Source organism: Haliotis rubra, unplaced genomic scaffold (genome assembly GCF_003918875.1).
Source record: "Haliotis rubra isolate DU_JTF1 unplaced genomic scaffold, ASM391887v1 Scf344, whole genome shotgun sequence".
Classification (NCBI taxonomy): domain Eukaryota; kingdom Metazoa; phylum Mollusca; class Gastropoda; order Lepetellida; family Haliotidae; genus Haliotis; species Haliotis rubra.
Window position 1 is genome coordinate 129,554 of NW_025767018.1, and position 234,199 is coordinate 363,752.

A 234,199-nucleotide genomic window follows, 5' to 3' on the forward strand; every position below is an offset into this window, starting at 1 on the left:
CAATGAACGATGTACTGTCCCTTAGACTGAACAGAGTTATGTCCCTTAGACTGAACAGAGTTATGTCCCTTTCAGCTGGTTTCAACCATAACCCATTGGATTCAACGTAGATTAACCATCGTATTATAAGTCCGCTATTTTGTAGAGTTGTGTCCAGGACCAATGATACCCGGTTCGAATATCTCATTAACTCTGATTATGATTGTTAGTTAAATAACTGTGCTCATGTGTTTCATCAAGTGATACGTTGTTTACTCTGATAAACCTGATCTCTATACATCATCAAGTGACACGTTGTTTACTCTGATAGACCTGATCTCTATACATCATCAAGTGACACGTTGTTTACTCTGATAAACCTGATCTCTATACATCATCAAGTGATACGTTGTTTACTCTGATAAACCTGATCTCTATACATCATCAAGTGATACGTTGTTTACTCTGATAAACCTGATCTCTATACATCATCAAGTGATACGTTGTTTACTCTGATAAACCTGATCTCTATACATCATCAAGTGATACGTTGTTTACTCTGATAAACCTGATCTCTATACATCATCACGTGATACGTTGTTTACCCTGATAGACCTGATCTCTATACATCATCAACGTTGTTTACTCTGATAAACCTGTGATACGTTGTTTACTCTGATAAACCTGATCTCTATACATCATCAAGTGATACGTTGTTTACTATCTGATAGACCTGATCTCTATACATCATCAAGTGATACGTTGTTTACTCTGATAGACCTGATCTCTATACATCATCAAGTGATACGTTGTTTACCCTGATAAACCTGATCTCCATACATCATCAAGTGACACGTTGTTTACTCTGATAAACCTGATCTCTATACATCATCAAGTGATACGTTGTTTACCCTGATAAACCTGATCTCTATACATCATTAAGTGATACGTTGTTTACTCTGATAGACCTGATCTCTATACATCATCAAGTGATACGTTGTTTACTCTGATAAACCTGATCTCTATACATCATCAAGTGATACGTTGTTTACTCTGATAAACCTGATCTCTATACATCATCAAGTGATACGTTGTTTACTCTGATAAACCTGATCTCTATACATCATCAAGTGATACGTTGTTTACTCTGATAGACCTGATCTCTATACATCATCAAGTGATACGTTGTTTACTCTGATAGACCTGATCTCTATACATCATCAAGTGATACGTTGTTTACTCTGATAAACCTGATCTCCATACATCATCAAGTGACACGTTGTTTACTCTGATAAACCTGATCTCTATACATCATCAAGTGATACGTTGTTTACTCTGATAAACCTGATCTCTATACATCATTAAGTGATACGTTGTTTACTCTGATAGACCTGATCTCTATACATCATCAAGTGATACGTTGTTTACTCTGATAAACCTGATCTCTATACATCATCAAGTGATACGTTGTTTACTCTGATAAACCTGATCTCTATACATTATCAAGTGATACGTTGTTTACTCTGATAAACCTGATCTCTATACATCATCAAGTGATACGTTGTTTACTCTGATAAACCTGATCTCTATACATCATTAAGTGATACGTTGTTTACTCTGATAAACCTGATCTCTATACATCTGCTTTTACATGCATACATTTACTTACAGGAGTGAGTATATTTGAGCATGTAAGTAAATTTTACTTATGGTAAGTAAATAGACAATGTCAACATCACAAAACGAATTTACTCACGCAAGTCTTTGTACTACTGGGCCTAGATTTTCTAAGCTCTCTTAGCACTAAGATAGTCGTAAGTTAATGTTAATGTAAAGCAATCATAGCGCTACGACTGTCGTAACTCCCATACTTGAACATGGACTTACGACTGTCGTAACTCCCATATTTTAACATAGACTTAGGCTTACGACTGTCGTAACTCCCATACTTTAACATAGACTTACGACTGTCGTAACTCCCATATTTTAACATAGACTTACGACTGTCGTAGACCTATTATTGCTTTGAGGAACGGGGCCCTGGAGTAAATTTACACCTGGTCCAGAGGTAAGGTAAATTATATTTACTCCTAGAGTATTTTACTCCAGGAGCAAATTGACCTTGTAAATGACACTTTGATTTGCTCCTGTAAGTTATCCGGTCTAGAGGGTAGAAGATAGGCAGCATCACCCAGGAGAACTACAGGCATACTGATAATCTAGTTCTGAAAGACTAATTTCTTTGATAAAATGTGGAAAAGATCATTGGTTTCATCTTTCTAGAATATCTCAGAGTTTCCAAAAACACGAGCGTCATGTACACGACCAGGCCATCCAACATTAATGTCTGTGATGATATATTTATAATCACATGTTGCCTGGAATATGACCGAGTACCATCCTTTTCTGCCATGGATGGTGCCATGATGGGAATATTGCTTCGAATTCTATCTATGGCCCCTCCACAGTTGGGGTTTTCAAATCCAATGAAGATATTTATCAGATCCGCCCCTTTTGGGAAAGTCACATATATTTGTACTACAGCTTGTTCAGCTTGACCTGATCAAGTGAATACTAATGCATCGCGTGACCGTGTCACAAATGGTTGGGTCTATTATTGTGAAGGGGTGCACCTTTGTTAGTTGATTGTCAACATGTCAGAACAGCCGAGACAAGGTCGCCGTTTAACATTCTCTGCTCCCCTATTGAATGAAGTTAACTCGACCTGCCGTTTGCGCCAATTGACCTCACGGGTCATGCATATGTAGAGTAGCTCAGGTCAAGCTGAACACGCTGTAACTACATTGTATGTAGGATATAGCATTGAACCCAGAACAGTTAAAGACCTACAGACCCGTCTCATAGTTGGCATTCCATTCTGGACTCAGTAGCCACACACCTCAAGGCCCACCTGACAGCGAACGGCTCTCACTATTGAGAAGGGTGCACACTTCATGTTCACCCGAGTTTCAATGGTCATTTAACTAACTTACAGCACAATAGCAGTATTCCAGCAACATCACGGCGGGTGACACCAGAAATGGGCTTCATACATTGTACCCATGTGGGAATCGAACCGTGGTCTTGAGCGTGACGAGCGAACACTTTAACCACTGGGCTTCCCCACCGCCCCAATCAGAAAATGAAATGTTTTTCAATTTGAATTACATCTCATTATCTCATTATTTCTTTTCATAAGTGTTCAACTGGACTTCTAATATATAAACAGAAATATCCAATCTGAAAGGAGATTTTACGTTCACTTCAAGTCATCTTTGTCGGCGCGTTGTGAGGTAAACATGGAGCAGTCAGGCTGAACCCGAAGTGAATGAGTTTAGTTTTAAGCCGCACTCAGCAATATTTCAGCTACGTATATGGCGGCCGTCTGTAAATAATCGAGTCTGGACCAGACAATCCAGTGATCAACAGCATGAGCATCGATCTAGGCAAGTGGGAACCGATGACATGTGTCAACCAAGTCAGCGAGCCTGACCACCCGATCCCCTCAGCCGCCTCTTACGACAAGCATGGGTTACTGAAGATCAATTCTAACTCGGATCTTCACGGGACACGAGGGTATAGGACACCAGCACGAGGCATATGTTTTCCAAGACATTGATGTATGGCACGTGTTTTCAGTGAATGAGCTTATTCCAGCACTATTCCAGCAATATCACGGCGGGGGACACCAGAAAATGAGCTTCACACATTGTACCCATGTTGGGAATCGAACCGTGGTCTTCGGCGTGACGAGCGAACGCTTTAACCACTAGGCTACCCCACCGCCCCACACGTTTTCAGAGACACTGATGTATGATAACACATGACACCTGTTGTCAGAGTGAGTGAGTGAGTTTAGTATTACGCCACACTCAGTAATATCCCAGCTATATGGCGGCGGTCTGTAAATAATCGAATCAACCCAGACAATCCAGTGATCAACAGCATGAGCATCGATCTGCGCAACTGGGATACGATGACATGTGTCATCCAAGTCGGCGAGCCTGGCCACCGGATCCCGTCAGTCGCCTCTTACGACAAGCATGGGTTACTGAAGATCAATTCTAACTCGGATCTTCACGGGACACGAGGGTATAGGACACCAGCACGAGGCATATGTTTTCCATGTTTGGCATATGTCAACCAAGCCAGCATGAGGCATATATTTTTCATATGTTTGGCACATGTCAACCAAGCCATCGAGTCTGACCACCCGATCCCGTTAGCCGCCTCCTACGACAAGCATGGGTCACTGAAGGTTCATTCTAACCCGGACCTTCACGGGTGTTGTCAGAGACAAAGACGTATGACACTATCATGTCTCAATTTTATAATACTCAGAGGCAAAAGTTATTATGACATGGAATTCTTTCATTGGTAATCCTGTGAATGAATTTTTGGATTTGAAGCAGAGAAAGACTTTGCTAAAATGGCAGAAGAAACGCAACCAACGAGTATTCTTTCGAATTGGACGAAATTTGCAAGAAGCTTGATACATTCAAGAAAACATTGTCAGGAAATAAACTTCAGAATCCAATCAACCAGATGTTTGTCATTCCCACTCAATGTGGTCTTATGAAGTGAGAAGAAGAATTCAGAAAAACACCTCATTTCATCGTTCTGGAACCAGTTCGATAGGCCATGCCTCGGGGAAATGACAGGTGATGAGGTACCACAAACCTCCGATGCAGGACCTAGAAACGGAGGTTTATCTGCAAGTACATTTCAACGACGTGTACGCGTTTACGGAATCCGTGCAAGACGCCGACCCGACAGATATTTCTGACGCCAAAGCATCGATGTCAACATCTCCAGTGGAACAGACAACACTTGCGATAGGGAGGACGTGAGCGGAGAGTGAGTAAGTGAGTTTAGTTTTACGCCGCTTTTGGCAATATTCCAGCTACATCACCGCAGGGGAATTCAGAAATGGGTTTAACACAATGTGGGGAATGGAACCCGGGTCTTTGGCGTGATAACGAACTCTTTAACCACTAGGGACCCGTGAAGGTCCGGGTTAGAATGAACCTTCAGTAAGCCATGCTTGACGTAAGAGGCGACTAACGGGATCGGGTGGTCAGGCTCACTGGCTTGGTTGACACATGTTATCGGTTCCCAATTACGCAGACCGATGCTCATGCTGTTGATCCCTGGATTGTCTGGTCCAGACTCGATTATTTACAGACCGCCGCCATATAGCTGGAATATTGCCGAGTGCGGCGTAAAACTAAACTCACTCACTCATTTAACCACTAGGCCCTACGTGAGTGGAGAAGAGTTCTCTTCGTCACGTTTTCTTCTTCACCCAGCTGAAGTCAGAGCAGTCTTGTGAACGTTATATAAGATATGGATTGATCAACTGACCTCAGAGAGGCCAAGAAGCCAGGGCCTGGATTTTCGAAGCTCTCTTAGCGCTAAGATAGTCGTAAGTTAATGTTAATGTATGGCACTTACGACTATCTTAGCGCTAAGAGAGCTTCGAAAATCTAGGCCCAGGCCTGCATCAAGATGGACACACGCGCTACTGACCATGTGAGCTGGCTTCTTGTAAAAATGAGTCCACGTGCTCATCAATTGATCGAAGCGGGCCTACAATACACCGTTCCCCATCTGTTCAGCCACATAGGTAATTTGCTTTCATGTCGAAGTGGTTTGTTGTTTAAAGCAATATTCCAGCTATATAATGGTGGTCTGTAAATAATTGAGTCTGGACCAGACAATCCAGTGATCAACAACATGAGCATTGGTCTATGCAGTTGGGATACGACAGGGGTTCGAATCACTGTTTAGACAATAATATGTAATACATAAAATATGTAAGTGTACCGGGAGAATTTTCTAAAAAATCAATTCCTTCACCGATTTCTTTCAAATTTGAAATATAAGTTACTCATAACATATCAAAACAATATACGGTTGCAAAAATGTAGATTTTTATGTTTAAAAAATTATTGTCCAAACAGTGATTCGAACCTTTGTGGACCACCCGATCCCGTTAGTCGCCTCCTACGACAAGCATGTGTTGCTGAAGACACATTCTAACCCGGGTCTTCACGGGTAGCTGTCGAAGTGGCGAAGCTAGTCAAAATTTGCTCACAGCAGCATATCGCTACTAGAATTAATAATTCACCCACAGAGAACATAACTTGCTTTGTACTGAACACTTGCTGAACAAATGCTTGTAACAAACCACAGTAAAAGCAAACTAGATTTTGTGGTCTTTTCTGAGTCCGTCATAACCGCACAGTGATTTGCTGTGTTTCCTAAAGACATGATTTTTATTTGCGATAGAGAAGCTAAAAGTGAGTGAGTGAGTATTGGTTCATGCAATCCAGTGATCAACAGCATGAGCATCGATCTGCGCATTCAGGAACCGATTCTTTCAAAGAAAGTTAAGAGTATGTGAGTGAGTTTACTTTTACACCGTTTTTAGTAATATTACAGCAATATTCCCAGCAATATCACAGCAGGGGACAGCAAAAAATGGGATTAACACATTGTACCCATGAGCGGAATCGAACCCGGGTCTTCAACCATTAGGCTACCCACCGCCCCAGTAGTTAACAGATAAATATACCATATGTGTTGATTGGCTCTGCAAACCATTGAGACTTCTACTATCATTTGTCATGAAAAGAACTGGGTTCGAATCCCCACGTGGTACACTGTCTGAAGCTTGTCTCTGGTGTCCCCTCAGTAATGAGGTGAGGTGAGGTGAAATTGGGTTTAACGTCGTACTTGAGAATGTTTCGCTCATATGACGACGTGCATGCGTGTGTATGTGTATGTGCGGCTGCTTGTACTAGCCCAGACTGAAGCTGGTTTTATAGTGCTAGCCCACTGAGATACCATGCCGCAGTGAAGCATGAATACCCCACTCAGACACATTATACTGACTCCGAGCCGACCAGTCCTTGTTCTACCCATTAATGCCGAGCGCCAGGCAGAGACCAACAAGTACCATATTTTAACGTCTTTTGGTATGACGCGGTCAGGGATCGAACCCACGACCTTCCGCTCTCCGGGCGGACGCTCTAACCACTACACCATGGAGGCGGTCAGTGAATCGCTGGAATGCTATAGAAGCAGTGTGCGAAATAGTTTCCAAATTTTGCAAGCCAGACGCGCTAGTTATGCCTGAAAGTTACTAGCCCACAAAATAATTCACTATCCCGAAATTTGCATGTAGACACGAGTTTCATCATTAAGCTGCTAACATGATGAACATTTTTATCAGGCCATAATCGTGCATGATTTAAAAGTGTAACTATAACTTAACAAGTCGGAGAGATAGATATACATGTATTTACAAAATGACCCCCTGGAAAATTCATTAGCCAGTCGGGCCAGTGACTGTGGAGATTTACTGGCCCGTCTGGAATTTTACTAGCCACGGGCTAGTGGGCCAGTGGCTATTTCGAACACTGTATAGAAGCGGTGTAAAACCTCACTCAGTCACTCACTCTATACATTTTTTGTTGTCTTTTGCGCGAGAAGGTGATCGTTTAATTGATTATTATATCCATATCATTACTTCAAGTACACACAAACATACACATCACTCCACTTTCTAGTAAAAACATTGTGTTGTCGTAGGGTCTATACCCTATAGTTGTTCAAGGTACACATTCGGAGGCACAACCATATTGCATGTCACGTTTAATCTAGCAAGTATTTAGCACTGACAACAGCCTGTGGTTCTAGTGGAACGTTCTCCATGTACACCAGCCGGCCTATTAGAATTGTTGACTGCCATTTAACAATAGCTCTTGTTGGCCTATGCAACAAAAGCAATCGAAAGCTAATCACTATTATTAATAACATCTAGGCTATAGATGTATCGACCACGCTGTTACGTTTCCGAAAGAGTCACATCTGAGGTGTAAGCGAGGCTTACATACGTAGTTAGCCCGGGGGTGAGGGGATAATACCCGGGGGTACGAGGATACTGAGATGGGAAAAGGGACGAAAGGGTCACGAGATTGGACTAATTATAAGACACGATTGTACGGTGAGTTGTTAATGTTTGGAAATATCTTGAATTCATATAATTTCTTACAGATTGACACGTTCATCGTATCCCAGTTGCGTAGATCGATGCTCATGCTGTTTATCACTGGATTGTCTGGTCCAGAGTCGATTCTTTACAGACCGCCGCCATATAGCCGGAATATTTCTGAGTGCGGCGTTAAACAACAAACCAACAACCAATCTTACAGATAGTCTACATTATTTCTTTTTGTGAGGTGCTCACAAAAGTTTTTATTTTATTTTTTATAAATGAAAGGTTGACATCAGTTCTTAAAAAATGACTCTCATTCTTTCTGCAAGAAGGGCTTACATTTGTTCTTAAAGAAGGGCTCAAATTTCTATAAAACCAGTGTCTCTTTCATAAGTGTATATTTCTAACAATATAGTCTGTTATTTGTGAGCGATGTCAGTGTTTTTCAGTAAAGCCAAGTTATGGTTTTCCACTTTGAATGAATCGACCCCGTTTCTCTAGAATATGTTCTTACGATACTAATATGGACCTAATGGTTTTTTCTAGCACATTAGCTGTTGCGTGTATATTTTTATTCATTCAAAGTTTGGGCACAGGTTGCACACTTTGTACAGCTTGTATATTACACCTTGTGTCAAAGTCAAGTCAAGTCAAGTCAAAGGTGTTTTATTGTATCAAAGGCCATCAGCCCATATACAAGTTTACGTAAATACACTGGTTGAGAATATACCGATTAGTAAGATACAGTGGAAAAAATAAAAATATAACATTCATTTAACAATTGGTGGTAAGAGTAAGGTAAATCTGATCCCATTCAACAAGTTATTTCTTAGGTCCATTCCATATTTTACAAATAGAGATAATTTAAATATTACATCGGCATCATTCGATGACAATGTCGCGATATTGTTTAAACATCGATCGTGTTGGCATAAGGATAATTATATTTCTATGTTAACATAGGCGTAGGTCAAACGCAACCAGAGGCTTGGGGTAGGTAAGGCGTCCGCGAAAAGACCTGGGCCCACTTGCACAAAGCGAATTTAGCTCTACGACGATCTTTACAACCATAGTCAAACAGATTTAGATTGCTTTGTGCAAGTGGGTCCTGGACGTAGGTTAAGAACTGCGTAAACATGGATGTAGGTTATAACACTGCTTGAACTATACGTAAATTGGACAGTGTGTAAACCTAGGCGTTAGTTTATACCGTGAGGTAGGCTAAACGCTAGTTTATACCGTGAGGTAGGCTATAAACGCTGCTTGAACTGGACGTAAGTTGTACACTGCGTAAACCTGGGCGTTAGTTTATACCGTGAGGTAGGCTATAAACGCTGCTTGAACTAGACGTAAGTTGTACACTGCGTAAACCTGGACGTTAGTTTATACCGTGAGGGTAGGCTATAAACGCTCCTTGAACTAGACGTAAGTTGTACACTGCGCAAACCTAGGCGTTAGTTTATACCGTGAGGTAGGCTATAAACGCTCCTTGAACTAGACGTAAAGTTGTACACTGCGTAAACCTAGGCGTTAGTTTATACCGTGAGGAGTAGGCTATAAACGCTCCTTGAACTAGACGTAAAGTTGTACACTGCGTAAACCGAGGCGTTAGTTTATGCCGTGGCTATAAACGGGAGGCTATAAACGCGTCCTTTATGAACTAGACGTAAAGTTTGTACAGACTGCGTAAACCTGGACGTTAGTTTATACCGTGAGGTAGGCTATAAACGCTCCCTTGAACTAGACGTAAGTTGTACACTGCGTAAACCGAGGCGTTAGTTTATACCGTGAGGTAGGCTATAAACGCTCCTTGAACTAGACGTAAGTTGTACACTGCGTAAACCCTAGGCGTTAGTTTATACCGTGAGGTAGGCTATAAACGCTCCTTGAACTAGACGTAAGTTGTACACTGCGTAAACCTAGGCGTTAGTTTATACCGTGAGGTAGGCTATAAACGCTCCTTGAACTAGACGTAAGTTGTACACTGCGTAAACCTAGGCGTTAGTTTATACCGTGAGGTAGGCTATAAACGCTGCTTGAACTAGACGTAAGTTGTACACTGCGTAAACCCTAGGCGTTAGTTTATACCGTGAGGGTAGGCTATAAACGCTGCTTGAACTAGACGTAAGTTGTACACTGCGTAAAACCTAGGCGTTAGTTTAGGTATTGAAACCGTGAGGGTAGGCTAAACGCTGCTTGAACTAGACGTAAGTTGTACACTGCGTAAACCTAGGCGTTAGTTAGTTTATACCGTAGGTTATAACACTGCTTGAACTATACGTAAATTGGACAGTGTGTAAACCTAGGCGTTAGTTTATACCGTGAGGTAGGCTAAACGCTGCTTGAACTAAACGTAAGTTGGACAGTGCATAAACCTAGACGTATAGTTTACACCGTGACTTTGGATACTGCTTGAACCAAGCGGTAATTAAACACTGCTTGAACCTAAACGAGAGGTAACAATGCGTAAAAGACTACAACAAATATCTACAAAAATTTGGGGAATGTCAACACCGCTTTAACAGACAATGCGTTAAACATCGTGTCACAAAAACCTATGCGTAGTTATAAAAACGCGTTTACAAAAGAAACGTATGTCAAACTTCGTTCCTTCAAACTGTGCGTAGTTTAAATACATCTTAAAGCTGGAAATAACTGATTCGACGTAGGTTCAACTCCATATTCCACCGTATCACATTTTGTCTTTTATAAGCGGCCCACATGTTTCTGGTCAATTATTAATTTCGCACAAGAAACGCCTCATACTATTTCACAACCCGCTCAGCAAAATTGAAAAAAATCAGGTATGTTTATTTCATCATGAACTTTATATTGGATGATTGATGACGTATTTTAAAGCACTGTAGGTATACAAGTACAGTTTACGCAGTGCACAATGCCTCCGGACATTACTTAATGAATAAATTTCATGCATGCGAAGCCCTATTGTTTTATCTGCGATCATCTATGACTTTTCAAATATTCATTAGAGTGATAGACTTTTGTAACTTTTGATGGAAATAGTGTTATACACTTTAGAGTACATTTGCACCCAGTGCATATGTGAGATATAACCACACCCGTGAAGATCCGGGTAGAATTGATCTTCAGTAACCCATGCTTGCCTACGAGGCGACTAACGGGATCAGTAGGTCAGGTGTGCTGACTTGGTAGACACATGTCATCGCATCCCAACTGCTTAGATTGAAGCTCATGTTAATGATCACTGGATTGTCTGGTCCAGACTTGATTATTTACAGACCATATAGCTGGAATAGTGCTGAGTGCGGCGTTTAACAACCAACCAACTGACTGAATAATGCCAGGGCTGCACCTCAGCCAACAAAACAATTTTCTTTCTGAATGTGTCAACATGTCTCTAATAATTGAACATTTTGGAAGAGTTGTCTTATTGCATATTTAATTTGGTTACCAGTTTAACGGAGACTTAATATCTTAATACTGGTTTTGCTTCCGTGTTGATTCGTCCCATCAGTTTTCATATGTAGGATTGTGTAGTTTCGTCAGACGGCGAGGTGACACGTCCCCTTCTATTTCGTGATCTTATTAAGCAGAATACGGTAATTCATTATCAGTTGGATCACATATTGAACCTCTCAGTTCGGGCTGTTTACGGCTGTAGTATGGTGGCTGATTAGGGCCATCGCTTTCTCGCATCCGAATTTTAAGGCGAGAAAGCGATGGCCCTAATCAGCCACCATACTCTACATAACAATAATCCTGCAGGAAATATAAAGAATTCTATGAAATTCGTTAAGGGAAATTGTCGCTTTGTCGTAGTTTTGTTAATTTTGAAACCCCTTGCTTGTCTTTCTTTGTAAGGGCGACAATGCGACAACGCAGAATACATGTACAGATATGGCACCTTTCGTTATGATCTGAAGTAATAACTGAAAAGTAAGTTAAATTTCACATTCAGCGGTATCACATTTCGTAATTTATAAGCAACCCATACATTCTACTGGCCAATTTAGGATAATACAAACCCGAGAGATTATTGTAATTTACAATTATACATCTATACACGTTGTATTCGTTGTGGGGGCGGTGGGGTAGCCTAAATGGTTAAAGCGTTGGCTCGTCACGCCGAAGACCCGGGTTCGAATCCCCACATGGGTACAATGTGTGAAGCCCATTTCTGGTGTCCCCCGCCGTGATGTTGCTGGAATATTGCTAAAAGCGGCGTAAAACCAAACTCAGTCAGTCAGTCAGTATTCGTTGTAAAACCTGCAAAATGTTGGATTGACATAAATAAAAACGAGTTTTAATTGCAAAAAAATCGAGTATAAGGTCCACAGATTCAGCTCATGAAGTTAAAGCGATACATAATGTTCAGGAGAGATGCTGTAAGATTTTTTTCTATTTTATTCTGTTGACCTTATTAGTTAGCACGTGTACATTTATGGCTGACATTATTAATGACCCCACACACCACAGATGATAGTTATTCGCCTTATGTTACGTTTCCAGACATAAACTAGGGTAATAACTTGTATCAATGGTTGGTCTCCGCTGAAGCAAGGACACACTCAATGAACGGGTACGGCGAGTCTGTCGCCGCACACGTGTTGTCGCAGCAGATGGAGTGTGTGGGTGGGCGTGTTGGTGGTGAGGGAGAGTGAGTTTTGTCCAGTATATAGCAATACCCCAGTAATATCCTCAGAGGGTTATTCATTCATTCATTCATTCATTCATTCACCATCTATCTATCTATCTATCTATCTATCTATCTATCTATCTATCTATCTGTCTGTCTGTCTGTCTGTCTGTCTGTCTGTCTATCTTAGGTATATTTGTGATGAGAGTCGGTAATAATAAGACGCTTTCCTAATTTCCTTTCACGGAAGTAACATACACTCTCCAGTTTGAAGACAAGCTTTGTTTCTTTGCTGTTCAACGCCGCAATATTCCGTCTCTATAAGGGCGGTTGGATGATGATGAAACCTGGACCCGACAATAGAGTGAGTGAGTGAGTAAGTGAGTGAGTAAGAGTGAGAGTGGCATTCCAGCAACATTACATCAGAGGACCCCTTTATGTGTTTTTTGTGATTTAAACTTTAACGACGGACTGACATTTTTTCAGCGATATCACGACTAGTGACAGAATGAGCCCATATGTTACATGTGGTAAATGGTAGACTATAAATTCAGAGTTTGAGTCCATACAATATCCAACACACCGCTTTCAGGAATATTCCAGTTCCACCGCAGTGTGTCAACTTGGTGTATGAAGTGAGTGAGTGAATGAGTTTAGTTTTACGCCGCGTTTAGCAATATTCCAGCAATATCAAGGATGTGATAGTGGGTATTTGAGATGGAATGTGATAGTGGGTATTTGAGATGGAATGTGATAGTGGGTAATGTGATAGTTGAGATGGAATGTGATAGTGGGTAGATGAAATGTGATAGAAATGGAATGTGATAGTGGGTAGTTGAGATGGAATGTGATAGTGTGAGATGGAATGTGATAGTGGGTAGTTGAGATGGAATGTGTGGGTAGTTGAGAATAGTGTGATAGTGGAATGTGATAGTAGTTGAGATGGAATGTGATAGTGGTGGTTGATAGTGGGTAGTTGAGATGGAATAGTTATGTGAGATGGAATGTGGAATGTGATAGTGGGTAGTAGTTGAGATGGAATGTGATAGTGGGTAGTTGAGATGGATGGAATGTGATAGTGGGTAGTTTAGATGAGAAATGAAGTAAAGAACATGGTAGTTGAGATGGAATGATAGTGGGTAGTTGAATGGTATTTGAGATGAGAAGAAGTAAAGAACATGGTTAAGGTGAGATGAAATTTGTACATCAAAAGACCAGTTAAAATTTAGTGACAAATATAAAATTTAGTTTTGTTATGGCGACATGAAATGACATGAGATTTTTAATGCTAATCAAAGAATATATTCGGCTATATGTACAGTTTTGAATAATTACATCCAATTTGGTGTAGAAAGATTATGTGTTTATAATTTAACAGGTGTGCATATTCTCTCACACCTGTGTTAAGCAACAAATTTAAACCGCATGAGATTGGTAACACTATGACAAATCTAACACTTTGTGTCCACAGACACGTTTTGAAACAAATCATTACAATATACACTGGTATATAGGCACGAGTGTAGAAATGTGTGTGTGAAATGATGAATACTTTCTCTCACTATCTAAATATGCCGTATAATATGACATAAATGTTAAATACCCCCGGTGTTTTAACACCTAACATTCCAACTTAATTTAGATTACAGTTATACAGTTATCCTAACAATTTACCTAAAACGGAAAATAATTTAAAATGTTGTTTTGAAAATTACATCGAGTATCATATGTCCAATCTACCTACGTCTGCTTAATAATACGTATTTGAACTTCTTATAGGTAGCGTATTACAATTATGCGCTATACCATGCATCTCTAATTAATGTACATTTACATAAATAATTCATGGAATGGGTGTTTCCTTTGTGTTAAACAGGTTGTGTTAAGCCTTGCATCAACTAACACTAGGCCACCGAGAAATGATTATTAACATAATTATTTTTATGTATACATTGGCCAAATTATATTTTCACAATGACGCCATTGGGCACCTATATATAGGAAATAACGAAGTAAAATTTTCCATATCTGGATTGCTAGCGCACTCTACACTAGGCTCATAAAATGAGTAAGTGCTTTGTAAATATTTCAGTCAATACCTCTGTTACCTTACTGTTTCCAGTAATTTACATAATTTTACTAATTGTTAATATTTACTGAAGCATATTGAATATGTAATAAGTTTAATGGCACGAAAACTGAGACACTGATTGCGTGCGTGTCTCAAGGACTCGGGCGACGAATCTCGCCCTATTTAAGTGATTTGGGGCGGTGGGGTAGCCTAGTGGTCAAGCGTTCGCTCGTCACGCCGTAGACCCGGGTTCGAATCCCTGCATGCAATGGTTGAACCCCATGTCTGGTGTCCACCGCCGTGATATTGCTGGAATATTGCTAAACGCGGCGTAAAACCAAATACACTCACTGATGCATTGCCCTTGAGCTTTCGGGTCCATACTTATATTTGTGGGAGTCACGAGAAATGGTCTACGATTTGTTAACCAATTTATCTATTGTACTGAAATTGTTGGAAAGGGGCCCTATAGTGGCGCTAACTGATTCATTTGTCCCCACTCGCCCCTAACCGTAAACTGACATTCGGCTTGTCTCGGAATGACACGAGAGGGTCCCTTAGGCATGTCAGAATGCCGTTTCGCCTCGACCATGTTACTTGGCTTGTCAGCACCATTCCTGGAGCTTATGAGTTTAACGAAAGTGGTAACCGTAAAAGACAAGCATCAGTTAGAGATTTCTTCCCACATTAGGCTGCCGTGTCGCGATTTTACTGAAACACTGTACAATGTAGTGTTAGACCCGACTCATTCGCTAACTGAATTTACTGAAATTATCACATACTCTGTGAAGCCAAACTTACTCCTTACCAAGTTTCGTAGGCACTTTGATGGGGTATGGGTTTTATCGGGAAATATAGACATGTTTGTATATTCTCTGAGTTAATTTAAAGTTGTGTTATCTAAATCTAAATCACAGTGCTGACAATATACATGAAATATCAGCAGCTTATTATCATGACCATCAGCACAGCCATGTACAGGTCAGCTGCCTGCGTGTAATTAACCCTAATGAACCTTAGAGCATGGCCGGTTGGCCACGGAAGTTTAACATTGTGGATGAGGTGCATGCTGGATACTGCAGGTTGACCATACGTGTATCGTAATACGATACAGGGCAGCCTGACAGTCAGTATATATAGACAATGAATTCTTAATGTAACGGGACTTGACCCTCGGACAGCGGCTAGGCAGGTGGGCTGACGATTGCCTCTGTGATGCTGCCTGGCCGTTGCTGCACTATCATGTAATTACAAACTTAGCTGCCGAATAAAGTGTTGTGGACCACTGATGGACTTCTGTATTTGAAGAAACAGATATCCCCAAAACGCTTTACCCAGCCCGGGATACAAGCTTGAAAATTACTGTCAAGCGTTCGGGTAACCTTTAATTGAGAAGGGCCTTCGAGGCGTTGTTTCACTGTCAGTGTTGTGTAACGTTGTTTGAAAACGACTAGAACTTCCTCCAGCCTACCCTTACACTAAAGGGGAGGTGGGGTAGCCTAGTGGTTAAAGCGTTCGCGATGAAGACCTAGGTTTGATTCCCCATAGGGGTACAATTTGTGGAGTCCATTTCTGGTATCCCCGCTGTGATATTGCTAGAATATTGCTGAAAGCGGCGTAAAACCATGTTCACTCACTCACCCAATCAAAGGCGCGGTGGAAAGTCTAGTGGTTAAAAGCATTGCTGGGACATACCTGTACTGGTGCTAAGAAAGCCGTAAAACAACATTCATTCTTTGCGTCAGAAATTTAATATTGGCAGTGATTCATCAAGGTCATTCATCTCGGATCATCGGAAACTGTGCGGCCGATTTCGTTTTCACGGGAACGTGATGGTAGACAGTAGCCACAGATACTATGGAGGGCTAGAAACAGTCAGTGTAGTGACTGATAAGGGGAAACTCAAAGGGGGGAGCAAATTTACGATTCTGTCCTCAGAGTCATTTTTTTGTATTTAAATCAAACACTGCCGTGACCCGTTCATTGCAGGAATAGAAAAGCTAGCCTCATTTGACTTTCAGAAACCGTTATCGCATTTCAAACCGACACGATTGCGACTGTTAGCAAATATGAGAAATATGATAAAAGTGACTCCATTGGTGTATTCATATACAACGATGGATTTTATCAGCAGCCACACTCATACAATGTTCCTACGTGACAAGCCTTGCATCAACTAATACTACGCCACTGAGAGTGATTATTAGCATTATAGTTTTATGTATACATTGGCCAAATTATATTTTTACTTATAGTCTATAGTAAAATGTTCCATATCTCGATTGATACCACCTACACTCGTACAATGTTCTTTCTCTCTCTGCCTACTTTCCTCTCTCTCTCTCTCATACACACTCTCTCTCTCTCTCTCTCTCTCTCTCTCTCTCTCTCTCACACACACACACACACACACACTCTGCTGTCTCTCCCTAGCTCCCTCCCTCGCAATCCCTTCCTCTCTCTCTCTCTCCGTCTCTCTCTAGTTCTCTCTCTCCTACTTCTCTCACTCCCTCCTCGCTCTCCCTACCTCCCCCTCTCTCTATCCCTACCTTCCTCTCTCTCCCTCCTCTCTATCTCTTTCATTCTCTCTCTCACACACGCTCTCACTACTCCTCTCTCCCTCCGTGTCTCTCTAAATCTTTCTTTCTCTCCCTACTTTCCTCTCTCACACACTCTCACTACCTTCCTATCTCCCTGCGTGTCTCTCTAAATCCCTCTCTCTCTCTCACACACACACACTCTCCCTACATTCCTCTTCCCCTCCGTATCTCTCTCTATAATTCTCTCTCGCTCTCCCTACCTCCCCGTCTCTCTAACCTTCTATCCCTACCTTCCTCTCTCCCACCTTCTATCTCTTTCTCGCTGCCTACTTTCCTCTCTCTCTCTCTCATACACACACTCTCTCTCTGCCTACTTTCTTCTCTCTCTCTCACACACACACACACTCTCTCTTTCTCTGCCTACTTTCTTCTCTTTCTCTCTCCCACACACACACATACACACACTCTCTGCCTACTTTCTTCTCTCTCTCTCTCACACACACACACACACTCACACTCTTCTCTCTCTCTCTCACACACACACACACTCTCTCTCTCTCTCTCTCTCTCTCTCTCTCTCTCCAGCCGCACCGCGTTGCTTCCATGGCAACAGATATAAAGCAGGTAATGGCTCCTAGCAGGTAATATATTGATGGTTGTTCCAATAGAACGACACCTGCACGACGTATAATACAAGAAGATGCATTAGCAACCTATTGGCATCATGCTTGTGGCGTTGTGAAACTACAAAGAAACCAGTGTTCCATCTAGAGACAGACATTATTGCGGTGTTTAAATGAAGGCTCAATCTTCGCGAGGACATAAGAATAGAAAAGATTTCTAATAAACGTGGTTTACGATAGATTAATTACCTTTATCGCCTATACCAAACACAAACATTTCAAATAATAACATATTGTTGAAATTAATACTGGCATGATATTAATGCTTCAAAATACGAATGTCCCTTGTTCGCATTAATAAAGGGAAACTCTTTATCTAGTCGTGTATCGATATATCTTTAACACGGCTCATCCCGGCTCATTCGTAAGATAATTAAGCATCCTAAGGCATGTGACTTTAAGATTTTGTTACAAATGAGACTCTGTCGCTGGGTACCCGGTAGGACGGGATGACGATCCGTACCAATCTATCACCAAATGCATAATTTTTACTATCATTATCATTATTGATGTCGTTTTTCTACGTCGTCTTTCCTATCACCATCTATTTCATGCCATCACCACAGATGTCGATTTTGTACTACACCAACGCTGACAATGTCTGAAGCACAAGGATCATGCGACCACCATGTACGATGATTTGCTCTCGAAGCTGAAAAAAATAGGATCTAGTTTATGATTAAACTAAAGATGAGATAATGCGATTTTCACTAAATAAAAATTGTAGTCATTCAATTGCCCCTCCCTGTTTTCCTATGTAGATGGTAGGGCCCCGCAAATTGATATCTCCGCACCTGGCTTCTTACATTAACCGTGGTTTAGAAACCAAGATTCTTTACAAAATAATCGTCCATTTTCGACGCCAGAAACCCATGATGGTTGGTTCGAATCCCTTCTGGGTTTGGCAACGCCATACCCGAACTCGTTGGTTTCACCACAGTCGGGGCGGTGGGGTAGCCTAGTGGTTAAAGCGTTCGCTTGTCACGCCGAAAACCCGGGTTAGATTCCCCACATGGGTACAATGTGTGAAGCCCATTTTTGATGTTTTAATGGCCTCCGCTGTGATATTGCTGGAATATTGCTAAAAGCGGCGTAAACCTTAAACTCATCATTCACCACAGTCGTAAACGTCGCTGGATTTGCTGGAATATTGCTAAAAGCGGCGTACCTTAAACTCATCATTCACCACAGTCGTAAACGTCGGGTTTCGCTCCCACATTAAGCAGGCATGCCGTGATATATTCAGATTAATGTTCAAAGCGGCAAAACAAAACTCACTTGCTCGCTCATACTCGTGTTACGTCACATAAATCATAATGATCATACCACAACTGATATATTTTTCGAACAGGTGTTAAAACAAACCCATACACTCCCGTATTTAGGGCGGTGGGGTAGCCTAGTGGTTAAAGCATTCGCTCGTCACGCCGAAGACCCGGGTTCGAGTCCCACATGGGTACAATGTGTGAAGCCAATTTCTGGTCCCTCCCCGCCTAATATTGCTGTAATATTGCTAAAAGCGGCGTAAATCCATACTCACTCACTCACTCCGTATTACGCGAAAACCTATGAACAGATAAACAATTCGTCATTGTTCAAACCAGACTTACTTGTATCCCATTGCTAAGCATTTCTTTCCCTGCGAGAAAACATGTATTAAACATGTAATGTATATTTGTAACTGAATGTAACATTAGCCCAGTAGCCCTACATTGCAAGCGGGAATGACGATGTCATTTATTGTGTGACGGTATAACATTTCATCAAACTCGTTTAGGAATATATGTGAGTGTGTGCAGCACACATATAGGTTGGCTGGACGCCTAGTACGCAGAGGCCCAGATAAGCTGCGTATCCGGGTAAAATACGCATAGAACATTTCCAATTACGCTTTGGAAAAAAATTGTTGCGTACCAATCGCGCATTTAAAATGTTAGATACGCAAAAAGTTTAAAACAAATGCGTACGGAATATATTTATAAAAATCGCTTGCGTAATGAAAAAAGATATCGATTGCTATCAAGTTGTACTGTTAGTATAGGACTAGTGTTGTACTGTCAGTATAGGATGAGTAATTTTTTATGAAATCATTTCCATTATATTTAAGTTGGTTTTGATTAGGTATGACATAAGGCAGAACATACCTGCTTCGTAAACTTACTCAATGACATAATACTTAGGTGAGTAAATGACTGAAATACGCACGTATTTGAAAGCAGTGGGTAACGGAAAATGAAATACCCACTCAACATTCATAATACCCACTCCAAAAAAATACAGTTGGTACAGTACCCACATGAGCTAAATCTTATCTGGAGCTCTGTTGTACGAATACCATTACGTGCTAATGTTGTTTATCAAGCCTTACAGCACACCGGTTACAAGGTAATCCTGTGTGTCTGTTGACGTCACGCCCTTTCACGCCGATGACGTCACTGTCGAGTTACTTATGTGTAATGTAGGCATATGCTGGTCCGTGGCGGTGAGTGTTTACATGGTCTCTCGCTACAGTGTGTGCTGATAACGCTGGCAATGGTCAGCAAGATGGACCCTCGTAGTCCAGTCCATGCACTCCCTTGAAACATTTATACCTTCCAGGCGCTCCCTTGAATCAAATCCGCATAAAGACATTCCCTTGAAACCAATATGCCAACCGGGCGCTCTCTTAAAACTAATCTACCAACCAGGCACTCTCTTGAAACCAATCTACAAACCACGCACTCCCTTGAAACAAATCTACATACAAGGCACTCCCTTGAAACAAATCTACCAGCCAGGCACTACCTTGAAACAAATCTACAAACCACGCACTCCCTTGAAACAAATCTACATACAAGGCACTCCCTTGAAACCAATCTACATACCAGGCACTCCCTTGAAACAAATATTGCAACCAGCCACGCCTATAAACAAATCTACCAAACCAGGCTCTCCCTTGAAACAAATCTACGTACAAGGCACTCCCTTGAAATAAATCTACCAGCCAGGCACTCCCTTGAAACCAATGTACCAGCCAGGCACTCCCTTGAAACCAATCTACCTACCAGGCACGCCCTTGAAACCAGTCACTCTGCAAGGCACTCCCTTAAAACAAATCTACCAACCAGGCACTCCCTTGAAACCAATCTACCTACCAGGCGCTCCCTTGAAACCAATCTACCATCCAGGCACCCCCTCGAAACAAATCTCCCTACAAGGCACTCCCTTGACACAAATCTCCCTACAAGACGCGCCCCTGAAACAAATTTCCCGAACAAGCTCTCCTTGAAGCAAATCTACATACAAGGCGCTCCCTTGAAACAAATCTCCCTACAAGGCACTACCTTGAAACAAATCTCCCTACAAGGCGCTCCCTTGAAACAAATCTCCCTACAAGGCACTACCTTGAAACAAATCTCCCTACAAGGCACTACCTTGAAACAAATCTCCCTACAAGGCACTCCCTTGAAACAAATCTCCCTACAAGGCGCTCCCTTGAAACAAATCTCTGAACAAGGCACTCCCTTGAAACCAGACTACACACCTGGTGTTTTTAAACCAACTTGTAAAACACTCCAAAATATCCAAGTGTGATATTCCCTTAATGATACCCCGAAGGTCATACGTGCTTGTGCACTTAAGGTAACAAACACCAGGTTAGACAATCAATAGGCCATGCATGTAAGTAGACTGTACAACTCCGCACCTCTCTTTGCGCTGTATTGAGCTAGCGCCGTGTATCATACGGTGGTAATCATACATCAAGTCAATATGTACAGTCAACGTCTATTCATGGCGTCTTTGGTAATTATGCTTTTAATGAAACATATTGTGACATTCATGAGGCCCCGGCGCAGTCGCTGTATACGGCGTGTGTCAGGTGTTCGTATTGAGCGGCCATTGGCCAATTCGCACTGCTGTGGGAGAGGAGTAGCGAGGGCGGGTTTCTGGTGAAAGTTGGGTGTGTTACAGTCAGTGGGCGAAATAACCACTGGCCCGCTAGCCCGTGGCTAGCAAAAATCCAATCGGGCCAGTAAGTCTCCACAGTGACTGGCTAGTGAATTTCCATGGGGTCATTTTGTAAATATGTCACTCTCTCTTACTTGTTAAGTTATAATACACATTTAAATCATGCAAGATTATGGCCTGATACAAATGTTCATTATATTAATGATGAAACCCGTGTCATGCCGACAATATCTCATTCTCATCTATTTTTTAATCTGTTGCTTAGTTTCTACATTCAAATTTAGGGATATTTAATGAGTTATTTTGTGGGCTAGTAACTTTCAGGCATAGCTATCCCGACTGTCTAGCAGAATTGGGAAACTATTTCGAACACTGGTTACAGTCTGTTACCCTCTCGCGACAAAGTTAGTGAGTGAGTTAGGTTTAACCCCGGATAGTATTCAAGTTATACCAAGACATGTGATTGAAATTTGAAGTGATATCAGGTCCCAGACCGTTTCCTCTTTAATAAAACCAACGATGACAGGTTTTTGACATACTCAAGGGACGCAACTCTACACAGGCGACTGGACCCATCAAGGCCACCGATTAATTGAAAAGAGTTGGACTTACATGATGTAGGATAGGGGGCTTATCTTTCCGTGAAAGATAATTATAATTTCTTATAGTTTCTGTAAAATCACGTCATTATTTTGTGTAATTTTATTTTTATAATTGTTACTACAATATTTTGTTTTTTAATCATCGGACGCTGGGCGAAATTGTCGTGTCGTTAGGCTTTCTGACTTGGTTGACACATGTCATCGTTTCATGGTCCAGGCCCGATTATTTACAGACCGCAGTCAAATAGCTAAATTAATAAAGTGTACGACTTTGTGGCTAACAGCTTCTTGTTTATTGAATAGAGCGACGTTTTGGTTTATATTCTTACTCCGTAATCAAGCTAAAAGTGACTACAAGCAAATGATGAGAAGAAAATATTCATAGTATGTTGTGACAAACATGAGTGAGTGAGTGAGTTTAGTTTTACGCCGCACTCAGCAATATCCCAGCTATATGGCGGCGGTCTGTAAATAATCGAGTTTGGACCAGGCAATCCAGTGATCAACAGCATGAGCATCGATCTGCGCAATTGGGAACCGATGACATGTGTCAATCAAGTCGTGTTCATCTGATGTTTGTCATACTATGTATATTATATACTTCTCAATACTTGGTTGAGCTGAGTTGAGGTCGAATGAGATTTAACAAGGCGTTCGACATGTTGCTACCCAATGAGCACCCGTGCCACGAATGCCTTACTCAGACACAGTTCACAGACTCAGAGACGAGTCTTGTGTTTTCCCCTAAATATCGAGCCTAAGACAAGGTAACAATAATTACCGCCTTTTAACGTATTTTGGTTGACTCGACCGAGCATCGAACCACCCACCATCCGCTCTCTGTCACACGCTCTATCCACTACACCACGGAGGCGGTGTCTATATCATGAATCAACCGATAAAGATATATTTTCTGGATGCTATAATGAAAATTAATATTTCAACAGTGATAGCTGTGGGAATGTCTGAAATTAGAATATGAATGTCATATATAACATACGTGGCCGTAATGATCCATTAATTTCTAAACACCTTAATATTGTTCTTCCTATTATCTGTTTTCTAGTTCTGTTTTGAATATTGTTGTTGTGTTCCAATATCCAACTAAATGAGATTGCATCAGAAAACATGCTTTCTGGGATGAATTCGAATGGCGGCACAGATAATTGCTCCGGAAACTAATATAAAAGCTAATAAGCAGAATTCGGAATACTGGCCGGCTGGTATCGTCAATAAATGTAGTTGACACCAGCAGAAACCATTGAAAGCACCTCTTTCCTCTGCCGACGAGGTGCTAACACCAGCTGTTGCAGTCGTTCCATGCTGCAATTTGTGCACGAGCTGTCCGTGCGCAGTGGAAGTGTCGTCTGCTCGACAGCGATTTGTCGTCTGCTTGGACGAACATATCCAGCTACAGTTAAACGGTGTTGTAACTTCTGCTTTACATTGTGTGGGATGATAAGCTATTGGATCTATTACTTGGGATTGAGGCGTTTTGATCGGAAATGGTGGATTGTTTCAGAAAAACTGCTGAGGGTAAGTATTGAGAGCTGGATTAGAAACAAGCTAGATCGACGAAATTGTCACTGATAGAAGCCAAGCCGCCTGCTTCTCGTTTAAAGGATATCGATATTGAGAAGGTACAAAAGTTTATGTCGACTACATCAATCGATCGTGAAACTTTCAGAAGTGAATGAGTATCCTTGTCGATCAAGCAAATTATTAGTGTTACATTTATAGATTAAATAAAAAAATCAATTTTGTTATATGAATCTCATCCATAACGAAATATTAGATAGATCTAGCCATATGGTTGAACTTGTCTTCAGTTACAGAATATGAGAGTTATGTGTAACATAGTATTATATTTTAGACACAAAATCAAATCAACTCAGTATTTGAAATATAGCTCCCGCACAACGAATTTTAGTAAGCCAAATATTGGGCGGTAAGGGTAGCCTAATGGTTAAAGCGTCCGCTCGTCACGCCGAAGGCCCGGGCTCGATTCCCCACATGGGTACAATTTGTGAAGCCCATTTCTGGTGTCCCCCCGCCGTGATATTGCTTGAATATTGCTAAAAATGGCGTAAAACCATACTCAGTCAGTCAGTCAGTTAGCCATATGGTTAATCTCGTCCCAAACGACTCTGGGAATATTTGTAACATAATTTCAATTTTAGACATGAAATCAGATAAAATCAATATTTCTAATATACCTCATACATAATGAAATATTAGTTAGCCAGTTGATTTTTACCCTAGTTACAGATTGTTGATTAGGGACTGGAACTGCCGTTATCAATTATTCAACAGATCGTGTTACTAAAATATGATATTCCTTGAATACTTAACCCCTTTCAACTGTCTGCTAAACAACCAAATGTCATACGGAGTCAGGGTAGCCTAGTGGTTAAAGCGTTCGCTCGTCACGCCGAAGACCCAGGTTCAATTCCCCACGTGGGTACAATGTGTGAAGCCCATTTCTGGTGTCCCCCGCCGTGAAATTTGCTAAAAGCATCGCAAAACCATACTCACTCATACGTAGTCAGGGAGCATTCACTCGATAGAAACAAGATGCAAAGAAGCTATAATTGTTTTACTACTGTCAACAAACTACTCGTTTCGGTGGTAGTTTTAATAAACTAACCTTTGAAAAAAATATATCCCCGACTCCTCTAAATATCAAATGGATATTTCTTTATAATTTTGTCTATGATTGCATATTAATGCAACTGTTGATAACCATACGCTCTTATGTTATTACATCCCTATTAATAGGGCATCAATAAATATTGAGAATACATACATTTGTACACAAAATGCCGTTATACGTGTGGTCAGAACACCCTGCCATTGTTAATAGTTTCAGGATAGATCCTGATATGTATATACTTGGTACAAGGATCAGGTCAGGTAAAACTGATATAATGTCGCCATGAAAATTAATGCGCTATGACAATGACGTGGGTTTGAGTGTGTGGCTGTATGCAAAAGCCAGGACTATATCCGGTTATATACATCTAGCCTATGGAGTGAGTGAGCATGGTTTTACGCCGCTTTTAGCAATATTACAGCAATATCACGGCGGGGGACACCAGAAATGGGCTTCACACATTGTACCCATGTGGGGAATCGAACCGGGTCTTCGGCATGACGAGCGAACGCTTTAGATACTAGTCTGCCCTCCGGCCCTATCTCAGTAGCCTATGGATTAATGTGACGTAACACGAGTATAAGCTGTTTTGTTTGACCCGGATGCCCGATTAAGCGAACGACACAGTGTACTGACTGTGAGACGACCAGTCCAGGTATTATCCCACAATGCTGGCACCAGGCAGGGTAATAACAATTACCATCTTTTTAAGTCTTTTGATATGACGCAGCAGATCTATCCAGGAAGGCTTTCTCGAGGTTGATGAATCGTTCAAGATGATGTGGTAGTCTTGTTTTACGCTGCTTTGCTATGGGTTTACAGTCTGCGTAGTTGTAGGTGGGGTTGTGGGTGAGTGAGTGAGTGAGTACACCGCTTTTAGCAATATTCCAGCAATATCACAATGAATTGGCTTCACACATTGCACCCATGCGAGGAGACCCGTGAAGATCCGGGGTAGAATAGGTCTTCAGCAACCCATGCTTGCCACAAAAGGCGACTATGCTTGTCGTAAGAGGCGACTAACGAGATCGGGTGGTCAGGTTCGCTGACTTGGTTGACACATGTCATCGATTCCCAATTGCGCAGATCGATGCTCATGCTGTTGATCACTGGATGTCTGGTCCAGACTCGATTATTTATAGACCGCCGCCATATAGCTGGGATATTGCTGAGTGCGGCGTAAAACTAAACTCACTCACCCATGCGAGGAATCGAACCCGGGCATGACGAGCAAACGCTTTAACCACTAGGCTTCCTCACCGCCTTTAGACTGGGGTTGTGGTGCACTATGCCACTACCTTTCTATCTTTAATCGGGGGATATGTTCCTCGTCAGCCCTTTTGTTTTTACAACTAATGTCCGTCAGTGACGACTTCATCCTCGATAATCTCCAGGGTATACGTTACGATCACTCTCCACTATACCCTGGATGCATCCAGTGCTTGATAATCATATTACCTCCCTTTGCTGGCTCCGCATTCTCACAGTAGACAATCAGCTAAGCCGCCGTTACATCCGAGCTTGCCAGTGTCAACAAAGATAGCGGTCGCAGTCGTGAAGGTTTGTTAGTGCCACTCAGATTTTTGAGGAAATCATACAGACAAATTGACAGATCTGAAAAAATATATGAAAGAACTCCTTCTACCTCTTCCAGAGTACATCTGCATCAACTGTGTTGCTAAGTTTAAACGGTTAGATAATTTAAGAAGCGAAAGTGAGTTTTGATTGGTTCGCTCAACTTCCCAGCGTAGACACCTGATTGGATAAAAAGCCAGCCAAGGAAGGTAATAAATCAACGGGCCAAGCCGTGGATGCATCCAGGGTATAGTGGAGAGTGATCGTAACGTATACCCTGGAGATTATCGAGGATGTGACGACTTGTTCCTATCCCAAACCCGTTAAACTTCACGAAATTCATTTGCGATAATATGTTCTGTCTTATACGAAGTATGAGGCACAGTTTAGGGCACCCTAAATGTTCTTTACACCTTTCACACATGTTGGAGTTCGAACCTGGCCCATAGCATCTGCGAACCTTTAACCATCCGGCTAGGCCACTGCCTATTAAGAATATGTAACGTTTGTCTTGGCAGAGTCCGTATCATCGTCGATAATTCGTTTGTTTCGATCCAGAGGCGGTGGGATAGCCCAGTGGTTAAAACTTTCGCTCGTCATGTCGAAGACCCTGGTTCGATATTGCTTTCAAGCGGCGTAAAACTAAACTCACTCACTCACTCAAACTTGTTTCGATTTACGGTTCGCACGAAGTACAGTCGGTCGGTCCACAGGGCAGTCTTGTCACCACACTGTTTCGTGTTCTTGTAGGGGGCGGTGGGGTAGCCTAGTGGTTAAGGCGTTCGCTCGGCACGCCGAAGACCCGGGTTCGATTCCCCACATAGGAACAATGTGTGAAGCCCATTTCTGGTGTCCCCCGCCGTGATGTTGCTGTCTTGCTGGAATATTGCAAAAAGCGGCGTACAACTAAACTCGCTGACTCACTCACTCGGGTTGTTGTTTGCAGTCTGCGTTGATCGTCACTCCTAATATCAATCACTGGATTGTCTTGCCGAGAAACATTCACAATCAATAAGAACTTCCTTTCTTAATTGTAACATGTTTATATAACACTTAAAACCATATATAGGCCACCATATTAGGGAAAATAAATATGTTTCCAGCAATTACTATAAATACGATATCGTTTCATAATTGTGATATATATTTTTTTAAAAACATGAATATATTTACTCGTAATACAAAGTGCATATCATATTCAAACAATTAAAAAAAATAGAAAACGTTGTTTCAAATCTGAAATAATCGGTATAAAACACATAACCAAATGTATTCGTAATACGAAATAAGTATAAATTCTACCAATTACAATAAATTAAATGTTTTAAATCTCACATAGTTTATTTCAATGCATATACAAAGTATATTCTCATAAATATTAAAGTATGTATTATGTTAACAACTGAGTGAGAAAAAAGACGCAACTTTCTACTGGATTATTTGGATTGTTATCCTAATGAAATTCACTGATTCGAGACATCGGCACAATGTATGAAGCCTATTTCTAATGTCCTCCGTCCTCCGCTGTAATAATGCTAAGCTCGCTCACACACTCACACACCCACCCACCCACTCACTCACTCACTCCCCACTCACTCAACTCACTCACCCACCCACTCACTCCCCACACACCAGCTCACTCATCCAACCACCCACCCACCCACCCACCCCCCACACACCCCTCACTCACTCACCACCCACCCATCCACTCACTCCACTCACTCACTCCTTCCACTCACTCACCTCACCCACCCACCCACCCACCCACTCACCCACTCACTCCACCACCCACCCACCCACCCTCACACTCACTCACCCACCACCCATCCATCCACTCCTCCCCACTAACTCACCCACTCCACCCACCCACCCACCCACTCCCCCACCCACCACTCACACCCACACCTCACTCACCCACCCACTCACTCACCCATCCACCCACTCCTCCACCCACTCACCCACTCCACCCACTCACTCACACCCACCCACTCACTCCCCACCCACTCCTCCCCTCACCACCCACCCATCCACTCACCCCCACCCACCCACTCACTCCCTCCACCCCACTCACTCCCCCCAGTCCTCACCTCACTCAGTCACTCACTCCCCACCCAACCACTCACTCCACTCAAGCTTGACATCCCCGGAGCACTGGCAGGTCAGATGGGATCGCGATACCTGATCGATGGCTGTACTTGAAAGCCACATGTGCCACCCAGAACTATTGTCTCGTAATCAGGACGGCGTAAACTCCATTGTAAGCGTTCACAGTGCTGGTTGTAAACAGTAAGGACAGCGCGACAGCAGAATGGCATGGTAGATGTCGTATTGTAATTAAACAATGCTGATCGATATGCCTACGATGTGTTGGGACTGCGGACAGAGAGGGACTACAAATAGGGTAATTTTGTCAAACTGGAAGTATTCCAACTACTAGTATATGGCGGCGGTCTGTAAATAATCGAGTCTGGACCAGACAATCCAGTGATCAACAGCATGCGTATAGATCTAAGTAATTTGGATACGATGACGTGTGTTAACCAAGTCAGCGAGTCCTGACCACCCGATCCCGTTAGTCGCCTCTCACGACAAGCATGGGTTACTGAAGACCAGTTCTAACGCGGACCTTCACGTGGTTAAAGCGTTCGCTCGTCACGCCGAAGACCCGGGTTCGTAAAATCTATCCATGTTTTAATTTTGATGCATATGTCAATGTAGATTTGACGCCTCTGATTTATACTTGACACCTAACACAATACACAAACGAGGTGCCAAAAAACCTATTACCCCATTGTTTCATTATATACCTTGACTAGTAGCACTACGCCTTCTACACATATTTGCCGAGTGTGCACTAATGAAGAGTCGTTTAAGGATAATATTAGACCATTGATTAGAAAAGCCAGACAACCCAGTGATCGATGACTACTCTGATCACCTCGTTAAGTAGATTAATATTGATAACAACGAAGCCTCATTTCTCCAGACATCCATCATTTGCACTGACAGGTTTCCGGACTAACACCATTAGGTAACAGGATTTTTGTAGGAACGCATTCTGTTATATTTGCCAATTCGTCGCCAAAGAACGTTTTGTGCAAAGTCTTACATGTGTTAAATCATTTTGTACCATCACGCTTGACCATTGACCTGACTGTGGCATCGGCTCTCGCGATTTGGGCCATGAGGTAGCCTAGTGGTTAAAGCGTTCGCTCGTCACGCCAAAGACCCGGGTTCGATTCCCCACAGGGGTACAATGTGTGAAGCCCATTTCTGGTGTCCCCTGCCGTGATATTGCTGGAATATTGCTAAAAGCGGCGTATGACTGAACTCACTCACTCATGTATCCACAATTACAGCATAGGTGCATCTTTGTTTGAGGTAGGGATGTTTCAGTGGTGTTCAAAAACCGACAAGGCAGTACTCATACTGTGATGTCGTATGTGTTGTTTCCACAGAGTGAGCGAGTTTTGTTTTACGCCGCTTGGAAAACCCTATGGGTAATTTTACGGTATGTCAAGTTGGTGTGAGTGAGTGAATATGGTTTTACGCCGCTTTTGGCAATATTACAGCGACATCACGGCGGGGGACACCAGGAATGGGCTTCACTCAATGCGCCCATGTAGGGAATCGAACCCGGGTCTTCGGCGTGACGAGCGAACGCTTTAACCACTAGGCTATCCGAAGTGATGCAGGCCTTATACGTTTACCATTTTTGTGTATAGTGCCAAAACTAGAAACATAGCCAGGGCGAACCTGGGTTCGAATCCACGACCATAGGTTTCTGGCATATATAAGGGAGGTAACTCTATGCAACAAAATGTGACTCCACTGACAACTGTCACCGTCCCTTGATATGGAAAAACGGCTAAGTGCAGTGAACTCTACCTTCAGTGAATTTAATAATAACGATTACCAGAACTTTAAAACGGAGAAAGAACATCTTCCTAGACATGAAAGCGATATAGTCACCAATGGGACCCGCATTACAAGTTTATCTTATCTGCACGTAGAAGTTCTTTTTTATATCCTGTACAAAGGTCATTTTGGGGTCCTTGGCGTTAACATTGACGTCTAACTATTGGATGCTCTTTGACTTCTGAAGGCATGTAACTCCACCGGGAGATTTTTGTTTTTGTTTTGTCTTTCATTTGTCTACTGTCGAAACAAATTCTTTGTAGGCGTGTTAGTTTTTCAAGACTTGTACTTGCTATATCTCCATGCATGAACGTAGGCTTGTCTTATCACCAACGTAGGCATGTTTTATCAGCTAGGTAGGCTTGTTTTATCATGTTTTATCACCTACGTAGGCATGTTTTATCAGCTACGTAGGCTTGTTTTATCATGTTTTATCACCCACGTAGACTTGTCTTATCGCCTACGTAGGCTTGTTTTATCCCCTACGCAGGCTTGTTTTATCACCTACGAGGGATATGCTTATCTCCTACGTAGATTTGTTTTATCTCCTACTAATCACTTAAGACAGCCTTACGCATCCTTCGTAGATTTGTCTTATTTTATAAGTAGAGTTTTTAATCTCCTACGTAGGGCTGTTATGTCTCCTACGAAGATTCGTTTTAAGTGTAGACTCTGCAGTTACGTGCCCTACGTAGGCTTATTTTTATGATACATGAGCTTCTTACATCTCCTGCATGTACGTAGTATTGTCATGTTCATCAAATAGACCTGTTTTATCTCCTACGTGGGGATTTTTTCCTCACACGATAGGGATATTTCCCCCATGCTTAAGCTTTTGTCCCTTACGTACATTTGTCATATCTCCTAGCCTATTGTATGCTGTTATCATCTACGAAGCCATATTTTATATCCTACATAGGCTTGTTACATCGGCTGCCTGTACGAAGGTTTGTCATATGCTACCTATCTCGTACGTAGGCTTCCTTTATCTCATTGGGATATGTATCTCATACGTAGGGATATTTACCCCATGCATAAGCTTTTTCTATCCCTTAATACGTAGACCAACTGAATCTTGTTATTCATAGGGTTGTTTTATCTCCTATATTCACGGAGGCCTGATATATCTCGACATTTACGTAAACCGTCGCACAGGTTTATTTTATCTCCTTTCAGATAAATAAAATGTTTGACTTGAAAAGTTTATACAAATCCCTGAAAACCGTTGCTTGTCCAGCCAGTTGGCCTGAGTGCAGTCCCCCTTTTAATCCTGTGATGTCTAAAAAATGGACCACGTCTTGTTGAGGTTTATAAACATTTGTTTGCCCCCTGTTGTCCCCGTGCTTTCTGCCAGATGAGCTCACAGTATGGGCGCACGGAATCCTCGCGTGCCACGTGCACTTAAAGACGTATGATACAACAATAACAGAAGTAATTACCGTTATCTATGGATTATCTCACTGAATAGACGTTTTAATGTCATATAAAATGCATAAAAAATCAGTTTCTCCCAAACATGGTCATCATGACCCTTTGGACTGTTTGCCGTTTTCATAACTTAAATAATGTAAAGTGGACAAATTATTTCAAATTAGTACAAAAGCTCAACAGTCTTCGTAATAGATATGATGGGACCTAAACGGAAAAACAACGGTGAGAATTACATTACAGGTTCTCTGGAAATCGTGTAGGCTATCAAATCTTCCCAATGACTAGGGGTGGATATTGCAGAGAATTTTCATATTGCGATATATTGCGATGCGAAAGCATATATTGCGATATGTATTGCAATATATTGCAAGAAGTCTTTTCAACAAAAAAACTACTTATACTCGAGTTAATGCTTGATTTATAAAGCAAAAACAAAACAAAATCATCATGTTTGATTAAGCTTTAATAAAAACTTTTAATCCTGACAAAATAAAAATATTAATAATATTTGGCACAAATGAAACAAGGCAATATCCGAAGATTTCCGAGTGTTACGAAGTTTTCCGAATGCATGTCAAAATACCGGTTTTCGATCAGCGTATCGCAATACGTATCGTTTTCATGTCTGAACCGGTAAATACCGGTAAACCGGTTATATTGCGCAGCCCTACCAATGACCTTTATCTATAAATCAGTATAGGATATTGATGAGCAAAGTCAAACAGGCAAACTCATGTTCGAGTCCAGTTGGAAGCGGGGAGTTAGCCTAGTTATTAAAGCGTTCGCTGGTCTCGCAGGAGACCCGGTTCGATTCCCATATGGCTACTGTGTGTGAAACCAATTTCTGGTGTCCCCGCCGTGATAAATCGTAAAAGTGGCATAAAACCGAACTCATGCGCTCACGCCACCTGGTGACAGTGACCTGGTTGATTATGTATGGGTGTGTCCCGACGGATTAAAATAGTTATCACTTAAATTATTACTTACAGGCTATCGTTATACGCAGAACTTCGGATTACACGAATACAAATTGTTTTTGAGTGAGTTTGTCTACTAAATAATTATATATCATATTACAGCTAAGTACGTTTCTAACGAACACGCTTTTAACGAACTATTGGATGTAACGAATTGTTTTGGTGCCGGTCTCGTGTTGTACATATTAGCCGATATAGGAATAACGCACTACAATTAATGGTCCCTTTCACTTCGTTATAACCGTTGTATACTGCATTGTCGAGTTTGGCATTCACCACACCACTTCCTACATGAAGGTAAATATGTACCAAGATTCTCAGTTTGGTAAAATAGCGTGTGAACTTGCAAACCTGTCAGTGATTCGATGTTTAAAGATATCCTTTCAACTACCATCTGTCTGAAACAGGAGCGTTTCACTTGAATTACAACAGCTTTTGTAAATAATTACAAGAAAATTACAACAGCATTTCTAAATATTTTCAAGAAAATTACAACAGTATTTCTAAATAATTGCATGAAAATTACGACAGCATTTTAAAATAATTACGAGAAAAATACAACAGCATTTAAAATAATTACAAGAAAATTACAACAATATTTCTACATGTTTGCAAGAAAATTATAACAGCATTTCTAAATAATTACGAGAAAAATACAACAGCATTTCTAAATATTTTCAAGAAAATTACAACAGTATATCTAAATAATTACGCAAAATTAGCAAAAAATTTACGACAGCATTTTAAAATAATTACCAGAAATAATGACAACAACATTTTAAAAAATGATTTCTAAATAAAAATTACAACAGCATTTCCAAATATTTGCAAGAAAATTACAACAGCATTTCTAAATAATTAGGAGAAAATACATACTGCATTTCTGTATAGGTTTCAAGGCCCATTCAGTAAATATACTCATGCTTGTATAATGGTTTCCAGGCCTTCATTTTATCTTCCGGAGCCAGAACGTTTCGTAAATAATTGTGTCTTAAATACTGACCTATACCTGACCAGCAAACCCATTCAGTAATGGTATATATTTTTAAATGATAAGCACATTGCAAAAAATTAAATTTTAAAAAGAATATTTAATTACTTTCAGAAAATGCGGTTTTGCAACAGCTGTCCATAAAGGGTTACTGTTATTAAAAGATAAAAAAAGGAGCTTTTAAAATGTGTAATTGCCTGGGGCTATCCTTCCATCCAGTTGTATTTCGATTTACACGTGTCATTCGACAAATCGATGTGCTTTGATACTGACGTGTGTATGAACGACATGCATATTATCGACACATTCATATATATTTGACTTCGATATAATGATATGATTCCACATGCATTCTTATAGATGAACTAGGGGCTGGGGGTAGCCTAGTGGTTAAAGCGTTAGCTCGTCACGCAGGATACCCGGGTTCGTTTTCCATATGGCTACAATGTGTGAAACCCATTTCTCGTGTCCCCCGCCATATTGCTGGAATATTGCTAAATGCGGCGTCAAGCCATACTAACTCACTCACTCACTCATTATAGGTGTAAATTTTGATATACAAATGTAATTATATTTAAGCAGCGACTTCAATTTACACATCGATACACACATACTTCGACACAAACATATCCCGACAATATTGAGACTTAAAAATTTACCAAACGTTTTTGTGGGGCAGTTTCGCAGACGTCACAGCTGTCGCGCCAATATCGTCATCACGGATGAGGAACTTTATAATACAATATATAATATATACTGATTAGGATTTGTATGTATTGCATATGTAAAACGTCAGGTATGTTTTCATATCATTCCCTCTTGGCTGTTGAGAGGACGCCGGTTCGTCATTAATATGTATGATATCCTGAATGAATAAGGTAGGTTTATACACTATATATCAGATACAACCCCATGAATATTAACTGTTATTTTGTGTAATGGAGCGCTTTGCATCGATATAGCATTTCAAATATGGCGTTAAAGTGAACTCGCGTGCAAATAAACCGATGATATTGTAAAACGGTTTTGGCGGTAACAGCTTTGGAACAAGCAACGTTAGTTTTTTTGTAAGGTCATGGTCAAAGCGTCAGTCCGGAGGGCTGAAGGTCGGGATTCGATCCTTGGGTGCGGCGTAAAACTAAACTCACTCACTTGGCTGTGCCATGCAAAAAGAGGCCATAATATGCATGGTAGTTCGCGTTACCCTGAATGGTGCCAAGCATTAAGGGGAAAAACAAGACGGGCGGCTTGGGTCCGTATACTGTGTTTGAATATGGTAACGATGTTAGCATGGGCTAAAATTCTAAAACTGGCATTAATCGTAAATGCAACGTTAAGATCACATTTCAATCACTTCACCTTACGCTCAAAGTCAAACGGTGAGTGAGTGAGTGGTGGTTAACGCCGCAGTCAATAGTTTCGTATTTTCACAAACTTTTTTCACGTGATTAATTTCAGTATTATTATCTTTTGATTTGGGACTAGACAGGAGACCAGTCTAAAATCAAGTGGCACCAATTACGTCATAATCAAAGGGTGGTAACTCTGGCCTGTTTAGCTCAGAAAACAAAGGCCTCACAATGGCATAACATTTCAGCACTTATAATGAGGGTTATACTTTCATTGTAATAAAAATGAGTGCATATTTTCAAACACTGACATTAACTAATTAAAAATTTCTATTTTGCTTCACATAAGAATAAATGTGACTTTTTCGTGTACACTTCCCCTTTAACGCAGCAGTCAACAGCATTCCTGGGGTAGCATGAACTGACTGACTGAGTTTGGTTTTACGCCGCTTATTATTCCAGCCATGAGGCGGCACGATATTACGAATTGTACCCATGTGGGTCTTCGAACCCTCGGTCTTTTTGACGAGCCAACGCTTCCTAACGCACTAGTCTACCCCACCGCTGCCGGGGTAGCATGGAGGTCTGTAAGTGAGAGTTTGGGTCAGACATGCCATGTAATCACTGAGAAGAGAGGGACGGTTCACTCCATCGTGGTACAAACATACCTTCATTCATCAGACAAATCCCGGGGCGGCGGGGTAGCCTAGTGGTTAAAGCGGCCGCTCGTCATACCGAAGGCCCGAGTTCGATTCCCACATGGTCACAATGTGTGAAGCCCACTTCTAGTGTCCCCCGCCGTGATATTGCTGGAATATTGCTACAAGTGGCGTAAAACTAAACTCACTCACTCACACTCAGACAAGTCCTAGAACACACTGAGCACTGGGATTCCCATCTCGGTCTACTGCGGCGTACTTTAACATTCAACAACTCAAGTTTACGACTACAAAAACAAGCTTGTTCAGCTTGACCTGATCAAGTGAATACTAATGCACTGCGTGACCGTGTCACAAATGGTTGAGTCTATTATTGTGAAGGGGTGCACCTTTGTCAGTTGATTGTCAACATGTCCGAACAGGCGAGACAAGGTCGCCGTTTAACATTCTCTGCTCCCCTATTGAATGAAGTTAACTCGACCTGCCGTTTGCGCGAATTGACCTCGAGGGTCATGCATATGTAGAGTAGCTCAGGTCAAGCTGAACACGCTGTACAAGCTGTACACATAACGTACTTCGACTCCCTCTCGCTCAGATTGACTGTGTATTTCCTGTCATGGAATATAGAGTTGGAAGAGAAGTCGCCCAGCAACTCCATCAACCCAATTAAACAGAACAAAATAATGATTGAATGAAGTGTTGGAATACAAAGCAATATTGCCGTTGTAATTTACCTGTTGTCCTACCTGATTGCATTCACCTTGTGAACGCGATAGGAGGTCATGTGCCATTGAGGGCATGGTCTGTGACGAGGCAGATTGTGTGACATCGTGTGACTTCTTGTCAATGTGGGCTAGAGCGTTGCTTACATCATTTCAGGCACTTGTTTTGTTTCGTCCAGACTCGATTGTTTAAAGCCGGTAGTGATACAGACAGAATACTGCTGACTCTGCATTAAACGATATCCACTCACTCACTACACTGCAGGACATCAGACATTAACGGTTTGTATATATAGTACCCATCAAAGGTTTAGACTCACTTGTGTAAATGTAGCCACTTACTTCAGTCAACTGTTCTAAACTAGATTTTGTAAAATATTCCATACTGTTTAAAGGTACTGTTTACACATGCACTGATGCATTGTAAAAAACATTCGTAACGTTGAAAAGATTATTTTCATGAGTTCAGTAAATGATGAAAATCAGTGAAAATAGGCGAATTCTTAACAAACTTTTACTCCAAAACGCAGCGGTTCACATACACGATATCTGCGCATGCTTTCCAGCAATTTGATGCATGATCCTCGTGCAATTTATCTGCATATGGTTTGTTGTTGGTACCCCCAAGTTAGTAAAGAAATTCATCTTCGAACCATATATATATATATATATATATATATATGTATATATCCATAACATATAGTGAGTACTTTAAGTGAGTCTTTACTTTTGATGGGTAGTATATTTTTGTATTGGTCGGTTATCGCACCACTTTGGAATACTAAAAGTATGAGTAAAAGAGCGAATTTGGGCCAGATAATCCAGTGATTGACATCATGAGCATCTATCCACTCACTTGGGATACGATGACATGCATCAACCGGAACAACAAGCCTGTCCACCCACCCTATTTGGGCAACTGTTACGAAATCTAATCCGGATCTTCACGGGTAAAGAAAAGCAGTGGCGTGGTAAGAGTTATATTCTTACGTGAACTTTTACGGTTTCTCACCAAGTGGATGTAGATGTTGCACACCTTCCTTGCCGTTCCCATCCTTCTGTCCGTCAGCAGGCCCTATTAAATGATACAGAGGCTGCGCAATGCACGTAATCTGGGGCCCGATCCGCAAAGCACGTAATCTGGGGCCCGATCCGCAAAGCACGTAATCTGGGGCCCGATCCGCAAAGCACGTAATCTGGGGCCCGATCCGCAATGCACGTAATCTGGGGCCCGATCCGCAAAGCACGTAATCTGGGGCCCGATCCGCAAAGCACGTAATCTGGGGCCCGATCCGCAAAGCACGTAATCTGGGGCCCGATCCGCAAAGCACGTAATCTGGGGCCCGATCCGCAATGCACGTAATCTGGGGCCCGATCCGCAAAGCACGTAATCTGGGGGATCCCGGGGCCCGATCCGCAAAGCACGTAATCTGGGGCCCGATCCGCAAAGTACGTAATCTGTGGGCCCGATCCGCAAAGCACGTAATCTGGGGCCCGATCCGCAAAGCACGTAATCTGGGGCCCGATCCACAAAGCCTTCGTAGCACTGCGTCATTCGTTATCCTATGATAAACCATATAGTTACGACAGTTCGTAACGCTACGAACGCATTGTGAAACTGGACCACTAGATGTCAGATTTTCATCTGTGGAAGCCACGTTGGCTGAGTGGGTTAGATCGCTGACTTAGTATGCTGGCGATTAAGCGCCTTACTCTGAGAGTGGGGGTTTGAGTCGCGGATCTGACTCAACCGAAAAAGTACTAGAATCTATACTTTATTGCGAAAGTGTAACCCCATATGTAACATATGTTACATTTGATCACGTTGTAAAAGGCACTGCATTTATATATTGATCGACATTGTGTTTCAATACATGTACAGTATTTACAATGCAATTGCTACCGCTGGTTAATACACGTGGCACGCTGTGCTGCTTGTATCGAGTTTAGCTGAACCGGCATCACATACAATGAGACGTCTCTGCAGAGAGAGGTACCTTATCTGAGTAACACATAGGACTTAATGAGATCGGGGATGACCCGAACTTGAATTGGCGTGGATCAGTGTCAGTCGATGCTTGTCACATGCAATCATATGCTTGACTAAAAGATTTGATGGAATATGGTGTCATTTGAATATCCAACCACCTCGAATATAGCAGACACTGATCCAACTGTGGACGTCTTTCAACTTTCCATTTTGCAACAGCACATGACATTTCTTAACTTGACAGGTTATTAATGATTATATTTTGGTCTCTCGATGTGATAAAAATCAGTTGAAAATCAATGGAAGATCTGGGTTAAAAATCGTCTTCAGCAAACCCATGCTTGTCGTAACGGGACTGAATCCGGGCCAGGCTGATTGGTCATTACGAGATCGTATCCTAGTTACGTAGGTCGATACTCGTGATACTCACCATCTACTGTAACTATATCTCAATACAATTTGCGTAACAAGTCTAAGTTGGCTATTCCAAAGTTTCGAACCACAGTTCTTCTAAAGTCATTTATCTATGATTGTGCTTGTTTATGGAATAATCTCACAATAAAATGTACCAATTCATTACCATCATTTATATTCAAATTATCTGAAAAAAATTGATAAAATTCCAAAACTTAGTGTGTTAACACCATTCTGGGCATTGGTTAAAATCTAATAATTGATGATTGGTCCATTACAAACCGATCAATCATCGAAAATAATTGGTTAGCGTACATTTATCAAATGTTCCTGTTATTTTTGTTAATGCACACAAAAAATAAAGAAAAAACATGTAGTAATTTGTTTGTTTTGCAAATTGCATAAAGTCCATTTGCAAATTTTGCATATTTAAATGATGATTAGTATGTTAGGAACACATATTTCCTGGATTCTTTAAGATAAATTCAATCATGACTTGGAACGAGCTTGTACATGTAGTGCTTATGAAATGTAAATTTAATGACACAGACAAAACCAGCCTTGTGAAAAATATTGTTAATGCAAACAAGTGTTCCAAGATTGGTCGTGTTCGATTATGAGAAAACATGTTCGATTGCTTGGTCGTTTAGTCACTGCGACCAATCTTCGATTATTTCAATTAATCGGACCACCACTAGCTGTGTTACATGCGATAAAGCAATGCAGGGCACGAGGAAGGAGCGAGATAACCCAAGCCAGGATAACGTACAGTTGTTTACAACCCAAACACATGTCTTGGTGTAATTTGCAATTATTAATTGTGATATTTACATAGTTTCAAAATATATATCACAAATAATTAATGCCATAATGCGTATGTCATTAATCTGAGAAAGTAAACAATGATAATATACAATTATGGGTGCCTCAATTAAGTCTAAGAACGAATAAACCCTCACTTTGTGATGGCCAAAGGATAAACTGTACTGAGATCACATGACTAAAACGTAAGCCTCAACAAATTTTCTATTGGTGAGATCTCCCCTCTTGTTGATAAGCGTTTATTAAGCGTACAAACTGTATGTCACATTGGATTGTTTCTTAGCACTATCAAAACCCGATAGTTTATCTCTTTGATTCGTTTTATTGCATCGTATTTTGTGTCATATTTCGACCTTATTGCCGAGATCGATGTAGTGTCTACCCAGGGGTTATCAGGATAGCGCTATCGAATGACCACATTTGATTTCAGCGCCATAACATCAATACTTACTTGATTGTTGGTCGTTTAACACATAGCAGTATTCCAGCTATAAGACGGAGGTCTGTAAATAATCGAATCTGGATTGGACGAACCAGTGACTGACATCATGAGCATCGATCCATTCTCAGTTGTGTTACGCAGACATTAATAATAATAATAATAAGGGTACTTATATTGCGCAATACTCCATACCACAAAGGGGCATGCTCACAGCGCGCATTATTCAATCAAGACAGCCAGCTTGCTTATCCGATCCCGTTAGTTGCCTCTTGCGATAGGACTGGCTATCGATATAGACCACAGCGATCGATAATCGTTAACTTAATATCGACAGATTATCGTTAAATATCGGAGACGTATGTTGTGACCTTAAATGTAGAATGGTCTTAAGTGTAGAATAGTCATGAATATTCATCAGTGGGCGGAAATTATATGACCACGTCACACGTGTTTCCTACGCACTGCTTCTCACTTAAACACGGAAGTGCCTCTACTTCTGCTGAGTCGTGTAATACTACAAAATTAATTACTTTTGGGTTATTTAAGTTATAAAAAAATGAAAGCGATTTTCAACTGCCAATCAGTAAACTTAAACCTTCAACCTCATATGCATGTTTTGTTGAGACATTGTGTCAGGCAATGGCAGTCGATGAGGCGTGTTATTTGGACGTGCAGTTCACTTCACTTGTTCTGCGGAAGATAATAGGCCGTGTATGTGACGTAGCACATAAGCTCCTCCCACTGATGAATATTCATGATTATTCTACACTTACGCCCATTCTACATTAAGGTCACAACCGACGTAATTGAGCAAAAAATGCTACAAATATTTGAAATAAATAAATATATTTCACATCACTGGGTAGTGGTGACATGTTTTTGAATGGATTATTAACAAAACAGCGTCCGGAACATAATTTAGAAGTAGACCACGATTCAAGTAGATTTTATGAGAAATGTTTTTGATCACAAAAAAATCATGACGATAGTATCGATAACACAATTTCATATCAATAATCATTTTAAAAAAACTATCGACGCAGTCTAAGTTAACTTAGGCTCAGTATTATTCGTTACACTGCTATACTGAGTCTCAGCAGTGTAACGAATAATACTGAGCCTAAGTTTTCTTAGACTGCCTATCGACGATATTTTCGATTATACAGATCATTTTAGCCAGCCCTATCTTACGACATGTTCTCCCTGTGCGCGGGGTAGAATAGGTCTTCAGCAACCCATTCTTGTCCTCAAAGGCGGCTATGCTTGTCGTAAAAGGCGACTAACGGGATCGGGTGGTCAGGCTCGCTGACTTGGTTGACACATGTCATCGGTTCCCAATTGCGCAGATTGATGCTCATGCTGTTGATCACTGGATTGTCCGGTCCAGACTCGATTATTTACAGACCGCCGCCATATAGCTGTAATATTGCTGAGTGCGGCGTAAAACTAAACTCACTCACTCACTCTCCCCTGTGCGTGGCCTAGCTAGAATACCTGCGTGGGTGTCCCAAATCACTAAAAGAGATCAAGTGATACGGCTAATTGACTTGGTCGATGCGTGTCGTCGTATCCCGACTGTCATGGACGCTGCTCATTTCATCAACCACCTTTCATCTTGCCCAAACTCTATTATATACAAACCGCAGAACAGGTTACACCATTAATTTGGGGCGGTGGGGCAGCCGAGTGGTTAAAGCGTTCGGTCGGCACACCGAAGACCCGGGTTCGATTCCCCACATGGGCACAATATCTGAAGCCCATTTCTGGTGTCCCCGGCTGTGATATTGCTGGAATATTGCTAAAAGCGGCGTAAAACTACACTCACTCACTCACTCACTACAGTATGAATTCTACCACGTTAGACAACAAACGAAGTGAACTGAACTCAAGCTTCGGATCAATTTTCCCGCTGTTCGACAATAATTACATGAATCAGTGGTTTCTTCAGTCTGCTTCGACAAACCCGTGATCAAACTCCTGCTGTTTCCATCATATAGCGTCAGGTGCAGTAGAGTCGCACTGAAACCTATATCATTCAAGCCTCACAATTAGTAACTCTATATGAATGCGCTGCCGGTTGATAAGGCAAACAACTGTTGCAAAAGCCATTTGTATATTCATGCGCCCGTTCCATTCGGGGCCTTTCGGCTTCTTCCGTTACTCCTTCCGACAGCACATTCGTAACTACTCGCCACTTTCCGTGATCTTCCGGAATGTCACGAGTGGTTACGAATGCCGACCGCAGTCAAATCCCACATTGAGCTATCGGACCTTTGCGTTAATCAAAACATGTATTTATAAAGAATAGGTTAGGGTCTGTATTGGTTTTCAAGACAAAATGAAAAAAATGTTTTATGTGGCTGACCACCGATTATACCCGAATGACTATTGATCCGAAATATTGACTATTTTCAAATTTTTGATTGCCATACTTCCCCGTCATAATGCGGCTTCACTAAAATGACAATTACAGCTAAATAGTGATGAGTTTTACCAACTAGCGTGACTTAACAAATCACCAAAGTGTGCACACCGCTGGGCTAAGTTTATAATGAACGCTTAACGTAAATGAAATTTTGCTTACAGGTAAATTCGAAAACAAGCAACATAAATTCATGACCCCGATAGGCAACAAGTTCATTGTTATGTTCATTTTGAACTGGTTATCGTGCAAGCTGTTTTGCTGAAGCCATGACTGTTTGCCGAATTCAGACAGAACGTTCAACATTTTTGTTTTCAAAACCCATTTGCTTCCAAACTGAAACATGAGTCTCATTAACCAGTTCAAACAATGACCTACTTTTAAGCCGATCCGAATTTTCTCGTGTGAAAGTGAAAAGATACACTACAAACAGCTATGGTTACACTGAATTCAAATTCCTTGTTCCATAAGAAAATGGTATTTACATATGAATTGTAATTTAAACTGTAATTAAATCGTATTTCTATGTTTTATGGCTAGGTTTAGGCAGCATGACAGTAACTTAGACGTCACAGACTGCCCCTGTTTGATGAGGTCGTAAAATGATTCACAATTCATCTGGCTCACTGGTTACACCTGTTATGTGTTGTTTGCACTTATTCAGTGTATTTTTGTAACGTACAATGTGATTGATATAATATCAAGTCCGTACCAGATCGCCAAACGTTTCTAGCGGCCGAGCCTCGTTTTGAGATTTCCACGATTTCCAGATTTCCGTTTGTCAGAGCAAGCTGTATACGACAGCGCACGCTGCACGCCGTGTTTGCAAGGATTAGAAGGAGCGTAGTGTTGCAATATAAAAGTGCCTAGATGTATCAAATAATACTGATTAATATGTATGTATCCATTTGAATGAATTGGTCTCAAAATTCTGGACTAGTTATTGTACTAAGTTGCGCAATAGGACGGAACCCAGTCAGCAGGACTTAATTTTATTGATATAATTATCACTACCTCTCCTAAATACAAATCCCAAATCTTACTACCTAGAGACAAATGACCATGAAGATAAAACCTCTTTAACTGACTTGTTGAACAGCGCTAATTCTGCCTTTCAAAGTGCTGGAATGATTTAAATTTATACATGGTCGAATGATAAATATATTATTCCTCGTCATTTATTCCAACAAATCACGGTTGGTGAATTTAAATGAAAAAGAATAATCAATTAGATCGTTCGTAATCATCAAATGAGATCATTTGGCAATACCATCACGAAATAACTGAAACCGGTGATACTGACAGATGAAAGAAAGTATACACCTGTGTTTGATGATGGCCCAAAAACAAACAAACGAGTATTGACTATATTCGATGGTGGTATTTGTTAAGTACATGATGATTGTGGTTTTTACCTCTAGTTTGCAGTGTATGGGCAGGTGTTTTCAGCCTGGTATTGATTTTAATATTTGTATTGTTTTTGTCAAACTCTATTTTCAAGTATATACGTCTCTTTGTCCAGCAGTTGACTTGCACTCGAAAAATGTCACCTGAAATAATGACGACTTTGTTATAATAGAACCTAATAGAACAAAAATCAGATTATGTTGCCTGTGTAAACAATCTACCTATGTAATAGCTTCAGAACGACTGACATGTGATGAATGGAAAGTACCGTTAATATCTTTTTAGGAAGCAATAAATGATGTGGCGGAAATTAGCTGTCAGCGTTTATGGTTTTCAAAAGCAGTTTTGTGAAATATATACGTTCTAGTTATCTGATCTCATTTATCTAACATTTTGATCTTTCAGTGTGTGGAGACACTTAGTTGGCGGATGTGGACACTTTTAAAAGGAGGGCGTGGTCATGTTGTGACTGACTGACTGACTGACTGAGTGAGTTTGGTTTTACGCCGCTTTTAGCAATATTCCGGCAACATCACGGCGGGGAACACCAGAAATGGGCTTCACTCATTGTACCCATGTGGGGAATCGAACCTGGGTCTTCGGCGTGACGAGCGGACGCTTTAACCACTAGGCTACCCACCGCCCCTAGGGGAATATATTACAAACACCGTATTATCCATAATGGTTTAACTGGACTTGACGCGACTAGTCAAACATTTTCAACATACATTTATTGACTGATAACTGTTCTTTAATTGAGATATTGTCATTATCTGAAATTTAAGAATATTTGATAATATTAATATTTATTTATTTTCGTTCTGTTTTGTTTTTATGTTTTACAAACGTTTTTTCAAGACTTCATCGATTACATCTATGCCAAAATATGACCCTGGGCACGAATGTTTGTTAAGATCTTTGTTGTCTCTACATCACATTGTTACATGAAGAGACTTTCAGGCATAATATAAGTACTAAAGATCAAACCTTCCATGATGAATAACATTATGTTAAAATATAGTTTTTAGTGGTCTTCTTTACATACATGAACATGAATTCAACAGGTGTACTAAGAATACCAAATGCATTATGAATATTATAATCAGATTATGGTTTAATTCCAATAAATATTTCCACACAGTATGAATAATAAATTGAACAAGGTTTCTTAGGGCTTGGATAATTCATGTATCTGTCACTAAAATGACCGCCTAAGTGAGTGTGTGAGTGAGTATAGTTTTATACCGCACTCAGCAATATTCCAGCAATATGGAGGCGGTCTGTAAATAATCGAGTCTGGACCAGACAATCCAGTGATCAACATCATGGGCATCGATCTACGCAAGTCAGCGAGCCTGACCACCAGATCCCGTTTGTTGCCTCTTACGAGGAGCATGGGTTATTGAAGAACAATTCTAACCCGGATCTTCAGGGGTGAAATGACCGCCTGAAGTACATATAATGTTCGATTGATATTTTGCCCCAGACAATTGGTATATATGTTAGTCGAAAAACATGCATGTGACGTGCTACGGTAATACGTTAGCACCTCACGCTGGATGCCCGGGTTCGACTTCCGATGTGGGTGTCCCCTGCCGTGACATATGGCCCCCGAAGAAACCCGAACTATGATATATAGAAAGGTGGGGACCTCTGATCCGCCATACACTTTTTGAATATTAACCTCTTGTCTATACAGTACTGTAGTAACTGAAGCAGGGGCAGGACCCAGGTTTTTGTAGAAGGGTTTTAGGGGGAAATGCTCCTCTGGAAATATTTTCCGGGGGAGAGGGGATCTGCCCCTGACTGAAGCCAAATACGTAGAAATATTTTGCGAGGATGTGTTTAGGTCGTTGAACACAAAGGGAAGGAACTCTTTCATTCCACATCAAGAGTAACTTGCCCTTTATGACCTTGCATTAGTTTATGTCGTCATGTATGACAGAGCAAAACACAGTTCGGAATGACCTGTTCCTACCAAAATGAAAGGTACAATATATTGTTATTCAATTTCAACTCATTTGTCTGAAAGTATTAGCTGTGTCAACATATCCGATATATCTTTATTCAGTCAGTCCCCATGACAATCGGAAGTTCTTGAAAAGAAGTGTTAAATCAGACTCAGTCTGTATGAAGTTCTAACATTAGCCTAGCACACTCCCGTGCGATAATATAATATACATAGGCCTTTAACGAAATAGGGATCACTGCACCCGTTTAACGCGATAATACTGTAACGGTTTCTTGAATTATAAGTAATTTTACGACGTGTTTTCTAGATTCTATGTATGCCGTGTTCCTAAACATCTCAGGTAAGTTGGGTTATTGACTACAAATGCATATCTCACGTCTTTTCTACATCATATTATAATGTTCCTTTTTATCAGTTACTTTGGCAATTTAAAGTATTTGTGTGTCAAGTAACCTTACGCAACCTAGCCTATTTTTTCTTTTTTTCAATGTTTTTTATTAATTTCAGCTCAGATCAATAGGCAGTACATTGTGTAACATCAATGTCGCAAGTAAATTTGTCACAAAATACAATTGAAGCATGGGTAAATATAACTGACATTTAGGACTGCAATACAGCTGTTTCCATCTGGCATGAAATGAAGGCAAAGTCTTATCCTTAGGTGCAATAATTTTTCGACTTTAAAAATAACCTTGACAATATTGAAAACTGACAAATAATATGACCAAAAAAGTTACAATAGATAACTAATTCTGTTTGATACTGGAGATATGGATACATTTTTTGGCTAATAAGATGTGTGATGTTAATAGATTAATTAAGCTATTACGAAAAAGAATGTCAGAGTGAGAGATAAAAATATCATCAGGGACATCATTCATAAAATTTCAACTTTTCTCCAAAACTTGTGCACAAGTTTACATTTTATGAACACATGCTGGAGATTTTCCAGTTCAGATAGACAAAAAGAGCAAATATTTGTATCAATCATTTTCATTTGCAACAACTCTTTTCTTGTGTAAATTGCTCTAACAATCTGAGAGTTTTAATCCTTGTGCAATCTCTGTATTTTGTAAAGACAATATTCAATGAAATGTCTGCATTAATTTCATTCTGCTACTTTTGACAAACCTTCAGAGGAGTGTCATTAGCGATTATTTTGTCATAGTAATTTCTACATCCTTTCTTTAGTGAAAGTAGATCTTGAAGAGCTGAGTTTAGTGAGAGGTTTTGAGTCAAGAATGTGAGTTTGGTTGGAAAAACAGGTTGTTTTCCATGTTTTGGGATATTAAGGATAACTCTATTCTACTCTAAAACTGTTCCTTTAATGTGATAAAGATTCTTTAATTCATTAAAAGAAAAACAACATTATCACTCACTCCAAATATCTCTTATTGTGTGGATACCTTTATTAAACCAACTTTCAATAAAAAACCTACTTTTTCTAAACCAGTGATTCAGCCAATATTTCTTCTGCTTGACAAGTATTTACTGCATGTTGTATATAGTATTTACTGCTAAAGCATCACTCCAAAATGGGTTATCAACTGTTCGATGATTATCAATATGTGCGCCAAGAAGAAATATGAGTCTATTTGTAATGCAGGATCTTATAATTTTGTACAGAGTATTTAGGAGAGAAATTTGGTGCCAGTTTTTCATACATCTTCTGCCTTTGATTTGTTTTGGAATACAAGTTATTACACCTTTAATTTATTGATGGTACATGATAACTGATCTTTATCAAAGATTTCATGGACATATCTGTATAGCCAAAACTTTGGGTCATTCCAAAACCATTTAAATTCAACATGAAAGCCATCAAAACCTGGGCTCTAATTATTGTTTATAGCTTCAGAGAGCTCCTTCATTTCTATTGTTTCCACCAGATTATTTGCAAAAGATCTATTAAGTGAAAGAATATTAATGGTGTCTAAATTTCTTGTTTCACAGTCAATATTATCAGCAGCATAGAGATTATGATAAAATTCCTCTTGCTCATTTAGAATTGCCTCTACATCAGTCAAAAGTTCCTCCCTTTCATTAATTAGAGAATTAAAGAGCTTACTAGTATAATTTCTGTTTTCTAAATGACAAATGTATTTCGATGTTTTTTTCCCCTCTTCATACCATTGAACTTTGGTTATTATTTGTCTAGGTTTTTCTTCCTCTATTATTTTCTCCAGTTCTAACATATCTTAAGATAATTTTGTATTAGTATTTTCCAAAGCCTATTCTTTAGTTTCTTATAATATTTCCTTCACGTACCAGTTTGTTATAATCTGTATCATAAAGAAGAGGCCGAGAGAACTAGGCCTATTTCTCAGTGTTCATGAATAGTGTCTGACCCTCTGACAAATCCGGCTGATTCGCCAAAGGTCTGATAGAAGTCTACAACCCGCGGGCCCCAGTGTCTGACTGTATATTTCACAATGACTTTGACTAAAGTTGTTATACATGTATGTGACATGTGAAACTTGTTTGCTTTTTATAAATCTTATGTGTGTTAAGAATTTCAATGCCAATTATAAGAAATGTTCAATCTGAAATGTGTGTTTAATTTTGTTCTATGGGTCCTGTGAATTTTCAGAGGGTCAGACAGACATCTGAAACTTACAGGACCCAATGTCCTGTTACTTTGAAACACCATTCGTGAACACTGATTTCTTGCTGTGCTCTGAAAAAGTTTTCACTTACACATCCAGTGGCAATGGAATGTAAAGCAGTGTTTCTTTATGCAAAGGAGCCCTTTCCAATGACACTTGAGCCTAACAGATAGCCCCACCAACCGATAAAGCTATAGATGTAAGCTCAATATCGCAGAATATCAAAATGATAATCACTCAGCCCACCATAATGGTCAGTCAAATAATGAAGTTCATCCAATAGCACAACAGCTGCTATTTTCTAGTCACACTAAGTACCAGGTCCAGACTACCAGTTGTCAGACTTCCATGGTGGAGGCTGAGTGGGTTGAATCGCTGACTTTGTGTGTAATGATTAGGTGTCTCACTGAGAGCGTTGGTTTGAATTCAGAATACCCATAAAGTACTTCAATCTGTACTTCACTGAGAAAGCGTTATACCAAATTTAACATATCCTAAATATCACCTATATTTTGGAGCCTCCAGTTCTGTGCGAGTTGGGTTTGAGAGCTTGTCTTAAACAGTTGATATACTGTACTTGAAGGGCCATATATCTTTCATATAGGGGCTAGTAAGAATCTGTTTTGAACACAATAAGCACAGGTTAAAATTTTCATTATGTTCACTAAGGCTGTAACAATTCACTCCCATGAAAATTAGCCCTTCATGAATTCAATTGGTTATTCGTGGTCACCAGAACCGAATATTAACGAATATTTACGATATTTTAAGGAAGCATGCTTTACTTGAACCCTTGTGTACTTTTGGAAAGTGAGATATGCAAGAATTGAATATGTACTAGCCTTGAGTAGCACAAGTTATGTTAGTTTGCCAAGACTGCGCATGGTACTGTCCATTATAACTATTACATACCAAATTTGAGTGTCATGAGATCACTGGTTATTGCTGTGACAAATCAAAACTGTCAACATAGGCGTTCCATATTGTACATCAATCACTTAAGTACAGTATTGTATTCGTGAATAATGATTCGTATTCGTTACCCACTATTCATGATACATATTCGTTGCAGCCCTAATGTTCACCTATCCCTTCCATCTTGATATGAATTCTTTATATAAACAAACTGTTTGTCAATGTATTTGAGACTATGCCTTATAGAATAATGCAATTGAAGCATTATGGCCTAGGACTCATAATCGATGGATTGCAATTGTTGAGTCTCTGATGGCAATTAATTGATGGTAAAACGAAAAACTGTCCATAGTGTTGTAACTTACTTGGTTGATAAATGCCCTGCAAAATATATTATTTTTGGGTGTAGACTTGCTGCTTCATTGAGTTTATGTGTTAACTGTTTACTTGATCTGGGTTTCTTGTCAGTTATTGAAAGAAACTGAAACTACTTCAACTTGTTTTTATTTCATATAAACTATACATTCATTTGGGTAATGACTTCAAATGACACAATTCAAGGAGAATAAACTATTGCAATAGTATTTCAATAGTTGGTCGCAAAAAGACTATTGGCAATAGTATGTTGCAATAGACTATCGCAATAGTTGTCCCCCTCAATAGTCACCCCTAGCACAGATAGTAGAAATAATACCAAACATTAATCAAATGTTAACAGACTCAATTGTCAGCTTAGGAATATTCAGCATATCAGTAAATCAAAGGGGTAACTGCTTGCTGTACATCTGACAGATGTGTAGATAAAATCTCTAAATATAGGTTATGTGTGATATCAGTGACCTCTGACTAATGTGCTATGCATCCTAGACTTGGCAGTATCACAGATAGGTCACCATTACTCAGGCTAGTTGATTAATTAAACCCAGTTGGAGGCAAACACCACCCAGATGTACCATCTGCCAGCAGCAGACACTCACCATTATGCTTCACCCACTCCATCATTGCTGCTAACATCTCACCTGATGTTCTGGTTAGAATTGGTCTTCAGTATCCCATGCTTGTTGTTAGGAGATCGGGTGGTCAGGCTTGCTGACTCCCTCACCACGTCATCATATCCCATATGCGTAGATCAATCCTCATGCTGTTGATCACTAGATTGTCTGGTCCAGACACGATTATTTACAGACCACTGCCATATAGCTGGAATTTTGCTGAGTGTGGCGTAAAGCTCACTCACTCACTAAAATGAATGCAGTCAGGCATATTAATAAGGAATGTACAATTGTCACTGGGAGGGACTTGTATTTTTATACACTTTGTCCATGCTTGTTTTCAGTATCTATTCAAGTGGGGAATATACTGGCACAAATTGGCAGCCCCAAATTGTCCCTTTTATGTGGTTGCAACCAAACATTCCATGTTTGCAGGCTCCAAGTTTCCGATGTGTACCTACAAAGCTATTATGATAACCCTGCTTTGTGGGTTCTTCAAGACTATTGCCTTACTGCAAGTTAGCGCAGCTCATACTAACTTTGTTTTCTTGGAATCTGGGAGTTTGGTTTGTTCCAAAAAGGATTTTTAAAAAGGCCACTACACATAGTTTATATTTGCTTTTAAGGAACGCCTAGGTATATATAATATAAAAATATATAGTTGGAAACAGTAATATTTCATTATACAGCTTGTATTAGGAATCTTAAACACACCTCCCTCGAAATGCTTTTCCTATGAAAGATAATGAGGTATAGTCTGTCAGCCCAACTTCTGGGACACCTCTTTTGTCAAATATCATCCAAATAACACCAACTGACCACATGCCATTAACGTATATCTTAATGATCCCATTTGAGTAATAAGAAAAATAGTTTTAACTTTGTTGGTCCTTGGGGGAAAAGTTACTTAAGTAACTATCATTAACATTTGTGTTTGTTTTGGAGTCAAGAGACGGGGTGTAATCGCAGTAGACGTAACAGCTTACAAGTTAGGGCAGCGCGCAATTCACGTGCATGACCTCAGGTCACAGTAGCGTGGGCTTCAAGTTTACGTGTCTATATCAAGGGAACGTCTCAAAAGCATTAAAGAATAAGAACACTTACGTGAGTCACCGTCAGACAATCCCGCTTAAAAATCAGACCTACCAGTGTCAGTGTCGTCATCAGAGTCCAGATTGACCAAGATGGGTTGGACACGTTTCCTTTGTAGACCATCTTTAACCCAGTATTCTTCTTCCACCTCGATCACATGATTGACACGTTGCTGCCATAATTCTGGCGATATTGTTGCTATTTCTTCGTTGACAATTTGTTTCACGTCTTTGAGTTTGAAAGAAACATTTTTTCGTGCAACTGAATCTTTTAAATTGCCCCAGATCAGTTCAATTGGATTAAGGTCACGGTGATAGGGCAGCAAACGTAGAATTTCATGACCATGCTTTGTCAACATGGTGTCAATCAAGTAAACAGGGGGTGGTTTGTGAGCTAGTATGATATCATACAGTTTAGTTTATTAGCTTTAGCTTGAAAGTCGATACCATGCCTGGACAATCAAGAGGTCATCTCATGTTTTCTGGAAGCGGAGGTAGGAGTCTTCTCCAGGGGATCTCTAACACTGTGGTATGGTGCGTTGTCCATCACCACCAAACACTTGTCAGGTAGAGCAGGAAGTAGCTGCTCTGTGACGTATTCTGTGAACACTATGGAGTTTATCTCTGTGTGATAGTCACGACCATCAGTAGATTTGGATCTGAACACCAAGTCACATCCTGGTAGGAAACCCTGATGAGACTTTGCGTGTACAATGATAAGTCTCTCACCCTTGCCTGGAGGAATCTTCCTGTTTTCTTTGGTGCCACTGACATGAAGGGGTGTGGTTAGCATTAATCCACGTTTCATCCACATAGACTACTTCAAAGCCGTTTTCTCTATTTTCGGATATTGTTCTCAGATAATTGGCCCTAAGTCTCACGAGATCACCTCTTTCACAGAGTGAAACTTTTGTGCTGGATATTCGTATATAACGAAATCCGAATTTCACTAATAATTTATATTGTAAATTTGGAAATGCAGATGTCGTAATCATCTTCAAGAATTTTCTTCAGTTTTCTTGACGAGAGATGTTGGTTTCTCTGATAAAAACGGCGAATTATCATCAATTATGTACTTTATTAGTCTCAAATTGAAAGTGTTCAACTTTACTGAAGTCTTTATTTTTGAGACGGTCCCTAAATGACTACTATCAATTACCTGAGATAACACGGTAAAGTGTTGAACGCTTTATTTATAATGCTGACACTGTTTTTCCGTAGACTTGGTGATAGATTGTAAAGGATATCCTCTTTCGGCTTCATTCTTGAAAAAACTATATACATTCTTGATCAATGTTTGCATATCTTTGCTTAACTGAGGAAATGATCCTGAGGGTAACAACTCTGTCCTTCAAAGTCACTTGTAATGAAGACCCCGTGTCATGCACGTGAATTGCGCGCTGACCTAACTGTTCCGTTTACTGCGACTACACCCCGTCTCTTGACACCAAAACAAACACAAATTTTAATGACAGTTACTAAAGTAACTTTTCCCCAAGGACCAACAAAGTTAAAACTATTTTTCTTATTACGTCAAAGGGGATCGTTAAGATATACGTTAATGGCATGTGGTCAGTTGGTGTTATTTGGATAATATTTGACAAAATGGGTGTCCCAGAAGTTGGGCTGACAGACAGTCACAGCATTTTGGTTATGCAAGGGTGTTTCAGCACAATTTGGGAGGACAGGTATAAGTAAGGCATATACATACGATAACAGACATGCTAACAGACTGATTATCATAATTATGGAGAAGGGTGGATCCTGTCACAGCTAAGGGAAGTAACTCTTGAACGCCACGAGAGCAGATGTGCCAATAAATGTAAATACAGAAGATGTTTGGTAACAGAAGCATTTCATTTAACAATATGATGAAATGTGTTCCTATCCAATATCCAAATGAAACAGATGTTGGAAACTGATATTGTTTCATTTGCATATATTCATGAAAGCAATATCCTTGCAGACAAAGACATAATGAAATAAATACCTGTATTGTTCAATGGTTTTCTGCTAATTGTTTTCACAAATGACATATAGTAGGTAATTCGGCCAGAAATACCAGCTAATATTTATAATAAACACTTAAAATAGATATTCATTACCACTGAAATAGCATCCTATAGAATGCATGGACATGATTTAGCAAGGATATGGACTAAATGTTCAATTAAACTTATGGCCATTAAAAGGCATTGTTGAAATATGTTGAGCAATGTAAAATGATTAATTTTGAAATAGAGCATTTGCAACAACTATTGAAATACATCAGGTTGGTGTCTTCATCGGAATTTATGGTTTATGAATAATAATGCCTGTCTGCTGTTTTATAGTCATTGTCAGTGTCGAAATAGGTTCTTAATCTATATACAAGATCTCATTTTGACACAGATTACATAGAGTCATGTATATTTATTGGGCTTATGTCAAATTGGTTCAAGCGCAAAGACGAAGAACAGTGGCGCACTTTTCGGCAATTTGTGGCCGTTTGCGACAACGAAATATCTTACCATTTTTGCAAGGGCATTTCAGCCTGCGCTCATGGTCCCTATACAAATGACAGTATTAAACAGGAAGAATATGCACCAGAATTACAGCCCTTCCTTCCGTGAACGGAACGTGCAGATCCAGGTTAGAATTGGTCTTAACAGGTAACTAATGGGATTACGTGTTGAAGCTGCTGATTAGGTCGGTGCATGTTATCGTACCCAATTGTGCAGATTGATGCTCAAGATGTCAATCACTGGATTTTCTGGTCCAGACTCAGTTATTTTTAGACCTGCATCATATAGCCGGAATATCGCTGAGGGCGATAACTGATCAGCAAACAAACAAACAAACAAACAAACAAACAATCCAATGGACAGACCATCGTTTCTGCATGCAAGTTAAAACTGTCTGATTGTAAAGTCATACAGCCATACAATATGCTTACCGCCGTATACAAAAGTAGCTGGAATATTGCTGAGTGCCTGTTAAACAACAAAGTACAATAGGCTTGGTTACCACATGTTATATGACATATAAGTATTCTCTGAAGGTATACTGGTATGTCTGCATGATCGCTCAAATCATGGACCGTGAAGATCCGGGTTAGAATATTGATCTTCAGTAACCCATGCTTGTCATAAGAGGCGACTGACGGGATCGGGTGGTCAGGCTCGCTGACTTGGTTGACATATGTCATCGGTTCCCAGTTGCGCAGATCGATGCTCATGCTGTTGATCACTGGATTGTCTAGTCCAGACTCGATTATTTACAGACCGCCGCCATGTACGTAGCTGGAATATTGCTGAGTGCGGCGTAAAACCTAACTCACTCACTCACTCTCAAATCATGACTGACTGACAGTTTGTTACATGAGGCTTAAAATAATCGAGTGTGAACCGGAAAATCGAGTGATTGACATGAGTATCGATATAGTTGGCCATAAGTGAGTCATCATTGGTGAAATTCCCATAGACTTGCATGTTAATTAACTCTTGCAAGAATAATATTCTTTAATTTAGTTTCGGTCGAATTGCTTTCAATACTTGTCAATACCAGCTGGGGAATCATCAATTTTCCTTTCATTATTAAGAAAACTGCAACTATTTAAACAACATATATTAGACATATCGGTGCCGTTGTACAAAGCGATCTCAGCGCTAAGGTGACCGTAACTCCCATACCTTAACATAGACTTAAGGTAGTCTTAGCGCTAAGGTGACCGTAACTCCCACACCTTAACATAGACTTAAGGTAGTCTTAGTGCTAAGGTGACCGTAACTCCCATACCTTAACATAGACTTAAGGTAGCTTTAGCGCTAAGGTGACCGTAACTCCCATACCTTAACATAGACTTAAGGTAGTCTTAGCGCTAAGGTGACCGTAACTCCCAAACCTTAACATAGACTTAAGGTAGTCTTAGTGCTAAGGTGACCGTAACTACCTTAACATAGACTTTAAGGTAGTGCTAAAGGTGACCGTAACATAGACTTAAGGTAGGTGACTTAGCGCTAAGGTGACCGTAACTCCCATACCTTAACATAGACTTAAGGTAGCCTTAGTGCTAAGGTGACCGTAACTCCCATACCTTAACATAGACTTAAGGTAGCCTTAGTGCTAAGGTGACCGTAACTCCCATACCTCTTAACATAGACTTAAACATAGACTTAAGGTTGTCTTAGCGCTAAGGTGACCGTAACTCCATACCTTATACTTAGGGTAGCTTAACATAACTCCCATACCTTAACATAGACTTAAGGTAGTCTTAGTGCTAAGGTAGTAACTCCCCAAACCTAGCGCTAAGGTAGTCTTAGTGACCGTAACTCCCATACCTTAACATAGACTTAAGGTAGTGCTAAGGTGACCGTAACTCCCATAACATAGAACATACCGACTCCCATAAGGTATAGACTTAAGCTAAGCTAAGGTGACCGTAACTCCCATACCTTAACATAGACTTAAGGTTGTCTTAGTGCTAAGGTGACCGTAACTCCCAAACCTTAACATAGACTTAAGGTAGTCTTAGTGCTAAGGTGACCGTAACTTGCACACCTTAACATAGACTTAAGGTAGCCTTAGTGCTAAGGTGACCGTAACTCCCATACCTTAACATAGACTTAAGGTAGCCTTAGCGCTAAGGTGACCGTAACTCCCATACCTTAACATAGACTTAAGGTACCTTAGTGCTAAGGTGACCGTAACTCCCATACCTTAACATAGACTTAAGGTAGTCTTAGTGCTAAGGTGACCGTAACTCCCATACCTTAACATAGACTTAAGGTAGTCTTAGTGCTAAGGTGACCGTAACTTGCACACATTAACATAGACTTAAGGTAGCCTTAGTGCTAAGGTGACCGTAACTCCCATACCTTAACATAGACTTAAGGTAGTCTTAGTGCTAAGGTGACCGTAACTCCCATACCTTAACATAGACTTAAGGTAGTCTTAGTGCTAAGGTGACCGTAACTCCCATACCTTAACATAGACTTAAGGTAGTCTTAGTGCTAAGGTGACCGTAACTCCCATACCTTAACATAGACTTAAGGTAGTCTTAGCACTAAGGTGACCGTAACTCCCATACCTTAACATAGACTTAAGGTAGTCTTAGCGCTAAGGTGACCGTAACTCCCATACCTTAACATAGACTTAAGGTAGTCTTAGCGCTAGATTGATTTGTACAACGGTACCCAGCTGGACATACCAATCAGATTGAACATGGCTGTCTATGGGACAGATTAAAATTACGTTGTACTTATGGTGCTCAGGTATCATCGATGACTATTCAACGGAAAGATGAAAGAAAATTATGCACACGTAGCTGAAGATGATTTCCAAGATGTTTGCAAAATATCAAAATAAAATTATTCTTGCAATAGTTAATTAACTTGTAAGTCTGTGGAAATTTCACGAATAATGACTCACTCATGGCCAACTTTACACAGTTTTGAATGCTGACATCTCAACCAGTCAGCGATCAAGACAACGCGATCCGTTAGCCTCCTCCAGCGGCATACGTGGGTATTGTTCCCAGTATCTGATTGCGACCCTACTAACTTGACATGCAACGGTATCGTGAGGCATTGTAGTTAATATCGGCGCTGACTACCTTTTCTCACGAAATGTGCACCAACTGATAACTGGAACTGGTAAAAAATTCAAATTTTTAAAATGATAATTCATTTTATTGTTAGAACATCATTTACTGTTCGCAAATTCAAACTATCAAAATTCAGATGTCAAGGAGAGAACGAAGATTACATCCTTAAACAAATCTCTTCAACTTTAAACTTGTGAAGAAATCGGCTGAAATTTAGTGGCTGTGAGATTGATATTGTTTTGTCCCAACATAAAACTGTAAATAAGGCATACAATCTAATAAATACATATAATTTTAAAAATGATTATATGGTCATTTTCATGAGGTAACGTGGATTACAATTTATGGAGATATCATATTAAACCAAAATTCTGAATTTTTTTTAACCATATAAGTATATGTTCTGGGTATGGACGAAAGGGACAATACCTTATGTCGAAAATGTAATCTGTCTTGTTCACACTGGATGAATATTTACTTTGAAATATTCACTCAAAATGTTATACTATCATTGGAGACATGCACATTTTGGTGATTTTGACTAACCTTTTTACCCTGCGTCACACGCATGAATAACAGATCATTAACAATTTCTATGTCTCGAGTACTTACCAAGCCTGTTGCCCAATATAAACATGAAATGAACAGGTGAAATCAGTAAAAAAAAGTGTTGTTTTTATGCGGGCACACATAATATTACAAATTGTGCACATTTCGTGAGAATAGGTGTGACGTGATTTTTCTCACTGATTTCGACCACAAAACAAACGCAATTGTAAACATGGGGTCATTTTCCCCATCAGTGTATCGACTTCTACTTTGCCCTGTGTTAGCCAGTATTTTGTTCGCCAATTATGACTGATTGGATTCTATTTTTCGGATCCAGAAAACTGAGTGAAGTATGAGTCGTATATTAATTTAAGTGAAAATGTGGATCTAAACTCTTTTGTTTTGTAATTGGAAACAGTCCTCATTTCCCTAAGATATGTTTTTTAATGGTTGGAATGCCGGAAAAAAATCAGATATGATACCAATCTTACCAATACAAAACAAAACATTCAGTGAATACGACGCGAGCTCAACGACTACTCCGCGATCCGATATGGTGAGCAGAAAATCTGTCGAGATGAGTAGCCTCCCTTTAGCAATCGGAAGTGGAATGACGTCAGATGCTAAGGTTGTTGTTGCTTCTAAACGTGTTTGTGCATCGCACAGGATTTGATGATATTGAGGTAATTGAGTGGTACGTCATCTCGTTCACATGTTTAATACACATATGGTAACAGGTCCTGATACTAAAGATAGTTACCTGACGTCTATAGCATCGTAAGTTGGTGAAACAAGTGCCCGATTCCGTTGCCCGGACGAAATATTGAGACGCTACTGCCTGTGCTGATCACTCAATAAGTGGATGCTAATTCCTGTGGTATGTCTAATCCTGTGGATATCTGGAATTGTCTGTTCCGCATGTGTTACTATGTTTGTCAACTAGTTTCGTTCGATTTATTTGATTATCCTCTTTTTAAATCATTAGATGACGCTTTTCTGTTCATTGATCGCATGAATAATTTGGCAATCACGTTGATGGCCACGCCCACTTTTAAGGTGTTGGTGTTGCTAGATGCTTTCGTTTAACAATCATAGCCTCACTAATTTTACAATCGACGAGAATCCATAATTAGCCTACATGTAACTGTAATTTGAGGTTTTGGAATACCCTGACCACGTATCAAATCTTAATCTACGATTACAGGTGTGGAATCGTTTTTGTATAAATCATTCAGTGCATTAGAATTTTGTGGCTTTTTTTTTCTCAAAGAAAGCCTGTCATAATATGTGATAAATTTTGATTGTGTTTGACATGTTACACACTTGCTACCAGCTATTTTTTATGTTTATGTCATAAATTTAGTTGTAATCTATAAGGGTAAAATGTTGTAATACATAACTTATAACTTCTTATCTACTATGTTTCATAAATATATCCTCGTCTTGTACCAAATGGCAGATTATGTCAGTGTGTTGACCCACAGTTTGATGTATCTGTATATGGCATTCATGGATCATGATGAACTCACTGCATCTGACATTATAGAGTGTTGAGGCAGTGTCTGTGAAGTGTTGCTGCTGATATATGCCGGTGTCAGGAGTTTTCGACGATGTAAGACAACAAACGTAATTTTTATCTCTAATTACATTTAAAGTTTTTGTTTTACTAACCTCGAGTGATAAAGGATATATTCATCTATTTCAGTCACACAAAAATATCAAGTATTTCCTACAAAAATAGCTTTGATGACATCATATCGGCGAAACAGTGGCCGCTCGTAACATCCGGGTATTTTGTATGGGTTTTCGACGATGAGCCATACTTTTTGCTCTGCACTGCGAGGGAGTGTTGTGATCACGTGGCTTCCTATTTATATATTGCCTGTCACCAGCAGACGACTGATCTTACTGAATTTTGGCTTGCTATTTTTTGTTATAAAGGCAACTGGTTTTGCATCTGAAGTGGTATTAACTATCTCGGGTAAATAATATTGATGTTTGTTTGCTTTTTATATAACTTTACTTCCCGATTTCCATTGTCAATAAAACTTCTCACGTGCACTCCGATCGCACACACGCATACGTACTCCCCCGATATAGCGCGTGCAATGCAATCGTCGAAATCACCAGAACGTCGAATTCAGCTCGTGTTGGGATATGTAACTGTTTATGTAGTGTCTGAAATGCTTTTACTGATGTAAGTGAGACTTTAGGCAGTGTTTGTGAAATGCTGTTGCTGAAGTAAGGCCTAAAAAAAATGTTGTGGTTTAGATTACTCAACTGTCCTTGAATTCAGGTGCCGACCCTATTTTTTAAAATCAGTATGAATAAAAAAGAGCTTTCAGGTACCATTGTATTTTCCCGGCACCGATGGACATCAGTCTGATAGAGAAAGTCGACATGAAGGTCTCAAGCTTGATTGAATAAACAATTACACACTGATAAATCTGTCATTAGTTTGTACTTTACTACCTACCCTGAATTTTATAGAGGTGTAATGGAACCACAACATTTTTTTTTCTTTGGCTAAGTGAATCTTTAGGAGGTGTCTGTGAAATGCTGTTGCTGATGTGGGTGACTCTTTAGGAGGTGTCTGTGAAATGCTGTTGCTGATATAAGTGAGTCATCTGGCAGTCTGAGCTCTGTGAAATGCTGTTCCTTGTGTGGTAGTTTTACTGTTGAGTCAATGTATTGGGTAAGGCGTGAAGCCCATTCTGGATCCTCCCTTTGTGAAGTTGTTGGAACATTGCTACAAATCAATCGATCGAAGTTTCATTTCTGGTTTTTAATTTTTTTTAGATCATCATCTTTTTATCCATTTGGGGATCAGGGTTTAATGTGATACAATACACACAAATGTATAGAATGGATGCAGAACATTTCTTCTCCAGGGATGCACAAAAATATTAACTATTCAAAAAAAAGTATAAAGTTTCTGTAATTAAAGTAATTAATAAATCTTATAGTACAGTAAACTATACTTTTTCATTAGTTAAAAGGGCCCTTATATATCTTGTAAGGACAGGGGCAGTGGGGTAGCTTAGTGGTTAAGGCGTTTGCTCGTCTGACCAAAGACCCGGGTTCGATTCCACACATGGGTACAATATGTGAAGCCCATTTCTGGTGTCCCCTGGTGCGATATTGTTGGAATATTGCTAAAAGCAGCTTAAAACCATACTCACTCACTCACTCACACTCCTGTGAGGACCCTTGAAATTTGAAGGTGAAAGTCATGTATGGACCCCTAATTTTGTCGGTCGAGGAAAACCTGGGGATGCCCCAATATGGTTTGAAACTGTGTTTGTGTGTTATAGATGCAGTGTCTTTATTTGTCAATGCTCTCTGTGAGAATGACATTCCAGTCTTACCATCATTTTTGATTAGAGTTTACAGTTACTGCATGGACTTGTGTTAGGGAAGCTTATGTTTTAGTTATAACATCATATAGAATTCTTTGAGGCTCTGGCCTTCACACAAGTGGATAAAGTTGCGACTGCAGTTATGACTCCTGTTGAGTTTGACTTGATTACATGAAGTCTTGTAGTTTTGATGACATGTACAGGCAATGTACAAGCCTTTCATCGTGATTTGATATGATATATGCATTCATTATTGTGATGCAAAAGTCATTTGACATTTGTTGTAACCTACAACAGGGTTCGCACAGGCTTAAAAAAGCCTGAAATGGACATTTTACCCTAAAAGGACCTAAATTCGTTTTGGCCTTGAAAAAGCCCAAATTGCCAGTGATTTTCCCTACAAAGGCCTAAAAGCTGTCATGTTATGATTTTACAGGAAACTAATACATAATAGAAATACCCTGCAATTACAGTGGGTGTTTATCTCCATTGCGAAGCAAAACTTTCCCAGTGCAGCGATGTAGCTAAGAGTTCTTTCCCTCTGATGGTCAGTCCCACATCTGACCAACCATGTATATGTTATATGTTTCTACAGTTCCATAAAATTGTTGAAGGGACTTTGAAAAGTGCTAAAAAGGCCTTAACTGTGATGACTGTTAATGTCTACAAAATCTGTATAATTATAGAAGTACTCGTAAAACAAGACCAGATTGTAATTACAACACATACCTTGCCTATGTGCCACATGAAGTAAATGTTAAACATGACATCCCAGTGACAGTTAGTATAATGGACACTAACTCTGTAGTGATATGGTGCCATTCTTAGATCATGGAATTACAGACAATGCGTCAGGCTTCCTGTGATTAAAGCTGACCTGTTCCTGTTTATCTCATGTGAGGACACCGCTGTATTGATCAGTGTAATTGCTTACTGCTATAAGCTTTAATGAGGTAATCGCTCCTGCATTTTATATGACAGTAGGAAATGGACAACCATTTACAGCAGTGTCGTTTAAGGCTGGTGCTGTTGTTTGTTCTGCTGTTGCCGTTGGTTATTGCACATGTTTGTTCCAGTTATTCCATCCCCAAAGATCTATGATAGAACTAAGCAAGAGTTTCTCCACAAGAAGTATGTATTATACAAAACTTTTTATATGCTGAAATGTTTCTTGCAGGAAAACCTGTTGCAGTCATTTTGTGCATTGCATTCTTCGCAATTTTGAAAGTGTGCCACAGTGCACTTGTATTAAAGATGTTTAGGTTTGTCCTTTTGGAATAGATGTCTATCCTTTTGAGTATATGTGTCTTAACTCCACAAGTATTTTTATCCATCATCAAACCGAGTAAATGTCATTTCACCAAAGCTGGATAATAAGCAGTTGTAATTATTGACATTTGGGCCCTGCATCTTCATTGAGATAGATAATAGCCTATTCCTTTCTGCATGTACAAAAGTGTTAGGGATTGTCTCTGTTTTATGGGCATGTTAGAAATATCCATATTTTTTACAGTCAGGTTCTGAGTTAGAATAGGTCCCTAGGAAAGTATGTTGTTTGTAAGAGTTGACCAGACTCGGTGACTTGGTTGATCGGATGCCATCTGAGCTGACGGCATGAATCTATTCAGATAATAGCCTTGTTTTCTGGTCCAGATTCAGTTATTTACAGGTTGCTGGAATAAGGCATAAAACAACAAGGAAAGACAGTTATGGTACTATAAAGGTACTATACACTCTGCGCATATATATATGTACATGTATACTCAAACAATGTTAGTGTTCTTTAAATTTTCACTACAACTTTATTACTGATCTTTATCCATTGTTCAACTCTCAGTAATTATAAAGGAAAGTATAATTTCAGAATTCTCTCTTCCCCTGCCTTTGAAGGTCCATTGATCTTCAGTAACTCATGCTTGTCGTAAGTGGCGACTAATGGGATCTGGTGGTCAGGCCTGCTAACTGGGTTGCCACATGTCATTGTATCCCAGTTGTGTAGATTGATGTTCATGCTGTTGATTTCTGGATTGTCTTGTCCAGATTTCTGCTTTCTCGTCCTGTGATATTGCCAAAATCAGATTAAAACAATGCCAACTTTTCTTCAATGGTGGACTCAGCAATGTTCAAGTTATGTGAGGGCTGTGGTAGCCTAGTGGTTAAAGTGATTGGTCGTCAAACTGAACACCTGGTTCAATTCCCCACAAACCAAACCAGTGATCAATGTCATGAGCAGCAGTTTCAGGGTACAATGGCAAGCAAACGAGCAAGTCACCAAAGTAGTCAACACCAGATTTACTTGCAATAATTTAATTTCCGTGTACAACAAAATTGGTTGCTGAAAACAAATTCTAACCCAGAGTCCTGTATGGAGGGGCATATTGGGAGAAACACTCAAAGGAGCATAGTGACATGGAACAGCTGGTGGTGTTTTATTGATCTAGAATCACAAGAGATGAACTTGTAAAATAATGGACACACTTAGAGTGGCCTTATGTGGCATAATGCTTGGGATAAATTTAAATGTAGCCAACAGCTGTTTTATTTGTAAATAGGTGTCAATAGCCATTACTTTGTAATGAAATATTGATGGATGACAACTGTTTGTTACAAAACAGCCTCAGAGTCGTTCAGAGGTATTGGGCATTTTATAATGGTCATGGAGTCAACTGTTTGACATGACCACACAATTAGAGCTGATATTTAGGTAATTAGTGTTTGTTCATGTCAACGAATACAGTGAATAGACCAGTAGGCCATGTTATTAATATCTGGTAGAAACATTAAGCATAGCGATAAAGATGAAACCTGTACAAATCCTCCAACACCCAGTTGAAATATGAAAGTTTCTTTTTATTCATTTGACCTTATTTTGGAGTTAGTGAGTTTGGTTTTACTGACTGACTGACTGAGTTTGGTTTTACGCCGCTTTTAGCAATATTCCAGCAATATCACAGCGGGGGACACCAGAAATGAGCATCACACAATGTACCCATGTGGGGATTCGAACCCGGGTCTTCGGCGTGACGAGCGAACGCTTTAACCACTAGGCTACCCCACAGCCCCCTTATTTTGGAACAAATGATGTGTTGGCACATACACAGACAAAAAGGGTATCAGTCCATGAGAGAGTTATTTGAAAACTGTTTGAGTTAAATGTCTTTCTTTTCGATTCATAAAAGACCTGCTAAGAACAACTGAAAATAGTCCATTTATAACCACTAAAATCGCCCCAAAATGATGCAATATACCAGGTGTGACTATTTTGGATGATCAACTTCTTTCCTTTGACAATGGCAACATTTTTATTTAGATTCTGAAAACAGTATAAAAATCTATTCCGAAAAGTCGCCATTGTCAAAATAAAGAAGTTGATCATCAATAAAATTTTGTCATCTCTATACCACCAACTTCTAGAATGCCACTCAAAAAAAATATATATATATATACACCAGTTATTCCTTTGGTCATAAGTATAATGAAGATCCGGGTTAGAATTGATCAGTAACTCATGCTTGTCGTAAGAGGCGACTAACGGGATCGGGTGGTCAGGCTCGCTGACTGGGTTGACACATCGTATCCCAGTTGCATAGAACGATGTTCATGTTGTTGATCACTGGATTATCTGGTCCAGACTCGATTATTTACAGACCGCCGCCATATAGCTGGAATATTGCTGAGTGCGGCATAAAACTAACCTCACTCACTCACTCACTCACTCAGTATTTATCAAGCACAGCATGAAATAACAAACTTAAGTGTAACTAGATATTGATCTAAGAAACTTAATTAGGAATATTTGAGGAATAACAAACATAGATTACAAGAATCTTTACAGGGATAATGTGCTTGCTAATATTTTGCTTTCATATATCCTGAAATGAAACGAAACATGCATTAGGTCTAGCCAATGTTGCATCCGCTTCCTACAACAAAGCCTGCAATGTCGTTAAATTTATGTCCTGCTTGGACGCTCAAAATAACCCAGTGAAATGTTGTGCCATATGCAGGTTGATAATTTATTGAATGTAATTAAATAATTTTAGTTTATACAAAATAGTAAAAATGTCAGAGATAACCTTTCTCCTTGCTCAGATTTGAATGCTGAAGTCTAGTGGCTCGTCCAGTCACAAGCCTATCTATGCAGTTCATCATACACAGTCGAAGTAGCTGTTCATGACAGCTGTTTTCTAATGGCTGGGTATAGTGTATCTACTGTTGATGCTGTTTGTGTGTAAAACATCTGTGGTACAGTAATAACACACGTGATGGGAAGTTGAGATACCAATCTGTATTATATACAACTCACTTGTACAGAAGGGGCGATGGGGTAGCCTAGTGGTTATTTGGCTGGAATATTGCTAAAAGCGGTGTAAAAGCTATACTCACTCACTCACTCACTCACTCTCTCACTCACTCACTCACTCACTCACTCACTCACTCACTCACTCACTCACTCACTCACTCACTCACTCACTCACTCACTCACTCACTCACTCACTCACTCACTCACTCAAGGATTTTAATGAAAATCAAGTGCACAGTGAACTTAATGATCTTTTCTGCCTAGTTGAACATGTTGATAATGAAATAAACAGTTCCTGCAGACCACACCTACTACAGGTCAAACAGTACATTTGTAACTATGGTAACTGACATGTGCCAAGTATACAGCTATATGCATATGGGTCTTTTTCCTAAAGGAGATAAGTTTGTTTTTTCATCTCAGTGTCATTAAAAAAGGTTTGAAAAAGATATTTCGAATTAATATCAGCATGACTAGATGGTCAAATTTCATCGGAATACTTCACATGGGTTCACTAACCTGTAAACATGATGGTCCAAGATTATTTTTAGTAGAAAGAACCTGACCTTTGATGCTGAGACTTTGAAGGTCAGTTGACATGTTCTTCACCAGACCCCTGCCAATCTCCATTCAGGCCCCACCCTCTCTGGGTAGCTTAGTGCATGTGTGGCTAACATGATAAAACATCATCTGTTAGGGACACACTAAACTAATTTTTAGATTTTCAGCAATAATATTGTTGTACTGCAGGCATGTTATGTTTTGTCATGTGATGGGTAGTGTAATTAACTAATCCTTTAAACTTGATAACTTGATCCCCTAAATATGCAGATGGTCCCAGTAGGATCTGTACGAGGGCTGTTACAATTAACTCACATATTCAGTGAATCAAACTGTATCCCTTCATGAATTCCTTTCTTTATTCATGATCACTAGAATCAAATATTGACAATGTTTTAAAAAAGAATATTTTTCACTTGAATCCATCATCCAATCCTTAATGTGCAATAAATATGGGGTATAACCAGGTCAGACAAGATAACCGTCAACACTCTTATACGTTTGATTTGACCCGTGAAGATCCGGGCTAGAATTGGTTTTCAGTAACCCATGCTTGTCATAAGAGATTTGACTTGGGCGTCCAACAGGATCATGCGGGTGGTATAACAGGTTAGACAAGATAACCGGTCGATTTGACCCGTGAAGATCCGGGCTAGAATTGGTTTTCAGTAACCCATGTCATCGGATCGGGTGGTCAGACTCGCTGACTTGGTTCACATATATCATCGTATCCCAGTTGCGTAGATGGATGCTCATGATGTTGATCACTGGATTGTCTGGTCCAGACTCGATTATTTACAGACCGCCACCATATAGCTGGAATATTGCTGAGTGTGGTGTTAAATAACAAACCAACTAACCAAAATGATTTGACATCAATGAGGTCACTGTCCATTGTTGTGATAAATTACAGTGTCAACATAGTCAAAACTGTCATGTAATATAGTTTGTTATTGTTTCACTGAATATAATGAATAACATGAATAATAGATCAGCTGCTCACTTGTTATTGTATTCGTATAAAAATATTTGTATTCAATACCCTATATTCATGATATGTTAGGGATAGAAATACATTTTTTTCTAAGTGTGCCTTAGGGCACCTGACAAATATTTTAGATGTGCCTTTCAGAAATCAAGTGTGCCCACATGTTTTTAGAATAAATGACTGTAGCAATGTTGATGATCACTTGAAATTTATTGTTAGTAAACAACAAATGTAACCTGTCTTCTGTTTAAGATGGCTTTCTTAGCTTCATTTGTTCTGCTTTCCCAACACCTTTAATAGCTAAGAATTTTGTGACAGGTTCACTTGTTCAATATATCTAACTTACACAATTTCCTCTTCAATAACCGAACTATCAGTACTTCCACCACTCAAATGGAAAAACAACCACATTTCTTTATATCATCCATCATAATTCCAGTGATGTCCTGGGCTATAAAGTCAATAGATGTTTCTGCTTGTTTGTCATTTGCATACGTGTTTTGTTTGGGGGATCAAATGACTAGAGGTGTGTTATGTCTCTAAGACTTTAGGCGTGCCATAAGGGCACGAGACCATTTTTTATCCGTGCTATTTCAATATTTACTGTGCCATGGCACGCTAATATATGGGGTATTTCGAACCCTGTATGTATCTTGTTCACTTCATAGTGAATTCTCAATCCCCGACCGCGTCATACCAAAAGACGTTAAAATATGGCACTTGTTCAGGGCTCCAGATAAAGGCCTTATCGGCGTATGTACGGATAGAAAATAAGCATGATACGACAGGAAATAATTTAGGAAACGTAACAGATATGCACCATAGCAATAGTGTATACACCATTAAATTCCATTCAGTACTCTAAATGTGCTAAATAAGGAGTACATACTCTGATGTTGAAATCTTCTCTGGAGCCCTGCTTGTTGGTCCCTACCTGGCTCTTGGTATTAATGGGTACAACAAGGACTGGTCGGCTCGGAGTCAGTATAATGTGTCTGAGTGGGGTAGTCATACTTCACTGCATCATGGTATCTCAGTGAGCTAGCACTATAAAACCAGCTTAAGTCTGGGCTAGTACAAGAAGCCGCACATACACACGCTTGCACGTCGTCATATGAGCGAAATATTCTCAAGCACGACGTAAAACCTAATTTCACCTAACCTCATAGTGAATTCATTGCAGCTCTACTGTGTACATAGATGTGCTGTTTGCTTGATCAAAACTATGACATAACAATCCTTGCTTACTAGTGGTTTCTGTATGTGTGAGTCCTTTTCAACACTGATCAAACAAGCATTTGCACTATGTCTTGAATGGGGATGTTCTTCACGGGTAAATATTCTAACTCAGTTTCTCAAGTGGCTAAAGTGAAAAAAATATGTGTTAAGCTTGAACTACTTTAGGCATTACATTACAGGAACTGAGACCTGTATATTTACTCTATTCATTCTGATGTCAAATTAAAACCGCACTCTTTACACTGCTTTTTTTTTACTTTCCACTGATTTTTTTCACCTGTATGTCTTTCTGTATGGGTACAATGTGTGAAGCCCATTTTTGGTGTCCTCCTCTGTGATATTGCTGGAATATTGCTAAAAGCTGCATAAAACCATACTCACTAACTCTCTCTGTAATAGCCACTGTGATGTTGTATGTAGCTCAAAGATCAGGTATTATACCTGTTAATAATTATTACCTGTATATGATAAAGATTTGATTTACCTTTGGTGCACCATGTGGTTCTGTATTGTATGCATTAAACTATAAATCTCATGATATAAGGAAGCAATATGAAATATGTTTATGAAAGGCTTACAAATACACATTTTCATTCCTAATATATGATATTTCCTATAAAATGACTCACCTGGCTAATAAAACATGGACCATTTAACAAGCACTTGTGTAAATAAACTGTTGATGATTGTGAATCTTTGTTATGACTATAAAATGGTACCTCTGTCATCCAGATAAAAGAAGCAGTGCAAAAATATTTTCTGAAATGTTGGTAGTACCTGGAGAAAATGAAGTCATATGACAGTATCTTGTAGTGACTGGGCAGGGCTGAAAATCTAATAGTTCGCATATTTTGCCCTAAGAAATAGCAACCCTGTCACTCACAGTATGCAATTATTTTAGACTATATGTTTAAAATGTAAGCAGTAGGAAGTCCTGATGTGCGTACAACACTAGGGGTCATCGGACATGGTGGCTTGGCTTCCTGCTTTCACATAACACAAGTCTGGCCCTGGCTGGAGTTGTATGGAGGTGTCTGGACAGGCCAGTGTTTGACTGACTGGTGTTAGGTCAACATGATCAAAACAGTTCTCGATAACTATAAACACGACAAGAGGCTCTGCAGGACCAGGTCATGTCTGACATATAGTTGAGTGATTTTTATTTTGATAGTGGGTCAGTTGCATAGCCCAGTGGATGAGGGGTTTGTTTGTGGAGGTTCAATCCCCTGTCATAAGAATCAACATAAGCATATATGCTAGGCCTCTTTTGTGGTACAGGTTTAGCAGTTTGTGCCAAAACTTCAAGTCTACCATCCTGAATGTTTCATTTTGAGTATACCATAATGTAAGGAAGAGAGGTTTATGGATATCAACTTTATTTAACGTTTTGGTGTATATGCTTACTCCTTCATTCACCTGATGAAGGAGTAAGTACTAGTGGTGGTCCGATTAATTTAAATAATCGAAGATTGGTCGTAGTGACTAAACGACCAAGCAATCGATCATAATTTCTCATAATCGAACACAAACAATTCTGGAACACTTGTTTTCATGAACAATATTTTTCACATGGTTAGTTTTGTCTGTTATATTTCGTAAGCACTACAAGCTCGCCTCAAGTCATGATTGAATTTATCTTAAAGATTCCAAGAAATTTATGTTCCTAACATACTAGTCATCCTTTAAAGATATGAAATTTTGCCAAGAAACCCCAAAAGAACTACATGTTTTTTTTCCATATTTTTATGTGCATTAACAAATTTCGTAAATGACGCGCTAACCAATTATTTTCGATGATTGATCGGTAGTAATGAACCAATCATCAATAATGAAATTTTAACCAATTCCCAACACTAGTAAGTACATCCTGAAATCATTGTGTTCCTCATAATAAAGAAGTTGATATCCATGAAATTCTCATCCTTATGTCTATCACTTCTAAATGCCATTCAAAGACCTGGCCATAATGTAGTTTTTATATTGGCATAAGCAAAGGTTGCTAGACAGCAAATTCTTGTAGACCTTGATTATAGTCCATTGACCAGAGTGATTATTTTGTCTTATGAATGTTTAAGGAAACAGGATGTGTAGAAATTTGGGGGTTTAGGGTCTTTCCCTGTATAATATCACTGTAGGTCTGGTAAATATTTTGGGTCAAGTCAAACCCCAAAAAATCATGTCAACATTTTGTGAAATGGAATAGAGTAAACACCAATTATAATAAGCACGCTTATAATGAACTGACATATATAACAAACTGGTTTAGTTTTTGTCCCTGTCACTTGTATATTTTAGTCAAAATTTGTATAAAGAACTATGGTGATAACGAACCACATGTGTGTCCTCTTTTGGTCCATTACAACCACTGTTTTCTGTATGTCAGTTACTTCACCAATAGTATCTTTCTGAAAAGGTTTGTATTAAGGCTGTTATGATTCACTGGCATATTTGGGGAATCGAATCGTAGCCCTTCATGAATTCATCTCGTTATTCGTTGTCACCAGAACCGAATATTAACGAATATTTACTATTTCTTTTAAGGAAGCATGTTTTACTTGAACCCTTATGTCCTTTTGTCAAAGTGAGATATGCAAGAATGGAATATGTACTAGCCTTGCAGTAGCGCAAGTCATGGTAATTTGCCAAGACCGCACATGGTACTGTCAACTATAACTATTACATACCAAATTTGCGTGTCATGAGATCACTGGTTAATGCCATGATAAATTAACACTGTCAACATGGGTGTCCATATTGTGCAAAATCACTTAACTACAATAATGTATTCGTGAATAATTATTCGTATTTTTACCCAGTATTCGTGATACATATCGTATTCACCATATAGTGAATTCGTTGCAGCCCTAGTTTGTGTAATTTCGTAATTTCAGTGTTTCATTTAATTATATGTATTATTACCATAATTAAGAAAAACATTAAAATACCAGAGCTCCAGATAAGATTTAGCTCATGTGGGTACTGTACCCACTGTATTTTTTAGACTGGGTATTATGAATGTTGAGTGGGTATTTCATTTTCCGTTACCCACTGCTTTCAAATATGTGCGTATTTCAGTCATTTTACTCACCTAAGTATTATGTGACTGAGTAAGTTTACTAAGCAGGTATGTTCTGCCTTATGTCATACCTAATCAAAACCAACTTAAATATAATGGAAATGATTTCATGAAAAATCACTCATCCTATACTGACAGTACAACACTAGTCCTATACTAACAGTACAACTTGATAGCAATCGATGTCTTTTTTATTACGCGAGCGATTTTTATAAATATATTCTGTACTCATTTGTTTTAAAATTTTTGTGTATCTAACATTATAAATGCGTAATTGGTACGCAACAATTATTTTTCAATGCGTAATTTGAAATTTTCTATGTGTACCTCTCGGTTATTTTTCCCGGATACGCAGCTTATCTGGGCCTCTGAAATACAGAAGATTCTTAATCCTTTTACTTGACAATATAGCTTCAAATTTTGTATTCGAAAATCCAAACAATGATATATTGTGTATTGTCAACTGGCTCACAGGTAGACCCACAGAAAGAAGATAAAACTTATGTCAACATGTTCTCTAGTTGATCCCATAAAATATAACTTGTTTCTTGCAGATAACAATATTGACTAAGCTATGGTTATATTTACAATGATATTTGATATTTGACTAACTTAGTGGTCTATTGACTTCAATCAAAAACCTCGTCTAGAAAGTAGCTGTATGTATCCATCTTTAATGGTCAACAGAAAGGGGAGAAAGTTTAGCAATGTCATCTTCTGTATTATGTTACATTCATGACTCTTCTCCATTTATATATTTTCCCAGTAGTTGTGGATAGTATAGAATAGAATAGAATAATACTTTAATGCCTTTTCAGGAATTTGTGTTACATCAGCAGAGCTACTGACACATTAGAGAGATACCAAACATATTTACATAAATTCTTTGATTTAGGTATCTTCACATTTGTTTAAGAGAGATATGGTACTTGGAATAAAGGATGTACGGGCTCTCTTAGTTTTCACAATTGGAACTTTGTAGCAGCGGCCTGAAGGGAGGAGGTTGTATTCCGAATTTAAGTAGTGAGTACGGTCAGATATGATTTTGACAGCTTGATTCACGATTTGCCGCTCATATATTGATGATAAACATTCAAATCTGACTCCAGCGATTTATAGTATGTACATATTATGCTCTGTACTTAAGTAGCGGTGTTTACAAATGGTGTTTCAAAGTAACAGGACATTAGGTCCTGTAAGTTTCAGATTTCTGTCTGACCCATTGAAAATTCACAGGACCAATAGAATAAAATTAGACACACATTTCAGATTTAACATTTCTTATAATTGGCATTGAAATCATTAACAAACATAAGATTTAGAAGCAAGTGTCACATGTCACATATAACAACTTCAGTCAAAGTCATTGTGAAATATACAGTTGGACACTGGGGCAGGTGGGTTGTAGACTTCTATCAGACCGTTGGCGAATCTGCCAAATTTGGCAGAGGGTTTGATGCTATTCGGGACCTGAAGTAGTACTTGATGAGGATCCTGGGCTAGAATTGATTCTTAGCAACAGTAGTTTGTGGAGACCCATGAAGAGCCGGGTTAGAATTGATCCTTAGCAACAGTAGTTTGTGGAGACCCATGAAGAGCCGGGTTAGAATTGGTCTTCACAACTCATGCTTGTTGTAAGAAGCAACTGACAGGATCAGGGGGTCAGACTTGCTGACTTGGTTGACACATGTCATCATATCTCAGATGCGTAGATCGATGCTCATGCTGTTGATCACTGGATTGTCTGGCCCAGACTCGATTATTTACAGCCGCCGCCATATAGCTGGAATATTGAATATAATACAAGAAACCAATCAACAAATAGTTTGGTCTAAAGGAAGTAAAACTATATTGAAATATGATTTAGGCTGATAATATGTCAGTAAATTCTCAATGGCTGAGAAAACTGAGTTGCAACATTTAAATATGCTAAGATCAACCAACTAACTAAAAACACTAACCATGCTGACCATTGGTCATTACAAACAATACGAATAAAGCTAAAAGAATATACATGAAATAAATGTTTGCATCAAGATAATTGTGCCTTCTGATTTTTGACAGTCAGAATAAGCTACAAGAATAGCCTAAAATACCTAATAACTCAAAACCATAAGCTACAAGAGTAGCCTAAAATGCTTCCTTGTTTTAATGATATTTAGGAAAGATTGTGTCAAACATAGATGTTCCATGTCACGGAACCTTTGTACAACAGTGATTTAAATCATTTATATGTAACACAATCTGACCAACGGATGTTCTGTAGAACTGAAGGTATGACGATTGGTTTGATTGGTCTTCAGCAACCAATGCTTGTTGTAATTTTTAACTTCTGCCAATCAGAGTCTAGCTTTCCCAGCTGATGGAAGATAATGCCTGTATATTTCAGAGGAGCTCAATACCTTGCGCCAGTTTAATCAGTGTACTTTGATGGTATGGGTGTGTGGAGTGCTGCTAGCTGGCGCCAGCTCTCATCTTCTTGTATTACCCAAGCCTTGTGCGTTCCAAAGTTAACTATCTCAATATCAAGGTTGGTATACAGCATGGAATTTATAATTCTCATCTTTGGTGTTTGAAACTTTTTGGTGTTTTCTTCTTCAATATTTATTTTTTACAAAAGGATTTTCAACTTTGCATGTTTGATTTTCTCCTGATTTCTTTGGCGGTGGGGTAGCCAAATGTTTAAAGCGTTGGCTCGTCACGCCGAAGACCCGGGTTCGAATCCCCACATGGGCACAATTGAAGCCCATTTCTGGTGTTCCCCGCCGTGATGTTGCTGGAATATTGCTAAAAGCGGGCGTAAAGCCAAACTCAGTCAGTCCTGATTTCTTACCCAACTGGATTGTGAGGCCACAATATATTGATAATTAGATCTTTTACCTTTGACTACTTATTTGGTAGGGATGAAATTGGGGATAATTGTTTATTCTGGCCTAACAGTCCTCTTAAATGTATGATTGCAACACAAGGTCTTGACAGAGAATGTGAGATCATGTATCTTTACTATGAGTTACATAATATGTATGTCACTTATAAAGTGTACATGAATATGTTTTTACACCCACCGCTTTTAGCAAATTCCAGCAATATTATGGCGGAGGACACCAGAAATGGGCTTGACACATTGTACCCATGTGGGGAATCGAACCAGGCCAGCTAGCTTGTGGCTAGTAAAACTCAAATCGGGCCAGTAAATCTCCACAATCACTGGCCCGACTGGCTAATGAATTTTCATGGGGGTCATTTTGTAAATATACCACTCTCTCTGACTTGTTTAGATATAATACACTTTTAAATCATACAAGATTATGGCCTGATAAAATATTCATCATATCAGCAGCTTAATAACGAAACCTGTGTCATACCGACAATATCTTATTCTCATCTATTATTTTAATCTTTTGCTTAGTTTCCATAATCAAATTTCGGGCTTGTGAATTATTTTGTGGGCTAGTAAGTTTCAGGGATAGCTAGCCTGACTGGCTAGCAAAATTTGGAAACTATTTTGCACACTGTGTGGAACTACAGTTGTCTAGAAGAAAAAGCCTCTTCCCTGCCAATTCCTTTTTCACTTGTCATTTTGTGGTTGTCTGGAACCGAGGATTTCTCTAATTATTTACATATTGGGAAAGGCATGGGCCATTGGCCATTTGCACATTAGAATAAAAAATGGCCCATTAAAATGTTGAAGTTTACCATTGATACAAGGGTTTGGGCCTATTCTAAATTCAGAAAATGGCTAATAATCCTGAAAATGGCCCTTTTTCAAAGTTCTCTATCCCAATCCCTGTAAGTCCCTAGCGTCACTTCTTGTTTTGTTTTCTAAATAAGCAGACATGATGTGATACAGCTGAAGTACTACTCGGAGCTTTGTTAAACTGAACTCACTTGACATGAGGTGCTGCTAATGTTAGCCTTTTGACAGACACAGGGATGGCGACACTATACTGCATGCATGTTGAAGTTTCCAGTTGGCTCAACTCTCAAAATTGTGATTGCATGGTTTTTGGTACATTCCCTTTGCTATGAATACTTCATGTCATGGTTGTTGAAAATCTATTACAGTTTCTGCATGATTTTGTAAATGTTGCAAAATATTCATTAAATCACAACATGGTGGTCAACTGGGTGCCGTTCCTCAAAGCAATCGTAGCGCTACGACAGTCGTAACTCCCATACTTTAACATAGACTTACGACCGTCGTAGCGCTACGATCGCTTTGAGGAACGGGGCCCTGCACCGTAAACAGCAGCATGTGTTTGGCCCAGGTTTATTTTATTGCTGGCCCTGCTAGTATTGCTGAAATATTGCTGATTTAGACATAATACAACATTCACTGACATACATCGTCTTTAGGATGGGGTTTCTGATTGGAATAATTTTAGTTTCCTGATGCAAATATCAGGTCAAGGTCACCAGAAGGTCACAGTGAGTGAATGAAGTGAAGAATAATGTTGTATCACCATTTTTGTCTAGATATACCATATAGTTACAGATAGTTGAATGGGGAACTGTTTTATAAGAACTTTTTTACAAGAGGTGTTGGTTGTTGTGTAAGAATGGAGGGTTAATGATTGTTCTGTAAAATAGTGAGAGGTGTTGGTTGTTTTGTGAAATCAGGAGAGTTGTTGGTTTTGTATAATGGTGAGAGGTGTTGGTTGTTTTGTATGTTGGTATAATGGTGAGAGGTGTTGTGTTGGTTGTTTTGGTTTTGTATAATGGTATAATGGTGTGAGAGGTATTGGTTGTTTTGTGAGATCGGGAGAGTTGTTGTTTTTTGTATAATAGTGAGAGGTGTTGTGAGAGGTGTTGGTTGTTTTGTATAATAGTGAGAGGTGTTGGTTGTTTTGTGAGATCGTTGTTTTGAGAGTTGTTGGTTTTGTATAATGGTGAGAGGTGTTGGTTGAGAGGTGTTGGTTGTTTTGTGAGATCGGGAGAGTTGTTGGTTTTGTATAATGGTGAGAGGTGTTGGTTGTTTTGTGAGATCGGGAGAGTTGTTGGTTTTGTATATAATGGCGAGAGGTGTTGGTTGTTTTGTGAGATCGGGAGAGTTGGTTGTTTTGTATAATGGTGAGAGGTGTTGGTTGTTTTGTGAGATCGGGAGAGTTGTTGGTTTTGTATAATGGTGAGAGGTGTTGGTTGTTTTGTGAGATCGGGAGAGTTGTTGGTTTTGTATAATGGTGAGAGGTGTTTTGGTTTTATTTGTTATGGTCAGAGTTATTGGTTGTTCTCGAAAACTATGAGAGTTAATAGATGTTTTGTAAGATGAGGAGAGGAGTTGGTTTTGTGTGATAGTGAGAGGTGGTGGTTGTTTTAAAAAACAATTAAAGGTGATGTCATTTTTATTATGTTGGTGAAGAAGAGGTCTCTGCCCTGATAAATCTGCCATTGGTACACTTCAAATATATTGTCCTCATTTCTTTAAATATTATCACAAATAAGATTGCAGGGAAAGAAATTAAGACAAAATTTAGATAATGTTTAATAGGAGGCATGTGCCCTGGCTATAACAGCTGATCAGATAGGAAAGAAAAAGAAACTTTTTCCATCCTAGTTATGATAAATATAACAATAATTCTTATTTTTCAGCTAACTGGGTTTCTAGGGGGCGGTGCCTCTCGGCAAACTATAAGGATCCTAACCATGAGTATTCACTATAAAGCTCGTATTGAGACATATCCACGGACAAAGGACGTGAAACGCTTCCCAGTGCCAGATGACAAGGTGCCGTGGAGTGCCGAGTATTCTATATATGAACCTGTCGACTACACTTCTCCCAAAGTTTTGGAGAAACCAGTTTGGGCAGATCCTGATGTAAGGTGAGTACACTGTCCAAATTAGCAATGTGTAGTAGTTTATTCAAATTACTTATGTCTTTAGTATGTTGATTCAAATATTCATGTATTATATTGTAGTAAGATGCATTCGTAACAAACACGCTAAGAATGATCTGACGAATGCAACAACTGGTTTTTTATTTTTAACTCAAACTATTGTCAAAACAAACTAAAACTAAAATCCTTTAAGTTTGCAGCGTTTAACATGTGACGACCCAGGTTAGAATTGGTCTTTAGCAACCAATGCTTGTCGTAAGAGGCGATTAACAGATTGGGTGGTCAGGCTCGCTGACTTGGTTGACACATGTCATCATATCCCAATTGCATAGATCAATGCTCAAGCTGTTGATCACTGGATTGTCTGGTCCAGCCTCGATTATGTACACACCACCGCCATATAGCTGGAATATTGCTGAGTGCGGCGTTAAACAACTAACAAAAAAAATAAAGTGCCGTTTATGCATTTCCAGTTGTTGGTAGCCTAGTGGTTGAAGTGTTTGCTCGTCACACCAAAGGTCAGGTTTCATTCCTCTCATAAGTACAATGTCTGAAACCCATTACTGTGATGTTGTTGGAATGTCAATGAAAACAGCATAAAACCCAACTCACTCACTCACTCGTTGTTTCAGACACGCAGATGCTGTTATACGTCAGCCCAAGTGGAACAGTGTAGATGGAGTAATAAACAGAAGAAGCCATTTAGGAAATTACGACGTTATAGACAAAGTTCCAAGGTGAGTGACTGACAAGTTAAATTAGTTGTTCAGATCCTAACTAACTACCAGAATCTGGTTAAGAGAAGCAAACAATTGGAAGAAATACCCTGCAGCCATGATGGATTAACTATAGTATGATGAAAGAAGTTTTGCATATAGGACAATATTCAGGTCTGATAAGATTGACCTAGGTTTTGGGCACAGATGTAACTCTGTGTGTATCATCAGTTTAGTTAATGTAAACTTGTATACATCTGAATTTGAAAATCTGAAAAATCTTAAACATTTACTAAGTTAGTAATGCGGTTCAGGCTGCCCTGTGTATAATAATTATTTGTCATGCAGGAATCCCGTGGGCCGCACTGGTCTCCGTGGGCGGGGCTGTCTTGGAAGATGGGGACCTAATCATGCTGGAGATCCAATAGTTACACGGTAATACATGCAGTTAGCTCCCCTCTATTTCAGGCTTGACTTTTGACCTAATGAGCATGTGCTTCATCATGAAGATCCACGTTAAAATTGGTCTTCAGCAACCTTTTCTTGTTGGTTGATGCATGTGATTGTTGAACATGACGGCTATGTTCTTAAACAGTCCATGTATTTCCAACTATCAGCTGTAATCTTGTTGCAGGTTACAATATGATCTGGTCTGAATACCTCATATCTGAGGTGTTAAGCAGTATCAAAAACAATTCAAATCCTCATCATGAATCAGAATCTGCACCCAACTGAAGTATTTCTGTTACAAGGGTGATCTAATCTGGGGTTTGTTTAACTTACTTGGCTTATTACAGACATGTCTCTCTTTCAGATGGAAGCGGAATACAACAGGAGAAGTAGTTAAAGCCAAATCAGGAGTCCCATTCTTCAGTTTATAGCAGTACAGAGACAGGACAATAAGGAATGGGCGCTGCCAGGGGTAGGTTATAAGACAAGATACAAAGAAAAACGTGCTTAATGTGGCAGTAAATTGACACTATGCTTGTTTTCATTGAGGTCCAGGTTAGAATGACCTTCAGTAACCCATGCTTGTCGTAGGAGTCGACTAACAGGATCGGGTGGTCAGGTTCACTGACTTGGTTGACACATGTCATCGGTTCCCAATTGCTCCGATCAATGCTCATGCTGTTGATCACTGGATTGTCTGGTCCAGACTCGATTATTTACAGACTGCCGCCATATAGCTGGAATACTGCTGAGTTCGGCGTAAAACTAAACTCACTCACTCACTCAGTCATTGAGGCCACACTTTGCTTGTTGGCCTTCTAGGAATGGATGTTTATGGATGACAACTTCATTTAATTACTACTATAACAATGTTTCAGTATAGTCTTGCTTAACAGCTGAATAAGAAGATGTACTGACACATTGTTGATCTGCATGCAAGCTACCTTAAAGAACAAAAACTTGTGATTTTGTTGAAAATGTGTTTTACAAGCTACATTAAGCCAATTCCAAGTCAGAGAAAAAATATGATATTTGTAGAAAATATTTGAAGGACCAAGAAAGAGTAATCGTCATTCTCCTTAGCTTCCAAAACGTACCTTTGTCAACGCGGCCTAAAGCTATTGGCTCAGATGTACAACGATGTGTGAGAGGAAGCTTATTCATTATCATGAGAAATGACACATGGAAATTTAAGTGTTTGAACATTTGTGTTAAAACATATCTGTTCCATTGTTTGGTTGCAGGGTATGGTTGATGCAGGGGAGGTGGTATCTGTCACACTGAAAAGAGAGTTCGGAGAGGAGGCGTTGAACTCACTCATGGCAACAGATGATGAGAAGAAGCAAATTAGGCAGTCAATAAGTGATTTATTTGACCAAGGTGGATCAGAGGTAAGAAAGTGGAACACAAATATAGTCTTGGTAGAACACATTTAGGATGTAGGCGCCATGGTGCTCAGAAGCAATAGCATGTAAAACATGTCCCCTTCAGTATAACAGCATGACTGTATTATACTGCATTATGAACCTATGATCATATTTATTTTTGAGGCCTGTAAATCAGAACCTGTGAAGATCCGGGTTAGAATTGGTCTTCTTCAACCCTTTATTGTTATAAGAGGCGACTAACGGCATTGAGAAGTCAGGCTTGTTGACTTGGTTAACACATGTGAGCATATCCCAATTGCATTAACTGTCTGGTCCAGTCTCGATTATTTTACAAACTGCCGCCATAAAGCTGGAGCATTGCTGAGTGCCGCATTAAACAACAAACAAAAATCAGATAATCATTCCTGAATGCTTTTCACAGTTGTACTGAGAATTTAGAAGCCTCCATATTAAGAAAGTTAAACTGACAAGACCTCCTGGAGAGGTGTCCTCAGACTTTTACATAAAGACATCCAGTTGGAATGAAAGATCTGATTTTGATGAGATTGCCTTAACATTAGTTAGCTGGAAGGTTGTTAAACTCTGCGAGTATGGGTTGCGTGGTATAATGGTTAAATTGTATGTTCATCAAACCTGGGTTTGAATCCCAGGTGAAGACTGTGAAGCTGATTTTTGTGATGAAAGTGTATGTTAGCTATTTTCTCTACTTTTCAGATTTACAGAGGCTATGTTGATGATCCTCGGAACACAGACAATTCATGGATGGAGACAATAGCAGTGAATTTACATGACGAAAGAGGAGAAAATGTTGCTAGATTTAAACTCAATGCAGGTAGGACAACTGACTTGAGAGGTGTCCATTTTCTCATTCCCATTCATGAGTGGGTATTGAAGAGCCATTTCCTTGAAGTAAATTTGTCAGTTTTGAGTTACCTCCCTTTCTCTTACATGTCAATATATGTTGTTTTCTATGTTTATTAGGAAAAGTAGAATACTTTATGGATAACAACTTCTTTATGTATTATGATATTATTAGCATCATAATAAATAAAGAAGTTGTTATCCATAAAGTATTATACTTTTCTTATTATTCATCAACTTCTAAAATGCCAATCAAACAGTTCCTTGTTTATTGTTTAAAGCTGCACATAGCAGTTATCAAGCTGTTTGTCATTGGTCTATAAATAACTGAATCTGGTCCAGACAATCAAGTGATTGGCATGAAGTCTACGATTTGGATATGGGGACATACCTAACCTGTGGGACTGACCAGCTGAGTTTAGTCAAGTGTTGGTGTCGATGTTGCAGTGTGATGCTGTTGCTGTTGCAGGTGATGATGCTGTAGGGGTACAGTGGATGGATGTGGATCATTCGTTACAGCTGTACGCCAGCCATCGAGACTTCATACAGAGAACTGCTGAGAAACTACAAGCCAGCTGGTGAAAGACAAATCCATATCAACACCTTGCAAACATCAACGTTTCTCCTCACACAGACTCATCCTAGCTAGGCCCTGCATATAGACCTGGCTTCATTTGATGATACTGTGACTCAATTAGCTCTTACAGTGTTCGAAATTAGGGCTGAAAGCAGGGATCCTTATCATAACCCGAAAATTGAAAACTGTAAGAGTCAGATTCTGATACTTTTGAAGCAGATGTCAATCCCTGACAACCCCTCAATTTTGAACACTGGTTTAATCATATGGTGCGGAATGATATCCTGAATGAATCTAAATGTAAGTAGATATTAGTTCAACACAGGTCAGGTGCACCATAAGGCAATTACCACAAAGAATAATCTCATATCCTTCCCAAGTGTGTCAGATTAGTGATTTGATTTAAGAACAGCATCAGTCTTTTCAGTTATGAACATATGCAAAACATTCCCAGATTAGTCTTCTATTATGTCTTGATAATAATTCTGGGCCCTGATACAGAGATCTAATGTCTAGAGCAAGGGGATTAGAATGTACAGTAAGCCTATGTCTTGCCTCTGCAGTCAATGATTATGGATCAACAAAAGTTACGATTTCTTCTGATGGATTCAGAGCTAATCTGTTTGTCTTACACGTTGAGCATACTAAGCTGAAAATCCATAACACTTAAGAATATTGTTGGCACTTTTTCAACCATACTACCAGAAATGATGAATCTTGTCTGTTTTCTTTCATAAAGAATATACAGATGTACTGGTAAACCAAATGTGGAATATGCAAAGCAAAAAGCTTTAAAGATGGCCCACTGATTATGTTATTGTACCAGGGCCACAGCTAAATATTTGAAATGTGGCCCAGGGTGCCGTTAATATGAAGCAATCTTACAGCTAAGTTGACCGTAATTCCCATACCTTATCATAGACTTGCTATAGTCTTAGCTAAGGCTGTTTTGTAAAACGGCATTCTGGGGATTAATGGCATTAGTCCTCTAGTGAAGGGTGCTAACAGGTGCTTTTCCACATACAAAAAAGAGTCTCATTTCATATCAGTGTCTAATATTAACAAGTGTGAATAGTGTTAAGTCTGCAGCCATAATTCTAAGACATCCCCTGATTTCAAACACTGTAGATGATATTGATGTAAACACACCAGCTGCTCTCCGCAGTGCTATGACAGCCAATAACATGCACTCTATTGCACTTCATGACATTCTGGGAAGAAATGACTGCTGTGAGGAGCTTTGGGAAATCTATGTATGTTATTAATAGTAGTACATAAACATGAAATAGGGGAATGTTACATGTTGAAATAGACACCCTTTTGTTTCCAAAAGCATCTCCGGTAAATTGTATATGTGAAATATTTAGAGCAATAAGGCATCTTTGACATTTACCTACACTGAAGCAAAATAGAAACAGTTTCAAGGATTTAATGACAGGTACATATTTTATATGTGTGTGTCTGCATACATGGTTCTGATACCAAATTTCAAATTTTTACTAAAAATCTAAGTTAAGAGTTCCACTACTGGTGACCACAGTACGGATGAAAGCTTGTTGATATTGGTAAAACCCACACCTCAACAGCTTCCACAAGTCTCAGGGTATGTCTTGTGGTGAAATAACGCCCTAGTTTGTTATTAACGATATTAAAGAAAACATACATTGTGACATCAAAATTAAAGAAAATTCTCATCAAGCCTTCATCAGTAGCTGCTTATTTAGAGAAAAATCTTTTCATATTTTGCTTTACTTGGAATCAACTATGTTTGTACAGACCAAAGCTATCTCCTTGTGTTTGCCACTTTGGCTGAATTCTGTATCCTTTGTTGAAAATCAGATAACTACCGGTATGTAGAAACGACGTGACAAAGATATGTTCACAGACATCTTGGAACCAACTAAAGGACGAATAATTTGATACTTGGAAAAGCGAGGGTTGTTTTATACAAAAATATTCAGCTATAGCTGTAAAACAAGATATTTTAAAAGAAATTATGAACCAAAATATTTTTTCAGTGAAATACATCTTGCAACATTGTAATTTTTGTGGTGAATTATTTCTTTAAGTCAACAGGCTGAAGCATAATAATTCTCGTCAAGCATTTTGTAGGACAATTATTCAATTGTATGAACTCCAAGGATATGAGATGTCTTTAATACTGTTTCTCCATTATAATTGTTGTTTGTGCCTTAGATTTGCCTGAAATATTTGTTCATGCTTTGAAGGTCCTTGACTTCCATATTGAAAGAATGATATTAGTTTTTATGCACCAACATTGGTGCTCCGAGTCTATACGACAGCAGCAGAATGTTATATCATAGTTGGTACAATATGATGTATAACGTCCCATGTTTGTTATAACAGTTATACGCTAACATGTACCACAGGTTCTCGACCCGTCTATGTACATTAGATGTAGATTAGTGATAGTAATTTGAATTTTTGTATCAATGATGATGATAATTCTCCTCCGTCCTGATCGAGTACATGTAGTGTTGTATTAGAGTATGTCTGTACTCCCACCATGTCACAGATAATATTTGATAATGTAATTTGTAAACTTAGCAACATAGGAGCTAAAGTGATCATGATTTGTGGCACCTGATTTTGGCTTTTTCTAACTTCAAATAGATGTTGATATTTTTAAACCTTTATTTTACTGTGTTTTGGAATCACTAACAGTGTCACTGTTGGGGATCCTTGACAAGACTGACGTTACAAGTTAAAGGGTTAAGGTTCCTTAGGTTGAAATACTATGGAGACAACCCCAATTATCCCATGACTGCTGTTAATTTCAGACAATCAGACTAAAAATTATTCTTATGTCTTGCACAAAATATTTAGATGTAATAGCTCGGTGTGTAATTCTCAATTACAGCTGAAACAACAGTGCAGTTACTGTGTTCTAGTATGTCCTGTCAAGTCACAAGTCAATGTTATAATCCCTGTCAGATTTTGCCTGGTTCATTCTGATGGTGAAAATTTTATGGTGTCAATATTGTTAGCATGCATATGTCTGTGAATGTAAAGTGCATGTAGGTTTCTGTTTTGAATAAGCAGTGTCGGAGTATATTGCAAATCGTTTCTGTATTTGTAGGAAACATTCAGGAAGATAACCAGCATTTCAAACAGCTTCTTCACGTTAGTATGATCAGTGTGAATATTTGTGGGTCTGTTTATGCATTTGAGTATAAGTACCTGGGACTCCAGGTATGATTGAAGATAACAATGGATAGGACTGTTCCATAAGGGATGGTAGTGCTATGACTTTTGAAAGACTATGTTAAAGTGTATGGATGCTAGGTTAATTGGAATTAGGGCCAAGTCAAAGTAAGAGAGAGTTCATGTTTAATGACTTCAGCAATATGGGGACTTGCAGTTTAGTGGATCTGCGTAGGGACACTGTTGTAGTGTCAAACTCACCCTATACCCTATAATTCTTATGCAAAAACACTTATTGGAAGAGGATGTTTACACACTGCGAAAACTCCAGTAGGTATGGTTCAAGTTCATCTTATAGTACCCAATAGATTCTGAACAAGGGCACTATTCTTTGCAATGGATGGTCACAGACTGTCTATTCAGCATGGGAGCTCTAGTAGAGATGATTCAAGTTGATCTAATAGAACCCAATAGTTTCTTCGCACTCTTAACTCTTAGAAGCTGTGAAGTCTTTGCACTCCGACTAGAAGTTGTGATGAATGACAATCCAGTTGTCTGTTGTGTAACAGTAATGTAGCCTGAGAGTTCCTGTTGATGCAACAAAGAGACAGTGAAGTGTACCGATCCCAATTAGCAATGACAATCTCCTTCAAGGAAGAGAAGTATCTATTTTTGTTCCCGAGTTAAAACCATGACTATCTCCTCTCTTTCTTCAGCACTGAAATGTTCTACCTCCAAAAATGTGGACACAACGTCCAACGTACAAGGCAAAATAATACCTGTAGGACTGTTCAATTTTAGTCAAAGGAATTCCCTTCCTGAACATATTTTAAGGGGGCTTTCTCTGTTGGCTGAAACTTTGTTTATCAAGATCTTTGTTAGCATGAACAATTTCAGAGGGAGCTGTACTTTGATAAACCAGTATAACGCCAGCCTAAGTAAACTTAGGCTCAGTATTATTCCTTACACTGCTATACTGAGTCTAACAAACCCTTGTAGAAGGTCGGGTCAGCTGAACCTAAGTTTACTTAGACTGGTATAACTACACCACAAGACAGTGTTCCTGACTGGAGAAGTAAAAGTCTTGGCTCTGCTTACTGTTGCTCTTATGTAGATATTTTGTTTATAGTTTTTGTACATGAGGTTTAAGTGCCTGTTGTATTGTGGCCAGAATACGTTTAGAAAGTGTTAATGCATGTTTGTGGGAAATTCAAATCACATAATTCAAGAAATGACAAAGGAGACGAAGCATTTTGTTGTGAGTATATTTTTAGCATCTACATCTCCAAGTTCTGCATGAATGCATATTCGGTCCCTTTTCTGCAAGTTACGTGCGGCTTTCAGTGTTAAATTTTAAAAGTACTGATTGTCTTAGTCTCAGATCAGATTGTGGAACCTGGCTAGTACACAGTCTCAAGTTCTCTCTCCTACTTAAACTTATACTACACGAGCCACATTTTTAATCAAAGGTAATTTGACAGGACACTTGATGCATAAAGATGAATACTGCATCTCCGATGGTAACGGCAAGATGCTATTGTAGTATGTTGTTTTAGAACATAAAAACAATTTTGTTTTTCAATGAATGTTATAGGCTAGGCAACAATGTTGCATTAGGGTTCAGTTGCAAGTCAAATACGCTACTCTTCATTCTGTATTGATTTCAAATTGTTTGAATATATGTGCTCTGTGTATGAAACTGTTTGATTCTTGGCTTGTTTGTGATTCATATTTATCATGAATAGGGATCTCTTGGGCTTGTCAGTAGTACCCTTGACCAACCTGTAACCTGTACAAGTGCCCCTAATAAAACCCAAATGAAAAATCATTTACCCATTTTGACTCCATAATTGTCTATTGTGATAATATTGTACTGTGAACAAAGTAATGGCTATAGGTATAGTGTTGGGTTTATGACGTGGAGTCCGTGTGATGACAACTAAGTGCTCTTATATCAATATGAGAAAGCACATCCATGTTTTGCCTCCGAAACAGGACACTGTGATATATTTATCAAACTTGTCACGATACATAGTCATTTCAGACTAATTCAGTCAATGCTGTACCAAATGGCTGTTCCGTGCAGAAATTCTGCATTACGATTACTGAATGCTTTATGATGGTATAAAGCTTAACATATTCGACTCAAAAGAGTAAAAGACCACCCAATTCTTTCCTATATCTGTCACAGCTAAAATTAATTCAAATTTCTGGCTGACAGAATATGAAAGAACTGGTAATGTTTCACTTCTTTTTGAGTTTTACAACATTTTTTTTCTGCAAATGGCTGTTTTTGTCTTTCATTTTTAACTGAATGTTTGGAAGAATGTATTATTAGATACTCATTAATACCTGGAGCAATGGCCTCTGAAAACATTCCTATATTATGAACTGTGCCTGTGAAATGAAACTTTTTTATATGTCTGCCTTTAGAAAATCAATTTGATGTTATCCATTCAAAGAATTTGAAATCAGTTTAGGCTAGACTGACAGTTGTTACTTTATAATCTTTAGGTGTGAAAGAAAAATGTTAATTAAATGTTATAACAAATTTCCCTTTGTTTTGCAGTCTGTAGACCTGTTTATCTCTGAAGTAAGAAATGTTGTTTTCATCCAAAGTACTTTATTCATAATAACAGTTCTGTATAGGGATACAATTACCTACACTCCTAACAGAAAGTATTATTTCATGATACCGATTTTGTTTACATTTCTTCAGATACAGAAAATATACTCCTGGAATGCTTACCTGTACTTTCTATAATCATGCTTCTTGACAAAACCTCAAGAACTGCTTTATTTTCAACACCAGTACTATTTATTTATGATCCTTAAGGCCAGACCAATTTTATTTCTTGTTTTACAGATCCGCTTGTCATATTCTTTCAAGAATAAGAAAAACAAAATAATTGATTTTCCCTGCTCCAAAAATAAAATCCTAATGTTAATGTGATGAAAGTGAAATACTCTTGAAATCAGTGTGAAACCTAACCTCATTCAACTTATTTTTGGTTGATATAGACAAACCAAAAGAGTGAACATGGAAACTCTGTGGGTTTTTTTGTTTTTTTTCCCCTCCTGCCTTTAGGTTTTATGAGGACAAATATCCGTAAACAAGAAATAAAATTGGTCTGGCCTAAATAAAAATTAAATTTAAGAAAACCCCACGTGTTCTACCAATACCATAGTAATTACTTATCGTTACCCTAATATACTTTCCCCAAGGAACCCTTAAATTAAATTAAATTAAAACCACATGCTTATGACAGGTAGTGTTCTATAGTGTTGACTGTTCTTGGACTGGGAGATCTTCCTGTCCACCATTGTTGGTTACTTGTTACGTGTATTGACCGTTTCTTCACCTGTGATGTCATCTTACTCTCTGTCTTAGTTTCTGTGTTACAGACAGTAGTTTCTTAACGTTACTGTAGGCTATATGATAATAAACACTGTATTCATACTCTCCTGGTTGTCTGTGAAGTTGTGTTTGTGTTTTAATGCTTCACTTCGGTAAGCTATATTCCAGCTATATGATGGCAGCCTGTTAATATTTCAATCTAGATCAGACAATCTGATGATGGATATCATGAGCACCAATCCACATCATTATGTGAGTGAGTTTAGTTTTACGCCACACTCAGCAATATTCCAACTACATGGCCACTGTCTGTAAATAATAGAGTCTGGACCAGACAATCCCATGATCAACAGCATGCACATCGATCTACACGATTGGGATATGATGACATGTGTCAACCAAGTCGGTGAGCCTGACCACCTGATCCTGTTGGTCATCTCTTACAAGTATGGGTTACTGAAGATCAATTCTAACCCGGATCTTCACAGATCTCCACATCATTGAGGTACAATGACCAGCCTTCACGCAACAGAGCCTGAAAATAATTGTTTCTGGACAAGACAATGTCACCAAAAGCCAGATCCAAGTCAAACAAAGCTGCCTCTTATGATCAGCACAGGTTTCTGTGGACCAATTCAAACCTGAATCCTCACAGGTTCCCAAGTCAGTCACCTCTCACACCTTACAAAAAGGTGCTGGGACACAGTCTACTCTGGATTCCAACAGGGTCAGAGATGCCAACCACTCCGATTTTCAAAAACAAAATCTGCTCTCCGATTTCTTTTTAAAAAACTGTTTTTTGAGAAAAAATTCTGAATTTATTTTGACGGTATACAATTTCATAAGTAACTGATGATTTATTTGAGTGCACACTGGTAAAAGGGTTCAGAAGCTTAGCGTATGATCCTTTGGGTGTCGATTGTGTATATTGGGTGTTTATTGACGAAGTTTCACAAAGTTTTTCCGAATCCATGTCATCGTCCGTATAAAAATTAAACAAAATGGCAGAGCCGACCACACGCTCACCCCCAACTCGCACCTTTGGTGCTCAGGCCTGGCTTTCAGCCAGTCATGACTCCATTTTTCTTAGATTCAGGGTTGGCATATCTGCAGGGTTGCACAACAAACACCAATACACAGTAAATACATTTAATCCATCCTCACATGGTCAAGGAAGAATGTCAGATTCCGGAAATAAGAACGATGTAACAGAAAATGCTTAAATAACATCTCTGCACTTACAGAATCAGCTGGTGACATCAAATTCATTAACCGTGTTACATTTAAAAAGCATGACAATGTAAACCATTATGTTCTCACCACTGGAGACATAAATATTACCTATTATGACTGACTGACTGACTGAGTTTAGTTTTATGCCGCTTTTAGCAATATTCCAGCAATATCACGGCGGGGGACAACAGAAATGGGCTTAACACATTGTGCCCATGTGGGGAATCGAACCCGGGTCTTCGGCGTGACGAGCTAACGCTTTAACCACTAGGCTACCCCTCCGCCTCCCCTATTATGACAATACTTGTTCGAGTAAATTATACATGATAAAAAGTTAATAGAATCTCGACCTGTGTCAAATGAACAAGTAACAGCAGTGTATGAAATAAGCCAAAAAATCCAGCCAAACATCAGGGCTGGTAACTTCAAAATGTTACAGCCCAAAATGGATTTAACCAGACCAAATATGGTGAATTTACACAGATGTATGGAACATCTAAAATTTTACCAGACCATCAGGCTGGCTAGCTGTAAATTTAGACCGTCCGTCAGAAAACAAGCCTGTCTCGGGCGGTCGGACGGGCCTTATTTCATACACTGGGAACAGGCAATATTTTCTTTGAGCATTAAGCTTAGCACCAGAAATTCAGGCTAACATAGATAATATTAACAAGTGATAAGGCCACAAACAAAGAATTGTTTTCTTATTTGTCTGCAGGTGAAGATATGGTTTGAAAAGAATTAACTTTCAAAGACTGAACGATTTCAGTGTTCTTTTCTTTAAAGTACATACAATGTATTCCATCCATGGAGTGAGAATGTTTTGCAACAGTCCAGCAAATAATCTGTGACAACAAATATTGGATTTGCATATTGTACCAACATGGGGAACAGAACTGGATTGTTTGGTACAAGCTACTGCTTTACCCATGTGGCCACCCATACCAAAGATACATCTATGACTTTTAGACTGAGTTTAGTTTTACGCCGCTTTTAGCAATATTCCAGCAACATCACGGCGGGGGACACCAGAAATGGGCTTCACACATTGTACCCATGTGGGGATTCGAACCCGGGTCTTCAGCGTGACGAGCGGACGCTTTAACAACTAGGCTAACCCTCCCCCTGCATGTTAAAGTTGTGGTTTCTTGTGAAGGAATTATAACGGTTTTGTAAAATGAAGCACAAATATTGTTCATAGAAATAAGAGAAGGATTTTGTTCAACATAATACTAACAGTCATATACACTTGTATAAAGATAGTAATGTACAATTTATGTATTTATACACAAGCAAACTGCACTCTTGTACACACAACATGAACCAAATGCAAAATATGAAATGCAGCATGTAATAACGTAAATGACAGAGGGTGTGTGGACACACTGTCATGAATGGAGATGTCAATTATCTCACCTTTAAACAAAAAAGTCCAAAAATAGGTACCATTTTTTAATATTTCAAAAAAAAATAAATTACCATTTTTAATGCCCCCAATTCCTGTAACATTTGATCATAGCCCCTCCATGTAAAATATGCCCAGTCTCTGAATAATGCTCAAATGTATAAAAGAATAATTTAATATAAGGAAGAAAAGTGTGGTTTTCTTCTAAACTCGCCCATCATTCCCTGCATTAACATTTATGACCAGTCCATAACATTCTACCAGGGACACACACAAAAATTTACGAAAATCATATAACATATCACGACAAGAAAGACTTTATGTGGTTTTAAGGAAACAGCATCTTGCACTGAAACACATTGAAGAATTATACTACTCAACTTTTCATTGGGAATAATTTGATGTTAAATTCTATTCAAATACACTCGTGAGAATCAGGTTTGTGTGTCGCCAAAAAGTTCACATATATCTATTAAAAGTGGAGCAGTATATATTATAGGGGTCATTACCATGGCACCATCTTAGCATTTCAACCACTGTGATGACATCTTAGATTCTTAGCTTCAACTGTCAAAAAGACTATCTCAGCGATAGAACCGTTGCAATGCAATCGTTATTATAAGGTTATCTAAACCATTGTTAACGTTGTCTTACCACTACAACCATTACGACTACATCTTAGCGATACAACCATTACGACTACATCTTAGCGATACAACCATTCCGACTACATCTTAGCGATACAACCATTCCGACTACATCTTAGCGATACAACCATTCCGACTACATCTTAGCGATACAACCATTACGACTACATCTTAGCGATACAACCATTACGACTACATCTTAGCGATACAACCATTAGGAAGCAATTTTAGTAATAAAACCATTGTTGAAATATCTCATGTCAATTGTCATAATACTGTCTTAGCAGTCTAGAGCCATGCTGCATAAAGTGGTCTTAGCGATGATCTTAGTCAATACTAAAGAATAGTAGTTACGATTACCTCAGCGCTAAGATACAGGGGTGGAAATAACCCATTGCCCGACGTCCAAATCCAGTGTTTTATTCTGTCGGGCAGGCAAATTTGTATATCACACTGTACCGGTGTCCAGTTGACTTTCCAATGTTAATTATGTTGTTTATTTTAAAAAATCAACAAGAAAACGGCCGGAATAGTGGACAAATTATCAGGGCAAGGGATTTTACATGTGCCACTGTACCGGAGTACACTAGCAATTTTAAAGTTATTTCCACCCCTGAGATAGTTTAGGTAACAGGGCCCCCTTCAACAGAGCATTGTCAACACTCTGACAATCGTAAGCCTATTTTAATGTATGGGAGTTACGACCACCTTAGCGCTAAGGTAGCTTTGTACAACACGGCCTAGGTTACTAAGATATTTAAAAGGTACTTGGATTGCTTTATAGAGACAGGTTTCTTCCTGAATGAGATTCATTATGACACATAGTTCACCGAGACGTAACAAAGATGTAACAAAAAATGTGTAACAGCTGAACATGGTAGGTCATTCAGTGGTATGAAGCCAAAAGGACGAGCATACATTCACCAGGTTAAACAAAACATGTATAAAGTACAGGTTATGGATATGATAATAAAACCTAATAATATGTAACCCACAAAAATCCAGGTTCATCGCTCAAAACACATGGATTTAACACCAGAATGATTCTACATAATTTCCACTGACATTTGATGTTTTCTGAATTTCCAGTACTGCATTTTAAGACATTTTTGTACATGAATTATTATTTTTTCAGTTGGTTTTAAGGTCTTAAGAGCTAAAATGCAATTTAAACATAAAATAATGCTAATAGTCACTACCTCACCTGATCTGATGTGACTCAAATGTGTGGGTTTTTTGTTTAACACCACACTCAGCAATATTCCTTACTACTCATCATATTATCAAAATAAACAAAACTAAAATCACAAATACACTGAATTCAAAATAAATCAAATAAGTGTACAGTGAAGGCATGTTCTGAGAAATACAGCAGAAAATATTCAAAATATTTTGGCCATACTTTTCATTTACATATTGAATCTGAAGAATAACATACTTGATACAAGCATACACAAAGTAAAATAATCTCAAGAACAAACACAAAATTCTCGTTCTCCATAATGCAGAACAGCTCGGGTGTATAAAAGTGTAACCGTCACTGTCAGCCGAGTTTAGTGAAAGATCATCTCCCTGTACCCAATATGTAGACAGTGATCTGAACAGGGACAGTTGGTCAACAATGACCATACCACAATGATACATAATTAATCAAGTCCAGGCCTGGCAAACCAGTGGTTGATGGCATGAGCAAGTATCCATGCCAACATTGGGTCACCATGACACATACTCACTTTACAGCCACCTAATCCCCATTATTTCTTTGTTAGATCCAGGTTAGAATTGGTCTCCAGCAACCCATGCTTGTTGTAAGAGGCGACTAACGGGATCGGGTGGTCAGACTCGCTGACCTGGTTGACACATGTCATCGTATCCCAACTGCGCAGATTGATGCTCATGCTGTTGATCACTGGATTGTCTGGTCCAGATTCGATTATTTACAGGCCGCCGCCATATAGCTGGAATATTGCTGAGTGGGGCATTGAACAACAAACCAAACCAATCATTAATTCTTTCTTTATTGTTGAAGGCTGTAAATGATCAAGTCTGGACCAGATAATCCAGTGATGACTATTGTGAACAACCATCCACACTGTTGGGCACACGACTGCCTCCGTGGTGTAGTGGTTAGAGCGTCCATCCCCCACCCCCTCCCCATCATGTACAAAATCAATTACCCCTACTCTTTCCCATAACTTCAAGCAAAATTCCCCCCAAAGTACTCTTGTACAAAATTAATTACCCCACCATCACCTCCCCAGAAAAAACATGGGTGACCCCTCCTTAAAATCATTATCACCCCCTAGCGTTAAATTCTGAACGGTCCTTTAGAAAACAGTTTGACCAAATAGCTTCACTCATCACTCTTATACTACTCACATAAAGTTAGGGAGCACCTGATTCTTTCATAATAAAGTGAACAAAAATATCAGGGCCCTAAACTTCTTTTGAGTACCGGTCGTTTAACACAAAATTCATTACATGGCACAAAAGAGCTTCACAGAAAGCTGTATAACAATCTCTTGACTAAAACAAACGCAAAACACTACATACGATAAATAAAGCAAGGGAGGTAATTCTGGGTTAAAGAGGTCTTCCTAGGTATATATTACTCACCATCATTCCATTCCCATCAACAAAGCAAGCATGTTTTACCTGCTTTTACACAAAATACACATATGTCTGCAAAAATATTTTCTGAGAACTTAATATTACCTTACTCCAATATATCATCTTCGCTATGGTGAAAGGTTTTGGCAAAGGAGATCTGGAATTAGATTTACCACACAAACAATAAACTTCACTGACCTTGACCCTCACCTTGACATTTAAAAGATGTAGGCATTAGAATGTAAGATACATATATGTTCAGGGACAACAAGCATACATAAAACAGTCCCACAATCACATTTGTCTTTTCGCAACTATGAAACATCGACAAAAGTACCAGCGTGATTTCTAAAACCATGCACAACAGATTGTCATGTCAAACAGCATGAAGGAGATAACGAACCTAGTTCCAATGTTGATAAAAACTTTAACGAATAGGTAACTAGACAAGGTGAGGTGAGGTGAAATTGGGTTTAACGTTGTGCTTGAGAATATTTCACTCATATGACGACGTGCATGCGTGTGTATGTGTATGTGCGGCTGCTTGTACTAGCCCAAACTGAAGCTGGTTTTATAGTGCTAGCCCACTGAGATACCATGCCGCAGTGAAGCATGAATACCCCACTCAGACACATTATACCGACTCCGAGCCCGACCAGTCCTTGTCGTACCCATTAATGCTGAGCGCCAGGTAGGGACCAACAAGTACCATATTTTAACGTCTTTTTGGTATGACGCGGTCGGGGATCGAACCCGCGACCTTCCACTCTCCGGGCGGACGCTCTAACCACTGCACCACGGAGGCGGTAACTAGACAAGGACTTGTGTAACTTTAACTGTATTTTCAATTACAGTGAGCAGAAGCCCAGTACTTTTTGTAAAAAATGTGTGTTCTATGAAAAGAATACAGTTTACTAGGAGATCCGAGTCAAGAATTGGTCCAGGGTTTCGCTGAACTCTGCATAATACAGTCAGCATGTTTCCACATTTATTTCTGTAAGACTAACACTACATCTCGCACAAAAGAAAGAGTGAGTGAGTATAGTTTTACGCTGCTTTTAGCAATATTCCAGCAATATCACAGCTGGGGACTAGTGGTGGTCCCATTAATTGAAATAATCGAAGATTGGTCGCAATGACTAAACGACCAAGCAATTGATCATGTTTTCTCATAATCGAACACAAACAATTCTGGAACACTTGTTTGCATTAACAATATTTTTCACAAGGTTGGTTTTGTCTGTTACATTTCATAAACATTACAAGCTCGTTCCAAGTCAGGATTGAATTTATCTTAAAGACTCCAGGAAATTTATGTTCCTAACATACGAGTCATCCTTTAAAGATGTTAAATTTGCACATGCATTTTGTGGAATTTGCAAAAAGACTCATAAGAACTACATGCTTTTTCTTTGTTTTTTTGTGCAGTACCAAACATAACCAGAAAAATTTGATCAATGATGCTAACCAATTATTTTGATGATTGATCGGTTGTAATGAACCAATCATCAATTATGAGATTTTATCCAATTCCCAACACTACTGAGGACACCAGAAATGGGCTTCACACATTGTACCCATGTGGGGAATTGAACCTCGGGCTTCGTCGGGATGAGCCAATGCCTAGACCACAAGGCTACCTCGCAGAAATTGTTCTGATTTCTTGATAAAACTGGTTTTGGTGAAGTGGTCCCATCAACCAACATCAAAGAAATACAGTGAATACAAAATTGATTGCTTTTCTTCTCACGTTATTATCCTGAGTCAGGTATAGATACTTCTTTCAAAACCTTCATTTCTAACTGTATCAAAACATTCACGAAAATCAGACTGACTGACTGACTGAGTTTGGTTTTACGCCGCTTTCAGCAATATTCCAGCAACAGCACGGTGGGGGACACCAGAAATGGGCTTCACACATTGTACCCATGTGGGGATTCGAACCCGGGTCTTCGGCGTGACGAGCCAACGCTTTAACCATTAGGCTACCCCACCACCCCCACGAAAATCAGAAATGAAAATATGCCATTATGTTTATGTACATGATAAATATATATAAGTTCAATTTTGATCAGTAATAAACATCTTTGTTCAGACCAATGGAAAAACTCCCTAATTTTGTTGCAAAAAATAGAAAAAACGTAGTGGTTTTCATGGATGAATATATTTTTTAACATTTTCTGGGGCAATAAAAATAAATGCCATAAATCAACAAGGAGATTTAAAACAATATTGATTATTCTAACTTTTTTATAAAAAAATATTTGTAAAACTATGTGACAAATGAATACTGTTTATCACTTTTCATATTAATGTAAATTTAGTAAAATAATTCTACAGAAAAAAGATGGCCATTGTTTCAGTTAGGACCACACCAACTACCTCTTTTCACTATTGTACAGGGTGAACTGTGTCTACAATACATCATTATGTGCTGGAGCTATTCATGGGTGAGTGAGTGAGTGGGTGAGTGAGTGAGTGGGTGGGTGGGTGTGTGTTTGGGTGAGTGAGTGAGTTAGTTTAGACTTTCTTAGGAAGAAAGACTTCTATCAGACTAATTTGAACCAAAAATTGGCTCCAAAACAAAAAGCTTCAATGAGAACTGGTTCGGTTCTAGCCATAGGTAACCGTGTCAGCTCTACAATCAGGCAGGCTGTCGAAACCGGATTATTTCTGCAGTCCTGACGAGTGCCGGTTTAGACAACTTCCACTGTATTACAACTGGGGTCGTATTTTAGACAGTAATAAAACGTTATCAATTTCTTTTGTCCTAACAACAGCATTTCAAGAATGTTTCCAAACTCAGGGGTGGAAATAACCCATTGCCCGATGCACGAGTCCAGTGTTTTTTTCTGTCAGGCAAGCAAATTTGTATATCACACTGTACCGGTGTCCAGTTGATATTCCAACGTTAATTATGTTATTTATTTAAAAAATCAACAAGAAAATGGCTGGTATAGTGGACAAATTATCAGGGCGAGTGATTTACATGTGCCACTGTACCAGAGTACACTAACAATTTTAAAGTTATTTCCACCCCTGTACAGTATCATGAAGGGACGAAACTGATTTGTTTTGATGTATTTAGGAATGTAACATTTTCTCAACACCTCATTCCAATCTTGTTCTTTAACACAAATTCAGCCTATACGTTAACAGAATACATTCTATGACAAAACACACATCGTTCAGTATAACACGACATAAATCATGTGACATAAAGAAAGCATTAGCAAACCTCTCATCTGAAATGATACACGAACATCATGATATTCTGTTCACCACACAATATATAGGTCATCTGATTATTGAAGTCAAGCACCTTTGAAGGACAAAAGACCTGTTTTAGGTCTGTTCTGAATCATTCATGAGTAGGCCCGTAAGTCACCTTAACATTGAAACAAAACACTTTCAATTTCAACATTGTTTAAGTACTAAAACAAGGCCAGACGTCTTATGAATCCATTGACTCCAAAATATTTTAATGTGAAAAATAAAACAATGAAACTAATTATATATATTTCCCCTAAACAATAAAAAGCAAATTGTTTAAAAACATTTACTGTCACTACCGATATATACATAAATTATTTAAAATGCTTTAAATTAAAACTTGTGAAAATATTTGATAAAAATTTCAAAACACATTGAATAAAAAAAATAACTATTGAGGATTCCTGTCAATGAAATTTTCCACCTACATGTATTTCAATCCCATTTCCTCCCGCACCAAAGTTTTCCCACCTATCAACATTTTGAAGAAAATATATAAAAAATATATTTGGTAGTGGACTTCTTCCAGTTATCTTTGGTCAATGAATGAATTTTTAGGCCCTAAATCTGTAAACGTAAAACACTGAAAATATTAGAGTCCTAACCCAAAATATACCCCAATTCAATACAGACATCGATTTTCTTCCCAAAACAGAAATACAGCCATATTCTCCCATCATCTTCTGTTCCTGTTGCCAAAACCCACATCACTCACACAAAACATCGGGCGGTGGGTTGCCTAGTGGTTACAGCGTTTGCTCATCACATCGAAGACCCGGGTTTGATTCCCCACATGGGTACAATGGGTGAAGCCCATTTCTGGTGTCCCCCGCCGTGATATTGCTGGAATATTGCTAAAAGCGGCGTTAAACCTTATTCACTCACACGCCAAAATAAATTTAGCTAAACCTGTAGAGGTTTCCAATTCTTTGAAGAGAATCGTCCTTGGGGTACATATATGCATATTCTGAGGCTGAAAATGTCGCGTAACAGTTGTATCAATGTTTTAATAAAAATATTGTACAATAAATAACAATTTTTTTTTATCTATTATACGGCCCCCACCACGTGGAGTTACCTCCCTGCTACCCACCTTGGACGATCTCTATGAAAAAGAATTGTTCAGTCTGAGCAACCACATGGTCTATGGCCATTTATTGATCAAGTGTGTGAGTGAGTTTTAGTTTTAGGCAATATTCCAGCAATATCAGGCCGGGGGACACCAGAAATGGGCTTCACACATTGTACCCATGTGGGGAATCAAACCCGGGTCTTTGGCGTGACGAGCGAACACTTTAACCACTAGGCAACCCCACCGCTCAAAGTGAGTTGCAACAGCTGGTGTTACCAAATTAATTTTATGACAACATTAACGCACATAATGATGCTAAACAGGAATCTCGACAAGGGCAGATTGTGTATGATACAATTCATATCTTGTTGAACTTGGGTGTTTTAGTGTATCGTTTCAGCCTTACGGGTTCTCATTACAAGTTTTGGCCAATCGGAACACAGACCACATTACTTAGAAAACCAATCACTCGTCTTCATCTTTTGACAAGTCCAGTTCTTTTTTGTTTCGGGAGAACTCGTCCTTGAGTGACAGGTTGAACATGGAAAACATAGGGTCGTCCGTCACCTCTTTCTCTATTTTTAAAAATTTAGGTACATCTAAACGCCCTGCTGACGTAGTGTAGGTCTCCAGAAGGATCAACCCTCGGCATCTGCAACAAACAGAATATGTAATGAGTGAGTTTAGTTTTACGCCACTTTACAATATTCCAGCAATATCGCAGCAGGGGACACCAGAAATGGGCTTCACAGATTGTACCCATTTGGGGAATCGAACCTGGATCTTTGGTGTGACGAGTGAACGCTTTAACCTCTGGGCTACCCCACCACCCAACAAACATGTTTAATATCGTGTTTGAGATTATTGCACATATACACCAGTGTACGTGTGTATGTGCATTGACTAATGCAAGTTTCCTATACCTAGCCCATGACCATGACAATGTTTTTTAAAATCAATACCCCAACCAGACACAGTATCTTGACTCCAAGCTGACCTGTTCTAGTTTAATTCCAAAGAGAGTGAGTGAGTGAGCATGGTTTTACACCACTTTTAGCAAAATTCCAGCAACATCACGGTGGGGGACACCAGAAATGGGCTTCACATATTGTACCCATGTGGGGAATCGAACCCAGGTCTTCTGCATGACAAGCGGACGCTTTAACCACTAGGCTACCCCATGACCCCTCTTAATTCAAAAGCTGACTGCAAGGCAGAGGAACAACAAGCACCATATTCATTTTACAGCCTTTTGTTATGCTACGTCGAGGACTGCAACCAATATACATCCACAAGAAGATGTTGCTTGCAAAATATCACACTGCAGCATTATTTCGCTAAATGATGTATCTTCCTTTGTCTTCATGATAAATTAAGCAATCAGTGAAGCTATGTTAATGATTTATTTACTAATAAGGATTGACATCAACATACTTGTTTTAGGGAAGTAGTTTCAGTTAAAGCAAAAATGGCATTCTCATACTGCATAAATGTGCATGCAGGATTAGGGTTTAAACATGAGTAAAGTTACTTCATAAATAAACATAGTAAACATTAGGGGTGTCACGATTCACTATCACTTCGATGCGATGTGATTATTGATTTAATTTGTTCCATTCGATTCACCAAAGCTGAGGACAAAGTCAAATTTGTTGTAATATCAGTTTAATTTGGCAAACTTTGGAAAAATTGCCACAATGCACAATTAGAACACTGTCAAGACAAGTTGTCAACAAATACTCACTGAACAAGTGATCATGAAATTAAGTTTCAGTCACGAACTCTGGTGTCAAGTGTTCATTGTGACTGTAATGTCACTGTAAGTCATTTGGAATGATCATGTTCTGTGCAAGGAATTTTCACTTGAAAGACATGCCCTCTGGGCACTTACAATGTCTCCAGCAGTGGAGCATACCCTCTCACTGGCCACACTTGTAGCAGCGAATTTTCAACATAATTTCTTACGATTTCAGGTGAAATAAACTCTCAGTATTAGAAAGTAAGTACTTTATGAATCGAATCGAAATGGATGCATTTGAAATCGAGATCGAATCGTACATTTTTCGATTCAATTTTCAATGAACCGAACCGAATCGTGACACCCCTAGTAAACATGACTCCAAAACACAAATTTCAAGAGCTTACTTTTCGGGACACGGTTCGTCGTACACGTCCAGCTGGAAGTACTGGTTCTGGTATAGGAAACAGTGACGCTTCTTGTACACCGTGGCATGCTTGTCATCACGCTGTGCCAGCAGAATCTGAAACATGGCGGCAGTGGTAACAGTTGAGTTAGTGGCCTTAATGACACTTGGAACAGTATTCCATTCATATCATTTATTCTCAAAACTAAAACATCAAACTGCAGATCTGTATTTCTGTACAATCGTACACATCAGATGTAAAGTTCCCTCTGTGTAGCGATGTCTATCCCTACCAAGGCAAGGAGCTTGTCATAAGCCTATACCCAATGTGAATAACTTGATTCTAAATGAGGCTACAATATTGGGAGCGAGTTTAGTTTTACGCCACACTCAGCAATATTCCAGCTATATGGCGGTACAATATCAGAGAATCACATGGGGACAATATCCATGAAGAAGTTATTTCTGCAGAGCTAAGTGTATTCTGAAGACTATTAGGAAACCGTTATGATGTGTTTGTCGAATACCCACATCACAGCATATCAGCTTAATCTTGAATGAAAACCTGAAGTGAAGCTGTTTCAGACATTTACCACACTGGCGAAACCCCATTCTCTTCCCACAGAGGTTACTCCTATCATATCTTACTACGTAACCTCTGTTCTTATACGGCCCTTTCATGGTGTGAGTGTTCAAGACTCGTGATTGGAGGCAATCAGATTTAGTTGTGCAATCAGCGACGTTGTTTCAAAAGTGATCATTCGCATGGCCTCGGTAATTTCTGTATGCTTCGAGGAAAACTAAACTTCTTCCCCTGGGCGATGCGCAAACGTTTCTTCTAGACAGAACTAAGTCATGTTATGGCGGATCAGTGGCGTCTCCATCGCCCTCGTTGACAACGGACAAGCTAGCCATTAAACGTCTTGTGTGTAACATCAACACAAGTCCCCGGGGATATTTGTGGTCCCACATTTGCTTGTGTTAGTCAAGTTGAATCTAAGTCGATGTAACACGTGTTCTGAATGGATAGAAAGAAGGGAGATAATTCGTGTTGCGATCTTTTGCCACTAGGGGATTTTACGAGAACCGGGAAATATGGCCGTATTAGAACAGAGGTTCGTAGGAAGATATGACAAGTAACCTCTGTGGAAAGAGAATGGCAAAACCCATAAGCTTGGTATTATGCTGACAGTACTGAGATTTAACCCTACAGACACACATTTCTGGCATGCCAAAGGTATGCAACTTGACACAGTGAATTGGGGCTCCGTAGACGACTACACCATCCATTGTGCCTACTGACGGTTGAATCCAATCCAATATGCAGGATATACCTTGCCAATGACAGATATATTTTACATTTTACAAACAAGAACTAGTGTATAGCTATGAACAAGCTGCTGTATGTGACACATACGTCTGTAAATAATCAACTCTGGACCAAGACAATCCAGTGATCAACAGCATGAGCATCTATCTCAGGGGTTCATTTTTTTTTTAAAAAGCCACTTGCCACAGGGAAAGTGACTTTAAGAAAGTAACTTGTCCTGACTAATTATCCACTTGCCCTGATCTTATGACATAATTATGATGATGTAATTATGAAAGAAGAAATCAACATCGTATTTGATGCTAATGTTTACTGGAATTTTTATTGAAAAGTGATAAATAGCAAAGAAAGATAACTCTACTTTGATATCATTGCGAAATTTAATAGCTACATTTTGAGCAGATATGAAATTAAATCAAAGTTTATTTGCAGTTTGAAACCATAAGTGGAAATTATATAGTAGCCCACGCACAAGTAAGATACCATTATTTGATTGCCCGAAATGAAAACTGACTTGCCCCGGGCGTCGGGCGATGGGATTTTTGAACCCCTGTATCTACATAACTGTGATACGATGACATGTGCCAACCAAGTCAGCGACACCGAGCCTGACCACCCGATCCCGTTAGTCGCCTCTTACAACAAGCATGGGTTGCTGAAGACCAATTCTAAGCCGGATGTCCAAGGATGATGAGTGAGTGAAAGAGATTGGTTTATAAGTATTCTAGGAATAAGGTGTATTATGAAACTGTACCTCATAATCCTTGGCAGATATTGGCATCCTTAACTCCACACTCTGCTTGTTGATCTCGGGCCGCCGGATCGTGTGAGTGTACGTCCAGTTAGCTAGGGACGGAGACAAACAGCGGTGAGGCAAGATTATCAGATAGGAATATATCAGGTGAATCCATTGTGTGGGATTCCAGTGTATGTTTGGCAGCAAGATAATGAAAGGATTATACATGCAACTAAAGATTTTGACTTTGTTTTCACAAAACGTGAGGTGTCTGACAGGAATGTGTGACTTTGTGAAGTGACAGTTACCGTCTTGTCCCCGGCGTCGGAGCCGTGCCTGCATCTTCCTGCTGGGAGTGACCAGGTAGTCATGGACAACCGTGAACGTCTGGTGGTGTGGGAAATCCTGGAACAGGGGAACAATCTTTAAAAGTGCAATCAGTTCATATGAGTTGGAATAATGTTGAAATCTTTTTTACTGACTGACTGAGTTTGGTTTTACACCGCTTTTAGCAATATTCCAGCAACATCACGGCGGGGGACACCAGAAATGGGCTTCACACATTGTACCCATGTGGGGATTCGAACCCGGGTCTTCGGCGTGACGAGCCAACGCTTTAACCATTAGGCTACCCCACCGCCCCGAAATCTTTTTGAAGTCGAAGTCGACTGCCTTCATAACTGGAGAAACATCAAATCTTTCCCTTTGCCAAATGACTCCTGCAGATTGTGTTACTGCAGAGTGAGTGAGTGAGTGAGTGAGTATGTATGTATGGTTTTAGGCTGCTTTTAGCAATATTCCAGCAATATCACGGCGGGGGGACACCAGAAGTGGGCTTCACACATTGTACCCATGGAGGGAATCAAACCCAGGTCTTCAGTGTGATGAGCGAACATGTTACTGCTGAGTGTGTTACTGCTGATGAATAAGTCTGATATCGCTTACGTCGGCTCCAGGCAGACGTGACACCAGGAACTTCCTCTTCCTACTGTCTGCAGCGAGTCGGTCGTCTGCATCAATACCCATCCTGTTACACACAGCCTGTAGAGACAGGAGGAAACAGTACCGTCACATACCAACCTTTAACATCATAATGTGCTCATTCTTTGGTTCGATCAATTATACTCTCTCGACTCGACTATTGCAACAGTTTGCACTTTGGCATCAGTTCAACTCAACTTCAGAAACTTAAAAAATTACAGAACTCAGCAGCACGCATCGTCTGCCTCAAGTCCAAGAAAGATCATATCACACCTTCACTGATGTCTCTACACTGGTTGCCTGTCAAATTCCGGATTGACTTCAAGATTCTATGTATCACTTTCAAAACTCTACATGGACAAACACCTGAATACCTCTCGAGTCTTCTGTGTCAGTACATTCCAACCCGACCATTACGATCCCAGAATCACCAGCTACTTGTCATTCCTAAAGTTCGACTCTCATCCTATGGGAAAAGATCATTCCAACACGCAGCCGCCAGTCTCTGGAACAACTTGCCCACTCACATCAAGAATGCTGAATCTTTGGACACATTTAAATCGTCTCTAAAAACCCACTTTTTTCGTCTTGCCTATCACTAGACTTTCTATGTTCAATTGTCTCTCTGTAAATAGTTTTACCTATTTTCTTTTCTCCTATAGTATTGTAGCCATGAGCGGGTATTAGTACCTGGATGTAGCGCTATATAAATACCCACATTATTATTATTATTATTATAACACATACTGTCACATTACATCAATAATAAAGCAGACTGTAGATAATCAAGTCTGGACCAGACAACCCTGTGATTATTCCGATCGGCCTGTATTTACAATGAGGTCATCACAGTTCGAGCTTGGAGAATACAACAAATCATAAAGTTGATTCTCTTATTTCACAAACTGTTGAAACTAAGAGTCTGGCCACCTGGACCATCGAGTTGCATCTAACAACCAGAATAAGTTGCTAGGTGAACACTCTTCCACAAATTCCCATTGGGCGTCCATTGTGGAAGGTTGACATACAAAGATGCTCCAGAATTCCAACTTTTCAAAAATTAAATTTGAAAACTTACTGCTATCATCATGGTCAGCTTCGTCTCAAAGTCCACCGTGTTGTCAATGACATCATAGTACGGATGTCCAACCCAAGCCTGGAAAAGCAAACAGCATTGTTACCATGGTTACTGCATCATGAGCCACATGAAAACACACATTATGATACAAGTATGACACACATGCTTTAGCTGTGACACACACATACTTTAGCTGTGACACACATACATTAGCGGTGATGCTGTCCAGTTGCCGAGCACCCTCAAGATCCTCATGCCGTGTCTTGTGTCCGGCAACTGTGTAGAAGTCCTCAGCTCCCTTAGCTGCAGACACCATGTGTATAATCTGGTTGTAACGGTTGTCCCGGATGTCAATCTCGTTCCATTCGTTCAGCTGCTTCATCCTCTCCCAGTCTTTTTTTTCCAGGTCTAAAGGAAAAGCCATGTCATACAGTGGAAACCTGATAAGTAAAATTCCAAGGGACTCGCCAAAATTGTTTACTTATCAGGTATTTTACTTATCCAAACCTACAAAAATCTGCAAATGACAACCATATGCATGTATATATGTATGCATATGTATCAATGAACCACTTATCAGGGCTGGCTTCCAGTTGTCAGTGTATTGTTAACTGCATGATGCCAGCGAGCTGTAAGTAGGATGTTTGTTTAACTGGAGACTGACACGTGCCCCTCATGTCGGATTAAGTGGTGATCGCTAATTTAGTTATCCAGTCTCTTTTGTTAAGTAATTTACTTCCAGGGACTGTGAGAATACGTTTAGTTAAGCGGTATTGTTTACTTATCCAAGTTTAGTTAACAGGACTCTAATAGTCATAATTAATGAAGAAATTTGCCGGGACCAAGGAAAAGTGTTTACTTCCTCAAAGCGAGGTCGATGTCGTTATGTTAAAGTATGGGAGTTCGATCGACTGTCGTCTTTACTAAATTGATAGCTTTGAAGCGGGACAAAATCTCTTTAGTTAAGCGGTCTTTCCTTAGGCGGTTTCCACTGTATATTTATCAGGGATTCCAAGCTGAATGCAACATGCAGACAAAGAAAATTTTGTTCTATGGTTATTTTTAACTTAATCACTTAAAATTATGTGAGTATGATTTTACGCTGCTTTTAGCAATATTCCAGCAATATCTCGACTACTCTCTCCCATGTGCCCTTAAAAGCTCAGACACAATTGACATTTTTAAGTCCAGACTTAAAACCCACCTTTTCTCAGTATATTATGTATAACTTCATCTGTAAATATTCCAGTGTTAATATTCTGTTGCGCTTTGAGCATGCCTTAGGTGTGGAAGGGGTGCATTATAAATATGCATTTATTTTTACTATTATTATTACTACCCATCGCCTCACACTTAGAATGTAAAATTAAACATTAGTGAGTGAGTACAGTTCAAGCAATATTCCAGTGGGCACAACAGAAATGAGTTTCACACAAATCAGCCCAGGTCTGACATGACCACATTTAGAGATGCCAACCCTCGATCTAAAGAAAGTGAAGTCCAAGCACTAAAAGTTTGCGGTGAGCACATGGTCGGCTCCGCCATTTTGTTTCACTTACATACGGGTTATGACATGCATTCGGAAAAAAATTGTGAAAACTTCATCATCAAGAACACGCAATATACACAATCGACACCCAAAAGATCATACGCTTAGCTTCTGAATGCTTTTACCGGTGTCAACTCAAATAAAATACCTGTGACTTACAAAATTGTATAGCGTAACCAATTTTCAGAATGGAAAATTTTAATATGAATAGTATATTTATATACTATCCTATCTCACGATTTGCACTTCTCTCTCTTGCTTCGACGCTGAGTGGAACGAATGAGAACTTTTCCTGTAGGCCTCTCTTGTCCATATGCCCGTGTTCCCCAGGCTGCCCTCCTTATAGGACAGGTCCCTAGTCCCCGGCTAAGCGTGCAACACGTTCCCCTGTCTACCCACACGTGACTACCTCAGAGTGATCATTTTCTTCTTGGAGCCAATTACAGTTATACGTAACCGTCGTAATCTTAGTAGAGGGGAGGCTGAGTGGGCATCCATCTTGTGAGATAGGATAAGTATGTAATTTTTAGAGTAAAATTGTTATTTTATACTTATCCTGACTCATGCTTATTGCTTGTCTTCTTCTTCTTGCGAACATAGTGGAACACGTGTATCTCCCAATTGAAGTTCCCTTCAATAAAGAAATCACTAATTAGTACTCACCACGAGTTACCTCCCTTGCCCAAGCGCGGGAATGAGGGCGCCACCTCAACCCATGTGCCTCACTCTCTCCTCATATACTGAGCCCAACACTTGAATTTCCAGGGAAATCCAAAGTGTTATGTGGGGAGGATGGGAGGGCTTACCTCATGAGTCAGGATAAGTATAAAATATCAATTTTACTCTAAAAATTACATATTTTTCCTTATCCTGACTCATGCTTATTGCTTGTAGAATCCGACGGAGAGGAGGTGGGAATATATAATACTTTGGATTTTAATAATTAGTGATTTGAACTGTGAAGATTGTAATAACCCTATGGAAACTTCATAAAGGCACTGAACTGATGAATTCCTGCTGCTAACTTATCCGCTGCCACATAAAGGTTATTACAATTTACTTATTATGATAAAAGTATATATAACATTAATACAATGCTTAAGACTAATAGACTTAAGCTTGTTAATATGATAGCATAAACTCCTTAGAGTTTGTTAGCTAAAATACTTTTATGATATAAACATAGTACTGAGCTTAAGATATGATTAAACTTAAGCTAAATATATAATAGCAAAAACTCCTTAGAGTTTATTAGCTAATATACTTTATGATATGAGTATAGTACTGTGCTTAAGATATAATTAACTTAAGCTACCTAAATAGCCAAAACAACTCCGTAGAGTTTGTTAGCTAATACATTTTATAATGTAACCATAATGCTTAAGATCTGATGAAACTTAAGCTAAATATATAATAGCAAAAACTCTTCAGAGTTTGTTAGCTAATATACTTATATGATATAACATAGTACTGAGCTTAAGATATGAATAAACTTAAGCTACGTATACAATAGCAAAAACCTCCGTAGAGTTTGTTAGCTAATACATTTTATAATGTACCCATAATGCTTAAGATATGATGAAACTTAAGCTAAATATATAATAGCAAAAAAACTCTTTAGAGTTTGTTAGCTAATATACTTATATGATATAAACATAGTACTGAGCTTAAGATATGAATTAACTTAAGCTACATATATAATAGCAAAGACTCCGAAGAGTTTGTTAACTAATACATGTTATAATATAACCATGATGCTTAAGATATGATGAAACTTAAGCTAAATATATAATAGCAAAAAACTCTTGAGAGTTTGTTAGCTAATATACTTATATGATATAAACATAGTACTGAGCTTAAGATATGAATAGCTAATACATAATAGCAAAAACTCCGTAGAGTTTGTTAGCTAATACTTGTTATAATGTAACCATAATGCTTAAGATATGATGAAACTTAAGCTAAATATATAATAGCAAAAACTCTTGAGAGTTTGTTAGCTAATATACTTATATGATATAAACATAGTACTGAGCTTAAGATATGAATAAACTTAAGCTTCATATATAATAGCAACAACTCCGTAGAGTTTGTTAGCTAATATATTTTATGCTATGAGTATAGTACTGTGCTTAAGATATAATTAACTTAAGCTACATATATAATAGCAAAAACTCTGTAGAGTTTGTTAGCTAATACATTATAATGAAACCATAGAACTGAGCTTAAGATATGATAAACTTAAGCTAAATATATAATAACAAACTCCGTAGAGTTGTTAGCTTATATATAGTATGATTTAAAAACCATAGTACTGAGCTTAAGATAATAAATTAAACTTAAGCAAAATATATAGATAGCATGTATCTATTAGTACTGTTATCATAAGTATAAAATCAACAAGATAGACTTATCTTCTCCGTGGAACTGTCAACTGTTGAGCGAGGACCATGGGACCGAAATGGTGGATACCTGAGACGTCCTTGGTGGTGATATCTCTCAGATAGTGGTTGGCAAACACCATATCGGATCTCCAGAAACATCCCTCCATTATGGTATTCAACGAGCAATTCCCATGTAGAGCGAGAGTTGAGGCTAGCGGTCTAATTTCGTGAGGATTAGAAGCTCTTGGAGGGTCGAGTCCTGCAGCCTTGTAGGCTCGTAGTATGACAGTTCTGATCCAGATAGAAATCGTAGTACGCGAGACTTCTGTCTGCAAAGCTGTAGATATAGGGATAAACAATCTCTTGAATTTCCCTCTGGACTGTTTGGATCGTTGGAGATATATTTTCAGTGCACTACTGGACATAGTGATAAATCCATCGTATCATGCAGTTCAAGAATGGATGAGAGAGCTGGGACATGGAATAATCTGTCTGGTTGACCTGGCAGGTTTTTTTTGGTGTGTTTTGTTTTTTTCGCTATAAAATCCCAGCGAAGTCCCAGATGAGCGATGTATGAGTATCATCAAAGCGTGTTCTCTCGTAATCCAAAGCGTGAATCTCAGACATCCTGGCGGCAGTAGCTAATGCTAACAGGAATAAGGTTTTGTGGGTCAGTGATTCAAACGATGTAGATAACAATGGCTCATAAGCCTCGCTCGTGAGGTGTTGGAGCACTATATTTAGATCCCAGGCTGGATCTTGAAACTTCCGTTTTCTGATCTTCCAATCAGAACGCTCGTATTAAAGCGAGTAACTCCGGTGTTATTGTCAACTTGACGCCCGTTCTCATAGTTATGACAGAACTTATAGCTGCAAGATATGTGGACAAGGATGAGCCTTTTAGATTCTTAGTTTGACGTAGATAACATAAGAAATCTGCCACTTGAGGATGTGTAGCATATCTGGCTGAAAATCCTTTCTTAGCAGCGTAATTGACAAAACTGTGCCATTTGTCATTGTAAAAGTTACGAGTTGAGTTACGTAGTGCAAGCGTGACCGCTTTAGCCGCTCTGGCAGAATAACCCCTCTTATTCAGACATGCCTTGATACAATCCATGCGTGAAGTTGGAATGCTTCTGGTGTTTCGTGCACTTGTTTAGTGAGCGGATGTATCAATAGATTGGTGCGTTGTGGGAGCTAAAGAATTGGTTTTCCCGATTTCTTGTATGAGATCTGGAAACCAAGTTCTCGCTAGCCAGTAGGGCGTGACGAAATCAGATGGAGGCTCTGCATTTGACTGATTTTCTGTAAGACTTCCTTAATGCGCCCGTTGCCCCTGCGATTTTGCAGATTTCCCTTTTGACGTAGCTGAAGACCTGGGGGTTCGAAGTGTACGTGATGATATGGACGCTTTCCTAGTCTTAGACTGAGAAGACGGCAGGTCTTGAGATGCCGGTCGCTTCTTGGACATAGCGGACTGCATCCCACGCTTATCCCCCGAGGAAAACTCAGGCATGCCACCAGCCGGTGGCGGGTCGTCAGTCAACAGTTGACCAGGAATATTAGCTTCTTATCTATTAGCCATGACTGAAGATTGTTTGCGATATTTATCTGCCTTCCGTCTAAAAACGGAACATAAATATTTATCAAAGGCAGAAATTGGTAAATTAATACATAATTTACAACGAGAAACAAAAGAACATGGAGTAATGCAACTAGGGCATTATAAATGTGGATCAGTAGCGGAATAACGTAGTTTACAATCTGTGCAGATTCTCATTGACGTAAACTACTGAACAATCACGGCGAACCGTGAATAAACAGCAGAAACACAATTAATAATCAATGCAATTTGAATAAGGATACTAGTTACACCTCTATACTAAGTATAAGAGGTACTAAACTAAAAGGATATAGTGTGTTGGGAGACACAGGCGCTCTCACGACCAGCTCACTCGGCGAAGAAGGAGAGAGTGAGGCACATGGGTTGAGGTGGCGCCCTCGTTCCCGCGCTTGGGCAAGGGAGGTAACTCGTGGTGAGTACTAATTAGTGATTTCTTTATTGAAGGGAACTTCAATTGGGAGATACACGTGTTCCACTATGTTCGCAAGAAGAAGAAGACAAGCAATAAGCAAAAGTCAGGATAAGGAAAAATATATAAATATACAATTTATATTAAAATTTTCAAATTTTTAAACTTATCCTATCTCACGATTTGCACTTATCCCATGGTTGGACGTCGAGTCACAGCTTACCCTAAGTCAAAAGGCACTGACAGCATTATATACTGTATAGGCTAATGACAACCGTAGCTAGCAATGAACAAGGCAGGCCGGATCCGACTAGCATGGTACCTATACCAGTGATGTAGTGATGGGTTCTCCTGAACCTCTTGGCATACTAGGCATCATCGCTCCCATGGAGTGGGTGCTCCTGAGCAATGTGGCGTTCGGCCCGAGGATCCGACTAGCATAGTACCTATACTAGTGATGGGTTCTTCTGAACCTCTTGGCATACTAGGCATCATCGCTCCCATGGAGTGGGTGCTCCTGAGCAATGTGGCATTTGGCCCCAGGATCTGACTAGCATAGTACCTATACCAGTGATGTAGTGATGGGTTCTCGTGAACCCCTTGGCTAACAAGGCATCATCGCTCCCATGGAGTGGGTGCTCCTCAGCAATGTGGCGTTCGGCCCGAGGATCCGACTAGCATAGTACCTATACTAGTGATGGGTTCTTCTGAACCTCTTGGCTTACTAGGCATCATCGCTCCCAAAGAGTGGGTGCTGCTGAGCGATGTGGTTTCGGTTGCAGGATCCGACGAGCATAGTAACTATACTAGTGATGGGTTCTCATTAACCCCTTGGCTTACTAGGCACCATCGCTCCCATGGAGTGGGTGCTCCTAAGCAATGTGGTGTTCAGCAGCAACCCACGCATACGCAAGAAAACGCAACTAGGCAAGTCACCTTGCTTCGCCACGATTTATCAGAGTACCCCTGTAATTACGATTATTAATTGGGCCCGCACCTGCTTCGAGACAGCCCCCCAGGACCCCATCACAAAGAGGGGAAAAGGAAACTGAATCGTAAAAACTCACAAGTTTAACGTTCAGTACCAAAACAACACCACATGACTTCCACTACTTATCACAGTTAGGTCACAACGGTGTGCTAAGGTACTTAGTAGCTAGAACGTAACGAAATCCATTAGGAAATCGGGAAGGACTCACTACACTGACGTGATTGCTCCATGGAGTAGAGGTCAGCAAGCAAGATTGTCGAACACTTCTACATCCGTGCGTAGGGAGCAACGACAAGGTAGGCCCATAACTACCAAGGTCACTACGTGTTATGGTTAGTTCGAACCCATTGACTTACTAAGCACAATTGCTCCCAGGGACGGGACTCCCGAGCAATGTGGTGTTCAGTCACTACCTTCACAAAAGTGAAAGGACGCAGCTTAGTGAGTGTAATCAGTCGCATTACCACGATTTCCAAGGTACCCCCGTAATAAAAGTCTAATGACTAGTATCGGGCCAGCCCCTGCTTCGAAACAACCCCCACAGACACCGTCCTGAGGATGGTGAAAGGGTAATTGAATCGGAAAACTCACAATTTTAACGTTCAGTACCACAACATCATCTTATGACTTCCACTACTTACCACAGTAAGATCACATAGATGTGTATAGGTACTTAGGAGCATGAACGCTATGAAGTGTAACACTTCGGGAATGACTCACTTCACTAATGTAATTACTCCACAGAGCAGACGACAGTAAGTGAGGTGGCGACTCTCCAAGGATGCAAATTAAATTGAGAGGAGAAATAAAATTCCCAAAAGAATCGAAGACACAAATCAGAAATAAAATTCAGAATTTTATTCAGATTGTACACAAAGCAGAAATGATCGCAACTGGTGATCATCTGCGCTGAAGCTGACGGTTGTCCTGAGTGGCGAACAGGTCTACCTCTGGTCGTGATAACAGGTAGATCTTCGATTGGAATATCAGAGGCAGTTGTTTCCACTCCGTGAGTTATGGACGTTTGAGACGTGACAGGGCATCGGCAATGACATTCCTCATCCTGGGAATGTGTCGGGCTCTGGCCACTGTGTTGAGAGAACCGATCAGATGATAAATCGAAACATCAACTGAAGCAGAGCTGATGATCCTGTCGACCCCTGATGGTTTATGTACAAAATTACCATCGAAATGTCTGATTGAATCAGTATATGCCCAATGCCGAACGGCGAGAATGACAGTGCTGATTCGTTGATATGAAGGGCCCTTTCTCCAGATGGAGAAAGTGAGCTCCCCAGCTTGACAGATGCGTGGACGAACAGGTGTGGAGTCGGTATGAAGGGCACCATAGAGACTCCAACGCAAACATTACACTTGTTGAGCCACCAATGAAAGACTGAATGTACTTGTGCGGGAAGACGAATCAACTCGCTGGGGTTGTCGTCCCGGATGTATGGGCACAGAAACATCTGAAGAGGGCGAAGCTGCAGCTGGCCCCTGTAAGTCAGCGCTTGTGCCGACATCAACCACCCTAATAACTTCTGCCACTGGCGAAAAGTTGTGGGTTGGACCAGCACTAGTGGTGCGTTGCACTGAATCTTGTCCCCGCCTCTCCTGTGGCACAAACATCATGACCTGTTGTGTTAAATATTGTTCCAATAAAATGAAATCACCAGGTCGGTGTTACCTCCAATTTCTCCAAATTCATCAGCCATCCTAATTGCGGGAGCAACTTGATGATGAACTGCCTGTGGAGAGGAAGGACGACTGGATCCTGCTGGGCTTGAACACAGTCGTTGATATGGTTCTCCAATGTCACGCCTCGACAATGCAGGTAGCTTGTTATCGGATTGGGTATCTGAGTAAAAAGCCACGGGGCTGTACATATGCCAAACAGCAGGACCCTCCATTGGTATCAATGACGCCCCTTGAAAGTAAATCGAAGATACTTCCGATAGTCTGGATGTATCGGGATGTGAAGGTAGGTCCCTGGGTGTTTCTGTCTGTCACCCTTGATAAGCAGTCTCTCTCTGACACACCCCTTTCGACTGGCTGTCGAAATCCCGACACAATCACTCTTACCGGGAATGGCACCGTTCATTGTTACTAGCATTTAAAGGCTGGACTTGATATCCGATTCTTGGGACCAAGACAAGTCTGCAAGGGCACTTCAAAGTCACTCTAATCATCAAAATTCCGGTCAACAAACGGTAGTCCGCCATTTGCAAACGTTACACACAAGTGACAAAAAACCGGACAACACGGTCTATGACACATTTGGCATAGGCTCTGATAGGCTGGTAAGATGCGCAGTGTTGGAAAAAACACGAGTGGTGAATCGCCCAATTCATGAATAAGCTCAATTGCTGGGAAGGTCCGAGGAATGGATTATTGACGAATGCTGATAGTTCGATGAATGCTGATAATTCAGTGATCTTGAAGGGCCAGGTGAACTGGTTCGGCAATAGGAAGCGGTTCGGCCTGGCGAAGCGGTACGAGTTGGGCTGGTAAATCGGTTCAAGGTAGTGTGATATGATCTGAATCAGTCTGTGATCTGGATCAGCGTTGTGAGCTGGATCGTGACTGTGATCTGGATCGGTTCGGTAATCCGAAACGTTTAAATGATCTCAGTCGATGGAGAGATCTAGAACGATCAGATGAACCGGTGAGGCGACGTGAAATGTTCCGGCTGAGGTGAATTGGTTCAATGAGGTGAATCGTTTCGGTGAAGAGAGCCGTTACGTTGCGGCTAGCCGTTTCAGTCCTGTGAATCAAATCGATGATGTGAACCGTTTCGGCGATAAGACACAGTCTTAATATTATCGCGAATTGAGTCGATGTCGTAATCCACATACGCCGTGGCGAAACGGTTCGGTCTGATGAATCCATTTGGTATGGCGAACCGATTCGGTGTGCTGAATCGGTTCAGCGATTTGACGATGTAGATCGGCTGTGTGAGTCAGCTGGCAACACAGAGCGGTTTGATGAGGTGGAACGACGAGTAGACATCTGATGATGCGCCAATAAAATCATCACCATCCGACATGGGAATCTCCAGACGACGAGCAGTTAATACTGGGGACTAGGGACCTGCCCTATAAGGAGAGCAGCCTGGGAAACAACCCACACATGACGAAAGTGGAACTGAGGGAAGTATATGGACATTACGAGGGCCTATCAGGAAAAGTTCTCATTCAGCAAGAAGAAGAATGATCACTCTGAGGTAGTCGCACGCAAGGGACCTGTCCTAGAGAAAACACGTGCAAATCGGAAAAGTGAGATAGGATAAGTTTTATAAAGGATAAGTTTTAAAAAAAATAATTCTAAAACATCTGAGTTTTTTAAAGGGCAAGTTTACACGAAAATTAACCATTTTGTCTTGCACTTTTTCATCATAAAAAGTGTTTGTCAAGTTGTTTTATAGCCAAAACAGTACAGATATCAGAAGTAACTAATTTATTTTTTGCATTATATCGATTCAAATTTTCCACATTAACCGAGAGTTCTATGTCCACAATAAACACACCATGGCTTATGCCCCTTGGAAATGACGTCATCGGTGCCAGACCGATAAACGAATGACGTTGTTAGACCCATTTCACGTTGTGCAGGTATAGGTGTGGTTCTAGTGTCTCGATCCGCACGCTACTGTTTTAATCCAGCTGTTGCCTGGCCGTCAGCTGGCTATGTGGTCAGTTCCACACTTTGATGACGTTGCAGTTTGAAGAAACGTATACATTGTACAAACAGTGTTACCATGTAACCAAATTGTAAAACATTTAACCTGAGTCGGTCCTTCAACAGTATCGTTTTTCACAAAAACTAAAATGTTTATGCACTACATCTAGCTTGCCATCGGTGAATGAGTCGGCATTCTACGTTTGTTACTTAATTCCTACATAAATCGTAAATATATGTGCCACCTCTTCCCACCTATCGATACCATATCCAAATCCATCACGAAAAAAAGTGCAATTGGCAGTTTTTAATTCTGTTTGAAATTTGGTTTTCTATGACATCATTCGCTCTCTGTAAGGCACGTATACTGAAAATTACATGCATCGTAAATCTGGCAAGTTTTGTCACATTACGAAATACACACAGTAAATGTCAAAGTGAATTTTCAGTCATATTGCAGAGTGTTTATAAAATCACGTCACACATACTATTACACGAATCCCTGAATTCCTCATACAGTTCAAAATAAAATGACAAATGGTCTTTGTCACCAATACCAAATGTTTCAGTGAAATCTAACAAAACATATCAGATGCCACGCTGGGAAAGGACCACTTGTTTGAAATGTAAACAAAGTCGAATTCAGATTTCACTCATTGTATCTGTTCGCCTACTTTTGTTGCATACACTTGCTCAGTAGTTATAGGCCATGCATGGGAAAAGTATTGTAGCAAGCGATAGTTAAATAAAATAGGTGTATTCCAATGATGTCCGAGATTCATCACAACATATTATAGTTTCTGAAAGCTTGACGCCATGACTGATGAAAAAAATCACGCACACCGACGATGGAAGTTCTCCTCATTTCTGACTATTTCCCTTGGCCACAATGAAAACAAAAAGAAAATAGAACCAGCAGATTGTCAGAATGTTTCGGACTACTTACATGTCACATTTATGTATATACGTTGCTTGAAACAACGAAATTGCCCGTAGAAATATCCGGTGTACTCGTGTCAGTGAACACGCCATTTTGAGAATGTCGCTTCCGATAGTGATGTCATACGTACGTCAACATTGTTACACATATTTGGTATTTTCATTGACGTGAGGTTATGAATGAAAATATACCCGATCAATCTGTCCGGCTGCTTACATTTTTTAGTTCTTATGCATCTTTCGTATTTTCACAAACTTTTCTCACATGATTAATTTCTCACAGTATTATTATCTTTTGATTTGGGACAAGACAGGAGACCAGTCTAAAATCAAGTGGCACCAATTGCGTCATAATCAAAGGGCGGTAACTCTGGCCTGTTTAGCTCGGCAAACAAGGACCGCATAACATTTCAGCACTTATTTTGAGGGTTATACTTTCATTGTAAGAAAAATGAGTGTATAATTTCAAACATTGATATAAAATGATTAAAATATTTCATTTTGTTTCACATAAGAATAAATGTGATTTTATCGTGTACACTTCCCCTTTAAAGACAGCAGATGTTGTATGTGAAAACTGGAGTAACTCAGCCAAATCGGAGTGGTTGGCATCTCTGTATCTATGTAAACCACAAAGCATCCTCTGAAACTGCAACTTCTTCCTGTTTACTGGGAGTGAGATCCAAGTTGCAATATTTAAACCATTACATAATGCCCTCTCAATGATCACCATGAATACTATACTCACAAGCAGACCCATCCATCACTCCTCTATCACAGATCACCATGAACACTCTACTCACAAGCAGACCCATCCATCACGCCTCTATCACAGATCACCATGAACACTCCACTCACAAGCAGACCCATCCATCACGCCTCTATCACAGATCACCATGAACACTCCACTCACAAGCAGACCCATCCATCACGCCTCTATCACAGATCATCATGAACACTGTACTCACAAGCAGACCCATCCATCACGCCTCTATCACAGATCATCATGAACACTGTACTCACAAGCAGACCCATCCATCACGCCTCTATCACAGATCATCATGAATACTGTACTCACAAGCAGACCCATCCATCACGCCTCTATCACAGATCATCATGAACACTCTACTCACAAGCAGACCCATCCATCACGCCTCTATCACAGATCACCATGAACACTCTACTCACAAGCAGACCCATCCATCACGCCTCTATCACAGATCATCAGGAATACTGTACTCACAAGCAGACCCACCCATCCATCATCAGTGAATCTATCACAGATCATCAGGAATACTGTACTCACAAGCAGACCCATCCATCACGCCTCTATCACAGATCATCAGGAATACTGTACTCACAAGCAGACCCATCCATCACGCCTCTATCACAGATCATCAGGAATACTGTACTCACAAGCAGACCCATCCATCACGCCTCTATCACAGATCATCAGGAATACTGTACTCACAAGCAGACCCATCCATCACCTCTATCACAGATCATCATGAATACTGTACTCACAAGCAGACCCATCCATCACGCCTCTATCACAGATCATCAGGAACACTGTACTCACAAGCAGACCCATCCATCACTTATCACAGATCATCAGGAACACTGTACTCACAAGCAGACCCATCCATCACTTCTATCACAGATCATCAGGAACACTGTACTTCACAAGCAGACCCATCCATCACGCTTCTATCACAGATCATCAGGAACACTGTACTCACAAGCAGACCCATCCATCACGCCTCCATCTATCACAGATCATCATGAATACTGTACATCAGGAAGCAGACTCACAAGCAGACCCATCCATCACGCTTATCACAGATCATCAGGAACACTGTACTCACAAGCAGACCCATCCATCACGCTTATCACAGATCATCAGGAACACTGTACTCACAAGCAGACCCATCCATCACGCCTCTATCACAGATCATCATGAACACTGTACTCACAAGCAGACCCATCCATCACGCCTCTATCACAGATCATCAGGAACACTGTACTCACAAGCAGACCCATCCATCACGCCTCTATCACAGATCATCAGGAATACTGTACTCACAAGCAGACCCATCCATCACGCCTCTATCACAGATCATCAGGAACACTGTACTCACAAGCAGACCCATCCATCACGCCTCTATCACAGATCATCATGAACACTGTACTCACAAGCAGACCCATCCATCACGCCTCTATCACAGATCATCAGGAATACTGTACTCACAAGCAGACCCATCCATCACGCCTCTATCACAGATCATCAGGAATACTGTACTCACAAGCAGACCCATCCATCACGCCTCTATCACAGATCATCAGGAACACTGTACTCACAAGCAGACCCATCCATCACTCCTCTATCACAGATCATCATGAACACTGTACTCACAAGCAGACCCATCCATCACGCCTCTATCACAGATCATCAGGAATACTGTACTCACAAGCAGACCCATCCATCACGCCTCTATCACAGATCATCAGGAACACTGTACTCACAAGCAGACCCATCCATCAATTTCACATCACAGATCATCAGGAATACTGTACTCACAAGCAGACCCATCCATCACGCCTCTATCACAGATCATCAGGAACATTGAACACTGTACTCACAAGCAGATCATCCATCCATCAGACCCATCCATCTATCACAGATCATCAGGAATACTGTACTCACAAGCAGACCCATCCATCACGCCTCTATCACAGATCATCAGGAACATTGTACTCACAAGCAGACCCATCCATCACGCCTCTATCACAGATCATCATGAACACTGTACTCACAAGCAGACCCATCCATCCATCATGCCTCTATCACAGATCATCATGAATACTCTACTCACAAGCAGACCCATCCATCACGCCTCTATCACAGATCATCAGGAATACTGTACTCACAAGCAGACCCATCCATCACGCCTCTATCACAGATCATCAGGAACACTGTACTCACAAGCAGACCCATCCATCACTTTCTATCACAAGCAGATCATCATGAAACACTGTACTCACAAGCAGACCCATCCATCATGCCTCTATCACAGATCATCATGAATACTCTACTCACAAGCAGACCCATCCATCACGCCTCTATCACAGATCATCAGGAACACTGTACTCACAAGCAGACCCATCCATCACGCCTCTATCACAGATCATCATGAACACTGTACTCACAAGCAGACCCATCCATCATGCCTCTATCACAGATCATCATGAACACTGTACTCACAAGCAGACCCATCCATCATGCCTCTATCACAGATCATCATGAATACTGTACTCACAAGCAGACCCATCATCAATGCCTCTATCACAGATCATCAGGAACACTGGTACTCACAAGCAGACCCATCCATCACGACTTCTATCACAGATCACCATGAACACTGTACTCACAAGCAGACCCATCCATCACAAGCCTCTATCACAGATCATCATGAATACTCTACTCACAAGCAGACCCATCCATCACGCCTCTATCACAGATCATCAGGAATACTGGTACTCACAAGCAGACCCATCCATCACGCCTCTATCACAGATCATCAGGAACACTGTACTCACAAGCAGACCCATCCATCAGACTTCTATCACAGATCATCAGGAACACTGTACTCACAAGCAGACCATCCATCATGCCTCTATCACAGATCATCAGAGAATACTACTCACAAGCAGACCCATCCATCACGCCTCTATCACAGATCATCAGGAACACTGTACTCACAAGCAGACCCATCCATCACGCCTCTATCACAGATCATCAGGAACACTGTACTCACAAGCAGACCCATCCATCACGTCTATCACAGATCATCATGAACACTGTACTCACAAGCAGACCCATCCATCACGCCTCTATCACAGATCATCATGAATACTCTACTCACAAGCAGACCCATCCATCACGCCTCTATCACAGATCATCAGGAATACTGTACTCACAAGCAGACCCATCCATCACGCCTCTATCACAGATCATCAGGAATACTCTACTCACAAGCAGACCCATCCATCACGCCTCTATCACAGATCATCATGAATACTCTACTCACAAGCAGACCCATCCATCACGCCTCTATCACAGATCATCAGGACGTTCCTCTTGGCCAACATGGACTTTGCCAGCTGGATATAGGTGTTCTCGATCTGCATCATGGTACGGATGATGTTCTCCTGCAGCTTGAAAACTGAAGCACAACAAAGAGGATGGTAAAAACAGACCAGTAAATACATGTGTGTGTGTGTGTGTGTGTGTGTGCCCAGTGTGTGTTTCCAAAATCAACATCATGAGTGAGTGAGTGAGTTTAGTTTCACCCGCTCCAAAACCAACATCATGAGTGAGTGAGTGAGTTTAGTTTCACGCCGCACTCAGCAATGTTCCAGCTATATGGCAGCTGGCTATAAGTGATCGAATCTGGACCAGACAATCCAAAACCAACATCAAGAGTGAGTGAGTGAGTTTAGTTTCAGGCCTCACTCAGCAATATTCCAGTTATATGGCAGCAGTCTGTAAATAATCGAGTCTGGACCAGACAATCCAGTGATGAGCATCATGAGCATCGATCTACCCAAATGTGATATGATGATATTTGTAAACCAAATCAGCGACCACACAAACCTATTAGTTGCCTCTAACGACAAGCCCCCGTGAAGATCCAGGTTAGAATGAACCTCTAGTAACCTATGCTTGTCACTCACTCTAACGATAGACATGGGTTGCTGAAGATCAATTCTAACCTGGATCTTCACAGGTTTACTGACAAGTGAAGCAGGTGGAAAGTCTGACGTTGATCACTTCATCATGTACAATGGACAGCTCATTCCTCTTTTTAAATTGTTTCAAAAACTACTTTTTCTTCCAATTATAGTTTCATTGCTGTCACTTACTTTCTTCGTTCTGGAGATCTGGAAATGTCACGCCACCACTGAAGAAATAAAACATCAAAATAAGAAGTAAAAAATGTCAGGATGGCGACAAAAAATATAAATTAATTTCACTTGACATGACGGATTTGTCTAAAGTACCTTGATGAGGTTTCACTGAATGTTTGTCAGTAAAATATTACTTAAAGTTTAACTCTTGACAAAGTATTTGACAAACTTCTACACTCTCATGTCAGGATGGTTTCATCGTAACATCATATCAGTGAGCTGGTTATGACAATGCCTTGAACACTATTTCAGCGATAGTTTTGTTTGATTGTCGTTTAACGCCACACTCAGCAATTTTCCAGCTATATGTTGGCGGTCTGTAAAGTACCAAGTCTGGACCAGACAACAGGGGTGGAAATAACCCATTGCCCGACGTCCGAGTCCAGTGTTTTTTTTCTGTTGGGCAAGCAAATTTGTATATCACACTGTACCGGTGTTCAGTTGACTTTCCAATGTTAATTATGTTGTTTATTAAAAAAATCAACAAGAAAATGGCCGGTCTAGTGGGAAAATTGTCAGGGCAAGTGATTTTACATGTGTCACTGAGTACACAAGCAATTTTAAAGTTATTTCCACCCCTGGACAATCAAGTAATCAACTGCATGAGCAAGCCTGACTAACCGATCCCGTTAGTCGCCTCTTACGACAAACATGGGTTGCTGAAGATCAATTCTAACCAATCGTCGAAGTCTGCATTCTAGTTATACGACAGCCTGTTAGCTGAATCGGAAGAAAAACCAAAGAGATAGAGGTTTTCGTTGTTTACAACTTTAGAGAAACGAACAATTATGGGTATGGAACTGACAAACCTAAAACCTTAATTCGGCAAACAAGACTGGGCCCACAATCACATGGTGCTGCTCTGCCTAAAAGACACAACTCTTCACAGCAAATTGCTGTGCCTTAAACAACTGGTCCTTTTCGGCCAGTCTTTATAGAATCTTTAGAATCATCCGTAACATGAGTGACAGTGGCTCATGAATACTTTTGAAAAACAGATTATTTCCTCAAAGCTGTTATAAATGTGAACCAAAGCTGTTAGTATTGTCAGAGAAACTTCTTCTTTCTACCTTCACCCTTACAACCATCCAGGCAACAGACAACAGTATTTGGTGTCCTCATATAAAAGACCGCCTCTGTGGTGTAGTGGTTAGAGCGTCCGCCCGGAGAGCGGAAGGTCGCGGGTTCGATCCCCGACCGCGTCATACCAAAAGACGTTAATATATGGTACTTGTTGGTCCCTGCCTGGCGCTCGGCATTAACAGGTACAACAAGGACTGGTCGGTTCGGAGTCAGTATAATGTGTCTGAGTGGGGTATTCATGATTCACTGCGGCATGGTATCTCAGTGGCCTAGCACTATAAAACCAGCTAAGTCTGGGCTAGTACAAGCAGCCTCACATACATACACACGCGCATGCACGTCGTCATATGAGCGAAATATTCTCAAGCACAACGTTAAATCTAATTTCACCTCACATCAACTCATATAAAGGCCTTACCTCAAGAAGATCATTGCCGCCTCGGGACACCGGAAAACCTGAACAGAGAAAATATCATTTGATACTGACTTTGATGCAGGTCACAGGTCACAGGTCACAGGTCAGAAGTCAACACAGGGAGGTCAAGGACAGGACCAGTACTAGCGCAGGTCAGAGGTCAAACAAGGAAGATCAATACTACATGAAGTAACTAGGTTTGCCGTGTGTGATAATTTGTGGAGGACACAGTTCATTACTATAATTAATTTGTCATGGCAGGAGGTGGGGTAGCCTAATGGTTAAAGCGTTCGCTCATCACACTGAAGACCCGGGGTCGATTCCCAACATTTATGTGTGAAACCCATTTCTGGTGTCCCCTGCCGTGATATTGGTGGAATATTTAAAAGCGGGTCAAAACTAAACTCACACACACACTCCAATATTCAGATTTATGAACAGATCAAACTTTCAGGACCTATATTTTTTTCCCACACGTTTTGCTATCTATGAACATGATAGGTGATTAAAATTGCTAATTATTGCTCAAACTTTAGGCATACATCAACAACATTCTAGCAACACCTTGTAGATACAATCCACACAGCGAAAAGCATGAAACAGAATCAGCCATTCTAATTAAATCATGAGGCCTGAAATTCTATTAACATGATTAACATTATAACATTTAGTGGAAGCCGCGGTGGCTGAGCGGTCTAGGCATCTGACTTTGTGTGCTGGCGATTAGGTGCCTGACTCTGAGGGTTCTAATCCCGGATGAGACTCAACCCAAAAGTACTAGAATCTGTACTTTACTAAGAAAGTGTAATCCCAAATATAACATATGTTACACTATAATGCTTACTGTCACAAATTCAAATATCATATCAATACAAGTATCTTCGACCTGATAATAGAAGCACATTACCAAAAGCATGGATGGTAACCTTATCAATATCGAAACATTAAATTCTGTGTCTATGGTGTCATGACAATGTGCTGTACATGTCTAAAATACCCAAGAAGATCTGGGTTAGAATTGGTTTTAGTTTAAACATATTTTATTCACAATGTGTCATCAGGACAATTCTTTCCAACTTATTAAACCCCCTCTCCAAGTACATAACTAATTACATCATAATCAATAATACCAAACAGAGAGAGTTATCCAAAAGGTGTATACAGAGAAGACTACTGGCTCCCTTTAGATTTGCATATATATATTGTGTACATTTTGAATATAATTTCATTTTTAGCTGATTTGTCAGATCTGCAATGCCGCTTTAAAATAACAGATAATGTAATCACAGAATTACTACCCCATACATCTTGAATAGCTTTAAGCATGATCTTTCTATGTTGATTGTGTAAATAACATTCTAAGAAATAGTGATGAACATTTTCGCATGGGTTTCCAATTGCACAGGATGGATCAGTGATTAGAATTGGTCTTCTTCAGCAACCCATGTCTGTCGCTAGAGGCAACTAACAGAATCTGATGCTCATGCTGTTGATCACCAGATTGCCTGGTCCAGATATGACTATTTATAGACCGCAGCCATATAACTGGAATGTTGCTGAGTGTGGCATTAAATAACAAACAAACAAAAATGTCTGAATTTAGTCCATTCAATGAAGGCTTTGTAATTTAATACTTATAACAGAGATGCCAACCCTGAATCTAAGGAAAACGGCGTCATGACTGGCTGAAAGCCAGGCCTGAGCACCAAAGGTGTGAGTTGGGGGTGAGCGCGTGGTCTGCTCTGCCATTTTGTTTCACTTTCATACGGACTATGACATGCATTTGGAAAAACTTTGTGAAACTTCAATAACGCGCAATATACACAATCGACACCAAAGGATCACATGCTAAGCTTCTGAATGCTTTTACCAGTGTTTACACAAATAAATCACCGTGACTTATGAAATTGTATACCGTAAAAATAAATTCAGAATTTTTCTAAAAAAATCCAAGATTTTTAAAGAGAACTTGGAATCAGATTTTGTATTTGAAAATTGGAGTAACTCCGCCAAAATCAGAGTGGTTGGCATCTCTGCTTAAATAATAGATCTAACTGAATCTTTCAACTGACTGTTACACCCATGAAAGAACCATGACAATATAACTAGTAATGTATATATGAACTGTGTCCTCCCCAAAATATTCTGAATAGTATCAACAGGATCCCATGTCATTGTGGCATGATGACACACAGGGGACAACTTTAGGTTACTTCATCAGAACATCACAACCCATTTTTTCCACTATACCGCCATTTTCTTGTTGAAAAATAAACAACAATCATTGAGTCTCATTAGCTGATTGGCCATGTTGAGATGGTTACCATGGTTACAGGAACTCGTCTAGACCCACTCTGAGGCACGTGGCCCAAAGTCTGCACCAAATGTCAGAGAAAATTGCACATTGGAACCAAAATATTCCCAAATCATAATATATGAATACAGTTGCATAAGACTGACTGACTGACTGAGTTTAGTTTACAGCAATATTCCAGCAATATCACGGAGGGGTAAACCAGAAATGGGAGTTGCATAAGAGATGGCTAGGTCAGGTTGACTTCTATTTCTGTGATAAAGTGCCGATAAAGTGGAATTGATGACCAATACTATTGTAGAGAAGAGGAGGGTTTAATGCTTGGTTTTACATCATTGAATGTAATGATTTTACAATGTTAAAAGACCTCTAAATTTAACAAAATATGCACTTTAATAAAATCCCAGTTTTAAACAAAACAACAATATTTTCTATTTAAAACATTATATTTGCGATTACAATTTCTCAGTAAAGTACAGATTCAAGTACTTTTTTTGTGCTGAGTCCTACCTGAGATTCGAACCTGCACCCCTCAGAATCAGGCACCTAATCCCAGCTCAGCCAATCCGGCTCAGCCACAGCGGCTTCCACAAAAATGGAAGTCGAACACTTTTTTCCCAATTTTACATGCCAAAGGTCTAATTTGGAATCCTACATAAATCACATATACAGTTTCTCGAGATCAGTTTACAGTTTCTGAGATCAGTTTGTTGCTTAACGCCACACTTAGCAATATTCCAGCTATATCATATGGTGACGGTCTGTAAATAATCGAGTCTGGACCAGACAATCTAGTGATCAACAGCATGAGCATCGATCTAAGCAAATGGGAACTGATGACAAGTGTCAAACAAGTCAGCAAGCCTGACCACCCAATCCCTTTAGTCACCTCTTACGACAAGCATGCATTCTGAAGATCAATTCTATTTCTAACCCGGATCTTTACATGTCAGATCAGGTAAGGGGATCCAGGGATTCATTTCATTGTTTTCCATAACACTAGAACAATACACATGAAATATTGCCGATTGATCAAAACTGATAAAATGAATGCTACAGCAGAATCCTTACTTAAACCTTTTAAGAACAAAGTTTCATAGAACACTTTGTTTATTGTGTGAAATGGTATACCACAGTATTAGTAGAACCGCTGTATTTTGCCTTCTGTTCGGTATACCAAAATGCAATAAAAATTCGGTATTTTCGGTTTTCGTACCGTCATTTATTAACCTTTAAAACCTTTTCTAAGATGTCTAGAAATCAAATCATTTTGTCAAAATCTATGCATTTCTTTGCCAGAGGGCCGCTATTTTCTTGAAAGTATGTTCCCATATATATACCGAACTGAAACGGATCAAACCAAAGGCCTTGTAACTGCAATACGTACTGTACCATGGTAAGAGCGTACCGTTTCACCCCTAGTGATACTGTTTTATCACTTTGAATTAAGCTTTATCTGCCATTATCAATTATGCCTTATTTCAAACAGTAACCCATGTTTCTATCATGTATAACTTGTAACATGTTACCATGACAACCTAATCAGTTAATGTTACAAAAAGCGTTAAGTTCCAGCAAAACAACAGCTGGTGCACATATAACCTGCACATACAGTGAATGTCATACACTACACAAAAACAAATACATATAACAGAATCAGCCATCCTGACTATTCCACATTGTGCCAAAATCTACAATTTCATATATTTATCATGGCTGGCTGGCTTCATAACAATGGAAACCTTACATGATAGTTAATTTCGACGACAGAAGCATATTATTCCTAAACTTGGATGATAAACGTAACAAGGCTCAAAACAATTCAAATGTTTAGATATGTTTGCTTTCTTATACCATACCTAGTAATATTCTTGACAACCCATTTATCAAAGTCACTTCTTCAAAGATCGAGCAAATGCTTCAGGCAGAGCAGAGAATTGAATGACACCTTGTATTACGATATGTACCACGATATCAACTGATGACACCACTGGCATCACGTTGCCATGGTGACACAACAAATAGTAGGTAATGGCACCCTGTATTACGATATGGTGACACAACAAATAGTAGGTAATGGCACCCTGTATTACGATATGTCCCACGATATCAACTGATGACACCACTGGCATCACGTTGCCATGGTGACACAACAAATGGTAGGTAATGGCACCCTGTATTACGATATGTACCACGATATCAACTGATGACACCACTGGCATCACGTTGCCATGGTGACACAACAAATAGTAGATAATGGCACCCTGTATTACGATATGTACTACGATATCAGCTGATGACACCACTGGCATCACGTTGCCATGGTGACACAACAAATGGTAGTTAATGGCACCCTGTATTACGATAAGTACCACGATATCAACTGATGACACCACTGGCATCACGTTGCCATGGTGACACAACAAATGGTAGGTAATGGCACCCTGTATTACGATATGTCCCACGATATCAACTGATGACACCACTGGCATCATGTTCCCATGGTGACACAACAAATAGTAGGTAATGATGAAATAACTCAAATATAACTTTAAAAACTCTCGTTTAAAGCATTTATTATTGTTTTATCAATACAAAAAATGTTTTTAAAATACCCCAAAACAAAAATAAAAGAAGTCTTAAATGAAAGGATGGTTATTAAAGTTAATAGGCACATCATCAACCAACAAGATGTCCTATGCTATGGGTGGTAATTCTGACAGTTCCTGTTTCTATTTAACAGTGTCCTCAGTGAGTCATGCTGATGTGTAACAAAAACTTGAAGCTAGACGTTTACAACCTGTCTGACCAGATCCATGAAAACACGGTGCTAACAAGCCTACAATATCTGAGATTTAAGCCAACAATCACAGGTTTCTGGTATGCCTAAAGGCTGCAAGTCCGTACCACAAAAGGTGGCATCTAAGACGAACAGGTGAGTGTGTATAAATCCATTATTTTGGGCATATAACCAATAACACTTCCAATCGCAGATATAGGGCTCTTGTAAAAAAACAAACATCATGACACAACAAATACCTTCCATCCTAAGTTTTCAAAGAATGTACTGAGCCGCGCCTGGCCTGTAGTCTTTCCTCCACAAGGACCTGTAACAGAGTGACAGGAGAGATCAACTTTAATAATAACAAGCATTGTCACTAAGGTGACACAATCCCCCCGCCGCAAATTATCAAATCAAACTTATAAAGTAATGAAAGTTTAAGTTGAAGTTAAATGTCAACAAAAACATTATCTTGCTCTTTAGTTGTTCAAAACACACTCATATTATCAAGACTGACTGTCAGACCTTGACATGAATGTCATAGTGTATGAAATATGCAAAACTAGTACTAAAGAAATTGCTTATTGAAAACATTCAAGGGAGGTCTTGAAAGTCTATGAAGAAAATCCAGTGAACCGTTCTTAAAATATCTTGCTGACAATTCAGGTTAACGTTCTAAAATCTTCCTAGTGTCGTTGTGACCCTACAAATTATGTGAAGGTCACCAAAATTGACTGGGCCCTGGGCCTTCCTTAGATGAAGCTTGGTGTCAAATATGAAGAAAATCCACTGAATATTTTTTGCGATATCTTGCTGACAAGCATAACATGTAGTTTAACATGCTGAAATCTTCAAAGTGTCTCTGTGACCTTGAAAATTAAGTGAAGGTCACCAAAATTGACTGGGCCCTGCGCCTTCCCTGGATGAAGCTTGGTGTCAAATATGAAGAAACTCCAGAGAATGGTTCTTGAGGTAACTCGCTGACAAGCATAACATGTAGTTTAAACTTTAATATGGTGAAGGGGGTGGTGGGGTGGCCTAGTGGTCAAAGCGTTGGCTCGTCATGCCGAAGGCCCGGGTTCGATTCCCCACATGGGCACAATGTGTTAAGCCCATTTCTGGTGTCCCCCGCCGTGATATTGCTGGAATATTGCTAAAAGCGGAGTAAAACTAAGTCAGTATATTACTCAGTCAGTAATATGGTGAAATCTTCAAAGTGTCTCTGTGACCTTGAAAATTAAGTGAAGGTCACCAAAATTGACTGGGTCCTGCGCCTTCCCTGAATAAAGCTTGGGGCTGAATATGAGAAAATCCAGTGATCGGTTCTTGAGATAGCTTAACATGCAGGTTAACATGCTGAAATCTTCAAAGTGTTGCCATGACCTTGAAAATTATGTTAAGGTCACCAAAATCGACTGGGCCCTGCGCCTTCCTGAGATAAAGCTTGGTATTGAATATGAAGAAACTCCAGCAAACGGTTCTTAAGATAGCTTAACATGCAGGTAAAACGTGAAAGTCCCCTTGTGACCTTGAAATGAAGGTCAAGGTCACCAAACCTGACTTGGACCTTTCTTTTAGTGTGATGAACCTAGGTACCACATATGAAAAGAATCTAGTGAACGGTTCTTAAGATATCCCAATTCGTACGTACAGAGCCTAATACTATATCCCCCGCTTCGCTCTAAACTCGCCGCGGGGGATAATTATAATTCATTTATATTCATCTGACTAGTTGCTCACTGGACGCTGTAATCAGAATCTGATTATTATTACCCTGGATAACCCAAGCTGCCCAGGCGCTAGAAGGTTATAGTCACATGACTTTATCCAACCGGGTACCCATTTTCTGTTGGGTGAACAGAGGCAATTTTGAACAAACTCACTTGCATAAGGTGAGACCACATGTATCACATGTGCTTCATTGAGGGGCAGGACTTCAGACCTAGAAACTCTCAGGAGTCAAGCACTTTACACTGCTAACAGCTGTACAGAACCGTAACTTAAATTCCTGGATAACCTTTATTTGTGGATTGCGGTAATTATAATCTTGTAAATTAAGTCTCGCATGACGTCACGAAACGGTACTTTTGATGTACACACAATATCACGCCTTGCTGACCAAAATGTTCCGAATCTCTGCATTATACTTAAATACACTAAATCTAATTGTCCAGCACTGACATACATAGCCCAACATCACTTTTGCCACTAATACCAAATTTTATTTTTACTAAATGTCAAGTAAAAAGATACCATTAGCACCAACCTTCTCACATCTTGTTGTCCGTTTTCCTAGGTGTCAAAACTTACTGCAATGGGCTGTCATACACAGTGATATATTGTAACCGACAACATAATAGAGTTGGGAATTGGTTGAAATCTAATAATTGATGATTGATCCATTACAACTGATCAATCATCGAAAATAATTGGTTAGCGTCATTTATTAAATGTCCCTGTTATTTTTTGTTAATGCACACACAAAAATAAAAAGAAACATGTAGTACTTTGTTTGTCTTTTTCCAAATTGCTTAAAGTCCATTTGCAATTTTTTTCATATTTAAATGATGATTAGTATGTTAGGAACACATATTTCCTGGATTCTTTAAGATAAATTCAATCATGACTTGGAACGAGCTTGTAGTGCTTATGAAATGTAAATTTAATGACACAGACAAAACCAGCCTTGTAAAAAATATTGTTAATGCAAACAAGTGTTCCAAGATTGGTCGTGTTCGATTACGAGAAAACATGTTCGATTGCTTGGTCGCTTAGCCACTGCGACCAATCTTCGATTATTTCAATTAGTCAGACCACCACTACTACATAATCCACAAAACAAGGTTACGTCACATTTTGTGTGCACACGAATGGGTGATGATTGCAAATGGCTTTGGTAAGAAAACATTTCATTCACGAGTGGAATATTAGGCATTTTCAATTTGCTGAATCAATGAATAAAATAATCAGTGAGCATACAAAATAAAATTGTGCATTTAAAATATGATTTCCGTCACACTTCAATTATATCCACGGATCAAAGTTATGTGAGTGTCTATTTATGTGTATGCCAAAAACTACATACATGCATTTGTTGTTATTATCATTATTGTTGTTACCAATGTTGTTGTTATCATTATTATGTTTTACAGATTAAAGATAATATGCAGCAGAGAGGGTTCGGGTGATCCTGGCACAGTCAGGCTGGTAAGGCTCATCATCAGCTCAGGGCCCTTGCCCTCTCTACACGCAGCCCAGACAGCGAATGGGACTTCTCCCAGGAAACGCTGCCTAGTCGAACCCACCAAGAACTTTCCGGAGAATATGAAGGCTCCCCAACACTGCAGCCTTCTGCATTACCCAGAGTGTCAGAAGGGCTGTGCTCCCGGTGGAGAACCCGGGCGCTCTCCTGATCTGCACCAAGAGATCAGGAGGTACCAAACCAAGGGCACCGAGAACAATGGGGAGCCTGACGACAGTGTACTTGGGATGCAAGCGAGACATTTCAAAGGCGAGGTCCGCATATTTATCATGCTTTTCCTTAATCTTGCCAATCACATTGGTGTCAAAAGGGACAGAAAATTCAATGATATAAATAAATCCATTGGCTTTATCAAAAGGACAAGATCAGGTTTGTTAGCTGGAATTCTTCTGAGGCTGTATATGGGCCTATTCCACAGAAGTTTGAAAGCATCATTTTCCATGACGCCTGGACATGTTCAGGGTCGTACCATGGATGGACCTCGAGTCAAAGCCACAGGCATGTCGGAGACGGTAGTAAAAGCAACGAGCCATGCCATCATGTCGCTTAAGATATGCTGTTTGTGCCAAGGAAGGGCATCCACTGACAAGGTGTTGGACAGTCTCTGTAAATTCATTGCAAAGTCGACATTTCATGTTAATATTCTCTTTAAGAATCACATTTAGGCGATTACGAGTGGGAAGTGACTGGTCCTGAGCAGCAAAAGGAAGCCCTCAGTTTCACATTTAAGACCAGCCGACTTCATCCAGGCTGAAGGAGTCGGGATTGCTATTCTGTTCAACACACTGCATGTACACACGATGCAATGGCTTCTCAGAAAGCTTCTCCACAAAGACCGACTCTGGGCAGACTTGGTAAAGGACTTCACCTGGTTTACTCCCATCGCTGTACCGTCCAGCAGTACATTGCCATCAGCAAAGTCAACCTCAAATTTCAGATTCTGTCCAACAACCTTGGCACACTTAAAATAGCTGTGGAATTCCTTGCTTTCATCATGAGTCTTCACATGCATCACCAGAGGATCATCCGATAAATAAATATGTGCAAAAGTACACAATAAAATTCTGTCATGAAGAGCCTCCACATTAATCAAACCCCGACCTCCAGAATTGATTGGCATGTATAAACGGTTAAGAGAGGAACGAGGGTGGTGGGCTCTGTTATCAGACATGATCCTTCTGGTCAGGCGGTCAAGACTCTGGATGTCTTGTTTTGTCCAATCAACTACTCCAAAGGAATAGGAGAGGACTGGCACAGCAAAAGTATTGGTGGCTTTCACCTTGTTACGAGCATTTAGCTCTGAGCTCCAGATTTTCTTTAAACGAGATTTGTACTCGGCCCGAAGTTTGTCTTGAATCTGGGCATTCCGGAGCTTGTCTCGAACTTGCATTCCAAGATAGGTGTAGGCCTGATCTTCCACAAGATGCTCAATAACTCCTCCCCCTTGTAACTTGACCGATCCATCATTAGTTACCTTGCCACGTTTCAAATGAAGAGTATTACATTTGTCGAGTCCAAATGTCATGCCAATATCATTAGAAAAGGACTCGACAAAGAGAACCTGCTCTTTCAAATTGGAATCTCCTTTGGCAAGGAGTTCGATGTCATCCATGTAAAGGAGATGAGTAAGAGGTGTTGGGGATCTGTGCTGAGGAGGTCCGGGATGGTAACCCTCCTCTTTATTGAGCAGAAAGCTCAAAGGATTTAGAGAAAGACAAAAAAGCAAACGACTAAAGGAATCCCCCTGAAATATCCCTCTTCTGATTGGAATAGATTCAGAAGTCTGCACCTGCCCCAGCGAGTACATCTCAAGTTGAGTCGACCAGCAACTCATTAAAGACTTGAGTAAATCAAGTAGTCGCTCAGGGAGGTCAATACAATGAAGAGACTTCAGAATCCATTCGTGAGGGACAGAGTCGATGCTTTTTGTAGTCAATCCAGCACATGGAGAGGTTATGCGTGATAAGTTTTAGCCTCTTCCAAAAATCATTTTCTGTACAAGAAGTTTATCCTTGCACCCCCAACATCCCTTCCTTGCTCCCTTCTGCTCTCTGAAAATTATATCATTGGAAGAGCAGTAAGATGACACGAGGTTTGTCAAACACCCTGTGAATATTTTGTATTGTGTATTCAAACATGTGATAGGCGGAAGTTTTGGGATCAGTCAAGTCTCCTTTCTTGGGGAGAAGTATTGTGCCGACCTTTGCAGAACCATGGAGGAACATCACCTGTGTCCACGAGTATTGAAACAGTTTAGTAATGGTGTTTGGACACTGGGGAACAGTTTCCAATACCGGTTTCGAATGCCATCAGGCCCTGGAGCTGTATTAGATTTGGACTTTTTTATAACACTTTTCAGGCAATCTGGTGAGATGTAACAGACAAACGACCTAGTTACCTTCTCATGCATTGCATGGTCATAATCACGGACCCATGGTGCCTCAAGGTTACAGTTGCGGGTACAGACCACAACTGTTTCCAGAACCTTTCATTGGCATCCATGGGAGGCCGTTTGTCATGTTCACCATCACCTTTTGTTTTCAGTTGCCTGTAGAAGTGTTTTTCATTATTTCTAAAAAGTTTATTTTGTTTGATGAATTTATTTTTCTTTTCCCATTTTTTCTTTCTTTCAGTCCAAACTTTTATTTTTGCCTTAAGGGAATCGACAATTTGGAGAAGTACCTTTTCTTTTGTTGTCTTGTACTGCAATTTAATTTTCTCCCTAATTGGACTCCCTGATGATCTTAGTTTCAGGCACAGCTCTATCCAGGAAATGTATTTTCTCGTTTCCGTTAGTTTTACTTGAAACCGGTTTTTCTTTGGTGTATTGTTTTTAGTATTAGATGTTTTTTCTTTGGAAACTGTGTGAATTTCCTCCAAGGTTCGAGCGGCAGCGTAGACACAACAATTAACTTTATGTAATGAACAGTCCGATGAAAGTTTCATAGAAATAATATCATTTAATACATTGATTTCATTTTTGGGAAAAGATTCATTTGTTTGTTTAATTGGCCTCCGATTTTCTAAAGGTATGCCAGATATTTCATCATAAATAGAATGAAACAAAATATACACAGGGTTTTCGGAAAGATCTGCAACTGAAGAGGAAGAGTGAGGGTCTGAAATTTCGGGGCCAATTAGCTCTTTGTCGGAAGAGTTTCCATCAGCAAGAGGAAAGAGGTTGACACGGACGTCCATCAGAAGTTTTGGGTCTGCTGCCACTTGAGCATTCTGTTCATGCAAAGGTTCCTGACGGGCACCAGTTGTGAGTTGAACTGGCTCACGGGGCAAGAGATTTTTAAGCCGCCGGAATTGGTCGCGGAGATTTTGCTCCGTCAGGTAAGCATACATGGGCATGGCATTGTCCCAATGCAGCTTCAGCGACTTGCCATTGATTCGTGGATTTTCAGGCCATCCTGTCGCTCTCGCACACTCAAGTAGTGTGGTTTTAAGGTGGTTTGACCAAGATATTCTTGGTCGGGTTCTGTGCCTTCCCCTGGGGCAAGTCCCATCTCCAGTGTGGTTGGTGTCACTACCTGAGGAAGGCTGACTGGGCTGCGGAAGTGAATGTAAACTTTCCTTTTGGCTGTCTGTAACCCAGTGAAAAACCAGCTTCTCATTATTATTATCATTGTTGTTATCATTATTGTTGTTACCAATGTTATCATTATTGTTACCACTCTTACAATTGTTGTTACCACTGTTGTTATCATTATTGTTACCACTGTTATCACTATTGTTGTTACCACTGTTACCATTGTTGTTGTTACCACTGTTGTTATCAATATTGTTATCATTCTTGTTGTTACCACTGTTGTTGTTATCATTCTTGTTGTTACCACTGTTACCATTATTGTTGTTACCACTGTTGTTATTATTGTTGTTACCACTGTTATCATTATTGTTATTACCACTGTTGTTATCATTATTGTTGTTACCACTGTTTTCATTATTGTTACCACTGTTGTTATCATTATTGTTATCATTATTGTTACCACTGTTATCATTGTTATTACCACTGTTATTATTATTATTGTTGTTACCACTGTTGTTGTCATTATTGTTATCAGTATTGTTGTCACCACTGTTGTTAACAATGTTGTTATTGTTATCACTTATTATTATTATTGCTGTTACCATTATTGTTCTCATTATTGTTGTTATCATTATTGTTGTTACCACTGTTGTTATCACTATTGTCGCTACCACTGTTGTTGTTATCATTATTGTTGTTACCACTGTTATCATTATTGTTGTTACCACTATTGTTGTTATCATTATTATTACCACTGTTACCATTGTTGTTACCACTGTTGTTATCAATATTGTTATCATTTTTGTTATCGTTATTGTTGTTACCACTGTTGTTATTATTGTTGTTGTTTATTGTTGTTACCACTGTTATCATTATTGTTGTTACCACTGTTACCATTATTGTTGTTACCACTGTTGTTATCATTATTTTTGTTACCACTGTTATCATTATTATTTTTACCAGTTGTTGTTATCATTATTGTTCTTACCACTGTTATCATTATTTTTACCAGTTGTTATCAGTATTGTTGTCACCACTGTTGTTATCATTATTGTTCTTACCACTATTGTTGTTATCATTTTTTGTTATTATTGCTGTTACTATTATTGTTCTCATTATTGTTGTTACCATTATTGTTATCATTATTGTTGTTACCACTGTTATTTCCATTATTGTTATCATTGTTGTTGCTACCATTATTGTTGTTACCACTGTTATCATTATTGTTGTTACCACTGTTGTTATCATTATTTTTCTTGTCACTGTTGTTACCACTGTTGTTATGATTATTGTTGTTACCACTGTTGTTATGATTATTGTAGTTACCACTGTTGTTGTTATCATTATTGTTGTTATCACTGTTGTTATCATTATTGTTATCACTGTTGTTACCACTGTTGTTATCATTATTGTCACTACCACTGTTACCACTGTTATCATTATTGTTGTTGCCACTATTGTTGTTATCACTATTGTTGTTATCATTATTGTTGTTACCACTGTTATCATTATTGTTGTTACCACTAGTGTTGTTATCATTGTTGTTGTTACCACTGTTGTTGTTATCATTATTGTTGTTACCACTGTTATCTTTATTGTTGCTACCACTGTTGTTATCATTATTATCATTATTGTTGTCACCACTGTTGTTGTTATCATTATTGTTGTCACCACTGTTGTTGTTATCATTATTGTTATCATTACTGTTGTTACCACTGTTGTTATCATTATTGTTGTTACCACTGTTGTGATCATTATTGTCATCATTGTTGTCACCACTGTTGTTATCATTACTGTTGTTACCACTGTTGTTATCATTACTGTTGTTACCATCATTACTGTTGTTACCACTGTTGTTGTGATAATTATTGTTATCATTATTGTTGTCACCACTGTTGTTATCATTACTGTTGTTACCACTGTTGTTATCATTACTGTTGTTACCACTGTTGTTGTCACCACTGTTATCATTACTGTTGTTATCATTACTGTTGTCACCACTGTTGTTATCATTACTGTTGTTACCACTGTTGTTGTGATCATTATTGTTATCATTATTGTTGTTACCACTGTTGTTATCATTACTGTTGTTACCACTGTTGTTGTGGTTATCATTATTGTCATCATTATTGTTGTTACCACTGTTGTTGTTATCATTACTGTTGTTACCACTGTTGTTGTGATCATTATTGTTGTTACCACTGTTGTTGTTATCATTACTGTTGTTACCACTGTTGTTATCATTACTGTTGTTACCACTGTTGTTGTGATCATTATTGTTATCATTATTGTTGTTACCACTGTTGTTGTTATCATTAGCATTGTTACCACTGTTGTTATCATTATCGTTGTCACCACTGTTGTTATCATTATCGTTGTCACCACTGTTGTTATCATTATTGTTGTCACCACTGTTGTTATCATTATTGTTGTTACCACTGTTGTTATCATTATCGTTGTCACCACTGTTGTTATCATTATCGTTGTCACCACTGTTGTTATCATTATTGTTGTTACCACTGTTGTTGTGATCATGTTATCATTATCGTTGTCACCACTGTTGTTATCATTTATCGTTGTCACCACTGTTGTTATCATTATTGTTGTTACCACTGTTGTTATCATTATCGTTGTCACCACTGTTGTTATCATTATCGTTGTCACCACTGTTGTTATCATTATCGTTGTCACCACTGTTGTTATCATTATTGTTGTTACCACTGTTGTTATCATTATCGTTGTCACCACTGTTGTTATCATTATCGTTGTCACCACTGTTGTTATCATTATCGTTGTCACCACTGTTGTTATCATTATTGTTGTCACCACTGTTGTTATCATTATTGTTGTTACCACTGTTGTTATGTTGTCCTTGTTTTGCTTCTACTTGGGTAAAGCTGTTAACTTCTACTTCAAATTAAACATGACAAGCAATTAAACATTTGGCCCCATTTAATAAATTCAAAAGGCTGGAAGATAAATCATGAAACTTGTCAGCATGCAGTGACTTACAAAATGTTACAGTAATGTAATAAAGTAATGTAATAAAGTATACTATCTCCCACACAGTACAATTAAGTATGTAGCCTGCATATGGAACTGACAGCTTGACAAGGAATTGCGTGATGCATCGCTGGACTCCACAAAACAGTTGAAGCTACTGGGAGGGAGAGGAGGGTAAAAACTTATTATTGATGTCCTTGTTTTGCTTTGGTTAAAATATGTTTTGAATAGAAGTTCAATGCTGAAGAAAGCCCTAGGAGATGCATATGTCAGACATTAAGCACCTTCCTGAACCTAAAAAAAACCCTGTAGAGGTATGAGATAGATAGATAATTGAAAGTTTAATAGGTGTTCGGGCAACTGGGCCCATTTACACCTTGCCCATCATAAAGGTTTGCTAAGTTTCTACATTTTATAAAGTAGTTAAGCTGCCACACGTTTTAATATAAGCAAGACTGACATTCTGAACATCATTGCGAGCGATATTACTTGTACACAACAGTCCAGTCAATGAGATGTCAATATTAAGCGCTGTCAAAGATTCAACCATCGCCTTGTAGATGGCGAGAGTTACCTGCTCTTGGCTGTATGGGGCCTTGAGAGGCCTTGTAGGGGTGGTCTCACAAGAAAAAAAACGAGTTTTTTGTTTTGTAAATATTTTTCATTAAAATATTGTTACTACTGTCGTAGGATTTTAAAATGGACATTTCAATGCTTATATGTACCCCAAGGAGGACTTCTTCTAAAAAAACCACGACCATGAGTATGGTGCTGACAAACTTAGAAACATAACCAGGTGAAACCTTTTGGAACCTATGATGATCATAGGATTCTGAATCATCTAAGGGACACAACTCTGTACTGCAAGCAGAGTTGTGAAGCAGAATACTTATCCACTTCACTACCCCAATACCTCTGAGGGAATTCAAAGATACATTACAATAGGTTCATTATTGAAAAGTACTGCATTCATGGTAACATTAGCCAAATTCATTTTATTGCTGTTAAATATACAGATACCCCAGCTCAACATTGAAAGCACAGCAAGTTTATCTCTGAATTCATTTCAATTGGTATATTTTTCATGTGGGATGAAAACAAATATTGAATAGAAAGGCTAAAGTCCTAATATATAGAATTGTAAACCAAAAGTCACTGTGTTCTTTAATCTGATTGCTTGAAAAACATGATCAAAAGGTATTCGATTCTCGGTAATTGCAAGACCTTTCACTGCATATTAATACGTACAAACATCGCACACACCATTGCATTGTTAACGTCGTCAGCAGTGGTGATGTCCTTCAAATCATATTGTGACGTAAAGTCTGAATGACGTCACAAATGAGCAGTTCCAGATGCTACCATGGGAGACAGCCAAACGGTCGGCTGATGACGATTTACTGCTGTACCCATACTCGATGTCAATGCGTGCAGACATAAAAACAGTGTGGACATTTTGGTTTACTTTTGTGTTTACAATGTCGATAAACATCATGTGTTGGCCAATTTCCGGGTGGTATTTGAAGCATGGGAATATTCATTTCGGTTTCAAATGAATTCCAATGCTTCAAATGCAGTCAATAACACCCAGAAATTGGCCAACACATGATGTTTATCTCTAAATATATAGAAGAAAACACCAGGTACCAAAGGGACACAATTCTGTATAGCCAGTTGTCATATCTACACAATCTTGGCGAGGCAAACAAGTGGCTGGGAACATTTCAGAATCTATCGTACTGAGTAGGTATACAGCCTTCAGCAAATATTTGGATAATTTCCTATTATTGTGCCACCCAATACTGGGTATCATTAACACGATGATCCTTGGCTTAATGCCAGCAGAAATAACAGGGGCCTGCTTGTTCATCCTTATTTTTCTTATAAAGGCAATGACTCATTTTGTCCAAGTGCTAAATCATAATCACTTGAAGCACTCATAAAATATGAAACATTATCATCAAGAGACAGCCTTCACTGCACATCACTGCAGACTTGACAGGTATCACTGAAGTTGGTTTTTTAAAAAAATGTCACACTTACAAATATCCAGGCTTTATGAATGTGGCCTGAAAATAATCATGTCTTGATCAGACAGTCCACTGACTTACAACACAATCTATTTGGTGCATAACATCCTCTACTAGCTGTTCATCATGGTCAGAACGAAGCTCAAGATGTCAGTCACTAAACTGTCTTGTCCAGGCTGGATTATTTACAGACTTAGATCAATTGCTTACTATTTGGGAAGCAATACATTATGACCATGACTTAAATTGGGGGTTGGGGGTGGAGAGAGAGAGAGATTGTTTATCCTAGTGGTTAAGGTGCTCGCTTGTCATGGTGAAGATCTGGGTTCGATTCCCCACATGGGTACAATATATGATGCCTATTTTTGGTGTCCCCTGCTGTGATACTGCTGGAATATTGCTAAAAGCTGCGTTAAAAAATGCTGTTCAAAGACTTATTCATTCTATAATAGAATTATGATCTTCTCGAGCATGTTGTGACTCACATATAACTGGCATACAGTACTGAAATAGACCGATCCAGTCTGTCAATCAAAACTGGCGCATGCGTCAATTTTGGCCAATCAGCAGGCCGGGCGCGCAGTGTGGATTTGTCAGACTTATTTCCGGGGTCAAACGATGCATCCGAAGTGATGTGCTTCGAATTATGCCATTTACACTCGCTATATTTATTAGATATTGCTGCGATTTGATGTGTACCTTAACAAAACCATTACGGTCAAGACAACAAAAATGGAGCCGGATCAAGAAACGCAATAGGCCTAACGATCAGTTAAATGTCTGCACCATCATTCAGGAAACCTACGTCTGCCTGCTGATGAGAATTTGCACGCAATTTCCACTCTTTTGCACATGTGCAAAATCATTACCAACTGATGACAACAAATAGCAGTTTAAGACTTTGCAAGTGTTATAAACACGGACAATTCTTGTAACTACAAAATTGTTTTGCTTCACGCTTTTAGTCACTACTAGGCATTGAGTTGGTAATGCCATAAAGCTCAAATGAGACAGGCTTAGAAAGCCGTGACACAATGTAAACAAATCTTTATTTCGGTTAGGGTCAACCGAAATAGCAAAACTTGTCACATGAAAGAACAATGTATGGCGGATATTGTCCCTTCGGCTCTTAGATATTCTTCAATTTGTCACACATTTTAGGATGTTTTAAGTTTCATAAGCACAATCTGAAGGCCTACAGTATCTTGTTAACAGAGCAAAATATTCGAGGTGTAATATTTTTTTATTCAAACGGAAATATTGTCAGTGTCAGCAGTTGCCTATCATGCAATATCCAAGTATCAAAATTAGTTCATATGAGTGCCTATAAAACCATGCTTTTAAATATTTCAGGTTTTTATAAAGAGTTGCATGGGACTTTGAACTGAATTACCTTCCTCCATGTTGATTGAATACGAAAACTATGTGAGAAGAATAGTGACTTTCTGGAGTATTGGACGGAGTGAAATAAAGTGTATATCTTAATTATGAGTACATTACTGCAGTATTTGAAATTTTGTTGCCACATAAATTATTCACATATAATGGTACATTTTAGGAGTAATATTACAACTGTAATTTTGATTCACTGGAAATGATAGCAAGGTATGTTTTAAGAATCTTGCTTTTTGTAATCGTGGACGGGTAATAAACTTAATAATAATCTAATCAATAATCAATAATGAATAATGAATAATTATTTAATTGATTGACATATCAGATTTTTTTAGATTTTAAGGCAGAACTAGGCAAACATACACCATACATATCATGGCAGGACAACCACTTAGTATTAACTTGGCTCCTGCTTTTAGATGGGTTTTTTTAATACTACATTTACTAATAAGATAATTCTGAAAGTGATTGCTAGTATCATAACTCATTAAAATTATTTCAACATCCAGAAAATTTGAAAAAGCAAAGGCTACGTTTTGATCAAACCCTGGTCAGGCATTATCTAGTCCTGGAACAGAATAACTTACAAAAATCTCAGGTCACTTTTCATGTAACGGAATAAAGATTGAAACATATATTTAACCCATATTTGATGTAATTCTTCTGATAAATCATAAGTTTTTTAGGAGGTTACTAATATTTGAAGATTGAGCCAAAGCTAGTGTTTATTAAGATGGTGGATTTGGACAAATTGTTCAAGGTTTGTTGATGATTATTTGCAAAATGAGCTTCATATTAAATTGCACACTGGTTTGTAGGGGGTGAACGCTTCAGGACATTTTCATGTCTGTTTTCCTAAACCTTTGTTATGACTTTTACCAAATTTTGAATCAACTTTACTATAATTTTTATGACACCAGTAAGTATCTCAGAAAAGGAAATAGATCAAAATCAGTGTTATGTCCTCTAGGGATATAATCTCGGATCTAATAAAACAAAGATTATCATTGTTTAATTAAGAAGCAATAATGTCAATATGTAATTGTATTGACAGAAGGCTTTGAACATAGGATATATTCTTTGCACCTTATTTACACTAGTAGTTAGCAGTTAAACATCTCTGATGAAAAAACAATAGATCTACATTTGTATTTTGTGTACCATTCTATTTCAATGCTAGTTAATTGTTAGGATAACTGTGGATTCTCTGTTCCAAAATTTTGCATCACATGTTTCCTATTTCTGGAAGATGGGTCAGCTAGTGTACAGGTGCAGACTGTATCTTGGATCTTCTTTGTGTTCTGGTGCTGTGGCATACCTGTACATAAACGCTGGCAGTTCATGAAGTCCAGTATTATGGAAGTTTGTATGTAAATTAGGATTCCACAACAAAGTACATATAGAAAAATTAAATGGAAATGATGATTAAAAAAATGATTTCCTTATATTCAGTGTCATTTTATAATGGTGTACAGATTTTGAAGAGAGAAACTTTACTGAGAGTTGCTGCAGATCAGCTGTTGAATATTTGCTTCTGGGTATGTCCAGATACCTCCATGGAAACATATTGTTTACAAGCCCAATTACCTTTTCCAGATTTCCAATTAGATCAAATAGGTTATGCTGTGATTGATTTGTTTACATTAATTGTACAGACAAATAAGGTGCATGAAGTAGTAGACGGGAAATATTTTCTGCTTTCTATTTACCATTCTCTTAATTCATTAAAAGATAGAAACTAAACTTATTGAACTAAATTTGAACAGCCACGCCAAGCAGTGTTGATAATCCATTTATAGATACCGAAAAAGATCTGCAACATGAACATGTGGTTGTGTTCACGAAGTTTTAAAAATTATAAACCCAAACAACAAAATTCAGTTATCCTTCCCCTGCTAATATCTGTGACGGAGGTGAATTGCCAGATAAATTAATTGATTCGAAAGAAATTACGCTTCCTACAGTCTCAGCAGCTAGTCGAGACGCTTTTTCATCGGGCATGTAACTCATTTTCACTCGCCAGTTGTAATCTGCCAGCTAAAATATATAAAAAATCACATACGTATAACTTGCCTCTTTAAATAACATTTACAAACGGCGGATACCAAAGTATCACAAGCAGAATTCATCAACAACGTTCGCAATCACGTAACGTTTCGCCGGCAGTGACGCCATTGTCCCCCCTAACGTCAAAAACGAAGTGGGCGGGGCTTATCAGCCGGGACTGGATCGGTCTATTCATTCACAACATACCGGTAATCATGAAAATATTATTATTGTACATATCTTTTACTTGTGATATTGGTTTATTTTATAAATAGATTCTATATATTTTTATTCAGAAATCACTGTGCATGAGTCGTCATTGTCAAAAACAATACAGGTAGCAGCTTCTGAAATATCAGTTCATGCCAAGAATTAATAGAAAACTGGCTGTCAAGCAGTCCGCGGTTGCCAGGCTAAGTGGTGTTTCGGGCGTCCTATTTCATCGTCACTGCGGGTTTAGCGTAGATTGAAAACACGTGGTCACGCCGTAAATAGATTCCCGCTAAAGTGTACCGTAACCTATATAAGCAGAAGTATCATCACACAACCGAAGATGTCCATATACGTAAATAGGCAATATATCATTAATAAGTGATCGTGAATAAAGGTATACATACCACCGGTCAAAACAACTCGATAAAACTTGTTTTTGTTATCCGTGAAATCCCCAGACATCCTAGCGGCAAATCTTCTGAAGGTCACCTGCGCTTGATGTCTGTAAACATTCCTAGCCAAACACAGTCCACACCATGCACTTTCCATTCATGCCTTTATTACGGCCGGTGTAATGTCAACATTAGCTACCCATGCAAAATGTGTGCTACAAATGATCATTATTTATCAGTTTTTAAAGTAGTTTTGCCACGTACAATACTTTTTTGATAATACAAGTAGAAATGGTTTGTAAAACTGAATGTTGTATAAACTACAACTTTCATAATGATGAAATGTTACGTGCTATAAAATGCAGTGTTTACATTATATCATAGGGAACTTTTACCAGTAGTTAGTACTTCCGGTTTTATTGTTCCGAACTGAATAATCCGCTTCGCATGAAATGCATTTATATTTGATATAAAACTATTCTTACTACACAAAAAACTCTATTGTAAATAATCACCCAATTTAATCATATGTATGTCATTTTCATTTTGACATAACTTTCTGAACGAGTTAAACTGATTTTATTGACCAATGAAATACCTTGAATTTGACAGCTCTCTGTACTGCATCAGGTTGTTGAATGTTGATCGAGGGAATGTTTGTGTAGAAGTATGAGATGTCCTGACGAAGTCTGGAAATTGCAACTATCCTGATTGCGTATTAAGACGCCAGGATAACACGACACAGAAATACATGAAAGTTAAAAAAGATCAAAATCTGAGTACAAAATGGCTTCAGGGGGAGGGAGTTCCAATGGAAAAGGAAACGATAAGCGTCTTGAAGAACACACAGTTGAGGTAAACAAACTCCTATATGCCTAGATATATGATGCGGAAATAATAAAAAAAAATATTGAAAAGGAAACTGCCACAAACCTGCCCATGTACACAGATCATGACATATATTCCATACACTCAAAGACGGCTGTAGAAGAGAACTTTTGAAAAGTAGAATATAGTAAGGTGGTTCGAATATACCTGCTGTAAACATGTCAATTCGACTCTCATTTATCAGTCAGCTTATGGATGATTTCGTTCTTAATTTTTGGCTTATAAGAGCTAGGGGCTGTCTAGAGGGTTTTTAGGGGCTGTCTAGAGGGTTTTCTTAATAGATTCCAATTCGGGGTATACTGAACCGACCCATAATGAACACATGGTACATGAATATTAATCCCACTAAAACAATACTATGTGCTTACTGGGTTTGAAATATAAAGTGGGTAAAACGTCCTCCTGTTTCCCCCCTCAAAAAATACTAGAATTGAAAAGATTGAGGGGCAATGATTAGGGCCTGTAGTACAGATATGTGCGGAAGTCTTTCCAGACCTTTGCTGCTCTCATGGACCAGTCTGCATCTTGATAAGTACTAAAGTAGATATATTATTGCAAATATGAACCCTTACATTTGAAAGCAAGTGTCTTCATAAGTGAATCATTTTCTTTTTGGTTATTTGATCAGTATGCATACACTGTGTTGAAGCATTGAAAGTGTGATGCAAATTTTGATCAGCACCTATGTTTTGAAAACACTATTGGACAGCCTATACCTCTTAGTCGTGGGGCGATGGGGTAGCCTAGTGGTTAAAGCGTTGGCTTGTCACGCCGAAGACCCGGGTTCGAATCCCCACATGGGTACATTGTGTGAAGCCCATTTCTGGTGTCCCCCGCCGTGATGTTGCTGGAATATTGCTAAAAGCGGCGTAAAACCAAACTCAGTCGGTCAGTCAGTCTTAGTAGTGACATATCAATGTCTAACTGGTTTACAGGGAGCTATACAGAGATTTGGTAAGCGTAATTAGTTAAAATAGCTAATAATAATTAGTTGATAATAATTAAGTTGATGTCTGTCAGTAAGTAATATGCCTTAAAGGTTGTCAAATGAGCTTTCTGTTGTGAGTCATGATGGTAAAATGATAGTCATGATTACAAGGAAGTATTTGTAGTTCACAATGCTGGACAAAAGTTTATTAGAAATGGCTACTACCAGGCATTGGATGATAACAGTGTGACCTGGTAGATCTTGTGCATTGTTCATGCTATTGACCATTGGTTGGTCTGGTCCAGGCTCATCTTACAGCTGATATAGATTGTCATGATGCTGTGTACATGCAAGGAACTTCTTCTTTAACCTTGACTCACTATGTCAGGATGCCTTCAATTTCTGAAATCAGTATGTGAAATTTTGAGCGCAATGTTTTAGTGATGAAAGTTCACAGTATCTCCTTTTTGCTCACAATCAGATTCACATGATCTCCCTTTAGTGACGCAGAGGAAGTAGAGCCTGCAAGTACAATTACGTACAATTTATGAATTTAATTTGTCTTGAGAGCTGTCTGAAATGACAGTTACAGTCTGTCATTTTATTGCATTCTGCCCAAACTTTTGGATTGTTATTCATGCCAGCAACCACTTGTTTGGATGCTTCAAATGCAGTCATACTGATGTCAATGTGATATAGAAATAGTTAGAATAGAACTGACATCAGCATTCAAGATACCTTATATCAAGGTGTTTCCCAAATGTTCCTTGTTAACACACAGCCACAATGCTACAGAATGAAATGTGCTTATAATTTTCTTGTCATCTGTTAATTATTATAAAATGCATAATCAGTTTGTTTTAAGCTGACTTTAGCATTGTTAATGTGTTTTCAGGAAAGCAGTTATTTGTCAATGCCACAATGTTGGTGTCTGATTGTATTGTATGGACATATATCAGCTGAGCGTACAGAAGTATGGCACTGGTGGCAACAGGTTTGATACTAGTTGCAAAAGTCACTGAGTTTTAGTGAAGTAGAGAATAAGGCTGTAACGATTCACTCGCATATTCGGTGAATCGAACCGTAGCCTTTCATGAATTCAATTCGTTATTCGTGGTCATCGGAACCGAATATTCGTGAATATTTACAATTTTTAAGGGAGTGTCATTACTTGAACCCTTATGTCCTTTTCAAAATGAGATATGCAAGAATGCATTATGTACTAGCCTTGTAATAGCGCAAGTCATGTTAGTTTGCCAAGGCCGCACATGGTATAACTATTACATACCAAATTTGAGTGTCATGAGATGACTGGTTATTGCTGTGACAAATTAACACTGTCAACATGGGCATTCAATATTGTGCATCAGTCACTTAACTACAATATTGTATTCGTGAATAATTATTCGTATTCGGAACCCAATATTCGTGATAGTGATACGTATCATATTCGCAACATTGTATATTCGTTACAGCCCTAGTAGAGAAGTCTTTGTCCAAACTATACTGAGGGAAACAAATAAGGGAACACCACTTCATGGCAGTGTTGCTTTATTTATTCTCAGATTTCCACCCACAGCGCTGTTCAAAATGTGTGTTGAAAACTAGAAAATGTTAAAGGAATTTTCCTTTGTTCCTTGAATTGTTTCTTTCAGTATATATTGTTGAAAGACTTAACACGCTTAAAGCACTTCTAAAGTCAGATTCAGAACTGGCAATTTGCCAGGATCCCAGGACCATTTAATTTTGATTGCTCGATCATGTTATATTGCATACATGTGCTATTGTAGGACATTGTATAACAAATGTATACGTCTTGAATTGATTACTGTAATAACATTTGTGGAATATGTTTACAGCCCCCGTTGTCATGGTGATGGTAGTATACCTTACATGCTAAGCACTGACCATATGTGCAGTATGTACCATTACACTTACAGTGGGGTCTCATTATCTGGTCAATATGGAGTTATTCAGTACTCCAGACTCCTCCTCTGTTGAATGAGACTGAGCATGAAATCAGATTATCCTGGATCATGCTGATGGAGATGGTATCGTGAATATAAAACCTTTTGATTCCAGATAGTTTCATTTTGTTTGATGATTTTTATTGTGACCTTTTCATTGTTTTTTATTGGAATTTTTTTGATTACCATTTAAAGCTGTTACCATGGTTATGTTACACTTGTTTCGTTGGTAGTACTTCTGTTGTGTTCTAATAGTGTGGCATGTGATATAGTTTACAGTGCATAAGTATCGCATCAGCTGACATAGAGCTGGATTTGTCATGAGAGTAGCTGATGAATGGCCATGTCCTGCCCCATGCTTATGTGGTTTCTCCTTACAGTGACTTTAATTGAAAAATTCCTCATGTTCACCAGTCCCCCGCCATGATATTGCTGGAATATTGCAAAAAGTGGCCTAAAACCAAACTCACTCACCCACTCATGTTCACCAAGCAGTGAATGGGTACCAGGTAGGAAGAGATTACGTTATGACTGATAACCTGTTGACAGGCAGCTTGGGTTGTATATTTCCCAGGAAGCTGAAAAAAATGGAAGTCAAGTATACACTGATCTCTTACTTGACTGAAGATGCATTAATCTTTCAACTTCTTCGTGAATCACAGGCATGATAGAAGTATAATGATATGGTGGGGTTGTGGTAGTATGTGTATCCTAATGCTATTGGTACAATATGATTTGTATCCCACTAAAGTACTTATATTTCATAAGTTAATATTCAAACACTTTGCAGCTGAATCACAACTCTGAATCATTTGCTTTTAATAATCAAATATGTAAGATTGGATTTAAAAATGCAGTTCGCTCTATCCCCATGTATAGTGTAATAAAGTACACTTTTGCCCTGAACTATTTTAGTTAAAGTAAGATGATGTTTGACTACGAGGGGACAGAAGAGAATGGTGTAGTGACGTCAATATGGAGTGATCATCTACAAATAAGTGTACTTTATTGCCTGATAAAGTACTATCAGTGGCTTTGATCTTTTAGTGGGGTATCTTAGAATTTGGGATTTTGAAGGCAGACAAATTTAGGCTAGAGGACCCTGTGAATATTACATTATTTATAGCTTAGTGAGAAATACTAGAGAATCTGCTCAGCTGGTTGTTGAACAGTTTCTGTTATCATTTCCGTAATTTTTAGAACAACTTGTAAGTATTGCCTTATTCCTGGATACAGCACTGTATCACTGTATCATCACACCACAACTGATTAGCGCAGCCATATTTGTGATTAGTGGCTGAAATTTTCTAAGGTACTTTTCTGGCTTCCCATTGAATATGCAAACACCTCACCTCACACAATTGCCACCAAGTACATGTATCTAGAACCCTCCTCACATCAATGCAACCAAGTATCTACAACCCTTCTTGCATCATTGCCACCAAGTATCTACAACCCTTCTCGCATCATTGCCACCAAGTATCTACAACCAACCTCACATTGCCACCAAGTATCTACAACCCTCCTCACATCAATGCCACCAAGTATCTATATATCTACAACCCTTCTCGCATCATTGCCACCAATTATCTACAACCCTTCTGGCATCATTGCCACCAAGTATCTACAACCCTTCTTGCATCATTGCCACCAAGTATCTACAACCCTTCTTGCATCATTGCCACCAAGTATCTACAACCCTTCTCGCATCATTGCCACCAAGTATCTAAATGGACTCCTCCTTCTGTCCCTCCGTCCGTCCGCTGCCGTCCGTATCCGTAAAATGGACTCCGTCCGTCCGTCCGTCCGTCCAAGTCTGTCTGTCCGTCCGTCTGTCCGTCCGTCTGTCCGTCCGTGCACATTTGTCTTTTCCGGAGCAGAACTCTAAAACCGTTCAATATTTCTTCACCAAACTTGGCACATACATGGATCTGGTGGTGTACTGGTGCCTTTTGGTAGTTTTGGAATTCTGAATTAAATATTTTTGGCGTTTCCATCGCGAAAATGTCGACTTTGACTGAAATTGGTGGTAGTGCTCTTTTCCAGAGCAGAACTCTAAAACCGCTCACTATTTCATCACCAAACTTGGCACATAGATAGATCTGGTGGTGTACTGGTGCCTTTTGGTAGTTTTGGAATTCTGAATAAAATACTTTTGGCGTTTCCATGGCAACAAGTTCGACTTTGACTGAAATTGGTGGTAGTGCTCTTTTCCGGAGCAGAACTCTAAAACTGTTCAATATTTCTTCACCAAACTTGGCACATAGATAGATCTGGTGGTGTACTGGTGCCTTTTGGTTGTTTTGGAATTCTGAATAAAATATTTTTGGCGTTTCCATGGCAACAAGTTTCACTTAGCCTGAAATTGGTGGTACGTGCAAATTTGTCTTTTCCGGAGCAGAACTCTAAAACCGTTCACTATTTCTTCACCAAACTTGGCACATACATGGATCTGGTGGTGTACTGGTGCCTTTTGGTAGTTTTGGAATTCTGAATTAAATATTTTTGGCGTTTCCATGGCAAAAATGTCGACTTTGGCTGAAATTGGTGGTAGTGCTCTTTTCCAGAGCAGAACTCTAAAACCGTTCAATATTTCTTCACCAAACTTGGCATATAGATAGATCTGGTGGTGTACTGGTGCCTTTTGGTTGTTTTGGAATTCTGAATAAAATATTTTTGGCATTTCCATGGCAACAAGTTTTATTTAGCCTGAAATTGGTGATAGTGCTCCTTTCTGGAGCAGAACTTTCAAAACCTTTCAATACTCTCCTTCCACTTTTCTATATACACACCTAAATATTTGACATAATCATAACTCGTAGACATAATCATGAAGAGTATTTTGCCATTGCGGGGGATATTGATGACTTTGTCTTCTTGTTGCATCATTGCCACCACGTATCTACAACCCACCTCACATCATTGCCACCAAGTATCTACAACCCTTCTTGCATCATTGCCACCAAGTATCTACAACCCTTCTTGCATCATTGCCACCAGTATCTACAACCCTTCTCGCATCATTGCCACCAAGTATCTACAACCCTTCTCGCATCATTGCCACCAAGTATCTACAACCCTTCTCGCATCATTGCCACCAAGTATCTACAACCCACCTCGCATCATTGCCACCAAGTATCTACAACCCTTCTCACATCATTGCCACCAAGTATCTACAACCCTCCTCACATTGCCACCAAGTATCTACACCCCACCTCACATTGCCACCAAGTATCTACAACCCTCCTCACATCATTGCTACCAAGTATCTACAACCCTTCTTGCATCATTGCCCGCCGAAGACCCGAGTTCGATTCCCCACATGGGCACAATGTGTTAAGCCCATTTGTGGTGTCCCCCGCCGTGATATTGCTGGAATATTGCTAAAAGCGGGGTAAAACTAAACTCAGTCAGTCAGTCAGTCTTGCATCATTGCCACCAAGTATCTACAACCCTCCTTGCATCATTGCCACCAAGTATCTACAACCCTTCTCGCATCATTGCCACCAAGTATCTACAACCCTTTTTGCATCATTGCCACCAAGTATCTACAACCCTTCTCGCATCATTGCCACCAAGTATCTACAACCCTTCTTGCATCATTGCCACCAAGTATCTACAACCCACCTCGCATCATTGCCACCAAGTATCTACAACCCTTCCGCATCATTGCCACCAAGTATCTACAACCCTTCTTGCATCATTGCCACCAAGTATCTACAACCCTTCTCGCATCATTGCCACCAAGTATCTACAACACTTCTTGCATCATTGCCACCAAGTATACACAACCCTTCTCGCATCATTGCCACCAAGTATCTACAACCCTTCTCGCATCATTGCCACCAAGTATCTACAACCCTTATTGCATCATTGCCACCAAGTATCTACACCCCACCTCACATCATTGCCACCAAGTATCTACAACCCTTCTTGCATCATTGCCACCAAGTATCTACAACCCTTCTCGCATCATTGCCACCAAGTATCTACAACACTTCTTGCATCATTGCCACCAAGTATCTACACCCCACCTCACATCATTGCCACCAAGTATCTACACCCCACCTCACATCATTGCCACCAAGAACATGTATCTAGAACCCTCCTCACATCAATGCAACCAAGTATCTACAACCCTTCTTGCATCATTGCCACCAAGTATCTACAACCCTTCTCGCATCATTGCCATCAAGTATCTACAACCCACCTCACATTGCCACCAAGTATCTACAACCCTCCTCACATCAATGCCACCAAGTATGTATAACCCTTCTCGCATCATTGCCACCAAGTATCTACAACCCTTCTCGCATCATTGCCACCAAGTATCTACAACCCTTCTTGCATCATTGCCACCAAGTATCTACAACCCACCTCACATCATTGCCACCAAGTATCTACAACCCTTTTTGCATCATTGCCACCAAGTATCTACAACCCACCTCACATCATTGCCACCAAGTATCTACAACCCTTTTTGCATCATTGCCACCAAGTATCTACAACCCTTATTGCATCATTGCCACGAGTATCTACAACCCTTCTCGCATCATTGCCACCAAGTATCTACAACCCTTCTCATCATTGCCACCAAGTATCTACAACCCACCTTTGCATCATTGCCACCAAGTATCTACAACCCACCTCGCATCATTGCCACCAAGTATCTACAACCCACCTTGCATCATTGCCACCAAGTATCTACAACCCACCTCGCATCATTGCCACCAAGTATCTACAACCCTTCTCACATCATTGCCACCAAGTATCTATAACCCTCCTCACATTGCCACCAAGTATCTACAACCCACCTCACATTGCCACAAAATATCTACAACCCTCCTCACATCATTGCCACCAAGTATCTACAACCCTTCTTGCATCATTGCCACCAAGTATCTACAACCCTTCTCGCATCATTGCCACCAAGTGTCTACAACCCTTCTCGCATCATTGCCACCAAGTATCTACAACACTTCTTGCATCATTGCCACCAAGTATACACAACCCTTCTTGCATCATTGCCACCAAGTATCTACAACCCTTCTCATCATTGCCACCAAGTATCTACAACCCACCTCACATCATTGCCACCAAGTATCTACAACCCTTCTTGCATCATTGCCACCAAGTATCTACAACCCTTCTCGCATCATTGCCACCAAGTATCTACAACCCTTCTTGCATCATTGCCACCAAGTATCTACATCCCACCTCACATCATTGCCACCAATTATCTACACCCCACCTCACATCATTGCCACCAAGTATCTACACCCCACCTCACATCATTGCCACCAAGTACATGTATCTAGAACCTTCCTCACATCATTGTCACCAAGTATCTACAACCCTTCTCGCACCATTGCCACCAAGTATCTACAACCCTTCTCGCATCATTGCCACCAAGTATCTACAACCCTTCTTGCATCATTGCCACCAAGTATCTACAATCCACCTCGCATCATTGCCACCAAGTATCTACAACCCTTCTCGCATCATTGCCACCAAGTATCTACAACCCTTCTCGTGATCTTGCATTCTCGCATTGCCACCAAGTATCTACAACCCACCTCCAAGTATCTACAACCCTTCTCGCATCATTGCCACCAAGTATCTACAACCCTTCTCACATCATTGCCACCAAGTATCTACAACCCTTCTCGCATCATTGCCACCAAGTATCTACAACCCACCTCACATTGCCACCAAGTATCTACAACCCTCCTCACATCAATGCCACCAAGTATGTATAACCCTTCTCGCATCATTGCCACCAATTATCTACAACCCTTCTCGCATCATTGCCACCAAGTATCTACAACCTCCTCCCATTGAAACCAAGTGTCTACAACCCTCCTCACATCATTGCCACCAAGTATCTTCACCCCTCCTCAAGTTATTGGTAAGGCCAATCTTTATCTTCAAATGGCAACTTTGCTTTGTTATATGCAGAAATTTATAAGCAGGACTCCTGTCCCTACTGTATCACTTGACATTCATTATGCCTGTCTCTGGATTGTTCTGTTTGGTCTGAAATTTATGCAAATTGCCGTTCTCATAGTTTATAAATTGCCAAATGTATCAAACAAAGTAAACAAACAGCTTCAACAGTCCAGTCCAACGCGTGCAAAGAGTTCTGGTTTGCTTATTGAGGCAGAAATGAACAACGCTGTCATCATTTAGCTATCATTACTAACTGTAATGAATTGATGACTGATTACGTTCCTAACTCACGACAACAGTCGCTGAAATCTGGGTGTTATCAAATGGTCGATGGATGATAATGATACAGGGTACAGTTCATCATACTCGTGGAAGGTGAAATTAACAACCGGTTGCAAGTTGTATTTGCTCACGAGTAGTGACATGTGTCAGAACAAATTTGCATGATTCCCTTTCGCTAATTGCTGGGAATCATCCAGGTTCATTGCTTAAAGCAGGGATGTGTGTTTGCATCAGTGCTCGTGTGATGGTGCTATGCCGATGATGCATCTGAAACTAGTCCCAGAGTCTGGAAGACTCGAAGGCTGATATGATGGCTCGAGCAGTGTTGATATGAAAGCGACCGCAGATGAAGCTGGCGAGCATCTGAAGCCAGTCCCACAGTCTGCTAGGCTGGAGCAGTGTTGATATGAAAGCAACTGCTGATCAGGCTGACGAGCATCTGAGATTAGTTCCGGAGTCTGGAAGGCTCGAGCAGTTGATATAAAAGCGACCACTGATGAAGCTGACGAGCATCTGAGGCCAGTTCCTCAGTCTGCTAGGCTGGAGCAGTGTTTATGATCCTTACAAACCAGTCCGTGAGACAAGCATTTCTTGGATGAAAGCCATCATTACTGACGCTGTAGACCATTGTTACATGTTTCCTAGGTCAGAGAGAAAAGTTACTAACCATTCCCATTCACAATGATCAGCCCAAGTGTAAACATGACATTAGAATGCATTTCATTATATTATCTCATCTATACATGATACCCTGGTTCCATTTTATATTTATCATGATTTCTTGTATCGTCATTGGTCCTGTCGAATTGATGTGATATTTTGGATAACAATTTCTTGGTAAAGTACAAATTCTAGTATGTTTTGGGAGTTGATTCCTGCCTGGAATTCTAACCAAACACTCAATTAGTGAGGCACTTAATCACAAGTATAAATTGGAATGGCTCCAATGGTGAAAAGCTATGAATAGACAATGCCTTTTAGAAAGATGTCAGATGTCATAGTTGGGATTGTGTATTCATAGTTTTCAGTCATTAGAATCCATGCCAATTTGAACCTGTCAGTGGGGAACACGATTACATGATCTGGACTGCCAGTTGTCAGTTCCTTTTTAGTTGAAGCCTCAGTAGCTGAGGGGTTAGAACACTGACTTAATGGGGGCAGTGGGGTAGCCCAGTGGTTAAAGCGTTCGCTCATCACGCCAAAGGACCAAGTTCAATTCCCCACATGGGTACATTGTGTGAAGCCCATTTCTGGTGTCCCCCGCTGTGATATTGCCAGAATATTGCTAAAAGCGAGTAAAACTAAACTCACTCACTTACTGAATGGTTTAGGTTTGAATCCAAAATAACACACACCACTAAAAGTACTACAATTTGTAATTTAAGAAAGAAAGCATAATCCCAAATATAACATTTGTCACATATGACCCCTTTCAAAAAGGGACACTACCCTAATATTATCAGAATTTGTAGTTTTTGAGCAAAGTGTAATCCTAAATATAATATTTTAGACATCTAACCTCTTTCAAAAAGGAACTCAACCCTAATATTATCAGAATTTATAGTTTAGAAAAAAGTAGTCATAAATATAATATATTGCACATTTGACCTCTTCCAAAAAAGGGGGAGGTTGGGTAGTCTAGTGGTTAAAGCGTTGGCTCGTCATGCCGAAGACCCGGGTTCGAATCCCCACATGAGTGAAGCCCATTTCTGGTGTCCCCCGCTGTGATATTGCTGGAATATTGCTAAAAGTGGCGTAAAACCAAACTCAGTCAGTCAGTCAGTCAGTCCAAAAGAGGACACAACCCTTAAATATTATTAAAATATTTCCTTTTAGTGGAAAGCGTAATCCCAAGTATAATATCACATCTGAGCCCTTTCGAAAAGGCCATTGTGTATTCATGGGTTTTATCCTGCTAATGTCTCGATTAACATAATTGATAGGTTAAAGCACAATTAACTCAGTGGTATATTGTCATGCTAGGAATGATGCCTACATAATGGCCTGCTAGCAATGCTGGCCATGCATATTTTAAACTCCCGGTATTTTGGAACTATACATGGATCAAGGATTTTGGTGGTGTCCTTGGTAGGCAAAATGCCAAAAACAATATTTTGTTCAAATGGGAATTTTTAAAAAGTTCATATTTTTCCACAATTCAGAGGTATTTTCACATTTAGTTTTTTGTGTGTTTGTTGTTTAATGCCACACTGTTATTCCAGCTATATGGCAGCAGTCTGTAAATAATCGAGTTTGGACTAGACAATCGGGTGATCAACAGCGTTTCCCATTTATTAGTGACATTAGACTCAATGAAAGGATGTAAACTAAGTACTGAAGCCTCATTGTCTATACTGGTCATGTTCTCAGTGAAATACAAGTCACATCTACTAAGGCTTAACATTGCTTATACATGTATCTGTACCAACAGGGGGGCGGTGGGGTAGCCTAGTGGTTAAAGCGTTCGCTCGTCACGCCCGGGTTCGATTCCCCACATGGGTACAATGTGTGAAGCCCATTTCTGGTGTCCCCCGCCGTGATATTGCTGGAACATTGCTAAAAGCGGCGTAAAACCGAACTCACTCACTCTCTCACTCACTCACTCTGTACCAACAGAACTAGGAAAATTTAAGTATTTTATCTGTTGGTGGTATTCTGTTGACAGTCAGACAACTTGTCTTCATAAGTGTCCTTTGAACATTCTCTTGATTCCTTTTTAAGAGTTATCAGAATTTATTTGGTGCTATACCTTTTCCTTTGATCATGTTGATTGCCACATTGTTGATCTATCTGACCCTGAAGAGTATTATTCTCATTGGTTGAATAGCACTGTTGTATGACAAATTAAATTGCCAACTGGGGATGCAAATTAAGTATTGGGCAGTCAAGTTGTGTAGAGCATTCACATGAGATGTTAACGCTTAATTTGACCCTGTTTGATGTGTTGGTTTGTCTATGGTTATGAGATGCGAACAAATTAAGTTTGTTTCAAGATTTACTTAAACTTTGACTCTTGAACTTTATAAGTTTTGATTCTCCAATAAATATGGGCATCATCATGACAGTGTACCTACCCTATGAGAAATTCTGTTAATGATCTTGAGGGTAGTCAATGAGAGCGCTGGAGTAGACTAGTGGTTAAAGCGTAAAGAGTGCCGTGGTTCGATTCCACACATGGGTACAATGTGTGAAGCCCATTTGTGGTTTCCCCATCTTGATATTGCTGGAATATTGTTAAAAGTTGCGTAAAGCTAAACCGGCTCACTCACTCACTCAATCTTCCATAGTCAGGTAGAGGTGTGACGATACAGAAATTTCACCATCCAATACATATTGCGATATCTTGGAACGATACGATTCGATTCGATGCATATCACGATATGCTATCTTTAGTTATTTCTTTCAAAATGTATATTTTGATAGCAAAACTAACAGTGTAAATTTTGACATGACCGCCAATTTCTGGTGAAAGTTATTAATTTTAAGGTCAACGATACATATCACGATACGAAAAAAAGTATTGATATATTTATTGTCAGATAAAGTATCACGATTATCGATACTACGATATATCGTCACAGCTCTTTAGTCAGGACAAGTTGTGCATATCTGGTCTCCTCGATGTTAATGATAGCATTGATAACTACATTAAATGTCAATAACAACCTGCCTGAATAAAAACATTGATGGCTACAAAATGGATGAAGTGCATGTAACATGCAATAACAACGATAATTATAGTTCAGTTTTCCAGTAGCTTGTTGTGATGTTTGCTTCACATATTAGCATAAGACAATTTGTCCTGCTTTCTCATTTGGTCTGCAAGTGTTATTCAGTCCTAGTTTTGCTGATAAAACAGACACATCTGTTTTGAATGAAATTTACAGGTTTAATCAACATTTGACACCTCTAGCTTGAAAAATCACTACATTTATTTCCTTATTAATGAGAATATTGACGTGTCAGCAATTCTGTCTTAAAGCTACATGGCTATCAGCCTCAAATACCAACTATCTGTATCAAATTAATTTGCATTTTTCTAATTAGCAGATAAAAATTTGTTTTGAAATTTGATGTTGACCTACTAATGATTAGATCTATCTTATTTTGATTTGGAAGCAAGCCCTTTGGAAACGTGACTGATATTTCTTTTTTGTATTTCTCTACCCAAAACTTCAGTCTGGAAGAACTGGAGTTACTTTGCTTAACCTTGTCCATGACTGTCAAAATGTTTGTTCTTGGTGAAAGCGTTACTACAGGGGGTGGTGGGGTGGCCTAATGGTTAAAGCGTTGGCTCGTCAAGCCGAAGACCCGAGTTCGAATCCCCACATGGGTACAATGTGTGCAGCCCATTTCTGGTGTCCCCTGCCGTGATGTTGCTGGAATATTGCTAAAAGCGGTGTAAAACCAAACTCAGTCAGTCAGTGTTACTACAGGAACGTATAGGACGCTTGTGGCGATGTTAACCAAATGATTTCCTATCGGAGTCAATTTCTGGTGTCCCTTCTGTGATCTTGTTCAAATAATAGTATTGCATAAAAGTCTAATGCTAATGGAACTGTTTGTAAAACAAGTGACATTTCCTTTCACCCAGTGTGCACGAAATAGGTCCTGTACACAGTAATATTCATTATACCAAATTGTTGAGAAGAAGTATTTCGTTCCAGTAACATAAATAATTAGTACATTTTATTACTTTTCAAGAACCTATTATTTCCTGTATGGACCCTTGATATGATAAATTGGTGATCCTTTGGACCATTAGTCTTGTAGGGGCGGTGGGGTAGCTGCGGTGGCGTAGCCTAGTGGTTGAGGTGTTCGCTGATCACACTGAAGACCCGGGTTCGATTTCCCACATGGGAACAATGTATGAAGCCCATTTCTGGTGTCCCCTGTTATGATATTGCTGGAATATTGCTAAAAGTGGCATAAAACTATAACTCACTCACTCCAGATTTGTAGTTAAAATCCTGCTATCAGGGACTGGTTGTTGTCATATAGCGGGAACATTGCTGAGTGCAGCATTTAAGCTAAAAACTGCGAGCTGTTGCAAAGATGTTCCATATGCTACACAAAAGTAGTACAAGAACAATTTTATTTTCATTGCAAAAAAAAAAAAAATGTTTGGCAGTGTATGAAATAAGGCCTGTCCAACCGCCCGAGACGGTCTCGATTTCTGACGGACTGTCTAAATTTACAGCTAGCCAGCCCGATGGTCTGGTACAAATTTTAGATGCTCCATACATCTGAGTGAATTCACCATATTTGGTCTGTTTAAATCCATTTTAGGCTGGTAACATTTTGAAGTTACCAGCCCTGATGTCTGGCTGGATTTTTGACTTATTTCATACACTCTCAGTGTTTGGTGGGTACTGCAACCTTCCAGTTAAGGTGTTTTTTAAGTTATTGTGAAGTATTATTTTGTCCTGATCAACATGTCTGCTCGAATGTGATATATTTATTCCCCGGTCAGTGGATCTGTATGGATTTCATTGATCATTATCAACTCCCTGGGGAGTAAACAACAGATGCTACCTACAAGTGCTTGATGGTTTTCACATATACCTCACATATTGGGTACTGTTTGCCTGCTGATTGAACAGATACATATGAACTTGCCCTGAATGACAGATGTTCGGACACAATGTGTTTCTGGTGTATTCTTGTTTTCACTCTCAAGTCAGACGAGTGGGTTCTTTTGAGTGCACACATTAAATTTACAATACACTAGTGTAATAAAGCATAGAGACCTGTTTTTGGCAGAATATATGAAGCTCATTGGAAGTAGTGTCACTTGCATATTTATCATATAGCATCAATAACACTCTATTTGTGATATATGCATGGATGCACACAATGCATGCTGGACACACAATGCATGATATGAATGTAATAATTAAGACATGAATGATAAATTGCTGAAACAACCCTTGTGCTTATATTTTGTCCAAAGTCGGAAAAGTTTGTTCGCAGAGCTTGTGGTTATTTATATTCCTGCAACTGTTCAGGCCTTCGAAATGGTTTTCAATATTGATTTCTCCCACAGCGCGATTGCAGTATTAGAATATTGTTGGTCATATTCCATGCCATGAGATAGTTTGGTCGGACAATAATCCAGGCTTGTAGTTCAATGTCATTAATTTTCAGGAAACTCATGTTTCAAAACTGATTCGTGTTACGATGCCAAAGTCGGTCAATCACTTCATGGCTGAAATTTTTCTTGTGGCAATATGATTTCAGAATTCGATTGTGCTTTCTACGGTTATGAATCAGAAAGAAAAATGTATTCATGGTATCAGATAAGCTCCATGTTAATTTTGAAAATACACAATGCCATTTAGAAAGTGGTCAAATATTTATTGAGAAAGTGTAATCCCAAATATAACATGTGTTCCATGTTAATTGACTGAAACCATTCACCATGGAATTCATGTACATGTGTCATGATGATTTGATCACAGTATGTTGATCATAGTACTTGATCACTATGTTTTGATCGCAGGACTTGAGACAATACTTATCGTAATGCATGTTCCAAATGTTTCATATAAGATACGAGGGCTGTTTATCGCAAATATGTTGTATTGTAATATTTTGCCATACTGGTATACATACTGCGATATAATGGGAGCTAAAGTGTTTGGCAGTAATGTGCCACTGTTTGTACATGCAGATCCTATTTTCTACATACTAAGGCCCCAAAACAAACAATCAATATGGGTCTAATAACATCCACTTAGATAAGGTTGAATACTTAGGGAAACTTTCCTTTTATACACTTCATAGCATATGAAGTATGCTGTTTTATCAATTAAAATCGGAAACATCAGAGGTGAATGAAAGTCTGTGTAGAATTTAACTTAAACTACAGAGATAAAGACATAACTTGTAATGTTTTACCCAATATACTGGTTCTCAGACAAAATATTCCAATATGTATTTGAAAAGCACATTATGTTATACTGGTATATTGGTAATACTATGCAGTCATACAAGATTCGTTGATCACAATACTTAAAATCCTCAACAATTTCAAACGTATGTTTTGAAGTCCTGTATTACGCTCGCTCCCTCTTGAGAAATATGCGGCACTGGGATGGCCTAGTGGTTAAAACGTTCGCTTGTCACACTGAAGACACGGTTTCAATTCCCCACATGGTACAATGTGTGAATCACATTTCTGGTGTCCCTTGCCGTGATATTGCTTGAATATTGCTAAAAGGGGCTTAAAACTGTAACTCACTCACTCACTCACTCACTCACTCACTCACTCACTCACTCACTCACTCACTCACTCACTCACTCACTCACTCACTCACTCACTCACTCTCACTCACTCACAAGAAATACAACTCTGGCATACAATCTCGTATAAAAGTCAATATAACACATAATGGATCATGTATTGTAACATACATTTTCTCGATGGTGAATGTTTGCCTTCGATGTTTTATGCATGTTGCAGGCATAGAAACATGCCCATTATGCATGTAGCAGGAAATATGCACTGGAGCAGGAATTGTGGTTTTGTAAAAGACCATTATGAACAATCTAACAGTAAATTATAGTTTAATGTGTGCGTGTCATGCAAGCTGGTCATTTTGAAATTAATATGATTAATGGATGCAGGTTTAATGATCATGATCACTACGAAGGGCCAACACTAGAGTTGAAAACCAACAAACACTGTACACAAGGATTTGTTTCTCTAAAGAGGAAAATGAATTATATGTTCATTGATTATTTTGAACAACTGTTTGTAATGTGATGCAAAAATGTCTTAAATGTGATTGCTGGATTTCTATTCATTCCGAGCGAGAATTGGATGGTGCTTTACGATTTCATTTCTCGAAGTTTATAGACTGCAGTGATGGAAATCTACTGAACATTTTTGCCGAATTTAATATTTATTGATGGACGGACGTAAAGATTGAAGTAAAATTTATCGAATTCTAAAATATAAAAATCAATGTTTTATATGTCAGTGGGATGTTCATGAAGAAATATGGTGAGCAAGATTAATGATTGGGAGAAGTTTAGTAGTTTTTGGAAAATATTTCTTGGTTAGGAAATGTACTATTTTTCATCACTTGATTTAACAAAAGCACCATTGATATGACAGATTGCACGATGCATTGCACATAGTCCTGAATACAAGTTAATCTGTACACTTCAAGAGAATATATGGACATGAATATCTAACAATTGATGCAGTATTAACAACCTGGGAGGCTTTGTTGACATGAACGTACAAGCATCTTGATTGTCTCGAGCACAATGACGTCCCACAATGACGTCCCACAATGACGTCCCACAATGACGTCCCACAATGACGTCCCACAATGGCATTGGCCACACACCAGTGAATTGAACACTGTGTGTTCGGGTAACTTCTTAACATGCAACAGTACAAGGTGACCTTGTTTTCATCCTCGTCAGGGGCCGGTGGGGTAGTCTAGTGGTTAAAGCGTTGGCTCGTCACGCCGAAGACCCGGGTTCGAATCCCCACATGGGTACAATGAGTGAAGCCCATTTCTGGTGTCCCCCGCCGTGATATTGCTGGAATATTGCTAAAAACGGCGTAAAACCAAAACTCAGTCAGTCAGTCATCCTCGTCAGTGATCAGATGTATTGCATGCCAATGGACCAGTTTTTGATCTCGTCCAAGTGAAGAGATTGGAATACGAATGTTCCGCTTTTGAGAGCTGTTGTCTCTTGTTTTGTGCATCAAAAGAATTCACAATTTAATATAAATGCCAGTTGTCTCCTGAAACCTGTGAATTGGAAGATGTGAAGGAAGATTTGTGTCAGTATTGAATAGTTTTGGTGGTTCCCACTCACCCTGGAACTCTTTGTTCTGTAGTCTACAAGTAATATCATTGAAGTAAGGAATCTGAAGAAACTGATTGGGTTGATGTAAATCTCACAGCACATAGATGAAACAATTTCAAAGTCAGTGTTAATAAGGTTATTAAGTTATAATTCTCAGAGTGTGAACTTAGCCAAACTGTTATACTTATAATAATCTTGTACGTGTAATGTCAACACTGTTGGTATGTGTGTGTGAATGCAACATGTCCAATGAGATTTACATACCATTGCTTGTTGCTGTGTTTGTACATGAACATGGAAAATGATAAAAAAATACAAAAGAAATAAAGAAAAAAATCAGAATTTTTTATTATTTGAAGTATCAGTCTCATATTTTTGTGATATGTCAGTAAGCAAATAATTAATGTGAATATATTTCATTGAATGATGATGATTATGATGATGATTTTTTGTGATGTCGGTATGCAAATGTACCATGTGAATATATTTCGCGGGGTGATGATGATGATGAGTGAGTTTAGTTTTACGCTGCACTCAGCAATATTCCAGCTATATGGCGGCGGTCTGTAAATAATCGAGTCTGGACCAGACAATCCAGTGATCAACAGCATGAGCATCGATCTGCGCAATTGGGTACCGATGACGTGTCAACCAAGTTAGTGAGCCTGACCTCCCGATCCCGTTAGTCGCCTCTTACGACAAGCATGGGTTACTGAAGATCCATATTCTGACCCAGACCTTCACGGGTTTGATGATGATGATGATGATGGTACATTTGTGATATGTCGGTAAGCAAATATTCCATGTGAATAAACTTCATTGAATGGTGATAACGATGATGATGTTGATGATGACGATACATTTTTGATGGAATTAATCATATACTCGAACATCCTCACTTCCCACGATAACGTCATGCCCCCATGTCACACGCCAGCAAACAAACAAGTGAAGAACTTTGATGAATCTGTCGACTAGCCGATCATGATGAACTTTTATTGTCTTGAGTTGACTCTGTGGGCAGGCGCTGAGTGAAATAATGGAACATGATGCACCCCAGTTGATGAGGTCAGCAGTCTTGATAGATAGACATGGTCAATAGTGTTAGACGCTGTCGGCGCAGTGTGAAGCCCTCATGGAACTCCCATCTATCTGTGTTTGCATACACAATGGGGATTAGCAGTCTTGACTGATGTAGCACACAGTTTCTAAAGTACCAAGTCAAATACGTTTGTTCTGGAGAAATGTTGTCAGAGAAAGAGAGAGAGATGTGGTTTGAAAACCTTACCGTAATTTTGGTGCTGACCTAACTATGTTTTAGTGGTTTATACTATGCCGGACAAGGAAGTTGACTGTATATACTGAAGACAATGCATGTGGTGATTGTATTGTTGCCTCAGCATAATAATGACATATAATATGAAATAGTTTATGGGCTATAGATCTACCTTCTACCAACCTCTTTTGAAATTACGTGTTATTTGAGAAACTGTATTCTTTTCTTTATTCCCTCCAAAAGTGTGGTCACAAAACACATGTACCACATCACACCTTACCACACATAACCACTGCACTACACTGCACTGCACTACACCACACCACACCACACCACACTATACCATACTACACTGCACTACACTGCACTACCCACACTACATCGCACTACACCACACACACTACACTATACTGCACCGCACCGCACTACTACACACACACACTACACTATACTGCACCACCCGCACATCAAGCTACACTACACCACACTACACTACCCACACCACACCGCACTACACCACACCACACCACGCACTATACCGCTACACCACACTACTTCATACCATCACCAAACCACACTTCACCGCGCTACTACACCACACCTACACCACACTATACCGCACCACACTGCTCAACACCATACCTAATATACTGCACCACACCGCACCGCACTGCACTACACCACACCTAACAGCACCACACTGCTCAACACCATACCTAACCGCACCAAATCTCACCTCACCACTACCCTTCACCAGACCATATCACACCTGCATCACAATAATACAACACAACTGCCCTTCACTACTCCACACCACACCACACTGCACAAGCGTTTCCACATTTTGCTAGCCATACAAAAATAGATGAGAATTAAACATACTGTTGGCATGAGATGGGTTGCATCATTCAACTGCTAATATGATGAACATTTGTATCAGGCCATAATCTTGCATGATTTATAAATGTATTATAACTTAACATGTCGGAGAGAGTGATATATTTACAAAATGACCCCATGAAAATTCACAAGCTAGTCAGGCCAGTGACTGTAGATATTAACTGGCCCAACTGGATTTTTACTAGTCACGACTAAGCAGGCCAGTGGCTATTTCGCACACTGCACCACACACTTGCCTGTGTCACAGCAGTGCAGTAGGCTAGCACTATAATATCAACCAGTCTGGACTGTACATGCAGACACACACATGCATGCATCTGTTGTGCAATAGCCGCCTCCGTGGTGTAGTAGTTAAAGCGTCCGCCTGGAGAGCGGAAGGTCGCGGGTTCGATCCTCATCCGCGTCATACCAAAACATGTTAAAATATGGTACTTGTTGGTCCCTGCCTGGCGCTCAGCATTAATGGGTACAACAAGGACTGGTCGGCTCGGAGTCAGTACAATGTGTCTGGGTGGGTATTCATGCTTCATTGCGGCATGGTATCTGAGTAGGTTAACACTATAAAACCAGCTTAAGTCTGGGCTAGTACAAGCAGCCAGACATACACACGCATGCACATCATCAGGTGAGTGAAATATTCTTAAGTATGACGTTAAGCCGATTTTCACCTCACCTATTGTGCAAATGGTATGCAGTGTTAAACCCAGTACAAACACATACAGACACCTTTTAGATATGTGTCACAAACTGAGGTTAACTAGACTAGTTACAGCAAGTAGCAGTTCGCCGTCCTCAGTTGGAATTCTGTGACAAGAATAATAAAACAGGAGTTAGGTTACTTTGAAAATGGAATTATTTGAACATGCGAACTTTTATGCTGAAGTGTTCCTGAAAGGATCTATGAAGCTGCTTATGTAGTAGGGCTGGCTGAATAGATCGATAATCGGAAATGTCATAATGGAAACAATATAAATGATTCTCGATATAAAAATTGTGTGATCGATAATATCGTTCATAAACTATTGTGATGAAGATAGACTTTTAATTTACTCAGGCAATACACAAAGTTAGGACTTTATTCATGGACTGCTTCTAAATTATGTAGACCTGTGAAGGTCCGGGTTCAATCCCCACATGAATGAACCCATTTCTGGTGTTCCCAGTAACCCATGCTTGTCATCAGTCAGTCAAGAGGCTAGACCTGTGAAGGTCGGGATCAGAATGAACCTTCAGGTCAGGCCATAAGCTGGCTTGTTTGACACATGTCATTGGTTCCCAATTGCGCATATCGATGCTATGCTGTTGATCACTGGATTGTCTGGTCCAGTCTCGATTATTTACAGACCGCTGCCATATAGCTGGAATATTGCTGAGTGCGGCGTAAAACTAAACTCACTCACTCACTCTAAATTATGTACAGGACAGTAGTTAGTAAGTCATATTACTAAGCTGTCTAAAATATGCCACCACTCACCAGTCATGTGAAATAGGGTGATTTCTTTCAGATTTATGGACATTTTTCCTCTAAGTTTCTTCCCTGATATTTATCGCAAATTGATTGATATTCAGTTAATGATTACCTACTTCTATGATCTATATTGATAGCCAGCCTAATGTGTAGAAACAATGTGAAATAGTTGGATAATGTTGTGTGGTTTCTGTGACTTCGTTCAGGAAGGTGTTCTGTGGTTTAAATACCCAGAGTATCACAGAATTAATATTTCAAGTGTAACATGGACATCCCTAAATGAAACCCGGGAAGATCAGAGAAATCTAATGTAAGGCAGGGCAAAATCAGGACTGAACATGCTAAAACATTGGGGGAAAGATCTAATTTGTATTTCTGTGCAAACTTACCATTAAAAACTGAAATTTGGCCAAAATCTAATTGAAAACTTGGATTTTGAAAATAAAGTGTGTTTAAATGAAGTCTATTGTCATACGGTTGACAACAGATAGTGAAGATACTGATGATCTTCTATGAACTTCACCCAGAGGTGACTGTGCTATTGTATTTGTATTTTGTGACAATGTATTTATTACGTTGATGCTGTTGATGACCTCACAGGGGTAACAGCTACCGAGGGTCATCTTATCTGTGATCCCATAAACATATGAAAATTGGCATGATTACTTCAGATAGGCAATTCATGTTGAGATGAAAATGTAATACATTCATTATAATTATTGCATTCATAACTGTATATCGAGCTCATCCATTGACAAACTTTCAGCATGTGTAATCCCAGATAGCATTCGGACGTTCAAACGTTGGCCCATCGTTGGCAATGGTTTTGCCAACATTGCCAGCGTTGGGCCAACGTCCGAATGCTATCTGGGATGCGGTTTTGATTCAGTTTTCTGCTCATTTTTTAGCTTTAAAATCATTAATAACAGTTACCATGGTTACAATATTTGTTTAGTGAGAAGCATGAGTTCTAGGAAATAATAATATGCATGTATTGTTTTATCCTGATGGTCACATATGTGCAACATAGTTGTGTTAACACCACCTAATTGTGTATCACACGTGTAGTATTACACAGGCTGGGTTGTGCATGGCTCTACATTTGCCATGGGATATGCAGCAGTAACCAAATGCAGTCTGCAGATAATCTCTGTGTAAACACTCGTTGTCTGTTTCTAAGCCCTGAACCATATTGTTTACCATCAGGCTTGGCTTCACCGTAACGCTATAGTTCTACTTCATCCACAGATGAATCACACATTATCACTACGGTTCTTTTTCAATGTAAAGTGAGTTGTGTGTATCAAAATTCTAAAGTTTCAGAAACTTACGGTTTAGTGGTGTCCAGGAAGTTCCTGCTGTAAATAGAAGTATGATGAGCGATGAGCCTGTTGAGCACATCATGTTATATATTACATTGCTGCTAAATAATGCACGGTAGACAAGCCCTGTTTGAATACAGCTACTTTGGACACAGAGGAATACTACCAGGGATTTATTTAGTGTCCTTTGATTGAAAGCAATGGTTTTATATTAAATTGTGTCCTTACTTGGCACCGAAAGTCTTGGAAATCACATGAAAGGTGACAGACACAAGGCCAGTGAGGCCTGTCCCTAAATTCTGACTGTCCCTAAATTAATTTTCAAAATAGATCGACTCAGATTATTCCCTGGGTAGTTACAACATGTGAAACAGCTGATAATGTCATTGTTTTCTGTTGGTTATACAGTGTTTCCGTTCTCCGGTATATACCTGAAAATCGCCGGTAAAATTTGTTAGGGACCGGTAAATTGAAAGCCAGCAGGACACCGTGTCCGGTAAATAATCATGTATTAAAATAAAAACATCATGGGTAAGCGAAATTACAGTCTTGGCTGTGCTTTCATGGTCACAAAAACTGTTATGCTTTGGAAATACCCAGGCTAAAAATAACTTTAAAATGAGTACTTACAGTATGGTAATAGGATATGACCGGCAAATTTCATTCATGACCGGTAAAATTTTAGGTCACCAGACACAGTGTCCTACAAATAATGAAGTCAGCGGAAACACTGTTATATTCCTGATGCATGTTATCAACTAGGGATGCCAAGATGCATCAATACTTTTTCTAAGACGATACAATTATTGATACATTTAAAACTGTATTGATATTTAGTTTTGAAAGTATCAGTTTAAATATGTTTATGTATCGTTTACATTTTGCAATTGTATCATGTTTTTTGATGTTATGAGAGTTATAAATGATTTTTTTCATGCACAAAGATGAGCAATTAGAACTTTTTAATCTCTGAGAATAAAAAATGTTGATCTTTTTGGACAGTTATAAATATGTAATATTAATGTTCATAATGTAACTAAATTTACGCAATAATGCCGTCTTTTTGGACAGTTATAAATATGTAATATTAATGTTCATAATGTAACTAAATTTACGCAATAATGCCGTGAAAATGAGTATCGTGATACGTATCGATTCATGAAACTTATGTATCGTGACATCCCTATTATCAAGAACTGGTTTGCCTGGTCATGACTCAAACCTGACTGCTTGTTGGACATTGTGACACAGTATTCATTCATTCATGGTGATGCAAGTTGGATTTGATTTCTCCCCTGGTCAGCATATTCATTGCAAAACTTTAACAGAGAAAGAAAACCTTCAATTTTCCAATACCTGTCTCAATGAGATATAAGAAATCATATAAAATTCTAACATTTTGGCTAACCCAGAGGCGTCTTTGACTTTCGGGCAGATTACTTCCTGTGAGATTTGGGTTCTTTCCCCACCTACTACACACTTGTATAGACTGATGAAGGGACTGGCAGACGATCTGAAATAGTCAGGCTGAGAAATACAACAATAAACAGAAAGTTCGATTAGAAAGTTGCAGGATTTATCTGCCATAAGCGCCAATGTGGGTGTGTGATAAGAGAGGTTACCACTAAACATGGTTCTCTTAGAAGCAAGGAATGGCCGTCTTACAGCAGTTCAGATCGTGGGGATGGGTACCTAAGTGCTCCTGGGAACTTCCATTTGTATCGGAATTGAAATCAGAACGTTTTCAGCGTTGATGTCATTGGTATGTGATGTAGTGGCGATAGCTGGCTCAGCAATCAATGATACGGTACTCATATAGATGTGGCAGAGCTGGAGGAAGAGGAGGAGAAGGTTCACAGAAGGAGACAGGAATAGCAAACTCTCATTAGGAAATGGGTACGGGGATGTTATAATGGCGATGACTGTCAGGGTTTTAATCTGGGATATTTGCACTAATGTTTAATGGTTCTATTGTCCAGTAGAATGTGATAGACTGGATAGGTCTCTATTTTTAGATGTGTTACCCAATGTGAACATGTTAAAAATGTGGCATTGGTTTCCTTCAAAAGTCAGTTCCAGTACTTGAGCCATTTTGATTATGGTATTATAATTAAAATTTTTACCCAAAATTTATGCTATTTATTATACTTCACCACAAAACAAGGATTATTGTCATTTTTTAAAAGAATTATTTAGATTCTTGAAAGCAGTGTATTTTAAATGCTGTTGATACAGCAGTACGGTACTGACCAATGAGAGCTATGCTTTCAATCCACATAGTGTGAAAGTATTACATGGTGGTACAAGTTTTCTGACAGGCTCTTATGTAAAACAAACTCACTTCCATCGATCTTTGTGGCTGCAGACAAAGAATTAATTGAATGGAACTTGAAACACATCATTGTCTTCCTGAAATGTTTATGTATGAGTTGAGCTTTGACCACATGGTTCTGGTCCATCTGGGGCGGTGGGGTAGCCAAGTGGTTAAAGCGTTGGCTCGTCACGCCGAAGACCCGGGTTTGAATCCTCACTTGGGTACAATATGTGAAGCCCATTTCTGGTGAGTCAGTCTGGTCCATCATCTCACCTTAGCAAAGATGTCAAAGTGAGAACCCATAGCATGGTACAGTTAACACATGGAACTATGCTTTTTTAACCAACACCTGATTACTTCAGACTTAACTTAGAGTGGGTATCTCTGTCAGTATCACAGATGACAGATCATTGGGTTTTTTAAGTTGTTTTTTAAGTAACTATGTTTTCCATATTTTAGTACTTTTGTTGAGTTGAGTCCCATTCGGGATTCAAACCCACACCCTCAGAGTCAGGCACCAAATTGCCAGCACACAAGTCAGCCACCTAACAGAAACAGTTTTTGATTAAACAATTTTGCTTGGCCATAAAGTACACATAATTTTTCTGATGATACTGTATTTTCAACATATCTTCTGGACCTCTAGGGTTCATGGTTAAGAATCTGGTATTTTGTGTATTTGATCCCAGAATTCAGATCTGATGTTCAACATGGCTGCCTCATGGCTTCACACAATGTACCTATGTGGGAATTGAACCCAGGTCTTCAGCGTGATGAGCAAACGCTTTAACTATTAGGCTACCCCACTGCCCCATTTCACATGCTATGGTGTCATATATTTATCTTGGTGTCTGGTTATGAATACGCAACCCAAAACCCAAAGTACTAGAATCTGTACTTTACTCAGGAAGTGTAATCCCAAGTATAACATATGATACAGTTGTGTCTGTTTGTCCAAGGTGTGTGTTAATGTGTTGGAGATTACCACATAGCACAATGATTGCTGCCTTGTAACAGAGTCTTGAGCCCGGAGTAGTCTGTCTCTCCTCATGCTTAAAGCTGACATGCCCCATCAGGACTTTATATAGATCTACACATAGCCAGAAATTGGCCACCAAGTCTGCAGCAAATGTTATTAAAATTTCCAAATTAGAATAATAAATACAATAAAAGCCACCAGTGTCCTCCCAAAAGTTAGACGTCCCAAAAGTTAGACGCGTTAAAACAACAAAGGTTATGGTTGGTTGCACTGAGGTTCACTACACTGTTACCTTCGTAAATTAATGGACTAGTCCAAATGTACTAATCCAAACACAAAGAGAAGAGATTATGGATAATGACAATGACTTCATTTGGCATAAAAACAAAATAAGTTAATTTAACAAGATAATTGAAATGGTCAATCAAATCATTCAAGATTTAAGATTTCACGTCTTTCACATCATTCACTATACAGGCAAGAATGTCAACTAAGTCTGAGCAACACTACTCTTTCAAAATTTCTATTTTTTTCTGTTCACCCCGTCATCTCTTAATAAGTGTACTATCCCGTCGCCGAAATACCTTAGTTGTGCATGCGACGCTAAATAAAGCAAATAACTAACTAACCATCTCGTTAGTGTATGGGACAGGTTCATTATATCAGTGGGTAAGACTAGGTTGTAATCACTGAGTCACGCCTGATTGATTTGTCTGACAATTGGATGTATGACTTTGGGACGTCTAACTTTTGGGAGTAAACCAAGCCACCAATTCATTATGACAGCAGTCCATGCCAAAAGAACCGAATATACAAGTCCAAACTTGTATTGTAGTCTTAGTTTATGGATGTGTATCATCTGACAAGACCATATGAAATTTTATGAGATCTTGGTTTGAACTAATGGCTTAAGTTACTTTTTGTTAGGGGCGGTGGGGTAGCCTAGTGGTTAAATGGGTACAATGTGTGAAGCCCATTTCTGGTGTCCCCTGCTGTGATATTGCTGGAATATTGCTAAAAGCAGCGTAAAACCCAACTCAGAAGTACTCTGGTTATGTAGATTCCTCACATGGGTACAATGTGTTGAAAGTTACAAATATCCGCCTATTTCTGGTGTCCCCATGCCAGGATATTTCTGAATATTGCTGGTAATATTGCTAAATGTCATAGCATTGTGACATCATCAAATACATGACGTCAAACCATACTCAGTCTCAGTGTTCTTTGTTATGTAGTTATAACCAATTGCTTATGTATTGTGCAATGGTGACTTGTACTTCACTGATAGCTGGGGTCATAAAGAGAATGGTGTTGTTATGATGAGGTTATCATTGCATTTATTCTGTCAAAATACTTTTGAATTTAAGAAAGTAATAATTTGAATAAAATCACAATTTTGTACAAGGAATTTTTTATTAATGGCTGAACATGTACTACTGAAAACATTTTAAAGCTAAATTAGCCCATTTCTCCCTGTAGTGTTATTGCTAGCTTGTCTCACAGACCCTGAACCACATTATCTTCCCTACTGCCAGTGCCAAGCCCTATCTGCAGTGCTAAAACTCTAAATACAGCAAGTCTAGATTTCCTCAGGTTCTGAATCTCTGGTCTCCCTGGGGCTCCTTTCAATTTAAATGGGCTTGTTTGTTACTATCAAAATGATATATATTCAGAGACTAAGCGTTAGTCTATGTTATTGCTGGAATGTTGCTACAGTGGTATCATGCTATACCACTCAAAACTGAGTTAATCTTGTCTCACAATGCACACTCACTTATTCTCGTCACTTGACGAGTGTTCGGGTAGCCTAGTGGTGAAAGTGTTTGCTCATTACGCCAAAGACCTAATACATTGGGTACAATGTGTGAAGCCCATTTCTGGTGTCCCCCGCTGTGATAGTGCCAGAATATTGCTAAAAGCGGCGTAAAACTAAACTCACTCACTTACTGAATGGTTTAGGTTTGAATCCTAAATGACACACACCACTAAAAGTACTACAATTTGTAATTTAAGAAAGAAAGCATAATCCCAAATATAACATTTGTCACATATGACCCTTTTCAAAAGGGACACTACCCTTATATTATCAGATATTGCTGGAATATTGCTAAATGCAGCATAAAGCCTCACTCACTCACTCACTCACTCACTCACTCACTCACTCACTCACTCACTTTACTTAAAATGGAAAGAGAACAACACATACTCACTTTTAATGAAAAGGGAATACTCCTTGAAATGTATTGAAATAAATAACTACAAACTTCACCAAGCTCCTGACTCATGACCTTCAGCCATTATGAGTTGCCAATGAATTCCCCCCGTCTCAAACTATTTCTTATACTAATTGACACATACATGAATTCTTCGACTTTCCTTTGATCTTAAGTTCTTTGTTCTCTGGATTTTATTGTTTCTGTCATTTTGAAATTTGCTGTAAACTGATCACCACGCATAATTGTTATTGGGTGATAATCACACCCAAGTGATCTGGAATCCAATTAGCGGAAGAGCAAGTACATTGTTTATAGGGCAAATTGACAGACAGGCCTGGGAGTTGTGTAAGGGAATACATCAATGATTCTTGATCTCTTATAGCAAACAACAGAATGGGGGAACATGCTTAGGAAACTGACAGGCGGCAATTAGAAATTCACATCAAATAGTCATCGGTTTCACTCCAAACTTAGCTGACGTGCATCGATGAAATTCCAAACTATCTGACTTCGGAACAATCTCTCTTGAGAGAGAAGTTTTGCAAGATTTGAAATTGGCATTTTCATAAATTTTATTCTTCACCAATGGTGTTTGTTTAGGAGGAGAGTCCATCATTTTTGTCGAAGAGAGAGGACTCAATTTTTCATAAAATATACACACTGACTCAGAATGATGTTTGCTGAATATGAATAGTTCATAATCTAGTCTCTTGATAGAGATTTCACATTATTGACACAACACTTACATTAACCCCTGATTCAGGCAGGCTTCAGCTAATTGTTGAGCTGAGGGATAGAACCGATCCTTGCTGCAAGCACAGTCTAATAGGTTACTGTCTGTCTAATTTGTAAGGCCTTCTAGCTTCATAACGCGAGTTGCACTCGGGCTGTCTGATTTGCCTTAACACAGGCTGGAGGAGAAATGTTTTATTGCCTGTAGGATAAATGTTTTATTACTTATGAAGAAACAGCTAATGAATGTAGCTTGGGAAAGAATTGAGGGCTCATATTGACAAAGATTGTCAATTTGGTTAACGAAGTATTTATTTCTCACCAACTGAAGAAATAGAATTTTTCAATAGAGCGTGATCCATGATAGATGGTTGGAAGAGACCTTGTTGCCGTAAGTGATGGCGAACTTTGAGCTGTGGAAGTTCTTCATTGGATGGGGAATCAGCTACAGTTAGGGCTTTTCATCTCAAACTGGACTCTCAGACAGAAGCTGGATAAATATAGTTATTTCGACTTGATGCTCTGGCAATCCTGGGAGTCATATGTCATCGAGGATGAAGAGTCAATCCAGTTTCCCTTCAGGACAATTTAATATTGTGTTCGACTGACAGCATTTAGTATGGAAATAGTATAAATATAGGTGTTGGTTTCTGTGATTCTTCATCTGAGAAGAATAGGAAATAGACATGGTATCGTATTAGAACTCAAAACAGCTTGTCTAGTGGGAAAATTTCACGTTTCAATTCTGTTCTTGGTAGCAGATCAATTTGTTAAGTGGGTGAATTCAGATGAAGGGTGTTCAATTGACGACTGTTTTTTGTCTGGCTAGTGTTGGATTTCATCGGTGGAGGGTTTGACGTTATGCAGAGATGAGTTTGGTCAAGCGGAATAAGAACAGGAAGGATCGACATTATTCGGTGAAATTCAAGCCTCCTAAAAAGGATATAGACCAGCATGTTTTTACTTTGGACATCATCGACATTGCGTGTGGAAACTATCTGGTGAATGGGGCTCAGAACGTACCACAAGGATTCTCTAGCTCAGGCAAAGCTGTGGAGTTTTCCGAACTGACGGAACGTTTTATGGTGTTAGACACAAAAGAACAGGCGCAAGCTCTTGCCATGGCAGAAGTTATCAACGCTAACGATGAGTTTTATTTCCAAGTGAAAATCGGTCAGGATTATGTCATCGTTAAGGTGTATTTCTCATTGATTATTTTTGTAAATATGTGTCAATCAGGTGTGAATTTCATTGAACGTGGTATGTATTGCATGTCATTTGTATCGTTTATCCCTTGATGATTGATGAAGGTTGTATAATTACAGCATGATCAAAGTATGTAAATTTCACAGTTGGAATTGCAGATTTCAGTTTCAGACTTTGGAACAATCCTCATTCATCATAAGGGTAATGCTAATCATTCATTCATAAAATTGTAGATTTCACAGAGATTTGCTAAATTCTCGTTTTGTGTGAATCAATACTCCGATGTTAGCTCTGCATGTAGCTTCCTATGTGTATTCCCCTGTGCTTCATATGCATCGGATGCTGGGGATGCTTTTGTTTGCTGTTTTCTGCAGAGCATGTTTAGTTAGTAAGAATTGATTTCCCATCCATTTTTCCTCTAGTGTTCATTTTGACATGAACAAGCCGTGTTCGGTAATCTTCTTTACCCTAATCCTAACTGGAATTCTGTCATAAAATAAAATATATTTTTCTAGAAATGTCTGTTTTGACATTTACAACTATCCATACCCTAGTGATCAGAATCAAAGGGAATGTAAACGGCAGACTGTATGGGAGAAGTAAAACGCTAATAGGATCCATGCATTATCACTGCCTAGAGAAATCAACCGTGGTCAATGTTGCAGGAAGTATACGTTGTAGACAACATGGTCGGCCAGTCTGTATTTATTTCTTCTGTTCTTGTAGCGAGGTTGAGACTGCTAGACGATCATTTCTCATGCTTCAAAACAAAATAGAGTGATGTTTAATGTGGTAGGATAATTTTGTCGGTAACACAACATGCAAAGTGTAAATAATGTAGATATTAAAATTGCCTACATGGTAGTATAAATGTCGCACGTTTAGATTTATGAGAAGTTGGATGCAATGTCTTGAGGCTGTTATTTTGGCAAGAAATCAATCTGGCAAACTCCCTCATGTCAGCATGAAGTGCTGTCCATTTGTTTTCTGAAACATGTATGTTACTCAAAACAAGTTTAGGAACTCATCATTCTTTCATACTAGGGTGGTGGGGTAGCCTAGTGGTTAAAGCGTTAGCTCGTCACGCTGAAGACCAGGGTTCGAATCCCCACATGGGTACAATGTGTGAAGCCCATTTCTGGTGTCCCCTGCCGTGATGTTGCTGGAATATTGCTAAAAGCGGCGTAAAACCAAACTCAGTCAGTCATACTAACATAGTTATTCTCTCTCATAACAGATTAGGTATAGTGCTATGTAGTGTTGGGAATCGGAAACCAAATCCACTTTCGATTATCTGAGGATTCTGGTGAACGATTATCGATTACAATTGAAATATATACATTTTTAATGTAATCACCAATTTTAAGGGTTTTGCCCAGTTTTTTCAAATTAATGGGCTTTTTTTATAACTAATACTGTCATGCAATGAAATGCATGCATGCAAGAAAGACACTGGAATTGTAATTAAACAATAAAAGTGGTTAACATTTTACAATGTGCCTAGCTTTATGCTGTTGAGCTCTTGTTTGTTCGTGAATATTCGTCAAATTTGATGGTTAGTTTACTTCATTCAAGGGTGTTATACAAAAACAACAAAATTCTCATTAATCGAAAATATGTTTTTTACAATCGATAATCATTTTTAATCCTTCTTTCGATCGATTTTCGATCATTGGAACATCACTAGTGCTATGAATGAATGAGATGATCTTTAACTTCACCTGAGTGGAACATGACAGATTAGCTAGTGTACATGTTTCATGGAAGCTGAGGTTCTTAACTTCCCTGACCCATGAAGGTCCTTGTTAGAATTGATCTTCAGTATCCCATGTTTGTCGTAAGAGGAAACTAACGGGATCTGGTGTTCGGGCTCGCTGACTTGGTTGAAACATCATCTGTTCCCAGTTGCACAGATCGATGCTCATGCTGTTGATCACTGGATTGTCTGGTCCAGACTTGATTATTAACAGATCATCGCCATATAGCTCACTCACTCTTAAGTTCTTTTGAGTAGTACATGACAGATTAGCTTTAGTATTATGAATGAATGAGGTCGTCCTAATCTTCTTTTGAGTAGTACATGACAGGTTAACTGTAGTGTTATAAATCAATGAGATGATCCTTAACTTCTTTGAGTAGTACATGACAGGTAGTGTAGTGTTATAAATCAATGAGATGATCCTTAACTTCTTTGAGTAGTACATGACAGGTTAACTGTAGTGTTATAAATCAATGAGATGATCCTTAACTTCTTTGAGTAGTACATGACAGGTAGTGTAGTGTTATAAATCAATGAGATGATCCTTAACTTCTTTGAGTAGTACATGACAGGTAGTGTAGTGTTATAAATCAATGAGATGATCCTAAACTTCTTTGGAGTAGTACATGACAGGTAGTGTAGTGTTATAAATCAATGAGATGATCCTTAACTTCTTTGAGTAGTACATGACAGGTTAGCTGTAGTGTTATAAATCAATGAGATGATCCTTAACTTCTTTGAGTAGTACATGACAGGTTAACTGTAGTGTTATAAATCAATGAGATGATCCTTAACTTCTTTGAGTAGTACATGACAGATTAACTGTAGTGTTATAAATCAATGAGATGATCCTTAACTTTTTTGAGTAGTACATGACAGGTAGTGTAGTGTTATAAATCAATGAGATGATCCTTAACTTCTTTGAGTAGTACATGACAGGTTAACTGTAGTGTTATAAATCAATGAGATGATCCTTAACTTCTTTGAGTAGTACATGACAGGTTAACTGTAGTGTTATAAATCAATGAGATGATCCTTAACTTCTTTGAGTAGTACATGACAGGTTAGCTGTAGTGTTATAAATCAATGAGATGATCCTTAACTTCTTTGAGTAGTACATGACAGATTAACTGTAGTGTTATAAATCAATGAGATGATCCTTAACTTTTTTGAGTAGTACATGACAGGTAGTGTAGTGTTATAAATCAATGAGATGATCCTTAACTTCTTTGGAGTAGTACATGACAGGTTAACTGTAGTGTTATAAATCAATGAGATGATCCTTAACTTCTTTGAGTAGTACATGACAGGTAGTGTAGTGTTATAAATCAATGAGATGATCCTTAACTTCTTTGAGTAGTACATGACAGGTTAACTGTAGTGTTATAAATCAATGAGATGATCCTTAACTTCTTTGAGTAGTACACAGGTTAACTGTAGTGTTGTTATAAATCAATGAGATGATCCTTAACTTCTTTGAGTAGTACATGACAGGTTAACTGTAGTGTTATAAATCAATGAGATGATCCTTAACTTCTTTGAGTAGTACATGACAGGTTAACTGTAGTGTTATAAATCAATGAGATGATCCTTAACTTCTTTGGAGTAGTACATGGCAGGTTAACTGTAGTGTTATAAATCAGTGAGATGATCCTTAACTTCTTTGAGTAGTACATGACAGGTTAACTGTAGTGTTATAAATCAATGAGATGATCCTTAACTTTTTTGAGTAGTACATGACAAGTTAACTGAAGTGTTATAAATCAATGAGGTGATCCCTAACTTCTTTTGAGTAGTACATGCCAGGTTAGCTACTGTACAGTGAAAGATTCAGGTGGTCGTAACCTTGTTTGAGTTGTACATAAAGACAAGCTACGACTGCAGCCAAAATGGACTGCACATTGTGAAGATGCTGCACTATCAGATTTGCTCTGTTTGAATGACACCCAGTGCTCCTTCCATTAGTGTTGCCACGCGCCATAGTTTCACAAATTTTCATGGATATTTTTTTTTCAAAGGAAGCTTGAAACTGCTTGTGTGATAATTGTGTGGGCATAGACATTTATTATTGCTATTTCTGTTGAGGTGTTATCAAATGTTCGATTACTGAAGTTTTCATCTGCGAATTCTCATGCTTTCTCAAAAAATTCTAAATTGTAAAAAATTGTGCTCCAGTTTCCTGAAAAAGATGCAATAAGTTTTGGGTTTGTTTTTAAACCCATTTTCTCTTGAAGCTTTCCAGTATAAAAATTTCTGGAGTCTTCTGCTGTGATAAAGATGGAGTATTGCGGAAGGTGGTGTAATACGGGCAAAATATCTGAAGTTGCTCGGAGACCATTATCAGCCCCAAGTATACAGAAAATGTCCATAAAAATAATTCCAGACTGGAATTCCAAATTCCAAATTCATGTTGATATATATAAAAAGTAGCCTGGTTTGTCTTAGCTGAGTGATTAAAGCTTTCACTCGTCATGCTGAAGACCGGGGTTCCATTCCATTTGAGTGTGCCAAGACTGTTCTTGCTGTACAGGGTCGGTGGGGTAGCCTAATGGTTAAAGCGTTGGCTCGTCACGCCGAAGACCCGGGTTCGAATCCCCACATGGGTACAATGTGTGAAGCCCATTTCTGGTGTCCCCCGCCGTGATGTTGCTGGAATATTGCTAAAAGCGGCGTAAAACCAAACTCACTCAGTCAGTCAGTCTTGCTGTACAGGAGCTGTATTCATAAACCCGGTCTAATTCCAGTTTTGTATATTGTGTTATGACCTCAGGTTTTAGTTGGCTGTGAGGCATCTTTATCCTATTTGTGCATTTTGCAGGGTTCAGAAAAATGTACTCTGTCCATCCCTCTTTCAGGCTGATGTCTTTTGTAGTGCATATCTTGAAAACAATTAATGTTTCTTGGTACATAGGTATTAGTCTAGAGCTAAACTTGTGCCATTTGATTTTTTTTATCTTAATTTTTTTACAGTTTCCTTGTGAAGACGTTTCATACCTTTATTTTCTTGTATTCACCTTTGCAGGGCATATCGGTGAAATTATCCTTATGCTTGTTTCAGTTGGCTCTTAAGAGTGAGTAACACAATAAAATGAAGTTAAAAGAAGAAGAAACAATAATTGACAACTAATATTTAGCCAGCTATTTAACAGTTAGGAGGAACTGGAAAAAGCATCGTGATTATGTTGATAAAATATGGTGAATATATGCATAACAACTTTTATTCTAACAACAAAAACAGTAGACAATTAAATTATACTAACTTACAAGTTACAGTACTGTTTAATGATTCCATCATGAAGTGACCTTCAGGTGTGATATTCATATATTGTAGCAGTACCAAACAGAGTTGAAAAATTAATTGTATAACTTTCCCAAACAACTACATTGAATTTTTTACCAAAACATTTGTGAACCAGCTGAGAACTCATTACAAATGAAAACCCTTAAAATGATTATAGAAAAATTAAGAGCCTGTTTAAAATGTTACCCATCCCTGAACAACTGCTGCCTCAGCCTTTTGTATTATGTAATGCATCCATATTCTGTCAGTCAATATTTATGTTCATCTGTGCAAATTGCTTGAGAAATGCAGAAAATTAAATGCTATATTTATTTTAAGCTAGCCTATTCCTATTCAAACGAGTAATTGGCGCCATTCAAAAGTTGATATGTTAACTACGATATATTCTAGGTCCCAAAATAAACATCCAATTACCATTTCTCTAAGAGACCAGCCATCACTGTCAAAGAAAGTAAAATTTAATTCATCATGTTTGGACAAAGGGGTAATTCCGAGATTGGAGGAATCCTCCCAATTTCATGTCTGGATGTTCGAGCTGTGTCAATTTACAAAGTCTCTACCCTACCAGGAAAATCAAAGAATCGCTCAACTGTTGAGCTCCACTTTTGGCTTTGGTTGTAAATCAAATAAGAGATATTGATCGGAGGGCAGACTTTTGTGAAAAGGAGGATTGCACAATTTGTTGATCACCAAAGCATATAAACTGCTTCCCCACTGCCCTGCCTCCCAGAATTAGACTGTCATGATTTGAGCTGTGTTTGTAAAGGTTCAAATATTTTTCAATGGATTCGTGATTTGTGCAGCGTAAATATAGTTTTTTGATTGATTATGGTTGCCTGATTTGGAATATTTGCTGATTTGAGACTTTTTGGGATGACATGCTAAACTAGAAATATTTTGGGTTTTTTTGGTATTCTGCATTCTGCAGCTTGTGACCTGATCCTGGTTAGCTGTGGTTAGTAGCTCATTCAGTGTTAGGAAAAGAGGATTTATTTGTGTGTATAACTTTGTTATGATGTCATTCGCTATTTGATGATTTCTGATCTATTCTATTTCCTTAAAGGGGCGGTGAGGTAGCCTAGTGGTTAAAGTGTTTGCGTGTCCTGCCGAAGACCTTGGTTCGATTCCTCACATGGGTACTTTGTGTAAAAGCCATTTCTGGTGCCCTCACGAATTCCTGGAATCTATTGCTAAACTAAGATTACTCGCTCGCACTATTTCCTAAAAAGTACAGAAATTATCTTGAAGAACACAAGAGTTCTCTTGATGCTGGGATGAATGGATTCTTTGTTCTTGAGACATCATGAAGGGATTTACCGGATGCAAAGTGGTGATAATTTTCTATGAAGCATTTAACAGTATTACTGACTGATGGAGGATTTACATATACTGGCCACATAAAGAAACTGTGCACACAGAAAATATAAAGATAGGCAGACAGCGTCTTTATACAGAAACAAAGGTCTGAACATAACAAATATTGGAGACAATCAAACGCCCATGCAGGTGCCAGGTGACGTGACGTCATTGATGGTGGCCTATGGACTTGCAATGTGTTACTGCACCTGCAGCCTGTGCAGCTGCACACAACATGTGAAACTCAGAAATTGATGTCACTGTCGAAAGCTTGATCTTTGGTCATTCAAACGTTCACAAATTCACATGAGAAGTCACATGCACATCATGCCAAGATTACCATGTGCTCAACGTCATGAAGCCATTGGAATGGTTCGAGCAGGCATGAGCCAACAACAGGTGGCAGCACATTTCCAATGTCATAGTAACACAATATCTGCATTGGTCAAGCGTTATGGAAACAGTAATGATTTGCCGACCACCCACGTTCTGGGCGTCCCCGAGTAACGACGCCAAGACAGGACAGATGGATTCGGATGACTCATCTCAGACACAGGTTCCAGACGGCAGTGACCACGTCCCAAACCATTCCCCAGGCCTTCAATGCTCATTTGGTAGCCTGTATGCGTCGTCGATGCACTGCTGTGCTTAACGCGCATGATGGTCATACCCGTTATTGATTTTGTGACTTCGACGTGTGACCCCTACTCAATTTTGAACATCTGACGTCATCGTTTCGGATATTGTTCATGTTCTTTTGACATGTTGTTGTGGCCCGATACTTCAGCTTATAAAGTGTCCACATCATTTCGTCTTTTCTGTGTTGTATTCCAATTCTGAAGGAATTTTCTGTGTGCACAGTTTCTTTATGTGGCTAGTATAGATTAGTCTCAATTCCAAATACTTCCAATCAATGTTCATCAATCGATGTTCCTTATTACCCATGAAGATCCAGGTTTAAATTGATCTTCAGCAACCCATTCTTATTGACTAATACTGTGGTCAGGCTCTGTGACTTGGTTGACACATGTCATCGTATCCCAATTGCATAGGTCGATGCTCATGATGTTGATCACTGGATTGTCAGATCCAGACTTCATTATTTACAGACCGCTGCCATATATCTGGAATATGGCTGAGTGCGGCTTTAAACAACAAACAACAACAAGCAAGGCTGTTGTGAAAGACAACTTGATGGATAAGTGGTCTGGCTAGTTTGATGCCATAATGGTTGTCTTTAGTATCACTGGGCTGTCTGGTTCACTCTTGATTAATCACAAGACATAGTTGCTAAATATTGCTCAGCCTGGCATCGAACCCTAAACGCGACCGCCTCCGTGGTGTAGTGGTTAGAGCGTCCGCCCGGAGAGCGGAAGGTCACGGGTTCGATCCCTGACCGCGTCATACCAAAAGATGTTAAAATATGGTACTTGTTGGTCCCTGCCTGGCGCTCGGCATTAATGGGTACAACAAGGACTGGTCGGCTCAGAGTCAGTATAATGTGTCTGAGTGGGGTATTCATGCTTCACTGCGGCATGGTATCTCAGTGGGGTGGCACTATAAAACCAGCTTCAGTCTGGGCTAGTACAAGCAGCCGCACATACACATACACACGCATGCTGCGTCGTCATATGAGCGAAATATTCTCAAGCACGACGTTAAACCCAATTTCACCTCACCTCACCTCACCTCACCTCAAACCCTAAACGCATTCATCTCCAAATGATAAAATGAGTTTTATATGGTATATATTTTACTTGTTATCAACAGTCTTTATGTTAATCTGTTGCTGTCACAACATGTGGTGTATATATGCAGCTCATGATTTGGTTGTAGTCACTTCACGGGCCACTTCAAATTTATGTTCATAATCAGAGGCCCAGATAAGCTGCGTATCCGGGTAAAATACGCATAGAAAATTTCCAATTACGCATTGAAAAAATAATTGTTGCGTACCATTTATGCATTTAAAATGTTAGATACGCAAAAAGTTTAAAACAAATGCGTACAGTGTATATTTATAAAAATCGCTTGCGTAATGAAAAAGACATCGATTGCTATCAAGTTGTACTGTTAGTATAGGACAAGTGTTGTACTGTCAGTATAGGATGAGTGATTTTTTATGAAGTCATTTCCATTATATTTAAGTTGGTTTTGATTAGGTATGACATGAGGCAGAACATACCTGCTTAGTAAACTTAATCAATGACATAATACTTAGGTGAGTGAAATGACTGAAATACGCACATATTTGAAAGCAGTGGATAACGGAAAATGAAATACCCACTCAACATTCATAATACCCACTCCAAAAAAATACAGTGGGTACAGTACCCTCATGACCTAATTCTTATCTGGAGCTCTGATAATGCTGTTTTGTTAGTAATGTAAACAATGTTGATTTCTTCAGGTCCATATTTTCAGCATTTCTCTCTGTTACTTCTCTGATGTTTATTGACAATTGATCAATATTAAGTAAATGATCATCAATCTCTATGATCTATACTACTCACACTTTGCTAAGGATCACAAAAAGTCCCAGCTTTACTTAAACGTAGATTTCTAATTTGAAATTGTATCCATTTAAAACTGGATAAATAATGATATGGTAACACATCTTTAGGCAAACAGCCACTTTAATCTAACCTTATGCACTTGATACATGAGTAACCATAAACATTGTTTTCATGGCACCAATCAACCATCGTCCAAATCATGGAACAAGTCACTGACAAGTACACAACACCTGTCAATAGCAGGTATGGGATCTACAAGATGCAATGACATACTAAAACCTAGGATCCATGCTTACAAATACAATAGGCTTAGATATTTAAACCAAATTAGACCCCACAATATAGTTTTCTGTTGAATCAATGATTTTATCCTTAGCAAATTGTGAAGAGTATATATCTAACTGACATGTAGTCCTGCTCCACAGTTACAAAAAAGGAAATACCATGAATTAGCATGAAGAATAAATTACTATTCTGCGTGAGAATTACCAACAGCAGTAAATATGAAGTTAATATATGCACAGTGAGCATTACCGAGAATAACTGCCTCAGCATAGTCTCCCCAGCTGTTTGTGTGTACAAAACTAAACCAGTTGTAGGACACTGGGGTAGCCTGGTGGGTTGATGTTCCTACAACTTCCACAATAAATATATCGCATGGTAAGATTCGTTTGGATTGGCCTTCCGCACCCAATGCTTGTCATAAGAGATGGCAGACCGGGTATGGTGGTCAGACTCACTGACTGGGTTGATGCATGTCAATTGATCAATGCCTATTATGTCAATCACTGGATTGTCTGGTTGAGTCTCGATTATTTACATACCTCCGTCAAACAGCTAGCAAGTTGCAGAGTGCAGCGTTAAGCAAAGAAACAACAAATAATTTGTATGTTTTATTGTTTATTATTTATGTGAGAGATTGACAAGAATATTCAAGTCAGGTATCAGCTTCATCGCCACTAACTTATGTTGAATATAAACTATAAATACAATAGCTTGGTACCTGCTGATGTTGTGCTTTTGCATGTTTGGCTTTGTATGATTTTCCTGTGATGCTAAATAATGTCAGACATTCATGAAATTTAAATAAAAGTATGACAATATGACAAATAGAATGTTTTTAGTATAGGTACTTTGATTTTGTTATCCATTGTGGAATTGTGATGATTATACTGATCATGCTAGTTATGAATTGAGTCATGCATGATCCAGGTTTGGTTCTACACATGGTTACAGGGTTGCCATGGTTACCATTCTTGGAGTCTGCATGATGTTAATGGAATATCAATATAACCAGTGTGAAACTGAACAGATTAGTGCCAGTAGTTGTGTTATCCCTGAACCACAGGTATTTATGCTGACTGTACTAGTGTAGGTGGAAGTCTCATATTTGACCTGATAATGAATAATGTTTACTCATACATTCTTAATTTATTTAAACAGAGCCTGGCGGAGGTGTTCCGATGTTTCATCTGTATGGAAAAGCTGCGGGATGCCCGCCTCTGCCCTCACTGCTCCAAGCTCTGCTGCTTCTCCTGTATAAGGGTAGGTAGCTCCTGTGTCCTCACTGCTCCAAAGGGTGCTGCTTCTCTTGTATAAGGGTAGGTAACTCCTATGTCCTCACTGCTCCAAAGGGTGCTGCTTCTCCTGTATAAGGGTAGGTAACTCCTGTCCTCACTGCTCCAAGCTGTGCTGCTTCTCCTGTATAAGGGTAGGTAACTCCTGTGTCCTCACTGTTCCAAGCTGTGCTGCTTCTCCTGAAAAAGGGTAGGTAACTCCTGTCCTCACTGATCCAAGCTGTGCTGCTTCTCCTGAATAAGGGTAAGTAACTCCTGTCCTCAATGCTCCAAGCTGTGCTGCTTCTCCTGTATAAGGGTAGGTAACTCCTGTCCTCACTGATCCAAGCTGTGCTGCTTCTCCTGAATAAGGGTAGGTAACTCCTGTCCTCAATGCTCCAAGCTGTGCTGCTTCTCCTGTATAAGGGTAGGTAACTCCTATGTCCTCACTGCTCCAAGCTGTGCTGATTCTCCTGTATAAGGGTAGGTAACTCCTGTGTCCCCACTGCTCCAAGTTGTGCTGCTTCTCTGGTATAAGGGTAGGTAACCTCTGTGTCCTCAATGCTCCAAGCTGTGCTGCTTCTCCTGTATAAGGGTAGGTAACCCCTGTGTCCTCAATGCTCCAAGCTGTGCTGCTTCTCCTGTATAAGGGAAGGTAACCCCTGTGTCCTCACTGCTCCAAGCTGTGCTGCTTCTCCTGTATAAGGGTAGGTAACCCCTGTGTCCTCACTGCTCCAAGCTGTGCTGCTTCTCCTGTATAAGGGAAGGTAACCCCTGTGTCCTCACTGCTCCAAGCTGTGCTGCTTCTCCTGTATAAGGGTAGGTAACTCCTGTGTCCTCACTGCTCCAAGCTGTGCTGCTTCTCCTGTATAAGGGTAGGTAACTCCTGTTCTCTCACTGCTCCAAGTTGTGCTGCTTCTCGTGTATAAGGGTAGGTAACTCCTGTGTCCTCACTGCTCCAAGTTGTGCTGCTTCTCCTGTATAAGGGTAGGTAACTCCTGTGTCCTCACTGCTCCAAGTTGTGCTGCTTCTCCTGTATAAGGGTAGGTAACCCCTGTGTCCTCACTGCTCCAAGTTGTGCTGCTTCTCCTGTATAAGGGTAGGTAACCCCTGTGTCCTCACTGCTCCAAGCTGTGCTGCTTCTCCTGTATAAGGGAAGGTAACCCCTGTGTCCTCACTGCTCCAAGCTGTGCAGCTTCTCCTGTATAAGGGTAGGTAACTCCTGTGTCCCCACTGCTCCAAGCTGTGCTTCTTCTCTGGTATAAGGGTAGGTAACCCCTGTGTCCTCGATGCTCCAAGTTGTGCTGCTTCTCCTGTATAAGGGTAGGTAACTCCTGTGTCCCCACTGCTCCAAGCTGTGCTGCTTCTCCTGTATAAGGGTAGATAACTGCTGTGTCCTCACTGCTCCAAGCTGTGCTGCTTCTCCTGTATAAGGGTAGGTAACTCCTATGTCCCCACTGCTCCAAGCTGTGCTGCTTCTCTGGTATAAGGGTAGGTAACCCCTGTGTCCTCAATGCTCCAAGTTGTGCTGCTTCTCCTGTATAAGGGTAGGAAACTCCTGTGTCCCCACTGCTCCAAGCTGTGCTGCTTCTCTGGTATAAGGGTAGATAACTCCTATGTCCTCACTGCTCCAAGTTGTGCTGCTTCTCCTGTATAAGAGTAGGTAACCCCTGTGTCCTCACTGCTCCAAGTTGTGCTGCTTCTCCTGTATAAGGGTAGGTAACTCCTGTGTCCCCACTGCTCCAAACTGTGCTGCTTCTCCTGTATAAGGGTAGGTAACCCCTGTGTCCTCACTGCTCCAAGCTGTGCTGCTTCTCCTGTATAAGGGTAGGTAACCCCTGTTTTCTCACTGCTCCAAGTTGTGCTGCTTCTCCTGTATAAGGGTAGGTAACCCCTGTTCTCTCACTGCTCCAAGTTGTGCTGCTTCTCTTGTATAAGGGTAGGTAACTCCTGTGTCCTCACTGCTCCAATTTGTGCTGCTTCTCCTGTATAAGGGTAGGTAACCCCTGTGTCCTCACTGCTCCAAGCTGTGCTGCTTCTCCTGTATAAGGGAAGGTAACCCCTGTGTCCCCACTGCTCCAAGTTGTGCTGCTTCTCCTGTATAAGGGTAGGTAACCCCTGTGTCCTCACTGCTCCAAGCTGTGCTGCTTCTCCTGTATAAGGGAAGGTAACCCCTGTGTCCTCAATCCTCCAAGTTGTGCTGCTTCTCCTGTATAAGGGTAGGTAACCCCTGTGTCCCCACTGCTCCACGTTGTGCTGTTTCTCCTGTATAAGGGTAGGTAACCCCTGTGTCCTCAATGCTCCAAGCTGTGCTGCTTCTCCTGTATAAGGGAAGGTAACCCCTGTGTCCTCACTGCTCCAAGCTGTGCTGCTTCTCCTGTATAAGGGTAGGTAACCCCTGTGTCCCCACTGCTCCAAGTTGTGCTGCTTCTCCTGTATAAGGGTAGGTAACCCCTGTGTCCTCAATGCTCCAAGTTGTGCTGCTTCTCTGGTATAAGGGTAGGTAACTCCTGTGTCCTCACTGCTCCAAGCTGTGCTGCTTCTCCTGTATAAGGGTAGATATCTCCTGTGTCCTCACTGTTCCAAGCTGTGCTGCTTCTCCTGTATAAGGGTAGATAACTCCTGTGTCCTCACTGCTCCAAGCTGTGCTGCTTCTCCTGTATAAGGGTAGATAACTCCTGTGTTCTCACTGCTCCAAGTTGTGCTGCTTCTCCTGTATAAGGGTAGATAACTCCTGTGTCCTCACTGTTCCAAGCTGTGCTGCTTCTCCTGTATAAGAGTAGATAACTCCTGTGTCCTCACTGTTCCAAGCTGTGCTGCTTCTCCTGTATAAGGGTAGATAACTCATGTGTCCTCACTGTTCTAAGCTGTGCTGCTTCTGTATAAGGGTAGATAACTCCTGTGTCCTCACTGCTCCAAGTTGTGCTGCTTTTCTTGTATAAGGGTAGATAACTCCTGTGTCCTCACTGCTCCAAGCTGTGCTGCTTCTCCTGTATAAGGGTAGATAACTCCTGTTCTCTCACTGCTCCAAGATGTGCTGCTTCTCCTGTATAAGGGTAGGTAACTCCTATGTCCCCACTGCTCCAAGCTGTGCTGCTTCTCCTGTATAAGGGTAGGTAACTCCTGTGTCCTCACGGGGTACAATGTGTGAAGCCCATTTCTGGTGTCCCCCGCCGTGATGTTGCTGGAATATTGCTAAAAGCGGCGTAAAACCAAACTCAGTCAGTCAGTCCTGTGTCCTCACTATTCCAATCTTTGATGCGTGTCCTGTATAAGGGTAGGTAACTCCTGTGTCCTCACTATTCCAATCTTTGATGCGTGTCCTGTATAAGGGTAGGTAACTCCTGTGTCCTCACTATTCCAATCTTTGGTGAGTGTCCTGTTTAAGGGTAGGTAACTCCTGTGTCCTCACTATTCCAATCTTTGATGCGTGTCCTGTATAAGGGTAGGTAACTCCTGTGTCCTCACTATTCCAATCTTTGATGCGTGTCCTGTATAAGGGTAGGTAACTCCTGTGTCCTCACTATTCCAATCTTTGGTGAGTGTCCTGTTTAAGGGTAGGTAACTCCTGTGTCCTCACTATTCCAATCTTTGATGCGTGTCCTGTATAAGGGTAGGTAACTCCTGTGTCCTCACTATTCCAATCTTTGATGCGTGTCCTGTATAAGGGTAGGTAACTCCTGTGTCCTCACTATTCCAATCTTTGATGCGTGTCCTGTATAAGGGTAGGTAACTCCTGTGTCCTCACTATTCCAATCTTTGATGCGTGTCCTGTATAAGGGTAGGTAACTCCTGTGTCCTCACTATTCCAATCTTTGATGCGTGTCCTGTTTAAGGGTAGGTAACTCCTGTGTCCTCACTGTTCCAAGCTGTGCTGCTTCTCCTGTATAAGGGTAGATAACTCCTGTGTCCTCACTGTTCCAAGCTGTGCTGCTTCTCCTGTATAAGGGTAGATAACTCATGTGTCCTCACTGTTCTAAGCTGTGCTGCTTCTGTATAAGGGTAGATAACTCCTGTGTCCTCACTGCTCCAAGCTGTGCTGCTTCTCCTGTATAAGGGTAGATAACTCCTGTGTCCTCACTGCTCCAAGTTGTGCTGCTTCTCCTGTATAAGGGTAGATAACTCCTGAGTCCTCACTGTTCTAAGCTGTGCTGCTTTTCCTGTATAAGAGTAGATAACTCCTGTGTCATCACTGCTCCAAGTTGTGCTGCTTCTCCTGTATAAGGGTAGGTAACCCCTGTGTCCTCACTGCTCTAAGTTGTGCTGCTTCTCCTGTATAAGGGTAGATAACTCATGTGTCCTCACTGTTCCAAGCTGTGCTGCTTCTCCTGTATAAGGGTAGATAACTCCTGTGTCCTCACTGCTCCAAGTTGTGCTGCTTTTCTTGTATAAGGGTAGATAACTCCTGTGTCCTCACTGCTCCAAGCTGTGCTGCTTCTCCTGTATAAGGGTAGATAACTCCTGTTCTCTCACTGCTCCAAGATGTGCTGCTTCTCCTGTATAAGGGTAGGTAACTCCTATGTCCCCACTGCTCCAAGCTGTGCTGCTTCTCCTGTATAAGGGTAGGTAACTCCTGTGTCCTCACGTGGGTACAATGTGTGAAGCCCATTTCTGGTGTCCCCCGCCGTGATGTTGCTGGAATATTGCTAAAAGCGGGGTAAAACCAAACTCAGTCAGTCAGTCCTGTGTCCTCACTATTCCAATCTTTGATGCGTGTCCTGTATAAGGGTAGGTAACTCCTGTGTCCTCACTGTTCCAATCTTTGATGCGTGTCCTGTATAAGGGTAGGTAACTCCTGTGTCCTCACTATTCCAATCTTTGATGCGTGTCCTGTATAAGGGTAGGTAACTCCTGTGTCCTCACTATTCCAATCTTTGATGCGTGTCCTGTATAAGGGTAGGTAACTCCTGTGTCCTCACTATTCCAATCTTTGGTGAGTGTCCTGTTTAAGGGGTAGGTAACTCCTGTGTCCCTCACTATTCCAATCTTTGATGTGTCCTGTATAAGGGTAGGTAACTCCTGTGTCCTCACTATTCCAATCTTTGATGCGTGTCCTGTATAAGGGTAGGTAACTCCTGTGTCCTCACTATTCCAATCTTTGATGCGTGTCCTGTATAAGGGTAGGTAACTCCTGTGTCCTCACTATTCCAATCTTTGATGCTGTCCTGTTTAAGGGTAGGTAACTCCTGTGTCCTCACTATTCCAATCTTTGATGCGTCCTGTATAAGGGTAGGTAACTCCTGTGTCCTCACTATTCCAATCTTTGATGCGTGTCCTGTATAAGGGTAGGTAACTCCTGTGTCCTCACTATTCCAATCTTTGATGCGTGTCCTGTATAAGGGTAGGTAACTCCTGTGTCCTCACTATTCCAATCTTTGATGCGTGTCCTGTATAAGGGTAGGTAACTCCTGTGTCCTCACTGTTCCAAGCTGTGCTGCTTCTCCTGTATAAGGGTAGATAACTCCTGTGTCCTCACTGCTCCAAGCTGTGCTGCTTCTCCTGTATAAGGGTAGATAACTCCTGTGTCCTCACTGCTCCAAGTTGTGCTGCTTCTCCTGTATAAGGGTAGATAACTCCTGTGTCCTCACTGTTCTAAGCTGTGCTGCTTCTCCTGTATAAGAGTAGATAACTCCTGTGTCATCACTGCTCCAAGTTGTGCTGCTTCTCCTGTATAAGGGTAGGTAACCCCTTTGTCCTCACTGCTCCAAGTTGTGCTGCTTCTCCTGTATAAGGGTAGATAACTCATGTGTCCTCACTGTTCCAAGCTGTGCTGCTTCTCCTGTATAAGGGTAGATAACTCCTGTGTCCTCACTGCTCCAAGTTGTGCTGCTTTTCTTGTATAAGGGTAGATAACTCCTGTGTCCTCACTGCTCCAAGATGTGCTGCTTCTCCTGTATAAGGGTAGGTAACTCCTATGTCCCCACTGCTCCAAGATGTGCTGCTTCTCCTGTATAAGGGTAGGTAACTCCTGTGTCCTCAAGTGGGTACAATGTGTGAAGCCCATTTCTGGTGTCCCCTGCCGTGATGTTGCTGGAATATTGCTAAAAGCGGCGTAAAACCAAACTCAGTCAGTCAGTCCTGTGTCCTCACTATTCCAATCTTTGATGCGTGTCCTGTATAAGGGTAGGTAACTCCTGTGTCCTCACTGTTCCAATCTTTGATGCGTGTCCTGTATAAGGGTAGGTAACTCCTGTGTCCTCACTATTCCAATCTTTGATGCGTGTCCTGTTTAAGGGTAGGTAACTCCTGTGTCCTCACTATTCCAATCTTTGATGCGTGTCCTGTATAAGGGTAGGTAACTCCTGTGTCCTCACTATTCCAATCTTTGATGCGTGTCCTGTATAAGGGTAGGTAACTCCTGTGTCCTCACTATTCCAATCTTTGATGCGTGTCCTGTTTAAGGGTAGGTAACTCCTGTGTCCTCACTATTCCAATCTTTGATGGTCCTGTTTAAGGGTAGGTAACTCCTGTGTCCTCACTATTCCAATCTTTGATGCTGTCCTGTATAAGGGTAGGTAACTCCTGTGTCCTCACTATTCCAATCTTTGATGCGTGTCCTGTATAAGGGTAGGTAACTCCTGTGTCCTCACTATTCCAATCTTTGATGCGTGTCCAGTTTAAGGGTAGGTAACTCCTGTGTCCTCACTATTCCAATCTTTGATGCGTGTCCTGTTTAAGGGTAGGTAACTCCTGTGTCCTCACTATTCCAATCTTTGATGCGTGTCCTGTATAAGGGTAGGTAACTCCTGTGTCCTCACTATTCCAATCTTTGATGCGTGTCCTGTATAAGGGTAGGTAACTCCTGTGTCCTCACTATTCCAAGCTTTGATGCGTGTCCTGTATAAGGGTAGGTAACTCCTGTGTCCTCACTATTCCAAGCTTTAGTGCTTCTCCCATATAAGGAGAAAAAACATATGGTGAAAATACTAAAGAAATATTTAAAACTGGTTTTTGATTTTGTTTCGTGAAGTTTTGGGTCCCAAATCTGTAACAGTTGGATAAGCAAAGTTGAAATTTGAAAATTGCACATGATAAGTTTGTTAAAGAGCGACTTAATGTAGTTCAGTATTTTGTCTGAAATGACAATTCTAAGTGATCCTACTCTAAAGGCATTGTGATGAAACCGTCATGAACTAACAATGTGTTTGTCTCTCCGCAGAGATGGCTGACAGAGCAACGGTCCCAGTGCCCACACTGCAGGTCTGTTTGAGCCAAAATAGTACTTTTGTAGATCATTTGTTTTCTGGCATAAATTCTAAGATTGCTGTCTGTAGCTTATACATTTTCAGTATTTTGCCTTTGGCATTGATGTGTAAGATCACAGATCTTGTAGATATCTGCTAACAATGATCTACATGAATGTTTATAGAAGTGTCTAAATTGTCATCCATGTTTCCAGAGCATCATTGCACCTCCATGAGCTGGTCAACTGCAGGTGGGCTGAGGAGGTGACCCAACAGCTGGACACCTTGCAGCACTGTGCCCCGCCCCCTCGCACAGACAACGTGGAGAAGGATCAGTAAGTGAAGGCTATCAAGGGGAGACAATTCATTCTAAAGAGTTGACCAAAACAGAAGCTTCCAGATCTGGTTTCTCTGTATTCATTACTGCCATGCTGAATCTTCCAATTTCATAATGTTTACATCTTTTTTGCTATAACAATGGAATTTGATCATCATGCACAAGTAAAATATAAAAAACATGGAATTGATTATTTCTGCTTTATTGTCAGTGAAAGTTTTGATGCTTAGTGAAATTGTCCTCAGTGAAACACTTTCACACTGATAATAATACTGTGCAAACTATACCAGTTTTTGAAAAAGCTGTCAGAATTCATTGTTTTGTTTCTCTCTCAATTTGAATATATTCTTAAAGTCAGTTCATGAAAAACAGGCAAGAGTAAGTTCTTGCAGCTATGCTTAAAATATCCAAAGTGTCAGGCAGTCAATTTTTACAGCATGGCTGTTGGCCTGGGTGAACTCCTTTTTGTAGATTTGGTCAAGTAAAGTCTATGAAATTTTGTTGTGACTGGCATTTAGATAATGGCCAGATGTTAATGTCACAGGAATCTTGTGATGAGTGCTCTATGTTTATGATCACGATCTCAGTAATGCTGATCTGTAGTTAAGTGTCTTAATTGTTCTGTTAAGTGGAAAAAGAAGGAAGTCTGTTATGGCACATTTTGGCCTTCTGGCTGGTAACTATTTAAATCACCAACACTTCAAGATGACATTTGTCTTATTAGGTTGGGGACGGTGGGGCAGCCTAGTGGTTATAGCGTTCGCTCATCATGCTGAAGACCTGAGTTCGATTCCCCACATTGGTGTGAAGCCCATTTCTGGTGTCCCTCATTGATATATTGCTGGAATATTGCTAAACGTGGTGTAAAACCATACTTATTAAGTGGCTTGATGAACTGGTTGCTGAGGTTGAACTTTGTTGTCTTTGCAGCTGTGAAGAGCACCAGGAAAAGGTGACTGTGTACTGCTGGACATGCAAGATCTGTATCTGCCATCAGTGTGCCCTCTGGGGTGGAACGGTAAGCACAGATTAATCCCTTGACCCCGACCGACTCTGCACTCTTTATGTTCTGAACAGTGTTTTCCCATTGCTGTCCCTCTGATCCCCTGCAAAACAATATAATTCATACTCCATTCTCTCCAGCTGAGCCCCAAAACACCTGTTAACACTTTTGCCCTTTGACTCCAAAAGCACTCGCAATGCATTCCACCTTGCTTTGCCTTTTAACCCCAAAAGCACTCGCAATGCGCTCCACCCAGCTCTCTGAGTCCCGACAGCACTCCCAAGATCCTTAAAATTCTCCTATTGACATTGACCCCCCAACATCGCCACCACCATAACTTGCTTTCCCACTGTTCCCGCATTACCCAACCCCTCCTCCCTCCCCTCCCCCTCCAGCACCTTGTCTGATCCCCACACTACACTCACACTCCTTTCGTGGCTTTTTCATTGAGACCCAGTCCCACTCCCATTGTCCCCTTGAACTCTGTACCTCAAAACAGATCCCAAAGGCACTCCCACTTAGCCTAGTGACTCTCCTATTGATTTCCAAAAGCACTCCCAGCTTTCCTGAATTGATCTCCTATGACGCCCATATTGATCCTGTAATTGGTCCAAACTTTCCTTTACCATAGTAATATTGTTGCACTGTCAATAAAATCAGATCGTTGACTTCAGCACCTGGACTCCACCTTCTTGAGCCAAACAGACATAAAGTGAATCAGTTTAAATTCTTCACTCACCTCATTTGGGAAATTTAATTTAACAAAACAAAACAAACTCAGGACACAATAATTCTTCAATGTTTTTGTCTTTTCTGGGTAGATACCATGGTTCCTTGACAGGTGGGTAAAATATGCACATGTATGCTTTATGTTTGAGAGAGTAGAAGTCACGTCCACTAGGCAGAGTGCGCCAAAGGTTTTAAAAAAGAATTTCAAGGTTTGTTCGAATTTATTGGCTGATAAGAAAGTTCACCTGGCGCAAACATGTTTAGACGTGTCTTAAGGTTTTCATGCTCAGAGGTATTTATATTGGAGCAAAAGATGGGTATGTCATTATTGTGTCCTGTTATCCAGCATTCAGGTCACACATTCAAGCCGCTGGACTCGGTGTACGAGGAACATGTCAAGAAAATCACCATGGACATGACCCAGTTGAGACGGAAACATGTGGAGCTCATCAGCCTTGTGCAGGATGTGGTATGTGCTGATTTCTGCTTCTACTGTCCCACTAGTGAAGCGCCCCGTGTTGTAAAAGCTCCCAGTGTTGTAAAAGCCAACTAATTGGATTAGATGGTCAGGCTGCACTGAACTGGTAGATGCATGTCACTGTATCTCATATGCATAGGCGGAAGGTCGCGAGTTCAATCCCCGGCCGCGTCATACCAAAAGACGTTAAAATATGGTACTTGTTGGTCCCTGCCTGGCGCTCAGCATTAATGGGTACAACAAGGACTGGTCGGCTCGGAGTCAGTATAATGTGTCTGAGTGGTGTATTCGTGCTTCACTGCGGCATGGTATCTCAGTGGGTTAGCACTATAAAACCAGCTTCAGTCTGGGCTAGTACAAGCAGCCGCACATACACATACACACGCATGCACGTGTCATATGAGCGAAATATTCTTAAGCATGACGTTAAACCCACTTTCCCCTCACCTCATTTGCATAGATCGATGCTCATAATGTGAACCACCAGATTCATTGGTCCATACTTTCTATTCTCCTGATACCATAACCTAATATCTGTTTCATCATTCAAGTTGTATTTGCGTTTATATAGGCCCCTGGTAACCATAGATGTCCAGAGCAAATAGGGGTGGGGCGTAGCCAGGTGGTTAAAGCATCCGCTCAAAATTTGGGTTAGATTCCCGACATGCGTATGTGTGTGAAGCTCATTTCTTGTGTCATCTGCCATGATATTGCTGGAATTTTGCTAAAGCAGCATATAACAGTACTGACTAAGAGCAAATTGAGTAGCGCGCAGTCTAAGGTTCCACAATTCACTTTCCAGAGTTGGGTCCCTTAGGTATGCTTAACAACAGTTCACACACAGGTTTTATGTACATCATCAATCTTGTTGTAGGAGCGGAATATCGAGAGTGTGAAGAATGCCAAAGATGAGAGAGTGCGGGAGATCCGCAATGCTGTGGAGCTGATGATTGCCAGACTGGAGTCTCAGCTGAAGAGCAAGCTGATGACACTCATGGGTAGGGAGATATGTCTGTCCCCAGCAGAACCTCAGTTTGTGTCAGTTAGGTTCCTGCACCTATGTTGTGGATGAAAGCACTTAAGTGATTCTGCTTGATTACAGGAATGGAAGGCTACAACTATCAGACATATTCCCGGGCCCACCTACATACATGTGCTTTGTGCTGTAGTATGACTGGTCATAAATCTATGTTCAAGTATTGGAGATAAAAACATATAGAACAACTGCTAGAAAAGATTTTGTTCATCCAGACACCTGTCTCAGTTCAGACTTGTCACTGTAAATACTAAAGTTCTTGTCTCAAGGAAACGAGTTTGGACAGAGAAGTGTGGGTTCTTGTTTTTGTTTGTAAATGTGTTTACTTGTTTTTTTTGCTGTAAACCTGAACAGTCTCAGCCAACTGACATAGCCTAAGGACCAAGTGAACTGAGTCACACTCTTCTCTCCTGCAGGTCAGCGGAATCAGTTGTCCCAGGAGACAGAGATGTTGGAGTCGGTCATCCAGAAGGTCAACCACAAGCTGACCATCAGCAGCAAGAGTGAGCTCATCCAGGAGACCAAGGAATTGCTGGAGCTCTTCCGTCATGTCCATCGCCGGCCCATGGGGTCCTTTGTCACTGCCCCTGTACCTGCTGACTTCACAAGGTGAGTCACTTCACGTCCATTGCCGGCCTATGGGGTCCTTTGTCACTGCCCCTGTACCTGCTGACTTCACAAGGTGAGTCACTTCACGTCCATCGCCGGCCCATGGGGTCCTTTGTCACTGCCCCTGTACCTGCTGACTTCACAAGGTGAGTCACTTCACGTCCATCGCCGGCCCATGGGGTCCTTTGTCACTGCCCCTGTACCTGCTGACTTCACAAGGTGAGTCACTTCACATCCATCGCCGGTTATCAGGCGACCCACATTAACAGAAAAACACCTATCTTTAACAAATGTACAATGAATGGTGTATTGACTGAGAGTTGAATACCGGGTATATAATGTTCATGAGGTAACCAGGTGAGACTTTTCACAACCATCTTTGGCCAGTGGGATCTTCACTGCCCCAGTACCTGCAAACTTTGCCAGATGGCCCTCATTAACACATTATGAATCTATGAAACAATTGCACAACAGATTTACTGGTTGTTGTATGCAGCTGTGTTCACCAGTCCATAATGTAGCCATGGAGCTTATGAAAGGAAGATTCATTTACCTTCATCAGTAGAGCATGCTCATCCTTGTGTTTCAGTGAGATAGTCCCTCAGTACGACACCAGCACGTTTGCCATGAAGAACTTCAGTGTGTTGCGGCAGCGAGCCGACCCCTTCTACAGCCCCCCACTCAACGTGTCCGGCCTCAGCTGGAGGCTCAAGGTCTACCCGGTAAGTCATTAACTCAAAAACTAATCCGCCTCTTCGATATAAACATACCGCCAGTGAGTAGCCTTTGTCCATGTATAAATGTTGCATGGAGTGTCAAGGAGATTCTTACTGTTAAAAGAATGTAGTGTGCTAAAGCAGCAGTGTTTCTGTATGTCTGTGATGTAATATAGGTAGTATTTTTTTAAATATTATCGCCTCCGGGGTGTAGTGGTTAGCGCCGCCGGAGAGCCATGGAAGGTCGAATCCCCCGACCGCGTCATACCAAAACACGTTAAAATATGGTACTTGTTGGTGCCTGCCTGGCGCTCGGCATTAATGGGTACAACAAGGACTGGTCGGCTCAGAGTCAGTATAATGTGTCTGAGTGGGTATTCTTGCTTCACTGCGGCATGGTATCTCCAAAAAGTCTGAGCTAGTACAAGCAGCTGCACATACACATACACACGCATGCACGTCGTCATATGAGCGAAATATTCTCAAGCACGACGTTGAAATATTAACAGTGATTATTATTGCATTATTTCTGTGTTTGTCTAGGATGGTAATGGTGTTGTAAGGGGGAACTACCTATCTGTCTTCCTAGAGCTGTCAGCTGGCCTCCCAGAAACATCCAAGTGAGTGCAGATTGGCATTCATTTTCTTGATGGTTGTACAACTTTAACTTTTCCTCTGCTTGCTGGTATTCAGAAATAGCTTCTAGAATTGTAGTCTTGCAATTGGAAGTGTTTGTAACTTCCATGTAAATATGGCAAGAGGCATTTGACTTTGTGGTGACAAGACATCACGACAGTATTTTTGCTGTTCGGAAGTTTATTTGACTTCCTCTTCGTAGAGGCATTGGACTGTGTTCATGTGCAGTAACACTACATATTACCTGCATGTTCTCAAACAGAAAGGGGGGGCGGTGGGGTAGCTTAGTGGTTAAAGCGTTGGCTCGTCACGCCGAAGACCCGGGTTTGAATCCTCACATGGGTAAAATGTGTGAAGCCCATTTCTGGTGTCCCTCGCCGTGATGTTGCTGGAATATTGCTAAAAGCGGCGTAAAACCAAACTCAGTCAGTCAGTCAAACAGAAAGGGCTTATGTGGTCCTGTGTTTACAGCATGTTGGTCACAGATCAGGGGAACTGTTACAAGGTTGGTCATGGATAAAACACACTGAACACTGCAGCTACTTGACACTGGGGTGGTTGGGGAGTCTAGTGGTTAAAGCGTTTGCCTGTCACGCCGAAGGCCCGGTTTCGATTCCCCGCATGGGTACAATGTGTGAAGCCCATTTCTGGTGTCCACCGCCATGATATTGCTGTAATATTGCTAAAAGCGGTGTAAAACTAAACTCACTCACTCACTCACTCACTCACTCACTCACTCACTCACTCACTCACTCTCACTCACTCTCACTCACTCACTCACTCACTCACTCACTCACACTCACTCTCCTCCTCACTCACTCACTCACTCACTCACTCACTCACTCACTCACTCACTCACTCACTCACTCACTCACACTCACTCACTCCACTCACTCACTCACTCACTCACTCACTCACTCACTCACTCACTCACCCACCCACCCCCACCCACCCACCCACCCACCCACCCACCATACAGCTGGAATATTTCTGAGTTGGGCGTTAAACAACAAACCATCCAACCAACTTAGATGTGTGGATTTTTATATTTTGTTGGTGACCTGATATTGTTAGCACACATTGTCCTGACCATCACAGGTACGAGTACAGAGTGGAGATGGTGCACCAGGCTTCTCGAGACTCAAGCAAGAACATTGTACGAGAGTTTGCCTCCGACTTTGAAGTTGGTGAGTGCTGGGGCTACAACCGATTCTTCCGCCTCGATCTGCTGGCAAGTGAGGGTTACCTGGATACAGAGAACGACACTCTCATCCTCCGCTTCCAGGTCCGACCTCCAACCTTCTACCAGAAGAGCAGGGACCAGCAGTGGTATGTGGGAATAAGACTGCAAATAGCTGTCCTACTGGTGGAATAGTGATACTTTACATAATTCACTGTTAGTTTGAGCAAGGTGTTGGGGTAGCCTACTAGTGTTAATAGTTAAAGCATTCGCTCATCATGCCAAAGACTGAGTTTAATTCCCAACATTGTTACAGTGAAGCCCATTTCTGGTGTCCTTCGCGGCGATGGGGTAGTCTAGGTGGTTAAAGCATTCGCTTGTCACGCCGAAGACCCGGGTTCGATTCCCCACATGGGTACAATGTGTGAAGCCCATTTCTGGTATCCCTCGCCGTGATATTGCTGGGATATTGCTAAGGGTGGCGTAAAACCCAACTCACTGACTCTGGTGTCCCCCAATTTAATATTGCTAGAATATTGCTCAGAGCGGCATAAACATTGCTCACTCAGTTTGAACAATTCAGATTTCGTTTGCTGAAGTAGTCAGATGTGTATAATATTTCTATCTTCCCAGGTACATCAGTCAGCTGGAGGTGGCGGGGATCCCAGTATATACAGCAAATCAATGATCTCAAGGAGGTACACACCCATGTCTCAGTGTTGTCAAGTTGAAGATCAAATATAATTTTGGTCACAACTTCAAAAATTTCTTTTTATTCAAAATGTTAATCATCGCTGAAGTACCAGGTCATGTTTACTTGAACAATTCTCCTTCCTTTTAAAATTTAAAACAGGAAATGCCTCTGTTTGCCTTTTCACCTAAAACTAGGATATTATATTTGAATTTGATGAAAGCAACTATTTGTATCAAGAAAATACTTTCAGTTCTCAGACTACTGTCATATCCTCAACAAAATGTGGGCATCTGTTTTCAGCGACTCCTGCTAGAAATGTCTAGAAACTCCACGGGGAAGAAAACTGGCAACGCAGGTATGGAGATGAAGTTCCTGTCTGTTATAAGGGTAATGCTGTTTTTGAGGGCATTATCATTTGCAGAAGCCTGAGGTCTTCCATTAACTGCCCGACGAAGGAGGACAGTTGAAAAAGACCGAGGGCTTCTGCAAATGATAATGCCCTCAAAAATAGCATTACCGTTATTATTGCTAAAATACATGGAATTTGTGTTGAAAAGAAAAAGGAAACAATGAAGGAATTTGACTGTAAGTTTACCAAAATCATCTTCTGACGGGGTTGACTGCCCGAATGCAATTACGTCATCGAACAATTCAAGTGACGTCACAACAGAAAGTGACGATATTCGACCTTGGTCTTTGACAAGACCATAGCCTGCAACATGTCAAACTATGTCAGTGTTCGGTTTTGGTCCATCAACAGCCTTAATAGTGCAATTGTTAAGGTTAGCACCAACAAAAAAAGCCAATATTACCGTTATTTAAAGCGGGAATTCGGGTTACTTTGACTTGTTTGACCCAGAATATCTGCCAGTCGAAAGCCAATTAATGTCGAATGAACCGTAAGCCCACGCACCCACTATGACGTCAGTTGACAACAGAACTGATAGTGGCCCTGTTGCTAAGGTTGAGCGGTCCAATATCATTTGCAGCGGCCCGCAAATTTCAGATAATGGGAGGGCCGTTTCATGATAATTCCATGTATTTTAGCTATAAGATCTGATTAAACATAAACCTGCTGGTCCCTAGCAACCTCTGCTGTTACAGGAGGGGACTTAAAGAGGTAGTCATAGACTTGGTTCATGGAGTGTCCAGATTGCTTGACAGCATAGATCTCTGCTCATGATACCAACGTAATAGGTAGTCATAGACTTGGTTCATGGAGTGTCCAGATTGCTTGACAGCATAGATCTCTGCTCATGATACCGACGTAATAGGTAGTCATAGACTTGGTTCATGGAGGGTCCAGATTGCTTGACAGCATAGATCTCTGCTCATGATACCGACGTAATAGGTAGTCATAGACTTGGTTCATGGAGTGTCCAGATTGCCTTAAAGCATAGATCTCTGCTCATGACATGAATCACTGGGTTGTCTGGTTGTTTACAGATTTCCGTCATATAGCTGTATAGCTGAATGCATGGGAAAAATCAAAGAAAGAAACAAGTGGAATGTGGTTCTAAGTTAAACTAAAATGTACCCTGTTGAATGCATCAGTACTTGTGCTGTTTTAGGATCACTGGTCTCTTTGAACTATATCTGTTATTTACAGCAGCTGCAATGTAGTTGGGATATTTCTATTCTGCAGTGTTATCAGCACAATTAATTAAAACAAGGCACTTATCTTTACTGTACATAGTCCTTGGTTAATTCCATACCCGTGCTCTTGCTATGATATTGTTCAGTTCTTCTGTAGGGTGTTGAATTGGAATAGTGGTGACGTAACACCGACGTTTGGTTCAAACCATGCCTGTTTTATGTGTAGAATCTCCCCTGATGATCTCCCAGTCTGACAGTCCTCTCCCCACCACCCAGTGCTCCACCCGAAGCCTCGACACCCCCGCCCCACCGCGGAGATGGACGTTGAGCAGACCGACCTGGAACATGAGGAGGAGTCTGACACTGACTCTACCGAGTCTAACGAGGTAACAGCATATGTCTCTATACAGTATGACCAGGGAGAGAGGCAGTGGTGGTCCGATTAATTGAAATAATCGAAGATTGGTCGCAGTGACTAAACGACCAAGCAATCGATCATGTTTTCTCATAATCGAACACAAACAATTCTGGAACACCTGTTTGCATTAACAATATTTTTCACAAGGTTGCTTTTGTCTGTTACATTTCATGACCACTACAAGCTCGTTCCAAGTCATGGTTGAATTTATCTTCAAGACTCCAAGAAATTAAAGTCCTAACCTACTAGTCATCCTTTAAAGATGTGAAATTTGCCAATGCCTTTTGTGCAATTTGCAAAAACACCAAAGAACTACAGTTTCTTTTCTTTATTGTCTTTGTCCATTAACAAAAATAATCAGGAAAATTTCATAAATGATGCTAACCAATTATTTTCGATGATTGATCGGTTGTAATTAACCAATCATCAATTATGAGATTTTGACCAATTCCCAGCACTAGAGAGAGGACACTGTATGTCACTGGAAACATCAGTAACTTCTGTTCTCCGTCACCATTCCACATATAGCATGAAACCTTTACCCTTATCAGAAAGTGAGTCCACCCTTGAAGATCCGGGTTAGAATTCATCTTCAGTAGCCCATGCTTGTCATAAGAGGCGACTAACGGGATCGGGTGGTCAGGCTCGATGACTTAGTTGATACATGTCATTGTATCCCAATGGCGTAGATCGATGCTCATGATGTTGATCACTGGATTGTCTGGTCCAGACTCAATTATTTACAGACTGCCGCCATATAGCTGGAATATTGGTGAGTGTGGCGTAAAAATAAACTCACTCACTCAGAAAGAAAGTCAGCCCAAGCTGCAAATACACTGGATGTTTGGCTGGAATAGTGCTGACTGTAACTTGATACTCATGACTTTGAGACAGCTTCTAATCTTAACAATCAAATGTTATTTGGTCATGTCCTGAATACAACAATATTTTGTTTATGATCTGCACATGGTGAATCTTAGTATATATTTTAAAATAATCTATTTTATTACGAAGATCCTCTGTGGTTTACCTCATTAAGGAGATATATCAAGGACTATGCAATTACCTTGTTCTCAGAGAGATATCTCTGTTAAATTGCTGCGTTGAATCTCAGTAGTGAGACCAGTCAAGATTAGTACAAGCAGCCACACATGTACAGGCATGCATGTTGCTTTATAAGTGAAATACAGGGCCTGTAAGTCTCCTGAGGCGCTTGGGGCGGTGTTCCACCCCACCTATTTTTATCCCCCGCAACGCGTTTTGCAGGGGGTATTAAAATGGACTCCGTCCGTGCGTGCGTGGTGCGTCCGTCCGTCTGTGCACTTTTGTCTTTTCCGGAGAAGAGTGAGTTTAGTTTTACGCCGCACTCAACAATATTCCAGCTATATGGCGGCGGTCTGTAAATAATCGAGTCTGGACCAGACAATCCAGTGATCAACAACATGAGCATCGATCTGCGCAATTGGGAACCGATGACATGTGTCAACCAAGTCAGCGAGCCTGACCACCCGATCCCGTTAGTCGCCACTTACGACAAGCATGGGTTACTGAAGGCCAATATTCTAACCCGGACTCACGGTTATTTCCGGAGAAGAACTCTAAAACCGTTCACTATTTCTTCACCAAACTTGGCACATAGATAGATCTGGTGGTGTACTGGTGCCTTTTGGTAGTTTTGGATTTCTGAATAATATATTTTTGGCATTTCCATGGCAACAAGTTTGACTTAGACTGAAATTGGTGGTAGTGGTCTTTTCCGGAGCAGAACTCTAAAACTGTTCACTATTTCTTCACCAAACTTGGCACATAGATAGATCTGGTGGTGTACTGGTGCCTTTTGGTAGTTTTGGATTTCTGAATAATATATTTTTGGCTTTTCCATGGCAACAAGTTTGACTAAAACTGAAATTAGTGGTAGTGCTCTTTTCCGGAGCAGAACTCTAAAACCGTTCAATGTTTCTTCACCAAACTTGGCACATACATATATCTGGTGGTGTACTGGTGCCTTTTGGTAGTTTTGGAATTCTGAATAAAATATTTTGGCGTTTCCCTGGCAACAAGTTTCACTTTGACTGAAAGTGGTGATAGTGCTATTTTCTGGAGCAGAACTTTAAAAACCTTTCAATACTCTCCTTCCACTTTTCTATATACACACCTAAATATTTGACATAATCATAACTCGTAGACATAATCATGAAGAGTATTTTGCCATTCCGGGGGATATTGATGACTTTGTCTTCTTGTATTACCTGTATCTCACCGGTAAGTAATATTCTCATTGTGCGTATTACCTGCTGCAGGGGCTGAGTGAAGGTGATATTGACGATCTGGATGACATCCATGAGGAAAGTGAGGCTGATGGTGGCCAGGAGATCGCTGTTGACAACAGTAACGATGAGAACGACATTGACGAGGAAACCATGTGAGTTATCAAAGCTGCCTGTATATATTCATTTTCTTTTTATTTACTCTGTCATGAATGGAACAAGAACAATGGTGTTAGACCTGACAAATTCTGACATCGTCTTGACAGGTCTGTTGACAATGATGTTGAGATCTGGGAGGAGAATGACCTCGACCGTCTTGGCGCCTCAGCCGCTGTCCTCAAGTGTACAAACAACCTGTCGGGACCAGAGAAGTGAGTGAAAATAGGAGACAAGTGCTGAAAAATATTTAGTTGTTTAATAGTTAGATTCTACTACTGTGTTATCAAGGGTTGTACTTGTGTTAACAACTCTCCTTAGTCAATCAAACAACGCTGAACAAATGAGCCTACTGTCTTACCTGCAACTTTGAACTGCCTCGGGGTTCGAGCGTCCGCCCGGAGAGCGGAAGGTCGCGCTGGTTCGATCCCCGGCGTCGCCAAAAGGCAAAAAAAAATATGGTACTTGTTGGTCCCTGCCTGGCGCTCGGCATTAATGGGTACAACAAGGACTGGTCGGCTCGGAGTCAGTATAATGTGTCTGAGTGGGGTATTCATGCTTCACTGCGGCATGGTATCTCAGTGGGTTAGCACTATCAAACCAGCTTAAGTCTGGGCTAGTACAAGCAGGCGCACATACACATACACATGCATGCACGTCGTCATATGAGTGAAATATTCTCAAGCACGACGTTAAACCCAATTCCACCACCACCACCTGCAACTTTGATGTGTATATTTAAGCAGCAGGGTTGCCATTGGAAACACTTTTAACATTTGGCTATCAGCAAAGTTAAATTTGATAAGAAGGGATTCTATTGAAGGGATTCTACCCCACCCCCTTTGCAGTTTATAAACAGCCCCTTAGTTTATGTGAAATAACTTGGAGGAGTAACCATGTATTTACTGACCCATAATAATGTCAGATGAATCTACTATAGGTAGCATATGTGATGAAGAGTTACCATTGTCAGTATAAACCCTTAACTAATGTGACCTGTGAAGGTTAGAATATTGATCTTCAGTAACCCATGCTTGTCGTAAGAGGCGAATAATGGGATCAGGTGGTCAGGCTTGCTGACTTGGTTTACACATGTCATCGGTTCCCAAATGTGCAGATCGATGCTCATGCTATTGATCACTGGATTGTCTTGTCCAGACTCGATTATTTACAGACCGCCGCCATACAGCTGGAATATTGTGGAGTGCGGCGTGAGACTAAACTCACTCACTCACTCACTTAACTAATGTCTGAAGTCATGAGATTGAAGGGAGACAACTCATCCACAGTTGTCTACCCTTGGCAGGTGTTTTGTTAGGTTCCTGAAAAAGAGGTCTGTTCCTTTCCATTCCAGGAAGCAAGATGATGAAGCAGTATTACTACAGTTTTTAGAAAGCCACACAACAGACTTGGACAGATGGGGCCTGTCCTCCATGTCAGCTTCAGGTAGTTCAGGTTGGTATTTTACATCGACTTCTCTCACCGTAAACATGACTGCCCCGTGGCCTAATGGATAAATTGTTTGCAACATCATGTTATCTATCCCTTGTGGTGTAATGATCAGTAGAAGCCCATGCTTCATATTTCATGCAATAGCAGTTGTTGCACTAGTAGTACCTTGTGACCCATTCATGTTGTGTACCCAGTTTGAGCAGCTTGCAGCCTATATGCTGGTGCTCTCTCCCATCTGTAATTCACTCACATGCATGTACAGTTGAACAGACCATACCAAAAGGCAGGACTTGTTGTACCTGGTATTCAGGAGGGATTAGTACACTGTGTAGTAGTGTTGTATCTATGTTAGTGTTCTATCCATTAGGGCTCTCACGAGTCCAATTAAAGGCTTCATGGTCGTATATCCTTAACGCCCATAAGCATTGCTATTTTTCCTTATCCTGACTCATGCTCTTTTTGCTTGTCTTCTTCTTCTTGCGAACATAGTGGAACACTTGTATCTCCCTAATTGAAGCTCCCTTCAATTTAAAATCACTAATTAGTATTCACCACGAGTTACCTCCTTTCCACAAGCTCGGGAACGAGGGCGCCACCTCTACCCATGTGCCCCACTCTTTCCTTCTTCGCCCAGTGAGCTGGACGTGAGAGCGCCTGTGTCTCCCGACACACTATATCCTTTGAATTATATTTAGTTAGTTACCTCGTAGATAGACATCTATAGAGGTTTAGCTAGTATCCTTCAACGATTATATATTGATATTTAGTCGCTTTTCTACAGTTTATTCACGGGACGCCGTGTTTGTTTCAGTGGATTACGTTGATGAAAATTCTGTACTATTGCAGATTACGCTTTTATGCTGCTGCTGATCCGCTTTTAATATGATGTACGGCGCCATGTTTATTATATTCACATTGCAGTTGCGGTACTAATTTATCCAATTCTACCTTTTATTAATATTTACTTTGGCGCTTGGCACGCACAGCAGATAGGTCGCTGCGATGCAGAGTCTAGTATGACTGATACACCGAACCCTCGCCAGTCTACTGCTGTTGGCCGACTTCTCCCGTGTGGTGTTCCGCTAGAGTGGTGGAGAGGTGTGGGGCGTAATCCGCCATCTCCAAGAAGCATCCTGCTTCCCAGACATCCCATCGCCGCAGCAGAAGACTAGAGGGTTTTTCTACTACATCTCAACAGCCGACCGCTCCCATCGCGAGTTTGGGCCTGTATGATGATCAGCCGGTCATCATACCAGATGTACATCAAAGATTGACCGATGTCGCACAGATCAGCATGCAGCCTGATGTACCAACGCATATGCTGGCGATCGCCCTGAGGGTCCCATCTTTACTAACACTCAACGCAGACGCCGCGACACCCAGGGCAGCCGATATTCTGAGGGAAAATCAACGAAGTCTACTAGGACTTTCTCAACCGAGATTGTTCCAGCCGATGACCTGGAACTCTACGATGATCAGCTGATCATCATCCCCGACGTACGCCACAAGAAACGACCGGTGACAGCTACAACGACATCAGCAGAGATCACCATGCCCTCCATTAACAACGCAGATAAAGCACCGACGACCTCGTCGCAGACCATCCCAGAAGACATGATGGGACAAATTATGAACATCATGGAGGACCAATATCTGCGGTAGCAGGGTCCGAGCCTTCGCGAAGGCTCCAACGTAGACAGCACCCCAGAGGCACCCCCCGTCAACGTAGCAGCCAGGACGATGTCACCTTCGCTAAGGAAGTCACGACCACCTTGACGGCGGACCTAGATGTACAGCTTCGGGCTTAAGGCCTTCGCTAAGGCGGAAAGGACCTAGATGTACAGCCTTCGGCGGAAAGAACCTAGATGTACAGCCTTCGCTAAGGACTTCGCTGGCAAGGCAGGATAGATCATCACCTTTTGGCGGTTTCATCCCTAGATGTGGACTCGACCATCAGACATCACGGAAGCCTTCGCTGAAGGTCATATCGCTGCTCCCCGGACCGGACGCAGAGAAGCTTCGCTGGCGGGCATGCCGGCGACACCTGAATCCAGATCATCATCATCTAGAAGGACATCGAGGGACTATACAAGAGCTTCATAAACTATCAACGTTCCTCTCACAAGTCTCCGGTGAAGATCAACCCATAGACAAGTTGATCATCGATATCAAGTATAAGAACTACAATCGATATTGGTTCTGTTGAATCCATGACGAGACGTGATGTTCGCTGGCCTAAATAGATCTAGAACGATCAATTAGACACTTATCACCAGACTTCGTAATACCTACTTCTGAATATGATAAGATGATCCATGCGCCCTATTTAGGCAAGCGCCACGATCCCACATCCTGTTAAACACAGAGGCTGTTCACGGCGATAAGCAAGCCATATATATATTTATATATATATATATATATACTAATCGGCTTTTGACTCGACACCTTCGCTGGCTGGTCGCTAAGGCTAAGTGGCTCCAAGTCTACTTCACCCAGAAGATCTAGAAGGATACTTCGAACTTCGCTGTCTCCGGGCGCTCACCGAGGAAGTCTCCTCCGTTTCTCCATATACTAGCCACTGGCCATATATATAGCTACTCGTCAGTCCGTTTCAAGACGCCGACAAAGTTGATTATCAACTGTATGCCAGATGCCGCCTATAAGCCTACGCCAAGATAATTACTCAGGCTATTTACAACACACAGAACGCCGCTGTATTATTAGTCAACGACATTTCATAGATCTTCACAAAAATCAACTATTCCAGATAAATTGCTAATATACAATCCCGGACGACGATACGATTAGCTACATGCGACCATTACGCATATCTGCAGACAATTCAATATCGAAATTGAACAGCAGCCTTGTTACAGCGAAATAACTCTTAATCACAAAGTTTCTGAGAAGAAATATGTACAACAAGTTCAACGTTAATTCTACAATTATGACGATACATTCATGTATACAGTCTACAAGCTCACAACTTGCAAGTTGTTTATACCCTTATATATAAGGAAGTCGGAATTATATTCAAAACTGAAATTACTTTCACGACAACCAGGAAAATAACCTACCCAGCATAAAATTACAGAGCCGAGATATTTCACCCCGGAGGTTTCGCAAGGTTACCATTAACCCTCAAACACGGTCACTTTCCGGATAACTTCGAAGCTTAACGGTGAAGACCGACGCTTATGCTAATATCAACGACGACAAGAATTTATTCAAGATGGGTTTTTCCCGCCACACCGTGACATCACAGCTGGTATTATACAGAATCAAAATGCCTTGTTCTGATTGGATCACAGGAGGGACAACGACTCCACACAGAGGTCGATCTCTATTCACAGTTCAAGACTTACGCCACAAGTGACAACTATATATCAGTGAACGAAAGCAAGCCTCATTACAGTCCAGTTAACCTGAACATTCATGATTAGACTGCCTTTTTCATTAGAGACCTCCCCGTCAAGTTAAGACGAGGGATCGGCAGTCAGGCTGATTTTACATAAAGTTCAACGAGGACAGACACACCTGGTTGTGCACCTACATCATCAAGGACTTCGCAGCTTAATTACCTAGACGAAAAGATACAAGTGGATCTAAATCCACAGCGCTTCAGACTACAGCTGAATTTCATCGCTTAATTAACACAACTAGATGGTTAGTAAACCTACTAAACTTCTGTTTGGAGAATAAAACGGAAATTTCACGCCCAACCTGGGGATATGAATATAGTGCTCCAACACCTCACAAGTGAGGTTTATGAACACGCCTGATGATGACATACTTGGACCCCATGATACGATGATTCTATCAAGATGGCCAGCAAGAGCACTGTAAATTTATCTCCACCAAAACCAAACAGGAGGAAAAAATGCAACAGATTATTTTCTCTATCATCAACTTACGAGAGTGAAGTCTCATGTATTATATCTCCATTTGATCAGAACTGTCATACTACGGCATATGCGGATGGACTCTATTCCTACCCTCCATGAGCTTAATACTCATGATATTATAGCTTAACTTCTACAATTTTTCTACACAAATGTGATTGAAATAATGGAGGGTTTATTTCTGAAATCCGATATGGTGGTTGCAAACCATTATCTGAGAGATATCACCACCGAGGACGCCTCAGGTATACACCAATTCGATCCCATGGTCCTCGCACAACAGCTGACAGTTCCTCGAGAAGATAAGTCAATCTAACAGATTTTTACTTATCTTATAACAATACTAAATAGCTTCATGCTATATATAATTTACTTAAGTTCCTTTTATCATCACAGTACTATGATTATTACATCATACAATATATAAGTTAACAACTCTACAGAGTTTGTTATTATATATATTTACCTTAAGTTATTCATATCTTAAGAGTAATACTCATGGTTACATGATAAATGCATTAGCTAACAAACTCTACAGAGTTTTTGGCTATTTTATACATAGCTTAAAGTTAATTAAGCTAACAAACTCTACGGAGTTTTACTATTATATAGGTAACTTAAGCTAATTATACCTTAAGCATAGTACTATACCTCATATTATTAAAATATATTGGCTAACAAACTCTAAGGAGTTTTGCTATTATATAGGTAGCTTAAGCTTATTCATATCTTAAGCTTAGTACTATGTTTATATCATATAAGTAGATTAGCTAACAAACTCTAAAGAGTTTTTTGCTATTTGGCTTAAGTATCATCATATTTCTAAGCAATATGGTTATATTATAACATGTATTAGCTAACAAACTCTACAGAGTTTTAGCTATTATATATGTAACTTAAGCTTATTCATATCTTAAGCGCAGTACTATGTTTATATCATATAGGTATATTAGCTATCAAAACTCTAAAAGAGGGTTTTGCTATTATATATTTCGCTTAAGTTTCATCATGTAGCTTAAGTTTTCCTTCATAAGCTCAATACTAGGTTTATATCATAGCTAACAAACTCTAAAGGGTTGTTTTCGCTATTATACAATTAGCTTAAGTTTTCATCATATCTTAAGCAGTATGTTTACATTATAAAGGTATTAGCTAACAAAACCCGACGGAGTTTTGTTATTACATATATATAGCTTAAGTTTCATCATAACTTAAGCTCAGTACTATGTTTTTAACATAAAAAGTATATTAGTTAATAAACTCTAAGGAGTTTATTTTGCTATATACATTTAGCTTAAGTCTAATCTTATCTTAAGCTTAGTACTATGGTTACACTATAAACATATTAGCTAATAAACTCTACAGAGTTTTTGGCTATTATATATGTAGCTTAAGTTAATAATATCTTAAGCACAATACTATACTCATATGGTAAAATATATTAGCTAACAAACTCTACGGAGTTTTGCTATTATATATGTAGCTTAAGTTCATTATATCTTAAGCACACTACTATACTCATATTGTAAAATATATTAGCTAACAAACTCTAACGGAGTTTTGCTATTATATATGTAGCTTAAGTTAATTATATCTTAAGCACACTACTATACTCATATTGTAAAAATATATTAGCTAACAAAACCCTACAGAGTTTTGCTATATATATGTAGCTTAAGTTAATTATATCTTAAGCTCAGTACTATACTAATATTATAAATATATATTAGCTAACAAACTCTACAGAGTTTGGCTATTATATATGTAGCTTAAGTTAATTATAGCTTAAGCACAGTACTATACTCATATTATAAAAATATATTAGCTAACAAACTCTACAGAGTTTGGCTATTATATATGTAGCTTAAGTTAATTATAGCTTAAGCACAGTACTATACTCATATTATAAAAATATATTAACTAACAAACTCTACAGAGTTTTTGCTATTATATATGTAGCTAAAGCTTATTCATATCTTAAGCTCAGCATTATATCTATATCATATAAGTATATTAACTAACAAACTCTAAAGAGTTTGCTATTATATAATTAGCTTAAGTTTAATCATATCTTAAGCTTAGTACTATGTTATATCTTAAAGTATTTTAGCTAACAAACTCTAAGGAGTTTATACTAGCATATTAACAAGCTTAAGTCTATTAGTCTTAAGCATTGTATTAATGTTATATATACTTTATCATAATAAGTACATGGTAATAACCTTTTATATGGCAGCTGATAAGTTAGCAGCAGGAATTCATCAGTTCAGTGCCTTTATGAAGTTCCCATAGGGTTATTACAATCATCACAGTTCAAATCACTAATTATTAAAAATCCAAAGTATTAGATATTCCCACCTCCGGCCCGTAGGATGCTACAAGCAAGAGAGCATGAGTCAGGATAAGGAAAAATATGTAATTTTTAGAGTAAAATTGATATTTTATACTTATCCTGACTCATGAGGTCAGCCCTCCCATCCTCCCCAAATAACACTTTGGATTTCCCTGTAAATTCAAATGTTGGGCTCAGTATATGAGGAGAGAGTGAGGCACATGGGTAGAGGTGGCGCCCTCGTTCCCGCGCTTGTGGAAAGGAGGTAACTCGTGGTGAATACTAATTAGTGATTTTAAATTGAAGGGAGCTTCAATTAGGGAGATACAAGTGTTCCACTATGTTCGCAAGAAGAAGAAGACAAGCAAAAAGAGCATGAGTCAGGATAAGTATAAAGTATCAATTTTACTCCAAAAATTACATTTTTGCGTAATACCTTCATACCATTTCCTGTCAACAGGCTTGCGACTTTTGCTGTCAAAATTACCAAACTACCCCAGCGTTGCTTGCTGAGCTGGTTTTCTGTCTACAGTGCTTATTTGTGGGTGCTTGCAGGACAAATGCTTGCTCATGGAACTTGTTGTACTACCTCCGTAACTAAGGGAAATGCCACAAAGACAGCATTCCGTATTTTGGCCACTAAATCAAGATCAAAATGCGTCCAGACATTGGATCTTTTTCTCACGATCATCCATCTTGATTGCGTGAGACGTTTAGAGTTATCTCCCCCCCGTGAGTCCTCGCGTCCCTTCAATTGGTCTCAAGTCCTGCTTTACCCGACTCGACCCTGAGTACCCGAGTACTCGTGAGAGCCTTACTATCCATTCATGGTCCTTTATATGTCAATAGTATGGGTCATTTCTCATGATGCCAGGCACTTGATTGTCTGATCAAGACAAGTCTCCACCACATGGCTGGAAAACTACAGATTGCAGATTACTCTATGAACAATAAAAACAAATTCCAAATTATATGAAACAGCTACTTTGTCTTTCACACAATGTGTGACATGGCTAAATATATATCAAAAGGTCTAGTTTGCTGCTAATGCATAATGAGTGTGTGAGTTTGGCTTTACACCACACTCAGCAATATTCTTGCTATATGGCGACGGTCTGTAAATAATTGAGTCTGGACGAGACAATCCAGTGATCAACAGCATGAGCATCGTTCTACGCAACTGGGATACGATGACATGTGTCAACCAAGCCAGCAAGCCGGACCACCCGATTCCTCGTACGACAAGCATGGGTTACTGAAGATAATTCTAACCTGGATCTTTATGTGTCAATTTTGAAAAGACTGTTTTGTGTAATAATGTGCCCCTTTGTCTTGAATGATTGTAAATTGACATGCTCCCCCTACAGATGGACTGGCAGACAGTCCCCGGTCAGTGCAGAATCTCCTGGAGGGAATCCAGGCTGAGTGGAATCTGACGAATCTTTCAAAGGATGAGAACAAAAACAAAGGGAGCCGTAAGGACAAGCAGCCATTGCTAGGCGACTCCACTCCGACAACGGACGACATGCTGGAGCACATCCATGCCAGGTTCTCCGAGCTCGCTGCCACCACCATCGCTGTCGCCAACTCCGCTGTCACCAGCGAAACTGAAGCCAAGAAGTACAGATCAGGTTGGTGCTTGTTACACAAGATGAATAAATCAGGTGGAGGTCATCCCCAACACATATAGGTGTCAACAATTTGTGAGCATGATTCCATAGGTGAAGGGTCCACCTTTCAAAACATACTGCATGAATGCTCTATCGATACTCCTGAATCCTTTTCATTCTTAGGGACCATTCATAATTTATGGCTAGAGGGGTGATGATGATTTTTATGGAAAAACATGTACAATGTGAATGACCCCCCTAAAATTCATGCACAAAGCGAGGGACACCCCATCCCTGCCCCCCACCCCCACCCCTGCATGTCATGTACAAAGTCAATGAACCTAACCCCCACCACCCCCACCCCTAATATTTAAGCATATTTCTCAAATATTTAAATGTACAAAATTGTTTCCTCACAGTACTTGTGTATAGAATTGGTACCTCCCCAGAGCCAAATGGGTGACCCACCCCATCCCCTTAAAATCATCATCACACCCCTATCCTTAAATTATAAACGGTCCCTTATATTGAAAATCATAATGACTGTTTCAAAGAATCAAAACGTTTTAAATAGATGCTACTGTAACTGTATTTTCTATTAAAGTATTTGAAGTTGAAGTCATGAATATAAGCCCTTTAACCAGAAATGGGCTTCACTTGTTGGACCCCATCTGGGGAATCGAACCCGGGTCTTCAGCGTGACGAGCGAGCCACGATGAGGTTACACTGTCTTCACTGTTGTTTCAGCCAAGAAGAGCAAAAACCCACTGAGTGCTATAGTGCAGCCACTGCGGAACTCATTAGACGAGAAGACAGTGTCCCGGCCAGACTCTGGGAGCAACATCCCTGACAAGAAGGAGAAGATTGAAGACTCTCTTCTGGGTTCAGCTGTAGATCTCAACACTCCTGCCGTCACCCACGGCGCGTCACAAGATGCAATGCTGTTTGGTTTCAGTGAATGACTCCTTATTTCTTCGATGAAACTGTGTAATTTGGAAAGAGCAGTCAGCTGTGCACACTTTAGTTGATAGTTGATATTGTGGGATGTGGTTGATGTAGTATTTGTGTTTCACAGATGAGTCCCTGTCTCTCAATCTGGCTGACTTTACCCTGGAAGAGAGTAACCTGCCAGAACTGACTCTCTGCCTGGACAGAACAGGAGCAGCCAATACAAGATCCAGGTAGAGAAAACCATAACCCTATACATCATGGTCATATTAAAAACGTATCTGTAGCAGTAAATCATAGGCCATATAATAGTATATCTGTACTATCTGTGGTACTTTTGATTTTTTCACCTGTTACCGTGAAGGGTTCAATACCTAATACCGTATATGACCGACTATAAGTCAGAAATTTGGTACCAGAAAATGGAGCTAAAAAATCAGACCTGACTTATACTTGAGTTCATTAATCTACCCCAAAAATTCCAGAGGTCAGGTGAGTGAATCTGCCAGCCCAGCGAACTCATGTTCTTCACACAATTTAGGGTGTTTTTCGAAATTCTTTTTATTTTGGTTCAATATTAAGACCTTAAAAATTTGTTGGAATTAGAAATAGACATCTCCAAATGTCATCTGATGTGTATTGTGCTGATCATGTGGTGTAAGTAATTTGATGCTGCTGAAAGCAGTAGTGAACCAAACTCACTCAACCACTCACTCAACCGCTCACTCAACCGCTCACTCTCAACCACTCTCTCAACCACTCTCACTCAACCACTTCTCAACCACTCACTCAACCAACTCTCTCAACCACTCACTCAACAGCTCTCTCAACCACTCTCTCAACCACTCTCTCTAACCACTCTCTCAACCACACACTCAACCGCCACTCAACCACACACTCCACCCTCACTCACGCCACTCAACTTCTCACTCAACCGCCACTCAACTGCTCTCAACCACTACACTCCACCCTCACTCAATTCACACACTCACCTCACTCAACTGCTTCACTCAACCTCACTCAACCCCTCACTCAACCACTCACTCAACCGGCCACTCAACCACTCACTCAACCACTCTCTCTCAACCACTCTCTCAACCCCTCACTCAACCGCCACTCTCAACCACTCTCAACCACTCACTCAACCCCTCACTCACGCCACTCAACCCTCACTCAACCGCCACTCAACCCTCTACTCAACAGCTCACTCAACCCTCACTCAACTAGCTCACTCAACCACTCACTCAACCGCACTCTCCTCAACCAGTCTCTCAACCACTCACTCAACCACTCACTCAACCCTCTCACTCAACCTCACTCCACTCAACCACACTCTCAACCCCTCACTCAACCGCCTCTCAACCAGTCTCTCATCCACTCACTCAACCGCTTCACTCAACCCCTCACTCAACCCCTCACTCAACAGCTCACTCAACCACTCACTCAACCGCTCTCTCAACCAGTCTCTCAACCAGTCTCTCAACCCCTCACTCAACCGCTCTCTCACCACTCACTCAACCACTCACTCAACCACTCAACCAATCACTCAACCACTCACTCAACCACTCACTCAACCACTCACTCAACCACTCAACCGCTCACTTAACCACTCAACCACTCACTCAACCACTCACTCAACAACTAACTCAACAACTCAACTGCTCAATCAACCACTCATTCACTCAACCACCCACACATCCACCCACTCATACCTATCCAAATAAGCACAGACTCCACCACTCTCTCAAATGACAACTTTACCCACTCTTAAACCTATCCAGTCACTCTGTTACTCTGTCACTCCCTCTCACAGTCACTGACATAATGGTTTCAGTAAACCTGAGAGTGACAAGGGGGACAAGAGGAAGGTGGCGTTCAATCAAGGGGATCTCAAGTACAAAAGACACAGGTAATCCTGGTACTGACCTGTTCAACTAATGGCTAGAAAGTCATAGACAAAGTACTGGATCATAAATCTAGGTCTTAGTTACTCCATATATAAGCTGAAACAAAATAGACCATTCTTGCTAAGTGACCACTGTTTCCCTTCTGGATGAAAACGGCAGGGATTGATGTCCCTGATTTCGTATTGTCCTGGGCATGGATTGTGGCTCACAGATTCAATCCTGGTTTGTCAGTCCACACTTGATTATTCACAGGCAGCTTTCATTTAATTCAAGGTATTTTTATGAATGACAATTTGTTTGTTTTTATCCCCACGGCATGTAATGCGGGGGATATAGTCGTCGCCTCGTCGTTTGTCCGTCCGTAATCATTTTGTTTCCAGAGCATAACTCCAAAACCTTTCAATATTTTTCAACAAAAATTGGCAGATATGTGAGGCAGATGCCAAAGTGGTGCCTTTTGCTATTTGCAGCTTTTTGTGATTTATTATTTTCTCGGTTTCCATGGAAACGATTCGGGACTTAGTCCCAAAAGGGAGGGGTGGCTTCATTTCCGGTGCACAACTCGAAAAGCGTTCAGTATCTTTCAACAGAACTTGGCAGATATATTAGGCAAATGTTGAAATGGTGCCTTTTGCTATTTACAGATTTTTGGCATTTATATTTCTCATGATTTCCATTGAAATGATTTGGACTTAGTTTAAAAAAAAGTCAAGCTGGACTTTAAGTAACTGTCAGATGATTTGTTCTTTCAAATTTGTGGGGGCCGGGGGGATACGTCATCTTCTGATGACTCTTGTATTGTTATGCGACATTTCTCTTGCTTGACATCAGTCTAAGAATCTTTACCAAAAAGACAAAGCTATAGTACTAAATGTTTTCATCGTTTCAGTGTCCAGTCACAACTGGTCGTTCAACTACCTGAAGAGCAAGATGGAGAAGATGGACAAATGCGCCACCCTCACCAGACAGCAACACTCCGGACCATTTAGACGGAGCCAGTAACCAGAACGAGGGACGACTTGCTCCCAATGGGAACTCGCGTCAGGAGGAGCAGGACCTCAAGTAGAGTTCAGTACACAGAACGTCAGCAAAGATAGGTGAGTGGCTGCAACTTTACAATAGTTTTGGGAATTGACTGAAATCATAGAGTGACGTTTCGATGTAGATTCCTAGACTGTTTTCAAGCTTTTAGCTTTTATCTTGATAATGGTGTAACAATCTACATCGAAACGTCCCTCTAGGCAATAAACAAGAAGTTGTCATCCAATAAGTGGTAGGTTCATTTTTGACTCCCCAACTTCTAGTATGCCATCAAACAATTGATAACAACTTCTGTTATTTGTTGGAGTGAGACATTTCGGTACAGATTCTTGTACCGTTGTCTGGCGGAAATGATTCCTGGATATAAATCTGCTGTCAAGTAAAAGGCAAATATTATGGATAACAGCTTCCTCTTTATTGTATGTCACAACGTGTCTTGGCCTAAATTTTCGAAGCTCTCTTAGTGCTAAGATGGTCATAAGTGCCATACATTAACATTAACTTACGAATATCTTGGTGCTAAGAGAGCTTCGAAAATCTAGGCCCTGGGGTATTACTTGCAGAGCTCCAGATAAGATTTAGCTCATGTGGGTACTGTACCCACTGTATTTTTCGGGAGTGGGTATTATGAATGTTGAGTTGGTATATCATTTTCCATTACCCACTGCTTTCAAATATGTGCGTATATCAGTCATTTTACTCACCTAAGTATTATGTGACTGAGTAAGTTTACTAAGCAGGTATGTTCTGCCTTATATCATACCTAATCAAAACCAACTTAAATATAATGGAAATGATTTCATAAAAAATCACTCATCCTATACTGACAGTACAACACTTGTCCTATACTAACAGTACAACTTGATAGCAATCGATGTCTTTTTCATTACGCAAGCGATTTTTATAAATATATTCTGTACGTATTTGTTTTAAACTTTTTGTGTATCTAACATTTTAAATGCATAATTGGTGCGCAAACAATTATTTTTCAATGCGTAATTGGAAATTTTCTATGCGTATTTTACCCGGATAAGCAGCTTATGGGCCTCTGACTTGAATACTAACTTCTAAATGCCTCTGAAGAACCTAATCTGCTGACAAGTTTATCTTCATCTCTTTTCAGACCTGAACCCCCAGATGACCCATCTGTTGTATGATGTCAGCCTCGGATGTATCTTCTGCATCCTTGACGTCGTCGCTACATTCAGCATGTGCCATCTCGGACAACATCACTACAGTGGACCATATACAAGGCTATATCATGTTGCCATGGGGGCAGGGGAGGTTATGCTCGGAATCAAACCGGAACTTCCTGCGGTGAATCCTGACTTTGAATAGCCTTGTTTAATTAGTTCAGTATATATGTCTGAAAGCTTTTAGGTACAGTCCGCCCCCCCAAAAGTATGAAGCATCATCAGCATCATGAATATTTCACCGACATATCATCCACTGGCTGTAGTATTTGTCAAGGTCACTTGGAACAGAAAAATAAAATAATTATAACGTAAACATTCCCCCTGGATTATGGTAGCCTTATTCCTGTGGATTCACAGAATACATACAGAAAGTCAAAAGAAAGTTTAACACTAAGTCATAGCTATTCCTAGTGGTATACCTAATCTATCCCTGAGTTATCTCCCTTGATCCTGACGTCACTGTATTGTTCTCCTAGAGCCCTTCATAATTTTTCTGTATGGTCCACACGCATGATGTGCAGAGAATCGAGTGAAATTTTCATTTCAAATCAAGTCTTCAATTCTTCATATATAGGTCAGTTACAAATTGCATTCCATTTAATATTCAATCGCATTGCTGTTTTGCATTTATATTATATATATTTCCAACGTATTTAGGATCTGAAGTTTTCCCGCCCTTTTTGATTGACAAGTATGGCACAGAGCAAATGTTTACAATGTCAGAAATTCATGGCGGATGTTGATCCCCACTCTCTGTGTGCTTTCTATTATAAAGTCTTACCTTGCTCAATATCGGATCGATGCTTATTGTGTCAGGAAATGTCGGAAGAAGATTGGTTGTTGATGGACATATCTCTTTCCTTAGTTAGGAAGCGTAAACATTCATCGTCATCAGAATGCCCTAAGCTGGTGCCTCTAGATAAACTAGACAGTCGTGTTGTTGAATTTTTAACAGAACCTCTGGGATTAGTTTGAACGGAGGAAACGCATAGGCTGTCATCCCCTCCCATGATATGGATAAGGTGTCGACTGCCCATGCCAATGGATCCGGTACTGGACTCACAAACATTGGTATCCGAAAATTCCTGGAAGTCGCAAAAACATCTATGATTGGAATTTCCCACTACTGTCCTATCAAATCGAATGCCTCTTCCTTGAGAGTCCATTCGGTCCAGATCACTCTGTCCTGTCGAGATAATTGAATTGAAGACTTGATTTGAAATGAAAATTTCACTCGATTCTCTGCACATCATGCGTGTGGACCATAGAGAAAAGTTATGAAGGGTTCTAGGAGAACAATACAGTGACGTCAGGATCAAGGGAGATAACTCAGGGGTAGATTAGGTATAGCACTAGGAATAGCTATGACTTAGTGTTAAAATTTATTTTGATTTTCTGTATGTATTCTGTGAATCCACAGGAATAAGGCTAATATAATCCAGAGGTAAGTTTACTAACAATTACTAACAATACATGTAATTGTTCCTATTAGCATATTTTTATGACATAGAATAATGAAAGCGAATACGAAAGTATTGACGGAATATTACTGGAAAAGGTGGATTAGCATTCAAAATACTTGCCATTGCCTGCATATTTTGAGTTGACAGTATGGATGATTTTATTGTGTCATGTGACGAGTGACGTTACAGCTATAAAACATAACACTACTGCAAACAGTGAATGACAAAAATATGTTTTCGTACAGTAGTATATTATGTCCTGCTGGTATTTCGTCATGAGTTATCTATTTTATGTACGAACATCTTGTATTATACACGATATATTCCTACTGTACTCTCCTCAGTATGTTCAACATGATATATAAATGTTATCAAATGGTGATCTCTCATTGGTCAATATCTTTAACTTAAAGTGCTGTATACTGTAACTGTTACATATCATATACAATGAGAGTGAAGTTAGGAAACGATTCCACACTGCCATTCCATATATACTACTAAAGAGTTGTCTTCACAAACTCATGCTTGTGATAAGAGGCAACTAATGGGTTCAGGTTATCAAGTTCTCTGACATTGATGCATGTATCTCAGTTGGGATGCTCATGATGTCGGTCACTGGATTGTCTGGTCCAGACTTGATTAATTAGAGACCACCGCCATATAGCTGTAATAATGCTGAGTGTGACGTGAAACTAAACTCACTCACTCAGTCACTGGATCATCTGGTCCAGATTTGATTATTTACAGACGCTGTCGTATTGCTAGAATATTGAGAAGTCCAGCGAGATACAAAAAACACATAAAATAGAGGGTAATATTACATATAGCCAATGTATGGGACCAGCATCAGGTAGTGTTCAATCTTGTATTAATGGTACTTCAATGTGTAACCTCTCTGATATTTAACTCACCTCAAGTATATGGCATGTTCAGTATTTTTCAAAGGGATGAAAGTGTTTTATGTTATCACCAAGTATAACCCCCAAAATATACTTACAGTGTAATGAACACATCAGACATTGACCTGATGGGATTTTGTTCACTTTGAAACTCATGTTCTTGCCGTCATTCAAGTACAGATAACGTATTGCCCAATCAGGGGATATTTTGGCATAGGGAAATTCTTGACCAACTGGAACTGCAAAGTTTTCAAACTTGGAGAAAGCTTGGGGAAATTCTATATATTTTCATTGAAATTGATATATCTTGTCAGTGATCCTTATATTTCTTTCTGAAGACTTTGAGTTTTATATATGACTAGCATGTGTGATAAGTTTTCAAAGAGCATACTTTATTTCTAATGTTTAGTTTCATCTTAATGAATTGTAAAACATGGACAAAAATCGAAAGAGATGCAGTTGCTGAGTTGGCAGTTTTGTCCTTGACCTTGTGTTGTGAATGGTCAGAGTGTATGAGATCAAACTAAAACTTCTCTGATTCTCTTAAACTACAGAAACTAATGCTTGTCACTTTTGGTATTTGTTCAGTTTATCAGTTCCTGTTTGACCTGGTTGTCATGGTGACAGAATGGTTGACAGTTACTTATTCACATCTACAGATCTGTAGTGGCAATGTCTGAGAGCAGTGAGTTAGTTTCAGTTGGAATATGTGACTTTCCTCCAGCTAAAGTTGGCAGGTTGTGATCAATGCTTTTCAATGATTGTAACATTATAACTCTCTCTCATCAATCTCCTTAAAATCAGATCTTAGTTCTTGTGACAGCTAAACATAGAGCTATGGATGTGTCCATCAGAATGACCAGTCATTAAACCATTGAGAGCATGGCTTGCCATTTCGGAAAAGAAGTCAGTTTGTGTTTTCTAATCATACAAACTTGAAAACATTACAGAGGAAATTCCAAACCACAGTTACAGGCTGTAGGCCTCATTGTCTGTCACCTAAATTTCACAAATATCAGAAACAGAAGACAATTTCCGCAGCCAGTAGGAGGTATATCATACAATCTAGACCATCTGTTAGACATTCCAGAAGCTTCATTTGTTTAGTATTCAAATCTGAATAGAAGATGGCAGTTTAAACCTTGCACAGTAAAGCTTGAGGAAGCAGCTTTCTGATAGTCAAATTCTTGCATGTTATTTCATTGGTTGGTCAGTATTTGCAAAATGTCGTTCAGACCTGACCTTAAGCAGTACAGAAAACTGGGATCTGATTTTAGAGAGGTTTCTCACTCCCATGCAGACTTCAGCCTGACATTGCCACAGCGTGGATGGTACCCTCGCCTCGAAGTGCTGTGAATACTGTGATATTTATTATGTTTGCTTGTGTTTGATATGTACATACTTTGTGTTAGAGCAGATCAGTGCCTTTGGTATTGCGGAACAGATTAGAAACAGAAACCTTATGTTGTAATCAAGGGATTTTGTTTCGTTTTGTTTAGTTACAACATGAGAAAGTATATTTCACAAAACTTTAGAAACTTATGATTATTGGTAAACTTTATGTGATAGTGAGAGAGCATCCATTTGATTTGTAGGAGGTGGACTTACATATTTGGGGGAACAAACTATTTAGATATTGTGGTCCGTCGGAAATATATTCACCATTAACATAAAAGTTTAAGGATTAGGCATTTTGCCTTAAACAAACTATTTATCTTTCATCAGCACTGCCAACGTCATTTGGGGCATATTTCTAAAACAAACTATTTATTGAAAAAGCCTCTCTTAACGATTTCTTCTGCCCACCTTGCCAAGAAATCAAATGGATGCTCCTTAAGTTATCTTAATTTTTTAAATATTTTTACTATAGTCACAAACAGAATTCTGACTAAGATACAGTACCTGAGTTTGTGTAAAATGTCACAATACTGCTCAAAAGAATGTAAGGATCACATACATGATGCAGATTCACTGTGGTCGTATATAAATAGCAAGTGGTCCTAAACTACTTTTGAGTAGTATATCTTCATTTCATAGAAACAGCTACATTAGTAGGTACTGATATGAAGTGAGGTGACTGAATTTGTATTGCTAGAACAGGTTATCAGAGTCCAAGTTAGTCATCTAGTAATCAACAATGTGATAATAAGCCTCTTGTTTCCCCCATGTTAGTTGTGTACATATTGACTGTTTGCCATCATTCTGTGATTGTCTATTTCCATGTGTTGATTTCACATATCATGTCATGCCCACTCTCAGATGCATCTCATGCAGGTGGCTTCTCTGCTTGTTTTAGTTTTCGGGATACTTCTGGACATCTTGAAGTAGGTAGATATGGGGTAATGTATATGGGTATCTTTCTGAAAAGATTGAGGGCAGGTTGGTAGCAGATCATATCTGAGTGCTGGGTCCAGGCCTGATGGTTGGTACTGGATTGGACCTGATAGTTGGTACTGGATCAGTCCTGATAGTCGGTACTGGATTGGACCTGATAGTCAGTACTGGATTGGACCTGATAGTCGGTACTGGATCAGACCTGATAGTACTGGATCGGACCTGATAGTCAGTACTGGATCAGACCTGATAGTTGGTACTGGATCAGACCTGATAGTCAGTACTGGATCAGACCTGATGGTTGGTACTGGATCGGACCTGATAGTTGGTACTGGATCGGACCTGATAGTCAGTACTGGATCAGACCTGATGGTTGGTACTGGATCAGACCTGATAGTTGGTACTGGATCAGACCTGATAGTCAGTACTGGATCAGACCTGATGGTCGGTACTGGATCAGACCTGATAGTTGGTACTGGATCAGACCTGATAGTTGGTACTGGATCAGACCTGATAGTCGGTACTGGATCAGACCTGATAGTACTGGATCGGACCTGATAGTCAGTACTGGATCAGACCTGATAGTTGGTACTGGATCGGACCTGATAGTTAGTACTGGATCAGACCTGATGGTTGGTACTGGATCAGACCTGATAGTTGGTACTGGATCAGACCTGATAGTCAGTACTGGATCAGACCTGATGGTTGGTACTGGATCAGACCTGATAGTCAGTACTGGATCAGACCTGATAGTTGGTACTGGATCAGACCTGATAGTCAGTACTGGTTCAGACCTGATGGTTGGTACTGGATCAGACCTGATAGTCAGTACTGGATCAGACCTGATAGTCAGTACTGGATCAGACCTGATAGTTGGTACTGGATCGGACCTGATAGACGGTACTGGATCAGACCTGATCGTCAGTACTGGATTGGACCTGATAGTCGGTACTGGATCAGACCTGATAGTTGGTACTGGATCGGACCTGATAGTCGGTACTGGATCAGACCTGATAGTTGGTACTGGATCGGACCTGATAGTCGGTACTGCATCAGACCTGATAGTCGGTACTGGATCAGACCTGATAGTACTGGATCAGACCTGATGGTTGGTACTGGATCAGACCTGATGGTTGGTACTGGATCAGACCTGATAGTCAGTACTTGATAGTCAGTACTGGATCAGACCTGATAGTCAGTACTGGATCAGACCTGATAGTTGTACTACGTCAGGCCTGATAGTCAGTACTGGATCAGACCTGATAGTCAGTACTGGATCGGACCTGATAGTCAGTACTGGATCAGACCTGATAGTCAGTACTGGATTGGACCTGATAGTCAGTACTGGATCGGACCTGATAGTTGGTACTACGTCAGGCCTAAAAGGTATATGATATGATTCAAAGTTTCGTACCAGATAAAACCCAAGGGTTTGTACCAAATTAGTCCTCAGTATCTGTTTTAGCATCCAAGATATGTTCTCAAAATCAAATGGCAGAAAAACTAGTATTATAATATTTATGTATACGGCTGGTGAACCTCATAAAATACGATTCTGCAATCCTGAGTTGGTCACTTCCTCCAGAACCATATTCAGCGTGTTGCATCTATCAACTGTCTGATCAAAAACGCTCGACTATATTGTGTAAGAGAGTAAATGAGCTGTGTGCGTCAGTGCTATGGAGATGTCTACAGCATTCCAACCAGTTGTTGATTGAATGTTATGTTTTAAATGTATTTGACCACAGATGTCCACATTTTATTTATAAACTTCTGAAAATACTGTTTCTAGAACTTGAGAGATTACTACACAAAACCATGATTCTCATTTTAATTTCATCCTCCAACCAAATACCAGTATGTATACAAGTCTGTGTAGATACTCTCAAGCTAGACATCTAGAGGAGCTTGAAGTCCAGCATTTCAGTTGGCCAAACTGAAGAATAAGAACAAATGGCATCCATCCTGTTTTGCTAATAAAGTTGTCGAAAAACAGCATTGTTTCTGTTTGTTTGATGTAGTACATGTAGTCAAACATTGTTGTGTGGAAGTTGAAGGGTCAACATTAATACTTCTGAGTTATCCAAGGTCGGCGTCATCATATGAGCGAAATATTCTCAAGCACGACGTTAAACCCAATTTCACCTCACCTCCAAGGTCGGACACAACTGAAACATAATGAATAAAGAAAAAAATATCATGCACCAAGTTTTTTGTTTGAAAAAACCCTTTAAGTTAAACACATCCGCGTTCAACACAGTTTTTTGCCTGTGACATTCATGCAACAGTAGTAGGCTGGTTAAGCAGTCACAAACATCCATGTCATGACTTGAATACAATGTCCAACCCAATTTCACCTCATCAAGGTGTAAGGTGCCTTTAAATATGAGCGAGTTTAGCTTTGTCGCTTTTAGCAATATCACATCAGCAGACACCAGAAATAGGCTTCACACATGAGGGAAACTGAACCTGGGTCATCAGAGTGATGAGCGACCACTACCCCGTCTTAAAGATAACTACCCCGCCGACCCTCTTAAATATGAAGTAAGAGTTCATTGCAATAGGCCATCATACCCTGATATCATGCCAGACTGTGCCATCATACCCTGATATCATGCCAGACTGTGCCATCATACCCTGATATCATGCCAGACTGTCATCATACCCTGATATCATGCCAGACTGTGCCATCATACCCTGATATCATGCCAGACTGTGTCTTCATACCCTGATATCATTTCTCTCTCATGTAGACTTACTGAGGAACTTACACGGTAGAAAGAACAAGTCCATGTTTCGATATACAATTTATTTGTGTCAAGGCTTACACTGTCCTGATGTACATGTCCAGCTAGCTATGTCTGTAGTACAAATGTAGAAAACTGTAATCCTGTTAATCTGGCCCATCACTTGGACAACATGATACAGTGAAGTAGTCCACAGGAACACCTGACCAAGGTCCGGACACAAGTACAAATCTTCATAACTTCCATAATGATTTGTAAAACCTACATTAGTCAGTGTGCAAGGACTGGTGAGAAGAGACAACCAGTGTCTTGTCACAGCAACCTGAGCACAGGCTAGCTGAAACTGGAATTCAAACATTGCTCTGTGAAAGTGGATCCTGGATGGACACTACTGTCTCACAATGATTTCTGATATATTCATGGTTTGAGATATGAGCTAAGATCATCAGCCCTGAAAGAGGATACCTAACACATCTGCTGCTGTTGAGCTGACCTGTCCCACGGTATGTGAATCAATTATGTAACTGTTAATAAATGTAACCTTAGACATGTGAAGAAAAGGATTTTGCCTGATAAAACAGCTTATTTAAAGATGTCAAACTACCAAAATCTGGTCTGCCATGTAACTCTGGAGAAAAATGGTTTTATTATCTAGGATTTGAATTAACATAAAATACACCAGCCAAATGGAGGTAACTACAGCATTTCATGCTTGAGTGAGTGAGTTGGGCTTACAGCTTTGAATGATAATTCAGATATATCCCGGCCTAACAGCTTGATATGGAAGGAAAGCCCAAAGTGATACACGTCTACCACATTTATCACTTCTTGTAAACCAAGGGGCCATGAATAAAGCTTACAAACCTAGATACGATCTGGGAATCCAACTCAAGAACTCACAGGTTGCTGGCTCTCCAAAGGGACATAACTCTTTAAGACAGCTACCAGTGCCCTCTCAATGAAGGGTAATCATGAAACCAAGTATTTTACTTAACTGTTTTCACCTTAAACGAAGGAAAACAACAAATTTTGGAATGATACTTTAGAAACAAATTGATACAAAATTGGACGACAAGCATGTAAGTTTGGGGCATCTCAGGAGGAATGCTGGTCAGTTGGGAATTTGAACAATCTTTGTTGAAGTAGAAATTCAGAAGGGAGGAATAGACTTTGAAATAAACAAAATGAGCTTTCAACAATGTTTTAGTTGTACCACATTCACAGAAGTGAGAGAAGCTCAATCTGACATCATTGCAGCCAGCCACTTTGTTGCTGATGGACCAAGATTCAGTATTGGGTGAATCCATGAACTGATTTCCTGACAAAGCTAGTAGATGTAACTCAGCAGGTGCAGTAGGGTAGCCAAGTGGTTAAAGAGTTCGCTCATCACGCCAAAGATCTAGGTTCGATTCCCCACATAGATACAATGTTTGAAGTCCATTTCTGGTGTCCCCCACCATGATATTGCTGGAATATTGCTAAAAGCAGCGTAACACCAAACTCACACACTCACTCTGCATATTAAGTAGTGGCTTATCACCTGGCTACCATAAACAGGGGAAATTGATCATCAGAATTTTGGAAACAAAATTTTGTAAATATTTCCAACTGAATTATACCTTAATGGTGAACATCTTGTGTAAGGAAACACTTAACTCCCTTACCTTTCTGCTGTATTAAACTTTAAACCTTTGATTATCCCATCAGAAACAAATAAGGTAGAATGTCTTTATACTGAATGATATAAAACAAGATCAGTATAGAAATTTGAGTTTACGACTTTATGAGCAACAGGACTGTTCTCTAAGGTGTGAGTCTGGATGTATGCCACTTCATGAGCATTCCAGCAATATGACAGACGGGCACACCAAAAATGGTGAGGAATTGAAGCTACACCTTCATCATGATGTCCGAATATATCGACCACAAGGCTACAAGACCACCCACAGGCTGTATATTTTGTTTTCAGAACATTACTGAGAGAGATCATGTGTGAGAAAAAAAAAAACCCTTTAAATTATTAATTTGTTTTGAATACAAAAAGAACTACTTTTTGGTACAATATGTAAAAACTCATATGTTTCATATTTTCAAATATAAAATTGATTAATGTATGTAGACTATACACAGATTTGTCATATCTTTCCAAGGCACTTCACCTCACAGACAACACTTATTTCTGAAGACACTTGAAAATTTCAAACAGATGATGAAATAAACTTGGGAAATTCCATAAAATTCAAATACATCGTAAGTAAACATGGCAATATGTGATTGACTTCTATTGACATGAGTTTTTTGAAACCTCAAATAGAATGGGTCATACATTATGAGGCATTCAATCAATGACTTCAGAAAAGATAATGTGTTCTTACAAATTGTTCTATGTGCTCGTCTGAATTGCAATTGCTTTACGGACTTGTACAATAAATAAAAATAAGGTTAATAATACAATTTTACCTTCATTAAGATAACAATTATACAAATCAGGAACATTCAAAAGAAATCAGTTCTAATTTGAATGAAACTCAAGGCCATACCAAATCAATGACATTTCCCAAGGAAAGGTAACTGCCAATACTCTACCATGGAATACCACTAAAAAAATTATGTTTCCTTCTTGAGCCTGGCATTGTCTTGTAAAAACAGCAGGATGCTTGATCAGTGAGAACACAGAATGTGTTTTATGGAACACCAAATGTTTTATCATATCTTTAAGTCACCTAAAAAAAAGCACCTGTATTTTGAACTAAATTATACTTGTGCCCTGGGTACCAGTATAGTAATAATAAACATATCTTCAGTTTCACCCATGCTACATCTTGTCCCTATCATTTGTTAGTCTAACATTTTTAATTGTGCACTCAAACAGATTCGTAAAACAAGTACCGATAATTAATTTGCTATGGCCACAGACTATTACAAATGATCCAATCAGGCAGTATGGTAGAGCTTACAAGGTTTTCATGGGAAGATACATGCACCAATATGGAAGATAGGGAGGAAGAATGGTCCCGTTTAAGATATGTGTTAATAATCTATATATTCCCCATCTGCTATAGGTTGTATACACATGTAACCTGGCTTGACTAAAATAATTTGAATATATATTTAATACATTTTACAACACATTGTGGCAAGACTAGGGGCCATGTCAAAAATTGATCAGCAATATTTTACTTCATGTTGTTTTTTTCATGTCAAATACAACATTTTGAAATTCTGTTTCACTTCTTTGATTCTAAGGCATGTTTATACTATAAAAAAATAACTGAAGAACGCCCATTTTACGCTAGATAATCTGACATACCTGGTTGGCATAGCAACACAAAGCCTTCCAGCTGTGATATGCTTGACGTGTTTTGAACAGTATATTTGATAGTTTAGTAATTGCAAATATCAGTCTCAGACATGGTCCCTGCAGATTGAAATTCTTGACTGTAAAAACATCAACTTTGTGGACAAAAATATTTACTGTTAAGACACCATCTAGAAAACATCACTTCTAGACAAACCAAATTTGAAAGTGGCTTTAAAATATTTAAACAACCAAGTGACACTGCACTCACGTAAAATTTTAAATTCTGACACACAAGGAAACATTCATTAAAAATGTTAGCATGTTGAAACACACATCTGTGCACAAGCTCGAAAAAAATGTTTGTATTACACACATCAAGAAGTGGTTCAAATACACGTATTGTGATGAAAATACCAGAAAATTTGATGAAGATTTTGTCACCTATCTTGACCTACAAAAGGCCTTTTGTGGACAAACAGCAATCACAAATTTCAGTTAAACAACTAAACATTTGAGTTAACACTATGCAAAATATATCCCTGAAATTTTCAATTATGCGTTGTAATCATGTATCTTATTGTAAGTATTAAGGAATCAAACAAGTGAAACAAAGGTTTCACAATATTAAACTTACATATATCAAAACTGTTTCATACCTGTCTTAAAACAATAACTTCTTCTGGGATCAGTGTATACCATTGGGGTTTCTTTAAGCTTTTCTATATGCTCTATAAATGATCATTCCCATTTTCCCTGATAATTAGTTGAACTTTTGAATTCACCCTGACTTACATTTTCATTTTCACTTATGTTATCTCTACTTTCCATTTCTCTGGGACTGTATCACGTCTACTACAAATAAAATGATCCACCTTTCCATTTTCCCTGACAAAACATAAAATCCCTGAATTTCTTCTACTAAACAAATAATTCTTGACAGATTTAACCAGCTGTCTTCAGCACCTATATCCCCATGTTAACATTCACACACGTTAAGGGGTGGTGGGGTAGCCCAGTGGTTAAACAGCTCGCTCCGAAGACCCGGGTTCGATTCCTCACATGGGTACAATGTGTGAAGCCCATTTCTGGTGTCCCCCGCCGTGATATTACTGGAATATTGCTAAAAGCGGCGTAAAACCAAACTCACTCATCCACACACAGGTTGAAATGTTGACTGATTCTTATTACCTCCCCTGATAACTCAGAGGCAGCGAGTACAACTGTTTAAAGACTCTAAACTGTTAATGAGACCAAATACCATATTTAATAAATTTCTAGGCACAATTGAACCACTTATAGACCTTTCAATACATATCAGTATTACTGTCAGTGTATTAGTTACAGTGCTAGCTTTCACTTACAAATGTACAGTTAGAACATGTGGGTTTCAAACACATGGAATGAACAAGGATCACTGTTTCACATTATAAACAAAATGATGCCCTTTTCCGTGACTCAGTTTACAGATCGTTTTTTCACAAACTTTTGCAAAAGAGAAAAAAACACAAAGTAACATATTTATTGAAGTGATGATTATCATTGAAAAAATCAGGATGGTGAAAAAATAATGGCTGTGCTGCCCTGTAGGTCATTGACTGAAAAGTCCCGTATTTATTTCCCATACTACATACATCCCATCTCATTTGAATACAGACAACAAAATTATTTTTAATTTTTTTTCATAACTAAATTTTTGTCCAGGAAATGAAACTATTCCTCATTCATAAATCAAAAAGAAACATTTGAGATTTTTGGGTCTGTAAACCAGGTAGAAGAAAAAAGCACTTAACATCAGCATATTTCTCAGTGGATTACAACCAGAAAAGAAGCAGAGAGCTTTGCAGAACTTCCGAACATTTGGCCGCTGATATGACGACTCTACACATATCTATAGGAACATTAATCACATCAGGTAGAGGGACTAAAGTAAACATGTCTAGCACCATTGAGAAAAAACATGCCACAGTCACAATGACCAATCGTCACCACTGGAACCATTTTCAAAGACACCCACTTATCAAGAGTTACTTTGGAAAAACATTTCACCATAGACTGCATGAATTTGTGTAAGTTATTTTAACTAGCTCAATGACCCTGTCTTTGAAAAAACATTTCACCATAGACAGCATGAATTTGTGTAAGTTATTTTAACTAGCTCAGTGACCCTGTCGTACTGGTTAATCAAACACTATTGAGACTACAGTGTTTCATAAACTCATCAACATCATGTCCAATACGATACCTCTCTGCATGAAGATATGCGGATCCTTCCATGGAAGGTCGCATTAAGTGAATCTTGTGCGAACTTTGATCGTACGATGTAATTGAAGATGTGTGTATTCTTCTCCTGTCCTTCAGACACTAAACTCCTAAAACAGTTTGGATTCATTTCTTTACCAACCTCGATTCAGAGAAAATGATTAAACAAAAGAAAACTCATGACAGAACTCTAATGTGAATTTTGGAGGACACCATATTTGGTGTCGATGCCGTAAAGCTCTGAAAAAATCATGAGTATAAATGGCAATACAATGGCACAGCGTTCATTGAGTACATTTGGGAATTGTTGGTAAAAAATGTTTACAAGAATCATATATCATGGCATGAATGTTTCCATCCTTCCTGTCAAGCACTGTCATGCTGATTGGCTGAGTTGGAAGTTCACCTAAAATGACGGCCTTTGGAGGTGTAATTTGATGCAAAAAGGTAAAATAACAGATTAAATGACCTGATCTTAATGACATTTAGTCATATCCAACATCGAAGTCCATACTGATTCAAGTTACATAGGTTATCTTCACTGATCTGATGGTTTCAAACCTTTAACAAGCAGATCCTCAAATTATCAAGGGACATAACTCTTCACAGTGAATTACAAAAATCAGAACACTGAGTCGTCCATCACAAAAATCCTACTCTGTTTCTACAATGCGACTTTCACTAACATCATGGCTCCTCAAACACGTTAAAAATAAGATGCAAGGTCAGGGTCAATGAGCTAGGAAGAAAACTCCACAACTTCTCTGTACAGGATAAGTCAGGACAGTGACTGCGGCCATGGCAACATTTCGCACAGCTTCTCAGCCGTGGTTGTGGGAGATATGGAGTATTATAAATCATAACAACAAAGATAAATGCCATATAATGAGATCAACAACACACAAAACTAAACTATAACAAGCAACATAAACACAACTAGGACTGTGGCAACTCACTTCAACTCCATCAAACATGGCCGTACATTCAGTGAGCAATCTACATTTAATCTACGTGTTCCTAAATAGCAGACTACTAATTATTTCAATTAGGCCAGACCAATTTTATTTCTTGTTTTACGGATCCGCTGGTCCTATTTTTTTAAGAATAAGGAAAAAAATTCCCCGCTCAAAAAATAAAACCCTCATGTTTTTACTGGCCAAAAATGTAAACTAACCCAAAAAATATTTTGATTGTTTTTTGCCCCATATAAACTTCATACATTGCCAAAAATAAAATACTTTTAGTATTTAAATGGGAAAGTATTTTGACTAGTGATTTTTATATGATTTTTTTTCCCTCCTGCCTTTAGGTTTTCTGAGGACAAAAATCCATAAAACAAGAAATAAAATTGGTCTGGCGTAACCAGGGTTTCCAAATAACCATTGTTCCCAGATTGCCAAGGACAAGTAAGATCGCAGGATACTCAGCATTTCCAATATTTAAAAAAAATCTATTTCAGTATAATATAACCAATTATATATGAAAGCAAAGTTTCAGTTGCATAATTTTTTTTAAAATAACCAACTTTTCCAGAATCCAAAAGTTTACAAAGATTTCCGATCATGAATTCTTTAAGAGTATTATGTCAGTTTTGTGTGAGTCTGCTCAGCTCTGTAGGAACTGTAAGAATGCTGACCGATATGACCAATGTCTGGTGTGTCAAGGATCCACAGCTTCAACATAACAGTACTACAGGAGCATATAAATATTGACCAAGAACCCTTCAGTTGTATACAAACGCTGATCAGTAAATATATATATATACCAATATATCATCTTGCTAATATTATATAAATGTGATATTTTTCTCATCTCCATGAACATATCCATTTTATGTAATGTACTATACACATCAAAATTTCCAAATTTTTAACTGTAATTACAGACTGGATAAATGATTGATAATAGAATTCAATAGTATTTGTAGTAGAGGTATCAGTTTCATAACTGGGTATATATATATATATATAAATATCACTCTTTGAACCATCCTCGCCAATCCAGGGTATTCCTGATTACGATCCCTGGAAACTGGCCATCAATGCCACAAACTCTCCCAGAGATACGGAACATGAAAATCCACAGTCAGATTGTTAACTCAGGATCAGGTGCTGATGAAACAAACATTTCTGCTACAATGATCGTAAGTCTATGTTACGGCATGAGAGTTACGAAATTCCTTTACACAACAGTACCCCATCTTCGATAATCTCCAGGGTATACGTTACAATAGCTCTCCACTATACCCTGGACGCATCTACAGTGCCGCCAGATAAATTTATTGCCTCCCTTGGCTGGCTTCTTATCCAATCAGGTGTCTACGCTGGGAAGTTGAGCAGACCAATCACAACTCACATTCGCTTCTTAAATTATCTAACCGATTAAACTTGGCAATGCAATTGATGCAGAGGTTGAAGGAGTTCTTGCATGTATTTTTTTAAGTTTCAGACCTGTAAATTTGTATGTATGATTTTCCCAAAAATCTGAGTCGCACTGCGAAACAAACCTTCGCGGCTGCGACCACTATCTTTGTTGACACTGGCAAGTTCGGTTGCTTAGCTGAAAGGCTACTGTGAGAATGCGGAGCCAGCAAAGGGAGGTAATAAAATCATCGGGCGGCCGTAGATGCATCCAGGGTATAGTGGAGAGTTATCGTAACGTATACCCTGGAGATTATCAAGGATGAACAGTACCCATGTCAA

At 39.8% G+C, this 234,199-nt stretch overlaps 4 protein-coding genes and 2 long non-coding RNA genes across 6 annotated transcripts; 5 read left to right on the forward strand and 1 right to left on the reverse strand.

Annotated features, from left to right (window-relative positions):
• Positions 1–23,722: 23,722 nt before the first annotated feature.
• On the forward strand, positions 23,723–46,647 carry LOC124284757. Its single transcript, XR_006900639.1, has 3 exons — positions 23,723–23,979; positions 36,521–36,530; positions 46,637–46,647. It is a non-coding gene; the product is annotated as an uncharacterized LOC124284757 (long non-coding RNA).
• An 11,882-nt stretch (positions 46,648–58,529) lies between these two features.
• Positions 58,530–87,904, forward strand: LOC124284755 (ADP-ribose pyrophosphatase, mitochondrial-like). The gene is given in 9 exon segments (XM_046720858.1): positions 58,530–58,607; positions 77,040–77,269; positions 77,917–78,021; positions 78,349–78,435; positions 78,815–78,858; positions 78,861–78,922; positions 79,695–79,841; positions 80,553–80,670; positions 81,169–87,904. Coding segments are annotated over 9 exon segments (969 nt in total). The 5' UTR covers positions 58,530–58,544; the 3' UTR covers positions 81,282–87,904.
• Positions 87,905–95,373: 7,469 nt separating this feature from the next.
• On the forward strand, positions 95,374–122,641 carry LOC124284756. The gene is made up of 3 exons (XR_006900638.1): positions 95,374–95,462; positions 116,243–116,246; positions 122,613–122,641. It is a non-coding gene; the product is annotated as an uncharacterized LOC124284756 (long non-coding RNA).
• LOC124284754 (TRPL translocation defect protein 14-like) lies at positions 97,858–143,483 on the reverse strand. The gene is made up of 12 exons (XM_046720857.1): positions 143,333–143,483; positions 127,702–127,769; positions 122,352–122,389; positions 120,806–120,843; positions 119,971–120,105; positions 104,517–104,716; positions 104,309–104,386; positions 103,195–103,290; positions 102,558–102,654; positions 102,268–102,359; positions 100,185–100,300; positions 97,858–98,691 (listed from the first exon to the last, which is right to left on the reverse strand). Exons 1-12 carry the CDS (start codon positions 143,475–143,477, stop codon positions 98,505–98,507), a joined length of 1,290 nt encoding a protein of 429 aa, XP_046576813.1. The 5' UTR covers positions 143,478–143,483; the 3' UTR covers positions 97,858–98,504.
• A 461-nt stretch (positions 143,484–143,944) lies between these two features.
• LOC124284759 (E3 ubiquitin-protein ligase TRIM37-like) lies at positions 143,945–218,693 on the forward strand. Its single transcript, XM_046720861.1, has 24 exons — positions 143,945–144,175; positions 184,955–185,056; positions 192,227–192,267; positions 192,467–192,586; positions 193,519–193,606; positions 194,667–194,789; positions 195,673–195,796; positions 196,251–196,443; positions 197,033–197,165; positions 197,703–197,779; positions 198,894–199,161; positions 199,644–199,673; positions 199,970–200,037; positions 201,279–201,291; positions 201,523–201,651; positions 203,984–204,105; positions 204,217–204,321; positions 205,461–205,561; positions 213,160–213,423; positions 214,150–214,323; positions 214,478–214,583; positions 216,185–216,259; positions 217,147–217,354; positions 218,422–218,693. Exons 1-23 carry the CDS (start codon positions 144,107–144,109, stop codon positions 217,244–217,246), a joined length of 2,625 nt encoding a protein of 874 aa, XP_046576817.1. The 5' UTR covers positions 143,945–144,106; the 3' UTR covers positions 217,247–217,354; positions 218,422–218,693.
• A 4,710-nt stretch (positions 218,694–223,403) lies between these two features.
• On the forward strand, positions 223,404–225,176 carry LOC124284758 (putative per-hexamer repeat protein 5). The gene is made up of 2 exons (XM_046720860.1): positions 223,404–224,285; positions 224,519–225,176. Exons 1-2 carry the CDS (start codon positions 223,820–223,822, stop codon positions 224,587–224,589), a joined length of 537 nt encoding a protein of 178 aa, XP_046576816.1. The 5' UTR covers positions 223,404–223,819; the 3' UTR covers positions 224,590–225,176.
• Positions 225,177–234,199: the final 9,023 nt, after the last annotated feature.

What these genes read in the sequence shown, in the direction of transcription:
- LOC124284754 (XM_046720857.1), bottom strand. Translation starts at nt 143,477, where the DNA reads ATGGAAAGTGCATGGTGTGGACTGTGTTTGGCTAGGAATGTTTACAGA. An exon ending in GCGGCAATGATCTTCTTGAG is followed by an intron (nt 120,844 to 122,351) that starts GTAAGGCCTTTA and finishes TTATTTCTTCAG; the next exon opens with TGGTGGCGTGACATTTCCAG. An exon ending in TATCTGCCAAGGATTATGAG is followed by an intron (nt 100,301 to 102,267) that starts GTACAGTTTCAT and finishes GCCATGTTTCAG; the next exon opens with ATTCTGCTGGCACAGCGTGA.
- LOC124284759 (XM_046720861.1), top strand. Translation starts at nt 144,107, where the DNA reads ATGGCTTCAGGGGGAGGGAGTTCCAATGGAAAAGGAAACGATAAGCGT. An exon ending in TCAGCCTTGTGCAGGATGTG is followed by an intron (nt 194,790 to 195,672) that starts GTATGTGCTGAT and finishes ATCTTGTTGTAG; the next exon opens with GAGCGGAATATCGAGAGTGT. An exon ending in GTCAGCTTCAGGTAGTTCAG is followed by an intron (nt 205,562 to 213,159) that starts GTTGGTATTTTA and finishes CTCCCCCTACAG; the next exon opens with ATGGACTGGCAGACAGTCCC.
- LOC124284758 (XM_046720860.1), top strand. Translation starts at nt 223,820, where the DNA reads ATGGTTGGTACTGGATCAGACCTGATAGTTGGTACTGGATCAGACCTG. An exon ending in ATCAGACCTGATAGTACTGG is followed by an intron (nt 224,286 to 224,518) that starts ATCAGACCTGAT and finishes AGTACTGGATTG; the next exon opens with GACCTGATAGTCAGTACTGG.